This window comes from Blennius ocellaris (genome assembly GCF_963422515.1).
Source record: "Blennius ocellaris genome assembly, chromosome: 3".
NCBI classification, from domain to species: domain Eukaryota; kingdom Metazoa; phylum Chordata; class Actinopteri; order Blenniiformes; family Blenniidae; genus Blennius; species Blennius ocellaris.
The window spans coordinates 17380550-17667295 of NC_137652.1; the positions used below are offsets into that span (position 1 = coordinate 17380550).

The window sequence follows — 286746 nt, forward strand, 5'->3', positions numbered from 1 at the left end:
CTTTCATTTCTGACTCCACCAGATGGCGCTCATGGTTTTGAAGGTTGAGGCTGAAGGACTGGCATTGGAATTTTAAGATTTGCTTCTTGGCGCTTGGTTAAAACTGACGTAGAATAACGTGATTGTGAGGGAGAGAGGTGTGTGTTTATACTGCGTTCTGATTGTGCGTGCTTAGATTTGTGCAAAGTTACTTTTCTCCAGCAGCGGCTCTAGTCTCTTCTTAAAAAAATTAAAAAAAGATTCAAACTAGGAAAAGTAGATCATTCGTTACTTTCAAATGTGTCTCAGTTTGGATGTGTTAACAATGTGAACATTGATGGATTGTTGTAATGTTGCTGCATGTGCATTATGGAACGTTTTGCACATTGTACTTCAATCAGTTATTGTAAATTTGTTGAAACCTTGTTGGTATATCCAGCAGATGGACGCATCGTGACCCTGAATTCACCCCTGCCACGGCCAATAAAGAGTTAAATGTCAGCACTAATGTGGAGCAGCAGGAACATGTGCTGCTTATTTCACCGTGAATGGAGGATTATCAGTTTTCGGGCAGGCAACTCAATCACTCAGAAACAAGCATCTACTATATATCCGAAATGTTTCTCACTGACATCAGGTTTAAACTGACGGTCCAGCAGCAACAACTTGTTATGGTTCATTTTCTTCATAACTATTAATGCCTATTCACACAATCTTGACAACCAGGACTGATTTGTATGTCTTTGCCTTCAGTGCACAGCTTCAAATGGCAGTGATGCTCTCTGTGTCTGGGTTGGATCAACCAGATTCTGAGAAAATGAAGTCTCATGACTCCTGTGGACGTAAACAATCCAGCCAGTGAAGGTGTGACACACCAGAAAGTCCTGCTCTGCTGATCAGTTGAAAAACTCTGCTGTCCCCCTTAAACCTGCACAAACTGTAAGTATTCTCACTTTACCTTTGGGGGATTTTTTTTTTTTTTTTTTTTTTTGCAGTTTCTAACTTGCATCTCTTGAAAGATAATTTCTTTCAATGATAACATACACTACTTATCATTACTGATGAATGTTTGCGTTTGCTTTGCTCTATTCACTTTTATTCAATTTTTTTTATTATTATTTACAGCAAAAATGGCAAATGTACAAGTGCCTGTAGGTGAGTCTCCACACTGTCTGATTTCAAGACACTTTTAGACTAAAGAGGAGCAACGAGGCTCCAGATTTGCCACGACTTCACTGAAATCCTCACCTTTTCGTGGCGCTGTCCATCCTTTCCTTTGCGTAGTGGTGGTGGGTCCATTAGGAGACAGGCCGGTTCAGACCGCCTGTCCTACCTGCCGTCAGGTGGTCCTCACCCAGGTGGACCACACCTCCGGTTTGCTCACCTACCTTTTCTGTGGAGGACTCTTCTTCTGTGGGTGAGAGGAACTTTCAAATGTGTTCCTTCATCGTGTCTTCATTTTTTGCATCAGCTTGTAAATCGTCCAGCCTTATTGCTGCTCCACAGCTCTTTGAAATCACTCTGTGTTTTGGTTGGAGCACAGAGAAAAGCTCGTTTTGTCTTCCACAAAATCCAGTACTTCAAATTATTTCAAGGGGACATTTTGGATTGTTTGATAAGTTTTGATTTGTGTTGATGATATAAATAATCAACAGGGCTGACAACTGGACGTCAGCACAGAAACAGAGCCCAGCAGGCCTTCTTCCATTCAGATACATTTTTTTTCACAGTCAATTTAAATAAAACCTAAATATTTGGGACGGGGTGTTTTGAGTAAAATGAATGTGAATAAAAAGACAGATTTAAAGCTTTAAAATGCATAAATATGGAATAAAAATAAAAAAAACCAAGTATTCATCATAACACTGGATTTACAATCAAATCCAAAACAAGCTTATGTTGTGTTACACAGGATGTTCAGCGTTGAGCTAAAAATTACTTATTACTTATGAGGAAAGACTTGTGTGGCTGAAAGTCAGTTCAGACTCACAATCATAAACACAACTCCCAAATAACCCACAATATTTTACAATAATTATTAAGGGTTATTCAAATGAACAGCACAGGTCAATCTTGTTTTGTGGATCTTGGAAGTAGATCTAACATACATACATACAAAAATATATTTGTTGCTTTTCGAGGATCAAATATGTACAATGGATCAGGAAGCTGACCACAATGTGACATTGTAAATGTATGTTATCATGATCGTAACATTTACTTTCTTCTCCAGGTTTGTTTTAGGCTGCTGCCTCATCCCGTTCTGTGTGGACCGTCTGAGAGACGCCAAGCACACCTGTCCTGCCTGCAAGACCGTCCTGGGAACATATAAACGATTATAAAATGACGCTACAGCTGCATAGATGAGTCAAATAATCAACAGGTGGTAACATTTTCTTATGGTTTTATGACATATTAATTTTATGTTTTTCACTACAACCTTTGGCTCTGACAGGTTGTTCTAATTATTATTTATTCAAAAACAAGATAAATGTAACTGAGTTTGTTTTGATACAGATAAAATGTGATCACTTTACAACTCTTGTACGAATAAACTTACAACCAGAGAGCTTTGAGTTTGTCAGGGGGCATGGTGTATTTATTAATATTGTCAAACAGAAGTGGTAACGGCAGCCTGTGTGAAGAAAGTCCATCTCCACATGGAAACAGTCACACAAACAGGAAACGTCACCATTAATCAGTGGAACTTCAAACTATCCAACCACCAGGTGAAAAATAGATCTAGACGGATATATATAAGTGTAAAAATCATTGGCAAAAAAGGTTTCATAACTTGTCCTGCTGAAGACAAAAGTAATCAAGAATCTATTATTTACATCGCTAGTGTAAATCGCTAGCACATAAAATATTTCCTCACAGTGAGCAATACAGTATGGCGAACATTTGATTATTGATAAATAAAATGATTTCATCTTCTGGTCTATGTGGTGGTGAGGGATGTGATGAGGACTGTGAGGAGGACGAGGAGGGAGAAGCCAGCGTCTGCCCGGATACCGACTCCATCGGCTACAGAAAACAACACAATAAAAGCAGATATTAAAAAGCATTCATGTTTTTCTTTACGCTAAGAAGAAATACAGAGTCCCTTTTTCTTTATTGGTGGAAAATATGTGTACGTTTTTACTTGTGTGAATGCAATCAAAATGATGCAGGATCACAACATTTTCAATTTCGTAATCATGTACTTTCACAAATGTGTATTTGAAGATTTACAGATTGAAAAAGTAGCTGAAACTTAACAAAACAAACAATTTTCAAACAGAAAGTGTTGCTGTTTGACTGTTTGCTGTTGCAATGAAGAACACAACTAATAACTACAACTACATTAGTTTCCCTGCCAGCAACTTTGAATGGTCATTCTTGCAAATGTCGAGGATTAACTACAACTGTCAGTATCGACACAATGCAGACACACACCAGGACTTTTCCTGTGAGGCAACATTACGAACCATTTAACCACTGAACCAGCCTGCCAACAAGCCACAATCTAATAACCTTATTTCAGAGTACAGATGAGCATTTGTTCCTAATTTGATGGCATTCTCTTAAAATGTAACACAGACATTGCATTCACACAGACCATAATAAAGCCATAGTGACTTTTGAGAGCTTTCGACACCAAACTTCCATGAAAATGAACTCATAATGAACTATTTTTAAGAACTACTTCTACTTCTTCAGCATTTCCCTTAATTGAGGATTGTGTCTGTTCAAGAAAATGTATTATTGATTTAACGTTTGTCTTCACAAATATAAAAAATATTAGAAAGAAGCTTATACTAATTGTTTAATATGCAGCGTGTTGTACAATGTCTGAATGATTGAGTTGTTTACGTTGGCGTCTCTTTTTACCATGTCGTAAACAGAGTTGTGCACCATGTCAGCTGTCAATAACAACACTCCTGTTATGGTGGTGAGAGGCTCAGCTGCTGCAATTTACAGACTTTTAAAAATATATATGTATATAGTTTAGATATTTTCTGTGTTGTAACTCAAATTTGAGTCTGTGGAAGAATATTTCCTCAAGTATGTTTTTCTGTTTTGAAATACAAATACAAACAAAGAGTGTATGGATGGTTGGATGTTTGCTTGCTTGGTTGGTCGGTCAGTCAGTCGACTGGACAGTCGGTTGGTCAGTGGATGGTTGATCGGTCGGTTGGTCAGTCAGTTGGTTGGTCGGTTGATGGAGGTATTGCCAATGCAGCTTTTGGGTAATATTTTCCCATAATGTGACCTTTGAACTCACCTGTTGTGCTTGGAGTGGCTGTGGTGCCTCCAGACCCAGACCCAGACCCAGACCCAGACCCAGAACCAGAACCGGACCCAGAACCGGATGTAGACCCGGACCCAGACCCAGACCCGGACCCAGACCCGGACCCAGCGGTAGTAGCTTGTGGTCTGATTGTGGGGTCTACCCTGCCCCCCATGAGGTTCAGTCCCAGCGTATTGATCTCTGACTGTGACTGCCTGCTGACCCAGCTTTCCACCAGCGTGTGATTTTCGTAGGACTTCAGATCAGGCAAGTTGCTGCCAAGAAGACCCTTTACTTCAGCAACAGTCAGGTTCTAAAGAAGGAAGAGCAGATACATTTTATCCTAACGTGCAAATACACAGTTTGTTCTTTGAAAATCACCAGAAACATTTTCATTAACCAAGTTTCCGTGCTATGCTGGAGACACCCACTGAGGGGTTCCCATAGATCACAAGAATAGGGCAAAGTTTCCCCCCCCTTGAAGAATGTCAAGAAAAATCAGAGCAAAACACTTTCTAGATCTGGGAAACGGTCTCTCAGTGAAAGCTCTAATGTGCATATTTGAGAGCAGTGATTTTCAGTGACACAGACAGAGCACTGACCAGTACAACGTTCTCATTCATGCTGGTGAAGGTAGCCAAGTCCATGCTGATGTTCGACCTCGCCAAGCGTTGCACAAATTCCGAGTTCGCACCGCCTGTGAGGACACAATGTTCTGGTCAAACTTTTTGTCCCATCCCATGTAGATGTGTGTGTGTGTCTGCGGAGTGACGTTTCTGACCGAGGAAAGGCTGCGTGAGCTGGTACTCCTCGGCAGACACAGTGTCTGTAGACCGGGTGCTTCGGGCAAACGCTTGCGTGGCGATGTTGAAGAGTTCCTGTTGTTTCGCTGAAGAGCAGCTCATCACATTCAAGGCATCGGCCTCTCTGCACAAGAGCCAAACACACCGAGTAAGAGATGAGACAACCAAGGTAACTTACGAGAACGTTTGTGGTTGTCTTGTGTGTCCGTGTTTTTCAAACATGTTTCTTGCATTTTGTAAGAGGCCAAACATTTTATTCAGTCACTGTGTTTATGAAATTCCCTTTGCCCATCTCTGTTTATTGAACTCTTAAGAAAAAACAAAACAAAAAAAACAACCTATTCTGTCAATAGACCACCAGGTGGCAGTGGCTCCTTAGAAGAGACCTTTGGGTTTACCCTTCCTACATTTATTCCATAAAAGCATCGAAAATACTCAACCATGGAGATACACTGAACAATGAATTAAAAACAAGAAAGATGAAGGAATCAATATCAACAAAGAGCATTGTTTAGTTTTTTCTACGCCTCTTTTTCTCCTTCTCTTCATTTCCATGTGGCCTGTTTTCAAAAGTTAACATGTCATAACTTTGGTTTTCACCCATATAATTACCTGAAAATGTCATACATGTTTCCATAGCAATCTGTTTGAATGCCAAATATATTATGACAATATTGGTTGTTTAATGCATGCTTTAATAAAATGTATAGTGTCAGTATTTGGCACATGAAAACACTAATAGTTACAACACAGCATCCTGACTGGCTTTTGACACTTGTAATACTCCATTGAATGAAAGGAGCTAAAAGATAAATTAAAAATTCTGATTTCTCTTTTTTGCAATTCGAAAACCAAGTATAATTTCATTTCAATTAAGCTTACATGGTTTTGTGACTGTGGTGTAATAACTGGTGAAATAAAACTCCTCTCCAAACTTCTTACCTGAGGCTCTGTTGGGAAATGTTCGTCAGGACATTGATGTCCAGGAAACACAGGTTTGGTCCTCCGATGAAGTTGAGCTCTGCACTGCCGAGTTTATTCCCCTCCATGCTCAGGTATTTAGAGACGATGGCGACGGCCTGCAGGAGGACCAACGTGCTGTGGTGAGAACATGAATGTGCTTCGAAAGACTTATTACGGACGATACGCTTCATTTCATTTGCTCACCAGGCTTGCGTTCCACTCTCCATTTGTTGAGTCCATCAGAGATGCGACAGTGTCGACCTGAGTGATCGTCCACCTCTGGACGTCTTCAACAGAGGCGACGCGGGACACCGGGCCTAAGTTCTGGACTTGGTATTCTGGGATGGAGGAGCTGTAAGCCTGGAAACATATGAGAAAGTACTATTACTTTGCGTCACTTGTACTTTTACATAAGTAATATGTCAGAGCCTTAGTGTTGACCTTGAGGCCTTGCTTCCCTGTGTTATCTTAATTTTCACGTATTGTCAAATTTTTTTGTTGTATTTAACTACCGGTACTTTGCCTTGTTCTCTCTCTTTCACATGTGGTGGTCCTGTGTTTCTTTGAACAGTTCAGATATATTCAGAGTTAAGATATTGGAAAGTAATAAATTGCGACTTTTACTTCAGAGGATTCACATAACGACAAGAAACAGCTGACAGATAGCGAATTACGCCACCAAAATCTTTCAAATAAATATATATATAAACAGGAAAAGTTTATTTCGGGCACGTGACAAACAAATAACATCTTTCAAACCAAAAACACAAATTAAAAAACAACAAAACAAACAAACATAAAGCAAATCAAGGCAAAAAAATATGGATGAAAATACAACTGTATAGTCAATTTCTAGACTTTATATAGAGTTTTCTCTTCCAAATGTGTATTCTTGTAATTATCTGACTACATAAGTTGCAAGAACAAAGTTTGTCTATTTCCCCTTAACTGAGAAGAGATTGGTTTATTATAAACAAACATCACTAACGTTTCTGTTGTTGATGCACAAACAAAAATATTTGTTGACTGAAGGAGTCCCAGCACAGAAGTTGTGATGTATCTGTGGCACCAAATAAAGGTTTATATGAGATCTCTGGGTATCGGTTCTATTGCTGCTTTTTCCTCTTATCAGTACTTAAATTTATTTTCTTCAGATTCTGCATGACTTCCAACTCATGCTTCCTCTTCTGGAATACTTGCAGTTTAGAACATGAGACATTGATAATGAATGATTAATTCAAATGAACCAAAAAAAAAGGGTTTTCACTGTCTAACTTCTAAAGAAATAATGTGATTTAATCTAAACTTAATGGGTGCTGATATGTACAATACAATTATGTACAAAACCTTAAGACATCCTGATAAGAAGAGACTGTTCAAAATAACTTGTGAAATAGCATCACCACTCTTTTATGAAGTAACTAATAACTGATTAAGTAGTTTTCATTAACTTGTGTTTCGGTCTGCTGTGCCTCCATGCAGAGTCGACCTGTTTCTGTTTCCTGCACCCTCATATGTTCTGTGTTTACGTATAATGCTGATCTGTGTCCTTTCAGTTTGTGTTCGTCCCATGCTTGGTGAGTTTGCAGACTTTGGGGTCGCAGTTTATTTGTCTCTGCTGTCCTCAGCACCTGAGATACAAACCAGTCACCCCCTCTTGTGAACTGACCTGGTGCAGCTTGCTCAGAACAACCGTGAGATATTCATCCAGATCCACCTTCTCGGTGATGGCATCCAGGTTGTCTCTGACCGTCAGGGCTGACAGACAGCTGTTGAACTGGTTTATCTCCAAATAGTCGAAGGGGAACAGGTCATCGCCGATAGTCACCTGAGTGATTTCTCCCACGGAACACTCTGAAACACAGAAGAACACGCCAATGTTAAAGCCTCAAAGCGTAAAAAGTGCAGAGGGGACAGCAGAGACACTGACCTGTCGATCGTCTTGGCCTCCTCCTGATAGACTGCCTTATTTGTCTCTTCAGATTACGTCTCTTCTGCCTGCTGACTTGGAAAGTTCTCAGGAAACGCCTCAGGAACCTGCGCTTTGTTCTCTGCTCACAGGAATGACGGAAAACCGTGAAACATCATACGTCGTGCGTGCTGATGCAGATCTAAAAGAGAACGGGTAAAGTTTCCTGCTCAGTGTGTTTGTGGGTGACTCACTGTGTCAAAGTTGTCATAGAAGTTGGATGTTAAATAGACGGGCAACATCTGGAGGTCGATTAGAGTCTGCTCATCCCACGACGCAGGAACTCTGGTTATTGGAAAACAAAAGTACATTTTAAAGGTTGTATACCTGAAAGCTGAGTTAGTGTGTTTGTGCTGTTTACATACCCGTGCTGTGTGTTTCCACTCAGCAGAAGTGTCTCCACTGCAGCCGCTTGACCATCGGTGAGATCCTGGCAGTTGTTGAGCACATCCAGGATGGACGGATCAGAGTTTTCTATGTATGATCCATCGACAACGCAGCACATGTTTCCCAAAACTAACACGTTATCCTTCGTCAAGCTTGTGTTGGTGATACCCTAAAAAAATTAAAATAAATAAAAAATCATCAAAAAAGAACAGAGGTTGTTTAAAAATCTGGTAAAATAACTGAATATGTAGACATTTTGTGTCATCATTTATCAGCTGGTTATTGCTTTTTCATGTACTTGGGACATATTAAAAGCCCTCACTTATATTTTGTTATTTTCCTACCCTCACATGGAGCCGACAGCGTGTCTCGATGTGCTCAGACAACAGCATTACAAGCTAATCCTGTTTGGATCTGACAATGGCTTGAGTTTCGTATCTCATCACCTGTTTTGTTTTGTTTTGTTCCTCTGGCAGCCCGTTTCAACCAAAGACTATGCAAAGATTAAGGTGCTGATGTCTCAGTAGGATTTGAAAAACCAGTCGGTACATTTACTCACCTGCCTTAAAAGAATTTATCAGACAATTTTTTTTTTAAAATCTTTTAAGACTTGTGCTCAAAGACTAACAAATATCCTCTCCCAAAACTGTATGAGTCTATCATATCATGTATTTTCTCTGGGTTTCTGTCTCTCAGAATGAGCATTTTAAATATAAATTGTTCAAAATGCCAGTAGAATGCACTGCCTTGTTGTAAAGCCTGGGACCAGTGCATGTCACAGCTCAAGGTTCAGACACTCACCAGGCAGCTCCTGGCATTATCAATCAGAGCAGTCCGTCTGGAGCTGAGAGTCGAGGAGAACACGTAGAAGTTTGCATCAGCCAGCTCTTCAAAGTAGGACCTGCAGCTGGCCGTCGGCACCAGCGAGTAACTGCAGACACAAGTACAACCCAATCAGGCCATTGTTGTAAAAACCAGACTGATGAGATGAAACATGCCTCAGTCTTACTCGTAGTACAGCAGCATGTCCGGAGGATAGAGCTCGAAGCTCGTGATTTCTGAATCGTCTCTGATCAGGTTGTACATGCAGGTCAGCTGAGCGAGGAGAAGCAATGTTAGGAATCAACAGTCAGGTTATGTCAGGTGATGTTTTATGAGAACTGTTTCTCCCATCTCTGTACTGCTGTGACAAGTGTTTATACACAGAAGCTATGCGTGCAGAAGCTGTATCCGTTCAGATGGATTTTCGATCTCCCAGTGTGCGTAAAAATAAGGAAAGCTCAAATTCAGACAAATATTTTCTTATGTAAAATGTCATTTTGTGCCAAACGATGTTTTTCTCGAGAAACAAGTCATGTAAAATATGAAGACTGCTCAATTATCAATGTCAAAGTGGCCGTTGGCGTCTTCTATGGCTGTACGTGGTTTATCCTTGCTCCCTCAATAAGAGGAATCCTCCAAAGGGGAGATTGTGTTCACATGTTTGTGTCATAAACATCCATCTGACTTCTTTTCACCTGAGTTTCCACCAGTGGGACCCTGTCCCTCCCTCTCCTGCGACAGGCTCGGATCAGCCTCCTGATCTGCCTCCGTTGGATGGTCCTCACCCCGGTGCAGGTGAACCCCTGAAGCACGGAGGACGACAAACTGCACGCACACATTCGCACCAACACACACTCAGTCAGCCTCGTACAGACTGCGCTATGACTTATTGAAAAGTCTCTCTACTGGGAACTCACTTGTTTGCACTTCCCAGCTGCGTCGCTGCAGTTTCTGTCGCCATGATGTTAAAGAACAGCTCAACCTAAAAACAAAAAGAAATCAGTATAATTACCACATACAGAGTGGAAACGAAAAACAATAGTTGAGTATGCTAAGGGCCTCGTAGCCGTGCCACGTCTCTACCTGCTGTTTTTTCCATCGCTTCCCGTTGAGCCTTTTGATGACCCCGGAGGTGTCTGGCAATCCGAGCAGCAGAGCTCGAGGAATCTCAGTGGCAAAGTCATCCGGGACGTTCTCGATGATCCTCTCGCTGCTCCTGTCCGCTGATACGATCTGTGAGAAAGACAACGGGAAAATAAGTGAACTCTCGCTGGAAAACCTTTCAACCGTCTCATATCGCAGCGGGACACGGTGACGCACGATCTGAACCGACTGCAGGCTGTCGTGTCTCTGACCTGTCTGCTTTTATTTCAGCTCCTTAAAAAAATATGATAGACAGTTATGGTACGTTGGAAAAGTAAAATGTCACTATCATGTAATGTAAAGGTGAAAGAGTAATGACACTTTGTACTCAAATACAACAACTGTTACATGACATAGATCACACCGAGTTACCTGTAAATATACTGCAATTCGACGAGTTGAAATATTATACTTATATATATGAAATGTCTACACCTACAGCTCATTTCTCAGATGCACAATGAAGTGAGCGATGCACTAAATATGTATTAAATATTGGGGGGAAAAAAATATATCTTTTTTAAATTGTGCCACATTTGTCCGAAACATGCATTTGTACCATGAGCAGGATGGTACAAATGTATAACCCTAACCCTCAGTATGTGTGACTGGGCCCTACGCAAACACGTAAAAAAGATACGACTGCAGCTTTATGGTAAATGAATGTGGACATAAAGCTTTAGTCTGTGAAAAGAAAACCTTTATTGGCTACATGAATGCTGATTAACGTTTGAATATCACTCCAGTTTGAGGATCTATTCTGTGACAAATTCTGTCATCATAAAGTTCCCTTTCACGTTTAGGGAGCTGTCACATCATCTATCGCCGATTGATGTATTTGACCGGTTACGATTATGTGCGTTACAAAAAGGAGACTTATAATTCAAAATGAAGTAGTCTTGCCTGAGTAACAAAGGTCTGCTGCACAACCAAGGGTGCAGATGTCAAGTGCTGCAGGAATGAAGAGTGCTGGGAGACGATGATCAGCTGGGAGGGGCTGATGCCCGAAAACACGTTGGAGGGTAAACCCATGACCAGAGAGCCCAGCATGAGCAGTGATGAGCTGTTGATCTGATCGGGTGGAGAGGAGCAGAGGTGACACACGAATGAGAAAACAAGCTCCAAAAAAAATGACTACATTCATAGTGGTTTGCTCAAAAGTCACAACCTGAGTGTGTGTAAGGAAACGCAGCAACTACCTGCATCATGCCTGAATCCATCAGAGCCTGGATGATGAGTCTGGCCTGACTGATTCTCCAGTCCGTAACATTGCTGAAGGTGCTCAGGAAAGTCAGTATGAGAGTGGGATCTAATGTGCTGAGCTGGCCGGAGGAGAGACCGGTGAGTTCACTGCCCAGAGCAGAGATGTCCCCTGCAGTGAGGTTGCCAGCGAAGTTACCAGCCAGTGCAGCAGAGACCTGCAGAAGCAAAGAAAGGCTTGCCTTAAGAAGTATATTAAGTGCAATGAATACAGAAAAACCCGAGGGACTTGCATTCCTAAGTCTCTTATCAATGACTTTTTTTTTTAATGATTAAACCACTGAATTTGTGTATTTCTCGCTTTAATAGTGATTACCAAGAGCCTCACCACAGATAGCTAACAAAAACAGGTTTGATTCTGTGAGTTAGACACACGTTTTTCCTCTTATAATTTTTTATCAGTATGATGTTGGCTCATATTTTTATTAAAATTCATCACTTTTTCATAGAAAAAGCTTACTTTTGGATATTTGTTCAAAATATATTTGTCCAGCTGATCTTTTTTAAACAACGATGAAACAGGAAGTGAGGCGATCAGTGCCTCTTCCTCACTGTAGGAGGCAGTGGTGAGCACACATGTTTATGTTACTGTAAGATTTTTTTTTTTTATCGTTTGACATCCTAGCTTAAAGATCTCAAAACTGGACATTTTGTTTAAACATTACAAAACAAAGCATGGAATTGATTAATGACCCCATGATATAGTCTGGATTTTAGAAAAATAGAATTTTCTATACAATTAAAATGTTTCAAAAAGAAAATGTATAATGTAACTGATGATTTACTTCTTTTTTTTTTAATAAAAAAAAAAAAATCCATATTTTTCTGGATGGATGAACATGGAACACTATGAACGGCCTAACATGCAGCATACACATTTGTTCTTCTGACTTAATACACATTTAACATTCATCTTTGTCCAAATGTCCACCTTACTATGAGAAACACAAGCAGTGGTTCATGTGCAAGCTGGTAATTTGTTGATAAATTTAGATTTTTCTCTTAGTTACTAGTGTATATACATATATCTGACTCACATGTCATTAACCTCACTGCCCGTCATTGATTTAACCAACTTGAGGATTACACAATTATCCTAGAGTGATACTATTAAGGTTTGGGTTTAGACACTCATATGTTATTGCTGAGGTTATGATAAGTCTACAAAAAATGAATTTAAGTCAGTAGAATCTCCCTGAAAGATAACACAATTAATGATTTTGCGAATGAGAGATGATTTCTTACCTGTGGGTCCACATCTGTACAGAGAGCAGTCAGGTTGTGCAGAACAATACGACTTTGTATCGGTGATAGCTGGCTGAATGCCGGGCCAGGAACAACACACCAACACAGAGGAGGAAGACTGCAGGAGAAAAAACATGTTGGAGAAAAACAATGAGCCTTTAGATCTAACGTTACATGTCTTGAATGATTTGCAATAGAGTGTGTGGGCGAAGAACATTTTCTAACTTACAGCAGCGGGTTGAAGTTGCTGTCTTGTTGATAAACGAGCTGAGTGTAGTAGTCGGTGAGGTTTACTGGTAAAGAAGCGTGGTTGATGAGTGCGATGTTGAGAGGGTCAACCGTGAACACCTGGATGACCTGCAGGAGGAACAGTCACACCAAATCAGTAGGAATCAGCTTCATTTCAAATCTATTAGTAAATGGGAAATTCTGGGAAAATAATCATGTTTCAAGTGCCTGACTAAAAAGAACTGAGTTTGTCCTGAGAGATCTGCATGTTTCAAGTAAATCTGAGATGTAGTATTTACACCACTCAATGCTTTCTGTACTGTACAAGAAGTGAGATTTTGAACTGAGCAAATGAGCAAAACCTGGATAGCTTCAGTACCTCCTGAGATCCAAAGGTCTGAAGGTCCTCCAGAGTGAGGAAGACCATAAAAGGCCCAATGTACTCAGCGAACCACGCAGTGGAGTTCAGTTCTGGGTCATTGGCATCATAGCACCTCGGCACCGTGGCTACAGAAACAAAAACGAGAGAAAATTTCAGAAAAACGCCCGAAGAATAAACAAAATCAAATTTTTATTTCAGAGTTTTTTTTTTTTTTTTAAATAATCAAGTGCTTATTCTATTGTTTTCTGAAGTAATTCTGTCCTGTGCTAAACACTGACCTGAGGTGAGATAATCTACAATGGTGCTGAACACATCTTGCCTTTCGAAGTCTGCTGCGGTGTAATCATGATCCCCGAGAACTGAGACACTGAAACACATCAAAGTTAACACACAGTTGAGAAAATACACACTCCTCTGTAAAAGAGTCTGCTGTAAAGTGCTGGAATCAAACATACAGCCTTTGGAAGGCCACACAGGAGGCGTTGTGTGTGACGTTGGGACTGATCAGACTCCTTGTGAGCAGCGGCAGGTAATCCCGGAGGCTGTTGAACCAAAGGTCGACCTCTGACCTGTTGGCACTTCCGAGAACCGTGGGCCACACGCACAGCAGAGTGGGCCGCCTCACCGACTCCACCACGCGCTCCTGTGGCGGATGTGAGTGTGTGTGTAAGTCATCAGAACGACTTTGCGTTTATTTGTTTATTTCTGTGGTACGCACAGTCTCCAGGAACGCCGGGGTCCTCGTGTAGACACTATAGAGGTCACAGAGCTGTGCGTCGTCATCCACAACGTCGGGCCGACGGAGGAATTCCCCGAGATCAGACGGAGGAATTGAGTTCACCACCTTGAAGAGCAGAAAACATGACATTCGTCACAAACTTTTGCTCATCAGTGTTGCAGTATGTTATAAAGCAAATAATTAATTAATAAAGTTGTGACAATTCCTAAAGTTTCTGAGCGCTTGTTGCTTGGAACTTTTGTCCCCCATTAAAACAGATCTCTCTCTCCCCTAAACTAACATATAAGCTAAAATAAACTTGAGCCTCCCTTTTAATAAAGTGTCTCCGCTGGCTGCACATATCAAGTAGTTAATCTCAGCTGTGCTTATTTATTGCTTATTTTTCCTGTCTTCAGTTCATCACTCCATTTCTTGCAGGGACATGTAGATTATAGAGCATCTTCATCTTCTACCATCTTAAATGATGGAAGCTTTAGCTGACGAGTCAGTCATCAACGCGCTAGTGAGTACTGCAAAAGTTTACTTCCCAAGTAAATAGTTACTTATGAGTTTCACCAACCTGAACCACTCTGTCGTGGGGGATGAGCAACAGGAACGTTGTCAGGTTGGGGAACTGGAATCCCATGAATGTGTCCACAAGGTAACTGTAGAAGCTGTGGTCATTACTGTAGCAGCGCAGAGGCGATGCACCTTAATGTGAAGAAAATGAAACAGATTTGATGCGCGCAGAATGAGAACACAACAATCAGTTGTCAGAATGTTTGTTTTACCTTGCAGACTTTGAACAATGTGACTATGGATCTCTTTCTGTGTGTCATCAGTCAGCGTTGAGATGGTCTGATTGAGATTCATCACACTGAAATATGAGGTAAAACACAAAACGATGGGTCACACGCACAAAATGTCAGTTATAATCGGTGGTTATTTTGGTGGCGCTCGCTCAAAACGCACCCCAGCTGCCCAACGCTGCAGTTTCTTCCAGCCAGTATACTGAAGAACGGGTCAACGTGCACCGTTGACAGTTCAACCAACAGGGGCTGCAATCGGTCGTGGAGCCACAGCATCACGTCGGAGTCGCTCACTGAGTGATCGGAGAGGTTTGCACGATCGAACACGACCTGTAACATGGCCGACCTCACCGAAGGGGGGAACATGTTCTCCTGACCCTGCAGACGACCAGTAAAATATAAATGTCTCAAGTGATTTTACAACGAGCGGAGTGGATGGCTGACGGCACGTCCCTGGTTTGGAAAAGCAAAGATCATATTTTAACCACATAAAAAGAAATCTGATGTTCTGATGTTTCTATATTCACAATATGTTCACTGCTTCATCCAGCCGTCTGATGACTCTTTATGGAACATACAGCTCTGATATAATGCTTGTCATGGAATTCTTGTAAATTCAGTGTATATAATTATCTATCATACAGAGCCAGAGCAGCTTTACTGGATGCATTTGTGCTGTTTTTGACAATGATGAAGAGGAACCGCAGCCTATTTCGTCTCGTTTTTTCTTTGTTGTTGTTTTTTTTTACATCAGTCTAAGTTAGGAATTCTGATCCCTGGGGCAACTGTTATAACAGCTTTCAACACCAACTAAGAATACCACAAAGTCACAATTGTAGAGCAGCATTTGTCAGTCACCACTGAACACAAAGTCATTCCGTGAAAACCTTCTAAATACTGAACTGCCAACACTTTTTAAATGGGTAAACATATTGTATCCACAGCAGTATGTGGGCTAACTTCAGTACACAAAGAGCAATGCGTCTAACGTATACAACACATAATGTGTTAATTAGGTTGGATAAATAGATACCGTGTGTTTGATTCTTTCTGTGCTATTTTCCATTTGCAAGCAAGAAACATGCTCACCATGATAGCTGGTGAGAAGTCGTCAAAGAAGGCAGGGAGGAGGTGACTGGGAACGTGACCCATCACCATGTTGACCTGGTCGGAGGAGTTGAGCTGGCCCGGTGTGGCAGAGACCTGAGCCAGCTGTCGCACTGACAGCTGCGGCAAGGCGTCCATCTGCAAACAAACACACCTGTTTACCGCAAAGAACTGACAAGGAAGAAACATACAGGAGACACAGCCGGGGGGGGGGGGGGTAACTTACTGCTGAGAAGCCAGGGTAGATCTTCACAATGTCCTCGAAGGACAAGAGGCTGGTGAAAGCTCCCAGGTTCAACTGCAGCCATTGTCCACTGCTGTTCGTGTGAACGCTGCATGAAGGGTCTGCAGCACGAAAACACAAGCAGCGTGTTCAACCTCAGTCCTCCGAAGGAGCATTATCTACTACTCTGTTTGTTTGTTCTTTAAAGATTCTTTATCGAAACAATGACATGCTTTAAACACTGTGAGTATGTCACAGTATAAATATATCAAAGTGGTAGAAGGTTTAAAAGAGAACAATGAAAAACACACTCATACGACACAGCAGTTATTCCTCTTTTCATTTCAGTTGTAATGAGCTGTTTAATCCGATTATGGCCCTGAGGTAGAAGCTGTTTCCGAGTCTGTCCTGGCCTGACTCAGAAGCAATAAACAGCTATGATCAGTGCATACGTTACAGTGTTTTCGTGATTAGTGTTTGTTAATCTGTCAATCTGTACTCCTTGATTTTCAACAGGACTTAACACCAGCCTCCGAGATGAAAATCCTGATCCTCATCCACACATCAGACTATTGACCTCTTTTGTGCATAAAACCACCACATGCCACCAGTAAAGACCCATTAAGTGGCGCTGAGAACATTTAAGCTCCCTGGTTGCCCTCATAAAAGAACGTACCTGCAGTATTGTTCCTGGTGAGGAAGACCCTGATGAGATGAGTGTACACAGACCTCTGCCTGTCCACTGTCATGTGTGGCTGGACACGGCTCAAAACCTGTATTCTGAGGTGAGGAATGAGTTCAAAGTGTTAAACGATGTTTACTACATGCAGTGCAGACAGGCTGATACGGATCCATCAACACTTACATCTGTTGATACGTGCTACAACTCAAATTCCTTGTGGCAAGACATGAGAGGAAGTCCTGAGAGACCGCGGGGAGGAATGGACGCAGGCGCTGGTTAAACCACAGCTCGATGAAGGCAGGATTGCTGAAGCTGGCCATGGTGTCCAACCGGATTTCTCGTATGGCGTCCAGAATCATTGGAAGTGCAGGATTGTTTGGATCTAATGTCTACAATAAAGATCGAGATGTGAATAAATGCCCTTTAAAAGATGTGTAAGATTTAAGTAATATGACTTTTGTGCACTGGGGGGCAGTAGTGAGTCACTTTCTCAGAGTTTCAGCGGGTTGCGATAATCATCATTTACTCTCCTTACGCACATTATAATCTGCTGCTGTTTCTTCTGTATATAAACAAAATACATTGGAGTGACTCAATGCACCATCTTGTGGCACACAGTGATATTACAAGGCAAGTTGGGCTGTCGCTCGCTGTTTAACTTCAGTAGATTTCTTTCTGATCATCATAAGCTGTTTCCACCCAAACTTACTGTACCTTTAAGTAATCATGCTAAATACCATAAACCTTGGATTATAGTTCCTACCATGTTGGACAGATAATCCAGAGCGCCATCCAGCACATGAGAGGCTTTGGAGAGGAGAAGCTTCCAGACAGCTCTGGATCCTCTCAGGTCAGAGGAGCGATTACACATCAACATCCCTGCCAGATCTCCTGCTGTTAAATTGGACAGCTGTGTAAAGAAGGACACTGGGTGAGATCTTACACTGAAGATAAACCTGAAACTTTTCCTCACAGCAGCATTTTTAAGTTCCACTGGCAGGTTTGAGCATCTCACCGAGGCACAAGCAAACTCCTCGACGTTGAAGTCGCAGAGGCGTCCGTCCAGGTTGCCGCTGTCGAGCAGGAGCTGAAGCCCTGCGCTGTAGTTGAGGAAGAAAACATGACATCCACACACCGGTCACATTATATTTGACACATTTCAATGTCAATAAAATAACGGGAGATCATTTTATAAATCCCACCTGTTCACTCCCATGCAGATATCAGTTTCTGTGAAGAAATAGCACGAGAGGAGTTAATGGATGACAATACCGCCTTATATTTCCTAAATAAATGTACTGAAACATTTGATTTCATACATTACCATTTGTCATGATGACATTGCACTTTGGAACAAAAGGATGAAGAAAATATAATTAATGGTCTTCTCTTATCAGATCAATATGAGACAGTAAATGAAAATATTAATTACCGCTCCACTGTAGATGACACAACCTATAATAAAAGCGGAGAACATACAAATAAGGCACGTCAGTAGCTGAACATAGGCTCAGTTTCTATATATAGCCTATAATTGTCGGTTTTGAAAATGTTACTTTTCCCTCTTTCATTCAATTCACATTCAATTTAAAATATACAGTATCTGTATCAAATAAATATGAGTTCTACATTGATTGTTTATTCACCCTTTTTTTTCTATAGACATGTGGCTTGTTGGTCATCAGTATGTTCCGACAAATTATCCCACAATAAACAAGTATTCTAAACTGAAAGAAAACTGACTTTTACTGAGATTTTATTCATCTGTATGAGGTGGAGACATAATCTATACAAGTTTGAACTATCCATCACTTTGCAGCTTCTAGAAATGGGATGTAAAATTTCTTAAGCTTAATGCCTCTCACCAGGTGGAATGTATTTGGATAATTGCACTTTGCTGTAGTCGATGAATGATGCTACATCCAGAGGCGCTGTAGGTATGACCAAATCCAGCCTGGTAAACCTGGGACAACAAAACCAGTCAAATTAAATAATGAAGTCAACGTTTATCTGACTAATTCAACATATTTAGATCTGGACGTACAGTGTCCTATATGCCGAGCAGGAAAGTGTTCCCTGGGAGAAGACAGAAAACAAAGCTTATTAGTTTCACTGAAGACCATGAAAAACCCAATACAGGAGGAAGATGGGGTTTTTTTGTTGTTTTTTACCGGCTGGATGTGAATAATGAGGTAGGACAGGAACTCTTTGAGTTTCATCTCCTCTGTGGGCTCCGTCAGGAGGTCTAAAAGCAGGTTGATGATGTTTTCTTTCGGAGGAAGAGCGGGAAGGTCCAACAGCAGCAGCTCGGCGCTCTGTTTCCCTGTCAGGAGCTCAAGAACTTCCAGCTAGAAGGAAGAAACATTGTCATGAGAAAATTCAGTCTATTTTTTTTTTTTTTTTAAGAAATAAACTTGGTTTTGCCCAAATTTAAACCTTACAGGGTTAAACTGTGGGTTGAGACGTAGCAGATCTTCAAGGGACACAAACATTGAAAATGGCCCGAAATTCTCCATGAGCCAGTCGGCACTGTTGTTATTAGATGTGGACACACAGGCGGGATCTGAAGCACATGAAGAAATACTTGTGAAATACTTTGAAGCGATGACTACGTCTTAACGTGATGCTTGAAATATGAGAGGTTCAGGCACCTGAGTGTTGCTGCTGCAGGAAGTGGAGGATGAAATTCTTCAGAACCATTTGCTGCTGTTTGTAGGTCATGTTATTAAAGTGGTGGACAAACACTTGCAATCTGAAACCAAGATAAAGTTCATATAATGAATACATGTCTGGGTGTTTTTTTTCTTTTTTCACTGGGACTAATTTGCTTGTGTGCACAGAAAACGCTGCTTTACAAGGAGTGGCGTATGTGCAAGACGGTATGCGTCATTGTAAAGTGGACTTCATCAAGGATGAGAAGTTGAAAAAATTGCAGATTATTCATGGAATTCGTTTGTTTCTTATTCAGATGCATTAATTATTATTGATTATTAATTATTATTAATGTGAGTGTATAATGTGAGTGGTCTGATACTAATGTATCAGACCACTCACATAATTTCCACTCACAACCAATACATCTATCAGGATATTGATAATCTTATTATCCCAAACATTGTACCATTCAGTCCATAAATGTAGAAGTCAGTTCCAAAAAGCATTGATTCGTGTTGAGTGGTGTAACTTTTCTTGAGAAATATTGAAATAGGTTTTTTTAGGGGACATGTTGGCGTAGGTTCAATGATTTTATTGAAATGTGGGGTTTTTTTTATTGTTTTTTTTTTTTTTTTAATATTAGAGGTTCACAAAGATACTGGAGTAAAGCGCAGATGGATGCAACCAATCGCAGAGGTGTGCAAGTTACTCAAATTGTTGGGACACCATTAAATTGACAGGGGCTAAGGACACACTGTAGTTTCGGGACTTTCAGTCAGGTATTTTTAAAAACACAGCAGTTCGTCTGGGAACACAACAAACTCTATTGTCTCAGATGTTCATATCCTCCAGTGTGTTATCTCACATCTCGTGTGAAATCTTTAGAACTTCTTGGTACTTTAAGTTTGGGTTCCTGTCTTACACTCATCTAGCCCAAGTCTAGGACCAGTTGCCACAACCACGTACAAACTTTCTGGAAAGTTATGCTGTTTTAGTCAAATGAATCAGCACTGGTTTGACAGCATGTCTCTTTATCTTCAAGTGACGAAAGAAATTACGCAATGACTCCATGAATACACAACAACATACAGTACATGTTGCATGTACAACCCAGGACTTTGACCAACACCTACATTTGCTGGTATGAGTGACAGCTGAGGTTCTTGTTGCTCAGACACAGAAGAAACCTCCCCGACGCAAAAGGCAGGAAGCTGCTCAGGCGGCTGGAGAACCAGAGATCGATCACGCTGCTGTTCCTCAGCTGCTCGTCAGTCAGCATCGACACCCGGATCTCTCCAAGAATGTCCAGAATTTCCGTCGCTGACGGGCCAACCATGGCCATGGGCTGTAGGAGAGAGTAGTCATTTATCTATACATTTTGTTCATCAAACTTTTGTGTGTGTAAAGGTTGTGGAAGTCACCGACCATGTTCGCCAGCAGGTCCAGGGCTGGGTCCAAGACGAAGGAGAACCTGGTGAGCACTATTTTCCACAGCACTCTGGAGTGACTGCTGTTTCCAGGCAGGTCACACTTCAGGAGAGTTGCCAGCTGATTGGCTGTGAAGTTCTCCGGCTGTATGTGTAGGAGATGAGTGAGTCACTTAGAATATCCAAATGCTTCCATACAAACTGGCTGAGAGGAAAATCACCTGTGCGCATGCATAATCCTCCAAGGTGAAATTGCAGGAAGCTTGCATGAACACGGCCAGGTGGGATTGCACGGCAGAGCTGTGGGAACATGAAAAGAGGACAATGAATGTCAGTACTCTGCAGTAGTTCTTTTATTATTATTATTAGTAACTGGATTAGAAAAACAGAGACGGTTGAATACCTGCCATTTTCTTTGCAGATGTTTGTTGTAACTGTCAAGCAGTGGAAAAAGAAATGATTTCAGATTGGTTTATATCTAACAAAATCAGATAATACAATGACAATCTAAACTGACAAAAGTTAATAATGTCTTACCATTATTAATCTGGGTGTCTGGGCACTGTTAAAGACAGATTGGAAAAGGTTTGATAAAAATGTTTGACCATAACATTCAAAACATTTAAAGATCAGACAACCAGGTACAATGATTGAATCCCTAAAGGTTTACTGTTGGAATTCTGGTGTAGCCAGGAAAATTGACCAAATGATTTAGTTCCTAGGGCAGTAATGTTTGAAATTAGCAAGAGAGGACTGAGCTGAAGTCATCTTAAAATCAGCTTTGAAATCAAAGATTAATATGGAGTTCTTATGGACGTACACGAACAAGCAAATGTACATAATATACTGGATGTTATTAAAACCCTACAAATACCCATAGTGCCAATGTTCCTTTGGTCCGAGGAGTAAATAAAAAACTTCAACTGTCTTCATAAAATCAGCAAAGTAATCTAGTAACTAGCTTATATTGAGTTTACAAGAAGGTGAAAGAGTTCCTCACTAATAACATCCATCCACAGGCTTTGAGCTGGGCTGAGCTCATTTCAACAGAGACACACAAAATCAAAGATGAGTTGAGCAAATGTCAAGAAATCTCACCGTTATGTTCTCGGGCAAGCACTCTGCACAAATAAAACATAGAGGACGTTTGATCAGTTACAGCAGTGATACAGTTATATAAATGCAATTTTAAATGCTCAAATAATACATTTCTAAGTGCGTTTTGTGTGATTCTGCAGGACATTAGTTAAGGTAATCGTATCGTCTCATATTGGACGTAGAACGTGTGTGTGTGCATGTTCGTGTGTGTGTTTAATACTGACCTGGTGGTGCAACGTAGATCAGCTCATCTATCTTTGCCCACACATACGGTTCCAGCGCCGGAGATAGGGATGGTATGGCCTCGTACAATTGGATAAAACTGAACAACAAGTGTGAATAAGTGCAACACGTTTAAAGAATGCACACCATCACTAGATCACCAGGATCAGCTTAAACAAGAAATTCCCAAAACAAGCTTTAGACAAGCATTCATGGCATATACGGAAAGACAAATGGGTAAAGTTGGTGAATTCCACTGATAATATATAGTCCGAGCAGTTGTATTACAACATTTAAATTATCTGTTATAACCAGTGTTTGGATGGTCAGTGTCCATCATCACAAAACTAGTAGAACTAAATAACTAAATGTGCAATCCGATAAAGGTACTTACATCTGTTCGTAGACATAGCACGAAGGATCGACCTGAGGAATCATGTATTTTAGAAAGAATCATGGAGGAAGGTTAACGACTGCAGATTACTTGTGCGTTTCACCAAAGTGAGTTACCTGCTGAGCGAGGTAAACCAAAGATTGGAGGACTTCTCGAAGCCTCCTGTCTGCAGGCGACTCTATCAGGAAGTCGAACACTTCGCGAATGACCACGGCTTTCTCCGGAGGAGTTGGAAGAGGCAGCAGGATCATCTCTGCTAACTGTCGCGGAGTCAGGAAGGGGAGGACCTCCAGCTGAGCAGCACACAAAGAGCGGTAAGACACGAGATGGTTTCCAGAGAGCACAGTGCTTCAGATGTTGTTTCAAAGGAAATTGTCCATGATATCCAGACTTACTCCCATAAAATCTGGGTTCAGCATGTAGAAGTCCTGAACGGAGGCGAATTTTGAGAAGACACCAAAGTTCTCATGCAGCCATTCTGCGCTGTTATTGGCTGAAGAGACACACTGGGGATCTGAAACATTTGTACGAAACATTAATTTGTAAAGTGATTAAAACCATTTGTCTTTACGTTGTCATCTGTTGATATTACTGTAGCAGAAATACAACCATTTAAACCAAAATTACACTAAGTGGATTTTGTCAAGGTCTTTATTCGAGGAAAATAAATTGTTTTAGAATAAAATACATCAGTATTTGATATGTTGGGCAAAAGGAGCACTCTCTTTTCTGATGCCTTTTCCAAGCAGTAGCATATATTTGTGTGCTCACAATAACCCAAAATGAATTTCTTTAGATTTTGGTACATGATTTATTGGTTTTTAGTTGTGTGATTGTAGATCCTAACATTGCACTTCTGATCTCTTAGGAATGTAAAACAAGCTGTGGTGGCAATGAAATTTGCAAATAAAATGCAAAATTCACAGTGAAAAGTTAGTGTTTGAGTCATCCTTTGCCATTTATTATAGAAACAGGGTGAAGACCTATGCTATTTTAATATTTCTATTATGACGCACTAATTAGGTTTTAGATACCTAACCATTTAACTAAACTTCATATACTTACAGGATCAAAGAAAAGGCAAAACAATCTTGAAGAAAAGCACATTTGTGGTCATTTATTTGCATTACACCTGAAGTTGAAGATTTGTTTTCTGTCATATTATTTACCAATGTGACAAAAACACATGGTTTGCAGGATTCAAGCTTGTGAAGAAACGTGAATTACATATAATTGGTTGCTTGAGTCAGTGTCGTCAGTGTACCTACCAGAGCTGTTGTGATGCAGCAGGAAAGGCAAGATAAAGTGCTCGTAGATGTTTTGACTGTACATTGGATGAGCGTCCATGAGACTCATGTCTTGGCTTAGCGCTGCCACACTGCGAGCAGCAGAAATGAAGACGATCAATAAATTTGGATACAGTGAACCACATGATTGCGCAAAGAAAGAGTCATGAACTCACATAGTTTGGTAAACAGGGCAGGAGAAGTTCTTGGTGCTGAGGCAGGCAAGGAGATCCGGATGTACCCCGGGCAAGAGCGGCATCAGCTTGACCTTAAACCACTGCTGGATGAACTCGGGGTCGTCCAGGTGTTCTTGGGTCAGAGATGGAGAATCAACCTCATTAAAGATCTGCTGGAACTCGTTTCCCAGCTCCTGGAAGTCCTGAGAGCGAGAAAGAGAGAGAGTATAGAGAGAGCATTAAAGTTCAAATGCACAAGTTTGATGTAAGTGGATTCATTTTGAGCACAGTGAAAAAGGTTTCACATTGTACTGTAGTTGTTTTACTGACCACTGTTGACAACTCTCTGATGAGTAAGTTCAGACGTTCTGCCAGTTCCAAAATGAGCCTCATGACCGTCTCGTCTGTCATCGTCAAGTTGGTTTTAGCAGCACAGTGCAACACTTCAGCCACATTCTCCACAGCGTCAGTCAGCTGGCAGAATTAAAGACAGAAAACAGGCATGCTCAGCTTGTCTAAATAGTTTCTGTGGATTTCTGACACTTGGGAGAGAAAAGTTTGTGTGTGTGTTCAAACTTTAAACTCAAAGTAAGAATCTCACCCCACAAGGGTTTTTGTCGAGGGTGATGCTGCAGACGTCGAAGGTCTCAGAGGTTTCATTATCCATACCATGGTCCAAATAGCTGCACAAAAAGCAAAATATATACTGAAATATTCAATTAAATCTGATGTAGAAAATCTGGAATGGGTACAAATTAAAATCATTACATACCAGAATAACTTGCAATAATAATACATTAAAATATAATACCTGTGGTTTTTAAAGTGTGCGAGATTAAGCCCAGCCTCATATAGATACACTTCTTTCTCCCATACAATGGTCATAAATTAAGCTAGAAGGTTGTATATTACATTATAGTTTTACAGCACTGATTTCTTTTAATTAGCATTTCTGTTATAGAATAAGCGGAAAAGTCAGCCCAGGAAAGGAGATTCCACTGACCCTCACATTTTTCTTGCACTATAAACACTGTATTACTCAAAACATGCACCATGTAAACATTCCTGTTGGCTGTGAGTAGTTGAGTTAACTGGAGCACCAAGTGAAACCACAGTGCTGATGATCACACGCTGGTGAACAACATTTTTTACATTTGAATTAATGTTGTGCAGAGGTTAGTGCACAAGTGCCCTTTTATAAATGTGGAAAACATTTTCTCACATTATTGCAGAATATATTTAAACGTAAGCCAAACATTATGATACTGATTGTCTCCATTAAAACCACAGGGGGAAACACACCTGAACACAATGCTTGATTTCACTGATGCAGAGATGAAATATGTTTATTATTTAGGATAAAAACAAACAAATTGACATCGAAGAATAAATAAAAAAATAAAAGAATAGATGACTGCTTGACTTACAATACTTGGTGAAAAGGGAGCCTGATGTTTCCACTCATGGGGTCCACGTAATCTGGCAGAAGCCTGCGTAGCACCGGCATTACAACTTGTTGGTACCAATCCTCCACATTTGTCACATCGAACGACGGCATCGGAGGACCCACAGCCGTGGTTTGTGGACGGTACATGTCCGCCACCTCGGCCAGAGTCCAGTTGAGCAGGAACTGAGCCAGCGTCGTGCTCTTCATTTGTGAAACATCCCTCTGGAAACACCAGATAAGGACGTATTTTACTGGGGCCTGCGTGTCAGCATTCACATGCTGCTGGAGAACTTGACCATACCTCGTTTGTGAAGGACACAAAGTTGTGGACAAAGCTGCTCAGCGGTTTGAACGCCGTCATGAATCCATTCACAACCTGGAAGTGGGACAAAATGAGGTGCAACACTTGTTAGCCGCAAGTTGTTAGCCGCAAGTAAACAACATTAGTATACTTGTAATAGAATATGAGTATTTGCCCTTATATTTTGTTGGATTTACAGCATAGTCACTGCATCTGCTGCATTTGATTTAGGGGGGGCTTTTTGCTAGCAGCACTATGCACTATAAACAAAAACTGGTATTTCATGACAAATGACTTTCACGCATCTCCTCTTTGTGTTTGTGTCTATTTGACAAATGTACCTTAGTCATTACCTCATTCATTTTGCTCTTCACCAACACCTGAGGTAAAAGGCTTGTTGTCTAGCTAAAAGACTTTCTCTACATGTGTGTCCATTGGCTGAGTCCTGGCTTTTACTATCTGATGGACTTTATTCTGCTTTAGTGTGGAAATAGCAGTAAAAAAAAAAAAAAAGTGAATAATTTCTCTCACTGGGAGCAAAATAGGATTTAAATTTACCTCACATTTGTTTACTTTAACAAACACTTTATTATAATTATATAACTATTTGACAATTTTAGCGACGATAGCAACATTAGGCCTTATTGCTGCTTCAGTCCATCGAAGGCTTTTCCATTATCGCTTGAAAGAAATGTGTAAATGGGGCAGGATGCAGTTTAAAAATCAAGTTTACTTGAGTCTAAATAATAAGATAAACAATTCATAACTACACAATTTGGCCACCTCAAGCAATAAGTGGATATTTTAGCTATTTGACTTTATGTTTGTATTACAACATCAGAACATCAGTGGAGGGTTTGGTTTTGCTTATAATTAAAGTGTGTAGAGTGTCTATTGAGTGGACATGTCAAATTTCAACACTGTGGGTTTTGTTAAAGAATATGTCAAGATGTACTAAAACAACTTTACAAAATGAAATTCTATTTAGAAAATATAGTTTAAGAACATCTCTAAATCGGCTCAGGTTCTCAGCAGATGCATTCAAATAGCTTTCACAATACGACTGTCTCATCTTAATCACCACATGTTCAAAGCAATGTTTTAATCAGAAAACTGTATCTAGCTGTTGGAACTTGGTGTGGTTGGTTACCTCTCCGATGCTGCTGTGAGGAGCAGCTGGATACGGCTCGTAGGGTTGCAACGGACCATAGGTGGGCATAATCGACGGGTATCCAGGGCTCGTCCAGTTGTGACCCCAACCTGGGCTGCCAGTCGGTGAAGGACCAAATCCACCAGTCATCATACTGTGTAAGATCAGGCTTAAGGTACCGTTGTCTAAACTCTGGACCTCGGGCCTTAACATCAACTCGGCTTTTTGTGCCGGAGACAACAGGTGGAGAACCTCCAGCTGTGAGGGACAAATGGCAGAAAAGTCAGGCGATGGGATCAATGTGGAAAAGAATAAATGCTTGCTGGCATGTGGAATCGAAGTCCATTGTCTATGTATCTCAAGGAAAGGACGGTGTAACTCACTCCACTAAAAACCAAGTTGAGGGTTGAAAAGTCGTCCATTCGAGCCATGACTCTGAAAGCGCCAAAGTTGTTCATCAGCCACTCCTCGCTGCTCTCACTTGAGTTCACACAACCTGGACAGAGATCATACAGTGTGAACGCATGCAGACACACGTGCAAAATATTGATATTTAATCATGAGTGCAGTAACGGAAAATAATAATTTTGACTTCAATATTTGTACATGACTAGTTTGAAGAGAAAAAGGGATTTTTTTTTTTTTTGGTAACCATTACTGCATTTCCGAGCTTTGGCTGCACTTTGGTGCTTTCACTTAAAAATTATTTCACTTGACATAATTTAATGTATATAATCAGGCAAACATCACAAAATGCGACATGACTTCAAAAGAAAAATGTAGAATAGCTAAAACAAAGAAAGTTGAGGATTGATTAGTGATGTAATTTGTAATCATCAGGATTAAAAAGCAATGTTACCAGCGACTCTGTCTCCAGACAGGAAAGGGTACATAAAAAAGGTGTAGATCCATTTTTGCCTGACAGGATCCATCTCAGAGTAATAGTCGCTGAGCTGCTTCACGCTGCAACAAGACGAATGGTGTGTTGAGAGACATCACTGTGACACACGCTGTTTGTATGACAAACACACTGGCAGACGTAGAGACCTACACAATCTGGTAGGTAGAACAGCTGAAGTTTTTGGTGCTGAGGCAGGACAGAAAGTGTCTGGTGATGGACTTCAGCAACGGCCTCATCCTGACCTCCAGCCACATTTGGACCAGGGCCTCATTCTGGAGAGGGTCCACTTCCTGGTTTAAATGCAGCGCCCCGTCCAGACTCAGAAGTGGCACGCCGGTCAAGCTGGACCTCTGTGACAAATGAAGCCAAAAAGTGCTAATTAGTGACATCGGATTGTACTTTTAAGGCAGTCGCTCCAAATGTTACAGTGTGAAAGGTCTCACGATGACGTGACAAAAACAAGCAGCATTACAACAAGAACTGGTCGGGTGAGAAACTGTTGCAACATGTCTTTTTTTTTGCGTGCTGGCTGAAGCCGTACCATGAAGGTGTACACGTCCATTGTGGCTTCCAGCATTCTTTTCAGCCTCCTCAGCTGGTCCGTCCCCGTGTCGGTGGGAGGCAGGCCCACGCATTGGAGAAAGCCAGCGGTGGCATCAGGCACCTTGGAATTTATGACGAGAGGAACATTTAAACGACGTAAGATTTAACTTGAAGACATTTGCGGATGAGCAGACGACACAAACTATCTTCGAAAAACTGGTCTGAATGCTATACGTTGGTTTGTGGGCTGGATCCATTGTGGAGCCAATGCCCCTCTGTATTTTTGTTTATCACTGTTTATGATTGTTGTAAAATGAAAAGAAAAGAAAAAAACAAAGTTTAAAAAAACCAAAAACGTTTTGTCAGATGTTTGAGATGCTAACTCGTTTTCTTTTTGAGGTTTTGCAAAAACTTTCTTGCTATAGTTAATAAAAATGTGATTTCAGCTGGTGCCTCACCTCTAACTGACTATAATCATCAACGTCACTCTACATGAGTCACAAAAAGTACGTTACGTCTGAATTATAAAATGTTGCACAGCTGAATTACCAAATGCTTCATAGTTGTAACATGACAATGAACTGGTTTTGCCATTGCCTTGAAGACGTGACTCATCCATATATGGTATTCACTAGATGGAAACTTATTGTCTGGTGCTTTTAGGCTCACATATGGCATACTGAAGCCTCCTTACTTTTTTTTCCCAACATTAAACCATGTGATAAATGATTGTGGCTGGTGTCCGACCGGTTTATGGAATGTGTGTTGATACTGATCTATGTGCACTCTTATGTTTACAGTTTCTCAACAATGCATTTGTTCACAAGCTTTGGAAGTGGCAGAAAGGTTTGTTGTCTAGAGTTTATGTGGTGTCATCTCTGTCAACAGAGAGGTTCTGAAGGTGCTGATGGTAATAGCTGTAAAGTACTCATAATTATTAATTTCCTGGAAAGTTAAGGGTCTTTTCCTTCGTCTACACTGTACAAATGTTTGGGCAATTTTGAGTATCCACTGTTTTTAGAGAAGTTTTTACAGTATGATTCTAAAAATCCATGAAGATAGCTAATGTGTCTTTGATAGTTTAAGATAGACTAAACCTAGTCAAAACCAGTTTAACTACTTCAAAAACTTTCAATAACACAACCCCCCCCCCCCCAAAAATAGTATAAAACCATTTCCAATTAACACCAAAGTTCCAAGAGTCAGAATTAGTCTAAACACTTACTAAGTACTATATAACTCGTCTAAAAACCAGCCTATTTAAGACCAAACCTAGTTATACCCAGTTTAGAACAAACACCAGACATCCAGAAGCTGTTCAACAGAAACTGATGGAAGATCAGATTTAACTTGTCCAGCTCATCATACCCACACATACACCTGAAAAGGTTCACATCTGTGGTTTGGTAAAAAACCAGACAAACCGCCTTCAGCAAGCAGATAAAATCAGAAAATGACGTCTGTTTCTGTGACTTCAGAGGTTATCTAATTTCTGATCATAAATTCACATCGAGAAACATAATCAGGCGTAAACCCAAAAAACAAACATAGAAAACAGATGTTTTGAGTGGTTTTGGATCAGCTGAGCAGCTTCACTCACCTGATCGCAGGTGTTGTTTGCTGTGCACCATGCATTTCTGCCCGTTTTTACCAGGGATGCAACCAGATGAACATTTGGAGAGAAATAGACGAGACAATTCATTTAGAACAGTGTATCTTCACAGGTGAGCGACAGCACATTGGGTACATTGTTCACTCTGATAAAAAAGAAACATAACAAACAAACACCCTTACCTTTGTGTGCTTGATCCTTCTGTTGAGATGTAAAAAGAAAAGAGAGACATCTTAGACATTTAACTTGAATGACTTTAAAACTCTGTTTTTTAAAAATACATATAATATAAATTCAACCATATTGAACATATATATTAACTTCTGTGTCCTTCTGTGCTCCCGTTCATTTCAAACGAAAGACTGAACATTAATGGCAATTATACTTTAAAATACTTTCAAATTCTTGTTCTGTGTTGAGATAAGTGCTGCTGCTGGTACATTTATGCTAACTTTTTCTCGTAAAGCATCTTTTCCCTGCAGTCAGTTCATCTGATTTAAGCTGAAAATATAAATAACTTAAAAGAAGCGACATGTGTTTAAGTAAAACATTGTACACATATTGTCGATCAAATGCTTTCAATGAGCCATGATTAGGTAGTTTTAGTAAATAATACATTATTGAGAAGGACAGTACCACTTAATAGCATGTAGTAAATCTTAGAGAAGAATCCTGTGTGAATTTTTAATCGAAAAATTGTGAAATATGTATGATATTGGTGACTGTGATGCCTTTAAACTTGTTTTGTCGAGTCGTGTAAACGGCACAGAAGGTGTTTTACAATAAATTGTATCTCTAGATAATCAGCTGGCGTGTGTCACTTCAATAAAAACCCTAAAATTGTGAATAGAATCCAGAAGGTTACTGCTTTAGTAGTTTTGAAAATATTATTTAATAGTTGAAGTAAAATGACATATATAGCTCAGAGTGACACCAGTTTCATCAGTGATCTTTGACATAGCTTTAAACTCAACAGTAATTAATATATATTGATTGAAGGTACTTTAGATGTCCATTAAAAAAGAATAATCCATAGATGAATATTAAAAATCTAATTTAAGGTGGTAGGCATCTCAGAGCTGATCCCAAGTGGCTATGTGCGTAGGCTTGATGAGCACACACCCACAACCACTATTACGGACAAACTATAGTCACTAATTGATCTTAAACGCAGGAAGGAAAGGCCATTTGTTCTACAGAAGGACACTATAAATTAAAATGCCCAGATACACAAAAGTTGCTCTCTTACCACCGAAGGTGCTCAAGAGGTAAACCAGCAGGAATATGTAACTTGATATCATAATGTGAAAAGTCTCATAGGATCAGTGGGCCTTTGTGGGGAAAAATCTCTGGGGAGAGAAGAAGATAAAGCAAATTTCAGTCGACCTCCATTAACAACAAGCATTTCTGGACTAACAGGTGGATTAGTGGACATGTAAACCAGTCTGGAACCATTTAGCCATGTAACTTTAATGTTATACGGTAGAACTTCTGAGCAGCGGACCCGGTGGGGGGACACCCTGTACTGGGCGACATGTATATAACCGTTAACACACAGTGATGAGCAGACAACCTGCCTGACGCGGACAACGAACATGTTTTTCTGGCAATTTTCAAGCTGAGTGACATTGAAATGGCCAAAATACTGGGGCCGGACCGGATTATTGGAATATTCAGACAGTGTGGTGTCAGGAGATTAGTTTTGAGATGTGAATATTCGCTGCTGCCCAGCAGCACCGTGCTGTTGACATGTTTGACATCAGGTGTACTCTGAGCACACGAAAGTTTCACTTTCTCTTAAAGGCAGAAAACACAAGGTCTGTGGACCAAAACCGACCTGCAAGAGGCCCCAATCTGGTCCCATCAAGCAAAGTGGTTATATAGGATTTTTTTTTTTTTTTTACATTTAATTGCATTTTGCACCAGAATGTTTCATTAAAATTGACTTTATTTTGAGATTGTACTCATTTTCAGTACTAACTATGTAATTTCATTACATACATTGTGTCCTTTGTCACCGGTTCTGTTCATAACTTTAATGGACGGAATGTCTCGGCACAGCCAGGGACCGGAGTGGATCCAGTCTGGGGACAGCAGGATCTCGTCTCTGCTTTTTGCAGATGATGTGGTTCTGTTGGCTTCATCGAAACTGGACCTTCAGCGCGCACTGGCAAGGTTCGCAGCCGAGTGTGAAGCAACTGGGATGAGGATCAGCACCTCTAAATCTGAGGCCATGGTTCTCCACCGGAAAAAAAGGTGGCTTGCCCCCTTCAGGTCAGGCAGTTATGCGGTCGCTGTATCGGTCCATCGTGGTGAAGAAGGAGCTAAGCCAAAAAGCGAGGCTCTCGATTTACCCGTCGATCTTCGTTCCTACCCTCATCTATGGTCATGAGAATAAGATCCCAGATACAAGTGGCTGAAATGAATTTCTTACGTATGGTGGCTGGGCGCACCCTTAGAGATAGGGTGAGGAGCTCAGTCGCGAGGGAGGAGCTCGGAGTAGAGCCGCTGCTCCTCCACATGCAGAGGAGCCAGCTGATGTGGCTTGGGCATCTGTTTCGGACGCCCGAGCATTCCCTAGGGGAAGAGCTGGAGGAAGAGTTTGGGGCGAGGGAAGTCTGGGCATCCCCGCTTAGACTGCTGCCTCTGCGACCCGGCTCCGGATAAGTGGTAGACAATGGATGGATGAATGGATGGACACTGTGGCCACAACGAAGAAAAACTTTCAAATGTAAATTTATAGGTTATTATTATTAATATTTTACCTGTCTGGTCCACTCAAGATGAAACGGGACTGTTTGGTCGCTGAAGTAAATTAAATCTAATTTAGTGATTATTTTGTATTCATGTTATATACATGTAACATATTTGGTGTTTGGTTCGTTCAATATCAACTGTTCCTACAATTCGTCCTCGTGACCGGTCCCTCCAAAGAGAGGACACCTGTCTTCAGGGGACACAGGTTTTACATATATATGCAATTGTCTTGGGGGTTTACATATCAGTGTCACAGAGTGTCTTTTGTGATCCTGGCCACTCAAAGATCCAGATTCATGACATAAGCCGGCAAAAGACAAACAGTCACTTCAGCCATTGTTGTTTTTTTCACTTGCCCGATGCTTTTTACAGCAGACAGGAATCAGGGAGTGGCTTTTCATATTTTACAGTCAATTGCAAATAGTGACCTTTACCATAGTGGAACAAAGGTAATGACACAATGGAAGCATCAGTGGAAGCAATGCGGAAACTCTACACCTCTCCTCCAAACACTGGGCATAAAGGCAGGCCAAGTCAGTTCCCAGTGCAGTCAGTTTCCCTGCAGTCAGTTCACCTGCAGTCAGTTCACCTGCAGTCAGTTCACCTGCAGTCAGTTCCCTGTTCCAAAGCGGTGTTTGTAAACAACAGGAGAATACAGTATATATCTGTTGAGCTGTTCAAATATGGCGGGCTTGTCAAGAGTGACGATCGTCACTACCAATCAGCAGATGGCTGCATTGTAGCTGCTCCTTATGGAACCATGCCGACGTGCTCGGCACCTCAACAGAGGGGTTATTAAAAAAAAAAAAAAATGGTAGTTCTTTCAGCATTATCCACAACTTTTGTCAGTGGAAACACTCGAACACCCGTACCATAACATGTGGTACCGGCATATACAGCACAATGGTAATGAGGCTTTAGTGTGTGTTAACTGTTTCCAATTAACCAGTCGTCTTCTCCGCCATGTGGTCATCATCCTCATGTATGTCAACTTTGCCTTTCCCTATTTACTGCAGGCTCTCCTGCAGTATCCCAGTCAGATCGTCTTGTTTGCTCAGATCTCAGGCATCCAGCAACTCCTCATGTGATTTCCTTGTGTCCTTCAACGCTTTTTGACGTCTGCTTGATTTTTTTGTCTCTCTCGGACCTCACCCTTTCTGCCTCCTGCTTGATAATAAACCTTATTCACCTAAACTTTTGTGTCAGTCTGCTTTTGGGTCCAATATGTTTGCTTGTGACTTTGTCTGTGCCATACATAGTGATGGATTCACACACACACACACGCACGCACGCACGCACGCACGCACGCACGCACGCACGCACGCACGCACGCACGCACGCACGCACGCACGCACACACACACACACACACACACACACACACACACACACACACAACAGATGTGAATGTTTAATGAGCTCCCTGAAGACAAGAGGTTTTCATCGGTCATGTCATTAACATTTTTTTTCACTTCTTGCGTGTTAAGAAAGTAAGAATGATGACAAAACGTTTTACTATTTACCTTTTCATAAAAGTTCAGTTTTTGCCTCACAAATGCATTCTTGAGGATCTTAAACTCCCCGAGGAAACTTTCCCCTGCCGATTCTTCATATTGCAACATACAGCTTTGTGTGTGAGTAAAGAGTTGGTTAACAAGTGTTTGCTCGGCCTCCGTCACACATTTATAACTCTGGCAGGTGAGAGATAAACACTATTCAGACTCTTTGTGACCAATTTGCAGGAAGTGTGTGAAAGTATTTAAAATGTTTGGCTAAGATTTATCACTTATATAGGTACACACTCTAAAGGAATGAAAGCAATCTCATTTATATTTTGTGTAACATATAAAAGAATAAAAACATGAATTTGTATATCATATCATATAGGTTGAGACACATGATGAATTTGAAGTGGACAAAAAAAAAGCATTAGGATATCATACCTTTTAATCCATTGTGTCACACTAATATATATAAACAAAAGATGTATTATAATATATATGGTAGGAATCTGACTGGGTGAGAAGCAGCCTATGTGCCTGATTTACTAAAACCCTACATCCTCATAGTGAATTGCATCATAAAATACTATTTTTTAATATGTACAAACTTTTAGTGAATCAAACCCTCTGAGTGCTGATATAACAAACTCTTTTCAGTTACTTGCTGATTATTTTCCACTTGTATATTATTACTTTTTCACATTGTTAATGATTCACATGTTCATCAACTGTTTTTTAATCAAATCAAATAATATATTTGGGGAATGACTGTTGTGGTCTTTAAGTTCATGGAATTTTTATCAGGGCAGGTCAGACTACTGATAGGGACAGATTCGAATCTGGGCCACAACATATGTTTACAGCAAAGCAAAGAAAAGATTTGTAATACATTATATACTTATTTCTACTTAAAAATATAAAAATTTAAAGACAAAAATAATGTGATCAAATAGATTTGAAATGTGTTATAGAATACAAACATACATTAAGTATTAGGTAAGTGAATCAAAGTGTAAACAGAGCTTTAGAAACTATGAATATAAGTATTACGAATAGCATATTCACATATTCACATTCACAGATCATCATGCCATCTGGAAGTTTAGGATTTAAGAGTCCCCCCGCCCCTTTGATACAAAGCCAGTTTTTTTTTTCAATTTGTGTTCTTATTAACCTTTTGTTTTCAGTGAAAATTATTATCCAGGAAGTTGAAGTTCACAATTAGAGTTTCCTTATTTGAGGAATCTCTGTACCCTTGAGCAAACTGAGTTTAATAAGGGTCAACTCTTGTTCCTAATCCTGAAATCGCTGAACAGCAAAGTCACTCTCACGCAACAAAAAGAGATCTGAGGTGATTTCTTCAATGTTTCCCAACCTCCTTATACATGTGTTTGAATTTGGCATAGCAGAATTCAGCGTGGTCCCGCGACTCTGGTTTGGTTTTTTTTCTTATCCTACACAACTTAACAACTGAGGAAAAAGATTTACTGTTGAGTAAATGTAGAGCTAAATCCACATAATTTTATTTTAAATAGAAAGACAGATTTATATTAAGAGGTAAGGTACTAAAAAAATAAAATAAATCAAAGCTAAATCTCTTACCAGGTCTTGTTTGTTGCCGGGTTGTTCAATACTGTGTCTCTTGACACCTGAGACACAGGTGTACCGAGGAAAGGGGCGTGTAGCCTCGTGATGATGACATGGCTGATGATGGCTGAATGTGCTGCTCAGGGTGTGTTTCCATGAAATCATTTCTCTTAAGTGTGTGTGTGTGTGTGTGTGTGTGTGTGTGTGTGTGTGTGTGTGTGTGTGTGTGTGTGTGTGTGTGTGTGTGTGTGTGTGTGTGTGTGTGTGTGTGCGTGCGTGCGTGCGTGCGTGCGTGCCTGCGTGCGTGTCTGCAATAGTGCAGGCAAACTCAGCAAGTGAAAGATAAAAGTGTAAAGTTACAGTGGATTCATGTTGGGCAGGTTACACCTACAGCTTTTGTCTTTTCACACAGAATGAAACAAAACAAACAGCCAGTGGAGGTGTGTCGTTCTTGCTATTCAGGCATGACTTTAATTTTAATATTAAACACTGTGTCAGGAACACTTTTTCTTCTGCTCGGTACATGACTCTACCCAACACAGTCATCATGTGTGCAGACCACAATCAGGGTTCGCCATCAACAGGTTTTTATTGCATGAGCACAGAGATGTTATCTGCTTTTAACTAAACTACAAATAATTTACTTTTTATGTCCAGTGAATTTAGCATACAAGTTGTTAAATCTATTTGTAGATCTTAGATTCCTAGCATTGAGGGAAGTGGGACATTTAAGGTATTTGTTTTTGCACAAGCAGACCTTGTCAGACTGGTTTCCTCCTGTACAGGTGAGAGCTAATCTGGAATCATCAGTGACAGGCGATTCTTTTTACTACATTTTTTAAAAAGAAGCATTCTAAATACTGTCACTGCAACAGTGTTTTCATCATGAGTTTACTGTATCTCTTTGCAAATGTTACCCATTCATTTTTAAGTTCTATTTTGAAATCTAGTTTTGTGTATATTCTCAAATTTTTATTTCAAGTGATATATGTCTTGTTTGTGATAAACACTGTCCAATAGTTTTATGTAACACTAACTCATTATAACAAAAGAACCCTGGATAACAAAGAGCGTACAAAATGCATGTAAAAAGAAGAATAACCTCTATCGAGACTTCATAAAATCTAGAACAGAGACTGCTGAAAAAAGATATAAGATATAGAAAAACAAATTAACTAATACGCTAAAACAAGCCAAAAAGGAATATTATAATAAAATTCTACAAGAAAATATAAAAGAACATTAGGAGTGCATGGAACACTCTAAACAATGTTATAGGTAATAATTCTAGAATAACAAATGTACCCAATCATTTCATTAAAGTGGTTAAAACAACAATAAAGGGGCGAATTAAATTTAATTATTTCTTTGTCCTAATTTGGACAAAATGAAAGAAATTGAAAAGCAATGGTCAAACAGCTAGTGGCTGGAAAATTTATGGTTTTTGCTAAAAGAAGTACAGATGAATTTGCATCATCCGTTGATAGAGTTAATGTTGAAGGTTTCAGAATTTAGATTTTTGGGAATCATATTAGAAGGAAATTTGACATTGAAATCACACATATCGTCTGTTAAAGAAACTGTCAAAGAATATTTTTCATCTTGAACAAAGTACATGTGTTGTATTGTTCACTTGTATTGCCTTACTTGAGTTCCTACGCAGAAGTGTTGGTTAACATGTATAAGAGCAATATAATGCCTCTGTTCATACTGCAAAAAAAGAGCAAATCGACTCATCCACAGAGTTAAATTCAGAGAATATACTGACAGTTTACTGTTAAATCAAGGTGAATAAAACTTACAGAAATAATAGAATTACAGACACTGCTAATCAAAAACTGAATTTGACAAGAAAACCTACTAAACGCATTTGTGTTTGCTTCAGGTGAATTAAATTGAATTCAGAAAATGACAATCATAGGAGGAGATTTGATTTCAAGCACCAAGTTGCTCGGACTAATTTAAAACAAATGTGTAAATCAGTTGTTGGTGTACAAATCTGGAATTTCCAAATACAGGATAGACTAATATTTGTCAATTTAAACAAAGTATACATTTGCAAAAAACGTACTTGTTATGGACTGAAAATTCAAACTGGATCAACTGGATTTGAGACTGTAAATCTGTACTGTGTGGGTTTTTGTTTGTTGCACTGTACTAACAGTGGAGGCTTCTAAAAAATATATATATCATTATCATTATTATTATTATTATTATTATTATTATTATTATTATTATCATCAAGTAAGTGGCAACTGAATATCAGATTTTTTTCCGTCTGGCTGTTCCCTTCCAATCATGGAGGTATTTGTCTGATAATTTAGGCTGCACTGTTGTACAATTTTTGCTTTCATGAAAGGAACACAAATGAATGAATGAATGAATGAATGCCGACAGTGTTGGAGGGCAAGTGGGATGACATTTCAATTCCACTGCATGTGTTTTATGTACAGCTGAATTGACAATAAAGCTCACCTTGACTTTGACTAATCAGATGCATGATCTCATACTTTTGGATCTAAAGTTTGTGATCTTGTGACGGTGAGGACATTTTGCACAAGAATGGCTCCACCTACTCATGTTTCAACGATCTCCCATGGAAAATACGTTGTTTTCTCTCAGAAGCATGGAAACCATGAAATGCTTGTCACCATGCCAGATTCCTTTCCAAAAGAAAGTCCACATAGATATTTGTGGCAAAGGTGAAGCGGCTCCCTTCAAACTTTACTTTTTAACTCTCAAGAGAACGGGTACAGAATGAGATTACGAGCAAAATCGAACCAGTTCACTTTTTAAATCCCATTGACGGCATTTGAAGAATATTGCATTTATGACAAATGGATAAACGAGAGGTCAAAGTGGCCTTCGGCTGTGTTGTTTGGCCACTGAAATCTAATTAGCCCAGGCAAAAGGACAACATGCTGACTCCTGAGAGATATGCCTTGTTAACTTGTAACTCACAACCAAAAACCTATTCTTAAACTTGGCTTAAAATGTTTTGGGTGTATTTAATCACTCACTTGCAGTTTTCATTCAGTAAAAAAAAGTTTTATATATATATATATATAATCATGTGAACTGTAAAGAAACTCAGTCTTTTGGTAACTTGGTGACTCGGAGAATTAGTGTGTGATTTTCCAGTGTCTCCCCCTGTGGCTCCCCACATCACAAGACAGCTCCCCAGACTGCTGCAGCTACACACTGTGTGATTCCCCCTGGCGTGTTTCATAGTCTCAGTTATCGGTTATGTGTGTCTGCAAATTAATGCCAGAGCCTCGAGCGCTCGTGTTTTCTTAGTTACCCGTGTGTTGCTAATGCTCATTAGTCTGCTGGGTAGAGATGCTGTGTGGACCCCTCAGCAGAGCCCATATTCCCTGCATCGCTGCAGTAAAAGTGTACGCTGAAATTAATTGGGCTACTTTATGTTTTGAACATTTGGGTTGGTACTGACTTCAAACAATAAAGAATACTTAACACAATGACAGTGTGGCTCAGTGAAATTTAGAGGCAAGATGTGTAAACAGACGTAAATTCATAAAACCTTTCTGGATTTTCAACTTTTACTTTAAAGGGTAACTGAAATGTTTTTCAGATTTCATCTTTAGAAAGAAGAATAAATATGCTTTCGAAAGGTATATAACATTCCCAGATAAAAGTCTGAATTCCGACCCTTTTAATTGACTTTACATGATGCAGCAGACGACGGTATATTTGTGGGCCATAAATGTGAGCCGCCTGAGCTAGACCGGATATGACGTTCGAGGGGTTATATGTCCCAGCCAAAACAACATCAGCTGATTGAAGAATGGAGGGGTTTGGCGATACAGAAGCACCTAGGAGCGATGTTAGCGAAGATTTAAGTGACGTATCGTTGGTTTTGGACGAAGATGAAGGAGAGGAATCATCGGAGGAAGAATTAGAAGAAAATCAAGGCGTTCAACCATACATGTTTGAGCCGTGAGTACATATTGTGTGTGACCGGGTATTTACCCGTGTGCACATATTGTGCGTGACCGGGTATTTACCCGTGTGCACATATTGTGCGTGACCGGGTATTTACCCGTGTGCACATATTGTGCGTGACCGGGTATTTACCCGTGTGCACATATTGTGCGTGACCGGGTATTTACCCGTGTGCACATATTGTGCGTGACCGGGTATTTACCCGTGTGCACATATTGTGTGTGACCGGGTATTTACCCTTGTGTCAGAGTGGGTGTTTTGCAAAGTTTATTGGTCTATTTGTCTTAAGTTTTAGCAGGTTTTAAAAAGACTTACTGAAGGTTGGGTTTAAAAATCCGTTAAAAAGCCGTTTAAAAATGGTGGGGACAGAACCAGGTTTCAGGATACGTTTCCTCTTCACATCAAAACCAAGTGACTCTCGGATTGCGGGTGCTGTTTCGTAACAGTCATCCGTGAAATGTTGACTGCAGAGATAGGAGGCCTCTGTTGGTGTCCAGTTGGAGCGAGTGCGCTGCACTTGTTTTGTCCATAATCTCCTCAAAGTTTCATCTTTTGGGAATTTATGGACACTTACAGACGGACTGGGCATTTGGGAACACCCAGCCGCAACACAACGCTTAGGCATGACTCTAAAAAACTGCTAAATAACGCGATAATGCAGAGCACATGTAAACAAGACACTACGATCAGCTGTTGTGGGCGGAAGTAAATAACTCCTCATACGTCACAGCGCAAAACTACGGCAAGTTGGGAAAACTAGGTCAGATTCACAGGGCGGGAGATTTAAAGGCATTTTTAGACGTTCGGCGCTCAAGAGCAAGATAGTGGTGTGATTGTCATTGGTGTGTCATATATCATTCGAAAGGGGGAAAAATAATGCTAAATACTGGTGTATTTTAATAGAATTATTTCAGGGACCCTTTAAAACAATTTTGGATGCTTCATGTGACCATTGTGGAGTTGTGACACAGGACACTTCAGAAAATGTAAAAACAAAACAAAAACAAAAACAAAAACAAAAAAAACCTGTTAAACATTTGTTCCAAGTGACAACATTTATTTTAGCTTATTAAAGATATAGTAGAGGATTTTCTTCTTCCGGGTGGATCATCAAAATAACTGGTCCTCCCAATTGTCAATCATTCTGGTGATGTATGACGTAAGCCCGTCGTACGTGCTCGTCCCTGCGCGCAGCTCACTCGGTTCTCATCAAGCCGCTGGCCGACCCGACGCATTATTCTCGGACATTTTTACACAGTTTCACCCCCTCTGGTGCAAATCTTCTTGTAACGTGAGCTTATGTGAGCGATGCCGACTTGTGACTTGTAAACAGAGCGTGCACGAGGAGAACTGGGCTCGTGCATGTCTCTCGCACGCGTTTTAGTAGGCGTTCCGTCCCGGGAGCAGGTACAGCGTTGCGCATGCGCATTTTTTTTCAAACGGTGGAGAGGGCGGTTCTTTCCTAAAATTCCTGAAAATCCTCCTGTATACCTTTAACAGTCATGAACCTCACCGCATGTCACTGGACAGTGTTGTGTTATTATGAGATTTACCGGTAGATGGCGACATTTCCTTTTGAGGTGGGTTTTCTGAGCTCTTCCTCTTCCGGTTTTCCGCAAATACACTTCCGGTACGACCCAAACAAACTCCTCTCGGTCAAAAACTCTGCAGGATTGAAACGTTTCTTCTTATTTCGTGAACTTTTCAATGCCACCAACACCAACAGCCGTGTGCTTATGAGCTAAAAGAGCACCGACCTCCTCATGACGCGTTCAGTGTCCCGGAGGTGAGACACGGTCAGTTCATCCAGCATGTCGCTGTTGTGGTTCTCAGCCTGTCAGCGTTTCCCGCTGCCTCCCGCCGGGGTTCGGTGTCTCACGGCGGGCCGGAGCAGACGAGCCGAACCGCTTCTGCTTGTCAGCGCCCGGAGGGGCTGCTCCACGAGGCAGGGGGAGGTCAGGGTGAGGTTCGCCCCCAGCCCGACAGGTGAGTCCCTCAGAAACACGGGACCCGTTTGACCTCCCGCAGAATGTGACAGGTTCACTTGTCAGTGTATGAGATGAGACCACCGACATTGTTACAGCTCTGAAAAGAAATAGGAGAGGAAAGGGGAACTGCATGGGTGTCTTTAGGATCGATGTGTGTATGTTTTATTAATATAATTTCATACAGAGACGATCAGCAGGAGGAAAATCAGTGTTTGGTGTTACTACTTTTTAAGTCATGCAAGGCAATTTTATATCAAGTACCATTCGGACACAAGGAAATAAAGCAACGACTGTCTGAACAGCAACACATTATTTTAACTCATCCTGTGTGTGTTCAAATTCAAAATGACGTCATTTTAAACATGAAGACAAACTCTACCAATTATTTTTAAAAACAACACAAAAAAAAACCCCAATCAAATTTTAACAGGTGGACAGCCTGTATTTTGTCTTACTGGCAACAGGCCAGAAGATATGTATAGACATATGTGATGGGAACAAATGGACCATATCCAAATCATTTTGATATTAAACTACTCAAAATGCTCATATTTACTTAACATCTTGCAGCCTGAGACAAAGAAGCTGTGTCAAAATATTACTAAAAGATGCACAAAATACTTTTTATGTGATTATTTGTTTTTGGTTAAAAACTTAAGGTTGTGGGTTTTTATGTGCAGAAAGGAAAGTAATACATATAACTGCTTGTAAAGCACGAACATAACGTAAAATAACTTATTTTTACGTAGTAGCTTCAGTGTTTGCTGCCTAAATGACCATTAATGTAATTTTATGCAACTCAAACAGTACTGTCATTATTGTCATACATCTTGTATATTTTCAACTTTGTCTGGGGAAAGATGGAGCAAGTAAGTTATTTAATACACCAAAACTGATCATTACAAATGTTCACACTGTTCTCTGTGTATTTTTGTGTGTGCAGGCTTCTTACACCTCGGGGGTCTCAGAACTGCTCTCTACAATTTCATCTTTGCAAAGAAGCATGGAGGAAAGTTCATCCTGCGACTTGAGGACACTGATCAGAGCAGGCTGGTGCCTGGAGCTGCGGAGTCCATTGAAGACATGCTGGAGTGGGCTGGTAGGAGGCAGGAGCTTAATAACACACTGGCTTTTATGCATCGTTACTCTGAATGATTGTGGCTGGAGATCTTGCATTTAAATGGGGGAGATTCTCGATCTGAACGAATCATTTCTTGACATTAGGTTAATGCATCGATGAACCGGTTTGAATCTTACAAATCGCTGCAATACAATACAATACAACCACAATGTCCTCATCATCAACATTACAGGAATCCCTCCTGATGAGAGTCCTCGTCAAGGCGGGCCTCTGGGTCCGTACCTGCAGTCTCAGAGATTAGATCTCTACAGACAGACAGCCCAGCAGCTTGTGCAGAGTGGTCACGCTTACCACTGTTTCTGCAGCTCCCGGAGACTGGACCTGCTCAAAAAAGAGGCCTTAAGGTCTGGGCAGACTCCAAGGTAACACAATGCTTTGCTATTTTCCTCCTCCAAATCCCTTCAGATTTTGTAGCGTCTCCTGTCATAATCTGCGTCCTGATTGTGTCTCTTTGTGTCGTCCAGATATGACAACAGGTGCCGTCACCTGCAGGCCCAGCAGGTCCAGGACAAGCTGGCTCAGGGAGCGCCTCATGTCATCAGATTTCGTCTGGAAGAGGGCGTCGAGCCTTTTCAGGATCTGGTCTTTGGTTCGAATCGACACGAGGTGGCACAGGTTGGATTTGCCCCACACAAAGATGTTGCAGAGACTCAAGCATTTATGTACAGAACTCCAGAAGCTCTTTTGTAATGCCATAGGCAATTTGTAATAGGCAATGAATGGACTTTTCTCCCCCCTCCTTTTTTTTTTTTTTTTTTTCAAAGCCTGTTGTCATCTTTTTCCAGGTGGAAGGAGACCCTGTGGTGATTAAAGCCGATGGTTTCCCCACCTATCACCTCGCTAACATAGTCGATGACCATCACATGAAGATCAGTCATGTTCTGCGCGGTTCCGAGTGGCTCATCTCCACCTCCAAGCATCTACTTATGTACAAAGCTCTCGGATGGCGGCCGCCCGCTTTCGGACATCTGCCGCTGCTCATGAACAAAGACGGCAGCAAACTGTCAAAGCGACAGGGAGACATTTTCATCCAGAGCTACCAGAGGGACGGCGTCCTGCCCGAAGCACTGCTGGACATCACAACCAACTGCGGATCAGGATTCACCAGTGAGTAATGGAGGGGTCATCTGAATGAACAGATTGGAACAGTAGATCAGTAATAACTGTTTGTGTTGCTTGTGTTTTCTTGCAGCCAATCGAATGGGTCGAAGTATAGATGAACTGATTTCAGAGTTTAACCCTTCAAAGATCACAACTCATTCTGCTTTATTAGACCTGGAAAAACTACCCGAGTTCAACAGGCGAGTTGAAACTTTGGCTTCCTGTGTTGGTTTAACAACTATATGTATTTCATACATCCCACTAGAGCATCTAATGCACCACAAAACACATGCAAGTGCTATTCTTAATTCATCCCCTGGTTTTAGTAAGATTAACCAAACCACAGATCAGAACTAAATCGTTGCAGTGAAAACTGAATCAAATCCAAGCAGTCAGGGGAGAGTTTGTTTACACGTTCACACTGAACGTGTAAACAAAGTTGCGGACAGAGAAATGACAAGCCAGGGTGAGTCTGCAGAGAATTGCTGTTTTAAAAAAAGAAGATACTTCAGGTTATTTATAACAAGTGCATATGGGCTCTAAAACAAAGAGAAATGAATTGGAGGGGGCGGGGGGTTAATATGCTGTAATTTTCCTGCTCTGGCCCAATTATTGAATAACTAAACTGAGCTGGGTTTGACACCTCTGATGTAATATCAAATGTTAAATTAGTATATATAGTTTGTTCATTTAATATTTCTTCAGTGAGACCATAGCTCTGATAGAAACCAGCATAGATAACACCAGATTAAGACATAAATTCTCTAACGTCATCGTTGGACAAAACTTTTTTTTTTTTTAATTTCCTTCACTTTGAACAGACGATAGTTTGTTCATCATTTTTAATAAACTCAGTAGGTAGTAGAGGGCAGAGAACACAAAGATAACCACTGTTGCAGTCCTACAAGTCCCAGAATGCTTTGCAGTCTCCTCTAGAGAAACGCCTCCACTTGTATGAAATGACATCATACAAATAATCTCATTATTGCACATGAACAGTGTGCTTCATTTGTGTAACGCAGTTCAGCCACAAGGCGATTTATAGTGCTTTATATGAAACAAACATGCTGTAACAAATGACAAAATGTGAATGAAAAGGAAAGATTAAAAAAAAGGGCTGTATTATAATAAAACACAATAGTGTGGAACCTGTTAAACTGGTTTCTATTGACCACAAAGTCTGATGAGTAAAATAGATGTTCTTTCTCTCTATATGATTGTCTCAGAATCCACCTGCAGCGGCGGATAGAAGACGAAGAACAGTGTCGTTTATTGATAAAAGACCTACAGGAAGAAATTCAGCAGGTCTACTTGGCAGAGATCCAGGACAAAGACGTGCTGCAGGAAGACTACGTCAGACGAGTGCTGCTTCTGCGAAAGGTATTTTGTGCTTAAACGACACTTTGATGTATTATGTGGCGAAAATAATAGCGTAGATTGAGTCCTATACCCACTAATATTGTCAATGACCTGCAAAATCATTTGTCACATTCATGTTGTGTGACTGAAGGATTTATACACAGAAAACATGAGCCAGCTCACAAAGTATAAACAAACTTATACTGAGAAAGAATTTGTAAATAATTTTATTAGCCATTTGAAATTTTTTAGTCACACTGCATTTTCTTTTTTTCATCATTTCTATATTTGTTGTTATAGGTGTCAGAATGTTGTTTTATGATGCATCATTTCTCACAAATCGTAGATTTTTTTTTTGTTGAATTTCTTTGTGAAAAATAAACACTTATTGTGGTTGTATGAAGTCATGAAGCTTTTTTTCTCACATTGTTAATGTTTTCTTTATGCATTTTTAGTTTTGCATGAATTATTGAAATGTTTTCTCAATGCACTGCTTTGATTATAGTATAAAAGTGCAGGTAAACTTTTTTTTTTTTAAACAGGTAAGTACGCAGGTAAGCTTTTTTTGTGGTATTATTTATGATTTGTGCTCACAAGTCGTGAAAATCCCAAAATGTCAAATAACATTCAATAATATATGTTTCTGTCTTAATTTGGGCATAGAATTATTACAATTTAATGACTTTTAATGAACAAAAACGATTAACCTTTCAATAATATTCAAATTAAATTGAAACAACCTTGATTGTGACTATACTAACTAATGCCTGTGCTTCAGTGCTCGGTGTGTGTCGTTTTGATGACAGGCTTCAATAGTTTGAGATTACGAAAGGAGCTGCATTGCAGTTTTTAACCTCAGCTTGACCCAATTTGTAGAAAGTCGGTAAATCGTTTGTCTGAGTCTCACTTTAGAGTCACATGGACTGATTTATATGTTGTTCAGCAGTATCATCTAACTGACTGTGCATGCAAAAGGAAATTCACAGTGGGTTTTGTGGCTCGAGGAAAGTTCAAACCTTTGAGATTTAGTTCCTAAATCTTTTACTTTACAATGCTTTTTTTTTTTTTTTTTTTTTAATTACCGACTGTCTCCTACACGAAACCTGATGTGGCTTGTCGTCTTCCAGTCATACTGAAACTTTTCTCTTCTCTCTTCTGCAGGGACACATATCCTCCCTGAAAGAGCTGGTGAGCCCGCTTTACTCCTACCTGTGGGTGCGACCTTCCTTCTCCAGCCAGCAGGTGGCGGCGCTCACAGGAGAGGCACAGCTCGTCGCTTCTTCAGTGTTGAAGTGTGTAGAGTTCAGCCCCCTCAGACTTTCACTTCTACAGTGTTCTGGCGGTGCAGTGAACCGTCCTGCCCGTGTGTTCAGGTTGATAGAGGGGCGTGGCGATCATCTGTCAGTGGATGGACTCAGTAAAGACCTGAAGACTGTGGCCAAGCAGGCGAGAACCACCAAGTACAGAGACGTGATGAAGCTGCTGCGACTGGCTCTGAGCGGTCTGCAGGTACACAAAACACATCATCACTCGTCTCGTGTTGAACCTGCAGGGTTTCCCTCCTGGAACCTGTTGAGCAGAAGTGAATGTTGAACTGCAAACTGAGCTTATGCACTTGGTTGAAAGCAATAATAATAATATTGTGTACATGCCCACAGGGACCTGTAAATGTTTCTGTCCTCTCTTCCCCAGGCTCCTTTTAGGAGTAGATTTTTCTGTCTTGTAAAATACAGTGTTGTGCAATACTCCAGCTATATTTGGACTTAACTTTTGGAATCACATTTTCTTCATTTAACAAAAGTAAATATATGTTCCCAAACACATGGACCATTTATAAGTGCAAAATCTCATTCTTGTCTTTAATCCTTGGGCTGGTGAATGGCTGAAATAACATGGAAGAAACAACACAATACTACAACACAAACAGAGGAAATCTAACTTTCAGTGTCTCGAATCTGAAAACTGCTTGAATAACATCTAAAGCATACAGACTGTGGGGGCTGTCCTTCCTTATAATTGACATCTTTTGACCCATATTCCATTTGCACGTGAATCACGTATCACTGTGAAAGGATTGCATCTCGTCTGCACTGCGGTGGTTAAAGTAAAGCTACGGTTGAGGGTGAACATGACAAAACTGCAACACGACTGAGGTTTCATTCTGTCTTATGTCAGGAAGTGCAGCAGTCACATAGGCTCCAGTCACACAGTCTCCAGCTCTTGCCTGATATTAGAATGAAGTCTTTTTAGTACTTTCAATTTCATCTCTAATGCAGTCAAATTACACCTAAAATCACTTTTTGTTATTCACCCCCCCCCCCCCCCCCCCCATTATTATTAAGGCTGTAATTAGTAACAGTCGCTACATCTGCCTCTGCTTTTCCTGTGTTGTGCAGCCTGATATAAAACCTGCTGAGCTGAAAAACATGCATGCATTAAAAACTCTCACCACAAGCACCCATAGTGCACGTCGGGAGCACTCTGGGAGTTTTGGCCTGACTGACGACCTTTGGGGCAGGTTAAAAATAGCAGAAGTCCTGTAGTCTGGACCAGACGATTAGTAATTGACTGGTTAGCAGCATCTGATGCAAACTCTGCTTCAACTTTCATTTCTGTGATGGTCAGATGTGCTTTTTGGTCAGTCAGTTTCTATATCGCTACAGAATATGCAGAAGAACTCATCCAAAAACGCTTTTATGAGTCAAAACATTGTGGCTTTACTTTTTGTTGAAAGGCTCCCAGCTGAAGCTTCACAGTGACGCACGTCAGGGACTGAATTTCTTAAACAAACAGGCTTGAAAATAGTCTTCTACTTTAGTGGGAGGACGCGGTGATGGAGTACAGATAGTTGAGGTAAATGTTTGCTCAGTCAAGCTCAGATTATTTGTCTTTCTGTGTGGTGATGTTTGCAAAGCCGCTGTTTTGTGTACCTCAAACTCATCACTCACACTAAATTATAGTCACTAAATATTATTATCAGAGCTTTTTGAGGAAGTTAACGTGACTTTCAGCAATTTTGGGGGGGTTTAATTATAACTCACTTTCATTTCTCCAATTGTATTTCAAAAAATGTTGAACGGCACCTCTGCACTTTTTTTTTAACTACAGTTAACAGAAAATCTCAATGTTCAGTCTGGCTTTCATATAGTGATGTGTCATATCTAACTCATGGTTTCATAGTGGTAGAGCTTACTGTGAGTTTATTTGATCACAATATTGCTTGTGTCTTTTACCTAAACTTCAACTTTCAACTTTTTCTCTTATTTTTTTCTTTCAATTCAACTATTAATTTATTACATTTTATTTATTTAATACAGAGACTCTAAAGGCACATGTTTGTATCTATGTATATTTATTTATCTGTCACTATTGTATTTTAGTACTACTTCTAAACTGAGATAAGATAAAGCGTCATCAGAAATTCAGTTATCACAGTGGCTCCACATGGCACAAAACATGTGAAAGTAACAAAATCGAAAATGAAAAGCGATAAAATGAAGTTTTCAAAAGGGCGGAAAAATATATACACATTTACTAAAATTGTTCCACATTGTTGTCAGATATCTTCAGTTGTCACTAGTTCATTGAAACATGAACATTATTATTACAAGATAAGTCTGTTTGTGGCACTTTAAGTAACACTTACTGTCTTAAAAGTGCATTATAAATGTAGATTGACGTTATTGTTATCTGAGCTCTAAAAACACTGGCAGTGAGTCTTCAGAAGTCACTCAGTGACTGAGACAGCGCAGTGGCGCAGCCCACACTGCACTGGAATAGAAAGAGGGGAACTTGTTTCAGATTGCTTTTCTCAGAGGATACCGTCTGCTTTGATCGTGCCCCTTCATGACCGCTCGTCCCGTTTCCGTCTCACCTGCAGCAGGGGCCCAGCGTGGCGGAGATGATGGCGTCTCTGGGGTCTGCGGAGATCAGCCGGCGGCTCCAGAAGCTTCTGCTGCTTCCAGATACGAGCTGACGAGCAAAACGGCCTCAAGTTGAGCTCACCAGCTGCGAGGAACCTGAACACAACTGCTGTCGTTAGGCTAACCGAGAATCACACATTTTTATCACATGTAAAACTTGAATTATTTATATAAAGACTTTTCAACTCATTTGATGCACATGCCATTATTTTATTTTTTTTAACAAAACAAGACTTTGTAAGGATAACCATATGACACCATGCAGCTACCGGATGGAAAGTACCTTTAAAAAAAAAAAAATGCAGATTAGAATAATTTTTTTCTTGCATTTACACTTTACCGATGTGAAGAGGTTAAAGAAGAAATAGTCCCTCCCTTGGTCAATAAAACAATTATGAAAAACAACAGTGCCGACTTGGGCTGCTTGATTAGGGCAAAAATCATAATCACGATAATTTTTGGCCAATATTGAAATCACGTTTATATTTTTGATTTTGGAACAGCATTCATTGAACATGTATTAAAAAAAGGCTCTTGTTGAATATATAAACATATCTTGTAATGTAGCAGTAAAAAATAAACTTGTATTGCATTCATGCTTGTTAAAACAATAAATACATAACTTTACATACTAATACAAACTACAGTAACGAATCATGTTGCTTTACATTATATGTTGATAAGTAGGCCGTCCTGTGAGGCAGCGAGGCCAAGTACTTAAAGCTAAGTAATGATAGTAGACACCGTTAGCATAACTTAGCTTTAAAATGACACGGAACCTAAACCACTGGTGTAACACGCTGTTATTATCATCACCAATATATGTTTGTTTACGGCAGGTATAACATCGGTGAGCACACGCAAGAAACCATACATTCATAACTTTTTCGGGAAATTTTAAAGTAGTAACTTACTAAGAAGCGAGCATCTGCGCGTTCGGGTTAAATGTGTCGTCATTTCCTGTCTGACAGGCTGCACCGGAAATGCCTGAGAATGGCGGTCCTGCAGCCAAATGCGCGTTTCAGAACGAAAACGCCACATAATCGTTTTTCCTCGATTATATGAATGTTGAGATCGTCTACAGCCAAAATCGTGATCATGATTAAAATTCGATTAATCGAGCAGCCCTATGTGAAGTTTCACCCTATTCACAGATGTGAGCGGCTTTGGCGTCTGTACTGCAGCAGCATAACATTCATACCTCAGACAGGTGTCATGTTATACACTGCTCTGGTATAGTAGGAGTTGACCTTTGGATGGTATAATAATAGTTACAGTGGCACTAAAGGGGAATAAACAAATGCTACCCTTTTTTAACTCCAAACATACTGTATGTTTGCATATCTCAGACTCTGAAGTATGTTTGATGTATCACGTTAAACTAATGTTATTATAGTATTTTATTTTATGTTGTCTGCCATAGCACGCAGGGTCCTAATTGCTCTTTAGTTTTGGTCATTTTGGTCATTTTGTGACACAAAAATATCTTAAAGGGTTGGTCACATCAAAGCTATGACCAACCGTTGTTGTAGTAACAGTAGTTACTGAGTGCCAACATGACATTTTTAGAAATCTGTTGAGGAATTTGTCCCATTATGCCTCTGCAGTGTGATTTCCCACAGCTCATCCAATGTGATGGCATGTATTTCTGCTGCCTTTAAAAAAAACAACTAGTTTTCATAAAGCTTACAATAACATCATGAATGAATCGTTTACTTCTGTTGAAAGTTCCGTACATAGAAGATACAGGCAAGCTACCTGCTCAGTGCATTATTTATGCTTCTATGAATTCCACAGAATAACCTGGAATGCGTGCATCTTACAAGGTAAATCCAAAACAGCAACATAAAAATCAGATCTGAAGACTAAACTATAACAATAACATATTTAGTGAATCCTGTTTGCTTAATTTGCTTCACTGAGGGTTCAAAACCAGAAAACTGAAAGTGTCTGATTTTTATCTTTGATGAATTACGCACCAAATGTTCTTTTGGACATTCACTAAGTGTTCCAGAAGATTTCAATTCGTGAAATAAACTTGTCAGGAAGTAAAATGAAAACAAGAAGTTTGTTGTTTATGTGATCAGGAGTTAAAACGGTTCTGAAACTTTACAGAGGGGTGTGTGTGTGTGTGTGTGTGTGTGTGTGAGAGAGAGAGAGAGAGAGCGAGAGAGAGAGAGACAGACAGACAGACAGACAGACAGACAGACAGACAGACAGACAGACAGACAGACAGACAGACAGAGAGAGAGAGAGAGAGAGAGAGAGAGAGAGAGAGAGAGAGAGAGAGAGAGAGAGAGAGAGAGAGAGAGCGATGTAACGGATAACTTGGTTAGTGTGTCAGCAGTGTGACTGACGGTGTGTGTGAGCGTCACGTGTCCTCGCGCTCATGCGGCAGTTTGACACCTCTCTCCTGGACACATAGACCCGGGCCCGCTGCTGGCCCTCCACCCCACACCCTCCACAGACCCCCGGCCATGGCGAGCGCTGACGGCCCGACGACCTTACAGTCGTGGCTCAGTGAGTAAACGCGGAGCTCCGCTCAAACTTTCTAATGTTGTTTACTCGTATATTTCGACGCCGCGCGTGGTGAATTCTTCACAAACTAGGAGCGCGTGACTTCAGTCATGCTATCAGAGGTTTTATGTAGGAGTCAGAACTCAGTGCGTGCATATATTTTTACCTTTAAAAACAAGTTGGATTGTTTTTTTTTTGTTTTTTTTGCAGTCTCTCAGCAGGAAGTTGTTTATCTCGTGCGCGCACACGAGAGGCACTAGATATTTTTGCAGCACGCACGACGTTGTTATGAATAATAATCTCAAGGGATCACCTCTCACTTAAAGCTGTATTTTTTTGGTTGGTTTTTTTTACATTATGGGATATTTCTAACAGCGATGTGCTTTACAAAGTATACCGTACGTTCTCTTACTGTAGCTGTAGTGTTGTATATTGTTACAACTTTCATAACTTAATAAACTAAAGCGTATTTGACAATAAATGTTGTCCTAAAAACGTATTATAGCAAGACTTTGCATAGTTTTTGCTTTTTATTGTTGTTTCTACTCAAAAATAAAGAAAAAAAGGAAACCCTGTTTGACCATCAGGTTGGTCCTGGTAATCCACATAAAATCCATTAATGATAGTTTTTCAAGGCTCTTTGTAATGTTTATTCATCTCTACCTCATTGTGCTTTATGAAAGCAGTGTTATAATATTATTAGAACTATGTGAACTCATCAAAAGAGAGATGGAAGCAGTTGATGGCGTTAAACAGACACTCTGGACAGGTTAGCACCTCATCATAGAGAAACAGACAAATACCCACACACACTTATTAACAGTCACTGACTAACCTGACTTGCTTGTATTTGTCTGAGAAAGTGTCCAAAAAGAAACCACACGAAAAAGGACATGTGAGTTCCTCAGAGTGGCTTTACAATGTAATAGAATATATCAAAACTGTGATTCAAATGATAAACTCAGCAAATCGCTCACTTCTGAAGTGACATTATTAAAAGTGCTTTGACAGCAGATAGAAAGCGACATTGGAGGGCAGGGAATCTAAAATATTTTCTTTGGTATAAGTCCAGCAAGGGCTTTCAAGTCGACTCTAAAATGCTCCATTGTAGCTTTTTCTTGGAATTGATGAAGAGAAACAAAAATTGCAGCAATATCCATGAGTACTTCCAGCTGATGGATATTGCTGTTTTTTTGTTTTCATTTTTGGTTGTGGCAATTTGAATGAGCCATCATTTATAAATACTTCAGTCATAAATATATATACTGTTGTGATAACAGACAGGACCTCATGGAAGCATGAGAAACAGTCTGAGGACTCCTGCAGGGAAACATTAATGTGATTTAGAACTGTCAGCTCAGATGTAGGAACTGCGTTTTTTTAGTCAACTTCCAGTTAAAATAATGTTCAATACTTGTGCCCAGAAATAGGTAAATTAAAATCATTTAGCTTCTGTTCAGTTAGAAGTGAAAGGACTATAACTAAATTATAAGATCCAGCTATCGATCTACTTTTATCAGTAACTACAGAAATTATGGGGCAGTTTGTTTTGTGAACAATTGTAGGTATAATGTTTCTTTTTTTTCTGTGATAAGAATCAACCTGTTGGCTACAGAAATGCTGATCAAAAGGTTTCAGTATGTATTCGAATTTGAGAACACTCAGATAGTGAAATATATTATGTGAGGAAAGTTGTAATTAAGTATGAATAAAATCACATTTTTCATTAAGAAAATATGATTAAACAGTCAAATGCTTAACATACTTGATTTCAGTCATTTGTGCATTTGTATTGGTGTCTTTCACTTTTTGTTAGTAGTCACAACTATTAAAACATTGTAAGGTATGATGGTTTAAAATTTCAGTCAGCTGACAAGAAATCAACTTACACTGTTTTCACGCTTCATCAACATTTCAAAGTCTCACTGGCAAAAGTGATGAAAATGAAGATTTGCTGTGTTTCCTTTTTACTTCACGGTGACTGGTCATTTATGTGGAGGAAAATCATTCATTCTGAAGACATGTTTTAGAGTCATTGTAAGGTCAGATGTGAGGGTTAAAGTTCATAGTCATTATTGTTGAGTTCAGAGTGCATAAAAATACATGTACGTTCATTCAAAGTTATGAAAGATGCAGAATGGACTTTAAAATAAACTCCTGAAATTGAGGTGAAACCTGCTCAATCAGACATAATACAGCAATACACAAAGTCCAAAGAGTCCTGAACATTTGTATTCAAGTACATCTACTGTCAATATGTTTATGTTCTATGTTATTACAAGTAGAAGTGCTGCTATTAGAGAAGTACTCCAGCAAAAGTTACTAAGTTACTCATGTGTCTGTGTGTGACTTTGAGCCAGGAGAAGATTGTAATTGTTTATCAATCTCAGTAAAACTTCTGCTCAGAAGTTTGATGTGTCTCAAATCTGTTTGAGTTTTTCTTGTTTTATTGTATGAAGTAATCATTTCGTATTCAGATTTTTGAACTGCTCCCTTCTACAAAGGGCTGGTTGTATATTTTGAGATTAAGTTAGCAAGTCCCCCTCTCTTCAACTCTTTAGATAAAGCCAAATAATGATCTTGAAAAGTACTCAGAAACAAAAACACATTTTTAAAAAATGAATCAAATGGCAGAAAATCAAAGTTGGTTGCTTTTGGTAATAATAAAAAAAGCTTTTTTTTTGCACTATTTATTCAATAAGTTTGATTGTGATCTTCATATAATGAATTAAAGATACTTAAACATACAAAAACATTCCAATCTTGTATGTGCGATCATTACACCAAAGGTCATTTTCTCTTGTATTATACATTGTTATATTTAGTGGTAATGAAAGTTATTTTTTGCACTTTTATTTTTTAGATCAGGCTACAGATCCAAGCAACCAGGAGGACAGATGGGACTGCATTCAAGGCTTCTACCAGCTGGTCAACCAGGATAGTGATGGGTCAGCAGAACATATATTTATTTACTCCTCATGACATTTGAAGTATTTATACAGAGCTGTGTGAATGTCACCCGTCTGTTTTGAACACTTTGAGCTTGAATTAAAGCTCTGCGGGTTTGTTGGTTACTTTTGAAAGTTCCCTTAACGTAACTTTGACACTTGAGAAACGGTTGCCTCACATCCAGATTGCAATCGCAATAAGTAATGTGAGTCAGTAAGTAACGCTTGTTTATAGAGCACCTTTCGCAGATAAAGATGACAAAGTGCTTTACACCATCAATAGCAAAAATCAGAAACAGAAATAATGTCAATAACATTCTAAGTAAATCTAGTAACAGTGATACAACTGTGAAGTAACAGCTAAGATGCAGAGAGGCAACACATACATGAACAAAACCAATGAAGAAAATCAATAGAGTCGAGCAGCTGCAGGTCAATGAAAAGCGTATAGTTGAAATAATCAGGAAATGGTAAGTCACAAAGGCCAGCAGGGGAGCTTGTGTATCTTGACAATGACTTTCACTGTATCTGTCTTGTGCTGTATACAAGACGGATGTTCCACGCGGGCCTGTTCTGGCCTTTTACACTGATCAAAGCTTTATTCTCTACCTCCAGGCCACAGGTGGGCCTTCGTCTCCTCGCCCATAAAATCCAGTCCCCACAGGAGAAAGAGGCTCTGCAGGCTCTCACTGTGAGTAACTACTGCCGTGTCTCTGATAGAGAAACGACTTGCGTGCTCATTTTTTGAACTTCATTTGGACTCGCAGCTCTCAGGTGACTAATTCTCCTCCTCGTGAGTCAAGATCTGCATTTGTCGTGGCCTCTTCACACATTTAGCCCATTTATTCTAAAACCAAAGTCTTTGTTTTAACTGAGGCCCGCTGTGGTCTTGTGAATAACATCTGTGACTAAGTTCTGCCGCATGGAGAGTGTAAGTCAGTCTCTCCCTGCGAGACGTGATTTGGAGAAGCTTCTGGAAGGCCCGCGCGCAACGTGTCATGTGATGCGTGCCGGTGGTTCACCGCAAGCATCCAGTCCTCTCCTCTGTCATGTGTTGCGTCACAACAGAGCAGTTTGATTTCAGTTTGTTCTCGCCTGCAACGAGTTCTTCTTGGTGCTTTCCAGGTTCTCGAGGCGTGCATGAACAACTGTGGCAAGAGGTTCCACACCGAGGCCGCCAAGTTTCGCTTTCTCAACGAGCTCATCAAAATCCTCACACCGAAGGTACTGCACTGATGTGGCGTCACCATCTGCTGTAACTGTTGTCCTGGTTTTATAGGCTCTGAAAACCTTTGGTTTTATCAAATTCAGAAGAGGTTTAAAATGAAAAGTTTGTGTGTGTGTGTGTGTGTGTGGGGGGGGGGGGGGCATACAATATCATGTCAGTGACTTAAAATTTGTCTTATTTTGCAGACCACACACTTATGGTGTGGGTTACAGTATATTGATCAAGACTTTAATGTGACTAACACAAAGGAAATGTGTACAGATTTCAGACAGCCTTTATGTAGCCGCTCATAAACAAGTAGTGATGTAAGTATAATTAGCTCAGCAACAACATCGACGACAAACTGTTCTTTGAGCATAATGTCGATGCGTTTTTGCAACAAAGCCGAACAGCGCATGATCTATTTTTTCCAGGAAAGTGAGGGGTTTTAATGTTTTATGAGAATGTGTCATTGAATCTCTTCTTACTTTTTCCTTTGTGTGTTGGGCACGAGTCACTCACAAAATAAAAACGGACTGGTGAGTGTTTTAAAAACCGGTGAAATTGCACGTGACACACCCAAACATCTAAAGGATTTGTAAAGACAACTCTCATCGTCTTAGTTTCGCTTGCTAGCGTCAGGTGGTTGGTTCACTTTATCAACATGCCGATCCAACAGACAGAAAACCTGTTGTTCCAACTCCCATTGATCTGCTCATTAACTGTATACAAGTATCAATGGCTGCTTGTAGTTTATGACTACTGTTTCATGTATTTTATGACTGTTGTCCTACAATTTGCACCTCAAGGTGAATAAAGTTCACTTTCACCTTTACTTGGAATGCATGTGGATGTCTATAGCTCAGCTGGTGGAGCAGGTTGACTTCCATTCCTCAGGTTTGAAACCTGTCCAAGTCCTAAGAACGGAGTCTTTGCTGCCCCCTGCTGTGCAAACACCTTTAGTGTGTGAGTGTGAGTGTGGGCAAATATGACTGATCCTGGAAATCTTATTGTTTGATGGATTGGAGGAATCCTTTTCCCCCAGCAGATTATGAAAGAAAATAATGCAACAGAATAAGTGGAAGGTATTTTGCTTATTTAATTTTGATCAAGACGAATGAAAATGGTCAAATAAGCAGCTGTTGTTAGTTGTGTGAAATTTGACATTGTGATGTGATTCAAGATCTGTCGGGCAGTGCTCGTCATTTGACCTTGGCTGTGAAGCAGGCTGCTGTACGATCCAAGAAGTCGAGTCTGCTTAAAGTCTATGTGCAAAATGATGTGACCCTTCTGTTTCTCTCTGAACAGTACTTCGGTGCCTGGAGTCCACAGAAGGTCAAAGACAGAGTGACAGAAGTCCTGTATGGCTGGACCCTCTGGCTTAAAGATGAGCCCAAGATTCAGGAAGCCTACAGCATGCTGAAGAAACAAGGTGGGGTGGGGGGGGGGGGGGGGGACCCATGACCGTTAACTTTTTATCAATTCTTTTTTTAAGAAAACATGCTGATTTTCACATGGCCCTGGGGAATAAAGTTTCTTCAATATTTACAGCTATATGGACTGATGTGATTTATACAGTGCAGAGTGATATTTTGTTTAAATTTACTATTGAACTATCTGCTGTTTATTTTTCTGTTTGCAGGAATTGTGGAAAAAGATCCCAAATTGCCAGACAAAGTTATAATGGCTCCTCTACCACAGCGGCCCACTGAGTCTGTTTTTGACAAGGAGGACAAAGCTAAGGTGTGTGTGTGTGTGTGTGTGTGTGTGTGTATGTGTGTGTGTGTGTGTGTGTGTGTGTGTGTGTGTGTGTGTGTGTGTGTGTGTGTGTGTCTTTCTGCTTGCTCACATGTGTTTCTGTGTCTTCAGCTCTTATCTCGGTTATTGAAAAGCCCCCGTCCTGAAGACTTGGAAACTGCTAACAGGCTCATTAAAAACACCGTCAGAGAGGTGAGCTGGTCTGTTTCCCCGCTGCACCACAAGCCGAATGACTGAGGAGGTCAACTGTCCGTGTATACGTGTGTGTTTAGGAGCAGGAAAAATCTGAGAAAGTGTCAAAGCGGGAGTCCACACTGAAGGAGGTGGAGAGCAGCACCAAGCAGCTCAGAGAGCTGCTGGACCAGCACAGAATCAGTGGAACCTCGTTACAGCTCAGTGACGACGTTAAGGTACGCTGGGACGCAACAAAACCAATCACGGGGTTGAAGTAGTTTGGAGAATACCAGAATTTCAGTCTGATAAAACACACAGAAAGGACTATCATTTTAATCACGCGTCATTATTTGATAGCAGCCTCTGTGTTATTAGTTGTATGATATTCTGACTTGCATTTACTGCTTTTGACATGTGGACAGGATGGGTTTTGTTTTCTGGATCTTGTTACGTTTTATACATGTATTTAGAAACTGCAACAACAAAAGAATATATAGTCTAAAAGTTTTGCTTCACACTGCTGTTTACCTCAAAACACAATGCAGTAAGTGTCACGTGGTCGATGATGTAACAGATGTGCACACACAGCTCTGACACCTCCTCTGATCCTCTTTCATTCTCATCCAAACTTTGAGTTGGAAGGTCATTGTGTGTGCAGCGTCCTGAGCAGTGTCGCTCAGATTTCACACATTTGTTTCCTCTGTTACAAAGATGAAGTGATTAGACATCACTGTGACCTCAAACCAATTTAGTTCATTCAGTATCTCTGCAAAAAACTGTCACTTAATGCTTCTTCACATATTCCAGGGTACTTTGATACTTTGTATGACTGTATACACATTTTAAATTTCTACTCACGTGCCTTCGTAGACATTAAAAATCAAATCACCAATTCAATTGCATATAGTTGATTGGACTGAAAGACAGTTTCTTCTCTGACTGTTATAATGTATATCAACGACTGTTGCTCCTCCACATCTGTCTCCTAGGTGGTGTGCGAGCGCTGTGACCGCCTGAGGCCCAGCTTGTTCCGGCTCGCCAGCGACACGGTGGATGACGACGACGCTCTGGCACAGATCCTGGCGGCGAATGACGAGCTGACGCTAGTAGTGAAGACCTACAAGGATCGCGCGGGGAGAGCAGAGCAGAACGGGGGAGGATCAGGAAACAGGAGCGAAGAGGCACCGAGTCCGGACACCGGTAGACTTTGATTTGTTCGCCGCTTTGTCCGTTGGTCCCCGTAGGCGCACACCTTGACCTTCTGCCGAGCACTTCTTTGTGTTTGAACCCGCGCTGTCTTGTTCCTGCAGCTCCCATGAGTCCCAGGGGAATAAAGAGCTACCACCTCATCGATCTGTCCGCGCTGGACTCTCCTCAGACCTACAGGAACGCTGATTCACCGCCTGCCTTCCTATCCTCTTCAACAGACAGCAGCTTCCAGTCTGAATTCCAGCCGGGCTTAAATGAATTAGGTAGGCCTGCACTTGTACCGACTCTGAATTGATCGTCTGTAACACGGATCAATGTGCTTCATAATCTCATGAGGTGCTTTGTGATTACAGAGTCGCTCTCAAAACAGGTTGAACAGAATCCGAAGTCGTACTACGAGGAACTGATGCAGGTGAAACTCCGGCTCAGGGATTCGATTTAAAGATGTGTTTCACTTGGACTCGGATGACGAGTATCTGATTATGTCTATATCTTTTAGTTTGATGGAGACGTTCATATAAAGAATGCTGAGCAGAACGGAGGGAGACGAGTCATGCTGAGATCTCGAGGTTGTGGGGACGGCAGTGTGTCGAACGGGACGGACACTCGGTAATATTAGTAGTGGATTGATTCATTGGCTTCAACATGGTGCAGTGGTTCGTCCTCCTGCCTCACTGCAAGAATTGCATGGGTTCCAATCCAGGCTCTGGACTGGAGTCAAGCACGTACACTGCGTGACGAACACACCGCACAACCAATTAAGGCATCACATTTAAACTTATTTAACCACTGAACTGTTTCTGCATTTGCTTTTTTTCAGGTTTCTCCTTCAAACTCAACAGTTCACAGATTCAGGGTCAGCATCCAAGACACAGAAACAAGCAAACAGTGTTTCCCCATCGAAGGTGGAGCAGAGCCCGTGTTCTCCTCAGCTTCTGAAAAATGTCTTTGTGCCTATGGAGACCATCGTATCCAGTATGTTCCTCTCTGTCTACTGTTTTCTCCCAAATTACTGCTGTAAAAAAACAGGGGTTTTTTTTTCATTCTGTCTGAGCAGTGGGACAAACCACATCACTGATTTTGTCTCCTGGTGTCCTGCAGGTCAACTGGAGCCGATCACGTTATACGACCGTGGCGGGATCCGTGTGTCGCTTCATTTCGCTAGAGACTGCCCGCTAGGACATCCTGGCGTAGCCGTAGCCGTCATGTCCGCCGTGAACACGTCTGCCCTCCAAGTGGAATGCCTCACGTTCCAAGCCGCCGTCCCAAAGGTATCAATACTATACTCGCGGAGACGCTAAATCAAGTGTCATCTCACAGTAAAGGTTGGCGAATGAAAAACCAAGAAGACCGCAGTGTCATCCGTCAAGTATTTATATTTATTTCCCTGCTTATTTTTTAAGAACCACGTTGAAATATTTGAATGTTTCAGCGCAGAGAAGATGTGTAAAGCTTTGGCAACAAGCTTAAACAGGTTTTCAGTGGTGAGAAATTTTGAAGTGTTTTCTTTGAATCACCTGAGAACCAGAAAACATCCTGGTCTTAAGATTTGGAAAGAAAATGTTTTTTATTGTACAAATCCAGATGAACTAAAGCAGATTAACTTCATTGGTGCTTTGTGTCATAAATCAAAGATACAATATTTGGCCGAGTGAAGAAAAAAAAAATACTTTTTTTGCAATCCTGTGAATTTGCAATAGTTTCTTATTCATATTTCTCCCAGGCAAATTAGTTTATTGTGTCTCAGTATCACAGCTCATTTTGAATAAATTCTATTTGACCAGAAGTCCAACAAACCAGGATCAGACAAAGAAAGACTTCTGTTCGAGAAAAAAGCTTATCTGTCTCAATACTGTACAGTTTTATTGAGGACTGATGAAGCTTATGTGGTGTCAGTGAATAACGTCTCTGTTCAATGAGCTTAATCCCAATTTGAATGTTTGATTTCTCTCATCATCCAGACTTGCCTTGTGCCTTGTGAGAGCCCGACATGTAACAACGAAACCAAACATGAGCAAACATCAGCATCACATGTTGCTTTAAAACCTGCAAATATGCTTCAGAATTAATTAATAGAGTCCACATTGATGTGCAACACATTCAAACTGCATTAATGCACCACCAGACTCTCATGGATTATGGTTTTTAAAAGGCGTGCTCTCAATTAAAATGGAGGATCAATCATTTTGGGAAGTCAGGCTGTAAAAACTCACTCATGTCACCTTTGCCTTGGTTGGAGTGTTGTCCGTGTTGAAAACCCGGTTCAGTGTCTGTGTGATTTACCGTCCTGCAGAACATGCTGGTGAAACTTCAGCCGGCCTCCGGGACCAACCTGCCTCCGTACAACCCTCTGCTGCCTCCACCCGCCATCTCACAGGTGATCCTGCTGGCTAATCCTCACGGCGTGAGTACACACACACACACACACACACACACACACACACACACACACACACACACACACACACACACGCGCGTGCACGCGCGCACACACGTGTGTGTGGCAAAACTGATAAAAAGCATATGATAGGTCGAGGACAGTCAAATTTGAAGAACTATGTGATTCCAGATGGTTTCAGGATTTGTGGGGGTCTCCTGGTCCTTTTCTTGTTTATAGTCCTCAAAGCAGTTGTCCTGGCTGTGAGAGTTAATTCTTTAATTTTAGTTACATTTTGTGCTGTTGTATTGTAAAAATTGTGAAAATAACTTTTCATGACTGGTTCAGCTTAGCATTTATCGTTGGGTGGCGTTTCTGCAGGGTCTGTCACACAAGGACAACACATATACTGACGTGGTAACATGACCTTTGTAATGGATACACAGAAAACATCTAAGCAGGACAACTTATCGGAGCATATTGGAAAAAAATTTTATTGTTCAGAGAAAACTTATTACGCTGGTTGTTGTCCTGCAACTCCTTCAGAAGATTTTAACCGTCCTGCTCTGATTGCATCTCCTCCGCCTTCAGTGTTCGGTCCGCCTGCGCTACAAACTCACACTGACACACGGGGAGCAGCAGCTGGACGAGACCGGAGATGTCAGCAGCTTTCCTGACTGGAGATCTTTGGTCGGCCGCTGAGCAGCTGAACCAGAGGAGGAGCTGACAGCAGAGAGGTCAAAGAGAAACTCAACGGGAACGTTTTGAAGAGTAACACCAGCAACGATTTCTTTCTTCTTCTTTTTTTTTTGCACTTTGTGTTTTTTCCATCAGAGACTTTTATGAATCTTCAGTTTGAGTAAACAGACCTGGACGACGTATCGGTGGTGAAAGTGTTACTGACCAACGAGCAGGAGAGATGAACAACAGTAGAAAGCAGTGATAAATAAAGCATTTTCTGAACAAGCAGGAGATAAACATGTGAGGGAGTTTAGAACTAGAGTATGGTGTTATTTATTGAAGGGAGGAGGATACATTTTTTTCCAAGTTTCCTCGTTTGGTTGTTATGAGTCTTGAAAACAAGCATCATTGTGGCTCCATCCTGCCTCTTACATAGAAATCTTTATTTATTGGCTTTTTGTCAGACTCCCAAAGTGCCTCAAGAGTGAACATGTTGTTGGTTTGTTTTGTTTTTTTGTATTTATTTTACAAGTGTTTTCTAAAAGAGAGACCGCCATCCTGTTTTGTAACTGATTAAAAAAAAAAGTTCTGCTGCAGATTTGTATTACAGTCTGAAGATGGGACAAACACGTCTCAGAGTACTTGACTTTGAAAGTATTCAAAGTTGTCAAAATTGTACAATTAAAGGTTTGAAAAAAACATGTCGGGTCATTTTTGTTTTATATAGCATTAACAGAAAATAAAGATCAAGTGAAAGTGCTCACCACTACACAACCATTGGTCACATTGATTCCGAATCACACAATGAAAGAATTCAATTTCATGGAGATCAATAAAAGCTTAGATCCTTCACTTTAAAGGTGGAGGTAAAGTTCTTTCCACAACTGTGTTAGTATTTTATTGATTAGATTTATGTTCATCATTTTAGTCACTTCTAAAAAAATGTTTTTTAATTCAAGTTAAAACAGTTTCTTCATAAATCCAATTAATAATCTGGATGATTAATGAAAAACTGTTGGAATCTTGAAAAATATCTCCTTGGCTTTTGGCTACTTTGGAGGAAATAATATTGGCCCCAAAATATAATAATAAAAATCGAAAAAAAACTTTTATTTTGTCTCTACCTGGAAAATGAGTGAACGTGTGTAATTGAAAACAGATTCATTGGCTTCATTAATCGTATTTATTATATGACATCAGCAGATTAAAATACATGTTTATTATGTACATATATGTCACAGGGGTGTTAGATAAAGTGCCAAATACGTTTCTTTTTTTCTTTTTTTACAAAACCAATGAAAAAGAAAACCAAAAGAAGGGATTGGTGGAAGACCATCACACCCGTTGGCCTGGTCCCACAGTTTCATTGCTTCATGACGAGGAGCCGCCGCGCTCGGTGGCTGGATTGCTCAGTGCTGGTCGTGGGACGGTTTGGCACTAATCAGGTGAACCTGTCGCAATGGGATGAAATACTCTGATTCTCAAAACATGAACCGACATCAACACGTACGATAGATCAGCCCTCGAAACTTCGCTGCCCAGTCTTTATTGGGATGATCCAGCATCGTTCCTTTAAGGTCAGTACGTGAGGAGGTGAAACGGGCCCAGAGCGGAGCCCTGAGGAGCCCCCACAGCATCCCAGTGACAGGCGTACACTTGTAGTAAATATAAGACGACGGATAACACTTTCCAGAGGTTTTTTTTTTTTGTTTGTTTGTTTTTTTTGCATTTGTTTTCTCTCTTCACTGACAAACAGAGGAAGTTGACATTCTTTGAAGAGTTGCTGTTGAGTTGATGGTCACTGTGTGAGATGTTACCTTCGTCAGACGAGACGGTAACCGAGAGACGATGTGATGATGTTGTCTATTAGAACGGGAAAACAGGCACGCACTTATTTGCATTTTATGTATTGGTGTTTTTTTTGTTTTGTTTTTTTCCAGGAGCTACAAAAGGTTGATAAAACAGGTTTTGTCTCTTTCCCTCAGTGTTTCCCTCTACGGCAGTGATGGATGAACACACACCAGGAGGAGGAGGAGGAGGAGGAGGCTCTCGTCTGTCTCTGCTGCAACAATCTGGCTGCTCTGGAAGATCCGGACAGTTTAGTATTTGCGTGTCCGGTGCCATGTTTTCTCTCTGAGGCGGCGGTCTCTGGCGGAGAGGGTCTGGTGGTGGGCGGGACTCGTCTGGAAGGGGGCGTGTCTTCAGCTCTTCTGCAGCGACGCTGCCGGGAGTCGTCTCGTTTTCCCTCCACAACCTTTCCTCACTGACCCTGTTTATTTGTCACGTTGCGCTCCACTAGCTCTCCTCTTCCTCTGCTACTTCCTCCTCATCCGGCACGTCGTCTTCTTCAGCCGTTTGTGACTCCTCCTCCTCATTCTCCTCTGTCTCTCCATGCTCCTCCTCCTCTTCTTCTTCTTCCACCTTCTCCTCTATGTTATCCTCCTCCTTCGTCTCTCCCGCTGCATCTCCTTCCTCATTCTTATCCTCCTCCTCATCCTCACCTTCTTTTTCTCCATCGATTTCTTCTTCTCCCACATCTTCCTGCCCATCACCTTCGTCTGGTTCCTCTTCCTTGTCGTCCTCTTCTCCTTCCTGATCTTCTGCATCATTCACCGCTTCAGTCTTTTCCATTTCTTCTTCCTCTTCTTGTACTTGCTCTTCTTCCTCCTGGACTCCATTCTGTTCGCTGTTGTGATTCTCCTCGTCGTCCGTCCCAGGTTCCGCGTGGTCCTGCCCCTCCCCGTTGGGCTCCTCCTGGCCGTCCTGCGCTGGGTCCCCCCCGTCTTCGTCGCAGACGGCCCTGTGGCTGTCCCTCCTGCCGCCGTTCCTCAGGTGATGGATGTGGTTGTGGTTGTTGTGCTCCAGGTCCTCCAGCGTGAGCTCAAACTGGAAGCGGTCGTGCTGGAGGTGTCTGTCTGGTGGGGGCGAGGGGGACTGGGGCATGGTGTTCAGGTACCACTCTCGGTTCTCCTCCAGCGTGTCCAGCAGCTCCTGAGCGTCCGGATGCACCAGGTCGGCCCACGTCTCCCACAGCGGGTGGACAATGTAGTCGATGAAACCCACCTGAAAAACACAGAATCGCACCGATAAGAAGCATGTACCTGAACTCACGCTGGGAGCTTAGTGCTTTCCCATGCACTCTGTTGTTCCCAAAGCACTTTACAAATTATATTCATCCAAACCAATGGTGGCAGCTGCTGCTTGAGGAACTCAATCCACTCAATGGCAGCAGTTGCGGCTTCAGTGTCTTGCTCAAGGGTACTTCAACATATTGTGGATGAGCAAAGCTGCAAGAATTTCAAAGTCAACATACCAACTATTTCTATTGTGACACTTCAGGGCCAGTTTTGCACACGATGCACTCACAATGGGGTTTTTCTTCAGTTCCTCTAAAACGCAGCATTTTGTGTGTCGATTAGAAACAATGCAGCTTCGGGCTTCAGAAAATGTCTCCCTCTGTGAACGTAATGAAGCCGCCCACATCAAATCGAGCCGGACACACTCCACAAGAAGTGAAGTGGATATGTTCATTGAAACACGGCTCGCCACCCGCCGATTAACGGCATTTTGTTACTTAACAACTTTAATGCAACAGGTCTGTGAATGACGCAGCAACAAAAAAAACCCTGCGAAAGCTTTAACAGCGTCTATTTTCAGGACTTCTGGATCATCCCACACTGTTTTTATAACTTCATCCTCTCCCACAAAAGCTTAACAAGCCTCTTCATTTTGGATTTGTTGACCATTTTTGGCTCTGCCACGCTGACCACTGCATCAGCGATGACTCGCCGGTTTCCGGGAGAGAGATGGAATGTTACCTGACTCTTCTCCACGGACGCCGTGTGTTTGTCGCACATGGCGCTGATCTCCATCCCCCGCTCTCGCTCTTTGTCGCCCTGTCGGAAGAACTCCTCCATGATCCTCTCCGTCCACTGCCGGTACAGCTGGAGCGTCTTGGTGGGGTTGCTCAGGTCGGCACAGTGCACCATGTTCCTTAGCACCTGCGCACACACACACACACACACACAACGCACGCTTTGTGCCTGATCTTTCCTTGGATTGCACAAATCTCCATTGCTGTGATTCACTGGTTACCTGTAGTCGTTCTGTGTGGTTGTCCAGGAGCAGCACGCCAGAACTCGTCACCTTCTTGGTCTCGACCATCGTCTTCAGGTCAGCCAGCAGGGTCATGTGTTTGGACATGTCTGTGGCCAACACCTGCACACACAAATGGACAAAGAAAGACGTCCAAATAACCACAACAGCCAAGTGTCTAATGATCTTGTGTAGGTTTTTTGTTTATAACAATGGTTCCCAGTCTGAAGATCCACGTGTGTAAGAACCCAGAGTTTGACTGCTTTTGTTAGTTGTAATGTAATTCAATTTGAGAGGGTTGCTGGTGTAAAGGATCTCTGACCATGTCGATGACCAGCTTGCGAAGGCTCTGGCGCTGCCGCTTGGTGAGGTTCTGGAAGATGTCACAGTTTTCCTGGTGCAGAAGCTTGAAGCCCACAGCGAGGTGGTGGTTCTCCAGGACCGACTCGTCGTTGTACATGAGGGCCAACTCAGAGTCTGAGCGCAGAGCAGAGGGGGCATGAACACACTGAGGACACTGTTACCATTCATGTGTGTGTTTGTGTGTGTGCGCGTGCGTGCGCACACTCACTGGTGTTGATGAGAAACTGGTTGGAGACCCCGGGGTGGTCGACGTCATGGATAGCTGCAGCAAACAGAGCGGCGAGGATCTCCAGGTCGGTGAAGACTGCCTGCATGGACGAGAAGAAATCTACAAGCTTCAAACTAGTTTCCTGTAGATCCTTGGTTTTCAGAGCGTGTGAGGTTGAGCACCCTCTTTTTACTGTATTTAACAATATGATATTTTAATTACAAGCAGCTGAGAAGCATAAGCAATAAAAACTAAAATAATAATACTAATATATTCAGTGCTGAGAATGTGTTCATAATAGAAAAAAAGATGAAACTGACATCCTCTCCCAGTGGACATGTTCTACGTGAACATTTGGGCCGACACCGCGTGTTGTATGCATTATTAATACAATTATGGATGGTCCTGGCTTCAATGGGAGATTTTGTATTTAAAGTGAAACTTAAAATGATATATTACACTCAAACTCTTTTTATGCCCCACGGTTTGTGCTGGTAGGTGTAGTCAAACGCAATTAATAGGCCTGAATGTGCAACAAAGAAAATGTTATTTGCACAATAATAATGCATTACCTTACCCAGCCCAAATATTTATATTAAATACCACCTTAAAATACTATTTGCAAATGGTTAAATTATAGCATTTATTACCTAATTACTGCCATGTTACACTGGGCTGAAATAAAAGCACCCTCAATGCATAAACAAAATAATGAAGACTGTCTTTTTTGGTTGTGTGTGTACCTACATCAAGCGCAGGGGTGGACAGGAGGACGTGTGTGGACTGGGTGACATCAGCAGCATGGAGGCTATTGTGGTACGCTACATTTCCATGGTAATGGTCCTCCAGGGTCATCATGTAGGTGACGAAGGTGTCGACTGGGATGCGGAACGTCTTTAAGAGCTCCCGCTCCTGAGGAGGGACGAGAGGAGGCACAAAGTTCATACGCCGGGATACACACACACACACACACACACACACACACACACACACACACACACACACACACACACACACACACACACACACACACACACACACACACACACACACACACACACACACACACACACACACACACACACACACACACAGTCTTGTGTTACCTGGAAGATGGCATACATGACGCAGCTGAGAGGTCTGTTGTTGGAGAATTCTGCTACTCTGAAAATGTTAAAACTCCACTTGTCCAGTTCTTCCAGCTCCTGATTTAATTCAACACAGAAAAAAAGTTTTTGAGCAATAATCTAATCTTATTAAAAAAATTCTATTATCTGTGATCATAAATTATTCACATATATTTTAGAGGTTCAGTTACCAAGAGGTTGGTTTTTTTTTCCTTTTATAATTACTTTTTCAGGAATTGCAAGCAGTTTCCAACTCACACCAGATGAAAAGCTACATGCACACCAGACAAACACATTTAAAGGCACAAATCAACCTTAATTGTGAGAAGCAGTAACTGGAGAAAAGCCACACCGGCACAAAAAAAACATGTAAAATACACGAGGAAAGCCATTAGAATCAAACACAGGCATTCTCAATGATGCTACCTCACTGTGCCACAAGGGTTACATACCTCAACCCAATTTATTAATTCATCATCATAAAGAATCTTGATCAACTTGATCCAGTTGTTAAAACATCTTTACACCACATCTAATTCAATTCAGTGAAGTTACTCAAAAGACAAAAAAAAAAATCATGAACTCATGAAGGCAGTCCTGACCTCTGGTCTGAAACTACTGGCCTAAGATGCAGTATTTTTAATGATCTGCATCGTCTCTCGTGCAGTTACGTTCCGCAATGTTTTATTCAAACACAAGAGGCACACTCTGGAGCCAGAAGGAGCAGATTAAACATGAGTAAATAAACATTACGCAAGAAAAGACTCATATCGACGGAGTCCCCGTGTCCTGAGGACGTGTTTTCAGAGATGTGTACAGACGCGGCACAGTTCAACTCGGAGCAAATAGTTATTTGTGTCATGCGTCTCAGAGCGAGTCAGACAGAAAACAACACCTTGGCGAGCTCGTCTTCGTGGTCTGTGTTGATGCCGAAGCGAGGCATGGAAGTGCTGGAGAGGCTGGAGCTGTGAGACAGCTTCCTCACGCCGCTGATGTGACTCATCGGTTTGTCTTTGAGAGTCGGAGATGGGATTTCCACCTCGTTCTGCTTGTCTACAGGTTGATGGGGGGGGGGGGGATGTGCACAGGGCCATTTAAAGTTTCATTCAGGGAGAGGGCAGTGAGTGTTTTGCACTGAGTGGAGACGGGAGTCTGGTGGCGCTCACCCAGGAAGGTGCTGGAGATGTATTCGGACACCTGGTTCCCAGAGCGACTCATCTCTGACAGGTGGGACAACTCTCTGTTCAGCATCCTCTTGAACTGTGGCAGAATGGGAACAGAACAGACACAATCAGTCAGATAGACCAGGATTTTCAAAGTGGGAGAGGAGAAACACCCCCCCCCCTCACACACACACACACACCACCCCCCATTCAAAGAGCTTGAACTCAATAAAACCTGTCTCAACTCTCAGGATGCATCTAACAGGTAGTGATTGTTGGTTGAAGGCTTTATCTTTTTGTACAAAAACAACTCTTCTTGTGCTAATTAAATGCTGTTCATGTGATGTATTAGTCTTTATATATTAGCCTTTATATATGGTCTGCACCTGTGTTATTTGTTACTCTCATGGGTTCTGCACTGAAGCTTTTGTTTCATTTTAATTCATCTTTCGTTAATATCATTTCAAAAATCAAAAAGTAAATATCATCCTGGGAAATGGCATCGCCGGTTTGCCCTGCTGCTGTTTCAACCTGAAGCTTTCTGATGCACATGAATCCACCCATTTAAGATTTTTTGAGTGTAATTATTAAGAATTGTCTCAAAATAAGAACAAAAATTTTTGACAAAAGTTAGAAAGCGGCAATGGAACCAGAACAAGAAGCCACAACAAAAGTGAAATGAGTTTACGGGTTTCACATCTATAAAAATGTGACAAACTAAAACAAACTCACAAACTGAAATTTAACTGAAAACCTGCTGAAGTTTGATGATGAATTGATGTATTTGTGTCATTGTTCTGCTGGCCGCACCTTGTTGGAGGCCATTTCGCTGACAGAGCGGTGCGTCTGAATGGTCTCCAGCTGGTCCAGGCACCAGTCCAGCTCCTCCAGCGTGTCCAGGGCGAGCTGCTGGTACTGCTGGTCTGAAAGTGTCGCCCTGGGACTGGCGCACACCCCACCCAGAGGAGACCTCCTGCAAACACAGCAGCTGGTTAGAAAACTGTTTCAAACAGCATGATGTCACCAAGAGTTTGAATTAATTAGATCATATATAAAGCACATGAATAGATTGTGCTTTCAGTTTGATTTACGGAGAATAATCCATGAGAGAAATACTAATAAAATCTGCAAATGACAGTCATGGTGAGCCAGCTGAAGAAATGTCTCTCAGCACAATGACGGCAGCATCTCTGCAGGAGGCTGAACTGTTTGGTTACACGTTTTCAAACATAAAAAAAACCCAACACGATCATAAGCTGAATTGTCAGCCTGCAAAAAGAATGTTAAATTGAATGGTCACTCAAATAGATTTTGCTTTATGTGCGTTTTTCTGGTGATCAGTTGAAAATATTACCATGAATGATGTAATTTATAATGTATTTTGAACTCGGGTTTTGTGTGATTTAGACCTTTACACGAGGACGATCTGCTGGAGGCGTTGACTCTATGTTCTGTTCACCATTCAAAGGAGCGTTGAGCCACAACAAGAACAAAAATGAGAGGTTGGACGTGTTGTAAGAAGGAAGGTATTAATTGCATTGAAGCATCACAGCTGACAAATCTGAATTTTAGAACCCCCCCCCCCAAAAAAAAAATCCCCAATATAAAATCCAGGTGGACAGTTTGGAACAAAATCTAAATTTGAGGTACAAGATCAGAAAACACAGAAAATATAATATAAGTCCACACAAAAAAAATTCACAGAGCCAGCAGAGGAAATGCCTCTCATCACAATAACAACAGCGTCTTCGCGACAGGTTGAGCAGGTTTCCACCTCTTTTTCAAACACATTGAAAATAAACACAATCCTGGACCATGCAAGTGTTTTCAGATATAATACATCACATTGTCTGTTCATTAGCATAAACAAACATATTTCTGTGCAATCTGAAGCTTCAGTTCCCATGTGTGCATGCACCCATTATAACATTTGCACTTTTCTTTAATATACATGTAAAGCTTTGGTAGATCAGGACCTCCATTGTGTGTCACCTTGTTTTCTATACTAGTGGGGACAGAAGCAGAACTGTGACTTCCCAAGTCACTCGGAGCAAACAAGTTCATAAAGTTGCTTTAAAAGTGACCGAAAATGCATAAATATATATAAAATGAACTGCAATCTGAAAATAATAACGTGCAGGATTCGTGTTGAGTTTGATAGGATTTAAACCAGAGCTCATGTTGGAGTTACTAAATCCTATATGTGAGTGTTAATAAGTGTTATCATGATCAGTAGTACAGGTCCCTCGTGTATCGCTCACTTGTTTTTCATTGATGAATCAGCCTAGCATGTTCTAAGTGATCAGGCGGTACTGACTTGACTGTTGGAGTGGAGACGTTGGCGAGGACGGTGAAGTTGCTCCGCACAGAGCGCAGACTGGCCAGTACCTGAATCAACACACAACCACACAGTGAACTACAGCTCATATATAGAGAGGATATATCCAAGTTCTTCTCATGCCATGTCTGCTGTAATCTCATAAGAGCCTTTCAGGGTTTTTTAATGTTTACTTTAGATCTCAATCTTACAATTATACCAGAAAGGGAAGAACTGAAAGCAGAGTAAAGCTTTTTTTTTCCCTGAATAAATGTATGAAGTCTCACTCACTTGAGCAAAAGGTGTGACGATAAAATCTTCTGCTGTATGCCTACAGGACAAAGGGATAGTGAGATGAGATGGAAAGGAAATAAAAAGAGAGATGGAGAGCTGTTGATGTCAAGATTTGTCCAGAAAGATGGAGAACTATCGTCCGTGTTAAGCCTCACCCTTCACTGGCGAGGGACGAGTTGCGTGAGACGGTCTTGGGCGACATGTCGTAGTCCGAGTCTGAGCGGTAGAGGAAGGATTCTCTTCTCTGGCCCTGGGGGAAGGAGGTGTTCAGGGTGAGGCTGGGACTCTGGGAGCCCAGCGGGGTGTGACCTGGTGACACGCCATTTTCAGCTTCGTAACTGGAACATGAGAACAGTGATTTAGAGGACGCCGAAATGCGACCGTCCGATAACGAACCCGGGAGCGTGAACTCGCTCTGAGGGCCAACCTGTCGGCGTCGGCTTGTGTGATGGAGATGCGTGGTGGGATACGAAGCGGCAGGGTGGTGGGGCGTGACACATTGCTCAAGACCTCTGGCGACCGCGTGCGGTCCCGGGGGCGGAGCCAGCAGGGAACCTGGGTTGGAGAAAAACTGTCAAGGAAACTGGCCCATTTGAAGAGGAACAATGCAAACAGCATATGATTTAGTCCTTCGATCCGAAGAGGGACTGTGGACACAAATGGTAACTAAACAGAGTATCTGAAGCTGTAAAGTAAATCTGGTGAATCTTGTGCCGTAAAGTCACAGTTACAATCCTGTCAAAATGCACTTCTATTTTGTATTTTTTATATATTTGTCTCCATACTGTGATACAGACATATAAACTTGATCAGTAAACAAAAACAGTTGACTTTACTTATCAAGCAGACAAAGAGCAATTTCCCCGTTTTCCAGGTACGTTAAACATTCACTATTCTTTCAGCATTAATCTTCATTTCACCAAACCTTGCAGGTAAAAAACAATTTAGCTTCCCCAAATGAAAAACCCCAAAACAAACAATAAGGCTGTTTCTCTGGAGATATATTTATTAGTTATTTCATATAAATTAAAAATACATTTCTATTGATTACTGCAATGTCGAGATCAGCAAAGCCAGCTGTGTCAAACACAGAAGATCTCATTTAGTTATTAATTTGTCCACTGTTGACACTGTTTTAGTAAGAGTGACTGATATACATTTTTGCACTTCTTCAAGTGAATGTACATTTGCATCCCATCTGGAGATCATCATAATTTTATAGTGGTACACTACTTTATTGCTACAAGGTAGAATGTAGGGGGCCATTGTTAAAAACTCCTGAAATCATAAATATATCAAAGAATGTATTGTATATGAACAATTTAAAATTTGTTGTCGGAGGTATGATTATGTATCACGCCATCACTTTACCGATTCAGCCCAAATCAAATTGAATTGAGTTGTATGTGACCCTGACGTACAAGACTTTGACATCCTGCAGTGGGAACATTTACGTACTTTGCTGTATAGTAAACAAATAAATGCTAACAAACAAATATTGACGTTCTAGCTGTTATAAGAACACTGTTTCTTGCTATCATGCTTTTGTAGAGATGGATGATGAATCTTTCACTCTTGTGTTTGGGAATGGCTCCCCAGCATCTGGCTAATACAATATTTGTTTGATGTGACCTGTTACGCTCAGTACAAAACTAGCAGTAATAGTGACATTTCTGGAAATTCAGGTGATGGCGATACAGCTATGGCAGTAATCAGTTTGCTGTTCTATCAGGTGTTATGCAGACTGTTGACAGCCCATTGGGGTTTTGCCCTTCGTGATCCATGAAGTGGGCATACTGTGTAATCCCAAAGGAAAACATCATCATGTCAACAAACTGAATGTAAACTGAACTTTGAAACACGTTGCACATCTACTGTATTTCCCTCTGAGATGGTTTTAGTATTACAGTGCAGCTGCGGTTGTTTCTTACAGTAAACTACAGTAATCTGAGACTTGTCTGTTCTGTTCTGTTCTTTTCTAGTCCACTATTGATGTGAAGGCTCATCTTGCTGCACTGAACACTCCTGAGCTAATGCATGCTCAGCACTGAAATGGGCTTTCACGAGCACGTTGTTCTGACATAACACAGGCGACACACAGACAGGAAAGATGGCTCTTTTATGATGACCCATAATGTTGTTGTTAGCCACCTGGAGACTTGGCGAGAGTCTTCTGCTCCTCCCTCTGCGTAGCTCAGCCCCCAGCGTGGCCCCGGATGTATAAGAACGGCTGTAGCGAGATGACTCCGCCTTCTCACCAGCACCTGTTATATCCGTGTCATTGCCCTGTGAGACATGAGGGAGGGCAGATCAGGGGAAACGGCAAGAGAGAGACGCATCTTTAAAGAATGAAAGGATGTTGAGCATTGTGTTGCATATAAACACTGTCATTTTGGCACATCTACATAACCATGCTGATTATCTGTAATTGTAATTCTGACGATCGAGGAAACTTCCACAGACATGCAAAACATCTATTATCAGTGTGTGTGTATTTGCTTGTGTGTGCAGCCGTGCGTGTATTTGGCAAGGTGAATGTGTGTGTGTGTGTGTGTGTGTGTGTGTGTGTGTGTGTGTGTGTGTGTGTGTGTGTGTGTGTGTGTGTGTGTGTGTGTGTGCGTGCGTGTGTGTGTGTCTGTGATTGGGCCTCTACAGACTGAGCTCTTAGAGGCTGATCTGCACTGCAGTACCGTAGCAACAAAACACTGGGGGAATGGCAGCAGTTGCTAGGCAACAGTGCCGTGTTGCTTCCATGCTGCGTTTGATGTCGTCCAGACCCAGATGTGGGAAGATGCTCACATGCACACACAAACACACACACAGACAGAAGAGAATGGGCCAATCTTAAGCATAATCAATAGAGAGTTTGAATAATGTATGGTCTCATGTCCTTCAGCGAAGACGTCATCTTTACAGGAAGTAAGTCTCATTTAGATAGAGACCGCGTTTAGTGGGGGGCACATTTACCGAGAGGACTGTGTGTGACCGAGTACGCTGCACAGTGTGGCCGGCGGACACAGAGGTCGGAGGACTTCTAAGTGTGCGCTCAAACCTTAATGGCAAGAACAAAGAGATCCTGGATGTGTGAAAGTCGTGGCAGGAATGAACACAGACACAGACACAGACACAGACACACACACACACACACACACACACACACACACACACACACACACACACGCACACACACACACACACACACACAAACACACACACAAACACACACACACACACACACGCTCAGGAGAACACACTGGGGAACACACAGTCTTCACAAAGTTAGCTCATCTTCCCCAACTGTTTATGCCCAGCGTCTCACCTCTTCTCCAGTCACCGACAGCACGCTGCGGCTCTTCTTCATCCTGATTGGCTCGTTCTGGGCCCCAGGGCGGAGCGTTCCGGAACCCAGGCAGCAGAGCAGGTGGAGAGCCAGGACCGGAGAGGTCAAAGGTCACTGCAAGGTCAAACCGGGGTCAGACCGGGTCACAACCGGCCCCCATCGGAGCTAGCTTTGCCAGCCAACCGCTCCCGCCCACGCTCTCCCCAGACCTCGATGCTCAGACGGCTGGAGTCAGGCGTCCTCCCGCTGAACAGCGCAGGGGCATGTATGTATCCCACAGAAGCTCCAGGTTCAAAAGGAGGAGGACGACCTGATCTATTTGTTCAAAATCCAAAGGTGGAAGAAATAACAGCCCAAGAAAACCTCATCCATGTTGTGCTTGTTTGGCCAGACAAGCCAAGGGGATATCCCAGTCAGAGCTCATGCTGCTGCTGAAGAAAGCCTCTACCCCAGTTTTCTGAAATAATCATCCAACTCAGAGTACAGTTCACATGATGTTCCCCTGCTGCAAACCAAATCCCACATGAATGCAAGTCTCCAACACTTAGAAATCCAGAAGGACGGCAGAGGAAATGGGATCAGATCTCCTCACTCCCAGGTCCATTTATCCACAATCTGATCCGTCACGTGGACCCAAATTGTACTCCAGAAGCTGTGCCGAGTCTGAGCTCATGTGAGAAGTCTGAACATCAAAACTCCTGGCCTGATGTGCCGGGATCCAGCCTGAAGTCCGTCTCGCTGTCAGGAAACAAAGATGAAGAGTTATAATGAGCAGGAGTTTCAGTATGAGCTCATTTTCATCACCGACTCATTTTTCCTGCCTCATTTTGCATCTTTCTGTTGACTGAGCCTAATGGATTCATCTAATGATTATTCATCTCTACGTTCACCTTAGGAAACTCATATCTGTTCTTGTTCTAAATATCTACTCAATGGACTAATCAATAATATGAAGGCACACAAAATATTTTGGTTGTGGTGTCCTTGCATGAGGAGATCCGACAATGTGGCTAATTCTGAGCAGATACCGCAACACCAGAGCCCTCTAATGTTATATAATTACACTGAGCAGTCCAAGCTGACCTATTTCCATTGGATGGGACGGATTCAGCATATGTGAGTGTCTCCGACTGAGCTGGTACAGACAGAGCGGTGGAGTCGACTTTTACCAGGGTCACCACGAACACACCCTCGTCATGAAAAGGACTTTCACACTGGAGTCAGCGCAGGATCAGAGGCAAACCCAGCACTGTGTGACAGGGAGATCAACAAATGCATGGTGACACAGTGACATATATAAATAAGCAGACAATGAGTACACATGCAGCCGATACCTCCACTACAGATGAAGCAGCTTATAAAACCGGGCATTAATGCATCGATATGCAGCTCAACTGGCAGCCTGCTGCTCCGTTACAAAACGGCCAGATATGTATTTATAAAAGCACTCACACTCTGAAGGCATGCATACATGAGGAGAGCCCGGCCATCACGCCTGTCTGCACACACTGAGAGGTATGTGTCAGACAGACACACACACACACACACACACACACACACACACACACATACACACACATACACACAGCCACAGCCAAGCTGCAGGAGGTGAGGATGTAAGAATGAAAACGCTCACCTTCATCGCCTGAAGATCAATGGCAAGATGGGCTGGGCCTCATCTTGCTTTCACTCGTCTCCTTCAGTCATCCCCCCCACCCCACCCCCCCACCCCCAATGTCTCCGTCTTCCTGCTGGTGGATTCACCACGGCGAGAGGAGGGGACAAAAAAAAACAACACACACACACTTGGCATTTTCATGAATATCCGTGGCTTCGCTCGTTTCCCTCCCTCCCTCTCTTCTCCCCTGTCACAGTGGTCTCCCCCAGCTGCCCCCTCCCAACACCGCCACAGCCTCCGTGGAGAAGCCCATCTCACCCCCCCTCCCTCCTCCCGCACAGTGTCTCCATTAATCCCGTACAACAGTCCCCCACTCCTCCTTTCTCCATCACTACCTCTGCCTTTTTTGGCTTGTTTTGGGTTTTTTTTTTGGTTTTTTTTTCCCATCAAAGCCTTTTTTTCCTCCCCTTTTTAATACCAGCCATACACCATCTCCTCTTTCAAGAGTCAGGCGTGATTGCTCTCCATCGTACCCACCCCCACACAGAGCTCATTTTTATTGGAACACACCACTCATAACAAAAAAAACAACCCTACAATAATCATGCCTCTTATCACCCTCCTCTTCCTCTATTTTCCATGTCCTGTTCAAGCCGTTCAAGGACAAGCAGTACATCTAAAAACATGAATCATCCCCTCTAGATCCACATTTGATGTAATCTTGGATATAATTGAATAAATGTGAACATGTAGACTGGGTTCCTGAAAGCAAGAGTGGGAAAAAAAAAAAAGGCCTCTTTTTTCTAGTTATCTCACTAATACCATTTTAGTCCAAATTAAGCAATTTGACATTTGTGGTGGGAAATCTCAGACAAGAATGGAAGGAAGATTTAATGCAACATGATTTAATGTCATCATGTTCCTGTGTTTAAAATTAAAGGAAATCCTCACACACAAGAGGCTCAGGCAAGACAACGTTTTCAGTAAATACTGTGGCGAGCGCCGTGGAAGAATTGCTCTTTTTAGATTGCCAGCTGATCACCCAGAGGCTTTTATTCTGACAACACGAACAACACAACCGGAACTTCAGAGCGGACGACACTCCACACAACACCCCCATCACTCATGGTGCAACCCAACTTTCTAGCAACCAAAATAAACTAGATGAAACAAACACTCCCTGAACTGGAGAACAAAAACACAGCAAAAGCACAATCAACACAACACCAAGCCCAACAATAACCAACAACAACAACAACAAAACATGAATTCCCATCATGCCTTGCAGCGACCACCTCCGTGATCGCTACATAGCCCCCATCTGAGGGGTCAGACGTCCTCGGCGACCCCATCATCCAAAACAAAGTCCTGCAGGTATTGGGGCCGCCGCCGCTGTCGACCTGGCTGCCGCCGAACTGACCGTTCCGGCCGATCAGGAGTTGTCCCAATGGATGAGTCAATTTGTCCAGGCTCTTGGGGTAAGGCAACACCACCATTCCCGCCCTCAGTGGCAGGTGAGGCAAGTGGACGGTAGGGTGAGAGCCTGTCCTGGTGCAGCACCACCATGCGACCTCTGCCGGGCATCCGAACACGGTAAACTACTTCAGACAAGCGGCAAACCACTTCTCCAGGCCCTTGCCAGTGGCTCTGAAGTTTGGGGGAAACTCCCTTTTTGCGGACTGGGCAGTACACCCAAACCTTATCCCCTGGCCTGAAAGGGTTCCCTCTGCAACGGGTGTCATAGCCTCTCTTCTGCCGGACACCAGAGTCAGCCTGGGCTTGGCGAGCATAGTCATGCACCAAATGCAGGCGCTCTCTCAGTCTGCGGAAGTAGTCCATCTCTTTCCCCCCGGCAATCTCAGGTTCTGGAGGTGCACCAAAGACCAAGTCCACGGGTGTTCGGAGCTCTCTCCCAAACATGAGAGCTGCAGGCGTGCACCGGCTGGATTCCTGGACAGCCGACCGATAGGACCACAGGACAAGGGGCAGGTGGCGGTCCCAGTCTCTCTGATGTTCACTGGTGAGAATGGCAAGCTGGGTGGCCAGGGTGCGATTAAATCGCTCTACTAGACCATCACTCTGTGGGTGGAGGGGAGTTGTTCTGGTCTTACTCACTCCCAGCCGTCTGCAGACCTCACCGAAGACGTGGGCCTCAAAATTCCGCCCCTGGTCACTATGGAGCTCCTCGGGAACCCCAAATCGAGTAAACATCTCCTCTACCAACTTCCCTGCCGTGGTGATGGCACTCTGGTCTGGAACCGCATATGCTTCTGGCCACTTAGTAAAATAGTCCATGGCCACCAAAACATAGCGGTTGCCGGAATCGGTGACCGGGAAGGGTCCAAGGATGTCCACTCCCACCCGCTCCATCGGGGCCCCCACCAAGTACTGCTGCAGTGGTGCATGGGAGCGCTGGGTCGGCCCTTTCTGAGCGGTGCAGGCATCGCAACAATGGACATGTAGCTCCACATCTCGTCGGCAGCCCGGCCAATAGAACCGCCCACGGAGCCGGTGGAGGGTCTTTGCATTCCCGTAGTGCCCCACCCCCGCCGAACCATGGACACTCCGAAGAACTTGGGGACGCAGGGCCTGGGGCACCAGCAGCTGCAGGAGATGAGTTCCTCGTCCAGGTGCCTGCCAGCGCCTGTACATTAGTCCATCATGGACAACAAAGTTGCCCCACTGGGAGTGATAGGCCTTCACCTCGGGACCCAAGGCTGACACTTCAGCCCACTTTGGTTGCTGTCCTGTCTCCAGCCAGCCTTTCACCAGTGCCAAGGTTGCATCAGCCTCCTGCTCTTGCTTCAGCTGCTCAGTGCTCAGTGCGGTCCACTCCTCCCCATCATCGATGGGGCATGCAGCTGCCACCAACTGCCCCTCTTGGCTCCGCTCTTCTTGGCGCACACAGTAGCGACACTCCACTGCTTCACATGGACGGCGTGAGAGGGCATCTGCATTGCTGTGAAGCCGTCCAGGGCGGTGCTGGATCTCAAAGTCATAACCCTGGAGAGCCTCTAACCAGCGGGCCACCTGGCCTTCAGGATTCTTGAAGTTCAGAAGCCAGGTGAGTGAGGCATGGTCAGTGCGGAGGAGGAAGTGGCTCCCATGCAGATATGGCCGAAATTGGCGCAGGGCCAGAACAACTGCCAGTAGCTCACGGCGAGTAACGCAGTAATTCTTTTCAGCTCTGCTCAATGCCCGGCTGAAGTAGGCCACCACACGCTCACCGTCTTCTCTCTGCTGGGAGAGGACAGCCCCAACGCCCACATTACTAGCGTCTGTGTCCACAATAAAGGGCTGCTGGCTGTCGGGGTACGCCAAAACTGGTGCCTCAGTGAGTGCCGTCTGGAGCTCTGCGAACGCTGCTGCACAGTTGTCGTCCCAATGGAATGCCTGGCCTTTGTCGATGAGGCGGTGCAGGGGGCTGGCAATGGTGGCAAAGCCTTGGACAAACCTCCGATAATAGGAGGCCAACCCCAGGAAGCTCCGCAGCTCACTAACATTGGCAGGGGTCGGCCAATCTCGGACAGAAGCCACCTTTGCAGGGTCAGTGGCGACACCACGAGCACTGACAACATGACCGAGGAACTCAGTTTCCCGTGACAGCAGACGGCACTTGGAAGGATTCAGTCGTAACCCAGCCCGGCGGATGGCATTGAAGACCTCTTGCAGATTGCACAGAGCTCCGTCAAAGTCTGCAGCATGCACAAGCAGGTCGTCAAGGTAGACCACACATCGGCTCTGGGACACACCAGCAAGTACCCTCTCCATCAGCCGCTCAAATGTGGCTGGTGCATTGCACAAGCCAAATGGCATGACCCGGAACTGCCATAGTCCTTGTCCGAGAGTGAAAGCAGTCTTTGGCCTTGCCTCAGGGTGTAGTTCTACCTGCCAGTATCCACTGCGGAGGTCTAGGGAGCTAAACCAACTGGAGCCTGCGATGTGGTCAAGGGCATCATCAATGCGAGGGAGGGGGTAGGAGTCCTTTTTGGTGACTGCATTGAGACGACGATAATCCACACAGAACCGCCAGGTGCCATTTTTCTTCCTCACCAAGACCACTGGGGCTGCCCATGGGCTATCTGATGGCTCAATCACCCCAGCAGCGAGCATCTCTTGAATCTTTTGCTCCGCTTCCTGTCGTTTAGAGAGGGCCAGCCGATGGGGGCGTAGTCGAACAGGTTGAGCGCTGCCAGTCTCAATGGTGTGTTGAACCAGTCCAGTCTGTTTACATTCATCATCTCTAGCAGCAAAAATGTCCCCATAACCATCAAGAAGGCATTTCAGCTTATGGCTCTGCTGTGGGTTGAGGCTGGCACTGCTGCGCTGCCACAACTGATGTATGGCCTCGGTGGTTTCAACAGATGGGGTACTCACCGGCTCTGCAGGAGGTCTTGGAGCACATGGACTTGAGACTGGTTGGGCTGCAGCCGACTTGCGTTGTCCACTTGGCTTGGAATTCCTTCTCTGACCAGACTGCAGCGCGACAGTCTCAATGCCAAGGGTAACAGATTTCTTCATCACATCAATCTGGGCTCCCCAGTGCCTCAGCAAGTCCAAGCCGATGATGCATGGGTCCTGGATGTTGGCAAGCCAAAACTCATGTACCACCTTCTGGTCCCCAACCTGGACTGTCAACAGCTTCCTCCCCTTCATGCTGAACCTTTCTCCGGTCACTGTCATCAGCTGGGTGTTGGTTGGGGTCCAGGCCACGGGAGGTTGGTTGGTGACATCAGGAATGGTGCCTGGTCGTACCAAAGAGATTGTCGACCCAGTGTCTATCAAAGCCAGGCAGGATTGACCATCAAGTTGGCAGTCCAGGTACAATCCTTTTGTGTGGCCACAGCGGCCCACCAGCGTACACTTGCCTTGGAGGGGGAGTGGAGTTTGGAGTGGCAGTCCCCTCACTGAGCCACTCCATGGCTGTTTCCCGTCATCTTTGCTTTCGGGGCAGGAGCTGGGCATTCACGTGCAATGTGTCCAGGTTCGTCACACCTGTAGCAGCGGTCACTTGGTCGAGCTGCACGTTTGAAGCGGGAAGGCCTTCCCCAGGACTGAAGTGGCATGGCTTGGCAGACCTCTTCAGCCTCCTCCATCTCCTCAAAGGCAGCCATTCTGACAAGGGGTCTTGGAGTCAGGGGTCTCGGTTGTACTGGTATTGGGGAGAGCACCACTTCAGCCCGTTCAGCTTCATGCAGAGCCTCGGTGAGTGACTGGGGCAACGACAGGCGGACATGCTGACGTAGCTGCTCAGGTCGAAGCCCCCGTAAGAAGGCGTGGAGGGCCAGCTCCTCTAGGACAGTTGCTTCAAAGTGAGGGTAACCTTGTTGGGCGTACAGTTGCAGATCGGCGGCGAAGGTGCCCAGGCTCTCACCCTCCTGTCGGCAGCGGCTGGCCAGATGCTCCCTGCTGTGGTCAGTGGAACGTCGCTGCCCAAACCGCCTCTGTAGTGCTGTCATCAGGTGGTGGAGGTCTCGCTGTTCTGCCGGGGTGAGGTCAAGAAGCACTTGTACCGCCTTCCCTTCCAATGCCAGGGCCAGGTGAGTGGCTGCCTCCTCGTCACTCCATCCACTGTGCAGTGCGGCGAGCTGAACTTGAGAAAGGTACGGCTCCAGCAGCGTTGTCCCGTTGTATCTGGGAAGCTTCACAGATGTCCTGGGTGCAGTTACCGGGAGCGATGGGCTTGGTGTGGTTAAGGGCAAAAGTCCATCTGCATTAGCCATAGTGCTGACGATTGGTGGGGGGAGACCAGCAGCTCTCCTGGAACTAGCTGCAGTATCCCTCCCGGCCTCCAGGGGATGATAATGCCGTGGCGCACTGGCTCCATCCGGCAGGCCTCCCTGTAGCGTCGATCTGGCTGCACTCCCCTCTCTCGTCACCAGGGGGCGTCGAAACTGCGGGGCGTCAACCTCAACGCCACTCCTCCCATTCACCGGTGAGTATTCAGCGGTTCTGCCAGCAGTTACAGGACCAAGTGGTTGGAGATGGTCTTCCTCTGCTCCTGAAAAATTTGCTCTCTGCTGCTCTTTCTTCAGGAATGACATGCTCTTTTTAATGTCCTTCTCCAGCTGGCGTATCTCCTCTGCAATTCTTCTTTCAGCTGCCATCATCCCACTTCTGACACCAATGTGGCGAGCGCCGTGGAAGAATTGCTCTTTTTAGATTGCCAGCTGATCACCCAGAGGCTTTTATTCTGACAACACGAACAACACAACCGGAACTTCAGAGCGGACGACACTCCACACAACACCCCCATCACTCATGGTGCAACCCAACTTTCTAGCAACCAAAATAAACTAGATGAAACAAACACTCCCTGAACTGGAGAACAAAAACACAGCAAAAGCACAATCAACACAACACCAAGCCCAACAATAACCAACAACAACAACAACAAAACATGAATTCCCATCATGCCTTGCAGCGACCACCTCCGTGATCGCTACAATACATTCACAATTAATCATTAAATAATCACCCAATTCCTTTGTTTGCAGATAAATAAAAATACTGTCTTTACAGGTGTGTGCTGATCATTTGCAGCCCGGTTCAAGGTGAACTAATAGAATTGATAGGTTTTCTGCAAATTTCACTGTATTTTTTAAAAAGTGTTCAACCAATTCAAATATGATAACAGCAACATGTTTTCAAAAAGGTTCAAACGGGGTCAACAAGGGACCGGAAATGTTGTGTTGCTAATGCCACATGTCTTTCACTGAAAATTAATGGGAGGACTACAAAGTTTTAACAATATGCTGAATACGTATCTATTATGTAATGAAGCTAGTATAGTCCATCATTTCAGATAATATGGAGAAACTTCTGCCTGAAATATTCTATAATTGCAATATTGGCACTGTGTTCTTTATCCTCTCAGAGCTCTGGAGCAGGAAGTTCACCGTCGACTTAGGGGTCAAGATAGATTTCTTTTCACCTTCACCTGTGTTTGGTCAACTTAAATTATCAGGTTTTATGGAATCTTTCATTTGAAAGTAAGTTGCCATATAACAACTACGTTGAAACTGGTGCTTTATCATTGTGATATTCAGGCTTTCAGGCAGTGTGGCATTATAAACCAACAATTCCGAAGTGGAAATTACCTTCTAGTCAAGTTAGTTGCTAAGGTCGTGAACCATTGACTATTTTGGCATATTGAAGTGACTCACTACACCATCTTGTGGTACAAATTAGTATTACAAGATGCAGGTTTGCAAAATTCTGTTAACTTAAAATGTCACATCAGGTCAAACTTTATTCCCAGTATTTTAAATTTAGATACAAATCTACATACTGCACCATCAAGCAATAGAAATTCTCATTTTGACGTTTTCCAAAAATGTTTTTAGAACTGTAGTTATAGTTTAACCTACCATATGTAGCATAGTGAAATACAAAACTTGTGTCAGCTTTTGACATCAAATGTCAACCTCAATTCTTTGCAATGCCATTTACACAACATTAAAACTTTCATGCATTTGCGTGAAGCTGTGAAACTATTCTATTATTCTCCTATCGGGCATTTACAGGCATTATCTAGATTTGATTTATGCCCTGGACCTGCGCTGATCGTTTCCTATTTACAAAAGTGACTGCACAAAGAAGCTTTGCCCCAACAAAATCCTGCACAGACCACTAAATCAAACCTCCCAATTAATTATGAAGGAGAGAGAGGGCGAGAGCGAGCAGCTCTGCAATTAATTATGCAAGTGAAAGTGAAAGAGAGTGATGGAGACAAAATGAGTAGGGTTTCAGACAAAATATTGGAAACGTTATTACTGTAATGCAGCGCTTCTCAGAGTGGGGGGCACCAGAGAGCTTCAGGGGGGTACAACAGGAGAGGAACTCTGGGGCTCAATGGAATGACTTCTCAGATTTTCAATTATTTCTTTTAATCAAGATAAATTATCAGAAAGTGGAGTGTAAAAGAATGTATAATTTCATTAAAACATTTTATTGCCAAGTTGAAGTGCACATTTTAGGAACTGCTGCTGCAAGTCTGAACTACAAATGAGTTAAGTTTACTCTGCTGATTAATTTCGCATTATTTACTGCCAACTGAGCACACTCAACAGTACTTTCCTTTTTTCATATTTAACTATCTGCATACAGTTAAGTAAAGTTCTGAAATGGCACCATCTTTTGACTATGAAATGAGTGTGCGTATACAATGCATCTTTAGTCATCAATATAAAGACATTAGAAACAAGTTAGGCTATATGATATGCTACAGTCAGTGAATCATCAATTATTTCAGTGTCTGAAGATTACTTAAAGTGTGATATATCATGTACAGCACCTTTTAAAGCATTTCCCTCAGGGATTAATAAAGCCATATGTACTGTACTGTACTGTGGGTGTGCTGGGTCATTTTATCCACTAGATGTCACCAAATGCTATTTTTACATTAAAAATCCGTTATCCGACGTGCCTAAAATATAGTGTCGTTGATATGCGAAGCTTATAACAGGTTTCACATATTTTCAACGGATGTTTCACTATTTATTTCCACATATATGATTTAATTAAGGCGTAATTATGGATTCAATAATCAAACTACAGAAAATAGCTTTTAGAGCAATGAATGATGACGTTATTTCTAAAAACCCATTATCCATACAATCCCACGCTCTAAAAATTGCAGACATTATTTATCAAAAATATTTGTGAAAAATGTCAGTTTCAGAACAGAAACCTTTGTTTGTATTCATGAGACTTCTACATTGATGATTAGATGTGTTATTGTCATGTTATGGTCTTTAGATTGTTTTTTTCTTTTGTTGTTGGTTTTGTTGTTTTGGGTTTTTGTTTGTAAGTTGCAAATATTCTGTGTTTTCCTTAGAATTTACAGTACAAGAATAATTAACTCACTGGCTTCACTCTTTTCTTCTTCAATTAACGTGAACACGTACTTGTTGTTTGTATTTCCTATGTGTTGAAGTATGACCATACATCATACTATTGTAAAAGAGAAAATAACAAATATGAGATACAGTGATATGTATTTTCTTCAATGCCGCTGAGTGCAACAATGACAATATGGTGTGAACCCCCCTAATGGAAGCCCTCACTTGATGCTGTGAAACACTGAAAAGCTGAAGCGCATCTATTAATCAGAGCATGCTGTAACCTTTTAAACACGAAAGCAAAAAGGAATTAGAGTATTACCACATACATAATTAACAGTTGGGATTTAATCCAGATAAAAGGGATATCAATATTCAATCCATATTTGGGGCATCCACAAAAGCTATGCAATTAGATTCACAGAAGATATTTAGAAATCGACCAAGAACTGATTGATGGTGGTCACAGCAAACTCCTCATTTATTCATTCTTGTGTAACTGATAATATAAACTATACATCCTCTCTGAGTTGAGCATGTTCCTCATATTCTTTTTTTCCAGATTTGACAAAACATTTTACATAATCTGCTAATTAATAAATAATAACAAATAATGACTTTGTATAACACTGATGTTTAATCTTCTTCCCCATCCTCCTCCTCCTCCTCCTCTTCTTCACCACCATCATCCTCTGCTACCTCGGGGACCCAGAGTCCAGAGTCAATGCACCTCTTCAGGTGGTATTTTCCTTCCTGGAGACGAAGAGAAAGAGGGACAGAGGGAATGACAGCAAAGTGCAAAATTAACCAACAGTCCTGTTTGCCTTACTTGATCAAGAGTTATCGTTTCTGAGTGGGATGCTCACTGACCTCGAGGTCCAGCTCGCTCATGGCTTCCTGCAGCATCTGAAGGTTCTTCTCATCAAAGCTCCTCTGAATGTTCTACGAAACACAGAGAGTCCTGACATGTTCTCCACGCAGTAAACTGACTGAGCTGACCACCACTCAACGCCGTCTCTCTTGAAAATGCTTCCGTTGTAATTAAGCCTGCATCAGCATCTCATGTCGGACTTCTGTTTATCACATTAAAATTATTGCAAGCAGATCAGTAAACTCAGGAATTGATCTTTAACTTGTGCGTAGAGCTCATGATTGACTGCTGGAGTCCATTCTACCGACCTGCACTGAATTTTCCGATTATCCAAATAGCAGGGCCGTTCTAATCAATCTCTGCAAACACTGACTTCAGATTGTGTGTTGTTTAGAAAATGAAAGCAGGTCTTCATACCAACAACATTACAATTAAGAAAACTCTAACAGCTCAAAAAATGAATTTCAAACTTGTTTCAGCCTTGCAATAAAAGATTTTTAGAGAGTTTGACCAGTTCAAAGAAAACTTTAGTAAAGAAATAAATATTAATAAACCAAATGTATTTATCCAGCCTCACAACTTTGAACACATTGGAAATAATATGTCCTACTGGATAACCTAGAATCATAACAATCGTAATCAATTTGAACTTGTGGTCACAAAAGTTCCAGAGCGCTGACATAGAGCCTCCAGTTAAACAGTACAGCCGGGAAAATGACATGAAGTGATTCCTTTGACACCTTTGAGTTTGTAAAATACTATAGATTCGTCTTGAGACATATAAAGACAGCTGATGTTGAGTGCTGCTTCTCATAGAAGAGTGTGCAAATAAGAATTTGCCGCTAATGCTAAAGTTATTGTTGTGTTTGCATTGATTCTGCATTTGTTTGACTTTCAAAGCGTTGAAATTGACGTGTACACAAGAGGCTGTGTTCACTCACAGAAGCAGAGACACTGTCAGGTTTTGTAGCTGCAGCTGCAGTCGGTGAGGGAATGTATCTGCTTTGATAATATTTAAAGCTCATTATCAGGATAAAAAGAGGTTGAGTTTGCTTAAGGCTTAACGGGATGGCATCAATCAGGAAATATTGATCCACTCTACTGAATAATCCCATAAGGCCATGTAAATGACTGCATTATTGTTCTTTCTCAAGGATTAAAAAAATGGTCTTCAACAAAGCAGAAAGTAATTTCAATAATTAGGGTATTTAGAATTAAGTGATTCACAATGGCCAAAAGCTGAAGTGACATTCAAGAGTGCTGGTGCTTTACCTTCGGTAGCGATTCATAGACCTCGACAGGGTCTAAACCACCTGGACCCAGTCTCTTCTGCCTCTCCTCCTCCTCCAGCTCCTTCATCGTGTTCTCCATACGTGTCTGAGCACAGCTGCGGATCCGATCCTTCAGCAGCTCCAGCTCGCGCTCAAACGCCTCCTGGTAAGGCTCGTCTGCAGTCTAACGCACACAAAATAAAACACCAAGAGAATGACCAAACCATCTAAAACTTCAATAAAATGAACCACTGTACTGCATTAACACCCTGAGGTTTTATTTGTGTGTGTGTTTTCAGACCTTGATCTTTAAGAAGAATTGCCTGAAGCAGCCTCTGGGGTCCACTTTCAACGTCTTTGCCAGATCCAGAATGAACTGCATGACGATGGCTTGATGAGCCACCTGCCCCACGAGGCCGTGCTTCTGCACACGTTGACAGCAAGCAAAGTTGTACCTGCTGTAAATACTGAGTTTCCCCCCCCCCACAAGAATTTACGAAATCTTCCCACAGCAATCACCTCGTCGATCTCGAAGTCCATACAGATGACGATGAGACAGTTCGCCGTCTCTTCGCACACCAGATGTGGATTGTCGGACAGGTACTTCTGACTGTCGTCCCAACGCCTCAGCATACCTGACAAACACACGGACACCTCTGGGACACTGCTTCCAAATGGTGTGACAAAGGTAAACGACAATTAAATGTTTGATATTATAGACAACTGTTTTTTAACTCTGGGCACCATAGAGACAGGGGACTTTGTATTTCAACCTCAGTTATTGAGGGATCAATTCTGGAAAACACCTCTGTGGACGTTATACATAAAATGTATTTATTATTAAATAGTGAATATCATGCATGGGATGCAACAGCTATGCCTTTATTTTTGATGGTTGCAGTTATATTTAAATACTTTCAGTGACCTTGACCTGCCTTCACAACGTTGAAAGAGTAACATTTAAATTACCAACACAAGACCAAAGATAAATAAAAAAGAACTTGGCCAATCCAGACAAGACATTGTAGTTTGTCAAAGCAATGTAACACATTGGTTGGAATAAGATTTGATATACAGTACCAAAATTATTTATTTATATAGATAAAGGGGGGAAAAAACAGTATATTTAAATAAATAAATAAATAAATGAAACATAATTTTCCCAACTCTGATGGGGGCTCAGGAAAGGTTTAATGAATTATTTTAGATTTACACAACTGCCTTGTGTTTAGCCGGGACTGAATATTGAAGACATTATAAATTGACGTCTTCGTGAATCACATACTGTCCTTGACAGGAGCTGCAACTCTTTTTCGGAACCTGTTGCTGTTGTTGTGTATGTTGTCCACAATCTCTTCAGTACTGTGGACAACATTACACAACAACAGTGCATCTGACCAAACAGGGAAGTGCCTGCAAACAGAAACCTTTCAACATCTGGAGAGAATATCATTGTTGATAACGAGCTTTGTGGTACAGGTCAGCCAGGTCACGTTGAATTAAGACAGATGACAATAAGATTCCTTGAGTATGCGGAGATCTCTTCATACTACAGACATCAGGAGGAGAACCTGAGGAGAACCCACCCGTTTGGTCAGAGAACATACCAAAGTGTTTGATTTCTTTTGTGTGCTTCTCCATGAAGGACTTGTGTTTTTCCACTTTCTCCTCCTGCGTTTCCTGCCTTGTTCCGGGCGTGATGTTGAGCACACTCTAGAAAATGAGAAAACCGATTAATCGAGGCACCGACGGACAAAGAGTCCCCTCGTGACCTTGAAGACTGCGCCTACCTTGCTGAAGCCTTCTTTGCTGAGACTGTCCACATTCCAGGGAACTTTCTTCTCCTCTCGCCGGTACTCCTGTATCAGTCTCTCGAAGCGCTTCTCGTCCTTCTTTAGCTTCTTGACCTCCGCTTGGACTCTCTTCAGCTCGGCCTCTCTCTCCTCGTCGGCCCCTCCCTCCTGTCTTCCTTCTTCCAGGTGTTTCAGATGTGCCTGGGTCTCCGCCAACAGCCCCCTGCAGTCTGCACAGTTACTTTCCAGGTCTTCGCCCCTCTGCTGAAACTCTGCCATTTTCTCCAGTCGGGCCTTTTGCGGCATCACAGAGAATATGGGAACGAGAGATTAATGAGACGACCGAATATAGAATCTGCTCAGAAGTGAAGCATGATGGAATCAAATGGGGTTCGAGTCCAGTGTATAAGATCTCAATCATTCCATAAATGTCACGGATTACGTGATATGACACATAACAATCAGCGACATATAACAAGGTCAATACACATCAGTGCTGTCATGTTGACCGCACACAGTGGTGAGCGAAAGTCTACATTGGTAAACTGAAAATAAAACCATGATCCTGGACCGTGTGCTGCACAGCTGCACCAGCCCAAAACAGTGGCGTTATCTGGACTTTCCCACGTCGCCACAGATATCAACTATGGGAACCACAGGAAAGAAAATACACTGGGTGGAAGCTGGAGGCGGTGCGTCATTCGATAATAATTCACTTTATAAGTCATATGACAACTAGGTATGAAAGTTATTAACCCAAGAGCCAGCAAAAGGTTTGACCAGCAGTAACAACTACACCCATTGTGTTTTTTTATTAATTCTATTTTCATCTACGACACACAGGAACAGATTTTGTTAGTGGATGGAGACAGTAAAGAAGCCCAGCAGTGTGATGTGACAGGAAAGTTCCTGAAAAGGTTTGGAAGGACATCATTTAGTGATATTGGAAGGATAATATCCAAATAAAGAAATAAAATAAGAATCACATTTTGGTTTTTTTAACAGATCTGCTTTGTTTACACTTCTTCTTTCTGGCTATCTTTGACAAGTGCATTTATAATTTTGACAACTTCAGAAAAACCCTTGACCTCTGACTGTGATCTTGTTCTTCATCCTCTCCTGACTGGTAATCCGCTCTGAGAGGAGCTGGAGTCGAACTACAGGGCTGGAAACTTACTGCAAAACAAGGGCTTGAGTAGATTTGGATCATGCCTTCTTGAACATGTTTTTTTTTTTTTATGCAGGAATTTAACTTGGAGTAGTGCAATTCCATATGGTACAAGGAATGTTGTGTTTGTGGTCCCACGGGTCACAGGTTATGTCAGGTGACAGATTCTCTCGTAACACCTGCTGGTCCAACTCTCTGTCACGAACACTCAGGTCTACAGGTAAAACTACTCAGGTTCAAAAAAACAAAAAAGGACTCCAGACGTCACAGGTAGTAGAAGAGTCCCTGCTGACCCGGTGTCTCATCCTGAATAAGCTCGGCGTGTCCACGTACGGACTGGTGACGTCCTCATCGTCGGACACGTAGATGTGATCCCAGACGCTGTAGTCGATGCCCGCCGCGGCGCTCATTCTGCCCCCGGCTCCTCTGGTCCTTCGTGTCGGCCGGCTGGCTGTCAGGCTGAGCGGCGGCGACGCTGCACCGACGACTCGAAGAAGCAAACAATACAGCAAGGACACGTCTTCGATCCTCTTAGAGGAGCCATAGCGCTGCAAGAGGCTTAAATAAATCCTCAATTAACTGACGTCACACTGCGCGTGCTGAAAGCCAATCAAAACACACGTCATCGAAAAGCGCAGGAATGTTTTGTAATAATAATAATAACAATAACAATAATAATAATAATAATAATAATAATAATAATAATAATAATAATAATAATAATAATAATAATAATAATAATAATAATAAAGTAAAATTACTTTCTTTCATGAATGTGTTATTAAGTAAATTAAGGATCCATTTACTCAACAACCTTTCGAGTGAAAACCCATTGTTTTGTTCATTTGCACCGGATGTTTGGTCACATTGAAATGGCAGAAACGCTGCAACCGATGTAGTTTTCATGTCGGACTACTAGTAGGTGCTGTTGGTGGTTTGTTTTTGTAATGAAACCACACACACATGCACGCAGAGAACTATATATCATGAAAATGTATAATGGCGAGAACACGGACATTCGTATGGACAGACAATGAAGTTGGAGTTCTAGTATGGGTGATCCGAGACTATAAAACTACCAAGTCCTGAGAGAATATGAACCGGGAATCACACCACTCTTGAGGCTGTCATTGTTATTATTGTCCGTCTACTTGCATATGTTCAGAACTATTTACTACCGCCGTGGTGCGCATACCTCGTAGCAGCATTTCAGAAAAGTTGTATTGTCCTTCATTTTCACAGAGACGGAGATGGAGCTTTTTCAAAAAGTCGAATTTTCATTGTCTCCAAGTGCTATTGTTGTGGAAATGAGCCCAAACAATGCAGCCAAAATTTTATGTTTTCACTTGAAAATGTTGTGTGAATGGGGCCTTAGAGTGAATTACTTGAAAGGGAGGTTGACACAGTGGCAACAAGTCTAAAGAAGTAACAAGTACTATATTTATTTAATTTAAAGCTATGTAAGCAAAGAGTATTAGTGTTTCTGCTCAAAAGATAATGGTTTTAGTGGTTTCAATGTTTGATCCCGAACATTTTAGAAGCCATTGCTTCATTTGGACCTCATAGGATATGAGTAATGCCATTTACAAACCAGCAGATTTTTTTTGCGTTGATCAGCAATCTTTTGCCATCAAGCTAAATATGGGAGAGAGGGCTACAGGGACAGATGTTTCCTTTGAGAGTGTTTTTAGTCTGGACAATAGTGTTCACACTGGAAGGATGGTCACGGTGAAAACTTGCATAACAAAAGGAAACGAAAGCAAGGTGTTGTCCCTTTCCACTTATCGGCTTGTTATTAGCATGAGAGTGGGGGGTTAGTGCATGAATGTTGGAGCCATGTTATGCAGACTCTTCTCTCTATGGAATTCCATTGACATTCCTTTTAAGTTATATTAGAATGTTGACAATCAAAGCACTTTTAGTTCCAGTTTCACCTAACCTCACAAAAAAAACGTGTACAGCACTTTCTTTTTCATTTTGAAAATCAACATTTCTATGATTCGAACAGTGTAATCGTGAATAATTCACTCATGGTTGATTTTTCTTTTTACAAAGCAAGGGGATGCTTTTGTTCAAATAAAAGAAAACAAGATAAAAAGAAATAAGCTTAATGATTTTTCTATTGAAAACCTTTTAATAAAGTAAATCCATAAACAAAACCATCACTGTAACTATAGCTGCGCAGTATATAGACAATGGAGATTATACATACCGTAGTCTCTAACTGTTGCAACTGATATAATGCTGATAGTTTTATCTGATTCATTGTTTATACGGCTGAATCTGATCCCAGCTAACTATGGGCGAAGGCAGAATTCACTGTGGACAGGTCACCAGTCCATCACTGGGCAAATAAAGAGACAGAAAACCACAAACTCACATTCACACCTAAGGGAAATTTAAGGTAACCAATCAAGCTCACATGCATGTTTTCGGACTATGAGAGGAAACTGGAGTACCTGGAGGAAACCCATACATTCACATGGAGAACATGTAGAAAGGCCTGGCTGGTATTTGAACCCACAACCATTCTCATTGTGGGGCAAGAGTGCAAATCACTATGGTTTTATAGTAAAAGTAATTATAGTGTTTCAATTTGTCTCCATCACATGTACAATGCTGTTAAAAAAATTAACATTTTAATAAAGCTGTAACTAGTTTTACCCTTCACTTTGTTAATTTCATCATAATTTCTTACTAGAATAGTCATACAGGGAAGAAGCATTCCTTTGACCCCTGGTGTTTTCTGTTATTTCTGTTTCTTTCTCTTTCAAGATCCACAGTGAGTTGCTCCATTGAGTTTATATGCAAGCCCCCTGTAAACAGGGGTCATTCAGAGTCCCTGTAAGGCCTAACAGTGGAGAGACAGATCATACCGACAGTAGTCTAATACCAGTATTATTGAGTTTGAATTTGAGCCAGTTCAGACAGGAACACATTAAAAGGTTATCTATACTCAGCACTGAAAGACTCATTCCTCGGGTTCCCCTCCTTCTTTTACCTAATCTGGAGAAAATTCCTTCCTGTCAGGGGAGAGCAGGCAATGACGGAGGAAAAGGAGGGGTAAAATAGTCTAGAGAATGTGTTCCTTCTCCTCAGGCCTCTGCGGTGGGATTTCCGTAGACGCTGTGTGGATCAAAAGAGAGTCCAGACCTCAGACGAGGTTCAACTGGCAAAGAGGAACCAAATAAACAGGAAATGTGTCGTTGCAACTTCCACTTCGAAGTGCTTTGGGAATTTAGAGTCCATGGGTGTAAATCCTTACCTCATATACCTTTCTTCCTGTTTATCAACAGTAATAAATAAAATGCTTTTTACAGCGTGTATCAAGTCTGATTAAATCTCATGTTGGTTTTATGTCATTTTAGATCATATTTGTATATATTCTTCTTCTACAAGAACATGAATGACTGCACCGGAAAATGTGAAATAGTGTAACTCTAAAAATCTGGCTGAACTGTCAAATCTACACTCAGTCACGTAAGTTCCACAGCAAATTTAAGGTTTAAAAATACACAGAGGGTCATGAATGCATCAATATTTTTCAGGGTTTTGTCCTTACGCCATCTAATGCTGTTAGTCTCACGCAGTCGCATGCATAGGATTTGTTTAAATGTCCGCTTTGTGTACAAGTTGTACAAAAGCTGTGTGAAAACAGCAAAGTCTTTCATTCAGCAGCAGTCGATACTTTTGTCAGACAAGACTGAAGAGCCTCAAATCCAAGTAGGATCAATCATTATTAAGATGGAGAAGATAAATATAGTTGGATTCTCAAAGAATGTCTCGAATGTCAATGAAATATGTTTTTTTGTAATAATTTAATCACATTCACAGATAAGACCGAATACGATTACAGTTCCTTCATGAATTTCAAGAGTTCTTTGTTTCTCCTCCTTTTCACTAAGGCAAAGAGAGCGCGACAAAATAACAGAGTGCACAAACGCATTTGTAGGAGGTGACGGTTGCTCGGCTGTTGACTGTTGGTGGGGGGAAATAAAATCTTTCTGAAACTTTCGGTGGTTTCACAAATTGCTGTAGTGTTCAGGAAAAGGACTTCTACATCAAAAAATGTAGTCATAAACAATATGATCACAGTTAAATGGTTGGTACATCTTTATATTTAGTTTGTTCACCCCTGTAACACACTCAAATATGAAACAGCCCAGTAGTTTTTAACATCTTTTCCATCTGACAAACTTACTGTTGTATTATTCTTGTATACCCAACTCAAACTTATGAGTTATTATCAATGATTCTTTATAATTGGATGATTGACCCTGTATGTGTGTGTATGACTATCTATTTTATTAGTTTTATTTGTTTATTTTATGAGTAGAATTTGAGAAAAGAACGCTGAGAAAAGAAAATTGTTGGAAATTGTTGAACCAAATGTATTGAATTGCTTCAAATGAATCAAGTTCTTGATTCATTTCAACTTAATGAATTAGATTAAGTTCAAAGAACTTGATTTATTCCAATTGAAGCACTTCAATTAAGTTGCTCCAACTTTTTTCAGTGCAGTTGATTGAAGAGTACAACCTAACCTGAAACCTGAAAGGTACTTGCCAGTGTTTCAGACATTAAAAATCTGTTTTTTGTCTTTACAGCTGCTTTACATGTTACTTAATTTGAATTTGCATGTCTCGAGACATAAAATGTATATAAAACTATACCGCATTTGAAATTCTAACATTATCATGACAGTAAAGATCTCCTGTTCAACACTCAAACAAGTTCAAAACTTCATTTTTTAACATGCAAGACGCCAGAGCTGCATTTTAGCCACATATATTTCTTTTGGTTTTCTTTTCCTCACAGAGCAGTTTGGACATCAATACTCGCCATGTAGTCACTTTTTTTTTTCTCTTTATACCACACCTATCAACAGACACATGACAAGAAATAAGGAGACGCTCATGTTGCAGTGTCTCTCCAGTGAAGCTTGTAATCCTTCTCGCAAACCAAACAGCTGACGTTGATCCAGCAGTGACTGTCCATCCACATCGCACTCCTTCCTTTTTTGTACGGTTCCTGCTACTCTTCATTGGGCAATGCAATGTGCCGGGCGTGGAAACGGAAAACATCCTTCAGGTTATACTGTCCCATGCGCCTCTGTTTGTAGTAGTGCACGTACACCATGACGACGAGTCCGCAAATCAGAGCCAAAGCTACTACGACCCCGGTTATGATGTATGGAATGAAGTTGACTGCAGAAAGTAGGGTAAAGAAGCAAAGAGGAAGAGATCATTACACATCCGAAGAATACACGACACCAAAATAGTCTCAATAAACGTCCCTCTCGATTTCATATTGGCTGAACACAAAAATGCAGCTGGAGCAACTGAGGCAGAGATGTTTTGGTTGAGCGTCAAGCGATTCACTGTCCAACAGCAAGTCATAACAACCGTGGAGACGAGACAAAACAAAGCTCACCTTGGACATCCACGCTGAAATTCACAGTGGCCGTATTCCTGTTGCTTGTCGCTTTGCAGATGTACCGTCCTCCATGCTCGAAACCCACAGATGTGACGGTGAGAACGCTGCCAGCGGAGATGGTGGAGCTATTGGGAAGCGTCCAGGCGTACGAGGGCGGCGGGTTCCCCACAGCCGAGCAGTTCAGGTGCAGAGAGTTTCCCTCTGTGATTGCAATGGGCTGTAGATTGGTTGAGCCCTGCAGATACGGTCCGTCTGTGGATATCACAAAAAGTTGACACAAGTTTGAAACAGCTGTAGATCTGACTAATGCTCTGCACCCACTGATGGCGTGTCACATCTAAGGCGGATTGTCTGGTCTTTTAGTCTTTTGTATGCTGCATGATAAGACAGTTGTTAGTACCATAGGAGACTCACAGTAAACTGTGGAATCGACTTCTTCATCTGATGTCGTGATGAGAGGGGGCTGTGGTCCATCAGGTCCCAGCTCTAACTCAGCTTGACACCTCAACTTGACTCCATCATCGTCTTTGCTGGCGCTGACGTTCAGATTGAACATCTCGGTCACCGGTTTGCTCGCTGTTGTGTTGGACGTGACCATACCCAATACTCTCAGTCCTCTGTAGAAGGTCACAGTAAGGTTTTGAACAGGAGCCACGTTTCGTACGGTACACTGCAGGGTGTACTCCTCGCCTTCAAACATCGGCCCCGTGTGGTTCGCAATGCTAATGGACACGCCTTCCGGAGGCTCTGCAGAAGGAGTAAAAAGGAAAAATGATGTAGACATGAGCAAAACAAGGTTCAGTATATCCAGTGATTATCAGTCCGAGCAAAGAGACACTCATCGATACTCACGATAGACGGTTACATGAAGGATGACGCAACACTGCTGGTAGGACTCGGTATTATAATAGCACATAGCAGACGTTTCCCATTGTGTCACGTTGCCAACCGTCCACGTCAACGTGGTTCCATTGGCACTTCGGGTTCCTATAGGTACTTCCAAGTCATACATGTATCCAAGGCAGGCGTCCTTACATGCGACACAAGTGGCGGAAGTGGAGTCACCGTACTTCACCACCAGTGTGGATGGAGTGAAAACAGGTAGATCTGTACAATTTTCCTCAGCTGGAAAAAAACACAGGAAATGTTGTATTGAACAAAGAGACATTTCTTAAAATTATCAATAAGTAGTACATGTATTGTCTTTTAAGAGTATTTCTAAACAGAAAAGACTTCTTCTGTGCACCGTCAGATCCCATTACTGCTATTAAGTAGGGTACTCTGTGTATCTAACTTTTCATTCATAGCTCAAAGTAATCTTCAAACTGGCTATCATTTAGCTTGAATGGACTTCATTTATTGTCTGACATTTTATACAGGTAAACTGAATATTAGTGACAATGAAAAAATTTAAATAAAAAAAAGCAATATTTGAGTATTTCTTTTTCTTTAGAAGAGTTTAATGTACCTTTACTGAAGTGCTATTTAACAACAATATTTGAACTTACAAGTTAAAGTATAATTTCAGCAATTCAACATTGGGGCAATAAATACAGTATAGATTGGTCCAACCCCAATGTATAAAAGATGAGTGGCAATTCGTCAAATGGACCTTTGCATCATCTGGACACAATCTCACATGTTTGTTTCCTTCAGTTTAATACATTTCTTGAAACTGTTTTCAAGTTTCAATGGAACCCCCCCCCCCCCCCCCCCCCCCACCGTAAGGCCACCTCGTGGATGTAAAACCTCTGGATTAGGTCGTTTCTGTGCAATAATGACTGAAAGTAATTCATGTTATTGACTTTCAGAACCGATTAAAATCTACCTTCAGGTCATTAGATTACCAGCATTACCAGCACAAATGTGCCTTATTGACAATCTGCTGAAGGAGGAATGTCGCTGCCTTTTTAGGAAGTTCATGAACCTTATGAATAAGGGTTTAAAAGAAAAATGAAAATACGACTATGCCGTTAGAGCTGAAGGACCATTAGCTTGACAATAATACACTAGAGAATATTTGGAGGTAAACTCATTCGCTCTCCAGTGTGGGAACTGTTAATTACAGTTGGTCACCATCATTGTCTTATAAGCAGTTCATTAAACTGAAAGCAGAGCGAAGGCTAAACTGTAAAAACACTGAAATAGATGTTACATTATCTGGTATTTGACAACATTAAGTTAGAATATTTAATCTTGTCTGACTCTATGCCAAAGGGACCAAAGTAACCAGTACAGTATTCACTGAGTCACATCATGAAGTTGCTGACGGTTCTTTTAATCGTTCCCTCCTCAGGAGAAATAACCCTGAACACAGACCAACGGTCAGGAATTTCTTTAACTGATGAGTTATTGTTTAACAATATAAATGTTTCCAAACAGTGATTCATGTTTTTGTTTTTTGTTTTTTACAAATAAACATTAATAGGACTTACCTGGGGATATTACATAATTTGTCCACATGGACTCACTTTGTATATATTTTATATATTCTTACAGTAAGATCAATGGTTTTTGTGTGCATTCTTTTATTTAAATGGTTCACTCTTGGATTAAAGAGTCTTTATCAAATTTTAACTTCATCTGCTGGTTGAGATTTCCCTCCTGTTGGAATAAAAACAGTTGAGCATTGTTAAAAAAAATTCAGAAAGACTGCTGACACCGCAGTTTTGTTTTGTGTTATTTTTTTCCTCTGCGACTCCACGTTTCTCCCCACAGTCCAAAAACATTCAAGGTTCATCGGTCTTGCCTAATTTGCTTGACATGTGAACATGAGTGCGCGTTTCTTGTCTATCTCTGCGATACGCTGGAAACTTGTGTTCCCTCCTCTCACCACTTGTGAGCTGGTGTCGACTTTAACTCCCTCAACTGTCAGACCTACTAACCCCACCTTTCAGTTGCTTCCTTCTTGAACAAAGATACATAATGCCCGGATGAAGGACTGAAAAGTTTGTCTGTGACGGCATCCCTCTTTTAAGTTACTTGTAGGGTGACTGTATTTCATTGTTGTCTGATTTACGGATGTTCTTTTCTGTGTTTCCTTTTATCTATCTGGCTGGGAAAATAATTACCTTACAATGGGGTAGGAAAGAGAGGCAATTACATTGAGGGGGCCCCCAGAGAGGGCTGCCATCGACCCATATCAACGACAATATGCTAAAACCCCTTCAATGAGACACTTTTTAAACAATAACAATATGACAGGATGGAATCCCCCGATTGAAAGTCCCCACATTCTTGCTGCTACTTTTGCCTCCAGGGAGTCTAGAAACACCCCTGGGTGAAAATAAGATTCTCAAAATTGAAGAAGTCATGAACACCCTCTTTCCAAAAACAAAAGACTGTCTACATCCGCCCCTGAGGAACGTTATGTTGGGAGAGGAAAAATAAAACAATGGAATAAGTTGTTTTTTTTAAACTAACAAACAAACAACTCCTCTCTGATGTCTGTTCTCGACTAAATAAACATTCAACAGTTGAACAAGTGAAGACAACAAACACTGAGCGAGGGGCATGAAACTCAAGAATAACACACTCACAGCAGGCGAAGACCTGGACGTCCGTCGCACTCAGTAACAGAGACAGAAAAAGGAATAAGTCCGCAGAAAACATGTCCGAGAGTTGAGTCGTGGGACAAAAAAACCCCAAAAACAACCGAGGATGGATCCCGAACTGTTTCAGACTGGAGGTGAGGAGCTCGAACAACGAAGGTCCGGTAGTGAACTGGCTTTTAAATCACTGAGCACGGCGTGTGTGTGTGTGTGTGTGTGTGTGTGTGTGTGTGTGTGTGTGTGTGTGTGTGTGTGTGTGTGTGTGTGTGTGTGTGTGTGTGTGTGTGTGTGTGTGTGTGTGTGTGTGTGTGTGTGTGTGTGTGTGTGTGTGTGTGTGTGTGTGTCCAGCTCTATAGGGGAGTGAAACTGAAAGTGCGCAGCAGAACACAAACGCTTCTGGGAAGTGGGGAAGTTTGTAGGGAAATTCCGGGGTCAGATGAATCACCACAACACTTTCTTAAGTTTGGTGAATGAACGAAAGTACATGTTTATTACTCTTTGTATGTTTTGGACTATATGTGTACCTTAAAAATGTATTCATCTTAAAAATAAACATTTTGCTTTGTCCTGATTTTATTCATTTTTTTCTCTCCTTTGCCTGTGTTTTTCTTTACTCATTGTAAAAAAAACAACAACAACTAATGATGTAATAATAGCCAATAACATAATATATGCTTATTATGAAATAATTTTAGCCATTTTTAATTTAATGAAGCCTTTGATTTAATGAAGCCTATAATCATCAAGTAGGATATTTGAGCCAATGTCCTAATGACATTCTAATAATCTAATAATGTATTACCCTAATGAGTGTCATATTTAAAACTGCAGCTAATATTGGGTTAATACTGGCTTCATCTCTGGGAAATAAAAGCCATTCCAGCAGTTTTTGAGCAGTTTACTTATCAATAAAGCTCTAGTAGATGAGAGAGTTGTCAAATGCATTCACTGAGGATACAAACTGCAATACTCTCAATCCTGATTCTAAATAAAATTGCTATTTTTTCACATTATTGGCTTAATACATTCAGAATGGCCAAATTTAGTACATACTGTAATTGGAGATTTTTAAGTATTGGGCCAATATTACTTTATTGGTTGCTACAATCCTCACTGGTGTGATTTTATTCATTTGGGCCATCCATCCATCCGTCCATCTTCCAGGAAGACAACACAGGCGGGATAAAACTGGATTTATAGTTATATCATCTCTCATAGCCATGGAGAGGCTGAGGTGATGTATTCAGTAGTTGGAGACAGATTTGTGATTTATTCCACACAGAGAGGAGTTACAGTAATCCAGCCTTGTGAAATTAAGGATTGGCTTCTCCAGGTCAGACTGAGTCCATAGCTGTTTTGAAGATGAATCAGTCTTCTCAGGTTATCAGCACTGAGCCAGGAACTATTTCTGTGTGTGAAAATCCAAGCAAACTACTGTTGTGTGTGATATAGCACAGTGGCGCCACCAGCTGGAATCCTGTAGGGCACTATGTGCAATTGTTTTGAAGGTGAGAAAAATAAGGGGAAAAAAACATTTGAAAGCTTGGGTGTATGTATGTCAGGTTGAGTCAGTTTAAAAGTAAAATGACACTAGAGTTTCAAGTCAAAGGATTAAGAGGTCATCAATGTTACGGAATTGTTCAGCAGCAGGTAAACAGTGTTTTGTTGTGTGTATCAGGGTTCACGCCATGAATGCATGTGACATGAACTACATTGAGAGTTATTTTCTATCTCTGCAACCACAAGAGACTGAGAAAATCATGTGGTTTTTACATGAAGTGACCCCGAAGCAGACTTCCTCTATTCCCTTCCTGAGAGCCCTTCCTCCACTCGGTACCAGGAAGAGTCAGGCTCCACATCAGCTGTCAAGTCCTCAGACCGAAGAATCGTCAGACACCTTTGGCCCCTATCTCGATTCCATTCCTTCAGCTCCACAAATGAAGTCCAAATAGCTTTCTGCATTCTTCTTCATCTTCATGTTATTTTTAGTCTGTTTATTCTGGTCAGAACCCACTTCAGGTTGTAGCCACAGGGAGTATATCAGACGAGCAGGTATTTTAAGGGCTCTTAGTGAAGGAGGAGAAGAAGAAGAAGAAGAAGAAGAAGAAGAAGAAGAAGAAGAAGAAGAAGAAGAAGAAGAAGAAGAAGAAGAAGAAGAAGAAGAAAGCTTGTCAGGTCACACACAAACCTGATGAAAACCAAAAAAAGGAAGTGTGGCATGTGAGTGACTCTGTGGGAGGTTCAGTTCCACAATTCCAAAGGTCGTGTCATGAAAAGTTCAGACTCATTGTACAAATGTGCTTCAATGAGATTAATTATGTCGAATTAACATAAAATAAAATAAAAATATTGTTGATCAGGATGTTTGGCCATGATAGTGTAAATAATTTTCATTCACCCCTAAATTATCTGGATGGGAAACCCTCGTTTAGGAATGTTTACATGAAAAGAAATTGATATAAAGTCAGCCTGACAATCTGGAGTTAAATGAAAGCAGTTGTCACAATATAGCCAAAATATTTGATATTTTTAAATCATAGCTGAAAACCCATTTTTTTAGGTTGGCTTTTAACTCTGTCTCAGGCAGTGTATTTATTTTGTATGCTCGGTTTTTATGAATTTCTGGAAGGCTTCCAACAACTGCAGCACTGTCGCACCTCCCACAGTCAGCACCTGTGTTTTATGTATAGTTTTCATGTATTATTCTTGTATTTGTTTCTTAATATATTGTTTTTTATAGCTTTGTTCTAAAGCCCTTTGGGTACCACTGGGTATCCATAGACATTGCTTCTAAATCTAGAAATCATGACAGTGTAATGCTAGCCTATATGAAGGAGAGCTATTGTCTCTCAAACTTATAATCCATATAGTCAGTATCACTGATTTTACACTGCAGCTTGAATTAGATTTGTCTGTGATTGGAAAATGTTTAAATGCAAATTTCATGCAAAAGACAAGGAGTTACAGGTGAACTGAGGGTGATGAGGTTTATATACGACTGGATGCACAACCAGACATATGGATATGAGGAACAGTGCAACAGCATCACACTGAAACATATACATCTATTAAAATTAATGTTTCTTAAATTGATTCAGGGTCATACATCTATTTTAAGCTGAGAGGGATACTTCCTATAGATGTCATGAATAATTAAATTTGCACACTTCAATTTAAAGACTAGAATAAAAAAAATCAAAGACTAAATATTTTCACATGTAAAAGGTGGTTATTATCAATGATTTTCCCATCGTAACAAATTATTTTAATATACATTATTTATTTTTTGCTAATTTCAATAATTTCCTTAACACTGTCTACACGTCACATTATTTTCGATCATTTTGAAGGAGAACATTAGTGGGTTTTTCTTTGAAATCCCACCTGTTTATTTGCTGAAAAGAAATGTGTATACCGTATTCGTGTGCTCATGATCAATTTGAAACATATATTCTGGCGTGACATTGCTCAGTGAGAATGGCCTCAACACGGTTTGTGTATCCGTGTGACTCGATTACATAAAACTGAATCCAATCGATTTTTTCAGAGTGGAAATTAAAACAACCACAGAACATTAAACACATAGTATTCAGACTCATGACCTCGTGCAGTGAAACGATGCATCACGTGGAATCATGAGGCCACATTGTAAAATACACATGAAGTTCTGCAAAGTAAAGGTCATCGTATGAGATCATCTGAAGGGAAGTCCATGATGTTGTATTTATAGATGAGGGACGTCACAGAAAGTATTAGTATACAAAACAACAAACTGGACAAAAACATGCAATCTGATCTTTAGACTGTAACTAAATGCATGGAACCAAATACACACATAACATTTAAAGAGACTATATTTAAAGAGAATATATATTCTCTTTAAGTATAGTCTACTATCCATGCCTGCACATACTGGACCTTACATGCTGAATGTTCACATTATAGAGGCTCACTTACAGTTAAAAACTGGGAGAAACGAATAAGTCCAGATGGAGGAAACAGGTTTGAAAAGTGTTTATTATGTATTGATGTGCTGTAGTCATGTTCCTGAATAAAGGATAAATATCACATCATGATTATGACGGAATGATTCAACTTTCTGAATTCTTAATCTTAAGTAAAGATCATATGTCCTGAACAGTCCTGCACCATAATGTTGACATTTCTTATTCATGCCCTCTGAAGCGACTGCAAACACAACTCATTATGTAGATTTCAGAGCTGCTCTGAAGTGGTTAAATATGTTAAGAAAGTCTATAGTTTAGTTTTGAAGAAAAGCCAAATCAAATGAGAGAAAACAACAAAAGCATGAAGCCCAAATGAGGTTTACATTGTGCTTGATGCTGGAAGACAGTGATAGTCTGGCGTGGATACCCTTCATCATGGAGGTATACGCAAGAGGTGGTTGTGGTCCTTCAGGCCCAAAGTCGAATTTGGCTTTACACCAGTACAGGGAACCATCATCTTTAATGTTGGAGACGTCCAGAATGAAGGTTTGGGTTTCTGGTGTCCTGGAACTCCATCTGGACTTCACTTGACCAATGGTTTCGACGGACCGGTTCACTTCTTTGTAGAAAGTCACCACAATGTTTTCGACCGGCACGACAGCAACGACAGTACAATCTAACGTGTACCGGTTATGCTCGGAGTTGTCGTCGACTGTTTCCGTTAAGTCAAAAACAACAAATGATGGCGGCTCTGTGGAGGAAAACGTGGGGGGGGGGGGGGGGGGGGGGGGAGTGAAAAGGAGAAAAACACATCAAGATGTTCATATTAACTTTAGTTCAAGGTTTTGTATTTGGTCCTTTTTGTCCTCTACGCATCATCATGAGGAATGTTTTTCTACAGCTGTGTGCACTGCAATGCCATTTGTTTTACTCCTGTGTCGCCTCAAATTTTGAATCATAAATCCAGAAACAAGGTCACTTACTGTATACAGTTACAGGCAGGTGGCTGCAACACCGGGTGCCGTTGTCGTTGCCGTGGTAGCACGTCGCCGAAAGATCCCATTCAAGCAGCTCGTCGATTTTCCACAATATCATGTTTCCGTCTTTCCTCGGCTGACCGACAGACACGTCCATACCAGTTTGTTCATACTGGCAGGCTTGTTGACAGGCAGTGCACCTGACAGAGGCTGCGTGACCGTATTCCACCACCAGACGGGGAGGACTGAATACAGGCTTATCTGCACAGTCTTCATCTGGGGGAAAAAAAGAAAAAGAAAAAAGAAAATACACACAGCAGTTACATCTGTTCTCTCACGCTATCTTTTTGTGTTGCCTGATAAATGCTGCCAGGATTGTACTCACTAGTTTAGACATAGTGGGAGGAAAGTACCAGTGTTACAAAAGTGCTTGGTGTACAAAAGGATTTATCTAAAGTGGAAGAATGACAGATGTGCTACCATTATATCCCAAATATTTTGTTCAGATAGTAGCAACTGATTAGTTTTCAGTGTTCCAATGTGAATGTGTATGGAATTATTTGTTTATGACAATTTGGAAAAACTGTCTCATCCACTTTGTATCCACATGTTGTCTCTTTTGTGGTTCTGGATGTTCCACAGTTTCAGAAAGCATTCCAACTGTTGACATTGTGTTATTTGCACATAGACTAGAAAAACAAAGGGATAAAGGGATTACTTTTTTGTATACAAGACTGGTTAATTTAATAAATGACCCATATCAGTTCACCAATTGTAATCACCAAACAAAATTCATGTATGCAAAGGGAGACTATATGAATTCAACAGAGGAAGAACAGTCTAAACCCCAAATCCAAAAGGATGCATGCTGAGCGAACAATAAAATCTCAAAAATATGCCACTAATCTCCAAACTGAATGGCTTTCACTGTTTCACAACCCGCCAATGTTGAAATTGGGGTCAGAGTGAAAATGAAGGACATCAGTTCCTACAACAGCAACAAGCTGCTGGCAGGACAATAAACATAACAGCATGCTGAATTATTGCATATCATCTTCAGTTCACGTTTGGAAATTAGCATATTGAGAAAGCAGCAAAGTAAATACTAACATTCTTCATGAAATATTAAATATATTTAAAGACTTTTAGTGAGGTAAAATAACTAACATGAGTCCATAGCCAGATCCATATTTAAAAAACAAAATCCACGCAGGGAAACATTTAGATTTTTTCTTAACTGTTGAAATATTTATTAATAATTTCTCACCGCAACTGGATCCATTTGCGCCACAGATGAAAGTCACTGTAGTTAAACTCAGAAGGGTTATGTGGAAAGAAATCATCTTAATCCTGGTATCAAAACAGTCTGGTATCAAATCTGCGAAACAGTGATGACACTGTGTGTGTGTGTTTGTGTGTGTGTATATTGTACAGCCCCGTCGTGGAATGGTTGTGTAATTTGGGACTTGGGGACTCTCCTCTCTCAAATGTAAACGTCATAATTGCAGCCAGATGCACCAACAGACAACCATTACTGTGATATTGTGAAGAGAAGTGCATGTTATATAATCGTCATGGATTGCAATCATTTGGGAATCATAACTTCTCTTCTTCCAACACACAGCTGCAGTCTCATTGGGTGGGATGCAGCAGGGGCTTTTCCACTTCACTGAGGAAATGACCATTTGAAGTGCTACACTTGGTAGACAGGAGTTTAGTGGAACTGTAACTGAATCTGAGCGGCAGCACTGTCAACTAATGCTCAAGCCAACATTTCACTTAGTGAGACAGCAGCTCTGCCACTGCTCTCATACCCCCCATTATTTGGGTGCATTGGACAATTTAAGATGTGATTTTCTAACCTCGTTCCAGTGATCGGTCACTGCAATGTCACATTACACACAACCAGTCAACTCTCACAACCTGAGGTGCTCCTTTGTTTTTATTTAGTCCGGATGATCCCAGTTCAGCAATCTAAAGAACAGATATAAAATAAAGCAAAAGACAAATAAAACATTGCTGGTCTTATATTCTGATTATTATCCCCCCCCCCCCCCCCCCCCCCCACATCTTGAGTCCAACAAAGTTTGAACCGAGGTGAGGTGAGGCATCTATCATCAGGAGAACCTGATCAATGACGTTCAGTTAAGTTGCATGACTTGGAAACCTGTTACATTTATATCAAATATACTTCTATCATAGTAGTAGTGATATTGAAAATGAAATCCACAGAGAAAGCATGAAAAGTATAAAGCACAAATCTACATGTTCATTGTCTGCCGTGTCATGTAAGGTGGGACGATGTTGTCCTTCCTGATTTTGGAGGCATATTTCAGATGAGTGTCTGGTCCCAGATTGAGGTTAGCTTCACACCAGTACTGAGATCCGTCGCCTTCCTCCAACGTCCGGACCGTCACAGTGTAGCTCTCGCTCACTGGGCTCACCGAGTAGTTGCTGAACTGGTGTCGAAAAGTCGGCAAATGTGCGGAGTAAAAAATCAACAGGACATTTCCAATCGGGGCGACGTCCTCGACTTTGCACTGCAGGATGTATTCATAGCCGCTGTAGAAACGCTTCTTCTCAGATGTCAGGGACACGCGCGTTGGAGGCTCTGCGGAAATAAGCACGCAAGTGAGTGCAGCGTCTCTTCGTCACACTCTGCAGGTCAAACGTTTGATCTAAAATGCCGAGGTCACTCACTGTACACAGTTATAGGCAGATGGCTGCAACACCAGCTACCGTCGGCCTTTGTGTAGTAGCACATGGCGGATAAATCCCACTCAGTCACGTTCTCCACCTTCCACAGGATCGCCTCGCCGTGTTGCGTCGTCTCTCCAGCAGATATCTCCATTCCGGGCGGTCCCTGCTGGCAGCCATGTTGGCAGGCCGTGCAGCTGACCGAGGCCCCGCCACCGTACTCCACCACCAGTGCTGACGGAGTGAAGACGGGCTTATCAACGCAGTCTTCATCTGGAAGACAAGGAATCATCCAAATTCAGTACGTCCACTGCGTGTCCCCTCCTCCCAGCAGGTTGCTTTTGGAGTCAGTGGTTTAGAACCTCTTGAGCCTGCAGGGTTCATTTAATTCTTTATCCATCGTATTGATCTGAAAGCGTTGAGCAATCCCTGTGGATTTGTCGACTGCACGTCCAAAGTGAATCTCCTTTTTCCACACACAACCCCTGGCAAAAATTACGAAAGCAGCAGTCTTGGAGGTTGTTCATTCAGTTATTTAATTCAATTTTGTAGGGAAAAAAAGCAGATCAAAGACATGCCACGAAATTAAAGTCATTTAAAATGTCAACTTTCTGGCTTTAAGAAACACAAAAAGAAATCAAGAAAAAATAAATTGTGGTTAGTCAGTAACAATTGCTTTTTTTTTTATAGAATCAAGCAGAGGTAAAAAATTATGGAATCACTCAATTTTGAGGAACAATTTATGGAATCATGGAAAAAAGCAAACAAAAAAACCCAATACAACACACCCCTAATACTTTGTTGCACCACCTCTGGCTTTAATAACAGCTTGCAGTCTCTGAGGTATGAGCTTAACAAGTGAAAAAACGCCCTTCGTCAATCTGCCTCCAACTTTCTCCGATTGCCGTTGCCAGATCAGCTTTGCAGGTTGGAGCCTTCGTTAACTATACAATTCCTTACAAGTAATCTGTTCGATTTCAAGCACAGACTTAATCCATTTACATGTTGTTTTTCCTCCAGCACTTAATTGAAATAAATGTTCTCCATCATAGCTATAATTTACTTTGGAATATTTAGGATTACTTACCACAGCTGGGCCCCCGTGCACTGGTCAGAAAAGTCAGCAAACGTACACTCAAAAGTATCACGTATACAAAAATCATCTTGAGTCGAACAAATACGGACTTCTAGACTGATCACAGAGTTTTTGCTCTGTAGAAGTTGCGTGATCTGGAACAGTTGTCTTGGAAACATCAGCAGAGCCAGAAACATTCCTACAGACCGGAAGCTTCACTCCACAGCTGCTGCATTAGCTCACAGAACTGCGCTCGCGTTTTGTGTGTGTGTGTGTGTGAGAAAAACAATGTTCTGCACATCCAACAGCCATTTCTCAGTTGCACAATCCTCACAGCACATGCTGAAGAAATGTGACCGCCTCTGAAAACACAGCTGCGTCTCCCAATGTTGTTCAAAATCTGTCATTACCCTGAAGACCTGCCGATGTTTTTTTGTATATTAACCACATGTAACCTCTGAAAAACTTGCTTGAAAATGTCTGAATTCCTCTGTGAGGGCAGAAGCTGAGGGGGAAGACGACGTTACTCGTTGATTTTAAAATATATGAGGGAATTTAACATATGAAAACACACGTTTGTTAAGTTACAGCAGCAAGTCAACGATAGAGTAGGATGAAAAAGATTTCACTGACGTCACTTGTGAGTTACACAAGCATGAAGAGGAAATAACCCTGGAAATAAGGCTACTATTTATAGAATCAGACGTATGCAGATTCTAGGAATGTTTGCAGAAAAAAAACAATTACAGGAGCAGACTGATTTCTTTAAACGTTTGAATTAAACACTTATATTTTTATGACATTGGCAACTGCCTAAATGTGGCGATAATCACTTGAAGAAAGAATCTTAGCATACTAATGACTGTCAGAGAAAAGCCCACATCTTCAGAATCTCAAACCTCAAATACAGACAGATTGCATTATATTATTGTAGATTCTATTCATCGACTGTGTAGGAAATGAACAAAATAAACTGTCCAAATAAAACTTAAAAGTTGTACAAAAAAAAAACCAGCTTGGTTTTCTGAGCTCAATTCAAAACAGGCAGGATGGCGAGACTTTATACACCTTTGAGGCGAGTTTGATAGCAACTAGGTAGTTGTGTCCGCTACTTTTATGAAATTGGCTGCAGAAGCTAAATTCAGTTACAGGTTCAACAAAGGAAACCAAATCCAATGCATGCCTTTAAGATTCCCCTCTAAAGGAATCCACACAGATTCTACTTGTTGGCGAGCAGCCGGTCTTCGAACCAGCAACGCGCAGAGCAGAGGCGAAAGTCTGACACCTCAGAATATTTTGTCCTGCGACATGATGTGGAAATGGATTTGAATGAGGCGCATTCCTTCACTTCCCGAGATCTTTATCCCAGCTTCCTGATAGTCGCTGCCTGTTTACCGACTGGAGCCACATTGAAATTTCATCTACACTCCTTCTGGTTTTTATCTTCTATTATGTTATTTCAATTTGATCCTTCAATTGTATGTTGTTTTATTCTCGTTTGGGTCCCAGAAGACGGAGAGCCAACAGAATAAAACAGAAAATCAACCATGAAAGTGAAGACGGAGAACAGCTCTGGAAATCTTACATCACGCAAATGTTATTGAGACGTCAAGGAAAAGTATAAATGGTCAAGCTTGGTTTAAACCAGTCCTATTTGGGATTTTCTCAAATCTGAGGCACTAAATTTTCATGATACAATGTCGAATGCATCACATCATAACTTATTATTTGACCATGAATTATGACGATTTTAAATGTAATAACATTTCAGTTTGTATCAACATTTTGCCAATAATCTAATGTTTTACATTGTTCAGTGCTTATTACATCAATGGATTACCCTTAAAAAGCATTGAAATTGTAATAACCAACCAAGTTGTGACTTCACTCGCTTTTTTATATTAACATGAGGTAAAGTTGTGTTATTGATTTCTACCAACACCACTGAATGAGTGAATGACTTTACACATTAGAATTACGCAGCGTAACATGTGACTTGCTCTCAATCAATTTTGCTTGTTTTACAAACTTGTGAAATGTTATTCCGAAGAATGTTCCTTTCGTGATTCCAGTTGTGTAAAATGTGTTTTTCCAGCTTTATTTCTCATTGACAGATCAAACAAAAAAACTCGCAGAAACAAGCAAACACAAGTGAAGTCTTTGAGGAAAGCCTCATGGCGTGTCGTGTTGCAGGCGCGGTGAGCCCAGTTCTCACACGTTCACGGAGTGCAGGAGTTCCAGTGTCGTTCGTTGGGTAACACCCGACAGAGCCGCAGGCAGCAGCTGAGGGTGGGTTCATAAAAGACCGCGGTCGGCTCCTCCGACGCCTCCTTCGCCTGGCTGCCGGCAGGCGGCGCCGTGCGGCTGAACAGCGACGGTCTCCGACCTTTGACCAGGGTCTTCTTGGTCACGCAGTCCAGGTCGATGAGCGCCTGCGGAGGCAACGAGACCATGGGAAGTTTATCCGCGACGCAAATGTGCGCCTCATTAATGATGGACGTTATGCAAGTCAATAAATCAATCAATAATGTTCTCGTTGTATCGTTTGTGCCGTTTGTGCTCACCTGCACCAGGTCCAGCACGGCGACGGGCTGCAGCAGGTCTTTGTAATGTTCCACCAGCGCCTGCTGCGTGAGTCCGGGCCGCGACATGATGTGGTAGAGCACGGCCTCCAGCATGCCCTTGCACACCTGACGGTTGAGCTTGCCGTCCACCATGCGCCACGGCCGGCTGATGAAGCTCACGTTCTCACTGCGGGGGGGGGGACGGACAAGGTCAGGCGGAGCCGGGGAGGAGGCGCCGAGACAGCGAGGTCGGAACTTACTGTTCGGGGGATCCCGAGGGGGGAGAGCAGGGCTCGTCGTCCCTTTCCTCATCGAGATTGTCCTCTCCGTGCCTCTGCTCCGTCTTCTCGTCCTCGCTCATCAGACTTTCTGCTTCTGGCTGTGGCGTCTTTCCTGCCTCCTCTGCCGGGTCTGAAGGTTTCTCTCCTCCGTCATCTGTCCTCTCCTGCCGATCTTCATCGCTCTGACCTTTCGTCGTCTCACTCAACACCGGCGCGTCGTCCCCCTCGCCGGCGTCGTCCTCTCCGTCCACATTCTGCCGCTTGGCGGGGGGCTCCGCCGTCTCCCAGCTCCTCGGCCTGAGGCACTTCTTGCGCATGAAGGGGACGTTGTGCTGCTTGGTCAAGTAGCTGAGCCTGCTGGACGTGAGGCGCGTGTTGGACCACTGCTTGGTGTTCACGGTGAGGAGCCACGGCTTGGCGTGCTGTGCCAGCACCCAGCGGGCGCCCAGGCTCCCGACGCGAATCACCTGGCTCATTTCTTCTAGATCCTGAAGGGGAGGAAAATAGTAGAAAGAGACCAAAGCAAATAACATTTAGCTATGAAATCAGTTCATGTGTGCAACTGTACAAATGTTTTGTTTGTTTGGGGGAGGGGGCTTTGAAAAATGATTTGTGAAATGTTTATTTTAATTGCAGCGAATCAGAAATCAGAATTTGGTGTAAGGACCCTTCAAACTTTTAAAACATGGCGGTGAACTAAGCCCAGATCTGTGGCTGATGTATCGGATGATGTGCTCTCTATCCTTCATGTCTCTTCAGGTAAACTCACTCAGACTTAGTTAAGGTCAGATCAGAGGTCTGTGGAGAGACACAACATCACCGCCAGGAGCACATTTGTTCTTCTCAAACAATGACTGTAAATAGTATTTCCCGCCATTTGGTTGATTCCATGTGCATATTAATATTTACATTTTGTTCTATTGGAAAATGTCAAAATTGTCTGAAAAGTGAAGGGTGGAAAAAGAGGGTCAAACAAAACTAAATTGTAATTGAAAGTTCATAGACGTGTTTTGCGGCTTCAGGTAGATTTCATTTGGTGGAGAGAAAAAAAAATAAAAATCACATGTCTATGTGGAGAAAAAGGTTTGTTTTCATCTTGTTCCGTTGTCACCGCACTTTTCCAACTTCCTAAACCAAAAAAAAAAAACGACCTAATAGCCTCCTATTGACCTTCATGTACTGCTGCAGGTTCCGGGTGCGTCCAGGCTGCAGCTGCTGCAGGCCTTCATGAACCCGGTGGAAGTCGCAAACATCCACACCGTTCTGACCAGCTTCCTGTAAGCTCCTCCTGAGCAGAGCGCATGCTTCAGTGTCATGACGGGTGTATCGCCTCCGCTCGATCAGGAGCCTGTCACACTCCTCCGCGGAGGAGGAGGAGTGAAAGGAGGTGGTGAGCGAGGACGGCAACAGGGAAGGACCACATTTGGTCAGGTCCAGTGGAGACAAATCTAGAAATGAAGAGAAAATTCAAATAGGAATGACTTTTCTCGCAGGTGAGACTTGCGTTTGCGCCAGTACGGACTGTGGATACTCACTTTCCTCTCTGAAGACGTGGTGCACAGGCGAGCCGCGCAGCTGCAGTCTCATCCTGCACGTCTCCACCACGATGTTGTCGTTGGTGTTCAGGTTACGCACCTGGACTGGAAACAGGAAAAAAATGGATGATGAATTAGTCCAGGGGTGTCAAACATGTGGCCCGGGGGCCAGAACCGGCCCGCCAGAGGATCTAATCCGGCCCGCCATGTGATTTAAAAAAAAAAAAAATTTTAAGTATACATATGAAAGCTGACAGAGGCTGATCTAAAAACACTAGATTGGCAAAAATGACATTCAAAACCATCCCTTGGTCAGAATTTATTAATGCATCTGTGGAGGTCACATAACGCAACACCTTTCACAATAAAGGTGTCCAATTTATTTGACGTGATACTTTAGACACGTAAACTCAAATTTTTTTTCCAGATGATGACAAATTGTTTTAATCCTGAATAAAAATATGATATCCAGATACAGATATTGTGGTGGTTTTTTTTCAAAATATAATAATATCTGATTAACTTTAATATGTATATTTCAGAATAGACTGGCAAATTCTTGCAGTTACAAAAGGATTAAAAGAAGGAAAGACTTTGACATTTGTCCAGATCTGCAGTTTAATATGTTACGTTTGACTTGTTCGGCCCTCCAGAGGTCAGATTAGGGTGGATGTGGCCCCTCAACCAAAATCAGTTTGACACCCCTGAATTAGTCAATCGCTGTGAGTAAGTCCTGAAATACTGAAAAACAATGAGATAGTTTAGCTACAATGTGACACTGAGCAGTCAAATCAGCTCTCTATGCTGCAAACTTTTTACTGTTTATATCCAGTTTTATTCAAGCCCATCTCATTTACAAATTTTCTGTTTTTTTTAATTTTATTTTAAATGCTCATAAAATACTTGCTAAGAAATAAAGTGGAGATCTTCTGTGGTGCTCTTAAATATGTCTGGAAAAACAACAACGCTAAACTGAAAAGGTGAATGTTTGAAAGAAATGGAGGGCATGTTTACCGATGCCTGGAGCGCAGTATCCTCGCATCATCAGGTATTTGGTGTGTGACGCTTGATGTCCTTTCACCTGCATTCTTTTCTTTCCCTCACATTCGTCACCTTCTTCTTCGTCGTCGTCGTCTTCATCCAGCACAGTCATACTGAAGACAAAGCAGTGTGAGTAAATAAAGTCCTAATAAAAGTGAGGGGGGGGGGGGGGGAAACTGCTTTTAATGGACTAAAAACTACATTTTTAAGTATTTTTTAATCTGCTCTGAACATGTACATTGGAAAACACTGGCGCTTTGAAGAAATGGTCGCTTCAAGTCCATGTGTGAAAGAGTTTGCTCTTTTTTGTGTGCTTGACATGACCTTTTTTTTTTTTTTAAACCAAGATGAGCTTCTTAAAGAAATGCTCGTCGTGTCCGGTGTCCCACGTGATTAAGTCTCACCCCTTCGCGACGTCGTTGTCCACCAGGTTGGTGTCCACCACCACCATCTGCTTGGGGATGGACAGGTGCACGCTCAGCAGTCCCAGAGACATCAGGCAGAGCGAGACCACACAGGCACCCCCCACTGAATCCAGGGAGAACTGCAGCATGTCGGACATGTCTGCGAGGGCGTCTGCAGCTTTCGGAGCCTCGCTGGACGTGGCCGCCTGTGGACCACCCGCCTGCTCTCTGCTGGATTCACCCTCATGGGAACCATCCCGCGCCTTCCGCTCATGCTCGCTGTTCACCGCCGCCGCCATCGCTTTCACTTCTTCGCTCACTTGATTGTTGTCCTTTGCTAAATTACCGTCTGTCCTCTCAGACGGCTGCTCTGGTTCATTCACCGGACCACCGCCTTCTTTCCTGGCACTTCGCTTTTCTCTTCTTTTGGACGCGGCTTTCCTCTCGCCCCCGTCCTCGCCGCTCACCGACCTCGTTTCGGGTTCGTGGTAGAAAGCTGTGGCCGGCCGGCTGTCTCTTACTGTGCTGTCAGTCAGAGTCCTCAAGAAACAGAAGGCATCGGTGCAGAGCGAGTGTGGGAACCGCCACGAAAAACACCTGGAAAGAGGAGCGCACAAACATGAATACATTTGCAATTCCATGGCAGACAACGAACAACATTCTGAAAATTCTGCTAATAAAACAAAACTAATGGTTTTAAACGGATTGTTTTGGTTTTTTTTGTTGTTTTTTAAATCACGTAATGAACTTTGTGCTTTTATTTTTGGTTGTTTTTTGGTATGAAACTTGCTTTATAAATAAAGATTGATTCCGTGCTGGACGAATGAGAGGTCTGAAGGACAAATTAAAAAAAAAAAAATCTTTGTTAATTTAATAAAGCAACTTTGTTCTTCGTGCAGTTTGCATTTTCTCAAGTAACTTCGAGGTGAATTGGAGACACTAAACAGAGATCAGTTCCAGCACTCCCACGATCCTCAGGTGGATGAAGCAGTTATGGAAGATGAATGGATGAATGGGTGCATGTAAAGCAACTCGAAGCTTCGGGGACGATCAGGAGTAATGTGTACTTGTAGTAGGACTGGGACAGCTGGTAGGACATGGGGAGGATGGGCAGCGCTCGACTCTTCTTGGGCCCGAATGGCTGGGTGACACGGCGGCGGTTGACCAGCCCCCTCTTCCTCCACAGAATGAAGACTTGGCACAGCAGCTCCTGATCGTATTTACTGTACATGTGGAAAGTCTACAAGAGAAGACACATTCAGTATTAAGAACAACTCTACAAAGCGCTCCAAATAAATAAACAAATCACTATAACCGATATAATACAATAACAGGAAATGTACAATATATAAATATTCAAACTACTCAAATATGATACACAAACATATGCATATATACATTCTAAAGATAAATAAATGCGCACACGCACACACTTTGTGAATTGCGATTTTTTTGCAAGCATAAGATGCCACTTCTCGTCTTTGGTCTCTTAAGGAGTTTTTAGTTTCTGGTGACTGTATTAAACCCAAATTGAAAGCTTGTTTAAAAGTCGACAATGACCTGATTTTCAAGTGGACTCTATCCACAAAGCATGTGAACGCACGTTTAATGGAATCTCTTTTCAATCGTTTCCGTTTTCATCTAAAGTTCTCTCACGCGGTATTTTAATGAGAGTGGGTTGTCCGTACCTGAAAGGACCTGGAGGATTTCATCTGACTGTTGTTCATGACCAGAGTGCTTTGAATCAAGTTGTGCAGCACTATGGCATGAATGTCTTCTACGCTGCGGTGAAAACAAAGATACAAAACGTAAAAAAAACAAAAAAAACAATCTATGTTCAACAAAAGCAATACTAAATGTCTGAACCCGTACTCACCTGCTCAGCTTGTCTTTGCATGCAATGTGCTTTCCACAGTCTATAGCCGCCACCTTAAACCTGTAAAATATGCACAAAGGGTGACTTTACACTCAGCTGACTGGGTGATGTTAACGAATCAAACCTTCCTGTCGTCTCACCGTGAGAAGAGCTCCTGTTTCGAGTCGGGTAGGATGACGTCACCACCGCTCATGATGGAGCTGAACTTCTGTCTGAGCAGCCGGATGTACTCAGAAAACGCTTGGGCACAGTTCTGGCACAGCACGGACAGAGTGAACTTCAGACTTGAACCAAAACAAGGCTGCGAGCTCCAACAGTGAGCTGGACAAAAGAGCTAAAACGGGAACAAACCTCCGCGTTGTCTGGATCAGAGGGTTTACGTTCCTCCAACACCTTCATCAAGGCTTTGTCCTGGCACACCTCAGCCACACAGATCCTGCAGCACGGAGCAAAAAAAAAAAAAAAAAAAACTTCACCAGCGACTCAGACCTGTGCTTTGACAACACTTTTTTATTCAGGTGATGAGTACCGACCTGTAGTTGAGGAGCGTCTGAGGATTTTTGAGGATGTACCGACAGCGCCGTCCAACAGACACTGACGTTTTATCCAGTGAAACATCAAACTCTGAATGGAGCAGGTCTCTCACCACACAGTGAGGCACAAACGGCCTTTTTAACTGCAGCATGGAGGAGAAAATTCAGCATTGAACTATATATATATTTATTTTTTTTCCTTCATTTAGTCATTGCCAGTAACAACTGTGTTTGTATGACTGTTTTCCCAACATCTGGACTTGTCTGTGGTGTGTCGATGTTCATTTCAAGCTCTAAATGCTCTACTGTCACATAAGTAATTAAATATTTGAAGACTCATCCTGTATCCAACAGAGATGCATGTGACCTCATGAGCATCTCCTGGATGGCACAGTGGTGAAGTGGTCAGAGCTGTTGCCTCACAGTGACAATGTCCCTGGTTCAAATGTTCCGTTTTGGTTTTCTCTGCATTTAATGTTGAGCAGGTGTGTGTGTGCGTGTGCGTGTGCGTGTGCGTGTGCGTGTGTGTGTGTGTGTGTGTGTGTGTGTGTGTACCTTGTGGTTGAGCAGGTGTGTGGCCACACAGCAGAGCATCATCAGCGAGTCTTCCTGCACAGACCAGTAGACTCTCTGCCTGGTCATCATTTTCAGAGCCTTGTGGTCTGCCTCGTCGTGGGCAGCAGTGCGCTTTTTCGACTCTGTGAAACAAAAAACAACAACAACAAAAACAATGTCGTCAAACAAAGCAGTCAGCTTTCTATCCTCAGTCCATCACAAACCAAGAATCTTTTCTTCATGCTCACCAGCTTTCTTCCTCTTTTTTGGCACCTTGACAGGAGCATCTTTTTTGATCCTCTTTCTTTTCTGCCTCTTTCCTCCGACCACCTGCTGGTTTCTGGAAGCAGGTTCGATTCCCAGCTAGTTTTAAAAAACATAGGAACAGATGAATATATCAGCCAGAATGGTTGTGAAGCTAAATCAGCCACTCAATTTCTCAGTGGTGAGATTATGTAGTGCGCATTACCCAAGGATACAAAGTAGGAAGTAAAGAACTCATACCTCAACATTTACTGCCAACAGTGGTCGCTTGCTTGTCACATAACGAGGTTTTGCTGTTCCTCCTGTGGTCAGAGGACATTGCCCAGTTATAGGAGAGTTTTGTAAAGAATGATGTTGGGGCTGGATATTAAAAGTTGTCACTCAAGGACTTATTCACTCGTGCAGCTTACCAGCAAGTGCTATGGTGAGAGCACTTCTACTCAGCAGGCTCTTCAGCCTGGTTTTGGTCGCCTGTGATTCTACACTAGGTGAACTCTTTAAAAAAAAAAAAGAAAGAAATAAAGAAACATGTCAAGACAATGAAAAAAAAAAAACTGCTTTTCTGAAATGTTCTGTGTGTGTTCGGTGAGATTACCGCTGTAATGGAGAGTAAGTGATTGGTCCACAGCCAGTTGCGTTTAAGATGAGCGAAGAATTCAGAGTCGAGACCTCCGGCTCCTTTCCCATCTCCTGGTATCCAGCCGTCATCACGGGGCTCCATACTGCCGCTGGGCGTGACGGTGAAGTTTACACAAAGTAAGTTTCCTTAAAATGGCCTCAGAACTCCTTCTGATTTATGCGTTTCGTGTTGTCAGCCTGAAATGTGAACATGCTGGAGACTCCACATACTTGAGGAGGTACGCCAGCCCGGTGAACACGTTGCGTTCGCGCACGAAGGAAGGAGCCACATCGTCCTCTGTGGAGCGTCTCTTACTGCGAATTACACCTTTCAAATACAAAGAGTCACATCTTCAAATCATGAGCCTTGAGGCCATACACACAGTAGAACGGATGCTCTGTGTGTGTGTGTGTGTGTGCTCGTGTGTGTGTGTCCGTACCCAGCGGCGTGTTGAGGCAGACACACATCAGGTCGAACCAGAAGTTTTCCACATCGCTGTTGGTGTTCAGGGTGTAGTGGCGCCTCTCGAACGGTTTGTCAGGCGACTCGGAGATCAGCCAGTAGTGAGGCTCGGCGTTGGTGGTGTCGACAATGGTGGTGTTCCGTTTGAGGTACACAAACACCTGCGAAGGGAAGGCGGAAGTTCACTGTCCATCGCTCAGACTTCGGCGCGACGGGATCAGAGGGGGCGCTGCGTACCTGGTCTCGGTCCTGAAACTTCTCAACGGGACCAAACTGCAGCAGACCCATGTAGGCCAACCTCTGCAGGTTCTCGTAAAAAACTATGACATATTTCCTAAAAAAAACAAAACAACAACAAACAAGAATAAACATTTTGAAAAAATGTGAAACGAAAACATCATCTTCATTGAAAAACTAACTCAACAAAATAATCCACAATAATAATAATACAGATCAATATTCACAATAATTCTTTAAATGTTCAGTGTAGAACTATAATAATGAGCTGCTGATTGAGGAAGAACATCACCGTTTATACAGCAGCTGTCGCTTGGTGGGTGCTGGCAGCATTCGGATGAGATAGTGCTGCTTCACAGGGTCGTTGAGATATTCCTCCAGTCCTTCCACCTGTGAGAGGTTGTTTGTTTTTTTTTAGCTTAAATGCATCAGCTGATACAGGTGAATCTCAGACAAAAAATATGTGACTGTGTTGTTCTGAATAAACTGGAGATTTCAGATCGGTCCTTAAAAAAAAAAAGTGCTTTTTCCAGGTTCTATGTTCCCAGAAGTGAGATCATCAACTGCTTTCATCTGTGAAATATTATCACACTTCAAGTTTATGTCAATCATTACTGCATTAAAGCTGAAAAGGGAAAGAGGCATGTACAGGTACACACCAAAATAATATCAGGAAAAAGGTCAATATATCTTGTCACTCATTTCAGAAACTGAAACCCAAATATTATAATAGATTCATTACACATAGAGTGAACATTTCAAGCCTTTACTTCAAATAATTTGGATGGTTATGGCTAACAGACCATGAATATTCACAGTCTCAGAACATTTTAATAATCTTAATTGTGGACCCAGTATTGTAATCAATATTACATTGTAATCAATGTATTGCTGGTTCCAGAAGCGATCCTTCCACAGGATTAGAAGATTCGCTGCAGACTTCCACTTTAGGTCAAATTAATGGGACGTATGTGACAAAGATAAAGAGACAAGGTTGTTGGTGTCCTGTGGCTTTGCTTGCCATTCAGGCCTACTGGAACAAGATGACAAATTCATCCACCTGATGTGGGGCCTGGAGCCAATCTTAACCATGAGTCAAGGAGGATACACACCAGGCAGGTTATCAGACACATTAAAATGTCCTCTGTTCAAACAATCGACATTTCCTTTAATAAATGAGCTGCACCTTTTTAATATTTCACAGCTACGTTGGTCAATATCAATAAACAGTCATCTGCTTCAAAAACAGAATACCATATAACTTAAAACACGTCTGGGACAAAACACTGACAAAAGCTATTTACTTATTTCCCCAATAAAAAAATAAAAAAAAGATTCAAATTGAATCTTGAATTGGAATGTGAAATTCCAGCATCCTCACCTTGTAATTGACCTGTATGACCTGAACGAAGATGGAGAGAGGCAGGCAGAGGAGCACGTCGCCCACCAGGGCCCAGCCCCGAGCGTAGTCTTTTTGGACGTAAACAGGGGGGACGAATCTCTTCCACGAGTCTTCGTTTACATACACTGTCACAAACATAAACACACGTGTGTATTTAAAGTTCACGTCGAGCCCACTGGCCTTCAAATAAAACAAAAAAAAATAAAATTGGATTAATCAATAAGACGAACCGACTTGCTCACCCTTTGCATCACATGGAGAGTGCGAGCGTGTTTCGTTGTCTTTCAGCTCCCCCCCTTCGTCGTCGGACATCGTGTTCAGGTTGGTTTTGCCGCTACCTGCAGATTCCTGCTGCACGGTGTTGGCGGCGGCACCGTCAGAAGCCACCAGAGTTTCTGCAGTTGTGGATTTCCCTGTTTCTTTCAGATCCCGCTTGGTGTCGGGTTGCGTGGCAGATGTCTGCAGGAGCGGGTGGCCGTAGATGATGTACCAGAGGAACTGGTGGACGGCACGCAGACGATGCATCTTGGGTTGGAATCCCAAAGTTTTACTCAATCCACGAACTTAAGAAAGAAAGACACAGAAAGAAAGATAGAACCAAAAAAACAACAAAGTGGAGGACATTACTAATTAAATGAATGATATTTTTCAAAACAAAGATGGGAGATACGGACTCATATCAACCTACACTTGCTTGTGATTTCTAGGAAGTTTAAACTTATCTGGTCCTTCCCTTTAACTCTGAATACATACGCACTAATAGAATCATAAAAACTCATATTGTTCTGTCATATATTATTATTTTGTCAATACATTGCATAATAACATCTTACTCATGTACTATGTCGCCCTCTCTGTCATTACTCAAACATTTACAAACACTTTATACATTATTGATTGATCTTTCTCATGTATCCTTCCTCTTCTTCAATGACTAACTGTGTCTCTGGCAGCTCAGGCCTACTATTAGATATATCCGAGTGCCTTGTGCGAAAAAAAAAGACTTACTTTGCTTAGGAAATGCCTGAAATACACTTTATGTGGCAAATGTTATGGACTTATAATGGGTTTATTGGCAAGGCTACCCTACTGGAGAGGAAACAAAGAGACATCAAGCACACAGTAACACATCGAAAGGATGATACTGCAAAAAAAAAAAAAACAGACAAAGAAAATTATAAAAACCAAATAAAAACAAACACGACTTAAACTCGGTTCTCTTTGCCGTTTCTCTTCCTTTCCTTTCCCACAGTCCTGCAAATCTTCAACCTCCACGTTCTCCTCAACCTTCATCCTGACTCATCTTCCTCCAGTCCTGCATCAGCCTCAAGCAGTATGGGTGGTTTTCCCTGGCAGCATAATTTGTTGTTGATCATTTGTGATCAACAACAAAAAGAAAAAAACACTTGAATGACAGTGTTGTGTTGTTCTAATGTCCTCCTTAACTAATGGTGTGATTTTATACATAAAATGGGTAATCACGAGATAAATTCTAACATGAAGGATTTTAAACCTACACACGAGTCAGAAGGGTAAATGTCTGAATAAAAGTGTATTTAAAATCATGAAAATGTAAATTTTTTCCCAGCAAAGTGGAAAAAAACCTGAGTTTTCCTCGTGTACTTAATCAATACGTGCTGTAATAAAATTAACTCCTGATTGTTTTTTGGGGGGGTCGATGACTGAATGTCTTCAGTCTTGTATGAGTCAACAACTTCACTATTGAGAGAGACAAATCAACAGTTCAAATCCATCACTCCATAGTGACCTTTAAGGCATCAAGAGGATTAGAATGTCTCTTTCTTGTGTTTCGGCACCATAAAGTAGAAACCGACCTGGTACAGGCGTGAAGTCGTCTTCTTTGAGTGCTGATCTCCTTTCAGCTTTGCTCTTTGGCTCTTGAGGAGAGCTCGTCTCCTCGGATGCCTTTGCCTGCTCTCTCGCTTTCTGTTCAGCGTGCTGCATGCTGAGGGACGGAGGAGGGGGAACGGAACAGGTGAGAAGAGCCTCAACAAAATATAGGAAACAAAACCTCATGTCGATGTGAAACACTGGAGGCCAGTTCACCGTCAGGATGAGAGACAGTGAAGGAGCTTTCAAAATCAGAAGACACTTGATTCTAATTGCAGCCAATTCTTTTGCTCTTCTTTTGGGAAGTATACTGTGCAAAATGCGACGAATTTGAATAACATTACGACTCGTGCATCTACTATGATCTAGTGTTGGTTAACACTGTTGCAGAAGTTGCTTAGTTGTGGACAAAAAGTAAATATATTTATGTTTCATATAATTTCTTTTGATATAACAATACTTCTTAAAAAAAAAATTTTTTTTAAATCACATAGCTGAGGGTCCAAAATCATTTCCCATTTAAATTATTAAATGGGGAAAAAAAAATAAATAAAGCTGACTGTACATTTAAGGCATTATTAATTCAAGTCAATTCTAATAAACCCTTTTAGGTATTCCAGTCAAAGCTTTCCTTCATTTTATATTCTTTATTCACCATTTTCTTGTCGATTATAATTTGAGCAAAGCTCTAAACATTCAATATTTTTTCTGGCTTGTTTTGAAGTATTGCTTAATACTCACCGTGCAGTTACGTAAGAGTTGGACATTTTAAAGCGGACCTGCTCAATAACTTGGTTGACAGTGTCGTCGTTGGGCTGAACGGACGGATGGACGATCATGTCAACCTGCGAGTGTGACGACATGGAAGCACAGGGCAGAGGGCAAAAGATGATTCACACTGTGACAAACCTGACACTCATTTCAGACAAATAATAAACCGATTTACATTTACTTTGAGTATTTTCATGCCTGGCGTTCTTTACAAGGCTATTTCACACAGTGTGCACACACCTTCTTGGTGATCCCGTCCTGTATAACGGTGGTCGTGTAAATCTTCAGCAAGCCTTGTCTGGACAACCTTTGGACGAGACGTAAAATAGTCTTCTTGCAACATTTTGTACTGACGCCTTCCTGCTTCTCCTGCTCATTAATCATCTTTTGCAGCCTGAAAAAAAAAAATAAATAAATAAATAACCAGCATGTTGATGTTTTAAATCGTTCTCTTTCTGTGCTTTAATTCTGATGACTGAGAATTAACTGACGGGAAAAGACCCTCGATGATTCTGAGGTTATTGACGGCCTCCACGATGAGGTTCTTCCTCCGCAGGAGGCGGTACGTCTCATGAGACCTCTCCAAATGATGGGGCACCTGCAGGAGGGGAGCGGTGGAGCTGTGAGCTTCAATTCCCTCGGCTGTTGTAGAAAGACGACACGACGACTGAACCGTCAGACTTACCTCCAGCTGGCTGACAACATTACGGTTGATAATAGCTGCATCTTTTGTGCTTGCATTACTGTCTGTCGCCTTTGAAACCTCAGTCTGGGTAACAGAGGAGCCACAGGCCGAGCTGGATTGTTCCTCCGCATCCACTGGAGCTTCGTCTGATCACAGAGAGGATACAAATCACACAGAAACAAAGCAAAGAGGAAAATCCGAGAAACTACATTATGTGATCAAGACCTAAATGAGTAGAAATCATAGTAACGGACAACTGCTGTGATTAATCTATTTTTAAAGTGACGTGAACTATTCCAATCAAAATGGTGAAGAAACTGTAAAAAAAAAAAAAAAAAAACGCTGCATAAAAAGAAAAAAAAATAAGTGTTTTGTTGATAAGTTCCGAGGTGAAATGATTCTTCTCAGCACTCAATCTTATAAAGCTTGCAAAGTTTGGTTTTACTCCATTAAACTGGTCCTACATTTGTAAAGAACATGATTTTTTTAGCTCCTCTAAGCTGTATATTACCCTTTTCCCTGCTTTGGTTTGCCTCACTTGTTCTACCACGCAATAGAAAGACGTGGACAAAAAAATATATATATTTATACGTCAAACCTCATGGAGCCAATGAGGTGTATTTACTGATTCTTTTGGCTGTCAGAAACAAAACTGGACATTTTGCAGTGAATTTCAATGGCTTAGAAGTTACCTGATGCAGAAATGGAGTCTGGCTCTGGTGTCACAGATTGTTTGCGGGACGCAGCTTCACCTGAGACACGTGAAACAACACAAGAGCTGTGATCGCCTATTGAGTTAAAAAATAAAATACTCACAATGTGACCAATTGAACACAATCTGCGCTGAAACACGCAAAGTTTCTATGAGTTCTCACGTTCACCTGGAGGCGGAGAGACTGCAGCTTCAGGTTCTGTGTCCTCCGACGTCAGCTTGTTTTCTTCGCCTTTCTTTCTTCCTCTTCCTGCTTTATGCCCTTTCCCCTTGGTCCCCTTGTCCCTTTTCCTCTCATCACCAGACTGCCCTTCATCCTCTTTCTCCTCTTGTTTTCCTCTTCTTGCTCCCTTTCTCTTGGCGGGAGCTTTGCCACCACCTCTTGGTGCCACCGAGGAGGTTTCTTTGGCGCTCGGTGTCGAGGGAGCAGAGGAGTAGAACAACTTGTTCTTCTCTCGCTCTTTCGCAAACAGCTGCAGTTGATCACTGACACCCACACACCTGTTTACAACCGCGCAAATATTTAGTCCGACCGGAGAGACGTGACGCTAAATTTCGACTGTTGGCTACAAACCGATGGCTGATGAACTTTGTGGTCCTCTGACGACCTTCATCCTCCATGAATCCCTGCAAGCAGGAAAATGTGGTCAAGGTGAAACAACAGAGCCTCAAACTTAAAACCATAACGTTAAATAACAGTTGTGAACCAATGTGGATAAAAGCAAATGTGATTATTTGGTAGATAAAAAAATTTTTTTTAAAAAAACATGCTGTGAGTTCATGATGAACAATCAAATGATGGAAGGTGACATGAATAAAGACGAACTTTCAATGGAGCATTTCAATACAATTCAAGCAGCTTCACAGGGAGGATGATTTAGCCATGACAAGAAAAAAAACAATAGGTGAACCAAGACTAACAATCAATGTCAAGTTAAACAGAAATAGATTAATAATACCAATAAAAAGACAAACATACATTAAATATGAAAATGATTTGAAAAAAAAAGCAGCTCAAACTAATAAGATGTTAAATATTAATATGACAAATGATAAGTAAAGGGGAAAACAATAATAAAAACCACATAAAACATAAATTCATTGCGTCTGTCTGAACATCAACAGCTCATGAACCAACTTTTTCCAAGTTTCAAAGTAATAAATAAAAATGTTTTGGAGGGGAAACGTGTTCTTGTGGGATCAAAGTGTGTGAGCCTTACCTTGATCACACCATCGCCTTCCAGCTTTCGGCACACCATCCGAGAGTCCAACTTCCCGATATTCAACTTTACACCCAAACCCCTCTGCGAGATTCCCTTTGTGCCACAGGACAGCACTGCAGCGTGAGAAATGAGACGAAAGCATCAGAATTAAGAGCGAAGACCCTCCGAGCGATGACTTTGTGTATGAGAGAGTCAGCTTGAAATAATTTCACCAAATGTCCCTTAGTTTTCAGCCTCATAGCAGGAATATTTCCGAATTCTGCGTGAAGCATCCATGTTCCATGTGTCTATTCTGTGACGGACAAGTGACTGTTCAGCATGTAAACTCCCTTCTGTCATAAACAAAACCAGCTGGGATCAGCTCCAGGCCATCATGACCCGAGGCTGGCATACGATCAAGATGTATGAATATTAATGCATTAAAAAAAACTTATTTTCGTGAAAAAGATAACATGTCTCATTTTCATGGATGAAGGTGTAATAAAAACTTTTTTTTTTTTAAAGTCTGAATTACAATGTTGCATAGCTCAAACTGACAAGCAGTGTGGTGGCAGGAATCAGTTGTAAAGTTATCCGAGGTATTTGCATTCATGAAATGAGACATACTTGACCACAAAAACGGCTCATGAAGGAAACCTAGTAAATATTAAGTCACTCGTGTAGTAAAGCTATTAAATGTGCAGTTTTTCCCAGCAGAGCCTGCAGAGGTGAATCAGTGATACCGATGTGGTAGGCTTGAGACAGGTGGTCCTTCTCCATGACTCGCCCCTCCGATGGGAGACTCCTGCTTCTGTCGACCTCTTCGTCTTCGTCGTCGTCGTCTTCAGCTTCGGTCAAGCCCTTCTTCACGTACGGCTTCAGCAGCCTCAAACAGCGCACCTGCACTTTACTGCCTGTAAAACAAATCCATGTAAAAACTCAAAACAAAACAAAATTACAAACTGTGAAAACGCCATTTGAAAATAATCACGCCATGCGATGTGAAACCACCAGATATAAAAACACGTCACCCACCATCAGTGGATCAGTTTGTTTTGGTCTCAAAGTACAGATCAAATATTCATCTTACTATGTTGGATGACGGTTTTAGTATTTCAAAAACATGTCAAGTCTCTTTTTTTTGACCACATCCAATGTAGAAAAAAAAATACATGAATAAGAACGTGCCACGCTGGAGATATTGTGAACAGCCGAAGGAGATCATCCACATTTATTTGACACAAATTCAATATCACTAATCGTTGTAATGTGTATACGAGTGCTTTGGAGGAAAGTCACCATTTCTGTGGGTACAAGGTCCAGCGCTGGGATCCAGGTCCTCCAGGGGGTACTGGAAGATCTGCACCAGCTTGGCAATACGCATGTATTTCAGTATACGCTTAAAAATGCGCTCGTCGACGTTCTAAAAGAAAGGGGGAAAACGGCTGTGAGAGTGGAAGGTGAAGACACAAAGCGACACAAGACACAACCACTGGAAGGATACACACCATCTGGTCTCTGAGGTGCATTACAGTGCTGGACTGACCAGGCGCCTGCTGCAGGAAGCTGGACACAAACTCCATCAGCATGTCATACAGAGTCCTCCTGGATGGGGACACAATGGGGAGAGGCATTTGTTCGGGGGTTGGAATGTAGACAGGTTGTTGGAGGCACATGGACATTAATGAAAACTGGAGGTTCAGACCTCGGGGGTATTGTGAGCAAGAAGGGAGCAAGTGATGAAGATATGCTGGCACACATTGGGAAAGCGAGGCAGGCACTTACAACCCAGACCAAGCTGAGAATCTGTTCGGTCAAATGTAAAAGCAGTGATCTTGTGTGGTTTGGCTTGGAAACATGGGGACTGACCAAAGGACTAAAGCAGAAATAAACAAGAGCCTGAGGGGCGTCCTGCGGATTTGGTGGCCAAGAAGAATCTGTAATGAGGAGCTCTGGTCACAAATAGCATAGCGGCCGACAGAGGAGGAAATAAAACAATGAGGTGGACAAGAGGGCCCATGGTTGTCGTTTTTTGAATGTTATTTGTCTAACATGGTTTTCATTTGATTCCATTCAATTGTGTGTTGAGGCTCCTGGAACTGGAAGGAAGGAAGGAAGGAACAAAGAATCTATCTCTATAACTATCTTGAGTAAAGCCCATTGTGAAGCACGATAGCGGGAGACACTGACACACAAGGATGTGAGGGCTGGAGGAGAGAGGGTTTACGTGTCGTGAGGCAAAAGATACTGTACAAAGTAGAATGAGGTGGTGAGTGCCAGGAAGGAATAAGCAAGTATAGGTTGAAATAACCAAGAAATTCTATTCAACAACTTGTGTATGAGGCCTCAGAAAAGCCCACAACAGTTAAAAAAAAAAAAAAAAGAAAAAAGAAAATCCCAACAATAAAACACCAGAAGACGACAGACCTGTTCATATGGAAGCGTTTGAGCAGCAGTAGGATGGAGTACTGTTGCAGTCCGGACGGCAGCCGCTTGACGTAAGACTGCAAGGTGACCAGCTGATGTTTGACGAGCGATTTCCTTAAGTAGTGGAACTTCCGAGCGTCTACCCTGTACAGACGAAGCAGCAGCTGCTGACTCACAAAACACAACCACTGCGTCGCCGAGTTAAAACGAGCGGGTGCGCGTCTCCTACTTGAAACAACTGCCGTGCAGATCCCTTTGGAGCTCGCCCTGCCACCGCGCACGGCCCACTTTCTCCAGCACGCAGTAGGAGTTGTCGCTGAGTTTCAAGTCCGGATCGCTCTCGCTGCCGATCAGAGCTCTGAATCGGGTGGCCTGAGAAGCCACAACCACCAATTTCCGGCCATATCTGAGAAGGAAGAGAAACTGTTTTATAAAGCCATTGATTCATTCGAACTGTAAATATGCGTTGCATGCAAAGCTAAAAAAAATAAATAAATAAAAAATCTATATAATATCGAAGAAGTGGAACAGACCTTTCCATGGCCTCCTCCAAGGTGAGCAACAAAGTGAGGTCTTTAGAGCGGACATGCTTCGTGATGTCGGTCCTCTCTTTCAAAAAAGCACAGGAGCCCCAGATCCCATCCTTGTTTTCTGAAATAATGTGGACGGGGTAGACATCTTTGTCTGTGCCAGTAAACGAGTCGGTTAAATGTATGGTAGACTCTGAATCGATGTCCTTAAACCTGGAAACACACAAACAGCACAAAGGCTGAGAAAATACATGGAAACACAACAAGCTTGAATAAGCATTCATTTAAAATGGAACAAAGAGTCAGGGAGAAGAGTCAGGAGTCTTTTTTCTTTTCTTTTTTTTTTAACTAAAAGTGTGTCTGTTACTGTTATTAGTCTGTTTACTGACAAAGTTGATGAGTACAAATTAAGTGTCCAGACTATTGAAAATATGACTCAAAAGCAGATAGTCTTCTGGGAATTGTGGTAATATGAACCCAAGACCTTTTATCTTGAAAAAGTGTTGCATATTTAATGTGCTGTTGATTTAATCATATGGCACATAACTATAATTGCTAACTTCTCCATTTCTACTTGTTTCTTTGATGACACTCATACGCTAAATTATTAAATTGTTAGATGAAACAATGACAGAAGTGGTTGCAGCTATGTTTTGATTTCCCTCCAGTTAATCCATCTTCCCTAGTACTTTTTATTTAAAATTTTACTTTAACTACAAAAAAACTTTACTTGACCAAAACTGTGCACACATAGAGGAAACTAGTCCTACTTCCTTGAAGTGCTTTTCCTGAAAATAATACATTAAATAGTAAACGGAAGCATTTATTAGTTTACTTTCAATAATCTATTGTATCAACCCAGTGAGAGATATATTCACATTTAAGTCTTTTAAAGATAGAAATTGACTGAAATGTGTTTGATTTTGGGCAGAATATTAGTTCCCACACGACATGTCATCATGCGTAAATGACACAAAAAGGTGTTTTACACTGACTTTACACTAAAATACAAACCTCCGGGTTGGGATATTTCAATTGTCGTTAAATAAAAACGTGTCTTTTAGTCAGGAACAAATGGTTCACCTGTCGAACAGCACCACGTCCTCCCTCCCGCTGGGCAGCTCGTAGAAGCTCAGGTCTTCATTGCAGGCTACAGACTTCCAGAGGAGCCCCTTGGTGCAGTCGTCGAGCTTGAGGGGGAACTTGGGCTCTCTGTTCTCGAGTCGTATCCAGAGAGTGGGCAGAGTGATCCCGTCCAGACCCTCCAGAGCGACTTCATCCGCCACGATGCTCAGAGGATCCATGACATGTCTCTCTGGCTGCGGCTAACACTGTCAGCTAGCTACCATGCTAATCCTATAACAGCGAGAATTTCATTAAGAGCTCATAAATTAATTATATTCATATACAGGAGGGTCGCCTTCGAACGCGTTTTCGATTTGGGTTTTCACGGTACATCAATTCTTCACATTTGTGGCTAAACAAAGGTAATTGTGAAGCCTCTACCAACTTAGCTTCACCCCCGCTGTTTGTTTGTATACGCTTGCGTGATGACGTCATGTCGTCTCGCGAAGCGCGTGAGAAATCTACCACAAGGTGGCGTTCAAGATTTTAAAGAACAGAAACTGAAGGCATTAATCAACCAGTTTACTGTTCTTTATTTAAAATGAATATATTCATGAAAACGTTAACACAAACATAGATTAAATATAATTATAATCCCATAACTGTATCACTGACATTTCAGTTTCTCATGGTTTTGATTCATTAGTTATAAGCACTTAGTTCTTTTCTTTCCCTGTTAAAGTTTCATGGCACTGCTACTTGTTCGAATTGGTTGGGAAATACTCCGCTGGGCTTTTTTCTTTAGTATTAGCACAATTAATATTAATTAATTAAACAATTGTGTATACAGTTTATTCATCTAATCATATTTATAAATATATTTATACTGAGTCTGTTGTGTGCCACTATCGTATTTTAACTATAATTATTTGTGCTACTGTGATGACCAAATTTCCCATGTGGCATTAATAAAGTCTGATTTATCTTGGCTACTATGGAAAATGACTACAGTCTCAACAGAAAGCCGATCTTACTGAAACCTGGTGTAAAACACAGGGAAATGTCCAAGAACCATCCATTGGACAACCATAGACGATCACAATCACATTTAAACCTCAGAAAGATTCAGTCAGCAATTAACCTTAAAGATGTACAGAAAACACACAAACCAGCCGGGGCTGGAACTGTGGATGTTCTTACTGAGAGGTGATCATGCTATTCAGTAAACACTTTGCAACAATGGAGCTATTGTATAGATAAACATACATTTACAGACACAGGCACTATTTTAATTTACGCCAAACACTGTAGCATAGAGCGTGGATGTAATTACCTTTGGGAGAAAAAAAAACTAAACTCAGCAGAACAAGCCTTTATTCAACATCTTTATTATGAAGTACCTTTTTAAAAGAAATGTACAAGTGGAACCAGCACAGTGACATCTTGGCGTTGAAAAACAGAAACACCATGGACATGTGGTGCAGGTCTGAAGACACGTATGAAATGATAATGTACATATTTACAGCAGAAGAGTGATCAGAACTGAGGAGAGAAAAAAAAATAAACGTGTGGCTGCAGCTAAAAAAAAAGAAATTACACCGGGGACTGACTGAAAACACAAAAGTACATTAGAAAGTGTGGGATTGGTTCAATAAACATATTTTAAAACGATAACATGATAAAGGCACTGTGTTTCACACAAATCAACGACGCAAAACGCGATGCGGTCGTTCGCTTTGTCCATCAAATCATAATCACAATAAAACAACTCTTAACAAATGTTGTCATTCAACTGTCCCTGGATGTTCGTTGCAAACTAAACAAGACACCATCTGATCAACGGGCCGAAGCAGTTCTCACATAAAACATTAAAACAAAAAAATAGATAATTCAACTCATCTGAAAAAAAAAAACAAAAACAAAAAAAAAAAACATTCCTTATAAAGAACATGCTTGGTGATTTTTAAAATTACATTTTATTCTTTTTATAAACAAATACATATCTAAAAAAAAATTTTTAATTTCATACTGAAGGCATAATGGGTTGGAGTAAGGATGTTTTCTGATTCTATGCAGGACAAAGTGTTTTGGACATTCCTGAAGAACCTCTTTGTTTGACAAACACATTCAATTAGACGACCAGCATGAAGGTAACGCGGAGAACGCCGCGCGGACTGGAGGTGATCGAATCGTGGACAACAGGTGAAGAGAAACACGATTACATTCAGCTTTACATGGATGGCTTGTCATCAGTGCAGCGTCTCCAAGGCTTCACTGTGGTGAGAGGCAATGGAAGAATTTGTCTTTTTTCTTTAAAATGAGATCAACGCGCCGGTGACATTCCTGTACAATAAATATGAAGCGGCAGCTCGATTCCACTTCAGCGGTTTTTCCAACATGTAGGTACGTTTTCTCAGGCTAAAGCAGAAATCTTTAATTCCTGGATGGTTGATTAGCTTCCCGTTTTTCCACAACGTGAGATCTGACTGTGACTGGCTGCAGGGATATAATCAAGTTAGACGTTCTTCATTTAAAATATCTGGTACATTGTAGCTTTTATTAATCTAAATTGTTTCCATTACATTTAAAAATAATACAATTGATATGCCTTCCATTTATCTTTTTTTTTATTATCATGATTTCTTCTTAAGAATTGAGATTATTAAAAAAATTTAAAATAAAATGATAATAATAATAATAATAATAATAATGTGCTAGAAAGGCAACATGTGCCTCCACTGACGATTCCTGGCACCGCCAAAAGATGCCTGCCCCACACTGATGTCAACTACTACATTAATAAGGTTAACTACATCGGAAATTTGGAATTGACATTGAATTTAACTTCCCTGCTGGCCTTGATGTGCTTAAGCCATTAAAAACATAATGACGAATTAAACAGCAAAAGGGACTTTTTCCCAGCGAGGAGAAAAAGGTTGAGAAGTTACATCTTCATTCAGGTTTTTCTGGTGCCGTGTGGTGATGGCAGCGTAAGCTTGTTCTGTGGAACCACAATGCAGTTCTTTTAAACCACATCTGGTGCGCTCATTCCTCAAGCACAAACACCGAACGTCTGGCTTGGAACCTAAACATATTTAACTGTCCAAACAAGACTTTTCAGAGAATTATGGATTTAATTAACAAGAAGAAACAACTTTGAGTTGAGTGGGGCCTCCAGTAGCCCAGCTAGCAGCTTTCTTGTACGCGCTTGTTCACTGACATGAGTCGATATTAGCTTTGTGGGGGACTTGGGAGAAAAGACTCCCAGCATTAAAACAAACTGTAGGTTTTTCAACTCAATATGAGGTTTGAGGCGTGGGAAGCGGCATTCCCTTCAGCTCCTGTTGAAAAACAATCTGGGGACACACACACACACACACACACACACACACACACACACACACACACACACACACACACACACACACACACACACACACACACACACACACACACACACACACACACACACACACACACACACACACACACACACACACACACACACACACACACACACACACTATGCTCTTTGGCTGAGTTCATGCACACACGACAAACACAGGCTTGCACGCTCGGGCAGCACGCTTCAGAATAAGGGTTCGAGAATGTAATGGCACTGGCCAGGTAGGCAGGCACCGCAACTGAACTTGGAGTTATGCATTCAGAGTTTAGATAAGTTAAGAGTGACACAAAGGGACAGTGCGGCCCATTATGAAACATAACTGTGGTTCCCCCCTCCTCCTCCCCCCCCCTCCCCCTCCCCAAATGTGACAAACTTATTCCTATACTTTAGATTCCATTTGTATGAGAACAAGTGCACGCTTAAACGTAAACAGCACAGAATGGAGGTGCAGTGATGTGATAGTGTGGAAACAAACAAACAAACAAAAACAAAAAACAAAAAAAAGAGAGACTGCCCTGAAATGACTAATGAACTAGCTTCAAAACATTACACAATAATACGACGTTAAGTTGAGATATGATGAAATTAGGCTGCAATAATAAGTAATAGTACCTGCCTTGTACATATACAATTCAAATAAAATGAAAACAAGTAGCTAAGGATACTTGCCATTATCAAAAATATGTAGCTTTGGTAAACAAGTGATGCAGAGAACTGTCTGAACGTGTTGATGTGAGAGATCACTATGTGACGTCTGAAAATCAAGAGTGAGCATGTTTCTCTGTCTTGAGGCTGTGAAGTCAACGAGAGGAGAAACAGGCTGACAAGTTCCACTCCCCGAAAATCCTCTGTCCTCTCCTCTTGTCACCAGCTGACGAGGAACAAAGACAAGGGAAGGGGAAGGAGGAAGAAGACGGGGAGGGGAAAAAAAAAAAAAAAAAAAAAAAAAAAAAGGCAGCCCGACCCCCGACGGGAACAAAACTGCTTCCTTTGTCCCGAGCACCGATTGAAGAGTTTCCGTGGTAATGTAGCAGCATCGAAATGGTCTACGGAGGACAGACTCCCCCAGAGCGGAAATGGAAGACTACTTTATCCTCTCCTACTCCAGCAGTCCCCCCCTTCCCTCTCTCACCCTTTTCCATCCATCGCAGTAGAAGTGGAAGACTGGTCAGACATCATATTTAAAAACAGCTTTTCTTGAAGATCCCCAGTGGAGAGGCAGGACAGGTGAAAAAAATGTTCGCTTCCTCTGCTCCTGCAGCATCTGGCCAAGCTTCTTTGCTTTATGTGGGTTTGATCCTGGTGTTGACGTAGATATCCTCTAATAATCGTCGCCTCCTTAATAGTCCAGCATCTATTCCGCAGCACAATCCCCCTCCTGTCACACATGGCTCCGTCCATCTTTCTACTTTCAGTCGGTCTTTTCGCGCAGGTGAATTTCCTATTCAACCCGTTTTCTCTTCTTGCTGACGATCTTTTCCGCCTTGTTCTCCTTTGTTCCCACATTTCAGTCAACCTTTTCCACCTTCCCGACGATCTTCTCCTCAAAGATTGGCAGGATGGCGTCATCATCGCGGACCTCCTCGAACACCACGCCACAGTCAAACTCGTCACTCACTTTCTTGAAATAAAATCTGCAAACCGCGACAGATCAGAGTTACTCATTTGTTTCGAAGGAGCATTGACAATATAGCCAAACGAGGCACAGACATTCAGACAATTTGTGTTTTCTAACCGTTTGTAGGATTGATCAGCTGAGCTCAACATGATTTAGCTTCCGACAAACTTCATTGTCATTGTGAAATATGAGTTCAGCAGCTTCACATCCTGTTGCGATTTTAAGTTGAGGCTGGAGTTTTTCAAAGCAACACTATGAACCTGATGATCTTCATTTAATTGGGGTACTAAAATTGTATTCATTATCAAAGCGCACACATTTGATCTAGTTCCACATAATCGCTCACCTGTAGTGGCCCTTTTTGGTAAGCAGCTCCTTGAACTGGCCCAAAGTCACAACACGACCTTTGACTGATGTTCGGTACGGGATTGGCTCGCCACAGAAGTAGTAAGCAACTGTCATGTTCTCACACACTTGACGCTTCCCAGACTTGTGCCTTCAAAAGGAGAAGACAAGCCAGGTCAAAACACGAGCAGGAAAAGAGGAAAACACACTTCCAACGACAGACGGTGAACTGGACTTTGAGGTGTACCTCTGCTTGATCTGCTGTAGAGCAGTCCTCTTCCTCTCCTCCTCCAACCTCCTCCTAGCCTCCTCCAGCTGCGTGAGTGGGTTGGGAGCTGGGTTGGGGGGCATGGCCGGGTCCTGGATGAAAGGGTGCGAGGGCTGGACCTGCGTGGATGATGAGCCAGGGATGGCGGTGGACATGGACGACGGGTTGTTACGGAGCTGCGCCGACACCCAGGGGTGCACAACTCCCGGCCGCTCCACTGAGGTGGGACGTGGCGACTCGCTGCTGGCTCCCGTCCTTCTGGAGCTGCTGGTGCTGCCGCTGGAGAAGCAGTTTGTACTGTAAAACGCAATCATAAGACTATCCTAATGTTGTACAATGTGGCATTAAAGCCTGGAGTATCCTGTGAATGATATCCCAAGTGCCGTCAATCTTTCTTGAACGAGTGCAGTCAGGCTGCCTCACCTGCGGCCAGTAACCTGGCAGGGCACGAGCGACGGGCCTCATTAGTGATAACCTGCTACAACTCACCCATGAGAGCTTTTCCTTTGTCTGTCTCCTTCCATCATCCACTGGAAGATCTTCTGGTTTCTCTCCAGGTCTTCCAGTGGTACCTGTGCCTCCATGCCACGCCCGCTCTCGTCACCTTTCCCTGATGTCTCCGACGTCTTCTTACAGCCTCGTCGCGACAGCGTGCTGCCTTTACTACTGCAGAGAGAAGCCGGACCACGGACCAGGTGAGGACACGAATCGGTAACACCATTTGCTCAGTTTGCCGCCAACTCGATGTTCACGTGCTGACCTGTAACCCATCCCCTCCAGCGTGCTGGCTCCAGCTCCGTCGGCATAGTTACGATTTCTGCCTGTGAACTGGCTCGCTGGGTCTCCATTCCATAGGAAGTTGGCCTGAGACCGACCGCCCACCTCCTCCTGCCCTTCTCGTGGCCTGTGGTGGTACAGCTGCTTGTGGTGATGTACGCCTGGAAGACAAACCAGGGAGGAATTCAATACGGATACACCAACTTTGTTTAACACTGAAATGAATAAGAGGTTTACATATGGGTGTATGTATGTATTTGGAGTACATGGATGTATCCATGTCGGTGTACATATCTGATAAACGCTCAGATAAGCGCTCAAATATCAAAATAATATTCCCAAATAATGTGGGTTCAGTTAAATACGTTTTCAGTCAAAAATCAATTGAAACTTTGTGCCGGCTTCACCACATAAGACATTTATTGCGATGAGCTTTGGAGTGGTTTACATCCATTGCTTTTCTACCACATCAGTCATTAGCACACCAAACTAACATTATTGACAGATGAAACTTGCAGCGATTAAAATCATTAGTTCCATGTATTTCAGGTCTATTGGGCAAAATCTGCATGATCAGACTTGTCGAGGAAAGAAATGTTTTTGCATGTTTACCATTAATTTGAAACAGCGCTGTACTCAGTCTCGCGCCAATTAGAAAACTTCTAACATAAAACTTCTGTATCTACACGACAGGCTTCTATTTGTTGACAGTAGCAATAGGAGTTGAATTTAGTCTTGGCGTGCCAATCGTTGGATCAAAACGTATAAAGCATAATTTAAAAATGTAGAAAAAGAGGCGAGCCTCCGAGCCAAGTGTTTGTGGCTGTGGGTGTTTGGGATCACTCCCGTCAAGTAATCTGCCACTGACCTTTGACTCCAGCAGCAGGCAAACTGTGACCTCCCCCTCGGTGTGGCGGATAGTGAGGTGGCGCGATGCCACCGTCTGGCGAGCGCGATGATTTGGGAGGAGTGTGTCGGCCCCCTCCTCCTAAGGTGCTGTTGGTTGCCCCCGGCGACTGGCAGCCTGGTGTCTTCATCACCCGCTGTACATGCTCATCCAAGATAGACTCGGGGTCGTCGTCGTGGGAGTCCTCCATGGCGACCAGGCCGCCGTAAGTGTTACCAGTGGCATTAGCAGTGGTCTCTGAATAACGGGCGCCGTAAAGAGGTGAAAACGATGAGGGGAGGGGGAGTGGTATGCTATGAGAAGACATGGAGGTTGCCACAGAAATATCAGCATCATCCCCCTCTTCTTCCTGTTCAGAACAAACAACAAACATGTTATTAAACAGCAAACTACAACTCGACTTCCCATGCTTATCATCATACCAGGTTTGGAAACTCGTGTGTTTCACACCGCCCAGCGGCCAATACCATAAACAATGTGACATGGAATGCACGTATGCCGCTGTACACTCACCAGTCGTACTCTCTTCAGCCTCTCTTCAAGTCTTTCCTGAGCCTCTCTCTCTCTGAGAACCGTCTCCAGCCTGCTGATGAGCTCTGCTGCGAACCTTTCAGGCTCTACGTGGATGTCCTTTGGCATGCGATACGTGCGCTGTGTACAGAGAAATTATGAAACATTAGGAGACACCAATGACACATTGTGGAGCTGCTGTCATACAGTCTGTATATTACAATGAACCCAACATAGTTTAAACTGTGAAAGTATAGATACACATAAACAAAAAATAGAAGATAGAAGAATGATCCGAACTCCATTAAGCCTTTAATTCTCCATCGGTATTTTTCATTAAAATAGTTTTGATGAAACTCCGGCACGTCAAGACGGCTAACTTAATCAATGGTGTAACTACATACATCAGCTATGAAGACACCGAGAGAACTTACATTAAAACTCATCCCTTCCGATGAGATCGCGAAAGAAACGGAATCATTAAAAGAAATGGAAATGCAGTTGTTGGCAGCAGAATGACTTTTGGTGGAGATATAGTAGGTTTTAACTCTGACAAAACTCTTGCTGGGTTACCATCTACAAGGCCGAGATTTTTTTATTTCACAATATAATGGTGTCAGTGCTGGAGGAAGCAAATTGTAAAACAGAAAAAGCTGAAGCGGATGGCTTTCGTTCTTCTGAGATTCTCCTTTAGGCCCCTGCACACTCCAATAAGAACAAGAACAAAAGTTCGGCTGTGACATCAGCCAGCTGCTGAAAGAAAAATCCTTGCTCTGCAAGTGAGTTCATACTCCGAGAAGAAGCTGTCAAAGGCGTTTTAACTTTTAAACTGCACAGCCTATTTCTCGCTTCAAATGCTTTCAGAAATACATTTCGCTGAACTATTTTCATACATAACAGAAATATACCGAATAAAAGACAACGTTCCTGTCGGGGCCGCAAGGCTGCTTTGGTTTGAACTGCAGGAACTGACAGCCCTGGGTGATACGTTCAGGGGCCGCCGCGCATCGCAGATCTGTGCTCCACGATACATGCTAGTGTGCTCCGGTGCTTACACAGTCGCGAAGCTACATGCTAAACATGATTGAAATATGACTGCTACACTCATTACTGAGTTGGAACATGTGTGTGCAGCACACAGCAGTGCATGAATACAAAATGCACATTCCCTGTCACGGACCTGTTGCAGAATGCGGAAGTAAACAAGCAAAATCTGACCAATCACACAAGAGTTTGCAGACCAGCCTGCAGAACAGAGACTTTGGCCTGGACGGTTGGCACTGCTGAACTAAATTTCTCGGCAAGACCCTGGAGTGTCCAACATTCTTGTTGTTATTATACAGTATGAAGGGGCCTTGGCTGCAACATGGCCTCAGTAACTTTGTGACAAATCTCTCCACAGTGCTCTCTCCCATCTCTGCACTTTACCAGTTCAGCACCATTTTTGCTGATTTCCCCCCCCTCGTTTCTCCGCATTAGCCTTGTTTCCACTGACAGCGGGTGTCTGAGCATTATGATACTTCGGTAACATGATCAAGCCAGGTCAACATTTACTTCATCTCTTGTTCACACAGTTGCTAATCAGAGTCTGAATTGCAGCCACCACTGCTTCCACAAAGCTGATTCAATTCATTCAAACTAAAAAACTAAATAAAACCCCACTCCAAACAGTGTTAACTGGGGATATAATGATCTGATCAGCAGCTTTAGATCTGGGTCATAAAAATTGATCAGTAAATTGAGCTGATCAGTTGCTGTAAACTGAGCACAGCCATAAAAGACCATGTGACAGACCCACTGTAGCAGTATTAACAAAAGAGATGCTAAAATGTCACCAATATCTGTAATACCAGCATTTCATTCAATACAACATCCAAAATGTGAAAACACGATGGAGTATGAAAGGTTCACCAACGGTGCTTTTACAGCAGCTACAGGACCAGATGCCATGCATACGTTTGAGCTGAGAATGCTCCTGTCGTCTTGTGAGTAATACAAATGGTTTTATACTGTAAATGCACACCCGTCTAGTATAAGGATGTGTCTGCTTGCTGTGTGTCAGTAAATGCCTCACAGAGAGGGGATTTTATCCAATAGTCTATAACTGATAGAAGGCTAGAAACTCTGAGGAGGACATCATCTGTGTTGTATTAAACTCAGAATGTTTGATCTGCACACAGCACCGCAGAAACCAAGTTGTTGATCGCAGTGTGAGCCGACAGGAGCAGTGTGTGTACTCACAGGTATATGAGGTAGGGGCACACGTCCATTGGCTTTGGCACTTTCATGCATCTCTTTACGATGCTGCTTCCGATATCTGTATGGAGGAATACCATCTCTGCAAAGACACGCGACCGACAATAAGCCACAAATAGGAGCAGCTTGCAGCACTGAGATGAACGTGAGGACGAGCGTATACTTACACACTGCTGTCGGTCAGTGACAGTGTGTCTGCATCACTCGACATGCTCTGCTGCTCACTGTCATTGGCACTGGTTGCTGGCGCTCGAGCGTAGCCCATGTTTGCGTAGTATGGGTTTACCGGCTCCCGCCACGGTCTGAGAGGGAACAAAGGAAATCCCGATAATTGTCACTCACACAACCGCTTGTTGCGATCTTCAAACAATTAAACTGGTTTAATGGTCACACTTCACATTTGGTGTAGAATCGACAACACGTGCAAAAAAACATTACTCCGACAAACATTTCACCTCAAGCTTTATGAAATGATTGGTATTTATAACTGTTCAGCGATGACGGAGAAATTATAATTGTATGAAGTAATTATAACCAGTGATAATACGCTGCGGGCGGACACTGTTCTCGACTCCTGTCACATCCGCTTTGGTTTGTTTAGTTGTCTGTTAAAATTATTCTTCAACTGAGAAGAGTATACATTCAGGCTCAACATGTTCCAGTCTTCTCTTGAAGCACTGTTGCGATTTATTCTTTATATTAGAAAATAATATATTATAATAACAAATATTTGTTCGTATTTAGAAAACAAGTGTTTCATGTAAATCCGTTTCCTCCGACGACTCATGAATATTCAAATCATTAGGACCGGGGTATACTTTATACTCAACCTGTTAAGATCTAGTCCTATCAGGAAAGCTGATGATGCATGCTCACCCTACGCATGTTTTCTCAAATTAATTTAACATATATACATATATATATATTTAAAGTATTGATATCCCAGGGAAGTGAATAACAATTGCCAAATCACAGTAAACGTTGTGAATGCAAGGCAGCGCGCACACAGACCTGCACTCCCTGCTGTCCTGCTTCCTCCTGCTGGACGTGGCTCTCTGCGGTGCCGTCTGCATCAGCAGGCTATGAGTCAGCCGACCAGCTGGTGTATCTCCACATTCCTCGTCTTTCTCCTCCTCGGCTTCCCTCACGCCGCCGCCTCCTCCACACCTAACATCAGATTCACATGAGTTAATAAAAAAGGTCAAATACATTCTCCCACTGCTGGTAGGTGGTGCTGTGGCACCTGCCATGAGAAATGCCCATTTAAAAAAAAAAGAAAAAAAAGTTGCATGAGATTTAGCCGGTCTTACCTCCACTCCTCATCCTCAGCGAGCGTAGGTAAATACCCAGGTACGGGTTTAGCTGGCCCGGACGATGGGCTCTGATCACTCAGGTTCGGTTTGGGACTCTCTCCTCCACTCCGAGTGTACTCCAAGTACAGATCTGATTTGAGGAACAGAGGATATGTGTTCTCCTCCATCATGGCCTGGATTTCTGTCTGGGCCTGGAACGCAAACATACGACTGTCACTCAAAGCACGGCGATAAAACAAAATGACTCATTTTCAGGTTGAATCAAAGACAAATGGACAAAACCCAAAGAGGTGTGTCAAAGCGCTTCCAGATAAATTGTGCCCATGATTTAACATTTAAACACTCTCAATAATCTTCAATGAAGATTTTTTTTTAATCAAGAGGGTGGAGAAATGTTTTCTCCAGAGAAAACAGCAAGCTTCATTTGGTTCACTACCGTAATGAAGTAACCTCAATCTGTGTTATTTTACTACTTTGTGGTTTACTCTGAGACTCAAGCTTCTGTACGAAGGCTGGCAAACTCATATGTTATAGAAATGTGGCCTGAAAGCATATTTGTTAAGACGAGGTGAACAAAAACGTGCAGGAACGAGAATTAAAGAGGACATTTGTATAAATAGCACAAGTCCAAAGTCACATAACCTTTTTTTTTAAGTTAATGGCAACAACATATATTGATATTTTATCAGGCATTGTATTCCTGATTAATGTTGTACCACTATTTGTTTGTGCTCTACAAGCTCAATAACTGTTTAAGATTGATAAAATTACTCTATTGAATAAAATTCAGTAAATAAACAAAAGAGAAAGGAGACTAAACACAAGCACTTACTCCCTTAGTATTGCTCATCTTAAATTGAGGTTTTTCCAGCCTATTTCTGCATATAGCTTGCCAATGTTACACTCAAATCCTCTCAACAATGAAAAATCAATATACGACCACTTTTAAGACGATGATTAAAAGAAATTCACAGCCATGTCCTCTGTCAACTTTATAAGGATACAAAACAACCCTGGGACATACTTCGTAGTTAACTCGGCAACTCAGAACATAATGGTCAAAGTATAATATTGATATACACTCTTCAATGACAAGTAACTGGAACCTTAAAAAAAAAAAACAGACTAAAAGGTCACTGTGGTCAATAGTTAGTGATTTGCCATCGTTCAGTTTCAACTGCAGGAACTTCGGTCCACTTGTAAATCCTTTCCCAGTTACTTTACCCAAATACAAAAAAAAAAAAACATCCCTTCACTCACTGAAGCAGCACTGAATGTTCCTGACAAATCTATCACATGCCTCGAGCATGCAACCGCTGCTGTGCACTATGTATCCTGACTGAAAAGAATACTAATCTTCCAACTGATGAGATTTAGGCTCAACAGACACCAAATATATGCAGTGCATTTTAAAAAGAAATATCCACTTTAAGACTTTAGGTGTGATTAGATGCAGCAGGTGCCCAAGTAAACATCACTACTAAACTAGTATGGGTTTGTTGATTACATTAACATTGTGTATTTGGAAGGCCAGAGATATGAAAAACTTATCAGCACCAGACAGTTATTGGACTGAACACAGCCAACTTTTTGGGACATATATTATCTGTCAGCTTCAGTTGTGTGTCAAAAACCATTAACCAGTTACAGAAATGTTATAGAAAAGAATACGATTCCGAGAAGCAACTGCCATTAAACATCGAAAAAGTCCACCAAGTTAAGAAAAGCCCTTGAAAGCATGAAATGGGTTTTGTAATCACCTGTTCAAACATGGCAGGGTCTGGATGCTGCTTTCCCACACAGTCTCTGATGAAGCTCTTGGTGGCTGCTTTGATCTGCCTGGAGACAATCCCACTTCCATCTACAATGTACTTCCTGTAGATGGCTTTGGCCAGCTTCACCCTCTTCTCCTGGCTGGTCTTCCTGAACCCAGAACAAGCGAACCAGAAGTCAAGCAGGTCTACACACCCTTCCTGACAGAGGAAGTTTCTGAACAGCTGGATGCCTTCCTGGTCGTCAAGGAGAGAGTGAAGCGACTCTGCCCATTTCAGGTAAGGAGGCGTCGGTGAAGCTGAGCCCTCAGGTTCGTATCCCAAGTCCAGGTCGGGGCGACGTGGGGTCGCAGACGATGAGGAGGGCGTGTAGCTCGATGAATCCCCCATTTTAGATGACGAGGACAACGGGGGATAGCCCAACGTTTGAGAAAGGGTGTTGGAACGGGCGTTGACCGACTGGACCGGGGGGTCCACATCTGATCCCTCCTCGCCAGGAACCGGGGGTCGCGGAGCATCCTCAGTAAAATGAGTCGGGCCGTTCAGAGACGCCACAACCCCACCACCGCCACCCCTGTACCCAATCCCATTTAACTCTCTGACAACGCTCATGTCTCTGATTGCACAAGGCAGAGGTCAGATCTTCCCCTGTCGCAATGATTTTGATGTCAAACGATTCACCCTAAAGGAGAAAAGAGAGGAAGAAATTAGATGTAGCAGTGAGGGATGACAGAAAACACAAGAAGTCTGACTGAGCCATACATGTCTATACATCCACAAAGAAGAACTACAGATGGTGATCAAATACATGATACAGTAACGTCTCACATTTCCAATATTATTAAAACTCTTACCTGGCACATACTATGGTAACAACAACATCTTAATGCGTGTTTAATTCTAACACTCACGGCTACTTCCAGCAAGCTAAAGCTTCGGTTTGATTGGAAAACAACTGAAAACAGAGCGATCCTGAAGTTCAACAACTTTTCCTCGTCTTTATTATTAGTTAGCTTCAAAGCTAACGCAAACCAGCTGCACAATCTCGCTCTCTGTGGAAATCCGACGGGATTTTTTCCCCCCCTCAGCAAAACAACAAATGTTACCGAGCTAGAACAGCGAGCTAGCCTCGTAGCAATGCCAACACCGATGCCAGCGCTTTGAAGTGAGAATCTCATTCATCTTGGCCTGCGAAAGACGGTGGGGGGATGGGTACCGAAACAAACTCCACAACCACACAAGACGGGGCCTGCAGCGCAGAAAACACTTCCAACACCAGCGAAAGTGGAAATCCCACCCGTGTCTAGGAAACTCGCACGGGAGCGACGCGAACTTTCTTTTGTAACTAGCGTAGCGAAATCTGCCCAAAGAAGACGAGAGGACGGAGGGCACGTTTTCCACTCTGCTGGCTGCAGCCTGCTTAGCTCGCTGGCTAGTTCAGGTTAGCTTTGGCTACTAGCTCTTAGCTCCGTGGACGTTCCCGTGTTTTCTCCCCCCCCCCTCCGCTAAAGTGTGGCGACCTTACCGTCTCTGGAAGCCCGGTCCCCGTGCCCCGCCGCATTGGGGATACTGGCGCAAACAGTGTACTCCAAAACGCAGCATATGGATAGCTTTCAGACATTAAATATTAACGTAAATAACCCGTCGTCTTGCCCTTAACTCCCCATGGTGGCTGGTCTCAGAGCAATAATACAGCGCGAGAGGATACGTGCGTGCACGCCGGAGCTGAGCACGGCCATAGAACTGCGACACATAGAAACAAATGCTCGCTGTTCTGTTTGTTCCTAACATTGACCTCTGTGCCGTCAGTAAACACGTTAAAAGTTTCTAAAATTCTTTAATGACCCTTATAGAAAAGTTTGCACAAGGTCAAGACATCACATACTTTTAACGGACTGTTATCAATGATTTAATATAAAATAATATAGTAAATATAAACCGCACTGCTTCATATTCATTGTGGAGCGTCATGATGTTGGTCAGATATTACCAACGCACAGAAAAATACTGTAAATGTGTATTTTTATTTTGGGCAAAACCAAAAATGTGTGCACATTTTGTATTCAAAGCAGCACTGGTCAGATATAATACAAGATTTTTTAAACAAAAGTACAATATTTTTATTTGAGATTTAGTGCTACAGTTTAATAGTCGCAAATTAATATAATCATTCTCAAATCCGTGCTTGAACACAGTGGTTTCAACATGATTCACCCCCACTTGCTTTTAATGAGATTAGCTAAAGATTTTTTATGTTCTATGTGTTTCAGTTCTACGTTCCGCCGGCGAAAATCTACTCAACAGTGCCCCCGCCGACACCAAAGTGCCATTGCACATAATGGTCAAACGATATCAATCTTAATAACGATGGTCTTTACTAGATATCAGTTAAATGTTATAACACCATTCACGGCACGACATGTGTCCCCCGGACACAACAAGAGTCCGGGTATGTATGAATTAAAAGAAAAAGCAGAATGAGTGCAGTGGACACAACATGAGCAGGTATTCAGATCACTTTGCCCCGGACAAGCAGACTGACGAGAACAGACATGACAGGAACAAGCCGGAGAAGCACTCACCTCCCAGACGGATCCTCACCCCTGAACAGGTGAGCACTCTCACACCAGCAGGCACTCTGCTGGAAGAGTGACTGGCAGGACAGAGGGACCACTCCGCCACCTGAGTGAGCATCCCCCGCGTGTCACTCCTCTCAGCCGGCTGTCAGTCACCCCGGAGCTCCGAGAGCTGCCAGAGAGGAGAGGAGAGACAGAGAGGGAGGGTGAGAGAGAAAGGAGGAGGGAGAGATGGATAGACAGAGAGAGAGAGAGAGAGAGAGAGAGAGAGAGAGAGAGAGAGAGAAGGGGGGACAAAGAAGAAGGGGATACATGGACAGAGAGAGGAGGGAATGATGGAAAGAGGGAAGAAGGAATGGAGATTGGGAGGGAAAGGTTAGATTAGATCTTGTGTGGTTCATCCATAATTACATTTTATAACAACGTTAGTTTGCCTACTTGATTTTATAACATGAACCCGTGCTGGTCTTTTACATAAATCTTCAGATTATTGAAGTGACCAGAATTAGTTTTTTAAAATGAGGAGGTCTGAAAGGGTTGGTTGAATTACAGACTTTAGCTGTTTTTTTTGTTTAGTTTAGTTTTATTTTTTGCCAATCCAGCTTCCTTTTTTTTATTGCCAATCGTTATTCTTCTGTTTTTTTCCCACCTTTAGCAGTTTCTAGCCTTTTTACAATTTTACAAAGTTGAGGCCTGTGAAATCATTTCACATCAGTTCTTCTTTTAACTATCTGAAAGATGCAAGGAGACTGCCTGCTGCAGTTATTAAAGGACATTTCCAACATATCTATATAGAACTATATGGACATGACACATTTAACGTATCAGATTCTCTTATTTTGAAGTCATACTAAGTTGTTATAAATGACACATGCAAGATTCAGTTTTCCACCATTTTGCAGAAATAATAAAAGCAGCTAAGTGCATATTTGAATAGCCAATTATCTATTAAGAACTTTGAACATCTTAAAGGTATGACTGATGCTCACCATGTTTTGCTCACTCTCAAATAGCTAACTTCCCCTGCTGCATAATTGTGCTTGAGTGTTTGTGCTGTTTCCTCCACTCATACAGAAAAACTGCCACCCCTACTGGACAAATCAGGAACTGTAGTTACTTTTTGGTTGAAAAATTGCATTTGTTGTCCTGTTTTTTTTTCTTCACATTTTGCAACGTTATCCAGCGAGATGGACTGCGCTCTAAGGCAGCCCTGTTTTGGTCCACGAGATTTATCTTTGACACCTCTGGTCTCTATGATTTTGTTATTCAAATGCCATTAAATGCTCACCCTTTTAGTGTTTCGATACCAAAAAAAGTCATATTGTCCATACACCTATCAGCCATAACATTATGATCCCTGACGGCTTTAGTGAATAGAACTTATTATCTTCTATTTTGACAACTTTTACACACAGCGTGGGAACATTTTGTCCTCAGTGTCAATTTGTTATTAGCAGAAAAATGGCTAAGTGAAAGGATTTCAGTGAGTCTGACAGGTGCTAAATTGTCAGGGTGAAACGACTTGGTCGGAGCATCTCCAAAAGTGCAGCTTTTGTGATTTCTTTTCAGTCTGAAGTGGTTAGTGTCTTTCAAAAAAATCCTGTAAAAGGGAAGAGTCATTCATGCATGTGCGTTATTACGGCTGGCACATGTGGTCTGATGCAATGGACGAGCTATTGCAGCACAGGCAGCTGAAGAATTTAATGCTGATTCTGTTAGAGAGAAAAAGTACATTTTGTTGTATCAGGAAATGTACAGCTACATACACAAGCGTCAATACTGGGGAAGTGAGCATCAAAACTGGGAGAAAGTGGCTTGGTCTAGTGAATCCAGCTTACTTTTAGATCACATGAATTTAGACATATGCTAGGATACATTTTTTTTTATAGATGATCTCCTTTGGTCAATAGTCTGCTGGGAGATTTTGAGTGTGACATGTAGCACATACCTAAGCATGGCTGCAGACCAATGGAATCAGTTTTCTAGAAAGGCCAATGAGAGTCTTTCAGCAAGTTAATGTCACAAAGTGAAATCGTATGTGGAATGGCTGAGGCAAATTTCTTAGATTCAAGTTACACAGATCTCATCCCAAACAAGTGTTTGTGGAGTGTCGTGGGACAAACAAGCCAATCACAAGAGGCCCCACATCAACATTTCAGTCGAGTGGAGTCAGCCATCATGGAGAGGTTGGGGTTGTAATGTATTGGCTGATTCGTGGATATTCGTGCCTTTGCAAACTATCTCTGTGATTGGACTGATCTGCACATTTCAGCTTTTAAGTAAGTGGTACCATGTTTTCTGAGCTCCTGTCAGGCCCGCCGTCCTGTGAAGCGCACAGCCGGGTCCGGAGGCTCCGCAGAGGTCCAGACATCCGTCCTCATCTGTGACCACACCTGGATGGACTGCTTCTCCATGACACCTTGACGCTGGTGAATGAAGGTTATGATAAACATTAAGAAACAAGGCGAATCATGTATGTGTAGGTCATAATCCAGGTACTTGGAGGGCATCGTCAATAAATGATGTACAATTTGAGCAGATTGATACACTGATGCTTTTATTTAATAACTTCAATTGTCTATTTCAACACTACATTTGATTTTTTTTTTTTTTTTAATAGTCCTTTGGCTTACTTGATGGTTCGTGGTCAGGGGGAAACCTAAAGTCAGAAAAATGAAAGGTCTCTTTAAATTTTCAACAGATAAATGTATATCAACTTTAAATTTTAGAGTTAGTATAACTATATCCTATATAACTGAGACAAAAAATCTGTAAACAACTGTAATGTGTTGTACAAATCTACAATGGCTGCTTTTAAACTATTCTTTACTCTCCAGTCAATACTGCCACCAAAATAATAATGGAACGTGTTCCTACATGTCTAGCTTTAAATATGTTAACTGTACTTTTCCTGTTTCAAGGTTCAAATTGATGAATAAATCAGAGAAAATTGAGATTATACACAGTTTTGGTTTTGGTTTATTCTCAACCAGGACTCAAAATGACACCATTGTGCATCTGGATGCAAACTGTGATTAATTTTTGTTATGTTTTGGCTGAACTCGCAAAAGTTCAGGAGGTGTGCATCTCTTTGTGGAAAGAAAAAGAGAAGTTTATTACCATGGTAACTGGAATAATACTGGCTGCACCCAGATGAGGGTAGTTTAGTTAATTAACAGCTTCTCTGCTCTGCTCACACTGCGGCTGCACAGTGTTTTGCATTTCAGCCAGAAAAAAAAAAAACAACAACAATTCCACACACAGTTCAGTTCTGCCTGGTTATTTACTCAGCACACCAGTACAACTGCGAAATAAATTCAAATTTTGTTAAGTTTCACAAAAAAAACCCCCAGAAAAACCCCAACCTAAAATAAGCTACGCTGCAACCTTTAAACTCTATTTACCTGATAAATGGGAAGGGGTAATGAGTATGTCAACACATGTAATATCCAGTGTGAAATTGATCAGCGGATCATCTGCAGAAGGCTGAGAGATGTTTGGAAAATGACTGATTGGTAGGCGTTACAGCCGCAGCGAAACAAGCTTCATTATGGAAATGTATTCACGTTACTTTGGCCTATATCCTTAACAGTCAACTCACACAGACACGTATGCTGCACCTGCTGCATCCAGGTTCCTGTGGCAACAGGCTGCTGTTTGTTAGGGCTGCTGCGGTGCCCCCGGAGACAATGAGGATACAGGGAAGGAGGCAATGAGAGAATACTGACGAAGATGAACTTGACCTTTACGATGTCTTGGTGAGGAGGGGTTGGGGGCATGTCAGTACTTATGAATCTGTAATGATCCTCCACCATGTATGTGTCTGAGCATTATGGATGGTTTTGTGGAAAGGTCATCACACGAGGGGGGCACAAATGCATCTGGTGCCTTGTATATCCTATGGCACTGTATTGTTTTGTTGCATAAGTTGTATTTCTAAAATATCCCATTTTATATGAGAGCATACTTTTGCCCCCACGCTCCATTTGTTTTTGTGTTTTTCTATTGTTGCATTATATTGTTATCTTACACACAATATCAGTGAGAATTGAGTTGAATTAAAGTGTTTGATGAAGCAGAATTCGACATGTAATCTTAGAAATAACAACAACTTGGCAGATGTTAACAGTGAAACTGTCACATAGTTTTCAGTGATCATTTCTTGTGACATCAGTAATAATAAATACATTTCTGAGTGAATGCCCACCTCATAATTAGCTCCCTACAATTAACTTCCCAAAGATTGAAAAAAATATACCCACACGAAAAAATTGTAATAAGTTATTTGACGTAACAACGCTTCTTGGCATTTTATTTAATTCAATTTTAAATTAGGCCATTTGTAAGGAACATGGTTTGTGGGTTAAGCAGCGGAGCAATTCTGGTAACTGCCACGTTTACACGTACCCGGGTATTTTTTTTTAAAAGAACATTGATGTTTCTCTGCGTTTGGTTCTTGCATTTACACACCAAGGCAGCTACAAGTCAGCACAAACAATGATTCCTGAAAACTCCGGCCACAGTGGAGATTTAGGCCACGTTTACATGTACCCGTGTTTCTACAAAAAACTGATATTTCCCCCTCTACCTTTACAAAAACATCTTCATTGACATGACCCGCATATACACCTGGTTCAGAGCTATGAGGTTGCCAGACCTGAAGAGGGCACTGTAAATAGAAGCAGGAAGTTATGATAACCAATCAGTGACTGCATCGTTTCAGTAACCTTTACAACTCATTACTTTAGGATTGGGCAGTATGACAGCTAATTTTGGACATACATCACGAAGGTTCGGTTCCTGACAGCAGTGCTTGGTCTTTTCATCAGGGGCTGGTTTTTATTGTTTCTGTCAGTATCCCTGCTGTGCTGAGCCATTGCTCCGAAATTACAATTTGATGTGACTCTAAAAGGAAAATAAAGTCTAAGTCTAACCACAATACCCCCTACATGTTGCAATATCTACGTTTACATGGTGCATGATGACCTGCCTTAATCCATTTAATATTTCCATGTGTACAACATCCATAGATGAGTAAAGGCTCATTAAAATCTAAGTCTCTGCATGGGTGTCGGTTTAAATCCTCACAAAAACAAACCAGCACAATGCCATAGATTGTAAATATTCAACGCACTGGCTGCATCATTTCCTCTTGTTTCTCCTTCCATTCCAAAAATAATGTTTAAGTTGATTATAACCTAGTTAAAACATCTATTGTGTTTTAGTGCTGTTGACTTTTGCTCTCAAGAGGACAGGCTTTAACAATACAAAGTGAAATCACCAAAAAAAAGACATTCTTGTGTTCACCTTATTCTCATTACTACCAGTGTGAGTGACAAAGTGTTGCGATCGAACATCTGCCAGAGTGGGAGGAACATGAAGGACACTAGGTATCTATCATCAGGGATAGCTGATCAAACAGACGGTGCTTTTGAAAAGCATCACACAGCTGTTCTGCTCAGACGCTCTGTTCCATTTAGCGCAGGATCTCAGCTGAATCAGTCACATCACGTTCCTCTCACATCACAGCTGATTTGAGATTTTTATTTTTAAAACTGGGAGAGTAAGTGTTGATGAAATTGAAGCTTGTTTACAGATTGCACAATACCAGAAACAAAGAAAATTAAGTCACATACTGTATGTCATTGATGTCTTATATTTTTACTACTGAGCCATGAAATGGTCAAAATAAAGAGATCAAATCCTCAGGATATGTAGTGTGATTATGGACAAACCGGTAGGTTTTAAACACAATCTTCAATAAGCATTAGCAATTATAGCAAGATTTGAATTCATGTGAAAAATCTCATCTTTCGATTGAGTCTTACAAAATATGCAAAGCCACCATGTGGAGTGTTTTGCATTGTGTGTCGTAAGCTCTGGCAATATAACTAGAATATGATGAACCGAAAACTTAAATCTGCACTGATAACTGACTGCGTCACCGATCCACGAATGACCTACAAGACTTCTTTAGCAATTTGTAGAAGGTTAATATATTTTTGCTATTTCAATAAAAAAAAGACCAAGTCAGTCAAGAGTTTAATATAAACCACAATTTCCAGTGAAGACAAGAGTCGTTTATTAATTGTTAAATTGAGGCAGTTCCCTCGGACTACCGAGACGGAGCTTTTTGTCAGCGTACTGGTCCAGCTCAGCGGTCCCCTTTGTTCCAGCTGCCACAGCAGATTTAGGCGTCTGTAAGGGGGCCTGTCAGAAACAGGCTTATCTCTTGGGGGCCTCCAGGCACAAAGACCTATTTAGATACTCACAGAGAGTGAAATCTTCATTATATACCTCTTGAAAGAGAAACAGATCGCAGATCTTTAACAAAATTAATTGGAGACAAGTGTTTTGTTTGGTTACGATAAAAGCTCCAAAATAAAGGATAGAACGAATCTTGTATTGCAGGACCTGCTATTCATGATGTTTTATCTGCAATGATTTGGCCAATATCAACATTTAAGACTGGACTGTGAAGAGATTATTCATATAAACATAAACAGAAGCATTGTCAGTGAGACGTGGAAGATGGCGAGCGTTGAAACATATGTTCATCACTTTCTATTGATACCGGTCTTAATTACAGAATATTTTCTGTTTTTATTGAAATACCTCAATCGGGCCACTCATCTGCGCTCTGAAAAAAATGATTAAATAAACAATATGGTATCAATATCAGTCCATCTCTCTATCATTCATCCTCCCTATCCATCCACTTGCTGGCCTTTCCCAGCCATGCCTGTGGTAGGAGTGTCAGTATATCTGCCATGGCGTCCTGCTGATGCGTATTGTGATGGGCTTGAATACTTGAGCTACCAATATGGCCTGCACCAATACTGGATTAGCCACAGTGGATTAGCTGGCTGCCCTCCTGCTGCTTATTCAAATATTGTTTCACGTATTGTCATCATTGGGGTAGAGCTGTGGCCCTGTAGCCTGTGAGCTACCGAATATTCCCAAAGAAAAAGAACTGAAGTAAAAAAAAAAAAGCGTTGCTTCCATTTCTCATCTTCACAAAAGCATCTGATTTCATCTTTAAGCGAACAAGGAAATTTGGACCTGCGAGATTTTTTTTAAGGGGGGGGGAAGAAATCATCGCCGGACTTCCGAGAGCATCTGCATCCCCCAGAGCGGGGAGAAAAAAAGGACCGATGGAAGATGATGGGAAGCAAAAACCCAACTCAGGCCAAAAACAAGCATGAAAGCGAGCCTTGATCTTTGATACATGGTGTTCTTCTTTTTTTCTCCTCTCTCCCTTTCTCTCTTTCACCCTCACACATACACTTGGGAGTCAAGGCAATTGATGTGCTGCCTTTGATGGCAAAGAGAGGCCTATATTAACAGCCAAAAGACCATGATGAAAGAGCTGAGACTGAGAAAGAAAATGGGAAGAAAATGTGTTATTAGAAAGAATGGCAACTCCTGATAAATACTTTGGATGGCGTGATGGTAACCGCACATCGCGGTGTTGAGGGTTTTGATAGTTTAACGGCAGCGGAGGAAAGGCTAAAGTAGACGGAGAGCTTACCGTGCTAGCCCGGTGGTAGTGATGGCGGAGGTTGGCTCGGTGGGTCCAGTGTGTCATGCTAGTGGTCATCCTGTTAAAGCGAGGGTGGTGAACACGCCGGCTGCCCGGCCCAGCTTCCCCTTGGCGGTCCGGAGGTCTGGACGCCAGTTGACGTCCCATTGCAGAAGCAGTCGCCATCTTTGTCCCGTTGTTGTCTTGGATATCCTCTCCTGCGTCTTCATCCCTCCCTCTCTGCTTTGATCTCGGCCCCCCTCCGTCGCTCCCCGCCGTATGACATCACCACGCAGCGGTATCGACAAGCATCAAAGGACCTCTGGGCTGGACTGTGTATCTGTCGGTCGGTGCATTTGAAAGGGGCGTAAATATGGAGCGTAGAGAGTGCTGTAAGCCCCACCACCACCCCACCCTGCGCTCCCCACAACCACTGCTCGCCTCTCCCTGCAGATGGAAGGTTTATTAGGCCAATACGAAACTATACGCACACGCATGCACACACCCACACCACCCATCTCTCAGACGGGTGTATCCCGGGGCCCCCCGCTGAGCCCGCAGCGTTTGATGATGTGTTTAACAGCTTCATTCACTCCCAGAGCTCGCTTCCTTTTCTTCCGCGTTTGTTTCATCCGTCCTCTCCACCTCGCTGAGCTGCTGCGGCAACCGCAAGTGCTTTGTTGGTCAACTTTGTGGCGAAACAACAGTTAATTCCTCGCTCAGACTGGTCGGACGATTCTCCTTCCTTGTTGTTGGGCTTACTGCCCCTCCTTCCTCCTACTTCGACTCTCATCCCTTTACCTCTTACAGCTGGTCGGGTACCATTTCCAATCCTGTTAAAAGTTGTATGTCCTCTTTGGGGAGCCCTTCTGTCTGACTGTCATCTGCCTGAGAATCACATATACATGTTTCACTGTCGCACCCTGAATCCTCTGTGGCAGCTGGTATCCAATCCACGATGATCTCCCACCAAAAAACACACATAATTAGCAAGAGAATGAGCCGCGTTCATCCAACACCAATGAACCAGCAACCAGAACCAAGCCAATCAGCTTAGTACAGCCACAAAATGATTTTTCACATACAGTTTACTATATTTACATAACAGTTGCTTTGCAAGAAGCAGTAGAAAACATAGCCACAGACACAGTGAAGTTTGGAAAAGAAAACACATTAGAAGGTTTGGAGTCCAGTGAGGTGAGGTTTTTTCTTTTCATGTATAACTCACATTGAAAGAGAATAACTCCCCAGGAGAAAGCAGCCCGGCATCATTGGCACACTGTAATGGGACACCCACAGGAGGTCTTTGAGAAAACATACAGACAAAAATCACACTTAAAATTCAGAAGTGATTTTTCTATTCAGCAGGCTTAATTATGAATGCTCAACATACAATGCATCATGTTAAAATACAACGCTGTCAAAAATGCTTAATAACATGTTCAAATTACTTTTAGAAGCAAAAAACAGCAGTTACTACTTATGAGGGCTTTGTATAAATTTCAATCATTAGGAACTGATTCTGCATTGGTAACTAAACGATGACATGAGAAACTTACTAAAAGAGGTATAATTAATACATCAATTTGAACAATTTAGGGAACCCCATGGACAAATATAGTTTCAATTTACAACTTACAAGACAATATGCTTTCAATGCAACCAATGTGTTGTGAATCCACATAAGACTTCATCAGGAAGACACCATCAGAAACAGCATTTTCTAATCACCTCAGTTGGATCATTTATTTAAATCTACTACCATTTTTTTGTGAATATTCTGAATATATGTATCCCGAGGCTAATTTTCTACTTTCTGAGTGTCTTAAGCTGATTGGTGTATTTTATACCTAGTGCCATCTGTGAATACGTGTATTGTTAGTTCGCAATCCATCCATCCATCCATCCATCCATATGTTTTTGTAAGGTTTTTATAATAACTTTCCACTTCTCTGGAGCGCTGTCTTTTAATGGAGTCAGATATAGGACTCAAAACGTTCTAATGATTAACCTGAAACACACACATTTGTTGTTGGTCTCTTTAAAAGGCTAGCGAAGTGAACTTGGGATTTGGAGCACTGTAATGTGGCTGCACCTCTGCATCCTATAAATAGGATGGGTCAGTGCAGAAAAAAAAGGAAGGGATTAATAAAATATGTTTATTTTAAAAGGAACGAGCTGTGTCGCTTGCTGTGTGCGAATGGAATTTCGACAGACTTTCTGTGACTGACTGAAAGCTAAATCAAATAAGACTCATTAATGAAACTGGCCTGATCTATGTCTTGTTGAGCACAGATTACTTAGAGAAGTAAATGTAATCAAATCTTTTCAAGTCACACTACTAATGTCCGGCTAATGCCTTCTGTCCTTACTTTTTTTTCCCCCCCTCTCGGCTTTCTATTCACATCTTCTCTCTGCCTGCTGCCCTGCTGCCTCTCTGCCCTCACACAGCCTCTGCTGTCGAACTAATTGTCAAGGTTCTTGTTAGCATTAGGCTCAAATGCGTCTCTCCACCGCGACAGCAACCCAATGATATGGAAAGCACCCACAGCAAGGATTATGCAACTGATGAGAACTGCAAGTGTGTGTGTGTGTGTGTGTGTGTGTGTGTGTGTGTGTGTGTGTGTGTGTGTGTGTGTGTGTGTGTGTGTGTGTGTGTGTGTGTGTGTGTGTGTGTGTGTGTGTGTGTGTGTGTGTGTGTGTGTGTGTGTGTGTGTGTGTGTGTGTGTGTGTGTGTGTGTGTGGAGGAGAGTAGCTGCTCCCAAATTTGTCGTTGTTCCGACTCTCCTGTTTCTCAGCCTCCCTTCTCTTATCCACATACCAATCCTATAAGCATACATTTACATTCAAACAACAACTTCATACCAGGTATTTAGAAAACTAATTTCCCCACCATGAATAGATTCCATGAAAGCACCCCCCCCCCCCCCCCCCTTCTCTCTCTTGGCCCAATTGGCTAAATCCGCCTGCTGATTGCTGCTCTTGTGCCGGGACGAATAGAAAATAGTTGGAATCGACATGAGGACTCTTGGTCTACCTGTAGGATTGGTGGAGTAGCGGCTAATGGCAACGAGCTGACAGGCTGTAGAAGGTTGATAAGCATTTCTCATTACTGAACCCCATTCACACAGCCGGCAAACACACGCGCGCACAACACACACTGCACAAACACAATCTCTCAGGGAAATAGATGTCCTCCAAAACACACCACAGCCAGTGTGACAATGCGCATAAATAAATAAGCAAATTATTGGATGCATCCATTGACAATACACAACTCTGACAAAAGACAAGGCGTCTGGAAAAGCTATAAACTGACACATACCTACAGGGGATGGGCCGAATAGTGTCTTTATTATACAATAGCTGTGTGGTAAAATATCACTTTGGCTGGGCTTGTAATTGCTTTCCCTTGCTGCAGCCATGCACATTGGTTCAACTCTGTGGTCACTTTCTCAGGCCGCAGCTTCCTAATCTGCTCTCTCAACCACGTGCCAATCACATAAACTAATTTAAATTCAAATAACTTTATCCCAGGTATTAGGAAAACTAATTTCACATTAACAGGAAATATACCGCCACCTCCTCCGCAAAGTGCTTAAGGAAAACTTGGAGAAGTGCCACGAGTATCTGTCCACTGTTTGGTGTGTACAGCATGTCTTCTTCATTATCTCTCATCACTTTAGCCTGAATACAGTCTCGTGGAAATTATAATTAACGTGCGTGGAAAAAAAAAGAAGAAAAAAGACACAAAAGAGCTCCAAGAGGTCTGACAGTCACGCAAACAGCAATTGTTTGGACACACTTCATCCAATCCCAGCTAACAATGTGGAATGTGACAGTGTGCCAGCAGGAAACAATATAGAATTAAACTAACTCGCTTACAATACGCCGCTTCTCACACAGTGGTGGGCACATTCACAAGACTGTGAGCACTGGAGCCCTCCAAGGCTGTGTACTAAGCCCCAATGCTATGCACCCTGTACACCCACGACTGCACATCGATCCACAACAACAGCATCCTTGTTAAATTTGCAGACGATATCACTGTGGTGGGGCAGATTCGCAAGAATGAGTCGGCCTACAAAGAGGAGCTCCTGAACCTCACTACCTGCTGCTCCCTCGACAACCTGGCACTCGACTCTTCAAAAACACCAAACACCAAGTTAGTCGTTGGCTGCCATGCTATTTGTTTTTTTTGTGTGTTTTTATAGAGTATTTATAGTTTTCATTGGCTCATATATATTAGCAGTTTTCCCTGTGTATTTATAGATTTTACTGTGAACCACAAGAATTGTCATTTAATTTCGTTGTACCTGTGCAATGTCTGTGTGTAGCAGATGTCCTGCTACACACCGATGCTTGGACTAATCAAGAATGCAAGGAAAGCAACATCAACCCAACGGAGAGGTAACTGTAGGTTTTTCCATCAGTTCCATCGAAGAAGCAGAATACAAATACAGTGTCCCTATTTTTGTGATTGTGATCTCAACAGCGTCTGGAATCAGAAGCTGAAGGACAATAAAAACAAAGAAAATGTATGTTTGGAAAAGAAAAAAAAGTTTTGGCTGGATTTGGTGAGAGCTTGCACTGCTTTCCATTTGCCTCCATTGTTCAGACTCTCTAACATGGAATTATGTCACTTACTCTTAAAGAAAAACAAGTTGTAGAACTTAGTTCATCACAACATTGCAAGTCCCACAAGAGTATGTACGCATCCAGTAAAGCTGTTCCTTGGGATACATTTTAGTATGAATAACTGAAATACTTAAATAAAAAAGGTGAATTACACTGGATTTCTTCAAGAATAATCTAACGTCATAAAAGCACTTTTTTAAATTTAGGTCCTGTCAAATTTGATATTAAAGGACTTTCCTTCTGGGATTAATACATAATTTCTATTATATTCTATTGTATTCTATTGTATTCTATTTTATTCTAAAATGGCAAGATTGTCTAAAAATGCTGGGAAAGAGGAATGAAACCACTGAATTCAGATACAATAACCGCTAAATAGCGAAGTATTTATCATCCTAAATTGTAATTGAAACGTTTTTTTTGTATTTGTTTCAAAACTACTTTCTATATATAACTTTAGAAGCTGTGTTACCCTCATTTAAACAACTTTTTGCAGCCCCAGCAGACCCTTTATCTCACACCAGACAACCACACAGACAACCATGAAATGCAATTATTTTCTACCAAGCACATGTTTGAACCTTCCTATTCAACTTGCTGTTACATATTTTCATTGAAATATCATTGGTTTGTTCATTTTTGTGTTCTTTCCTTAATGGACACTAACAAATGTTTTAGTCTAAATATTGCGGAAGTGACGTCCTTATAGACTTTTGTATTATTCTTCGATAGTGAATGTTAAATTTCAATAAATGTGTGATTTTTTTAAAAACTCTTAATATAATATTTGAAGATGAACAAATAAACATCCAATTTTAAAACTAGCCTGTTATCATCAATAACAAGGACCAGCCTTCAAAGTTAGACAAATCTTTTACATACAATTGTTTTCAGAAATGTCTGAACGTGAAATTGTGAGATTATATGACTATATTTCTTTATGTTTTCTCCATTTGTGTCCTGTGATGAGCTGGTGGCCTGTTCAGAGTGTGTATACTGCCTTTACATACAGTCAAGCTCCCAAAACACAATGGAAGATGCTTGGAAGAACAACCCTCGGACTGCTGAATTAACGTCTGTTGATTACAACATTACATATGGCAAAAACGCCACGTGTAAGTATTAACACTCAGATTTTAGAGACTTTGTGTTGTTTTTAATCAAAATTAAACCTGCAATGCTCAACACTTCAGTGCTCACGCTTCTTCGTTCTGCAGTGAGAGCGAAAGAAAGCCACGGTGGTGAGATGGGGCTGAGGCCATTGTTCAGGTAAAGTGAGACAAATGAGACCCCGGAGAGCTCTACTTAGGAACTCATAAAGGTCAGATATGGAGCCACAGCAATGGATGCTAATCCTGACTCGGGGGACTGTGTGCACATGCGCCTGTGGATGTGGATTGTTTCACAGGCCCGTGACATTTAAACCGTAGTGAGTGCAGAGTCCTGAGCGTGCTCTGTATGTCGTTGTCTGGAAAACAGTAGGATTTGGAGCCCACAGAGGGTTTAATTAAACATGACCTTGGGGGCAATTATAACATCAGAGGCTTTATTTTCTTCCAATAGTGACACACATCACATCATTTGGACTGTAAATGTTCTCTTGATTTAGATTATTTTTTTCGGTTCCTCATTCCACACTCATTTTAAGAACGTTTCTTTGCAACAAAAAAAATCATGTAGCCAAAAAAAAAAAAAAAGAAAAAAAATCTGTATTACTGCTGCAAATGAGAATTTCACCTGACACAACAGGTCGTTATTACCCACCGCCGTGTGAGAGTCATTATGTAGCCTGTTTGCACAGTCTAATTGGTATTGTAATAATAAAATACATATAGACTGAAGATCTCCAGTTCTCCTCCTCCTTCTCCTCTTCCTCCTCCTCCTCCTCCTCCTCCTCCTCCTCATCTCCCCCCCTTGAGCTACAAGCCTGTCAGCAGGTCTCACCAACTGGGGCATCTGGGAGCCCGTGGCAACACAATTTGTGAGTTTTAGCAGAATGCGGCGGAGATAACGACCGATGGGTCACTGCAGCAGTTCAGCTCAAGTGTAATGAGCAGAGACAGAAATCCCTTAATGCATACGTGTGTGCGTGTGTGTGTGCGTGTGAGTGTGCGTGTGTGTGTGCGTGTGTGCGCACGCGTACGTGACAGAGATGGAGAACATGAACTGCAGCTCCTTATTATGATTAATTACCATCACTGCACTGTATCCAAACTCCTTGTTATACTGCAGCAGCTTCAGCTCTGTTGTGTCTACCCACAAATCTATAAACACGACCAGATAATCCTGCTAATAACTTTAAAAGACGAGCCATGAAACCGTTCCTGAGCTTTAGAGGAAGGCTGGACGACAGACTTACAGATTTGTGACTTATGTTCTCTTTTCGATAAGCCTTTTGTCGTCTTCTGAGATGAGACTGATGAGAGAACGTCAAAGCATCTTTTCCACAGTCAGTACACCTGATTGATGCATTCATCTTGAAATTACATTCTATAAATATGATATAATGAATGTTATAAATAAATAAAAATAATCATAATAAAAGTAAAAGTGCGTGTGAGTAAAACGAAGCACACCTGAAACGAATACAAGTTTTCAAGCGTATCCTTTATGCTTTTGAGAAGTCATACTTTATTCATACCATACTTTATATAGTACGAAGACAGCAGTACTCAGTCGAGTATGGCGTAGCTTTCACATAACATTTAGGCAAATTAACAAGATTTCAAATGGAAAAGTAGGGCTGTGAAATATTTTTATTGAAATAAATACAATTGAGCGATTAACTAATTAAAATGTTTTAATCGAGTGATAGCGGCCGTGAAAAAAATTATCATAAATAAAAATGACTGCAACCAGAAAAAAAACTGCTCAGCTTTTGAAATGTGATGTGACCTGTGTAAATTGGATGCAAGGGAAACAACACTGTTATTTAGAACAAATATCCACACACAAATGCCTTAACATCATCTGTGTAAATGTTTGTTTTGATTGTAAATGGAATTACTTTCACAATACTTACCTCATATCGTACAGCTCTACTGGAAATGGTGACATATGTTTGATTTTGACATGCAAAATCACATGTAATGAACATATTTCATCATATGAAAGCGTCTTATACAAGCATGTTTAAGAGTACTGTGGTCAAATTCATTAAGCTGTATGGAATCAACCCACAAATCCTTCAAAATTATAAAATATACATTTTGTAGTATTTAAATGCTTTAATTCCAGAAATCACAGTAAGAGAGAGGGGGGGGGGGGGGGAAACCTTCAATACTTTTTCTATATGGGCAATAATAAATTATATACAAGTCCATCATTAGAAACGTTCCAAAACTACTTTCCACGGATGTGCTGGTGCATAGAAAGGACGTGAGGTATTTCCTATTGATCAAAAGATGCACCACATTAACCAATCCAATATTTTATAACAATCCACAGCGACGTTGGGTTGGGAAGAGGGGAAAGTTGTGTGACCACTGCCACCACGTGGACAACACGAGGAACGACAACCTTCGACAGCCTTCTTCCACTAAATCAAATAATCCTCATACAAATGATCTCATAATCCAGGAGTCAAGAGTGAGCCACACCTCTGTTTAGAAAGATTAAACATTTACCTATTGGAGCTATTAATACTCTACAAAAATGCATATTTATGTATGGGTCCAATTCATTAATAATAAACAAGACCTTCCAGGCACATTTCACAACTTTGAGAAATGTGAGCAATTAAATGACAGCAATTAAAGCCAGCAGTAGATGCAAGTAAACTTTATCTTGTGGAGTTTAAATATAATTGCCAAATAAGTGACCACATTTGCTTGTGCTTGAGTTAAATCAGCTTGATTAAATAAACATGTCAAGTATTTTAACATCTCCAGTTATGCCAGTCAATTAAAAAATATAAAAAGACCACCAAAGGAAGTTCTCACTGAATGAAATCAGTCAAAGTTTTATTTTCTGACCGAGTTCAGGAAAGTTACAAAATGCAGAAACACACCCAATATGACAAACCTGTTCACCTGAGCAAAACTGCACTTATTCTTTTCGGAAAAACATCAGTAAAATTAAAGGCAATTCTAATTCTAATTCATCTGAAAAAAAAAAAAAAAAGACTGCACAATGCTGAAGTGGAGTTCTTTTAAATCACAGAGAAAAGGATATGGAAATAACAGTGAAAGCACAACACTGGTTTCCAAACAAATGAGGCAGTGTTAAAAGCGTAATGCAATGATACATAAAGCTCACCAACATGAGTTTATTCCCCAACAGTACAGATGTTGAAATCAAGACATTTCACCATTTTCTGCAAAAAAAAGCAACCCCTTGTTTTTTTGAATTTGGAATGAAAAGCAGCATCATATTAGGGTAACTGGGTATCAAAGTAGTAGATGGATGCAACATGAGAAAATATTGCAAAACGCTTTTGAGAAGTCGCTGCCATCGAACTCAAAATAAGTACGTGACATAATAAAATGTCTCGGTATCATAATCAAACATGTTCATGTTCATGTTTGTGATAAAATATGAATTCACGACATTTTGTATGTTATTTTTCATACGTTTAAAACAGCGTCTGAACTCGCTGGGTATTGTTGGGTGTGTTTTTGAATATTTATTGTAAAAAAAAAAAAAGTTGACTGAATTCTAACAACTTAATTTATCAATTAATTTACAACAAAATCACCACAATAAAAAGCAACTTAAAAAAAACAAAACGTCTCACTAACATTGTTTTCTTGAAACCTGTGCTCCTACTCCCCTCCACCCTCACTCTGCTCCGCCTCCTTCTCCTCGTGGGGGGCGTCGCCGTCGTCGTCCTGGCCGTTGTCGTCCTTCCTCTTCTCACCGTTTCCAGCGTCGTCTTTCTGCCCCTGCTTTGTCGCGTCTGTGTCAGTCTTTGTCTGGGGGGCGTCTTCCTTCACCACCTCCTGGACGTTGTACTTCCGGTACAGCGTATAGTCCTTCACCACGCTGAGGCAGCACACTGCCTTGATGACCTCCACGATGACCGTCAGCTCCGGGTTCGTCAAGTCCACCTTGTTTTTGGGGTTCAGCTTCCCCACGAGGCCTGAAATAAAAAAAAAAAAAAAAGGACGCATCGGGTTTCCCCCTCAGTGACGAGTTTAGGCGCCACGGCGTCCGGTGACGTCACACAGACCTACCCGCCACGGCTTTGATGATGTCGTCTCTCTTGTTGTGGCTGCTGTTGCGCGCCTTGAAGGCGATCTGGTAGGTGGCACAGTTTGGCACTTTGAACCAAGGCTCCAGGAATGTGGTCAGGTACTTCACGATGTCTTCCTGGAAGGCTTTACACGTTCCTGTTACCTGAGTGAAGACGCACAATGTCAGCAGGAGAACGCAAAGAGTTTGAGATTCGATTTTATTTCTGAAGAGTTCCTCACTGGCAGCATTCGGAGGATCACGCGAGACTTCTTCTTCTTGGTGGCATGGAGATCAGACAGGATGTGATGAACCAGTTTGTCCGATTCTAAGAGACAAAAAAAAAAGGAAAAGGGTCTTTACCAACAACAACAAAGGGGGCGACACACTAAAGCACAAATAACCAGGACTGCGGTTAAAAAAAATCCTGACCCAGGTTCAGAGTTCGGATGAAGATGACGTTGTTGGCGCCGCTGTCCAGAGCCTGGAAGCGCCGCTCCCGTTTGGCTCCCGACGCTTGCAGCTGCGCCACCTCCTTCTTCAACGCAACATCAACGTCTTCTTCTTCAGCGTCCTCTTCTTCGCTGCTGCTCCCGGCATTATCCTGCAGCTGTGAGTTACACAGGGTTACTACTAACCTGGGCCGACAACAAGGCGGGTTGCGCGAGGAAGGTCCAAACTCTCGCTTGTTGAGCGAGTACATTAAGACATTCCACGAGAGACATTCTGAGACAAGGCGGTGGCATCGGCAATCTTCTACGCATGGGTCTTCTCGGGGGGGTGGGGGCAGACAGGGATGAACAGACTGGTTAAAAAGGTCTCGGAGTTCCACCTGGAGTCTGTCGAGGAGGTGGGCCAGAAGAGCATCTGAGCCAGGTTGAGATCCATCACGGAAAACCACAACACGGGGGGGGGGGGGGGGGGGGGGGGGGGTAACCAGCTCCTCCAGTGGCCGACTGTGCCGCCTCCACACACGAGGAAACACAGGTCAATCATATCGGCCGCGAGAAACCTACTCCAATTGTGTAAATCAGCTATATAGCATTGACGTTTTTTTTTTTTTAAAGTAACAGATTTTTAAAAAGTACTTTTACTCTCATCTGTGCTTCCTCAGTTGGGTCCACTCTCCACGGGAGCAGAGAAGACCGTTTTAATTCAATTAATGCAGTATAGCTACAAGGCATGAACATGTGGATACAATTACAAAGCTGAGTTGCTCCTTCGTGCTGCATTGTGTTCCGTGTTACCAAAAGAAACATCCAAGATACCCATCCTGCAGAAATCGTTTCTTCTTTTGGCACTTTCCCCATCGGATCATCTTCTTCCAACACCTTCTGTGTCCCCTCTCCTCAACGAAACCTCACAGTCTTACCTCCTTTCTTGACTGGCAGCTCCATCCTCAGCATCCTTTTCTCTACATGGCTGTAATTTCTCCTTCATAAGCACCAAACCATGTCCTCTCGCTCACTTCGCCACCAATTACCTGTCCCTCTAATAAAAACTTTAGTAGTTTAGACTTCACGAGGAATCCAAACTTCAAGAACTTGTCAAGTTCATATCAGGAACGCAAGTACGGGCATGAGCAACTTTGACGTTGAGAATCGGCTCAAATTCCAAATGATTGTGATACAATATTTGACAGTGACATTTTGCCACCTTTGTCACAGTACAACTTCATATCATGGTTAATTTGGTGTATGGAATACTTTGTACATTTCACTGTGTAAGAGCTATTACAGTTATACAGACTGATGTGATAATTTTTGTGGCAATATTTTAAACATCTACATAAGAAAGTTCAGTCGAAATAATTTATTTTAAGGCTGCACAAGTTATACTTCGCAGTAACACTCACAATATCCAATTGCTCTGCAAGAAAAACAAATGAAACGTGCACCTTCGCCCAAGCGTGAATAAAAGCAGAGCAGTCTGGCGCTTCAAGACATTTGCATTGTTTCGTGCAAGACACACCAGAATAACTGCCGGGAGCTCATTGATTGAAACCATCTGTAACGGTGCTCACCTTCTCGGGCCCGAACAAGCCGTCCGCGTACTCGTTGAGCAAATTGAAGGCCTCCGCGGTGCATTTCCTCTCGTTCATGTTGCACGTGATGAGGATTCCCTCCATGCCGACCTCCAGCTCCCGGCAGCCCTTCCACCGCTTGTGCTGGCCGGCCCCGAAGCGCTTCTTGCCTCGTTTCCTCGCCTCGTGCTTCGCAGCTGACATGTTCCTCGGCGGGGCTTCGCAGCAGTTATGATGCAGGAGAACCCGGTGGGACGAGGCTTCGCAGCGGCTTGTTTTGGGTCTCCTCCCACCCGCTTTCCGCGTGCTAGCCGTTAAGCTAAACAGTCGCGGCTAACACGTGCTGCGGCTTTAAAAGCTGCCGCGGACACTCCGCTGCGGAATTAACGAGCGCCACGGACGGACGCAGCCTCCCGCAACAACACGGGTATGACTCTGTGCGGTCAGGGAGGAAAGGAGAACTTTAGGAGACACAACAGAGCCGCTTCGAGATACTTTAAGTTGTCCGTGCGTGCCCTCGCGTGAGCTTATGAAACGTCATCACGTACACATCTGGGCAAGTTCGTTGTTGAAACCTGGAAGTGGACACGCCCATTATTTTTAGGTTATTCAAATGCTGTCAATTGCATATAAATGCTTTCGCCGTATGCAGAAACATGTTTTGTACGATTGCGTATATTAATTCCCGGGGTTAATTATCTGATGAATAGCTGTCATAGAGCGCGGGGGAAACTAATGTACAATACACTTTCACTCTTCACCGAACACACACTGCACGTATTTGCACTAATTTTCTGAACAATCATTTGTATAATTTCTCTAGATTACTTTCTTCTTCTTTTTTTTTTTTAACCGTACATTGAGGGGCAGAGTGGAACCAGTGTTAAATTCCTTGCTTTTGGATACAAACTTTGCAAATAAATCTGATTCAGATTTTGATCAAGATGGGAATAAACTAATCATCTCCAGTAACTGTCCAGATGTAGTGGTGATGATTACATATACCAATACAAAGTTAATATACATATACATATATGTACATGGCTTCGGCTTGCAAAAGTGTTCATAACCTATCAACCTTTTCACATTTTGTCACATCACAACCACAAATGTAAATGTATTTTATGGGGATTTTATGTGAAAGACTAACACAACGTGCCACATAATTATGAAGTAGAAGGGAAATGAGACATGTTTTCCAGGGCTTTTTGCAATTAAAAAAACCAAGGATGTTTAAAAGTTCAAGGGGCATGAATGCTTTTGCAAGCCAGTCTATGTTTTAGCAAACTTTGAGCAATATAGACCATCTTGAGTTCCAAATTATTATTTCTGGCACACGTCACAAATAGTGTTTTCTCTTATTACTCTTGTGGGAAGACCCCCCCCCCCATTGAGGATCTTGCCCATTGCCCCTCTTCTGGTCTTGTGCCGGGGTCTGTCTTGGATTGGTGGTCTGCTTCACCCTCCTGAACAGAGGTGAGCAGTAATGTACCAACATGCTTGGAAATAAAGAGGAGGAAGAAGATGAAGGAGGCGTAGCAGCTGAAGAGGAATTAAAGAAAAAAAAAGAAAAGAAAAGAAAAACACAGCAGAAGAAGAAGTGGCGCAGCCACAGTGTGTGGGGTGAGTGGACCATAGATATTTTATATCTATGGAGTAGACGGCAGCTGCTGCTGCTTACATCCGGGCTCAGACTGCAGTTTATCGGCGTTACTTGCGGCAAAGTCTCCTTCCAAGCGGGCGCAAAGCCTCGTATCGAGGTAACGAGGCGCCCCGTCCGCCCGCTGCTTGACGTGGGCGCAGCTGAACGGCTCCGGTTAATTAGCACGACAGATGCAGCTGGTGAGGCACCGTCCACCGCCTCCGTAGACGATGACGACCGGGACACGAGTTTACGTTCATGCTCGTGCATTTAGCCGCAGTTGTCAGCTCTGTTTGAAGGCTAGCGCGCTAGCAGGTGACGGCCGTCTGGACACTCGCGCACATTAGCTTGTTTATTTATTTATTATTTCCGTCAGCGTCGCAGTCTAACGGGAAACCAAAGCAACTTATTATATAGCGAACAGCTGTTTGTAAGCAAAATATCCCACTGATGGCACGTCAAATTAATCGTAATATTACCAGAGGTGACAAGGCATGCTTATTATATTTGGACAGGTTGTGACGTTGCGGCTGCTGGTCGTGGGTTCAAGTCCGCTGTTTCGGATGATTTAATTTTCGTGTTGACTGGTGACCGACCTACTTTAGCGTCCGTTGTTGCTGATGACGGCAGACGTTAAAACCCGATAGAAACCCGTCGTTGTTTTCACGAACGCCGTTTAACCGCACTCACAGTAATGTTTCAAGGTGGTGGACCTTCTGTGAGTCTCTATCACGTTACCAGTGACACCAGTTAGCAGGGGAACCACCTAATCCGAAACACTGGGCCCGTCCTTCCTATGTGGAGTTTGCTTCTTTTCCTGCGTGTGTCATTTCTCATGTTAAAATGCTGCACTATTTTCTTGTGGGGGTCAACACGAAGTGTTTCCCACTTAGATTTAAAGGTATTTTACCATTTATATCCTTTTTCGCTGGGAATGATTACTTCTTGTACGTTATGTGTGAATAGTGATGCTCATCGTATCAGAGGCTCCGATGTGTTCAGATGATGGCTGACCGCTATCATCGCAGCCATGGTTTCCTTTTCCATCTTTTAAATCCATCTTTATCCTTATCTATCACGCATACATGGCGAGAACATGCAAATCTGCCTGTGTGTGGGTGTCCCTGTTTTTGGTAGTTTGGCCTGCGATCCCAAAACGTACAGTGAACAAAAATATACAACTCTTTTTTGTGTGTTTGTTTTTGCTCCCATTTTTCATGAGCTGGACTCAAAGATATAAGACTTTATCTAAGTTCACAAAAACCCTTTTCGCCTCAAATATTGTTGACAAATTTATGTTACTCTGTTCGTGAGCACTTCTCCTTTGCTGGGGTAATCCATTCATTCATCTTTCTATTTACTGTTGTTTTTAAAACAAAATTCTTTCTCCATAACAATGATAGGTTTCCCTCTGAGTCGCTTCTTAACATAAAGCAGCATCAGTACATTAAGACATTACATTACAGTACATTACACACACATTATAGTTATTTTTGTAGCCCCTTCACGATTCAAACACAAGCTTTTCATGCAGTGTACCAACAAATATTATTGCGAATGTATAAAACCAATGATAAATGCTTGTTTAACTGAAACCATGTCAGTCGATGGGTCACAAACAGAGTGGAGACTCCCATCTTGAAGGGTTCTACTGATATTCTGTTTCTGTCTTTGTAGAATCCTGAACTTCACGATCCATTGCCACTGCGTCTTTGTGAGAATTGTGATGGGCAGACTTTGACACATCGGGAGCCAAGAAAAGCACCAACGACCCTCAAATACAACTGTGAGGCACCAGACCTCCAGGTGATCATTAAAGAGGAAGACGAAGACTGGACTGTGAGGGAAACAAGTGAGTGGAAAAACCTTCAATAATCGGCCTCACTTCAATAGGGCAACGTGCGTACTTGGTCCTGATCTGTCCCGTTTGTGTATTACCCTGCAATATTGACCACTGATGAGAGCTTCACCTCAGAGGGAGAAAAACAGGATCCTTCTTGCAGATGTTTGTCTTTCCCAGGTCAAAGCATGCAGGAAGCAGAACTCTGCTTCATATGCAGTGAGGAGACATCAGGCACGGTGTTTTGAAGACTGTGGTGGCTCGCTTCCTTGTGGCCTTGGCTCCGCGACAAGACGGGAGCGTCACAGACACCCACCAGGGAGCTCCGATGAGAAACCTAAGATTTTTCTGTATATGTGGAATGTGACTGCACGTTGGTGCAATAACCCGGGAGAGAAAACCTCCTCCCGCCCGGAACATGACGCGAGCACGGAGTACAAAAGCAACATGAAATCCCACCAGAGCACTCCAGGAGAGGAGCGACACACACAAGACCAGAACACATCTTTACACCCAGAAGCAGAACTGTGTCACATTAAAAGAGCGACATTTTGCCAAACAGTAGGTTTGAAATTTCTCGAAATTTGCACGAACGCATCAGTAAAATTAGTGCTTGAAAGAATCTTGGATGTGATTAAAAACTGCCTTTCATTTATCAAGACATTTTGAGGAAATGTTTGACTGCAGTCTGACCACCAGGGGGCGATAAGAGCTGACATATTGCCCACAATCATAAGTATTAAAATCTAAACAGACTTTTGACTATTGTTTTAAACTAGAGAGTAATATTGGGGAGGGGTCAAAGAGTTTTAGGGAATTTCAAAGCTGATATAAATTTTAAATGCTATAAACGAAATGCTTTTTCAGGCTTTATCCTTTTCCTAAGCTCCAAGACAAACCTTTCTGTGCCCAATTCTGTAATTGGTGCCATATTTTGACTGGATTATTTGTTTTGGGGTTTGTTTTTTATAAACAAAACAAAATGTCCTTTGTTAGTTCACCACTGTTATATCGACTGATTGAATGGACACTGCTTGAGAATCGAGCCTTAAAGAGGCAGTGTTTGGTTCCCTTATTGCTTCTCTGAACTTTTGCCAAAACAGAATCTGTAAAATAATGAGTGCAGTTAGAAGTCATGAAACTCATGAAGCTACCAAATCAAAATTCATTGTTGTTTTTTTTTTCATGAGCCCCACTGACTGTTGTATCATGATACCTGTGTTTTCCACTTCCTCTTGTCAGGTTTACTTTGCGAGTTCGGACACCCCAAAGACGCCTTTCAGCTCTGTCTTGTGTATTTAGGACTCCAGCGAACGGAAACGCCTGAGGTCACACAGACTCGAGGTGGCTTCTCCAAACTTGGATGCCCAAACGCTCCATTTGACTGTCAGGCTGCAGGCAGGGGAGGAAGGAGAGGAGGAGGAGCAGGAGAATCAAGATGAAGAAGAAATTGGAGGTTTAATCAACTCAGATGGAGAAGTGGTTGAGTGGGATGCCAGTAAGTAATTGAGAAAACTTTTTTTCCTTTAGCATTGCCATGTAATCTTTTTAAAAACTATATTTTCAATATGTTATGCATTAGATATTTGTCTAATTGTGTTTAACAGGAAACAGTCCAAATGGAAGCATTGGTTGCACAGAAGGTCCTCAGCTCTGTAAGGTAAATATATCCTTAAATAAAGATTAATGAAATATTTGTTGTATTTAGCCCAGCGCACACCATTCTTATGCAAGCTGTATTGCAGAATATACATCACAGAAACTTTGTTTGTTATAAAAATCCCACTGTGAGAGAGGAGCAAACTAGCGAAAACTTTTTTTTACCCCTTAACTTTGTTATTTAAAATCTATAACTATTGATTTAATGGCTGTTATCAAAGCTGCAGTTTGTAGACGATATTTAACATGAGCGCTAAATAAGACACAAATAAAACAGCATGTTAGTTCACACAAAAAGCTTATTCAACTCAACTCAGAAATCACAAAGTTGACAAAGTCACAACCAAATGCAAAATTCAATGCAATTGACAGACCTTGCTGCCATAATCAACTGGAGCCAAAGTCATTTACTCTTTCTATCTCTTTACTGTGTCTGCATGTTTTTTGTTTGGGTTTTTTGCAAATCATTTGTCAATGTAAGATTTCCACTTTTACATGATATGGCAATATGAACATCCATCCATCCATCCATACATACTGCTTATATCCAGTGCAGCGTCACAGGGCACCGGAGTCAAGTCCAGCTAACTACATGAGAATATGAATAGACAAAATTCCAAATGGAAATCAATGTATTTTAAACCAAGAATAGGAGTCATTTACATTGTCCAGACAGAAGAGCCTCAATCTCAAAGTCAAGGTGACTACCTGTAGGTAGATTTTGTTTTCTGCAGTAGCAGGAGAGGGCATCCGAAAATTCATGGTAACATTTAAAGACAAAAAAACCCCCAACACAGGACAGTAAAAGCAGCACAGACATGGACTGGTACTGGTAGGTCTGCTGACAGGATTAAGAGTAGGGGTAAAAAAAAACAAAAAACAACAACAAATAAAGATGCCAATATATTCAAAAATATAACTGTTAAGCCAAATGTTATTGTCAAACCTGCCAAAATGCGTTGGTGCTGGTGCAAAAAAAACCTACACATTTATCCAATCAAAAAACATCCTTTTGCAAGTTACATGGTCATGTCACAAAATCAGTGTTTTATTTACAGCCTTTGGTCCAAAGTGGTTTGTGAAAATTCTCTTAATAGTTTAACTTTTGCCCAGTCAAAATGGCCACTCTACAACTGTTTTCTAAAACTCTTCTTGTCACAGTGTTGTAAATCGTCATTCTTGCTTCGCGTGTGACAGAGCTTTTTGATGAAAAACCTCCAAATCACTGCGACTCAGTGACCGGTGTGTTTGTGCTGGTCATTTATGATTCCGGCCACAGGGTGCCGTCCTGTCTGAGCCTCAGCTCCAAGGCCAAAGCCAGAGAGATGGCAGCAGTCCAACGCTCATCCTGGAGGGGGTGCCGGTGGAGGCGGGTGAAGAAAGAAAGGAGGAGGAGGAAAAAGAGGGAGATGGAAAGAGTCCAGCTGTCTCATCTTTATACGGTGGTAAACGCAATCGAAGAGGAAAAAAATTGCATAAAATCATTATGTGATCATTGCAGTCCAGTACTGAGGTTGTGTTTTTGTGTGAGCAGGAAAGAGACAGAGAAGGAAGAAAAATGTTCCAGCGGGTTCTGCAGTCAGCTCAGATGCAGAGAGAGACATTCCTGCAAATGCTGGTGAGTAAGTGGAAAGTTTAGACGTGTGAAGGATTCATGCTGTTGCTTTCGAGATGATGTTTTCTGTTTCTTTGATTCAAAAGCAAAAAAAAGAGGCCGGAGAAAGATTTGTGAAGCCGCGCCGTTGTCAGATGAGGACTTGGATGCAGAACCAGGAAGTTAGTGTTTCTTTTGTTATTCATTAAGATGTAGTGCATGGCTTTTCACATAAGCCTCTGGAAAAGCTTTATTCTGCATTTTTAAGTATCGTGGCGCACTCGAAGAAAGAGAACTTTACGGACCATAGTGGAACCCGAGGAATTCACCTCCAAACCGGTGCGCCGTACCGCTGGTAAGCTCATTAGTTCTATTTCTATACTTTGTATTTAAACAAGAAAAGAAAGATATAGTGAATACATCCCTGGATGGTGTAGGGTCACATGTTTTTTTAAAAGAGAGAATAGAACAAAATGGAACAGAATAGAATAGATAAATTCCATAGGAAAATTCTTGCGATGTTACTCTACACGGAACAGAATAGAATAAATACAATGGAATTTTAAATTGTAAAATAAGACAGAATAAATATTTAATATGAATACATAGTACAAGGTTTAACAGTGACTAATACAAGCATGTAAGCAAAAAGCTCATATTGTGAGAAATAAGTTTCAATGGCCCAAACCTGTAAAAATTATAAATTCGTATAAAAATGTTGTATTAAAAGAAAGTTTTGTATTAATCCTCCAGAAAAGAAGTCGAAGCAACAAATGACATAATAGGAAGTTTGGTTGAATTTTTGATGAGCAATGATTACATAATGCAGTGTTTCGTTGATAAGAGGATCAGGATGATCACAGCACATTAGAAAAATGTGTCAGCTTCATTCATACACGCATCACATTCTTGTTTGGATAGTTGTGTTCTCTGTAAGATTTGGAACAGTGTCAGACAAGCACAATAGTAACAGCACAGCGACTCTATAAAAGAAGAAAAGACACCACAGCGTCTGGTGAAGGAAAAGGAGAAAGCGCAGGTCTTTCAGCTGGTGAGAGCAAAGAAGACTTGTCTCTTGTTGTTGTGGTCTGAAGATTTGTGTTTGGTGCCACTTGTAGCTTCCACACTTTTACAAATTGAGGGCATCACACAGAATTAGCCACAGTGTTCATTTCAATCAGGTCATTCACTTATTTACTCTAACTTTTCTGAGATCTCTTCATCACAGACCTATTACTTTACAAAGAGCATGGACTGTTTCTGATGTTGGTGCTTCAGTATCTGTCATCTATCTGATTACCTGGAAAGATTGGTGCATGTCTAGACTCACTAGTAGAGTATTTGTCACAAAACCTTGTTGATTTACTGTTAGATTGTAAGTAGCTATACATATTCCTCACTGAGCTGACCAGGCTAAATCTGAATTCACCTTCTCTTCTCTCGCCTCAGGAAAGAAGCGTCCTGGCAGGAAGATGGTCTGCGTCCCGATGGAAATACCTCCTGAGCTCCTGAAGAAGCCCAAAGAGAAGATGGAGTACCACTGTTCAGTGTGTGGCAAAGAATTCCCTCACGCCTACAAGCTGGAGAGACACGAGCTGATCCACACTGGAGAGAAACCGTACTGCTGCTCCATCTGTGGCCGCGGTTTCAACCAGAAGGGAAATCTCAAAACACACTACAAGGTTCACTTAGGTGAGTGCTGAGATTAGAGCATTAACCAGATGAATACCACGAAACTGAGGCTTCGGGATAAGTTCTTACTTGGTTCTAGTTTCTAGTATTTACTCCTTAATATGTGAAAGCTCGTGCCTGTGCAGGTCGTAAAGGAGCTGTGGACTTTGACGATGAAGTGCATCCCATGGCGTCGGAGCTCTCCGAATACTTGAAGTCGTTGCCTGGGGAGTCCAGGATCCGCTCGTCCCTCCGCTGCCTGGATTGTGGAAAGGAATGCGAGAGCCAGTCGGCGCTACAAGCACACCACGTTACGGCTCACGCTCAGTCAGCGAGAGACTCGGACGTGGCCGAGCACAGCGCGACGGAGATTCTCTTCTGCCGCCGCTGCGGTGTCCAGTTCACCGAAAAAGACAAGCTGGAGGAGCACATGAAAACCCACATCAAGGACAAACCTTATTCCTGTCCCGAGTGCGGGAAGAGGTTCATCAACGAGAGCTACATCCAAATCCATCAGCGCATCCACACCGGGGAGAAGCCATTCCTCTGCTCACAGTGCGGCAGAGGGTTCCACACGGCGTCCTCCCTCAAGCTGCACGAGATGCAGCACTCCGGCGAGAGGCCGTTCGCCTGCACCATCTGCGGGAAGACGTTCCGCATCAACTCCTACCTGACGGCACATTACCAGACACACATCAAAGACAGACCCTTCATCTGCAGTGTCTGTGGCAAGGGCTACTCCCGGGCCGAGGAGCTGAAGGTCCACCACAGGCTTCACACTGGTGAGAGGCCCTACGAATGTGGGGAGTGCGGCAAGAGTTTCATCTACCGCCAGGGTCTGCGGCAGCATCAGCGCACACATGCCGGGAGACGCATCGGGCCCACCAGACAGCTCGGCCGACCCAAACAGCACATCGGGCTGGACATCTGACATCCGCATTGACAGTGTACTGATGCGTTCTCCTTGTTGCCCCTGGTAGAAAGCACTTGCAGGACATTGCGCTTCTCCCTTCTACTTCTTCCTCCCGTTTGACCCGCGTACAGCAGAGAACGTTGCTGTGTCTGAAAACATTCCACAGATTCTGTGTGGGTAGCCAAGAGTAACAGACAAGCTTACCATGTTGTCTTTCTTGTAATCATGTTTTCTACCCATGTTTTCATGTTTACTCTTCTCTAGTAGCCCATCTGTACAATTTCAGTGCCTTTGTATCCTGCATGCCAAATACTGATACTAATCGTTAAAAGTATATGCACTATACCATTGTTATTTTAAATCCTTGTGGATGGAATACAGACATTTTTAAAAAAACAAGAAAACCTTGGCTGTTGTTTTTGGATTTCTAAGTTTCTCCAAGATGATAGACAACACTTTGGGTCAAAACTGTTAAAAAAAAACCAACCATATTTTTAAAAAAAATCGTCGTTTTCAGCAGCTAAGGTGTATGACATATTATGATTAAGACCCTATTAATGTCGGGAACACTTCAACAAGAAGAGATTAGAATTCTCCTGTTGCTGTCTTAATGGGAGACTGACACGGCTGCCGGTGTAGGCATACACATAAAGATCTTTATAATGTCTTTATAATGTTTATGCCTACACCGGACACAACTGGGGAATGCAGAGAGAGAGAGAGAGAGAATAAGTGGGACAAACACGAGTACAATACATAAAGCAACCAAAAGCAACAGCAATGCCCCAGAGCGCCCAGCACTAAACCCAAAGAGTTCCCAGAGAATCAGCCCAGGAGACCAGAAGACCAGAAGACCATCCCCGACCAGGAGGGGCCCGCAGAAGAAGGGGCACAGAGCCCCAGGCCCCAACACAAGCCACCAAGCTGAGGTACCATTTACACGACAATGAATACAAACGTATCCGCAAAACTTCCTTCACTTTTGTAGGGTCCGGTTACACGACACTGGTGTGCAGATCCACTGTGTCTGCAAAGTTGTTTTTTTATAGCAGTTTCCAAGGTTGAAACATTTTTTCACGACTGTGATTCCCCCCTGCAGAGTCCCGCCTCCCTCCCGTCAAATAGTCCCTTCTGATCATGCTCCTGTAAAACCTGGCGAACAGTAGTGGTATGACTCGCAGTCCATATTCTGGTTTTTAGAGTCCATATCAGTAGTTTCATCGTTTTTTTTTTCTTTTTAATGTTCTTATTTTCCTTTATATATACACACACGTATGCATACTATGTACATACATTTATACACACACAAACACATCCATATATACATGGATACATGTAGGGTGGACAAGACAAATTAGGGGAAAATGAAAATAAACAACAAAAAAGTGTGGTTTCATTACAAAAACAAGCAACAGCGCACTCCTGTGGCCCGGCATACTAAATCCATTTAAAAAATACAAATAAAAAATGGGGATATAGTTTTTCAAGATCGTTGTTTTTTTTCTTGTTAGAAATATGTATATATAAAACAGTTAAACATGGACTATTTTAATTATTCAGGTGATTATTTTTGACAGACATTCCATTTGAGTTTGCTCTGCCACCTGATACCTTCTCTTCTGAGGATCAGTATCTGTTTTAGATACTTAGTGCAGCCAACAGGAAGGCCACTACAGCAAAGTGGGTGAAAGTAGAGAGTAGTGGACGAGTCAATGTATATAATATATGATGTTTTTAAGATGGAAAGGATTACATTTGCCAAAAGACTGCAACAAAATGTGTTTTTAAAAGGATGGGAAAGATGGATCAGGTATATTAAACCCGTGCAGCCATCTTTTGTATAATGTTAAAGGGTATGGTTCGTTTTTCATGCTCTGGCCAGGTTTACTTCATGATCAAAGTTTTTCCTTTTATTTTTTTATAACACCAAGGTGCACCCATGTTTCCCTGTTCTCAGGAGAGTAGATATTTTGTGTTAAGACTTTAGTTAGCGTGTGTACTATAAGATGGTGGAAGGACAAATCATTCATCTATGTACTATTTATACAGGTTTGGATGGCTTGGGGAGATTTGGCAAAATGTCATGTGGAGAACATGAAAATATGAAGAAAAAAACACATGGAATATTGTCTCATTAGATGGAAAATATACCAGAAATAAAAGAAATTGCATTAATAGCTGGGAAAAGTTAACTTTTCATGTGAAAGTTACACATTGTGTGTATAAAGATGGTGAAGAGATTTTATTTGAAACATTGTTTAATTTTTACGTGATAATTTAGTTAATTATTGGTTGGTTTTATTTTACATAAATCTCAGAGTAAAAAATAAACCCAATGCATAAATACACATTGTTTTATTTATGTCTGTGTTTTCATGAAATCATCAGGAAACTCTACAAATACTGTTTATTCTGGTGAGGGCTGATTAATGTTTCGGAATGACTGGTGTCGCTGTTCACTGGTGACTTCCTTTCGCATCACCGTAACCATCTGCGTAACCGTCGTTATTGCTTGTAACGGCAGATCTTAAAAACCGGACAGAAATCCGTAGCTGTCCAAGCAAACTCCCGTTTAACCCATATTTACATAAAAATTCTTGAAGTGTTGTATCTTTTGGGAGTCTCAAGTTGGGTCTTTCGCGGCAATGACAGCCGCTAAAGGAAGTCAGCCACCAGTTAACAGGGAAACCAGTTTATCCGTCACACCGGAAGTCCTCGCAGGCTAGCTGCTATAATAGAAAAGGTTGTCACCAGATCCAAACGCTTCTTTAACTTTGTCAGATGATGTGACACTGGTGTGACATCTTGCCTTCAACGCACAGAGCAATGCGGGAGACGTAGAAGTCTCGCTTGGTGGTTTTTCTTTCATTAAACTTCAGCGGAGCGGCCACTTTTTCTTGAACCTGAGGGGGACATCTATGCTGAGGTTGGTTCAAATGTCTTTTGTCTGTTGTGTTAGCTTAGCGGAGTTAGCCTCTGTTACTATGACACTGACGGCTCGGTGGTCGTCATTAATCGGGGTTAAAAACAGCGACACGGAGCTGCGGTTTTGGCAGCTGGAAGGAGCGTGGCTGCGGTTCCTGCCCGCTTAATCTTTCAGCGGGTCGTTCTGTGCTGGCGAGCTGGCATCAGCCGGGGGTCCCGGTGGAGGTGGCCGCCGCTGACCACAGCGCTGGTCACCGCCGCAGCGTCCCCGCCGAGCCGCATCCTCCTCCAGAGGTCAGACCGTCCGAGCTGCAGCCTGCTGCTGCTGCTGCTGCTGCTGCTGCTCCACCGGGCGCGGTAGCTCATCGCAGGCTGCACCAACAGGTTCGTCAGTGCGCTCGCTGGATTAAAGGACAGTGTGTGTGTGGCTGAAGTGGATGGAGCTAGATGACTCCTACCTCCTCGAGCTACTTGCTACCAGGAGCTAGCCGGGGCCACTCGCTGCAGAGACACTCCACTACCCCCCGAAGGCTTCTACACTAAAGGCCCGTAAATATTTACACAGGGTGATTTCGACTCTGTTGTGTGGCTTCATAAGTTTCGCCGTGTTCAGTTTTTGAAGGAGAACTGTCCTTCAGCTTTAAAAGGCCCAATCAGGTCCACCGCCCCCCTCACAACAAAGCATCCGCCTGCTGAAGTGTCCTTGAGCAGGACAGCGCGTGTCCTCCACACACACACACACACACACACACACACACACACACACACACACACACACACACACACACACACACACACACACACACACACATCAGCACTGAAAACTCAACCTGCATCCCTGGGGATTATCTGTGGAAGTGGGGAGGAAAAAAGGAAATAACGCACGTTGTCAGGTTCTTTATCCACAAACAACCTGAAACTGTTGTTTTTGTCTTCCACTAAAATATTATGGCTCAAATGCATTTATATTCGATCAAATTAATTCTTGATTTCAAAAGAAAACCTGATCAGGACCACCATGCTTATGGGAAAAAATATTTGTTATTAATGAAGAGCTACAAATGTTTTGATGTTTTCATTGCTGACTGATTTGTGTATTAATTCGTCTCAAGACTGTCGGTTATTGTTTATAGACTATCACGTGTGTTCTTTAGAAAATGATTAATAAAACAAAACAAAAAAAATACATTGATTTAATTTCTCTGGATTAATGACTAACTGATTAAAATACAGAAAGCTTGAACTTTTAAATATGATTTGGTTAATTTCCTCACTGTATGTAAATCGAAAATGAACATTTTAAGGAAATATGTAGAAACTAGTGTTTTATATGTACTACTTTTGGGCTGTTACACGAAAATGTATTAGGTCTTTAAAATAATATCCTGAATAAATACAGATTCCGAACAGATGGCATTCAACCCTTCGAGTGTAATATTATCAATTATTCACAGGCAAATAAGTCTGCCAGAGTAGAAACTGGTTTCCGAGAAACAAGGGACAGCTGTGAAGCTGAACATGGACAGATTCATCTTGGAGAAATTACAATGAAATAGAAATGTTTTTCATGATTTAATGAAGTGAAACTCAATATTTTAGGTATATTACGCGGAACCTGAAATGTTCCAAGCCTGTTTTGTTTTGTTCTTTAATATTGTAGATCACAAGTCGTGGAATTTTATTTGAAACATTGCATCTGAAAATACGAGAAAACCTCCTAAAATCAGATGGTTTTTAACCAGAGGAGATCGCCATCATGATAAAAAGCGTAAAAATGTCAGAATTTTGGCCGATTTATTTGTTGCAATAGTAAAAATAATGGGCAAAACTATTATCTTGTTTATAATTTTGCCCCTTGGTAGTTGTGTGCGCGCGTGCTTGTTATTGATTATCTGAATGTCTCTTCACTCACGCTCGTCTTCTCACATCTGCAAGGTTCCATATTTCATACTTGAGAGATGGGCTCTGAAAGCCCAGAAGACTTTGGACCGGCTGTGATCCTCGTGGAAGAAGATCAGCAAGAGATCGGAGGTCTGATCAACTCTGACGGGGAGGAGGTTGACCTCTCAGATCTCAGTAAGTGAACATTATTCTGACTCTCATTCAAAGTTTAACTGTGACCCGTTCATCCAGATCACACATCTTGGACCGGCGAAGCGTCTCAAGCATGCGTTCGTATTTAAAAGTGATCGCGTCCTGATTTTTGTGTGCCTGCATCACTGAACATGGCAGGTTTACATGCAGTTTTAATTCTGGCGATAATTTCCATGACCGTATAGAAAGATCAAGTGAAATAAAAAAAAATAATAATTCTTTTTAAAGCTAGAAAGTAATGACTTATCTTGTTATAACTCCGTTACTGCCTGAGGCAACAGCTTTGGCTTCTCCATGTTCTTGTGGTTATGGTTTTACCTCGAAGGTTCAGTTTGCACACACAATAAAGTTCAGGTGTTGGAAGTAACAAACGTACAAAACCGTGGCCGTTCTACATCAGTTATTGAAAAGTGACAATGCTTCTCTTCTATGATGTACAGAAAAAAAAGTTGCGCTCATTTTTTAAAATACGTTTGTGCCTTCTCTGCAAGACATTTCTGCATTCGTTTTCATACAAAAAAGTGGAGGTGAATGTAAAAAAAAAAAAAAAAATAGATCTTATAGTGCAACCACATGATATCAAGCCTACAAACATGAAATTCCTGTGAAGACACCGATTGATCAGCCTCTTTAAAAGATGTATACGATATATCTTCGTCGCCTGTTTAATTGAATTATTATTTTTTGTTTGCTGGATTTTCGGCATCTAACTCCTACTGGAGCCCTCGAAACGCACATGAAAATGTGCAGAATATTCGGGAATAGTGTGCGAGGGCATTTGTTAATGATTCAGCGAACCGTTTCTGCAATGATGACAAAAAATGTAAAAAAAAGAAAGAAACTGGCCAGTCAAAGCGGATGGGATTTTGGTTTTAAAAAAAACTAATCAAAATGGATGGGATATTAGTCGGCAGTGAGCAGCAGGCACACACACAATTTCATCTTAAATTTTCTAGTTACTAAACATACTAAACCAAATAGTTGTTGGTAATGATTGCTGATCTGCATCACGTGTCTTGTGATTCTGCACATCTTTGAATGCGTGTAGTTTTTATTCGTTAAAATTGCCACGTGTTGCCGAGGTGTTTAAAATGACTCGGACTGACTCCCAGCCCGTCTGGCTGTTTGTTCCCACAGAAGTGGGCGCCATCCCCGGCCTGGTGCCTGCAGACGCCGCCTCAAAGACATTTGGTCCCAGCGAAAACGACAAGCCGCCGTCCCTCCACAGCTGCTCCGTGTGCGGCAAGGACTTCCCCTACGCCTCCAAGCTCCAGCGCCACCTTCGCACTCACTCGGGAGAGAGGCCTTTCCCCTGCTCCATGTGTGAGAAGAGGTTTCCCGAGAAGGGGCTGCTCATGATCCACGAGCGGGTCCACACCGGGGAGAAGCCCTTCCCTTGCACGTTCTGCGAGAAGAGGTTCGCCAGTCAGGGCGAGCTGCGGCTGCACCGGCGCACGCACACCGGCGAGAGGCCGTACCACTGCTCCATCTGCCTCAAGAGCTTCTCCCGCCACTGGCACCTGAAGACGCACTTGGAGGCGATGCACTGCGAGGTGGTGGCCGGCTTCACCCGCAAGAAGTTCCCCTGCTCAGATTGCGAGAAGAGCTGCAACTCGGCGGCGGAGTTGCGGGACCACCAGAGGACTCACACCGGGGAGAGACCCTTCCAGTGCTCCTTCTGCGACAAGCGCTTCGCCCTCTCCGGCACGCTGGTCCGACACGAGCGCCTCCACACCGGCATCACCCCCTACCACTGCTCCGACTGCGGCAAGACGTTCGCCCAGCAGTGGACGCTGACCACGCACATGCGCACGCACACGGGGGAGAAGCCGTACAGCTGCACGCAGTGCAGCAAGTCCTTCGTGGCTCCCGGAGAGCTGCGGCGGCACACCAGGATCCACACGGGCGAGAAGCCGTACACCTGCGGCGACTGCGGGAGGCACTTCTCGCTGGCGGGCACGCTCAGGAACCACAAGCGGTCGTGCACGCAGACCAAGGCCGAGCCCGTGTCGGACCCCGTCTCCGACCTGGTCCCGGAAGCGGCTGGCGGATCATCCGAGCAGGAAGTGCTCACCGGCGTCGTGCCTGAGGTGGCGCCCAAACTCTCTGGCATGTTTTTTTTTTTTTTTTTTTTTATCTGCTTTAGCTGCTTCCCGTTCTGATGGGCGTGTGTTTACAGGAGTCCGACAACCAGAGTCTGCCCGACGAAGCCGAGCCCCGTCCCTCCGAGAGTCCCAACGGTGTCAAAGCAGCTCCCGTGGAAATGGAAAGCGCCCCACAAGACGCAGCCGAGCAGCCGGAGGACTCGGCGTGCAGTCCCCACGTGAACGTGATCGTGAAGGAAGAGGAAGTGGAGGAGCCTCTGTTCGGTACAACAAAAAACCAAGAATATTATCATTTAAGGGCTTTTTTTTTTTGTTTTAAGTGTAATTATTTCTTATGATGATGTTTTGTTGCTCTTTCTTCAGCAGAAGAACCTTCACACCAAGTGTCCAGTGGTGATGATCACACCACGCCACAGAAACCGGAAGAGCGGCTTCAGGAGAACGCCACAGAGATCCGGATCACAGTGAAGGAGGAAGAAGAAGAAGAAGAAGAAGAAGAGCCCGTGAAAAGTAGGAAACAGAAATCACACATTTCTTTATTCGTTTTCCTTCATCTTCAATTTGAGACACTTTGTTTCTGCATAGACATTTTTTTTTTCATTACAATTACTAGAAATTAGATTAAAATTCTCCCTGTTTGGGAGATCCTGCTTAGCAACTTGTGCGTCTTTTGAAACTCGCATGCTTTCTGCTTCATCTCAGTGGTTGCTTTTCTCGTTTGACGCTTTTTTACCAATTATACTAAACCTTAGCATTTGTTTTGTGTGTAATTTGTTTGTTCTTTTCGTCAAACTCTGCTGTGAAATTCCCAGAAAGCTCCTGTTTATCTAACACTGCAAAGTCCAGCCTTTTGGTACACCTACTATGCTGTCCAGAGTTTGCCAAATGGCTTAGCTGGGCTAATTTGCAATTTACTGGGGACATTTCTTATGTAAATGCTTCCATTAGCACTCGCAAGTCCAGCCTTTTGTTACACCTACAATGCTGAACAAATGGCTTAGCTAGGCTAATTTGCACACGTGGTGCACAAGGAAAACCTCCAGCAACAACCACCTCCACCTGAAAAAGGGAAAAGGGCAATGTGCCAGGTGAAGACATTTGGTCAAATTCCTTAGGACTTTGAACTAATGTCTCTAATGATACAGCCAACTCTGAGACTTGACATCACATGAAAAACCCGTAACTTTGTTTTTTGTGTGGCTGGGGGGGGGGGGGGGGGGGATGACTGATTTGCATGATAGAGAAGAAGAGACTGTTGCCTGCCAGTGTCTGGCTCATGTTCTGCTTCACTTACATAACAATTGGTGACAAGCTGAGCTGTTCACGCCTGCCATTTGGCTGCACCTTGGACCTGGAAGAAATAACTGCCAAAAGGCAAGGCGCTGGACTTTGCAGTGCTCATGGAGCCTCTTGAAACAATCAAACATTTGAGAGAAGTTATGTTTGTTTAAGCTTCTCGCTACAAAATCCCACTTCCAACAAGTAAGCATCAATACTTTTGCCCAAAACTCTTTGTTGTTTGTATGTAACGTAATAATTTGTTTTCTATAATTGGCACAATTTATATTATAGAATAGAAAGGAAATAGTTAATTCTTAAGAGCGCTGCTCCAGTCGTAATTTATACTAAATAGAATAAATTAAAAATAATCAAATGCAGTATATACATGTTATGGCCTGACAGTAAGTAATTACAACCTATTTTATCTCCATCTTCAACCTTTTTTGTTTTCTCATCATATGTTTTGTGTTGATTGTTATATTTTTAACGTAGGTTTTATGACAGGTTTGTTATCTAACATGCTAACTGGGGTCGTCTTTATTGTCAAAACTCTTGTTCCTTTGACCAGTTTTTCCTGCTCTGACTTTATCTAAACCTCTTTCTTAACTAATTGCGGTTTGTTTGGTTTTTTTTTTACCATCTTTCTTCAGTCTCTGCAGAACATTCTGATCCCATGGAAGACGGTGAGAAGTGCAGCCCGGCGGCGCCTCCTGAGCCAGAGTCCGTCAAGAACAAAGTGGAAAAAAACTCTTACTGCTGCGGACTGTGCGGGCGAGACTGCCACAAGATGTCGGCTCTCCAGATCCACATGCGAATTCACTCGGGAGAGAAGCCGTACAAGTGTACGGTGTGCGGGAAGCAGTTCACCCAGAAAGGTCAGCTCAAGGGTCACCTCAAAGTCCACACGGGCGAGAAGCCCTTCTCCTGCCCCGACTGCGGGAAGAGCTTCGCCCACTCGGGAGCCATGAACAGACACCGGCTCACGCACACCGGCGAGAGGCCGTACCACTGCTCCGTGTGCGACCGCAGCTTCAACCAGTCCGGCCGGCTCAGAGAACACGAAAAAATCCACTTCGGGGAGAAGTTTGACTGTCCCGAGTGCGACAAGAGTTTCACGCGAGCGTCGAGCCTGAAGAACCACTTCAGGCTCCACACGGGGGAGCGGCCGTACGGCTGCAACATCTGCGGACGAGGCTTCAGCCGCTCGCAGAGCCTGAGGCTCCACAAACGCAAACACGAGCAGGCTCAGACTGAGAGCGAGTCGCCGTCCGGCGGCGCCAACGACGACGACGACGACTTCTTCCAGAGCGACGACGACTCCCCCATCAACATGTGCATAACAGACAAAAATGACTGATGTATTTATATATCTATTACTGTTCTCGTTGCAATGTTTCAACATTTTAGAGATTAAAACATGGAAGTTATTAAAGGGGAAAGACGGACTACTTCTGTGGCTCCACCACCTTTTCTTCTCACTGAAACCTTCAACTTTTAGATGAAGTATGAAACTCCCAGAACGGTGCAGACAGGCGAGGGACAGACACACATCAGGTTACCTTCAGCAGCTCAATACCACAGAAAATTATCAGACCAATATTGAACAAAACTTTGTAAAAAAAAAACTGCTAAATAGTGAATTTTAGACGTCCCACTCGGATTTGTCACTGTGTGTTGGATGCATTGGAGTATCACCCCACATTTAGAGTATTATAGTAGAACATATGACTCTTCAAAATCTGTGATTTCACTTTTTTTCCATTTGTCATCAAGTTAATTGTGTAATGTGGAAACTGGACTGAAGAGTAATTGTGACACTCATCGATCAGTTTATGAAATCAAGTGAAGCCGGCGTTTCTCATCTAATCATTAAATACGAAGTTTGCTAAACCCATCCAACCACAGGACTCGTGTCCACATAGCAGCTTTTTCAGCATCACAACAGATTTATTTATTTTGTTTTTTTCAATTTTTTCTCAATGTGACATTTGTTTGGAGAAGCTGGAGTTTGTGTGCATTACAGGTGCCTTTTTACATCCAACCAATGGCTTTAAACTAGAGTGAATAGGAATATAAAACTAAATGTTACTATTGTGTCTGCCTGGAGAAGACTGAATGATTGTCGGTAAACATTGTTGTTTGCTTGTATCACAAGAGGTGGTGTTGGCTCGCCGTGAGCGCAACACCTCGTAAAACATACTTTGCTGTTGTTGGGTTTACTTGCATAGCCTTGCCAGAAAAAGAAAAAAAAAAAACAACGACCCTGCTATGTGGACATGGACAGTGGTTAATAACTTTTAACACTGCTACTTGGAGAAAGTGGATCCAATATGCTGCGCAATATATTCTGAAGCCCTCGTTCACAATTCACAGCGACAGAGCGTTCTATTTGTCTTATCCTCGGCTCTCACGCAGCCTCCCTTTGCTCTAGTTTGCACTTCTCAGTGCTCACATGCAGGATGGACTGCTTGCGATTTAACTTCAGCAACGTCGAGTGCAGCAGTGTGTGATTTCATTTCATTTCTCCAGCTGAAAGAAAAAAGCATTTTGGATCTACTTTAAGAACCACATCATGAGTTGGGTTCACTCCTGAAAGTTAAGTATGTTACAGAAGACAATAAATTGAAACAAAGTAGATGGTAATGTTTTCTTTCCCCAGTGCTGCTTCTGTCTAGTTGTATAGGACATGTTATATACTGAACAATAAAAGTGAAAGTGCTGAAGACTCATTTATTTGAAGTTTCATCAATATTATTGAGGTGTTCATATCTGGGGAGTGATTTAATATAATTGATCTGCTGTGCTGTTGACTTCAACACAAAGTTAAACTTTATCTTCACACAAGTTTCAGCTCAGTCACCGTTTTATTCTCATTCGCCTTCAAACTTCTTAAATGTCATGAATGAGATCAAATTGAACAAAAGATAAATCTGGAGAAAAAGAAAAGCAGATACTGAAGTGTTGCAAATTTCTGCCCTGTATGAAACAATATTTTAATTTATTGGGGTTTATAAAGGATTGTATCTGCATCCAGAGGGTAAAAGGGTTCATTTAACACACAGTTGGCTTTTTTATGTTCTCAATCAGTGTAAATATCTCAAAGGTGGTTTATTTATACACTCTGCCATCTTCACAACCTAACTGCGAGAGACCCGCACAATGTAGCAGTAGATTGGGAGTCTTGTCTATTAACAAAGAAGCTAAATCCAAGCATAAAAGTCACAGTTTGTGTGGTAAAGTTGAACCTCTTTGAATCAGACTCTTCCAACAATTTTTTTCTTTCAAAAGTTTCAGTGAAACCTACGGAGCCCCAGAGTGGCCATAGAGAAAAAAACAAAATAACGCGAGGGAACACAAAAATAATTTGTTCCCTCCAGTTAATAATTTGAGGGAACGAGATAATAACTTATGTCCACGAATTAATTCCCTCGAGTTGCGTTGTTATCCCCGTGTGTGTGTTTCCTCTGGGTACTCTGAAAATATGTACAGTATGTGAGGTTAATTGGTGACCAAAAATTTCTCCTTGGTGTGAATGTGAGTGTGTGTGGTTGTCAAACTGTTTGTCGTGTGATGAACTGGTGACCTGTCCAGAGTGAATCCTGCCCTCGCTCACAGCTGGGATTGGCTGGAGGGACAAATCTCACTTTGGACACAGAGATTGAGATACAGGCAGACAACTCCCCATATGCATAGGGAAATAGTTTTGGTGCAATAATGCCCCCACAGAATTAACTATAGAGGATGGAGAGAAGAAGGTAGATTATTTCAGTCCAGTGTTTTTGCTATTTTAGATCATGTATTATTGAAGAGGTGTTTTTTGAGGCATATAGCATGTTGAGTAACATCTGAGAAACCGAATTTAATTTGTATCTTTGGTAATCGAGATTACTTTATGATATCCTCCATACAGAGTGGGCATACTTCGAATACGTTGAAATTGGGTAAAGCTCCAGTATCATTATATATACTGAGTATCAACAAGTGAAAACAAGGGAAATCAACGCGTTCACATTCACACGTGACACGCGGAGCGCGAATGAGACGTGAGGCGGAAGTTATATAAGTTCCGAGGCGTCGTGAACGCGGCGCGGAGGTAAACAGAGGCTGTTTGAGGTCGCCTGCGTTGTGCAACACGCAGCTCTCTGGGCTTTTCTTCAGGGTTTCACTGTGGTCCTGTGGTGTGTAACCGGTCCTGTGCTCTGTAACGCGTGTGTTTGAAGCGAGTTAGAACACGCAAGGTAAGTCTGCAGACCCTCACACTGCTTTATGTGGATGTTGCCTCATATTAGCTGAAGTTACGCTGCTGCTAAAGTTAGCCTATTTCACAGCGCATTTCCCTGCGTTTAGTTTCTGCTTTAATGATCCGTATCGGATATTTACTGTGTTTTTATTTCTATGTTGTAATCACTGTGTGACAGGCCAGTTATTTAAACCTAGAACTGATCCAGGAACTAAATGTGTGCTTTTGTTGAACTTTGACATTCACGGTTTTTTTTTTCTACGTTGGGCTAAATAAAGTTGGCATCAGCAGTTCGTGTTGTTTTGAAATAGCCTGTCAGTAAGATATTGAAGCATCCCGATTTTTAAGTAGAAGGGACGACGGGTGTGCTCATATGACCTTTGTATGAAGCCTTAAGTTACAGCCAGTTTCAACTGCAGAAGCTCCACAGAGGATCATTAACTGTGCACAGCTGTTTGTCATCTCGCTGTCCTCATGTTACTCCTCTTTAATGCACTATAGCCTCGGTTTTGCTTAATATGCTGACAGTTTGAAGGAAACGTTGGTTTTCCTTCCAGTTTCTTCCACCAGCTGCAGGAAATTATTCCGTGTTAATCTTTGACCTCTCTCTCTCTCTCGCTCTCTCAAACTGACTCACTCCAGTATATTCACCATGGTTTCATACAAGCGCCTGAACCCAGAAGACGTCCATTTTTCCACCTCAGTTTTGTCCGAGGAGCTTCGTCCAGCTCCGGAGGAACTTCCTGTGAGTTGATGTCTGCTCACACGGCTTCACTGCTGCTGATCTTCATCTCTACATACAGAGAAAAAGATCACGCTCCCCCTCATTGGATGATCCACAATCTGATTGTTCTTTCCCCAGGATAATGCTCCTCCATCAGTATGGAATTCTATGAAATCAGAGTACTGGTATAGAAAAGACAATAAAACGACACAACATAAAACAGCCATTTACAATCTTTAACTCACTGATACAGCTGTAATGCTATAATCCAGCCAGTGTAATGACACTGATTGTGACCTAACATAACATTGACTAATAAAACTTGCAATAAAGCAACTTAAACTGTACTTTAACAGCATTTTTCACTTCTGTATTTGAGTGCAGTCTGCCAAAGTGAGAAGTTCCTGACAGAACTGCATCAAGGATATGTTTTGCTTTCCCTTCATCTACACAGAAGATTTATATATAGTGGGCTTTGTTGTTGTTGTGAGGACATTGTCATAGATGGAAATTTAAATTGAAGGGGTCTCTGAATTCCAGCCACAAATACAAGACGTTCATGTCTGGATAATGATTGACTCTGGTTTTACTTCTGATCTTTTGAAGTAACATGCATACTAATGTAATTTTCCTGACTGGCAGGGCTGTAAAAATGTTGCCGGATGCTCATTAACTTTGATCTCCTGTTGTTTTCAGGTGCTGGAGCCAGAGGCTGCCATGCTGCTGCCACGCCGGCTGCCATGCTCCATCACCACAGGCCTGCTGGTGATCGGCTGCCTGCTGCTGCTCCTGTGTGGGGGTTGGCTGCTGGGCACCATGTTCTGGCTGCATGGGCCCTCGAGCCAGCAGCCGCACAAGCCTCCGCTGCCGGCCCCCGGGAAAACGGTGGACCCCAAAGTGCAAACGTCTGTAAATGACTCTGCCGTTGCTTCCCGCCGGGAGGCCTGCAGCGGGACCCCCGAGGCCTGGAGGTTCGACTGCTACCCTGAACGCACGGTGGTCGTGACCCGAGAGCTCTGTGAGGCGAGGAACTGCTGCTTCGTCCCGGCAGCCGCACCTCCCGCCTCCAAAAAACGCCACCAGAACGGGATCCCTTGGTGTTTCTATCCTGCGGACTTTCCCTCATACTCTCTGGCGTCTCTGGATGAAACGCTGCTGGGGCAGAAAGGAACTCTCGTAAAGGGAGTGAAGACCTATTACCCTGGAGACATCCTCACCGTGGAGGTGGAGACGCGTCATGAGACGGACTCACGGCTGCGTGTCAGGGTGAGTCACATTCTCGCATCACGACTGGATAACAACATTATGATGTGGAGATCCCACTTTCGCTTCTAGAACGGCCCCAACGCCTTTGGCAAATGTAAAACTCTTTACATTTGCCTTTTTTTTCTGCTTCCAACACATCAACTTTTCAAACTTTTGCTGTTTAATATATCCAACCAGTAATATGTCTGAACTCCTGTCAAACGTATGATCTGCCTGACCTTTGCGACATGGTGAAAAATACGTTTTTGGTTGTTTTTCAGGCCCTTGTCTTATGTTCTCACAGGGTTTTTAGTGTCAAAACAACCAGTTGACTTTACATCTCTGTAATTCTTGTGACCTGACCAGTTACAGGAATTTTTTGCCATGAATAGCAGAAGATTACAACAGTTGACCCATTTTTAACAATTGAGGCAAAATAGTTTTTTGTCACAACAGTTGAACAAAATCAATTGTTTCTCCCAGCATTGGTATGATGCGCTGTTAGTATTGAAGAACATCATGATGATGAAGAGAAGGGCTCAGGATGCAGGCGGCTGTAAAAGCACACAATTTTTCACTTGTTTCATACAAGCATGTTCTCCGGGCACGACAAAGTAATGAGGCTGGTGTCAAACTGCAAGCATGTGATGTTGCACACCATCTGTGCTGCGAGTGCGAGAGTCTTGATGAATCTTGGAGACTTTTGAGGATGCTAATGTTGATACCGTGTCGTTTCTGTGCAGGCAAGCACCATGTCCATCCGTTCTCTAAACCCTTTAGTGTACGAGTGTAAAGTCATTGCTCTGTAATTTAACTTCATGCTGTTTTGTTCTCTAGATAACCGACCCATCGTTTTCACGCTTTGAGGTTCCGATCCCGGTGCCCACCGCCACTAAGAAAGCTGAGAATCCCGACTATGTGGTGGAGTTCTCGAAGCAGCCGTTTGGCCTCATCGTGACGAGACGCTCCACAGGAACAGTGATGTGAGGCCGACTTGAGTTAGACACCGTCTTTAGATCATGTTTAGAAATGAGAAATGGGGGGAGCTAATATATGAGCAAAATATGTTTTGATTTAAGCAGGTCTGGTTTCTGTCTGCAATGACATTTGTAGGTGTGTACGCAGACTAATCTGTGTATTTGGGGTTTATGATAACAGAAGGGGTTTAGGCTTGTCTTCAAAGGTGTGCAAATCTTCATCTCAGATGCCCTCATAGTTGGTCAGCTGTTTTGTTTTTTTTTGCCCTCAATGTAGACTGACAGGTACATTCTTTGCAGGCTCTGTGGTGTTTATTCTCTGCTTTATCTTTGCTATCTTAGCCATATACTCCCTCAAATCTTAGGTGGCACTGCAGTAGAGCTCAGTGACATTGAATATCACATCACAATAACTGGATGACAAAAGCTATCCTGACGGTCTCGTCTGAGGGCTGTTAAAACACGTGTATACAGACAAATCTCGGAAAGCTAGAATTTTGCAAATGGAATTTGCTACAGCTGTGACAAAGAGACCCTCTGAAGTGGAAGTTAAGATATTTAAAGGTTGTTGTAGACTTGTATACACCAAACACATTTCTATCCATCCATAAATACCAGTGCACACAAATCTAAGTACACTAACAAACCTCATCACTTAAGTGTGACAAATACTACACACATTTTGGCTGATATAACATCTCAAATAAAGGGGAAAAGTTTATTTTTCCATTTGATAAAAGCAACTGCTTATGTATTTCCTCCTTTCTTCTTGCATTTTTATGTTGCTTCTCTCAGCTGCTTCAATCGTTGCTCGAACGATTGAAGCGTCTCATTTTGTGATTTAAAAAAACAACAACATAATTGTCACTAGTCCAGGAATGTGTACCGAATAGCCTTTATCGTCCACTGAAACTGATCATTGCTGGTCTCTCCCGTTAGTTTGAACACCACCGTGGCTCCTCTATTCTACGCCGACCAGTTCCTCCAGTTCTCCACCTCCCTGCCCTCTCGGTTCATTTACGGCCTGGGCGAACACCGCTCCACCTTTCTCCACGACGTCCAGTGGAACACGCTCACCATGTGGGCCAGAGATGTGCCCCCCATGGTAATCACACTCAGTAATTCTGAATAGTATACTTCCTTTTGTTTATGGTTTTGCCGTCTCTCAACTGCACATGAAGACCACCTTAACTTTAACGTCTGTGTCTGGCTTGTTGAAATGCAGGAACAGACGAACCTGTACGGGGCTCATCCGTTCTACCTGACTATGGAAGAAGGAGGAAGTTCACATGGCTTCTTCCTGCTCAACAGCAACGCAATGGGTCGGTCCACCACACATCCTCATGAAGTTTCAATATGTGTATTAATGACACGGGATCACAATAAAGAGCTGACGCTCACGCTTTCGAAGATTTCATGAGTTCACATGACACACAGCTGACATTTATAAAACGGAAGTCTAAAGTGGAATTTAATTTTTGTAACTATAGATTAACTTCCTGTTGTTTTAACAAGGGAAGTCGATCATCATGTACTTGATCACTTGGAGCATTGCTGACCTAAGCAGAAAATTAGTTTGAACTTGTAGCCTTCTTTGGTTTAATTCTACCAGTGACTGTAATCAAGGGGTTTTAATGTTCCTCCTCCTTCTGGCTGTGTTGATTGATCTCTCTACCGGTTAAAAGGAATATGAACAAAGTTGATAATGCTCAAATATGAATATCTGGTTTTGTCATTGCTTTCTTTCAGATGTGGCTCTCCAGCCCGCCCCGGCTCTCACCTGGCGCACTATCGGTGGGATTCTGGACTTTTACGTCTTCCTCGGTCCTGATCCTGGTTCAGTGATTGAACAGTACCTGCAGGTTATTGGTTAGTCGACCATTACTATGTGGTGTGCTATAAACCGGTGTGGTTGGTATTCATTTTAGTTCAAGGTGCACAAGCAGCCCCAGGTGGTCTCACCAGAGAACCAGTCACATCACGAGAAAACAAATGGCACTTTTTACAAAACCTATTTGATACAACCTCAAGTTTTTCTTAAAGGCTTTAGTTAAATAAACTAAATGAAAAAGAAACGACATTCTTTTGAAGCCTCCTATTCACCAGTGTCATTTAACAAGTTGCCTTGACTGTTTTTCATTTGCCTGCATTTTTCTGTGCGAGGACACCTGCTGCTTTCAGTCGCTCTTCTCCTCACGTCATTTCGTCATTGTTGTTGTCACAGGACACCCAGCCATGCCCATCTACTGGGCTCTTGGCTACCATCTCTGTCGCTGGGGCTACAACACCAGTAACTCTACCTGGGAGGTTGTGAAGAGCTTGAGGGATTCTGGGATACCTCAGGTAGCGTTTGTGATTATTGTTTAATGACCCACCCTCCAGCTGCTGCTCGCTCTGACTGTGTGTGTGTGTGTGTGTGTGTGTGTGTGTCTGTTGGCAGGATGCTCAGTGGAATGACATCGACTACATGGAGCATTTTATGGACTTTACATTTGATCCCGCAAAGTTTGGCACGCTGCCCGACATGGTCCGGGACCTGCACGCTCATGACCAGCGCTACGTTATGATCCTGGTAGGCACACTTTAGGAAAAGATGCCCCTCGGTCTGTGTGTGTGTGTGTGTGTGTTTAACTATTGTGTATTTTCCAGGATCCAGGCATCAGCAGCACACAGCCTGAAGGATCATATTGGCCGTTCGACGAAGGACTGAAACGAGGAGTTTTTATGAAAGACGCCGAGGGAAAAACACTTATTGGAAAGGTGAGTCAAACTAACAAAAAAAAGAGAAGAAAATCATTTTGCACTTAAGTTTTGGATTGATTGGAGGTTTGTTTATGAACAGGGGGTCATGAAACGCACATGGGGGGTTCAAAATGAATGAAAACTCAACTATATCAGAGTGCATGGTACAATTACCACCGATCCTACAAATCTGATGCGTACTGAGGGGCATATGTGATCACGTTTTTTCTTTTTCTTTTTTATCTCCCCCTAGTGCACTTTATTTTGGCCCATTATGGAGATTACAAATGTTATTGTTGCAGTTTGAGGTGGTTTCGTGTTATCTCGGATAATGACCAAATGTCAACCATGTCCATCCACATATTGGTTGAAGGGCAGGGAACCAATCACCTTTATACACGAAGTGGAAGTCACCGTCAACTGAATAGCTGGAAAAAAAACCCAGACCGGTCTATTAATAACCTGCAAAACATTAAACTAAAAGGGCCTTGCTTGAAGTCAACTAGAATATTTTCTGTATAGTGAATATTGCGCCAGTGTAACACCTCCACACCGTGCTTCTCTCTGATAGCATTGAAACTTGACAAGAATTTGTTTTCCAGAAACCTTCACAGTTAATCCAGGGATGAACTGGTCAGTGGCCAGTCCTCATGCATAAACCTGTCCAATGGCATAACAGCCGAATCAAAAATCCTATAATTTATTGTACTGGTTGCTTATTTTGTCCATTTCCCTTCTCTCGATCACTGAGATCACAATGAACATCTAAGAAAAGGAATGACCTTGCACTATCGACACACCAAAACGTCACTGATGCTTTAATTATGTTTGTGTTTCTGTAACACAAGAAATTCTCTTCATCTTCCTGCAGGTGTGGCCCGGTTTGACGGCGTACCCAGATTTCTCTGATGAGGTGACACACGAATGGTGGTACGACAACCTGCAGCGCTTCCACGACAAGGTGCCGTTCGATGGGTTGTGGATTGTAAGTATGAGAAGAAGGGGGGGGGGGCATTGAAAGTTCTTGTGTAAAATGATTTTTACTTGAAGCTTTTTGGTTTCAGGACATGAATGAGCCGTCCAACTTCCTTGACGGGTCCACTAATGGCTGTCCATTAAACGACATCGAACATCCTCCGTACACTCCAGGTGAGGGGACTTTGGTTGAAAAATCACACAGTGAGTGTAGTGTTTAAAAGTGTCTGCTTGTTAAGATGTGTTCTCTTTTTTCTTTTCAGGCGTTCTGGGAGATTTGCTGCGGGCCAAAACCGTTTGTGCCACCGCACAGCAGAAACTGTCCCTTCATTATAATCTGCATAGTCTCTATGGACTCATGGAAGCTCAAGCTTCTGCAAGGTTTGGATCTGTATTAGTCACACACACAAACGCAATGAGAAAAACCTGGATATCTGCTAATCTTTATTTTTGCCCGCCTCCTCCTCCTCCTCCTCTGTTGTGCAGCGCGTTGAAGCGGATTGTGGCCAAAAGACCTTTTGTGATCTCTCGCTCCACCTTTCCCAGTCAGGGGTTGTACTCTGGTCACTGGCTGGGAGATAACAGGAGCCAGTGGAAGGACCTTTACACCTCCATAGCAGGTTCAAAGTGCTGCACAGCAACAATATTGTGACTCACCGAGAAAAAATAAATTCTGGGGAAAAAAACCCTGCAAAATAGACAAAATCCTTTTTTTTTTTTTTTAGTTCGATGTTTTGGTATAAATTTGTGTTTAAAAACCATTAATTTGATAGCTTGATGTTAGTTTTCTAATCAGTCGCCTCCTTGCGTCCAGGTATCCTGACCTTTAACCTCCTGGGCATACCGTTGGTGGGAGCCGATATCTGTGGCTTCAGCGAGGAGCCGCAGGAGGAAATGTGCGTCCGCTGGACCCAGCTGGGGGCTTTTTATCCCTTCACACGAAACCACAATGCCATCGACATGCAGGTGAGTCAATGAAATCAATGGTTCTAGGCGGTACAGGAGACGTGCCACATATAGCCCATATTGTGCTTTACAGCTACTTTCCGAAACATGAAATTAATTCAAATCACCTCAGTTTACTTCTTTTCTGAGTGTATTTTAACGATAAGATCTTGTATCACAATGCTGAAACAAACAACTGGAAAATATCCAAAATAATTCTCTTACCGTAGTGTTGTTTTTGTCAAACTTCAAAACAAACTCACACATCCTGTCCCACACTTAAATATTACAAGTGAACCACCGTCCAAGAGAATCTGGATCAAGCAGTCGTGCGCCAACTGATTTAATGGTTTACATTTCCCCCCCAGAAAACCCTTCTTTTGATTTTGGGGGATAAAAAAAAACAACCCATTTGTTTGAACCCTTTGGGATTTTATGTATTTCAATAAAATAAAGTTTCACAAAGCCATTTGCCCCTGCTGTTCAGAACAGACTCGATACACCATCTGGAATCCATCAGTGGAATGGCCTGATGAGATGCTGTGGAGCCAACAAACTGTTCCATTTCATAGCCGTTCCCGTTTTATTTTCATTTGAGTTTTTAAGCTCAAGTTTGCAGCACTTTTGAAATTTCCGATTTATAAAATGAACTTTAAGTTAAACGGTAATGAAATTCATCAGTATTTGTCAAAGATGGAACGGAAACATTTTTCATATGACATCACTGATCGATTAATAGTTGTAAGTGATGAGATACTGTTTGAATCTATTAATATCACAGACTGCAATTTGAACCATTGGTTTCTAAAATGTTTGTCCAGCCTCAAGACCCGATGGCCTTCAGCCCGTTGGCTCGGACAGCCATGAAACAAGCTCTGCTGCTGCGCTATTCCCTCTACCCCGTCCTCTACACGCTCTTTCATCACGCACACGTACACGGACACACTGTGGCACGGCCGCTAATATTTGAGTAAGTAACACTCTGGAGCTTTCACTCTGCTTTTATTCGTCTCTGTTGAGCGTCGACGTCACTGTATGTGATCTTTCTGTTTAAAAGATTCCCCAAGGACGTCCAAACATATGCAATCGACAAGCAGTTCCTTTGGGGGAAGAATTTACTGGTGACACCAGTTTTGGATCCTGGAATGGATCATGTGGTCGGTTACTTCCCAGAGGGTCTGTGGTATGACTACTACACGGTGAGACTTGCTTCTCCTGTACATCTCGTGTTAATGCGGCGCCTGGAATTACCAAGCAGCTCTGTGAATAAACGCTGAATGATGGAAAGTATAATGGCGCTCTCGTGCGTCTCAGGGCGATTCGGTGAAGAGTAAAGGGGAGGAACTCCGACTTGCCGCACCTCTGGATAAGATCAACCTGCATTTACGTGAGGGTTCAATTATACCAACGCAGGTAAATTTAAACCGTTTATTTTCTTTTTTGTGGCAAATCTTGATTATTGTTGGTTATCTGCCTTTACAGCACATGGTAACCAATTGCAATACAACATGAGGGGAAGCAGATTTATTATATTTACTACTAATTCACCGGGCAATTTACATTTGCTTCCATCCATCTCTAACATTTGATCTAAATTTCAATTTCTGCTGGAGCCAATCCGAGGTGGCCATGGACAAAAAGCAGGACACGACACCGACACATTACAGTCCAGAACCGAGGAGACCGTCACATATATACTGAGTATTTATAGTGTCCTTTCAAACACGTGATTTTATACTGTGAGAGGAAACCGGAGCACCTGGAAAGAAAAAAAAAAAAAAAAAAAAAGCACAAGAAAAACGTATAAACTCCACATAAAAATTCTCCCAAACCCAAATGTGGATGTGTCGGCCTGTGTTTATTAAACATTGCCCTTGCTCCTAATGTGTTGTTTTCACATTCTGCCTACATTGATTGGTAGTTATTACTTCAGACTTATGAACCGAGAGACATTAAAGCAATTATGTGGAAAACAAAAGTACTGACACAAAATTTAAAAAGTCTCATTTATTGATGTCTGTTTCTGATTTCTTGGATCTTAAGTCAGGATCCAGCTCCTTGGGATTCATTAACGGTGTAAATTCCCCTCCGTGTGCGACTGAACAGGCCCCCAATCTGACTCTGTGGGTCAGCAGCGGTCAGCCCCTCCACCTCGTCTCGGCTCTGTCTGACGACGGCTCGGCCGGCGGAGATCTGTTCTGGGACGACGGCGAGAGCGTCGACACGTACGAGAACGAGCAGTACACCTATATCGTCTTCGACGTGGCTCAGGTGCTCGCACGCAGACATTTTGGCAGAAAAATACAATCAAACTATAGAAGCTGCGGATCCCGTCAAATAAGAACAGTTTGGATTCCGTTTGAAAGTGGCTGAAGTCTCATCACAGTTTCTAGTGAACAGTCACCATTCACATTAATGTTAAGTTGAATTATTTGTCTTTTTTTTTGTCAATTCTGTTTCCGGTGAGTCGCAAACCTCACAAGGTGACGACGACACACAACGATGAAGATAAAGAAGACAAATCACAAGCAATGAAAACAAAGAAATGTGACCAAATTATCAAATGGATCATTGCCTCTTTTAACCCGTTTTTTTCCAGATTCTTAAATTTTTCCTCACACAAAAACTGGAGCTGGATGTTGATGTAACCTGGTGATTCGGTGTCTCTGCAGAACATGATGAGCTCTCAGGTGCTGCACAGCAACGTGGAGGCCACGTACATCACGGTGGAGTCTGCGTCTTTTTACGGCGTGAAGAAGAAGCCGAGCCGAGTGCTGGTGAACTCCCAGGATGCAACGTTCACCTACAGGGAGAACCAAGTGAGTTCAGGACCAGAGTTGGTTCAGTTGCCTGTCAACGTCTCTCAATGTCCGACAAGATGATGAAGATGAACTCTTCAGACGTGTTTGCTGAGTTATTACAGGATTCAGGCTTTTATTTTCTATCAGATTAAAAGCTGTAGAAAACATCAGGAGATTCAGTGAGAAGCGGAATAAAGTTGCCCGAGGTGCAGTGTGATTGGAGCGTGGATCCACTGATCATCTTTGTCCTTCTTTTCTGCAGGTTTTGACTGTCACAGATCTCGGTTTGAACCTCAGTCGGAACTTCACCATCAGCTGGAGCTAAAAAAAAAAAACAACACATACAAGAAATCCTCTCCATCTCGAGTTTTATTTCCTCATGAAGTGACAGCTGAGTGCAGACTGCAAGTATCAGGGCGGACGTGGTTCTCATTGTTTGGACTCTTTGTTCCACAACGTGGGACGTCGGCGAGGAGGCTGAAGTGTTTTGTTTGACTTCCCGGAGGACTCCTGTGCGTCTCCACACGGAGAGGAGGAGTTAAAACACTGAAGGTTCGGAGTTTTATTTCATGCCTGCTGTGGAGATCAGAGCCAACACACACTTTGTTACACATCAGTGTGTAAGCGCATGTAGGCTACACACACACACACACACACACACACACACACACACACACACACAAGAACCTTTATCTCATCCTCGATTCAATCCATCCAGAAAGATGAGGTGCAATAAATGAGGATAATGTAGGATTGTTTAAAATGTGATGAGAATCTGGAGAAGGTTCATGTTTATTTGTTTGGTTTTTTTTCCATGCTTGAAAGTTGTTTACAGCATATTTTGCACTTTTTCATCCTGCAGTTCGGTGGATGTAGACAGAGGTGCCTTACGATTCCTTTCTTGTGTGTTTGTAAGCAGATTTGACCTTTTTTTTTGTTTTGTTTTGTTTTTATTCCATTCGAAGCTTTAAATCAAACATGTTTCCATTACTGGAGACCTGGCGCGCATGAGGAGTGCTGAAACTGCAAAGCTCAATGTTGTACAATCCTTTGACTGTGGTGTTTTGTTTTGTTTTTATGTTTGAGCTGAAACTAAAAGTAAAAAAAAAAATCTTTGTTAGAGTTTAAGGCAGATGCTCTAACATGCTCATCTGAATTTTTAAAGCTTTTTTTTTTTTTTTACGGAATCCCAGCTGAGACAAATCTGCACCTAGTACTAGCTTGCTGTGAAGTAACACCATCAAACTCTGTAAAATCGCAGATCCTAGGAAGTAAACTGTGAAACCAAAAATAGGCAGTATTTTATGACACGTCATGTTTTAATTTTTTGTAAATGCTGAAATATAATGAGATCAAACAATTGGAAGTCTGTTCTTTTTTTTCCCATCAAACCAAACGTGTCGTTTTATTATAGTATATAATTTGTAATGCACAAAAATGTTGTGTTTTTGGGGTTTGTTTGAGAATGCACTGAAGTCCAATGACCACTAGAGGTCAGACTTTCTCAATCATGTGATCATTCACAAACCATGTGTTGATTGAAACGTTTAACTTTTTTTTGTTCAAGAAACTCATCGTGGGCTTTAGATTTAGGGAGAAAAATAGCAAATTCTGTGCCTTCATCTCCAATCGAAACTCCTTCCAACATAACTTTTTTTTTTCTTTCAAATATTCAATATTCTTTTTGACATCGTGCTTTGCACAAATGAATTGAATTCAGATATTGTAGCTTGGTGCTAAATTAAGAAAATTGATGACTTTTGCTTTCCAAATAGATTCATTTAAAAAGAGTAAAGGGTTGAATCATTTTTCCCTGAGACTGAGAGCAACAGTAGCTCATAAAAGTCCCATTAGAAACAATAATTCTTACTAAGCACAACTGAAGTCGACTTGGTTTCGGTGCCTCAATCGTGGTCCTAATTTTTTTCACGTGGCTCTATAGGAAAACTTGTTGCCCGTGCCTCAAATGTGGCGCAGCTCCTTCTGGCACCCTGAAACTTGCATGTGAAAGTTTATCGGACAGGACACCCTCATGTTTTCCCTCCGCAGCAGATTATCACACAAAACTTTCTGTTTTTGCTACTAAAAGCAGCTCCACAATCTCCACCCAAACCCCGTAGTTAATGTAGATACAGGAAGACTCTCAGGATGTCTGTCATTAAGATACGGCCCTGTCATCTGAGGGCTCTGATAAGTTTTTTTTTAACTTAAAAAATAAGCTTTCCGAGCCGATGATGAAAGAAGCAGTGAGGCAGAACCCAGATCTCATGAGTCACGACACCAAACATGTATTTCGCCGTCCTTCAGCACTGAAAGCCAGAGCCAACGAGCCCCCCTCTGATAGCAGGGTTACGTTTGATAAAGCAGACTTGCACTGGGCCTGTTTTCATTGGCCCCCGTGCAAATGTTCACAGGCTAACTGTTTCCAGATGGGCGTTTGACGAGGGCGCATATATCATCCAGCAGAAGGGGAGGAGAGAGAGCCAGAGAGAAAGAGAGCAGCGGGGGTCTGTCAAAAGCATTCTGCTCTACTGACGAGGGCATTTCCTGTCTGGATTTGGGAGGATTAAGTATTTGTGTGTGTGTGTGTGTGTGTGTGTGTGTGTGTGTGTGTGTGTGTGTGTGTGTGTGTGTGTGTGTGTGTGTGTGTGTGTGTGTGTGTGTGTGTGTGTGTGTGTGTGTGTGTGTGTGTGTGTGTGCGTGCGTGCGTGCGTGCGTGCGTGCGTGCGTGCGTGCGTGCGTGCGCGCGGGGGGGGGGGGGGGTGTATGGTTGGCATGTAGAGAGAGGAACAGAGTGCAAGACATTTTGAGAAGGGGGGGACATGTTTGATGTGTACCACCATGCTTGTAATGGTTTAGGGAGCAGATTTTCACAAGCTCAAAGTGATTCAGCATCACGGTTTTTCTGCTTTTTTTTTTTTTTTTTTTTTTTAGGGAAACTTTGTGTTTCCAGATTGTGTTTCAGTTCGAGCTCTCTGCATTTTCCACGTCGACTCACAGAACATTTCGACAATGTGCTCCGTAAAACAAACACAAACGAATAATGGCAGATTATATCGTCAAATGAAGCTTGGTTTTACAATAAACTCACGTTTAATCGTGTTTGACTGGTGGCGGTTGTGGAGGAGGGTCCTGGGAGTTGTAAAAAGGCTAAAAGCAGCTTCATTGTTCACTTCGTTCTTTCTTTTTCTGGCTGGAGGTCTTTTTCTTTGGGGGGTGGGAGGGTGGATGTTAATAACAAAAAGCTCTTTTTATCCAACTCTTTTGTGTGTGTGCCCTTCAAAACACTCTTCACTTCTTTTCAGTCTGTCCTCACCCTGTGAGACCGTCCTGCCTGCTCTCACGTTCAGCACCGTTTAGCTGGGTGTGATAAGGACTATGTGGAAAACGAGCCTCAGTGCTGTTTAACATTACGGAAATGTGGTTTTCGATTAAAAAAATTATAATTGGAGAACCTTCAAGTCGAGCCTTTAATTAGATGTTAGAATTGTGTGTTTCTGCAGACTACAGATTTGGTTAATGTGACTGTCTATCCATCTTCTATATCACTTTATACGATACGATCCCAGCAGGTGATGAGTGAAGGCAGGTTGACAACAACGCACACCCGGCGTCATTTACATGGCAGTGTTTCAGGTGAAAATACAATGTTTCCATGGAGACAAGCCCGACCAATTTCAAAAGGTTCCACCACGGAGTCTCCAAATGTTATGTTTTCAGTGGCTCTGAGCACCGGTCACTTGAAAATGGCTTTGGGTCACATTTAACCTCGTACGCATGTTTTTGGACTTTTTGGTTTCGTCCGTTATTTTATCCATTCAATCTCCCTGAATAGATTTCTGTCCCTCTTTACATGCTTTCTGTTTTCCCCTCATCGTTCCAGTCATAATATCTCTGGCCACTCGGCAGTGTCTTGTGCTGGAGTAACATTATATGGATATAGCTGGATAAAGTGGGGTAGAAGATGGATTGGGTGGTAATGGTCATTAATGGTGGTTTTTCCCACAACATACCGTTCCGAGGGGCTGTAGTGTTGGTGCTCACGTCTCACTGCAAAAATGTCCCTGGTTCGAGTCCGGCCTTGTGGAGCACTAACAGAAGCAACAGACTAACGATCAGCATCTTAGCATTGAATGGAGAGGGTATGAGCGACAAGCCCTCGCAGGCACAGTCGGGAATCGGGTTCAAAAATCTTGTCCGAGGCTGATATTGAAACTCGTCTTCAGTGTTTTCGGTCCCAATAACTCATGACGGTGAACCAACAGGCACATTCATTGTGACCTCCCGTCAGTGGAATGCAGGCATTATGGAAATTTTTTGCAAAATGTCCAACGTGGGACGTTTCTGACAAGCGGACCTGACGATGGTGAAGTGAACATCAGAGATTATTCACTTCATTCTGGACGAGAGTGGATTCAGTCACAACCCTTCAATACTGCAAACATGAACAGACTTCGTGCAGAACATCATATAATAATCGCCCATCAAATGCTTTTCCCACGTGTTTGTATGATTTGTATAGGAAAAACCTTTAATTCTCCCATGACTCACTGCAAGTTACAATGACTGCCTTCATTGCAGTTCCAGTGGGTGATCAGAGAAGAAAAAAAAAGTTTTACCAGTAACAGTTGATTCAACACTTGTGGAGGAACTTCTGATTAAAAATTCCCACCACGTGTTTTCGCTGTTAATAATTTCCTCACAGATTGTTTTCCAGGAAGAAGTATTCATCAACCATTCATTCAAATAGAGGAATTCCCTAAAAGCAACTCGAACACAAGTTTATGACTCATTGTCAAGTTATTATTAGAAACTTTGGCCACTTTTTTTTTCAACTGTATGAGGACTCAGCTTGACATCACGACAAAAAGACTGTTGAAACATTTTTTTTTTCGATGTAACTTTGGACAGTTGTGGAGTATTTTTGTTGTCAATCTTCTTTCCTGTCTCCTTATCTACAGTAAACAAACCAAATGAGAGACTTAGGGCCTGATTTACGAAGATGCCAAATTCCATTCTCATGCACTTTCAGTGGCTGTATTCCTCACACTGGGCCATCCCTGGTAGATTTTAAATGGGAGGTGATTTGGAAACATAATCTGAGGCCTGAACTGTCTCAACTTTGACTTTTGTTGTTTTCTAGTACATCACAAGAAACTGTTCACTGTTCCGTTCTCCCATTGAGACTTAACTTGAAGTTCTTTTTTCTAATTATAAGACTCCATCCAGCCATCTTCTATCCCAACATTGGCCAACATGGCCACGTGGTAATGCTATTAACCTTACACTTCATTTAAACCCTTGCAGATTAGCCTGAAAAGAAACAATTGAAAGGAACAGTAAATAAAGGTTATAATGCAGCAAAGAAGCTGAAATGAAGATTCTCGCCTGATAAAAGCATGAAAAGGAGATCTTGTCCTCTGCTAGTTCACTCTGCCGCTTTCAGAAACTGTGTCGGTATTTCAGGTGTCGGGTAACGTTAGTGAACATAAACCACCCGCCTTCTCCAACACACCCAGGCAGAGAAAAGACAGGACGGGACAGGCTGACGAACTCAAGAAACCACCACACCTGGTAAACTGGTTTTGCACTTTATCTCTATATGACTTCAGTGGCTTTGTTTTGATCATAATCATTAGACACACATTGTGCCTATGGCTGAGGTACACCTGAGCTTATGTAACAAGGTGTTCCAGAGTTCCAGAAAACCCTCAAGTTATTATAATTTTTTTGTTTGAGGGCTTATATTTCATGTTTAGACACTTATATACACCATGTGGGTCTCACAGGGGATTAATTGTGGTTTTGTGGAACAGCATGACACAACAAACAAGCTCCTGCAGGCCAGATTCTGGTTCAGTTTTAAGAGTGTGGGCAGGAGAAACCTGCACACATCCGCCATGAAGTGAGTTCACGTGAGGAAACTCACATGCCACTCTGTTAATTTCTCCATCTGAAGTCAGTCCTTTGGCTCAAGGCTAAATGTTGAGTCGACTCTTGTTACAGAACTCGGGCATGCACTGTGTCAGTTGCATTTACATATATATTAATGGTATGCTCCAATTGTCTCTCAAGTGAAAAATTTAGTTGTCACATTGCAGTTGCTCACAATATTGCAGAATCATAAAATAACATGGCCACCTCCACGAGAGCCATTTCTGGATTTAATAGAAGACAATTTCCTCCTTTCTTATCGTAGATCCACAACCACGGCAACACCGTGGCAGAGCTGTAGGTATGAGTCATTGACACGTTAAAAAAACCCAACAACAACAGTGAATCACTAACAGAGATTAAACAACAACTTTCACGTTGCTTTCCAGTTGAATCAGAGTTCAGGATCCAAACTGCGATTCTCGGAAAAGCTGGGATGTTTCTGTTTCGATACAGATGTCACAAATATGGACGTGTCCAGTCAAGTGATAAATGCACTCGCTCAGAGTACAAATCAAAACATAACGCCACATGTACATTCTTCACAAAAAGCACAGTGGCCGAGTCACTGAACACTTGAAGAACTTCGACTCGCTGTAAAAACAACATTATAAAACAGTTTCTTGTCATATTGCAGAAATCATGTTGAAACCTGAACTTGGGTTGTTTTTTTTTTTGTTTTTTTGAAGATGCATCTACTTTACCTCCTGGATATCACCCTAAAGGAGGCACACCTTTTATCATTCCCAATCCACATCAGAGAAAACAGCTTAAGATTTAAGAGGGTTGACCAGAAACCAGCAAAAAGCTCTATCAACATCTTCCACACCGCTTTATCTTTGACTATATGGGTGAAGGCAGGGTACATCCTGGACAGGTCATTGGTTTATCACAGAGCAAACAGAGAATCAGACAGTTATACAACCACGCCCATGGATCTTTTATAGCTTTTCAATACAATCCAATTGGGTGGGCTGGACTGGTAAAATAGTGCTTCTTTATTATTACTTCTAATATACGTTTGGAAAACTCTATATTTTCACAAAACCAAATTAGTCCAGAGAATTACAAACAATGTCAACATAAATGTCATTTCTGATGCAACCTTCTGGTGAAAAAATACAGTGAAATGTTCAGAAAACTTAAAAACTTAAAAACATAAAGCTGTTGCATTATGGGTGTTTTTACAAACTCTCCCTGAGGAGTTAGGCAGCTTTCGTTGCAGCGTCACTGATGTCTCAGCTCGGGTCTCAATGTGTCCTGTTCTCTCAAGAAATGTGTTTAAATGTCAATATTTTCTATTCGCTTGGTGGTTTCGTTGGCAGATTGGAGCCTCTCGGGCTGGTTTTGACCCACAGGCTTTATGTTTGAAACCCCTGATTTAGAGTCGCTCGCTAACTTCAAATGCATGTTTTGACTGTGGGACGTCAGCGAGAAGAAACCCATGCAATTACAGGGAGACGAGACTCCAGGGCAAAAGAAGTATAAGATGTAAACAATAGAGCAGAATCGGACCACAGTAGACTCCAAAATAAAGAAATATTTTCACTACATGTTGCTAAACAGCATACACATGTGTAAGTACATACATTTATCACATATGAAACCATATCTTCATTCATTTGATTCATCAGACCGTCCAACAGAAGTTGTCAGCAGCACCTGAAATGCTGAATCACTCAATGAAACTGATTCAATACATTAGATAAAATACATTTGTATTCATAAAACATAATCCTTTTATAAGTGTACTCGTGCACGTAAGGATGTAAATGTATAAATATCAGGTACAGAAAAGAAAGGGAAAAAAACATAATTCGCCATCCTGGTCATCTAATAAGTTTAAATCCTTGGTATAAGTGATAAAACTCAACACAATTTAGTATTCAAAATGGACAGTGAAGGGGCTTGTCTGATATGTGGCTCTTCAAATGTCTTGAAACATTTAGTGCTTGTCCTTCAGTGTGTAGGAGATTCTGTCCGATGGACAATCTCATAACATTTGTCTCAGCCACTAAAAATATTACGTAAAATGAAACTTTTTAATTAAAATATGTCTTGTTTATAACTTTTGGCATATGCAGACATGTATATTGTGAACTTTTAATGGACTCATTGCAATATAATTGACCTCAGTCGTTCTCCTTTAGTGATCTGTGGGAAAGTGTGTGTGAAGTGTGAAAGAGTTAAAGAAACCTGCAGGCGGAGCTCCGCCCACCGCGCCGCGTCACCGGCGACCTTTCACAGGTGTCTCATTCAAGATACTTCCACTTTCTCACCGACACACACCCACACACGCTGCTGGAGGTCCCCCTGGCTCGGATCCTCTGTGGAAACCGAGAGTGTGGTCTCTGCGGGGAGGGACAGAGGCATCTGCGGGTGCGGGCAGCCCCGGGGAGCCTCCTCCGCTGCTGCGCCGCCGCCGCCGCTGCTGCTGCTGCTGCTGCGCTCACCCGCACCGATCAGTCCGAGCTCCGAGCTCCGAGCTCCGGGATGTCGGCCGTGAAGGCTCTGCAGCAGTGGTGCCGGATCCAGTGTGACGGGTACCGGGACGTGTCCATCACCAACATGACCACGTCGTTCAGGGACGGCCTGGCGTTCTGCGCCCTCATCCACAAACACAGACCCGATCTCATGTGAGTAAACAAGTTCGACTTCACAACACAACAGGAAAGTTTCCAAAAGGCGGAGCTCAGGGGTTTTTCTTTTCCTGCTTTACAAGTTTCAACTTCACGGAGCTCCAGGAAACACAGTGGAGAAAGCAAGTTTGGTGTCTCCTGAGATGGTCTGTTAAAGATTTCCACTGATGCGTCAGCAGCATGTTTGTGAAAGCAGATAATCTGCGCTCGCGCTGCACAATAGATCCTACATTTATAGCGATCAACGATAAACGTATAGCAAACGAGAGTCTGGCCACCGTTCAAATGATTTGCGCAAAACAAAAGGACAGCTTTTCAAGTAAATATACAGACAACAAGAACATTACACGTAATTAACAGCACTAAATGAATTAACATTGCTATTAAAGAGTGGGTATGTAAAGAAAAGTGTGATTTAATCATAGACTGATAAGCAAACATTGTGCAATTATTAAAACATGATAAATGATAGACGCAACAAATATTGCAGATGCACATGATGGTGGAGTGACAAGAAAAAGAACACTGTTGTTTCAACAGATCTCAAAGCACAAAGACACTAACATAATCTACTTCAGTGTTTGCATGTACACCATATGTACATATATGTATGTATGTATATATTTATATATATCATACTCAACATTAAAACACTTGCATAAAATCTTGCAGGACTTCTGTGCTTCTTTGGTGCCTTTTCAAGTAAAAACATTTTGTAACATTTACACAGGAATGTTTTGAAAATGATGTCCGTTTACATGCAAACAGCAGCAATGCTGGAAAAAGATGCAGTTAACATTGCTGGCCACTAGTGGGTGCTGTATGTTTTTGTAATGATACCGCACACGTATGCGGAGAAAAATATGTTGTAAACATTAAGGGGGACAACGTGGGCATTTGTATGGACAGAAAACAAAGTTGGATTGTTCTAACAGGTAACGCTCAACTCTAAAAGTACCAAGTCCCAGGAGAATACGGACTGGGAGTCACGACAATATAAACCTTTGTTGATATTGTCATTCTATTTGTGCATGTGCAGAAGAACTGTTCACTACGGCTGTGGTGCGTATAGGCAGCAGCAGTAGTTGCATTTGAGAAAAGTTGTTTTTTGCCCTCGTTTCCAAGGAGACCGAGTCGGAGCATTTTGATAAAAACCCCACCTTGGGAGCTGCTTTTCAAAAAGTTGTGTTTTCAGTGGCTCCCAGCACGGTTGTCGTGGAAACGGGTATACAACAAAAGTTTTTCTGTTTTTACTTGAAAACGTTGCAGTGTAAAAATGGCCGTAGAAATTACCATAGAAGCAGGAAGAAGTTTGACCTCAATCCACGCATTCTTACATGTATTAATGCCGTCAGAACGGTCGGACCAGTTAATGATGATGACACAGATTCAGAACAAAACAATTGGAGGAAACATGATATGAATGAACCTTTATCCTCATTCAGGATATTTTTGATTTTATGAAAGTGTAATTAACTTATTTTCTTTTTCTTTTTTTTTCATACTTGTAATGATTTGATGTTGGCACTATATTACCGTGACCTTTTGGGAATAAGCAAGTCCGATTTACTGTCAAGAGTCTGACAGTATTTCCTTTGACTTAAAGTCATTTCTTGGCTCTCTTGGAACCTTTAATGGTGAATGAGTTTGATGCCCAGCAGTTGCTTTGGACCTTCTTGTGAAAAGCTGTTACTCACTCCCCACGTGGCGAGGATGGTTTGTCCTCATGATGGCTAGCATCTGGCAGGCCAGATTAAACATCTCAGTCCAGGATTGTTCGGTTTACTACTCCACAATCAGGGCAAATTCAATTTTCCAGTTTCTGTCCACCAGAATAAAGCAGGTCCACTTTCAGCCCAAGGTTAGTTCGCTACACACTGTAGTCCAAATGCTGCTAAATTGCTGCATTATGCCATGAGATGGCCATTGCAATTGGTTTAGTACCAATAAAACTGAATTGGTCCAAACCATCACACCCAGCCAGTGCTGAGGTACCATTAGTTCAGTTTGGATATTTTCACGTCCTTCCCTTTGCTTTCTAAATCTTTTAAACAGACCAGTTGTAGACATAAATGCTCTGCATCCTTCCTCATGCTGCAGAGCTGCAGCAGCCATGTTTTTCTGTCTCGATATGATGATGTAGGCGTCATATAATCCTTTAGCAATCCCTGGAGGGAAACGTGAGCTTTTGACCAGGCGCTGTCACTATCTCCAAGTCAAAGGTCAAATGCATTTGTCCTGAAGTTGTGAAGGGGAAAGAGACACTTTCCTGGCTCTGTTCTGTCCTCCTCGGACAAAATGCTGGGAACTGTCGGTAATTTATTACCCCTCCAGTGCTTTCAGGATACCGTTCAAGGAGGCACGGAGCAAAGGTCAGACCTTGGTTTGGTTGGCTCGAAATGTCTGAACATCCTGGATACTCAGACTAAACAATCCTTCCTGAATGCCCTCGATCATAATTCTCTTCCTAGAAATCTGCTGATGATGCATATTCAATTATCAGGCTTGTTTAAGAAATGATTACAGGTTTTAACACAGTCTATCAAAAGTTCATCTTTGTGTGTCAATAGGAAACAAGTAGATCAGCTCTTTTATTTTATTTTTTCCAGTCTATTTTTGACATCAAACCGGTGGTTTCCACCGCCTAACAATGGGTGAGTTGTAAAGTGCGTTGGCGCAAGTTCCTCGTTCGACCTTGGACTCGACCTTCATTTTTCAGATGTTTCAAAGCCTCTGCTCATCATCTCCAACCGAACTGTGGCCATTTTCACACGGACTGGTCTGGGTTTGTTCCAGAGGGGTCATTAGACAGACAGCGCTTTCATTTCAGGACGAGACTCAGCTGCTCTCCGTTCCAGTTTTTTCCCACTCGGCCAGACCAGCGTGGCGGCACAACTTCGTGTTTACACCGACTCGGCTCCTAAACACTGACTGCAGGCTTTTGCTCAATGTGACGAGTGCGGGCTGAGCTTTTTTCAATTAGAGAGCGTTGGACTGTTGCTCATGTGTCGCCGCTGTCATTGTCACGGTGTGTGCAGAAGTCGAGGAAGGTATGCATGACGAGGCAGCGTGCGTCCGGTCCACCCCGCTTGTAAACAGATGAAGCTGGAGGGAATGTCGGATCACATGTGCTTTATCAATCATGTTTGTTTTTTGTTTTTTTTCTGCTCTGTTGCAGCAATTATGATTCTCTGAAGAAGGATAATGTCTATGACAACAACAAACTGGTAAGACACGTTTCCAAACTGCATTTTGATCTCACATTAGTGAATACACATAGTGGCCTTGCCTCTTGTTTCATTTGTTTTAAATCTGTGACGTTGGTTCTGCCCACTACTTTCAGTGCAGAATAAAATCCATGAACAGATGTGGATGGGTTCTGCTCTAAGCCTGGGTGTTTTCAATGTGGAATTCCTTTCCCTTAGCATTTGTGGATTTTCTGCTGGCCCGTTGGCGTCATCCCACAATCTAAACACATGTTGTGAGGTCAAGTGGTGACTGTAATGCGGTTGTTAGTGTGTGTTCAGGTTATACACTTCCTTCCTTTGGGTTTTAATCTGGATAGGCTTTAAAGATGAACGCTAATTAAACAGTGAGGGTGAAGAACTAAGTGGAATGCGTCATGATAGAAAGTAATACAGACCACAATGTTGCATTACGGATGTGCTTTTACACAATAACGATGCTTAGAGCAACTAAAAGTGCAACTTTCTGAAAATGACTTCGGAAACCAAAATGTTTCTGACATGCTGCTCCTGCACACCATGACCGTAGTAAATAGTTCTTCTTCTCATGTGGCAGTAGATCTCCTCGTCCATATTCTCCTGGGACTTAGTAGTTTTATAATTGAGTCACCTAAAGCAATCCCACATCCTCATCTGTCCATACCAATGCCCGTGTACTCCCCTTCTTAATGCTTATAGCACATTGTTCTCTGCAGGCATTTATGTGTGTGGTTTGACTACAAACCACACTTTAATGAGCTCTTGTGCAGATCAAGTAAAATAACAGTACAAAGCCATACGAATGCACCAAACATAAGAGGAATTCCTGCCACTGTTTTTACATTTACTGAGATCTTAAGTGTATGAATGAGTTTAGTGAGGATAACGGAAGATACATGGGACCGTTTCTGTTTCTCAACCTGAGAGCTGATAACTTCATCTTACTATTATTTCTCAGTTGCTTTCAAACATCCAGAAGAATCCTTATCAGTGAGACAATTAAGTTTTCAGTCGTCAGATGATGGACACATTTATAGCTTCGTAGAAATCCTAAGATTTGTATCTGCTGGCCAGATAAAGCTTCTCCACCAAATACGATTGAATGCTGAGTAAACAATTCTCAAACGACTGATAATATGGAGAATACCTTGACGCCACAATTTGCTGACTTGGAAACCACCAAGATTTTCTAGAACCTGAAACCGAAAATGAATCATAGATCACTTTGATTTCCAGATCCTCTGTTCTGTCCTCTTATTTAATTTCTTTGAATCTTCATCATTAGTATTGAAGCACTATGAGAAAAGCTCAAGCTCTTCATAATCCTACAAGAGGATAAATGTTTATAATTATGTGTCGCTGCTTTGAATGTTAGCCTAGGCAAACAATAATAAACTGCCACGAAGCCAGTGGTTTTATGGGACAGCTGGTATGTTTTCATGATCCATTTAATCGGCTGCTTAAATACTGTCTGTGGTGTTTGATGGCCGCTTCTACTTGTTGTGTAACAGAAGCTGTAAATGATGTAAAGGATTCCTCTCCAATCTAACTCGCGTGATATGTGCAATTAGTATATTTTAATCAATATATAATACTACAAAACAAGTTGGCAACAGCTTTATTACAGAAATTAAATACACACGCAAATATATTTGCATAAAAAACACCTTAAACATCTTCATTCAAAGGATGATGAGAATGCAGGTCTCGTCTAAAGTCCAAGGTGCAAGTTAAACGGGTGTGTCCCCGCCCACTCTATATTTCTTGAATGATGCCTGCGCAGTCGTTTCATGGTTCAAATTGATTGTATGTTATCATTAGCAATGTTTCACATTCACCAAGCAGTAATGAAAGTGACAGCTGAAGTTCAGCTGTTTGTTGATAGTAACATGCTTGTCGATGATTATTATTCAAGTATCTTCACAGACATTTTATTGTCGATGAAAACAATTAGATGGTTGTTTATTTATAAAGCGCTTTTCACAAATAAAAATCACAAAGTGCTGTACATAAAATGTATGCACATAAATACATAAATATTAGCTTACCTTATCAACCATTTATGAGGCAAGTGACTGTCAATGGTAACAGTGGCTTATTTGAAAGTAAGTGTTGGCAAACAGTGGATGTGGTTAAGGAATAGCATGGCTGTCTCTTGTAAAATAATTCAGAATACATGCAATAAACCTGTATATTAACAAATATGAAAGAGACTTCTACATGTGTGCTATTCAAATTGTGTAAGAGACAGTATGCACACATGTATAAAACCCCTTGTAAATAAATACACAGAGGAGGTATTGGAAATTTACAATGATTACACACACATGCACATTGCAGACACATTTTGAACATATCCATAAAAAAGCCTTAATTGTGTGAATGTGGACAGTAGGGACTTGTGACAGATCTGCTTGTGAATGAGCTCCACTGTACCTGTAACATGCTGAATAAGGTTATTTTTAACCTAAAACAAATTACAGTAGTGTGATGACACTGCTGCCTAATAATTGAATCCTCACTGTTCAGCTGTGGAAATACAGAGTTGGTAATAAAAGTATTTCTTAACCACTTAGAAAATACACCTATGAGGAAAAACAAAACAAGTTCAGCTCTTTTTTACGGGGTAAAACGATTGTGTGTAAAGAGCGTACGCTTTGTGAGCTATGTGGACATACTACAGTACAAAAAGCGCAGCACAAAGGATTAAGATCTGGTTTTCGTGCTTGAATAGCACAGCAGATGTCTTTCTTTAGAATAACAAGGTACCACTAATGTTCCCGATCACACCTCATTTTTTTCAACAGACACACCCAGGAGTGCACGGATGCATATTTACTTTCCAAGCAGCAGAGTAGAAATAGAATGGTGTGATCTTAATAAAGTTCTTTTCTGCAGTGTTCTGTAGGATATGAAGACTGTCCTCACAGGTAATCTTAACCCAAATCAGCTTTTTTTCCCCTTAAACATCCCTTGTTACATTTATTCCCAGGCCTTTGGGGTTGCGGAGCAGGAACTGGGAATCCCTGCACTGTTGGACGCAGAAGATATGGTGGCTCTTCGGGTTCCCGACCGCCTCAGTATCCTGACATATGTCTCACAATATTACAACTACTTCCACGGGCGGTCACCAAGTGAGTACTCTAATGTTTCATTGTGTCTGGTTTTGCATTTGACTCTCATGTCATTCATGCCGTGGCGTGCTCGTCTGCTCTCAGTCGGTGGTATGGGAGGTATAAAACGTCCAGCTGACAGTTCCAGCGATGAGCCGTCAGGGAAGAAGAACCAGCCGGTGATTTCCAAGGTGTTCGGCTCTTCTAAACTTGCTCGAGAGAACAGCCCTCCTCCCTCTTCCAACATCACCAGGCCGGCTCCTTCACCGAAACAAACCAGGAATTTAACACAGGTCAGTTTTCCTTCACCAATGCTTACGAGCTGCTTTCAGGAGTTCTGGAGAAGTTGTGATCTTATCACCCTTCGTGTTGTCTTCAAATGTTTTTTGGCGTTCATTCGTTCTGCCCTCAACACCTTCTCTCGCCTCGCTTTCAGAATGCCCCGGCTCAGAATTCCCGTCAGACAGGCACCCTGAGTAACAAATGTGTGTCCTGTAACCAGCATGTTCACCTGGTGCAACGACATCTAGTGGACGGCAAACTTTATCACAGGAACTGTGCAAAGTAAGGAACTGATGGCATGAATCTTAAGTTGCTTTTCTACTCAGGAACTATTTTTCACTGGATTACTTGGTTCCTGTTGCTTATTTTGCAGATGGAAAACTTGGATTATTACCTCCCTTTCTACCGAAGTGTGATGCAATAGATTCTGATGGACTTTGTTGTTGGTGTATTCATGATGTCCTGTCTTCTCTATTTGTTTAGCCATCAGAAACAAAACAATGAATTAATTTGCAGCTCGATATTCAGTATCGTGACTGTTCAACAGATCAGAAATGTTCAATTTTGTGAGCCCTACTTATTTGATGTATTTATCTTTTTAAAATACAACCCAAGATTTGGAGATGAAATGTCGAGGCACTTTTTAAGAAACTGTTTTAAGACGTTGTCCTCGGGGCCAATGCAGGATTTTCAAAAACACCCAAGTGAAAACCAATCCCAGCGAACTATGGATGAAAACAAGTTACTGTTATCTCAAGGTTGTTCAGTGTTTATTATGACAGTCCTAGTTTTGAATCAGTAGAGATTTACTTAGGCCTTGTTTTTGTTTTTGCATGAAGCTTTGTACACTTGGTAGCAATGGTTTTGGAGAAAACCTCCACACTTTCTTATTTGAGTTATTAACTGAAGGCATCAGAAAGTCTTATGACTGCTGCAGGATCATTTTTCTCACTTGTCGTTATTTGTGTTGGTATTTCTGTCTTTCAGGTCGTTGTCGTCCACACTTGCACCTCTTCGGGATTTACCCACCAACACCCAAACTTCTAGGCTCGGTCCTCTACCGGGCTCCAGTAAACCCAACACCAACACTCCTGCTCAGGCATCTTCTCGACTCGGTCCATCATGGCTGAGAGACAAACCAACCGTCTCCAGTGCTTCATCCTCCTTGTCTCCTTCCCGGCCGGCAGCCAGTCTGTCTTCGACTGCTAAAGAAAGCTTGTCGGACAAACCCCGCTCCACCAATAATGTCGCCAAACCTTTTACTTCTCCCTCTTCTCCCCGGCCTGCATCACGTGTCTCTTCCGCTATCAATGAAAGTCCAATGGACAAACCTCCAAGTGTTTCCAGCCGTTTTACTGCTTCAGGTATTGTTTCCGCTGCTAAAGAAAGTCCGACGGACAAATCCCATGCCAGCAGCTCCAGCCCTTTCATCTCCTCATCTTACCAGTCTGCATCAGGTATGTCTTTCGATGCAAAAGAACCGTCTTCCAGTGTCTCTAGCACATTGTCTACTTTGTCTGATTCCCATCCTTCATTGGGTGCGTCTTACGATGAACGCACAAAAGACAAATCTTACAGCACTCCCAGTGTTTCCAGCACTTTGACATCCTCATCTTCTGCATGGCATGAATCCGGGCTTCCTTTAACCACTAAAGAAAGCTCAACAGTCAAATCTTACACTGCAGGAGGTTCAACCGACAGATCTTTCACCACTCCCAGTGTCTCCAGCACTTTCGCATCTTCATCTTCTGACCAGCATGCATCAGGTCTTCCTTCAATTATTGCACAAAGACCACAAGACAAATCTCTCACACCTGCAAATCTTACAGACAAATGTTACACCCCTCTCAGTGTCTCCAGCACTTGCATACCTTCAGCTTTCAACCGGCTTGCATCAGAGCTTCCATCTACCACTGCAGAAAGTTCAACAGGCAATTCTTGGACTATTGCAGAAAGTTTAACCTACAGATCTCATACAACCAACAGTGTCTCCAGCAGTCTCATATCTTCCTCCCAGCCCCTTTCTTCTGTTACTAAAGACAGCTCAACAGACAAAACTTGTGACACGAACATAAATGCAGACAAATCTCACATAACTGTCACAACCAAGGAAAGCTCAATGGACCAACATCGCACCGCTCAAAGCGCCATCAGCCCTTTTCTGTCTCTGTTGTCTTCCCAGCATGCACCGGGTGTTTTTTCTACTACTGCTGAAAGCCCATCAGACAAATCTCTGATGACTTCCATGATTGAAGAACATTTAACAGATAGATCTTACACCACTCCCAGTGTCTCCAGCATGTTTACATCCTCATCTTCTACCTGGCATGAATCAGGGCTTCCTTCCACTGTCACAGAAAGTTCAACAGACACATCTGAGATTGTCACCACTAGTAAAGAAAGTCCCCTGGACAAACCTTGTACTTCTGCAGAAAGTTCAACAGACAGATATCATGCAACTACTAGTGTCTCCAGCACTTTGATATCTTCCTCCCAGCCAGAGTTTTCTTCCATTACTAAAGAAATTTCAACAGACAAAACTCGCGATGGAAACGCAGACAAATCTCATACCACTGTCACAACCAAGGAAAGTTCAAAGGACCAACATCACACCAGTCAAAGCATTTTCAGTCCTTTTCTTTCTCTGTTGTCTTCCCAGCATGCATCAGAGGTTTCTTCTACTATTGCTGAAAGCCCATCAGACACATCTGCCACGACTACAAATCTCACAGACAAATCTTACACCAGTGTTTCCAGCACTTTCACATCTTCATCTTCTGACTGGCTTGCATCAGAGCTTCTCTCCACTGCTGAAGAAAGTTTAGGGGACAAATCCTGGACTATTAAAGAAAGTTGCACAGACAAGTCTTACTCTACTGGGTCAATAGACAAATATCATATTACGACTGTTGCTAAAGAAGGTTCAGCAGACAAACCTCGAGTTTCAGAAGAAAGTTCAACATACAGATCTCATGCAGGCAACAGTTTTTCTGGCAGTTTCTTATCTTCCTCCCAGTCAGGGCTTTCTTCCACTACTAAAGAAAGCTCAACAGACAAAACTCGTAACACAAACAAAGACACAGATGAATCCCGCACCACTTTCACAACCAAGGAAAGTTCAGTGGACCAACATCGTACCGCTTCAAGCATCTTCAGCCCTTTTCTGTCTTTGTTGTCTTCTGAGCATACATCAGGGCTTCCTTCCATTACTAAAGAAAAATCAGCAGACGAATCTCCCATGATTGACAATACAAAGACAATTTCAAAAGACAAATCTCCCATCAATTTCATAACTAATGAAAGTTCAACTGATCAACATCCCACCGTTACCAGCTACTCCAGTCCGTTTCTCTCTCTGTTGTCTTCCCAGCATGTATCAAGTCTTTCTTCCTATTCCGGTCCAACTGCCCAATCTCACATTTTGTCTAATATGATAGAACGTTTAAAGGATACATCTCGCCATACTTCCACAACTGCAGAAAGTTTAGCAGACAGATTTCAAACTACTAATGAAAGTTTAAAAGAAAGCTCAACAAAAGAAGGATCAACGGAAGGCTCTGGTACTCCTAGAAGAAGTGTAACAGACATGTATCGGACAACTAAAGACAGATCGCAAACTCCTAAAGAAGCTTCAACCGACAAATCTCCAGCCACGAAAGACAGTTCAACAGTAAAATCGCAGATTACTTCCACTATAAAAGACAACTTGGCAGACAAATCTTGCACCGCTGTCACAACCAAGGAATGTTCAGTGGACCAACATCGCATCAGTCGGGGCATCTTCAGCCCTTTTCTGTCTCTCTTGTCTTCCCAGCATGCATCAGGGTTTCTTTCCACAACTCGGGAAAGTCCACCAGACACATCTCCCATTACTTCCACAATAGAACGCCGAGTGGACAAATCTGGAGCTACTCCAGAAAGATCCAGAGAGAAATTTCAGACTACTAAAGATTTGACAGACAAGTCTCATATTGCTTCCTCTACTAAAGAAGATTCAACTAACAAAGCTAAAGAAAGTCCCAAAGAAAGATCTCACCTTATCTCAACAAAAAAAGGTCAAACAGATGAATCTTCTACTCCAAAAGAAGATTTAGAAGACATATCTCGAGCTGTTAGAAACGGATTGCAAACCACTGAAGAAGGCTCAATAGACAAATCTCTGGCCATTAAAGAGAGTCCAACAGAAAAATCTCTCTTTACTTCCACTATGAAAGAAGGTCCAAAAGGAAGTCCAGCAAAGATATCTGACATCACTTCCACAAATGGTCCAACTGAAAAATCTCTGACTACAAATGAATCTCATACGCCGAGAGAAAACTCAACAGACAACACCCGGATTACTAAAGAAAGTCCAAAATCAAAATCTCACCATAATAATTCCTCTAAGAAGGAAGGTTCGCCAGACAAATCTCATACCACTCAGAGCATCTCCACCACATCCACATCTTCTTCCCATCCTGCATCAGAGCCTTCATCCAGAACTAAGGGAAGTCCCCCAGACACTTCTCACATTACCTCCATGAAACAAGGTTCAACAGACAAATCTCACATCAGTTCTACTTCTGAAGAAAGTCCAACAGAAAAGTCTCATACTTCTAAAGAAAGAACAGACGAAGCCCAAGAAGGTCTAACAGAAAAATCTCTGATTATGAAAGAAAGTCCAAAAGAAAAATCTCTCATGAACTCAACAAAAGAAGGTCGAAGAGACAGACCTTGTTCTCTTAAAGAACGTTTAATGGACATATCGCGAACAACGAAAGTCAAATCGCAAATGACTACAGAAACACCAATAGACAAATCTCAAGCTTCTAAAGGAGGTTCAACAGACACATTTCAGACAACAAAACAAAGTTCAACAGACAGGTTTGAGATTACTTCCACTACAAAACAAAGTTCTGCAGATAAATCCCACACTACCTCCAGTGTCTCCAATAATACCACATCCTCATCTTCTTCCACTAATCAGGAAAATCCATCACACATTACCTCCATGAAAAAAGGTTCAACAGACAAACCTCAAAAAACTAAAGAAGGTTCAACAGACACACCTTTAACAACTAAAGGAGGTTTAACAGACAAACCTCAAACAACTAAAGAAGGTTCAACTGACAAACTTTTCACAACTAAAGAAGGTTCAACTGACAAACTTTTCACAACTAAAGAAGGTTCAACTGACAACATTTTCACAACTAAAGAAGGTTCAACAGACAAACCTCAAACAACTAAAGGTTCAACTGACAAACCTTTAACAACTAAAGGAGGTTTAACAGACAAACCTTTAACAACTAAAGGAGGTTTAACAGACAAACCTTTCACAACTAAAGAAGGTTCAACTGACAAACTTTTCACAACTAAAGAAGGTTCAACTGACAAACTTTTCACAACTAATGAAGGTTCAACTGACAAAATTTTCACAACTAAAGAAGGTTCAACAGACAACCCTCAAACGACTAAAGAAGGTTCAACAGACAACCCTCAAACGACTAAAGAAGGTTCAACAGACAACCCTCAAACGACTAAAGAAGGTTCAACTGACAAACCTCAAACAACTAAAGGTTCAACAGACAAACCTTTACCAACTAAAGGAGGTTCAACTGACAAACCTTTAACAACTAAAGGTTCAACAGACAAACCTCAAACAACTAAAGAAGGTTCAACAGACAAACCTCAAACGACTAATGGTTCAACAGACAAACCTTTAACAACTAAAGGAGGTTCAACTGACAAACCTTTAACAACTAAAGGTTCAACAGACAAACCTCAAACGACTAATGGTTCAACAGACAAACCTTTAACAACTAAAGGAGGTTCAACTGACAAATCTCAAACGACTAAAGAAGGTTCAACAGACAAACCTCAAACAACTAAAGGTTCAACAGACAAACCTTTACCAACTAAAGGAGGTTCAACTGACAAACCTTTAACAACTAAAGGTTCAACAGACAAACCTCAAACAACTAAAGAAGGTTCAACAGACAAACCTCAAACGACTAATGGTTCAACAGACAAACCTTTAACAACTAAAGAAGGTTCAACAGACAAACCTCAAACAACTAAAGGTTCAACAGACAAACCTCAAACAACTAAAGGTTCAACAGACAAACCTCAAACAACTAAAGGAGGTTCAACAGACAAACCTCAAACAACTAAAGGAGGTTTAACAGACAAACCTTTAACAACTAAAGGTTCAACAGACAAACCTCAAACGACTAAAGAAGGTTCAACAGATAAACCTCAAACGACTAATGGTTCAACAGACAAACCTCAAACGACTAATGGTTCAACAGACAAACCTCAAACGACTAATGGTTCAACAGACAAACCTCAAACGACTAATGGTTCAACAGACAAACCTCAAACGACTAAAGAAGGTTCAACAGACAAACCTCAAACGACTAAAGAAGGTTCAACAGACAAACCTCAAACGACTAAAGGTTCAACAGACAAACCTTTAACAACTAAAGGAGGTTCAACTGACAAACTTTTCACAACTAAAGGAGGTTCAACTGACAAACTTTTCACAACTAAAGGAGGTTCAACAGACAAACCTTTAACAACTAAAGGAGGTTCAACAGACAAACCTTTAACAACTAAAGGAGGTTCAACAGACAAACCTTTAACAACTAAAGGAGGTTCAACAGACAAACCTTTAACAACTAAAGGAGGTTTAACAGACAAACCTTTAACAACTAAAGGAGGTTCAACAGACAAACCTTTAACAACTAAAGGAGGTTCAACTGACAAACTTTTCACAACTAAAGAAGGTTCAACAGACAAACCTCAAACAACTAAAGGTTCAACAGACAAACCTCAAACAACTAAAGAAGGTTCAACTGACAAATCTCAAACAACTAAAGAAGGTTCAACAGATTTATCTCCCATGACTTCCACGACCAATGAAGGCGTAACAGACAAGTCTCTGATCACTTCTGCTAAAGAAAATCCATCAGAGAAATCTCATACCAGCCGCAGTGTCTCTGGCACCACCACATCCTCATCCTTTCCCCGACTTACACCAGAGCTTCCTTTCAATACCAAGAAGATGTCAGACACATCTGGCATTACTCCCACAAAGGAAGGTCCAACAGAAGAATCTCAGACTGTTAAAGAAAGTCCAATAGAGAAATCTGTCCTTACTTCCACTCCTAAAGACTGTTCAACAGATGTATCTCGAACTACTGCAGAAAAATCAACCAGTGAAAGTTCAGCAGATGCGTCTCGCACCTTCACTATAAAAGAAGGTCAAACAGACGAGGCTCACTTTACTTTGACCACTAAAAAAGCTTCAACAGACGAATCTCAGGCTATTAAAGTAAGTTCAACAGACAAATCTCCCATTATGTTGGACACTAAAGAAAGAGTAACAGACACATCTCACATTACTTCCATTCCTAAAAACCATTCAACAGATGTTTCTCAAACTACTGCAGAAGGTTCAACAGTCAAATCTCACATTACCTCAACCACTAAAGAAAGTTCAACTGATGCATCTCAAGCTACTTCCTCAACTAAAGAACAGCCAACAGACAAATCTCGTGTTACTTCTACTACCAAAGAAGGTACAATAGACATATGTCATGTTTTCCCTTCTACCAAAGACGATTCATCAGATCCATCTCATAATAATTTCACCAGCTCAAGCTTTTTCTCTTCTTTGTCTCATTTGTCTGCAGCAGGTCTCTCTTCTACTTCTAGACCAACATCAAGTCTCTTCACTGCTAAAGAAAGTACAAGTGTCGTCTCCAAACCCACAGCTTCTCAAGACAATACCACCACGCCCAGTCTTGCTCCCGGTACCTCTGCTACTGCAGCCAAGACACATCAGTCCAAACTCAAGTTCTTCCAATCTGATAACGCCGCCAAAGACGAAGAGAAGAAGATTGCAAGCATCAACTTGAACATAAATAATGTTCGCGGTGGTAAGATGGATGAGGCCAAAGCTGGTCAGGCCGTTACTGTGGTTGTAAAAGTTGGTGGTGTTGGGGGTAAAGTGGCGAATGAGAGTTCTGATAAGCCACAAGGTCCAAAAAAAGCATCTGGAGTGGCTGAGAAGGTTGGTGCCAAACAGGACGACGCGAAGACAAATAAGACAAAAGCTTCAGCAGCAGCTGTCATCTCCAAGAAACTGGCTGAGGAGAATACAAAAGACAACAGCAAGTCGTCATTTACAACTGTAGAGCTCAAGAAAACAGACAAGTAAGCGATTGCTCGTCAGACAAGTGACATCACACTCATGTTTCTGTAAGCCCTGGAGAGAAATGGTAGTTATTCCAATTTCATTGCTTCTTTTCAGACCTCAGTCTCAAATTGAGACTCCAAAGAAGCCGACAGAGGGTTTCAGAGGAAGAGTGAGGCTAAAGGCCAACCCGTCGATCCTGGCTGACCTGCATCCCCCGGATCACCACTCGAGCACTTCCTCCAGCACGTCCCCAAGTCCCTCCGGCCACGGTGGACTCAGAGCCAGGACACCAGAGAGAGGAGGACCAAAGTCTGCAAGTGCATCTCCCAACACCTCAGGCTCAGCTCCCACTGTTGGTATGTTGGGTTTTGCTAGGATTCTCAATACTTCAATTTCTTTAGAAGAATTCCGTTTGTATATGACGTCAGATGTAAAAAAAAATTGCTTCTGTATGATAAGGTGCTGGAATTGCTAAGGCTAAACATTAAAGCTGCCATCATTATGATATCATTAAATGTCTTTTTGCTCTGCCAGATGCACTCAGGCAATGCTCATTCTTGCTCTCCAAAGTGGTGAAATCATGGCATAATTTAGTGGCCAATAAAAAATAAGGGGTGATAAAAAAAAATCCTACACTTGGAATATGCTTCTCTTCAGTTGCATCACAATTGAAGGACCGAAACCAAGTAACGTGTAAACAAAGATAAAACGTCGCAACTTGGTGAGAAAATGTTTCTCGATGACCAGAGCTTGGCCAGGCTATAAGTTTTATCAAAGGAATTTCAAGCAAAACGTCCTCGACAATCTGGTGTGCCACATAGTTTTTAAAAAAAGGGGGGCTCAGATCTGGGAAATGTTCAGAGAATGTTATTATATCATTAAATAAATAAATAGTTGCTCCCGATAGTAAACTTTCCAATTTATAGTTTGATGAACAGATATTTTGGAGCTTGATTTTTTTTTAAACATTTTTTTTTACATGAAACCACATAAACTATACAATACTCGTGTTTTAGCACTTCATTAAATTCACGTTATTCGTGCCAGTTGTTCATTTTTCTTTTACAGTGCACCTTAAAAACAATCTGTAATGTTGCGATTAGCTTAGTACGTTTCTTCTCATAAGCGCAATCGACTCCTGACTTCAGGTTCCGGGTGTTTTTATTCATTGGCGTTTTGTTTACGTGGCGACACACTCCCGTTCCTTCTGTCTCCGCCCCTCACCTGATTCTCTCACTCATTCAGTTTGTTTTGTCTGCTTTGTTTGGAACTCTTTGTTTCTAAACCATGAAGATTTGCCTGTTTGATTGTCGTGACCTCTCGGCTGAATTATTCACAAGCAATGGGCACGCCCCCTTTTTAAAGTCAGGATACGTCACTCTCTGAGTAATAGACGAGCTTAAGAGTCTTGTTTAGTCGAGCGTTTATAAGTTAATGCTAACATTCATTTTAGAATGAAAACTTGCATATATTAGATTCGTCACACATCAACTGAAGGATTTATAGAATTTTGAGTGTTAATATTTGATCATACCTATTATTTGTTATGTTCATTTACCTTGGAGACACGCAAGACATAAAAATGGAGCATAAAGTAGGTGAAAATATGAGAATATTCCAAAAACTCTGAGGTTTTTTTCCTCATTTATTTTACAAAAAGGCCATAATTATAACATTTTTAGCTTAGCTGTGTAGAAATAGCAGATAAATAAATAAATTAACCTTTCACATTGTTGTACAGCACACAATCTTTCAAAGTCTCAGTTTGTGGTGACAAATGTGACATTTAAATAGGTTTTTCTACTAAAATCTGTCACATTTCAACATGTCACCTTACATGCTGCCTTCCGCTGAAGCTGATGAATGAGTTTCCAAATGCACCTCTCAGTAAGATCATAATAAAAACAATTGAATAAAGTTTTTGTAGTAAAATGGAGACTTTGATTCATCACCTTCACTTTGCCGTTTTACCAAAATGTTTGATATGTAACAAGAACTGGGGGGAAAAAAAAGTCTAGATGAAATAACTGAGAGAAGTGCTGAAGTGGAGGAAATGACCAAAACAATTGAAACGTCTAATTCAAGCAAAAATGGAATTCAATTATAATAATTCATTGTATAAGTGTAATTGCATTAATGTTCCAAACAAACTTCAGGTGGAAATCAGCAGAGGATTCATCCTTTTGACTTTACTCTATGAATGAAGCCCAGATTTTCCAGAAATGGGTGGTGCCACATAAAGATGTCACATTTTTTCCAACTTGAGGAAAAAGTGGGTAAAAATGGCTCTTTTTTGTCATAAAATCTTCAAACCTTTGTCCAAAGATGAATCATTCTGTGCAATAAAAAAAAAAAGTAAAACACAGATTTTCTCACTTGACATCAAAATAACAGCAGAGCAAACTTGTGAAATTGTAATGTGTGTTTCTTTAGCAGGGAACGAGACTCCTGCAGACTGGAGGTCAAAGCTCAAACCCGTCTCCAAAGACGCCAAGTAAGGCCTGTTTGATTCTCATGTTCCTAGTTGTGTGTGTGTGTGTGTGTGTGTGTGTGTGTGTGTGTGTGTGTGTGTGTGTGTGTGTGTGTGTGTGTGTGTGTGTGTGTGTGTGTGTGTGTGTGTGTGTGTGTGTGTGTGTGTGTGTGTGTGTGTGTGTGTGTGTGTGTGTGTGTCTGCTCTCAGTGTACGGACATCACGCAGCACTGAGCTCCTTTTTTCCTCCTGATGTCCTGTCCATCCATCCGTCCCGTGACGCAGTCCTTCATCCGTCTCTCCAAACATTCGTCCCACAGGAAGCCTGTACCTGCTGCTCCTCCAAATGGCCCCGGCCGTCACTCTGTAGTCAGAGCCCTTCGCTCTCTCTCGCTCTCTCTCTCTCTCTCTCTCTCTTCACCCGCCACATGCACGCCGGCCCCAAATGCTTGCGAGGGGCTGAGCGCAGTCCTCCGCGGTGCAGCATATGCTCCGTGCTCCTCTCCCTGCGTCGGCTCGTCTCTTGCTCTCATGAATCAAAACTAAAAGATGAAGGTGCAGCTGAATCACATTAATATGAGTCTCATTTCTCCCTCCGCAGACCCGCTGTTCCTCCGCAGTCGTCCCCTAAACCTCCGCCTCGCGGAGCTGGAAAGACTTCAGAACGTCCCGTCGGGCCCTCGACGTCCTCTTATCTTCCCAGTCCGAGCATCTCTGTCACTCCACCAGTGCCCAAGAGTAAGGAATCATATCCCGCTCTTCTGCCGCATTCATCTGTTCCAATATGAAGTGAATAAAAGTCTGTAAAAAAAAAAAAAAAGTATATTCTTATTCAAACGGCACAAACAAAAGCAACAGACACAACATGCAGTTCTAACTTTTACACTGTTGTGTGTATTTTGTTTAAATGTCTCTACCACATACCTTCTCACTAACTTTTCATGGTTTCCAGCCGATGAAGTCTTGATTCTCCTTCTGTCTTTTTCAGGTGTTCAGAATGGACAGAAAGAGCAGACTACAAATGGCACCAAGTCAGAGTCGATGGTCTCCAAGGTATTTGAACAAGTCTGACCAGAGAATTACTGTATTTTTATAAAAACACTTCAAGAAATGCATTGGATCATGTCTTGAGCCTGCATGTTCTGTACTGTATGGTTGATTATCTATTACAGATCATTTTATTAACAACAGAGAAATGGAACCAAAGACACAATAAATCAGTGTAATGATAAAATGAAGTTAGACAAGTTAAAACAACATAGATATTCTTGACCCTGTTTTCTTTTAGTTTGTTTTAATTGTTTTTAGCAGGGCATTCCTAAAAGAATCTAAAAACACAGACGTCTTGCTTGCAATGCATGCCTTTTAAATAGAAATGATCAACATTGTTATTAGTAGTAGCAAGTGCCTTTTGTGAAGCCTTGCTAGGTGGCAGTAGTGAGTCACTGTAGAAACGTGATGAAAAATAGGAATTTGTCAACTTTTTGTTCCGTTTGTTAATGCTGAAAAAGCATCCCCTCGGTGGATAGCTGCTGTATTTTTCAATATGAAGCATTTGATTTGTTTTTCTTATTTAGTCGTTTGGACCTTCACCGCATTTAAATTTGACCTGCACGCGTTTGCCTCTGCAGGCGAAGCCGGACTACATCCCCAAAGACGAGATCTTTAAGGAGCTCCAGCAGATCGAAGACAATCTGAACGAGCTGGAGAAGAGAGGAGTGGACCTGGAGATGAAGCTGCGAAGCAGCGAGGAAGGTGAGGGCAACACATGCGTCCTGTACGAGACTCCTCTTTAGCAGTGTGAAGAAAAAATTATAATAAAGAAGGCATGGTTGGGGGGGATTAACCGAGTGTGTGTGTGTGTGTGTGTGTGTGTGTGTGTGTGTGTGTGTGTGTGTGTGTGTGTGTGTGTGTGTGTGTGTGTGTGTGTGTGTGTGTGTGTGTGTGTGTGTGTGTGTGTGTGTGTGTGTGTGTGTGTGTGTGTGTGTGTGTGTCAGAGGGTGAAGATGACTCTCTCATGGATGAGCTCATGGTCGAGTGGTTCAACTTGATCAGGAACAAGCAGGTGGCCATGCGCCGGGAGTCTGAGCTGGTCTACATGTGAGTACACACACACACACACACACACACACACACACACACACACACACACACACACACACACACACACACACACACACACACACACACACACACACCCTGGAACATGCTTAGCAAAGGGGCGTGCCACCATTGAGCAATCAGCCAAACAGACTTGTGTCCAGAAGGCTGACAGTTTGAATTCCCAGTGTCCTCCCTCCTCTGACCCACCGCGGACCGTCCTGGAACACGACGGCTCGCCCCCCCGCCGCCTGCAGGCCCGGAGCAGAAGTGTGAGGCAGGATGCTGCTTCACACTTGTACATGGCTTTTATTGCTCCTCGAGATGTAAACATTTACATTAACGAAAAAAGCTGCTCTTTAAAAAAAAAGAAAAAGAAAAAAAAAAGAACTTTAAAGATCGGTTGCATTGGCTGGGAATTGAACCACACGCTTATAGATGGAGCCATGCATTGTGCGGACCATTGATTTTATTTTATTTCACAACATTATCTTCTGCCTGGTGCTGATCGGAGAAGTGAACAAGCACTGATTGTTATTTGAAAATTCAAAACCCAAATTTTCTACAGTGTTTATTCATCAGATTACGATGTTCATTATTATGCTGATTAGTGGTGGTCTGGCGCAGGGCTTGGTCTCCCTGTTGAAGCCCAGCAGGAAGAGCCCACCCTGACCAGGTCACCACTCACACCACAGAGGGACGGGCCTCACTTTTCTCACTCAAATCTGAGGGGAAAAAAACGTGTTTGGATTGAAGCCGGATTATTTGCAGCAAAGTCCAGATAGGCTGTGAAGTGCAGCTGTTTGTGATGGTTCTCTATGTGTGCGCAGTGGAAGGACTCAGGATCTGGAGGAGGAGCAGCCCACCGTGGAGCAGGAGCTCAGGAGACTGATGGACAAACCAGGTGAGGCCTTCAGACGGACAGATTGGACACAGTCAGAAAGACGCTCATTGCTGCGGCACGAGACTGAGTGCGTGTTTGTGTATGTGCGTGTGTGTGTGTGTGTGTGTGTGTGTGTGTGTGTGTGTGTGTGTGTGTGTGTGTGTGTGTGTGTAGAACATTTGAAAACAGCACGTGACAGAGGGAGAGAGAAGGAGCTGATGGCTAAGCTGGTGGAGATCGTCAATGACAGGAACGCCATCATCGAAGGTCTGGACGAAGACAGAATCAGGTGTGTGTGTTTTTTTTTTTTAATCCAGCTGATGAAGATTATTACAGTTTCATGATTTTAAATGCTGTTTCTACAGTAACATCAGACACTCACTGTCTTCTCAATCTGAGTGAATCCGCTCCAGTCAAGACATCACAGTTTCCTGTTTTGATGTTTATTCTACACATTGGCTGTCGTCCCATGAGTCGGTGGATCAGTCCCATCATGCTTTGCTCTGTGGTGTCGGCCATGACACTCGCATGATGCCGTGTCTTAAAGAGGGATCTGTTAGAGTAACTAACTCTGTGATTGACCAACTATTTCACTGACTCAGCAACCGTATCCCTAACACAGGAACTAACTCATCAACTGAATGAGTAACTAAGCAACTCAGTCACCGACTCGGTGAGTCAGGAAGTAAATCAGAACCTCAGTAACTAACTGTAAATATGTGTCCCAGCAACTGTGAAACCTTAAGTAAGCATCTGACTGCTATAAACCTACTCAGTAACTTACTCAAAGTAATGAAGTCAATGACTCAGAAACTAATACAGGACATAACTCATCTAACTCTGTAATTAAGTAACTTGGGTACGTTTTTCAGTAAGTTTATGAATCAATGAGTAACTAAACAATTTACAAATTGGGTAACTAAACGACTAACTCGGCACCTAATCAGTACCTAAGTAACAAATTATTAACATGGTTACTTTTTCAGTTACTGGGTTAGTAAGTAACTTAGTAACTCATTCAGGAAGTACTCGGTGAGCTTGAAAAGAACTCGGAGCCTGACAAAGTAACTAACAATAAATGAGCAACTCTGTCACAAAGTATCTTAGCAGCTGTGTAAATCAGTAACCAAATAAGTTATAACTGCTAGTTTAAGATAAAATCAGTGTTAAAGCGAACCTAATGAAGCCTTGTCTTATCAAAGAAAACTACTTAACCAACTCGTATTATTATTATTACCTCTGGCTTTAGTTTTTAAATTGAGTTTTTAGGATCAACTGTTTTCAATTAGGTGGGATAAAACAGCAATTTGCAATTGACTGGCACCATCATTTTCCATCTTAATTTGAAGAGGGATTCCGGCAGTTCCTACATAACAATACAAAAAAATCAGCAGACATTAATAGAAAAAAAACAAACAAACAAAAAAAAACCACACTTTCTGAACAATTTTAATCTCTTGGGAAAAAAAAAAAAGTTCTGTGAATGAATACGACTCACAGCTTCACACTTTTGCTTTATGTAGCAGACTTTACACTTTCACTGGTCAAAACTGTCAATCTGTGTGTGTGTGTGTGTGTGTGTGTCTTTTTCTCAGGGAGGGAGAGGAGGATGAGCAGCTCAACAAGATGATGAAGACTTTCAGTGAGTGTCACCGCGACTCTGCCTGTAAATGATCAGTTCGGGGCTCGAACTGAAGTAGATGAAGAGTTTTTGGCTGCGGTTTGGACAGTTGGGCGCGTGTTTTTCCCGGCGTTCGCATTGCGTCTGATCTAATGAATGTTAATGGAAAAAGCATCAAACAAAAGCGCTCTTAGTCGGCAGCGTCCCTATTAGACAAATGGATAATCTGACCCGGGCCTCATTTGCATATTCATGAGGGTGAGAAAAACAGGGCTGAAACTGAAGAGATTCATGGAACTCCGCTGGAAGGTCGCCATGTCACAGCGAGTCAACGCCGTCCGTGGGCTAAATACTATCCGTTTCAATTTGGATGCACTCATAAAGTTTCACGCTTCGCTCTTCGCCGTGGGTGTTTGTTGTTTCACTAACAGGACGGATGATGTGAGCCCGCCGGTTTGATTACACTGCTTGACAAATCAAACGCATCCCAAAATGTCACGATGGATGTTTTCCCCTGCGATGAAACACATCGGTCCTGATCCCTCACACTCTATGTTTAGCTGTTACCCATCGCTTCTCACTTGTAAAACGTGTTTATAACGGCGAGAATATGTTTTCTCTTGGCAAGCATTTGTCCACACAAATGAATGAATGAATCCATTATGACTGGAGATGTTTGGATTTTGAACCCGTTTTCTCCAGAACTCGGGATTCCGTGTTGTTTTGGACAACAACTGCAGTAACTTGAAGAAAAATTCGAAATAAGATTAAAGTGGGTGCTGTTCCTAATTTATCCACCAGGGGGAATAAAAGACAAGACTGGCAAGTTTGCTCGTTAACCCTAATTGCCTTTTTTCTTGTTTTTTTATGTAAAGTCACTTGTAAACAACAATAGTTAGAAGTAGCAGTTTTGAGGGACCTGTTTTTAAAATAGATTAGCTTTTTGTTTTTCTTCTCCACAATTTGCAAATGTTCACATTGCATCTCTGGCACTTTTCATAAAGTGCTAAATATGCTAAATATAGAAATACTGCTAAATATTTTAATGGTTTAACACTCAGAAAGTCTACAATCAATTTATATAAATAACTAAATTATGAATAAGTTCTACTTTATGTGTATTTGATAAAATCCAGTAAAAGGAGCTTGTTTTAGAAGCCTCATTGCTTGTTTTTGTCTCAAAATCTGGCAACCATGAACAGGAAGGGGTGAAGACGTGAAGTTGCAGTGGCCAATATTTACAACATATAACCAGAAAAGCATTATAAACAAGTTTATATACCAAAGCGCCTATTAAGAGGTTCAGCAATAGAGATAAAACAGATTCATCATTCATGCCACAGACATGTTTAATGCTTTTAATCTGAAGTTTGACTTTGATCATTGTGACCTTTTGTTCCTGTGAATACAATTCAGTGTAAGGTTGCCATTAATTTCAAGTAACAAATGTAGAAACAGCTTTATTTGACTTGTTGTAATGTTAATAACTGCAGCGCGTTTTGTTGTTTTCTTGTAGGAAGGAATGTCAATTTGAGTTCAGAGTTTTACCAATTAAATTGTAATCTTTAAAACTAAACAAAAGTACTTTTCCACACAAATATTTATTCCTTTCTTGGTTCATTAAAATGAACTTCAATGTATGAAAACATAACTTCTTATTTTCACAAGTTTATTTGACTGTAAAGTCTCTTCTTAGTGTGTGTGTGGAGATGCTTTGTAGATGGCGGGAAGCAAAATATGTTTTTGAGAGTAGTGGGACTTTTAGAAGTATTTGTGTGTATCACATATATGTGGATCAGGACAAACTGGTTTGAAGGAAACATCAATAACAATGTCTTCAGGAAGTACATCCTCCAGTTTGTGCACATTTACAGAGAAAAACGCAGATCTGCAGCTTCAGTGTTGTGCAATTTGTGGCTACAAACATGTATAAATGCCTCTTTCTCTCTCTCTCTCTCTCTGTCTCTGTCTCTGTCTCTGTCTCTGTCTCTTTCTCACTCTCTCTCTCTCTTTGCTCTCTCTCTTGCTTTCTCGCTCTCTCTCCCTCCCAGATATTAAGAAAGACAAACCAAAGAAGAAGTCTCCGATGTCCAAACTGTTCGGCTGGGGAGGCAAGAAAGAAGGATGATACACCGTCAAGCACGCCGCCGTCTCTTCCTTTGATGTTTGTGCTGCTTAACGTCAGTGTGCTCAGCCTGTGATTCACAGGATAACACAGGAAGGTGTGTGTGTGTGTGTGTGTGTGTGTGTGTGTGTGTGTGTGTGTGTGTGTGTGTGTGTGTGTGTGTGTGTGTGTGTGTGTGTGTGTGTGTGTGTGTGTGTGTGTGTGTGTGTGTGTGTGTGTGTGTGTGTGTGTGTGTGTGTGTGTGTGTGTGTGTGTGCGTAGTCTGTCGTCTTCAGCACGTCACCAGAGAGACACCCTCCCCATCTGCTGCGTCACTCAAGATCTGACGGTACTCCTGACTGCTGGAACCGACATACACACAGACATGCACTCACACGCATATACACACACACACACATACGTACGGCGCTGAGGGGTTAATGACTCACCAGCCGTGATGTGATTGGGTTCAGTGCTCCAGTTGTTAGTTTTAATCCCCTTCTACTCTTAAGCTGTCTACTTAATGCGCACACACACACACACACACACACACACACACACACACACACACACACACACACACACACACACACACACACACACACACACACACACACACACACACACACACACACACACACACACACACACACACACACACACACAGAGGCTGTCTCCTCATTGATCTGCTGTTGCTTGTGTACAGTATCACTGATGCTAATAGGAGTTAAAGCAGCAGCCTCATTACCGGCGTGTCTCTCTGCTCGCGTGGCCCACAAACCACTCGTGACCAGACCGTGTCGACTCTGCATCACTTCACGGTCGCCGTCTGACCCCGCCGGGCTTGTTGTACATTTCTCTTATAACCACTTTACTATGGATTTTCTCAGAGCGGAACAAATGCAGTTTTCTGTTGGACGGCGGCCTTACTTTTAATCTGCGCGCTGCTCTGTGATCAGCTTTGTAAACTCGGTTGCTCTTTGGTGAAGATTTGCCTTGAAAGGATCCCAATCAGTGACTAGTAAATGGAGCACATGATGCAGTTTCTTCACATTTTAACCGACAGACAGAAAAAGGTGCCTCGACTTGTATGCAAAAAGAGATTTCACTCCTCAACCTATTTGTTTTTTTTCAAAGAGTTAATAGATTTTTGAAGTTTTATTAATGAGAACAATAAGTCAATAAGAAGAATCTAGTGGGTTGTTTTTTTTTCAAAATGTTTTTAAAAATTTTTGCCGCACATCTGAGTGAATGGCTCAATCTGCTGTTGTGACTCATATTTGTAAATATTCGGTGTGTTTTTGTAAATAATGTTAGAAATGGTCCACATTGGATACGTTCATGTCGGTTAATGTGTGTCAGATAAATCAGCCGCATACTTTAATATTATGTGTGGAAATCGACTGAAGATGCACTGAAACTTAAAAAAAAAAAAAGGCAAGATTGTATATTTGTTAATATTGCCATGTGGTTGGGTTTCTTACAATGCTGTAATAAGTGGAGAAGGATTTTAAATAAGTTAATATAGTAAATGTACTGTGCTTCGATGTAATAATAAAAAAATAATATCACTCATCAGTTGAGAAGTTTTCTGTTACGGCTTAAATTCAATTTTCACCATCATTGAAAGACAGGACTGTTTTCGGTGCTTGATTATGAAAATCCTGAAACGTGGAACAAAATAACCTTAATGTATCACCTCGAAATTATAAAGCTGCAGAAACTAGAAAATAATAATTTACTTAGCTTAGTCGTAAAAGTTTGGACAGTGCATTGCTAAAATGTGTTAAAACCTGGACTTTATAATCTTTTTTAAAGATGTTTTTCGATTTGTCATCAGAATTATTCACTGCTCGTTTCTATAACGGTGAGAACTCTTTTAAAAGAAAGGTAATCTACTTGAAAGCCTTTCTGTGCATTTGGCAAGTTCTTCTACGAACAGTTTGTCCAAAAGCATAAGTTTGACATTAATTGTGGTTTCTAAATTGTGTCTGTCTCTCTGTGTTTGCTGCACCTTCACTGATTCACCTGGGACCAGCGCCCTAAACCCTTCAATAAACCTTATTATGACTTGAATCTAATAAAAACGGATAACATTTATAATGACCCTCTTAACAGTGGTCTTTTTTTCGTGGATCGTATTAATTTATTTCGACATCTTTTTAGGATTTTAGTCAATGAGAACATCGGATCAGTTGTTGTAACAATGTAGTGTCTACATGTGGCCACTGGGAGGCAGCACAAGTCTTTTCATGTGACCGAAGCTTCACTGTAAATAACATTCGAAAATCAGTCCCTCAGTTTAAATAGTTTATTTGTTTCGCTTTTGTTCTTTTTTAAAAATGTATTATTGAAGGAAATTTAAGTTGTCAGGATCCTTTCTGATCCCACTCCAGAAAGTTAGAAGTAGTTCATCACCTCACAGGCTCTTAAACAAGCTAATTCTACTGTATTTTGGTCATTTCTGAAATAAAGGTACACAAGCTACAAGGCTTCACACCCAGCTGCACAGTGCAGGATTGTGCAGAACATATAATAAATAATCAGATGTGGTCACAATGTGAATCTGTTAAAAGATAGAACGCATGTTCAGGTTATTATAAAAAAAAGCAAAAACAAAAGATTCATGCTGATAAAGCTCAAGTTTGACAATTTCAAATTGTTTGTAAAATATCTCAAAATGATGAAGAACATTGTTGACCACTCATTTTTGTTGCTGTTCTGAAATACAATCATCCCTTTTTATTTGCTTTTAATCTTATCAAATAAAGGAGTAAAAACATGGTTTCTCTTTCTCAGTGTGTAAATTGTTGCTCCATAGTATCACATGTGTAAACAGTCATGTAGAACGACTCGCATTTCTTATAAAGCTGGTAATTTTTTGGATGACAACGTAATCTGAGATGCATTCAGCTCTTGGAAAAAAAGACAAACAAATGAACTCCTATATGGCTTCTGTGTGTATTTTGTTTGAGTTATTATCTGACCCTTGTATGCAGACATGGACACTGTCACTCTAGTACAGCTACTGTTACATCACTTAAATTATATTCAATTGAAAGTATAGTTGTGAGAGGAAAACTCAAGCAACAGTAAAATACACTGAGCATCAGTGAGTTTTTAACACACGTTTCAGGCAAACAATAAATTACCCATAAATAACTTACTTTTACAATGAAACAATTCCAATTAAATAAAATAAACAAAAAAATAGCATAGATAGTTAGTTATATTTTTTTTGCGTGGAAGAAATGATCCAGGCCTCCTGTTATTTCCACCTATAGTTTAACTATTAGTTACGATTGTGCATGTACTTAGTAATTCATGAATAGTTATGAGGATTACTTGGTGTAAATTGTACTTCAGCATGAGTAAAATTGCATCCTTGGAAAGAAAACTATCATAAAAATACCTAAAAGCACCACTTTGTAACAGAAATGTGATTATTTGCGTTTAACTTCTTCCTCTTGTGGTTAAACATGTGGCTCCTTGTTATTAGCTCTTCATTTTTAGGTTCAATAAAAAAAAACCGTCTTGCTTCACCTTCAGATATTAAAACCACAATTTCCCATCATATTAATGAAGCGCTTTGCACCGATTATAACTAGAAACTGAGTAGTTCGACTCATTTTACCTGTAAAAGCTGCAGCCGGCATGCAAAACCAGAAGCCATGCACAAAGAAAGCTTTTAAACACAGGAACAATTTCTCTGCTACAGTTCAAATATCCAATTACACGAGTGAAGAGAGGAGGGAGAAAATATTACAATAAAAGCAGAAAAGAGCAGGGAAATTGACTTTCAGTTGTTTTGTTTTTTTAACGTTCTTTTTTTTGTTATTTAGTGTGAAAACACAAAAAAACTGTGTAATCTCCCTATGTGTAAAGGCAACATCTGTTCCTGTTGTTATGTGTGGAAATGTTTGTTGATGCCTCCCTCAAACCGTGATAAAACGTTTCATCGGCGAGCCTCCGAGTGTCTGAATCAATCACGTCTCTGCTTAACTTTGGAACATGTTTATGTTTCAGGGGGTGGAAATGTGCCTTTAAGTGGAGCTGCAGTTTATAATGCGGGAGACCAACTGTGAATATACACCTTTGAAGAAGTTCATTTCCATAACAGAGTGAGCCGTCACAGATTTCTAAACAGCTTTTTGAGTTTCTGTTCCGACGTAAAGAAAATGAGCCATCACTCCTATCTAGTTAATCCAGGTTAAAGTTGGATAATCTCCACATTAGCATCCACACCTACAGTTAGTGTTGTTTTCTCAGGCTGTTATGCCCCCCCCCCCAACACTCTTTTAAGTTTTAAAGAAATCAGTGTTCACAATTCCACACATCTCTTTTCTTTTCCGCCCCTCAGAAACATTTAACTTCACTCATTTGACGTTGCCTTGATTTGACGTGCAGCGTCTCCTCGTTTTTACAGATTACTTTTGTTCAACTCGGAATTTTCTTTTTTTTAATGGGATTAATTCCCACTTTGAAAACCATTTTACACACTCAGTGGATATTCAAAGTTGTAGTTTTCGCCATTCATTATGGTCCCTTTTCGCTCGCATACATAAAGTATCACTATGTAAGTAAGTTTTTCTCTCGCTTTACTTGCTGAGATTTGACTCGCGTTTCTTGTAGGGGTCCAGTGAGTCAATGGTGTTTTAAGGAAAACATCCCGGTGTGTCATCGAGGAGCTTTAGTCATTTGCGTCTGCTGCTGACAGTGACTCAAGACACCATCTTGTGGGGAAAACTTGTATTGCATGACCAAATATAGCGCAGCAAGCTGGAAAACCTCTGAAACACTTTGGTGGGAAATACCTTTAGCACATCACAATTGTGTTTAAAATGCACATTTACTGTTGTTTTATTTCATTACCTCATTCGACATTCACTCTTTATAGGGCAATGCACCACTGAGGTTTAACTGAACTAACTGATTGTTAAGTAACTAACTGGTTGTTTTAAAATCGTTACATTTCTACTGTCATGACCTTTTAAAGTCAGTCTTTATAAAAAAAAATAACAAAAACATAAATTTTCATTTGATATCTTCTATTAGAACTTGGAACAGCAGCTAAAATCAGACATGCATTACAGTTTGTGCAACATTTATACATTATGGAGAGGCTCTGTGTGTTCAACAATGTGTTCGCAACAACTAATAAGAAAATTAACCTATAATCTGCGTGATGTATTTGACACATTGTGCATGTTGTATGTTTAATACTGAAGACGCTGACATTTTCCGTAAACTTTCCAAACTTCATAAATCACACATTGCTGAATTGTGATTATCAAATCAAACAAGGTACAATTTTAAAAAGCAATATGCTGCTTGCTGCAAACATTGTAGCCAACTTTAGATTGAAAAACATTAATTCCTCCTCGTATGGCATTAACAAACACATCTTTAAATCTTACATATTGTACCTTCAAGATAATCTATCTCTTTAACTACAAGCTTCTTTAATATCCCGATGTTTAGTATCATAGTTGTATAACATTTTCTATCTTTTGCTGGGATTGTTTGAAGGCTGAACTGTGTACAAAATGTAAATTATAGATCCCCGGGTGGATATACATTTAGTTTCTTTCTTTGAACTGCTGTACAATAACCTGCTACATTTCTTTTATAGTATCAGCGGTGTGTCTTTCTCACTGTGTTTTGATGGATTTCAAGTTTTTATAAACCAGTGAAAGGTCATAAAGCGGACCGCATGAGGAAGTTTATAGTTCTGTAATCTCATTCTGGAGCTGCTTTATTGAAAAAGGAGAAATCCATGTGTAGATATTCAGACGCTGTCTGGATATATGTTTCTTTGTATTCACGCGCAGCAGGACAACATGCTCTGCTCAGGCAAAACAAGGAGGAAGAATTGTAAAGCGATGACAGATTTCAGCGTGGTCGAGGCGAGGGGAGGGAATGCATGGCAAAGTGATTTTTCGACACTACCAAACTGCAGCTGTCTGCTTTGCTTTTGTTGTTTCTGCTTGTGGTCGTCCTGACAAAAACGAACTGGTCTTTGCGGCGTCGACCGACGCTGGAAAAGCGATCACAGTGCGGGGACGGCCTGCAGAACCTCTGGATGTCGCCCGTGGAAACCCTCTACGTGTGGCCTCTGCGAGAGCAAACACACACACACACACACACACACACACACACACACACACACACACACACACACACACACACACACACACACACACACACACACACACACACACACACACACACACACACACACACACACACTGGTGGTGGTGACAGGCGGGAAAATCATTTCAGGCTTTTGGTTCAGGTCTTTGTGTTTCTCCAAGTGTCTGTGACAACTCAGCAGGGTATATGAGTGTGTACGTGTGTGTGTGTGTACGTGTGTGTGTGGTAATAATGTGTGCTAACATTGGCTCCTCCATAGATGGATACTTATGTTTCTGAGTTAATGTGAAAGCCAGAGAGGATATGTGCTCAATGAATCACAAACACCATCTATCAGGGTGAATATTTCTACACTCATTTAGAAGTTTTTTTTTGTTTGGTTTTTTTTGTGTCTTTTTAAGGTTACTCATAAGGTGTACGGGGTCAAGTCTTCCCTCCAGTGTAGTGGAACCAGCTAGTGTCGCATAAAAAAAAAAAATAAAATAAATAAATATATATATATATATATATATATATATATATATATATATCACAGAGCGAAAGTCCAACGGCCTGCTTTTTTGACCCCTGTAAAAAGTAGCTGATTAGACAGTATTCCACCACTAAAAATGACTACTCACACATCTCAATATCAACAGAAAACAAGGGAACGAACAGTATCTCTGAACAGTGAAGAAAAGCTGAGTTTAATTTTTCATTTTATTGGCTTTCAATTTAACATCAAAACAAAATGTGCCATAATTATTTTATTCGTATGTTAAAACATTATAACGAATACACTCAAAATTTGCAAGTAATGAAATCTGTCTCACCCTGAGCTCAACCAATCATTTCTCTAATTTGTTTTGTCAATGTTTCAGCTGGAATAAAGACAATGAGTAGAAGTTTGCTTGTTTCCACAGGGTCTTAGCCACTATTTATGTCTGCAGTCCACATGAGCATACCAATAGTAGTTTAAATGTATTCCTTCGACATGTACGTGATTTACGTGTAATTGCAAACCACGTTCTTTATTTTTCTTCGATTTAGTTTCTGATTTGGCTTTCATTGGGATTTATTTGCGATAAAACAAATGTAAAAACCTGATTGGTGGATCGGGATGTAATACGCGACTGCGATTGGTGTAGAAAGAATCAAATCCCGCCTTCCTGACGTCATCACTGAAGCGTGGGGGGGCGGGGTCTCCGAGCACGTTTACCAATATCATAATGAGATTTCTCGATTAAATTAATTGAAATGACACGAAAGATGACAACAAACAACTTGGATATGAGATGAAGCTACTGTTGAAACTGCATTAAGATCCCCATCCTCTCACTGTAAAGGTTGTATCTCTCCATTTTATGAGTAAGTTTGACAAACATTTCGCTGCTGGTGCGGTGTTTACTTCCGGGTTTCACTCCTGAGTTTTTCTTTTCTGTTTACAAACATTGACGTGTTTATTTTTGTGTAAAATAAGTTTTGTTTAGTAAGCTGCTGCACAAGCTGTTTTATTGAATTTGTTTCACAGTCAAATCCAAAGATTTTTTTAAGGTTTATTTTAGTTATAAAGAGTCATTTTATTTGCAATATACAAGTGATCTTTCTTTTTTTTTGCACTTTTGGGTTACGTTATATACGTAGAAGGGAGGTTTCATATGTGAACTATTGAAATGTGTCCTTAAATCATATTTATGTCAAATGTGTTTGAAATCGCAAGAATATAATATTATACAATGTTAAAACATTTTATAAGTAGGCAGAAGTTATGAATGAAAGCTATTGAAACATTAAAAAAAAATTCAAAGAAGTTTAAACATTTGAAATAGAATTACAAACATTATAAATTTGGCTGTGTGTTTACACAGGCTGGAATTTTTGGATTCTCCTTTATTACTTGTTCCTGGATTGGGTTTGGATTCTTCACCTGGGGGGAAAGTGGTGATCGATCCACGTTGCCTCCTACTTCAGTCTCGGTTCATCCACCCTGCGTAAAGAGGTAGGACTGTGACTTTTAGACTTGAAAAGCAGAGTGAGCAAACTCTTCCTCAAATCTATTTCATTCTTTGAAGAAATACATTTATTTTTAAGGGTACACTTGGAATATACTTTCCAATGGGGAATAGGTTAATTGCTGGCTTAGAGTGTAATTTATTGGTCTTCATGTTTTTGTTAATACAAGTCATTTTTTTACAACTTGTGTCTCCGTCCCTATTGTAATCAATCACTACGTTTCCCACACAACTATGCCAGTTATCTGGGTTACACTACCACAACATCTAAAAACAAATTGTACCCTTGTCTCTTCTTCATCTACTGTATGTGAGCTGTTGTAGGGGCTAGTACTCTTGCTTCAAAGTATCCTTTGTTTGATTCCAGAGTTTTTTGGGTGTACATACATTTTCTCTGGCTTCCTTCAACAGTCCAAAGACATGCTTTTGAAGTTAATTAGTGAGTCGTCAGTCCCACTTTCACAACATATTAGAAATGTACCTCAAAATCTAAAACCAGCTTCTAAAGTTATAGTTTTTCCTGTGTTGATTCTGTTAGAGTAACTTTACGCCCTTCATGTATGACCCCTTCTTCGTCACCACAGGTGTACCCCAGGGCTCTATGTGGGGCCGCCTCATTTTCCTCACCTCCACCTTGTTTAGTTTTTGTACCGTGATCTCCAGTTTCTTGAAAGGTACGTCTACATAAAACTGAGCAACGTTTCAGAAATGTTGCATTTGGACACCCAAACTACAACAAAACATTTTCCTTTTTCACGATAAAACATTGTTGTGTTGATGGGGCTTAAGACAAAATCAGTTAATTTAAAGTTGAGTGATAATGGGCAGTTTACAAAGCAGTACAGTGTGCAGTAATATGGTCTAAAAGAGCATCAGGCCAGGTTAAGAGCCGTCTTACCGGCTCATCTGTGTACAGTGACACCATATACATGTGAGGGATTATCATGTTGACTGAGGCGAGTCTAGAAGAGACGGTGGAAGAGAAGTAGATGCTTAATAGAAAGCTGAGCTTTGACTTTACACTATAAATGTTGAGAGAAAGACAGTGTGCTCAATCAATAGATACACATATATTGTTGAATGTTACTGACACTAGACTGAGGTTACATGAGAACATGAGTAGAGGGACTGGTGTTGTAAAGAATTGTGTCATCAGCATAAAGATGCATTATGATGGTAAGGACTGGATTGGACACCGGTTCAGGATTTGTCTTGCTTTTTTTCTAGTGTGATCGGCTCCAGCTCTTTCTGGCTTTAAGTTGACTGATTATAGAAGATGAGCAGATTAGAGATGATTGTGTTATGTGCATTAAACAACCAACATTTCCTGAGGAATTAGAGAAAGCTCATCATATACCGTCGTAGAAGTAGTAGTAGTAGTAGTAGTAGTAGTAGTAGTAGTAGTATAGAAATGATACAAATGGGGCTTCGTTGTATGAATGGAAACTCCTGATATAGATCTTTTTTCTGCATATATAGCCTGAAGCAATATTATTCCATTATAGAAAAAGAATTATTTGACCACAGTCACTAACAGTCTGGAAGTGTTCATATAAGAAGTGTGTCTGCGTGCATCCGTTCACCTGTATTATTGTTTTCCTGCTTCGGGGCCTTTGGTAACCAGTTAAGGTGTTGCTGGTGTTAATGTCTATTCATGCTCATGTAAGCAGTGAATCCGATTTGTTTTAGAGGAAGAGGAGCTGTGGTTTTAATTGCTATGAAGACTTCCGTTGAAATCACATTGATTTATCTGAAACTGTAAGCACAGAGAAGGAAATAGGCGATAGGAAATAGAGTGAGAGCGTCATGATTAAAGTCCAAATCAGAGCTTTTTTAGATAACTGTTGTCCACGTAGTATTTGTCATGTGATGGGTGACCCTGAATCCTTCAGTCCGTATGAACTGACACACCAACCCGAGCCAAGGAAACCTGCGGTAATACTATAAATACTGTAAAGAATACAAAACCAAACCACACAATATGTAGAGATAATTAATAGAGTAATAAAAATACAAAGAGGCCAAATTTAAATACATGGTTAAATACAATGTGTGTATCGTGAATTTTTTATGTTATTGTACACCTTCATTATGAGTAGGCTCAAAATGAGCCCCCATAAAATTCCAAACTGGGTTTAAAAATGAATAAAATCTTCAAAATCATATTTAACTTGTTTTAGGTCATTTAAACCAGGTTAATTATTAATTAATTGTAATTACCAAACACATTGTATTGGTTTGACTTTGTGATTATATACTGCATGAGCCTCATTGCAATTTGGCATCCTACAGTGAAGATTACATTTTTATGGCCCGACAATGACCCTCATCCCGATTCTACCCGTGACCATTTATTTTTCCTGTAAAGCAATTAAACACAGGCTGTTTCTCTCCCATCGTGGCTCCTTGTTTTCATCCCACCTGGAAGCCTCCGATGTGTACCGGCACAACGTGGAGGTGCTCACACGCGGGCCCATATTTATTGTTAATTGAGCTGAATTGAGATCTGCAGCGGCAACTCAAAGCAGAAAAGGAGCGAGGCACTCAAGTGGCTATCAGTATCATAAAGGAACAAAAGTGAAGGAGGGGGGCGAGGCGGGATGGATGAAAGGAGATGATTTGCAGTGTTAATCCAAATTGAATTACAGCGATAACGTCTCTCTTTCTTGGCCCTATTCTTATATATTCCTTTCCATTTGGATTCAAACATCCACTTTAGACATTGTTGTAACTCGCTCTCCTCTTGCAACCCCCCCCCCCACACACACACACACACACAGACTTTGTCTTTGCTGGAGAGTCAAACTGCTGCACATCGCTGACTGCAAACTCCTCTAAAATCACAAAGCCACTAATGAACAAACAGCAATCAGAAGGTATTTATTAGACTCTATTTCCACTCATTCTCTCTCTCCCACTCTCTGTTAATAGTGTAAATTAGCATATAAATGAGAGATAGCACGTGATAGGATCCACCCTGCTTCAATCGGCCTATTGGGACTTATGATTATCTCGTTCTCCTCATTTTTTCCCTTCGCTCCTTAGTACTCTTTTTTTTTCTTCCTCTCTTTCTGTCGGTCTTTCTTGTCTCACCTTTCTACTCAGAGCTATTCAATTTAATTTAAGGTTGTTGTTTTTTTTCTCCACTCCCATTATTTTCTTCTTTTATTTCTGATCTAGGACTTCTTTTGATTTGATTAACCAGTGCAGTTAAAGTCACTCATTGGCTCTGTTTGTAATTATTTGTTTACCTGGCTGTGTGTTCGCCTGCCTCTGTGTGCGGTTAGTTTAAGCGCACTTAATTGCTCCTGACTAATTAGCAGATGAGTCGAGGCATTTGGGAGATAGAGCGTCGACACACACACACACACACACACACACACACACACACACACACACACACACACACACACACACACACACACACACACACACACACACTTCTCACGCCTCCTGGTTTGTGTCCTAAGTGTTCGTCTTCCCTCCGCTGGCTCGGTGTCTCCAGATATTTGGAGCTTGGCAGTACGCAGCAGGAGGTGTTAATGATGTGAGGGCTCTGTGTTCTCTGCTGGGAGCGATCTGTTGTGTGTTAGCTGCTGTCTGTCACCACATGAACAGAAAAACATCTTCATAGTTCATATATATATGTGTGTGTGTGTGTGTAACTGATGTCTGGGTGTAGGTGTGTGTGTGTGTGTGTGTGTGTCTGCTTGTGAGTGACTGTCTGCTTTTCCACTTTTCAGTTGCTCTGCATATTAAAAATCATGAATCTCCCGCCCACCCTCCCTCTGCCAAACAACACTAAAACAACTTTATGTGTGTCTGTTCATTTTTAGTTATGAGGGCTTCGCTCAGCGTCACTATGCCCTTCTTATAATTCAGATTGGTGGGCTGTGTTTACAGTGCGCTGGGTGTGACACAGGCAGGAAGAAACCTAATTAACCTTCATTTACTGCCTTTTGGGACACCTTCTCCTCTTGAATGTTTCAGAATTGCACAAGATTGACCTGAGGACTACAGATACTGCTTAACGTTTAGCTTTCAGAAAGAATGAAGCCTATGATACGTTACTGATCTCTTTTAAATAGGCAATCCATTTTGTTTTATTAATGGTTATTAATGGTTAATTAATCCTTCACAGAACGGATACAGTAATTATTACAGTGAAAAATCCTCTTGACGATATCAGATAAATGACATCAGCTCAATAAGTCTTAATTTTGACAGACTTCTCACAGCTTAACCATAGAAAATGCTTTTTTTTAAAATCTGGATTGTTCAGTAGCAAAATCAAGATTTCTGTGCAATTTAATACCTTCATTTTCTGGGACTGCTACAGTAGATCATGTGATCTGCCAAGATGCACTTTGTGATGCCACCTGAGCAGTTTTGCATGAAGTCAACTTTATTTTACAATCTGGCTCAGTTTGATAGTTCAGATGATTTGAAGGCTGTTGGACACAGTTGATGAATCGTATTCAGTAAAATGGCATTAACACATCCTCCCTTTAGAGAAGCATGTAGCTGTCAGTACAGGACCAACAACAAACTGTATTTTAGCTATTGGATGTTTCCCTTGGGTGTTGTTTTTCAGTCTACGTAATATTTCGAGTGTCAAGCCTTTCCTATTTTCATCAGACCGCCATTTTCACCAAGAAACTACAATGTTATGTTGTTTCCTCAAAGCCTACAGTCTTCTCTAACTCTAATCTCACCTGGCTGAAGCGACTGGTCTATTTATTTACTACAAGTTCTTTAGATATTGCCTAAATTTTTATATTAGAACCAAACAACGGTTATAGATGTGAAAAGTGGCTAATGACAGTCAATAGATACCAGATTTTCCAGATAATAAATTGCATTTGTTTTAGTTGTTGGGCCAGTCATGTCACTTGTATTAAGACGCGACTTCCAGGTCAAAATATATATTGGTAAATATCATCTGAGACTACTAGATGTGTCAATGTATGACAAAAGAATGCTGTTGCAGTACCACAGATAAAGCTAATTTGCAAAAAGGCTAATGGTGGGCTAAAAGCGTGACAGTCAGAGCAGTAGGAACAAGTTCACAGGGAGTTTTTGAACATTGATGATGTAGTTATATCGGTGCATGTAAAAATATATAGCATTCACCAGTGCAACCTTTTTTTCTCTCTTCATTACAAATGTTTTGACAGAAGTGATTTGTAGTCCTGAAAGTACGGTATATTAGCCTGGGGTTTGATGTGGAGTTATCATATATTTTCTCCAAATCTTTTGCTATTTGTCAATTTCTTATGTTTATTGTTTTATGTTTATTAGTACACGAGATCATATATCTATCTATCTATCTATCTATCTATCTATCTATCTATCTATCTATCTATCTATCTATCTATCTATCTATCTATATCGTCCCTTCTTTCTTGATTCTGATTATTGATGAAAAACGAAACAACTAATATCGATAAAAATGAATGATATTTAACTGTGATTAATTGAAATTAATCGACTGCAATCCTGTGATTAATCTGATAAAAAATTAACAGTTCGACAGCGCTAAAGAATATTCTATAAACATTAACAATGGGAGTACACAGACATTCGTATAGATAGATGGCCGAGTTGGATTTTTTTTACGGTGACTGTCAACTATAAAACTACCAATTCTCCGTAGAATGTAGACTGGAAGTCATGACACTCTGGAGCCATTGTTGTTATTGTCCATCGTTGAGTTTTCCCCGTTTTCCACGTAGACGGGGTCGAGGCGTTTTCAAAAAGTTATTTTCAGTGGCTCCAAGCACCAATGTCGTGTAAACAGACACTCAAAATACAACAAAGGTTTTACATTTTTATTAGAAAATATTGTTGTATAAATGGGGCCTTGAGGTCCTTTATGAAGCCGGCGTTTAGACTTGAGAATCTGAAATACCTGGACAAAAAAAAACAAAAAAAAAACCTCACACACAGAACATGCAAACTCCAAATAGACATTTCTGGTCTCGTTTCAAACCTGGGTCCTGATGGAGACAACGGCTCTGGAATCACTCACCATTGTGGAAAGATCATTTGTCGATCCCACTAAGTTGAGTCTGCACTGTGCTGCTTTACAACGTTCATTAACTTCAATTCATCTTATTAATAGACAAATGACTAAAGAGCCACCATCATTTATTTATTTATTTATTTGATCTCTTCACAGTAAATTCTGGTAAATCACCTGGAGTGAAGAACAATCAAAATGTCTCCACTTATTCATTTCTGCTGAACTGAGCAGCACACATTACAGTCTTTCTTTGAAAACTGCTCTTGTGGGTCTCGGACTCGACTCAAACACACTCGGGCACGATGCGTCTCTCACCAGGTCCATTAGTTTCTAATATTCTGTCCTCTGTTGTGCTGACTCAACATTTTCTTTCCTACCCGAGCGCTGGAGATAGCTGATGCTCACGCTAGAGTAAACATTTGAGTCGTCTTAATTATTGCCCTGTGAAGTCATTTTTCCAGCGACGGAGAAACGAAGTAAAGCCAAGTGCAACACACATTGGTATGGTGGCTTTAACCAGGAGGCATGATTAATCGTGCCGGAGAACACTGGCACCTCTGTTTCAGCAAACTCTCGGGTCTGTATGGCCTTTTTAAAGATATTTTTTGTTACAGTAGCCTGGTGACGGTTAGTCTGTGCACACATTCACATACACACACACACACACACAGAATGGACAGCGGTGATGAGGCTGTATGATGGTGTACTGAGTGAATTAAAGTGAATCACTGCGTGTTAGATGCTTGTCTGTTGGCTTTTCTTCTGCAGGAAGGGAGGGGGGAAGTAAGACCCACACATACACACTCAAATAGACACACACGCCGAACCTCTAAGATCCGACACCCTTTCAGATATCCGCATTAGGCCCTCTAATCTGATTTCTGGCTATCGCCTTACAAATCTAATCATGACACACCACTCATATTCAATATCACCAAACCTCCAGCCTTTTAGTTTGGCCTCTCAAACCACCGTGTAAAAGCTTCATCATGGGCCTTGCTGATGAAATTAGCCCCTATTATCCCCGCTCTCTCTTTCTCTTCTTCTCGACAACTCTCACTCCCCCCATTCTGTCTTACTTGAAGGAGTGTGCAGATTTAATTTGGAGCAGGACTCATGAGCCACTTAGCGCAATCTCTCTCTGTGTGCAAGGATTGATTGATTAGGCCTTATCTTGTTATCTGGGTCTGTGGCCGTTTGATAGGCCTGTTTGTTCTCTCACTAGTCTCTCAGCCTTTCTATCTGTATCCCTTTTCCCTTTATGTAATTTCATGCCTCTTGTGTTCTGTTCAGTGTGTGTGTGTGTGTGTGTGTGTGTAGGCCTCCAGGTTCTTCGTCTACTTTCCCCACATTGTAGGAATCAGGCTCCGATAAGGACGGATCGTCTTTCGAGATCTGAATTAGGAAATTACACATTTTACCCGCCGCTCTCCTCCCCCTCTGTTGGCGGACTATCTGCTGATATTGTTTCTCAGAATCTGCTCATTGTTCGCTGTTTGTAGGCTTTGATTTTTTATTTTTTTTGTGTGTTCATTCATAAAAAGTACGAGTTTCCATCTCACTATCAATGACTCCATTTGAATGAAAGCTGTGATGCTTGTTAGGAGTTTCTAGACAAAACACATTTTAGTTCAGGGGACAGATACAGCTAATTTCACCTTGAGTAGGCCGGACTGGTAAAGCAGTGCCATGATAACCTTTAAATTTAAACTTCAAAGTTTTTCTTTGTTGTGAAGCAAAGCATACGTGATGAGAAATGTCAGTATTTTCTTTTGCCAAACCAAAGCATTTTTACAGAAAATGACTACAACCTCAATATGAAGCCAGTTTTATTGAACGTCTGGTGCAAAATACAGTGAAAAAAGAAAAAAAAAATTGCATTATGCACATTTCTAAAAACTCACCGTGACAGCATATCTTTGAGGTTTGATTGCTTGCAGTGACGTAACTATCTCTCATGGCAGCATCACCGATGTCTGAGTTTGGGTCTCAGTGTTGTGTTGTGTTTGCTACGCTTGAGAAATTTGCCAAAAAATATAGGAAAACATTGATATTGGAATCTCGCAGGCCAGACTCCAGCCTCTTGCATTCCAGTTTCGGCCCACGGGCCTTATGTTTGGTACACCTGTACTTAATGATCATGTAAAGGTGTTACTTGTGGGTAATTAGGTTTTCTATTAAGTGCTTCGTATTAAATACATCTAGAAATCCATCTACCTGTTTCAGGGAACTGGAGCTGATCCCAGAAACACAAAGACACTCAGTCATACATTTACACATAAGGAAAATTTTGAGTCACCCGTTTATCAAATACACATATTTTTAGACTGGGATAAAACTAGAGCACCAGTAGAAAACACACAAGGAGGGGTAACAACTTCCACATAGTAAATCCACTCAGTGCAGCCCCATATTGATCCTTTTGGATCAAAATGTGTCCACAAAACCACTTAGATTTATTTTTTAGCTTTTTAAAACGAACCAGATGCAAGTTTATTGAGTTTATTTAGAATTTTGAGTTTATTTACTAAACATTTCTCACATTGCCAAGCTTAACTGTCCACTGATCCATATTACAGTAATGATAAAGTTCATGATCAGTTTGATTTGAAATGGAATAAAACAGGATTTCACACGCGCACACACACACGTAAGAGCTATTTGGTGTTAGGTGTGTACCTTTTATTAAAGATCGTGATCAGTCACAGTGAGTCACAATCTCTGTGAAGTCGAATCTTCACAACGTGTTCCCATACATCTAAAACTGCATATTGCATGGGTCGATGAAAAAAATGGCAAGATGAACAGAAACTCAGCTGATTTTGTTCTTCTATAAGATTTACTTGCTCATTACAAAATATGGAAGCTCCTTCTGCAGACTTTACCAACTTAATATCAATACTGTTTGAGACCATCATAAACACAGGCGCTAAAATGTCACGTCTCAAAGTTGGAATAAAAATCTGATTGTTATTCTTGGAAGCTAATGGGCGACACAGCCTCCCTCATCTGTCTCCAGAAAACATTGTTAGTATGGGGTTGAAATGTATTTCCAACTCTTATTGGACCACTTACCATGCGGCACAGACAGATCATAAATCCAGCTTAGCGCCTTTTTTACATATCGCGATGCGTTGTCAATTCTTTTAGCACATGTGTAGCTTCAAAGCAACAATGGAGCGAAAGAAAAATCACCTACAGCCATTCGTGGCATTCAAGTCAAGTTTTCTGAGACATCTCAACGTGTCATGAATTCTCGGCAGGAGACGACACCCGCCTTTTTTTCAGACTTCCGCATTTCGTGTGTTTGCTTTGACTTTGACTAAAGACATCACCAACTTTTCAACTTTTCTAGTGACCTGACAACCTGGACTCCACACACCTCCGACCTTCCCTCACTTCCCTCTTCTCTGTCTTCCAATCCTGCCTCATCTCCCCTCGTGAGCCTCGACCGAACCCTTCCTCCCCCTCCATGATTCCAGACCACCACCTGCACCGCTCCTCCTCATCCTGCGATAGACCCACCTCCACTCAGCTTCCAGTCCCCTGCACTTTTCCCCCCGTCTGCCCCTTCCTGACTCGTAAACACACTCTTGACACCCCACACACACACACGCGCACAAATACGCTCATCTGCTAATGCACACACAGAGTGGAGCGGCAGGTTCCCTCTAATGACGTCCTCGGAGTATAATTAGTCTGGCCAATTAACAGCAGTAACGATGCTTGCATTCATTATGTTAAATTACACTGTGCTGACAAAGTGTCAACTCAGCTCTGCTCACCTGCTGTGTGTGTGTGTGTGTGTGAACGTGTGTGCACGTGTGTGTATGTGTGTGTAAGTGTGTGTGTGTGTGTGTTAAAAAAAACACACAAAAAAAACGATTTGGAAATTTTTCATCTTTGGAATGATGAAGTAGGATTTAATAAACTGGCACCACACTCTCACATAAACATGCATGCATGCATTCAATTAGCGCGCTTGCAGCGGATCTGTTAGTCGGTGCCTGTTGTGGCGGCGATGCTCTGGTGGCCAGCAGTACGGCCTGTGAAACCAGTTGGACCGGCACATTGCGTGATTAAATCAGGGATATTGATTTTCCCAGTGTAGGTGTGTGTGTGTATGCGGTGTTGTTAAATGTTGTATATGAGGATGAGCCAGATGAGGCGGTGGCGGCTGTGTGTTGCGTTCAGGCTCCAGATTTTTGCACATCTGCATGGTGGATGTTTGCAGAGGGGCGTGGCCAGGACACGGAACTCATCTTAATTAGCATCTCCGGCCTCTGGAGGTAAACAACTCCTCTGGGAACCACTGGAGCACACAAACAGAGACGGTGGGGGAGATCGACTGATTTGTCAAAGTGGCAATAATCCACAGTGAAAATGCTTTATTGCAAAAATGAGGGCTGCATTTGAAATTATACCTAAACTTGCACATTGATTAATTATTAATGTGATGTAATTAATGCAGTTAATCAAACTGGATCCAATTACAGCTGCTTTATGTGTCACTGGATTGGCTGGATTAGCGATGCATTAAGTTTTATAAGATGAAACGTATACATGGAAAGAGTTAATGATCTTTTGAAGTGTATTCATATATTGTCTATGTAAATGTTCAGCCACTCGCCACTTTATTTTCTAATGTTCTGGAGCCATTTATGATAATAGGATGGCCAAAATGGCAGAAATACCTCTTGAAGTAATTGAATCCAACTCGACACAGCTGAGAACAACCAATTTAAAAATGGAGTTTTACTGAAAAGGAAACCAGAATTATTGGTTGCAAATGATCATAATGGTTTGTATATCTGGATCTTGATCATGACATTAAAAAAAATCAAATCCTGGATTGCATCAATTGATAATAATAATAAAAAAAAACCCAAAGTCACATTTTTGCTAAATTTACAGAAATGTTGTTCAATTTGTCAATTTGTCTGTTGCTTTTTTCCAAGTGCTGTGTTGTACCTTGCTTTGGTGTGCTTTAGAATGGCCTGATAAGCATTTTCACCATCAGTGGCTGTTCTTCCTGGAGATGCGTGACCATGGTAACGTTTGTCAATCTGATTGAATTGTTTCTGATTGATTTATTGGTTTATATCGTCATCCGATTGATTCAGCTTCACACAGAAGTTCTCCGGTATTGAAAATGGATTTATGAACCAGACCAATCAAGCTTGTCGTTTGTTTATTTTAAAACATCCAAATCAAACCCTTTGCCCATTTAGCCCTCCAACTAATGAGCCTTGCCTCTTACATGAACTCTGACTGCCTCCTAAAATGGTGATCTAAATTAAATCAGGCCAATCTGATCAGATGGTGTTTACGTCATTTTATTTGGATCAGCATTCATTTGGATGCAGCAGGCCTAAATAACTCTCTGCACAAACTCTCAGCTGGTGTATTGTAGCTGTGTATCACTTCAGTGTTGTTTGCATGTTCTCCCTGTGCATGCATAGGTTTTCTCCAGGATTCAGTCTTTGGAGTCTAATTGGTTCCCGGTTAAATTAAGTGGTGTATGTGAGTGTGTGTGACTGTATGTCTCAGGAAGGATTAGCTCCAGTACCACCCAACTGTAAATTGAAAGAAGTGGTACCAAAAATGCCGACCAATAGACGAGCCTGCAGTACAAAGTCAGGTTCACATTATGCATGTCTAAATTGGAGAGGAAAAGCCTTTTCGGTGACTTTTGCAAGGACTATTTCATGTACATGTAACAAAAAACTGATTGTGATTCTGAAAAGATGTATATAAAATGCATTAAAATATATGCATGTGGTTTTAAATACATTTAGATCACATGCCAGGATATATATACATTTGAACATAAACCTGATCCAAGCACAGGACAGGGACCTGAGCAGTCCTCTGATAGGCAATTAGTTCATGAAGTGACACACACACACACACACACACACACACACACACACACACACACACACACACACACACACACACACACACACACACACACACACACATACACACAAAGAGAGCTGGCTTGCTCTCTTGATAGGCAATTAACTTACTTCAGACACCTCATCAGCAAGTGAACAAAAAAATCCCCCTTTAATCGGACACACACACACACACACACACACACACACACACACACACACACACACACACACACACACACACACACACACACACACACACACACACACACACACACACACACACACACACACACACACACACACACACACACACACATGTCCTGGCAGCTTTGCATATGCAGCGTCCATTGCAGCATTGACATGCAGCGTTAGAGGAAGAATCTGTTCCCACTGCTCGCGCCTTAGGATTGCTAAATTTCACACACACACACACACACACACACACACACACACACACACACACACACACACACACACACACACACACACACACACACACACACACACACACACGTATAAACTGTGTATATATATATATATATTTGTATTTTTTTTTAATATACGTAAGTCTGCAGTCATGGCAGGGATCAGGGGGCAGATGATTCGTCAGGAGTCCTGCTGAGTTAAGTAATCACACTCGGGTATTTAATCACTAACGAGAACCTGATGATGCTCTTTAATTAACGCAACACTAATTGAAGAGGGCTGGCGAATCACAGCTCTCAGTCCTGTCTGTTATTTGAATAATTACAGAGCAAAGGATTGTGGGCGAGAAGCCTCCAGCTGTGATTGGTCAGAGGCGGTTATTTTATTCTTTTTTTTTTTTTTCATACTCTGGGGATGTATTAGAGGAGAGGACAATTGCTTCACAAATGCCTGTGTTATAGAGGTGTTTTTGTTGCGCGTGAAGCATTAAAAACAAGGAAGTATTTACATTTCACATTAAGTGTTGAGATTTATTCAGAAAATATTTGAGATTGAGACAATGCAATAAATCCACAATGTCTTAAGCTCATTGCAGTAAAGATTTGCTAGAAACATACGAGTTTGCATGTGTTTGGTTGCAGTGTGAACATAAGAAAGAGAGTTTATTGTCATTATGTCCAGCATGTAATGGAATATTAAAATCCACTTTATAAGTTTTGTGCAACAACATTGTATATTTATTCTTTTACACTCTTGTTTACACTTGTGCATTTACTGAGATCACGACTGTGTACTGACATGTGGTAAAGCCACATCTTACTATGTGTTAATATATTCTATATTGAAACAGGACTTGGATTGAAATTTTAATATAAATCCATCAAGAGACGCAATCAAAATAACTGTTTACAATCATGTGTTTCCTAGTATTGAACTGGCACTGCTTTGTGGAATTATACATACCGATTAAAACAAGTGTTAAATGACTAAATAATAAATGCTTAAATGCTGCATTCTGTGTCTGATTTGAAGACAGTGGAGCCAATCTCTTGCAGGCATGATGCTCCAGATCAGAGATCCTGAACCACTGGGCCGCCAACCAGTACGAGTCTGTGGATCATTTGGCACTGGGCCGCAAAGAAAATGTACATTTAAAGGCACTAAAGTTCGACGAATGTGGATCGTCATTTTTTAGAGAAACAGCTCCCACCTCAAGGTCTCCACAGTCAGATATGCAACAATTTGACGGCGTGCTATTACCTGCGTTCTACGTTTCTTCAGTCGTGTCAGACTGGAAATGCTGGATACCAGCAAATGTGCCAAAGTCTCATTGCCTCAACTGTTTTCCATCTTCACACACAATTGTCACGATTGTTCCCACTTATTTCACCTCGGACTTGAGACCACTGGGAACATTTCACAGAACTTTTGAGCGCAAGGTGTCATGATTGTGGTTAGGTTGGCTCAAAATGAGAAATGAGACATGGAAATAAGACAAATTGAACTAGTTTGTCATTCCACTTCATTATTTGGAAGAAGAAGAAAAAAATTCATAATTATTATAATCATTTAAAAATTCAGACTACGTTGAAGTAAGTGATTTAGTAAATGTAAAGTGCATTGTTTAATTTCATTGACAGTGTTGAGGTGCTGGTGTCAATGATGAATAGAAGGACGGTTGAAAGGATTTTATCTGCATCTTGCAGAAGTTACAAGTGAGATCAAACTCCACTGGACTGTGTGATAAATTCACGTCCCTTGTGTCGTGTTTGTTAACTGCGTCAACGGTTCAGTGCCAAGTGACAAGCTCAGAGTCTCCTCAATCCTTTGTTCGACACAGATTTTCATGTTTCACCGACTCCATGAAGAAACACAAGATTTCATAATTTACCATGATAGTAGGAACATTGGGCCGACCGTTTGCTTGCGAGCGACTGATAGGATTCTGACATCCGTGAGCCGGCTTGTAAAGAAACCCCCGAGAACGCAGAAACTTGGTCCAATCCTGTCGAGATCGAACGCACCGTGTGTTTGATCGGAGTGTGTCTTCTGAACGTGAAGTTGGGAGAAGTTTCATGTGGCTGAGCGGGAAGGGGATGGGAGCGAACGTGGCAACACGGAGAGGGGGGATTAGTGTTTTGTTAATGAGGATTACGTACAAACCGGTGAAAGGCAACTAAGCTGAGCGCCACCGTCATCAAACCGATTTAGTTCCTGGCTGCTATTTAGAAGGATTACGAGACAATGGTATTGTAATTACAATTGTTCTTGCAATGAGACTGTTACAAGCTATTCTCGTCTGTTGTTGTTTTGCAGCACGTGGCTAATATAGCAGCGGGCGCTTGTGTAATTGATCTGGTAAACACAGGACATGCCTGTGAGCCTTTGATTTGGTGAAAGTGCAATGCTGATGTTGCGTTTGTGTCGCACGTGAAAAGTCAGTGCAGAAATACGCAAACAGTGTCACTACAGATTCTTTCGCTATCCAAACAGGAAGATTAACCGAAGAAATGTCTTCTTCTTCCTTCTCGGCTGCCGTCTGTTTATAGGCTCCACATGGGAACAGGACAAAGGTTTAAACAGAGGGGGGATTTCAGGAGATAATTAAGGAGGAACGAACAGGCAAACTATTGAAGGAGGCATGGAGGAAGGATTGGGAGCAGGGAGGATAACAGAGGAGCGGAAGCTACCTTTGTTGTGTCTCAAACAAGTGGATCAACTCAAACTGCCTCTCAAAAGCCATGAATATGTATTATGTCAGGTTATTCATCTGCCGCCATTGTTTCTGCTCAAATGATGTCCCGGCAGAAGAATACCGAGGGAAGACAATGGAAAATTGGTGCAAATAAAAATGTAACAAAAACAAAGATCTGTTCTTTTTATGTCCACGCAGGTTCTTTTATGGCATTAAAGGAATCTTTAGAGATGACTGGTTTTCATCCCTCATCTTTTTGAAGCGACGGCTCTAATTAACATCTATTTGAATAATCTGATTATGCTGCGTTCTTAAAATGTGCCAGTGAGAAGGCAGGGATATATAGCTCCAATGTCTTTTGTGATCGTTCGGTAATACACCAAAGGTGATATGAGAAATACCTCACATCAAACCTCATTTAACCACAAAAAATATAGCAGGCTAATTACAGCACAAGTTTATTGCTGGATGGGTTTTTATTGTTACCGTATGACTGAAGACACCGAAGCTGAAGTTTCTCCATATAAATCCTCACTGACTGTAACTTCGGGTTCATGTTCGGTGAACTCTTTTTTTAACTTAGAATGTTTGAGAACACGACATGATTAATAAAAGTGAATGAGTTGAGAACCAAACAAATTTAAATGATTTTTATTTTTTTTCACCCAAAACAGAACTGAGGAAAATAAGACAAGTAAAAGCTGTGGCACAACCGTAAAGTTTTGCATGATGACTTGATTGTGAGAGCAGCAGGTGACTGATGGATTCGGGGATGCAGGAAGAACATACAATCTCCATGCTGTAAATCCCTGCCTGCGATTTGAATTTGAACCTTCTTGCCATGAAGTTTGCGACCCTTTTGAATTAGGGACAACACTGGGAGTCCACCAAAGAAAAACCCACGCACAGGGAGAACATGCGAACTCAACGTACCGGCCCCGATTGAAAGCTGTCTTTTTGCTGTGAAGAACGGCGCAAATGGCGCAAACCTCTAAATTATTGCATTAAGAATGAATTTCCCGAGCTGAAGATTTCTTAAAAATAATCAGATTTTAACTTATTGGCATTCAAATCTCACCTGTGTACCCCCACTGTGAGGCACGAGTGCAAAACCACTTCCCCAACGTACCACAGCGTTCCAGTTGCCAGGAAAAATAGATGCTGGCATGCTGTTTCTGTGGACCATATGTCCCACGTTAACATTTGGAGTCGGCCAGGGAGAGACTCTCAGTGACCAACAACAATGACGATCGGACCAATGGAAACAAATTACGTGGTGCCGTCTGAAGAGTCGAGCTGCCAACTCTGATTCATTGAGGAAGAGACGCTCAAACCTGACTCAGCACACGTTTTTGTTGAATCGCAAACGTGCTAACAGACGTCACATTCAAAAGTATTCCCACCATAGCAGTGTCATCCACGTATCAATACATAGACCAACTGTAATTCCTGCTGCAGAATACATTTGTAGCATTTATATGGTGTTGCTCTGTATCAGCAGTATTTATAGCCTGTGTGTATCATTGGGTGTTTTCTTGTTTCTTATTTTTCACATTTAATACATTTACTATTTTCTGGACTACACAGTGCCATCTCGTGGACCCTGGTTGTAAGTACTGGTATATTTTGCGACACATATTTTCACGTATCGCTCACTTCTTAATATCAGTCACAGCCTATGTTCAGCCGGCCCCCCCAAAAAGGGTGACTTATACGATACTTCGAAATTCTGATTTGTTTGATCGCCTCGCTTCAACAAACATCCAGATCACTAAACATCAGGATCAACTCCCCATGAATATTAATATCAATATTGACGATACACATTTCTTAAGTACCATATTTATTGGACTATAAGTCACACTTTTCGTTGTTTGGCTCTCTATATGACTTGTATAAAGAAATGGCTTTTGTGACAAAAACAAATACCTTTATGTACCGTCTGGCACCACAATGTCGAGGTATGACAACAACAAGCAGCTCCATAAAAATATGAAGACAACAACAAAGCAGCAGAAAGAGTTCAGAGTGTATTAGAAGCTTACCTTGATGAAATAAACAAGGAAGGCGAATCGTGCACTAAAATCTCACCTAAAATATATTTTAAACCTTCAAATTGGGTTTTTGTGAAATGGTTTTTGTTGAAGCATGTCTACAATGTAAATATTGATGAACAAGTATTAGTTTACAGTATGGGTGACATTATTAGCTCCTTGTGGAAGCATTTGAGCATTTAAATGGGTTTCCTCCCTTTTGGAAAAGAACTTCAAATGTTTGCTTTTAGTTTATTTGACTTAAAGAGATATTTAACTGTTCATCCTCTGATGAGCCAACCTACTACACTTTGTTATTTCACTTTGGATTAAAATGTGTGTTACACATTTTAATCCATGATGGAAAGTTATTAAGTAAACTCATAAAACTTGGTACTGTGTAAATTTTTTTTACATGAATTATTTCCACCTGATGCTTAATTAATAACTTCATATCGGCGGAGTCACATTGATTTTTAGCGTTTTCGCTTTATGTCGGATTGTAAAAACCACTGAGTCTAAAATTTTGTGTGTGATTTATACACACTAATATAATTTAGATGAATGCTTGAATGACAGATTTAATCAAAAGAAACATGACTCAGTAAGTTAAACCTTAAGTGGTGTCACAAATTGCTTTATGCATAATAAAACCCTCACGTTGTTGCCTTTAAGTGTCTTGATATACTCCATACTGGGTAACTTTAGTGTGAGGATGTTAATGTGTTTTAGGGTCGGAGACTGAACAGATTGTCCTTTCTGTGAAGGGACTGTGCCGTTCCCAGGTAACACAACGACACGCGCGCACACACACACACACTGACACACACCACGGCATGCACAAACACCATAATAAAGGTAGCACTCACCTGGAGGGAACAGAGGAACAAGGGGCTAATTAGTGATGATGAGAAGTTAATTTAGTCAGACACCTCAGGTAATAGTCTCCCCCCGCCTGTCTTCACCTCCCCACTGCCTCGCTCCTTCCCCGCTCTGCATATCGCTTTTTACTCTCCAATCCCACCAATTTTCATGTTCAGACAAGGTGTCAAATGTTCTGTTTTGTGCTTTTGTGTCCCTTCAGTGTGTCTCCATCTTTACGTCTCTCTTTCTCTCTCACTCTCTCCCATTTAAACACACTTCCAAACACGTCCTCTCTCCTATTCTTTAGAGATCGGCGAGGCTGCAAAGCAGGTGAGATTGTCAAGTGGACTAAGTGGGAAATTACTTTATTCTCTGCTTTGACATTGCTGAATTGCGTGTGTGCGTGTGTGCGTGCGTGCGTGTGCGCGCGCAAGATGGTTCTTGAGCTAAATGTTTGCTAGCAGGTGAGCCTGTTGTTGACAGATGGTGTTTGTGAGAGAAGCTCGCTCCCTGCAGAGTTGCACCCCAGGAAAACACTCATGCTAACTCAGACGGGCCCACTGCGTGCGCACACACACGTACACACATACAAACACACACTGTACCCATCATACACAGGCAGTGAAACACCGTCACAAGGTCTCTGAGTGGATTATAACCTGTTCATTTTGTGTTGTTCACAGCCAGTTCACAGCACACTCGGGTGAGACAGACCACAAAGGAAATACACAAATCGTGACGAGGGGAAAGGATGAGCGGCTAGACATCCACATGGATATAAAACAAACTACTGCCCTTTTCTTCTGTCAAAAGAAAGATGTCTTATAATTATACTTCAATAATGTTTAAAATATCATTCATTCATGTCGATGTGAAAATTAGTCAATAGAGCAATTCAAACCTCTGATTTTGTGTATGAAGAAACAATGTATGTCTGAGTAGGAGTAACGGTTTTTCAGTATTTGAAAGAAATGACACTGGAACAGTGATTCCTTCAATCTTTGGTAGCATCTTTGCATGAAATTGCACTGCGCGAGTATTTCGTTAAGATTTTATCCTCTGAATCCTCATTTAAACCGTTTTAAAGGGTTGTTGTGTTTTCATTTCAGAAAAGTTTCACGTTAACATGGCAACGTTTTGAAAACGTTGTCCATTTGCACAGAAATGATAGAAACGCTAAAAAAAGATGCAGTATTCGTGTTTGGCCACTAGTGGGTGCTGTTGTTTGTTATTGTAATGAAACCACACACACATGCGAGCAGAGAGAAATACACTTTAAACATTAACAATGGCGGCGACATGGAATACATAAATAAAACTATCAAATCCCAGGAGAATATGGACTTGGAGTCATGACACCTTGGAGGCTGCCGTTGTTGTTATTGTCCATCGACTTGCACATGTGCTGAACTATTTACTGAGGCTGTGGCATGTATTCAGAAAAGTTGTAATTTTCCCTGTTTACACAGAGAGGGAGTTGGAGCGTTTTGCATTTTCAGTGGCTCCGAGCACCGTTATCGTGTAATCAGACACCCAACACCCATCAGTTTACTGTTTCACTTGAAAATGTTGTAGTATAAATGAGGCATCAATATCTTATTTAGCTTCCATAAACCGCACATTGTTGAGGATTGATAGACACAGGCTAACATTTGCTGCTGCTAAAACTTAAAGAGGACAGAGTGACAGGAGCTTTTTAACCGTCTTAGAAAACTTCGCCAACACTTAAGACAAAGTAAAAGTCTTTCCAAAAGCGGCCGTCCGCCCACTGGTGGCACCATTTTCTTCTCCGGCCGGCTGACCACACGTCGACTACAGCCATTTTGTGCCTGTGAGATGAGATTAGTAGTCTGGTGGCAGCACTTCCCATCAGCAGGTCCGCTGGTGCGTGGCAACTGTAGAGGAGTCACTATTAGAGCTAATGGCAGACTAAACAGCCTTTAAGTCAGGCCTGTTGTGTGTAATGAGACTTTAAGTGTGATGACAAGAGGAGCAAGAGGAAGGAAGAACACCGGCTACACTGACAACCAGACGTTAAACAACCACTTACTCGCTTCTTTTGAGCTTGGATGTGAGGTGATGGATGTGCAGAGCAAAAAACAAACACGCCAGCGGAGGAAAGTGAACTGCGAGGGAAATAGCGTAAACTGGTGTCTGCGAAGGGTCAAATCGCAGAGCAGGAGGGAGTCTGCGGAGAGAGAGCAGAGGCAGCGTTAGAACGAGACGAGAGATACGGCGAGGGGAGGGGGAGCGAGTGGAAGCTCCTGTAATTAGTCAGTTAATTACATCTGGATGGTGATCTGCTCGGGGGGATGGATGTTGTTTGAGCTGTGCGTGCGTGCGTGCGTGCGTGCGTGTGTGTGTGTGTATGTGTGTATCCTTGGCGGCTGTGTACACTCCAGAAAGCGTTTACTGAAATGGGAGCTAATTCTCGCTGTCTGAGGCCATTACGGTATTAATTTAATTTGGGTTAGCTGTCGCTAGCTCATTAACACATCTAATTAATTCATTGACATCAGAATTAAGTTGTTTCACTGAAACTGACACCTCTCTCTCCTATAAGAGAGAGTGGGAGGAGAGGCAGCGACAGATTGAATGAGAAACACAGATAAGGGGGAGATGGGGCGGGGAGGGCGGCCATGATAGATTGAATCATATCTACAAGAAAAATGCTATTAATACATTTTGTCAGCTGCGGTGAGTAGTGTCAATCTGTTATGTAGGAAATAAGGAAGAGGGATGATGGGTAAGACGGTGCACAGAGGTGCGGATAATGGTTGTTAAAGGAAGGAGACGCAAGATAGAAAGACAATTCTTTGGTGCTTTCATTGCATTAGAGTTGTGAGAAATGTGTGAGAAGTACTGGGGGCTTTTTACTCAGGACTGTAATTTATGATAAAACGATTAGGAGGATCGTAATATATGTTCTTCAGATTGTACTAAAGCCAATATCTCATAGAATAAAAAATGTTTGTCCTTGGCTTCAAGGTAGATCCATAAGATTGAATCCCTGCTGATATACACAAAGTATGATCTAAACGTTCTCTGACTATTCTCGATGTGAACGTATTTTAGTGGCTTGGTTGGGTAGCACCTTAAAGTAGTAGTTCTTTGATCAGGCCAAACGCAAATCCTCATGTTGCAGATTATCATCGGTAACAAAAGGGAAACCCAAGATGAACAATCTGGAGAACTCCTTTTTTTTTTTCTGCAGATACGCTGTGTAAATTTGTCAGGATCAAATTAGAAAAAGTCTTTCTTTAGTCCTATTTAGTTCTGCTATATGGGAAGGCTGTGGCTCAGTTTCTAGATTGGACACTGCAGTTTTGAGTTTCTCCCAATAGATGAAACTCAATATGACCCACCTGTACTATTCAAGCGACTTTGACTTGTCCTGTTTCGCCGTATGGGCCCACTCAGTATGTGGTGTATCTAAAAAAGTGTGCGCATGCTTGTGTAACCATAGTGTGCATGCCGGGTTTACATGGAGAACGGTGCAGTTGGAAAGGTTGTACTCTGGAAGGGGTTTTCAGATCTTCTACTTGCATTTCCTCAAGGTGATGAAAGGATGTTGATGGAGGCCTGAGGCTGTGATTACTTTCAACTGGGTAGTTTGACCTATTTTAAGTCACAGAGTTCTAGTTGCTGATTTTGATTTGAATTGATTTGCTACCATTTCGAGCAACTTGTGGCAATTTGGTCGGCAACAATCTCAATTCTCAAATTTTCAAATTACTGAAAGGTGCGACTTTCCAATAATCGTTACTTTCTCAGCCTCATTTTTTATAACAAATTTTTATCAAGTCATTCGTGAAATAGAAACATATTCGCAATTTGCTTATCCAGATATGTTGAGTTGAGTGGTTAATAGAGTTTGGATTGATTTTTTATTTATTTTTTGCTGCTTTCCACAGACCTTAAGAATGTCCACTCGGAGCCATGTCAGAAATTGTGGCCAGGTGATTAGAGCTTAGAGAGCGGATTATTTCAGAGCACCTGGCAAGTGTGTGTAGAGAGAGGTGGGACACCTTTGGAAGTGGCACGCAGTGTGAACCTGGCTAGAGGTAGGGATTATTTGGATGTAACACGCAGTGGGTTTCTTGTTAGAGGGGGGCGTCGTCACAGTCTGTCTCTGTGGTAAATTTGATTAAGGCTGGCGGGAGGAGGCGGCCCAGCCGTGAACAGGTGCCCCTCACAGCTGAGTCGGGTTCAACCCTTGGTCTCGCTCCCCTCTCCCTGTGACATTGTGCTTCCTGCTCCCTCCTGCTCTTTGTTCTCCCTCCATCTATCCGTGTAATCTCTCTCTATTTCCACCGCTGTCTCCCTCGCCACCGCTGCCCCTCAGCTTCATCTGTCTCTGTTTATCTGGTAATCGGCTGTGGGAATAGAGGCCTCAGACAAGCATCCGGGACCTCCTCCACCTCGAAACGCTTCTTCGATCCTCCGTGCTTCTTTCCTGCAGCGTGACTTTCACCGACCTTCAGCCAACCTCGGGAGCCAGCGCTTCCCCTTCTCCTGACGTCGTATTCCTCCTCCCCACATTTCCACCGCCCTCCCTCTGCATGACCCACCTGTTTGGATCAGTCCAGGCAAACACAAACACTGGAACAAATCCTGAGCAAAAAGGCTTTCTTTTGTTGAAAGAAGGGATACTTCCTGTGCTCCATGTCTTATTGTTCACAGATTATTAGATCTTTACGGATGTTGGGGTCCTTTTTTCAACAAGCAGAATTTGTCGGATCATCATAGAAGATCATAAAATACAAAGTTTTGCAGGATTGTCAAATACATTTTACTCGTTGCCACATTAAAATGAACAAAGGTACCAAGGTTATTTATTGAAGTGCTGACATAATGCCTAATTTACATTGTCACTGCACCATCGACCGCTCTCAGCATTGTTTTGTCTTTTACCAGGGACATTGAAGTAAACTCATTAAAATCGTTAAATTTTCACATGAACTCAGAGATTAACTGATGGAATTGTGGTCGTCTAAAAGATGTGTCCCAGGCTTCATTTACAAACCTCCTTGTGAAAATGTGTAGTTTCTGCATTTTCATTTCAGAAAAGTTTCCGCAACGATTTTACATGGCAATGGCAGGAATGCTGAAACCTGTCGAACCACTAGTGGGTGCTGTTGGTTGTTTTTGTAATGAAACCACACACACGTGCACACCAATGATTTGCATTTTCACTTAGAACTGGATCTAATATGACACTGAATATTTCCAAAGAGTTTATGAACCGAGACAGACACTGATGTTAATTACTGAACAATTTCCTTCGTCTGTTGGCCAAATACATCTGTACATTCAGTTCACTGAACAAATATATCCCATTCTCATCATCGTCAATTACTTCTTGTGAACTATGTGAATACATCATTTCAATTATGAAAGGTGTAAACCACTTTCATTAGGACTGGCTCCATATTTATACAGTGTGCCTTATCTATAATTGGAGATTCTATTACAATACATTCCTGGGATACATTTGTCCAAGAATTATAATGCAATTTCAGTCAGCACTGAACTTTATTATCCAATTGTAACTCCGGCATTGGCTCTGAATCTCATCTGCCTAAGTCACTCCCATCACTGCAAGGACTCTGAATAAAACCCATGTTAGTGTCATTTATTTATTAGTATCTACATGCCTGTTGGATGCACGGCTTAGTTTCTCAAGTGTCTGAATGAGATTTTCTCAGATGTCTATACAATAAAGATATAAAATAGTAATAGTCTTTATAGCATTTTACATTATGGATGTCAGCTATTGTGATAACCATCAAACGTATTTGAGCTGGTTTGCGAGACTATAAATGTTGGTGTAAATAAAGTGTTTAAGTTTTTGTTTTTCACTATTTTGTAAGCTTTTTTCTCTATTTGTTTTTATAAAAGCTGTTTTAGCAACCCCCCTCCCCCCACGTCTTTTGTGATTTGAGCTATTTTCCCCAGTTTTAGTCGTGCTTTAATAAAAATAAAAAAAAGTTGTGTGTTTCGATCAAATGAACACAAAATAAAATGTTTATTTCTGTATCATTTTGTGAAAGTTTCAAGGGAGCCACAATAAGGACTGAAGAGCCACACGTGGCTCTTGAGCTGCGGGTTGCAGCTATTGTTCTAGATTCTTATTGATATTAGGAGGGTGAGAAGGCGACTTTTAATTCACTGGACCTGGAAGATTGTGATCTGTATTCCTCATCACGTGAGACTCGTGTGGACCAGTCTGCTGCTAACTTCTTTGTTTGTTGCTTTCTGTCTCTGATCTATTCTTTTTTTTTTTCTTTCTTTCCACCGTCGCCTATGCTTGCTCCCGAATTGTCGGGGCTTTTCTTCTGCGTCTTATGAATGCGAAGTGCCAGCGTTTTAACCTCCATGGTAATCTGCAAGCTATCATTTGGGCGCAGCGCCGCGTCGCTTTGATCGCTTCTGAACTTTCTGCTCCATTTCTATTGGTTGTCAGCAACCGTAGCCCGGAGCAGCAGTCACACAGCGAGGTGTAAGGGACGCCGGTCAGGAAACGTGTGACGCCGTCAGAAGATTATTTCCGGCTGGTTTTTGGTGACCATCACAGGTTGAACACACTGTGTCATAACGCAGGTGATGAAATGATAGACGGTCAGTTTTGTTTATGAGGGTTAAACTGTATCGCCCCCGGCGTGACCCCTCCTCTCCACTGTACGGGACAGTTGCTCCCCGGGGAGAGCGGCAGAGGGAGAGACGTGATGGACACGGAGCCAGAGCTCACCTCTTTAGGACCGACGAGCGACATCACCAGCTGCAGCAATTAACCCCTCGTTCCTCTGGGGAACCATTAGTAGCTAGAATAGCCTTTAAAATTGCATATGGCTGCAATTAGGCCCGAGAAAGTGATGAAATGATTTGACTTGGATTTTTCTATATAGATTTTTAGGGAATGGCCCTTTTTATAGCCCCATAAATTGGAATTAAAAGAGAGGTGCCCCGGTTTCCTCTTCTTCTCCGTCTCGGACGCTTTTCTTTTTTTCTCCTCTCGTTTGCTCTCTTTCCTTCCGTTGACTCCTCTCGACCCAATATTTCTTCACCTCCTTTACTTTTCCTACCATTCTACTGTTTTCACCTTCCCTCGTTTCCCCTCTCCCCTCATTTTCTCTATTTCATCTCTCTATTCTCTCCACGTCTCCGGTCTGTCACTCTTTCCCCCTCACACACTTTGTTTTTCCTTCGCTCACTTTACCTTCACCGCTACTTGTCATTTCCATCCAATTTCTGTGTTTACTCTCTTATTTTTATATTATTTGTCCTTTTCATTTTCTTTCTAACCCTCTCCAATTCTTTCTTCCTCTTTTCTTTCCTTTCACCCTCCATCTTTTATCCTCATTTTACTTTTTTCTACAACTTGTTCCTCACAATCCTCACTTCCTCGCCTCTTCTTCTCATTCTAATCTTCTCTTCCAGTCCTGTCCCCCCTTTCACACATCTTCCTCTTCATTTCTCTCTCCATCACTCTTCTTAATCTCCTTCCATAACCTTTGTTCCTCCTCTCCCTTTTCCTCCCCTCCTTTTCTCTTTTTTAAAAATAATTTTCTCTTCCTCATCTTTTCTTTTCCTCCCCTCCTTTTCGCTATCTCCTCTTCCAATTTGTTTCCAACAGTTTCCTCTTTCTTCTTCTTCCTAAATCTTTGCTTCCTTTCTTTTCACGACCTCTGTTCTTCCTCTTCTTCTTTTCTGCTTCATTTCTATATTCTTTTCTTCCGTGTCTCCTCTCTCAAACTGACTCTTCTCCACTTCCCCTCATTTTCTCCTCCTCCTCTCCTCTTGTTTTCTTCTCCATTCACTCCTTCCTTTTCTCGTCTTCCTTTCCTCTCTCGGCAGACGGAGATGGCTTCATCATGTCATCAGCGCAGATTAATGTTCTAATAATATTCACAGATGTCATTTCAAAATTCTCCATTTGTTTATTTTCCTCCTACTTTCCTTCAAGCGCTCTCGCTCTCGTTTTAACCTCCTTTTCTTCTTCCTGTCAATAAATCACAGGACTAATCACGAGCTCATCGCCGACTTCAAAGCAGCCACTTAAGACTGCCTGTTTCATTCGAGTGTGAAAACACACAGACGCGCACACACGCACACATTATTCCCAATCAGGATAATTACATGTGAGTGGAAGTAAATGAGTGAAAGGCTGAGTTCAAAAAAAGAAAAAGCAGGACAGTGAAAGAAGAACGCGCCGATAGAAGACAGCAGAGAGCTTTCTGACACGTCTGTCCGTCTGCTTATTATTTCGCTGCTGTACTTGTTTGTTTACTCATTAAGGATAATCCAATTAAAGCACTTAAGAGCAGCTTAGGAAGGAGCGTACACACAAACAGCATCTCAGAGGCGGGTCCAGGCGAGGGGACAGGTTGCGGTCGGGTCTGCAGAGCCGGCAGCTTCCACCCTCCTCCCTCGCCTCCCCGCCTCCGTGAGCAGGGCTTCAGGAGCAGGCGTGCCAGGGGCGTGGGGCGCCGAGACCATAACATGCCTCCGTGGCGGCTCCATATTGGCTCTGGAGCTGGTCGGTCGCCTGCCTGCCCGCGTCCCCCCGCGGCGCTTTCCTGTCGCGTGTTGGCTGACTGGTCCCCCAGTGCACATATGCCCACTTACACTGTGTTCCTCTCTAATTAGCTGCTCTTGTCTACACAGACGCTCAGGCTTTGTTAAAACATCGCTATGCCTTTTCTCCTGGCATGTTCCCCTCGTGTTAAAAAGGATCCTCCTCACGTCTTTACACAGTGACGTGCGGGAGGCTTTAATCCCGGCCCTGTGCATCGCAGGCTGGACTAATAAAGAGGATACTCACGGATCGCTTTACACCAAACAAGCAATAATAATAATGTGTGGGGGCAGGGAGCACGGGTTACCTCGGAAGCTCGGGGCTGTGGAAGTGCTTCTGATCTCGTTTCTGTTGGTTTTTCGATGAGTCATTTATTTAATCTTCGGAGATCCCGTGTTGGCTCACAGTGAAACCAACACTTCTTTCTGTCTCGTCAGATTTCATTACTCTCTCGCTGCTATCTTCTTTGTTAATTCTTCTTCTTGTGACAGAGGAGGAGAGGGTGCATGTGAGTGACTCTACTTTAGACTTTGATCATTAATTATTAGTCTCTGGTTCCTCTGAGAAGAGAAGCTGATGACAGCTAATTAAGGATGAAGTGATGTATATGCTCTCCCCCCCTCCTTCTCTGTTTCTCTCCCCTTCCCTCCCTCCATCCCTCCCTCCCTTGCTCCTCTCTGTGTCTCTCCCCTCCCTGCCCACCTGCCAAATCATATGCTTGAGCTAAAGACAGTAAGCGTGGGGACAACTGCGTCAGCCATTGTGTGTACCACATGCTCCGCTGATCTTTCAGTAGAGTGCCATGTTTGGCCGGGGTGGATAGAGGCATGTACTTTATTATTGGGGCAGTTTAGTGGGTTTTAGTGGCTTCTTTTGTCAACGAACAAACGCCTGACAACTCAGCCGCCACCAACACACTCCTGCCTGTTCAGTCCCACTGAAAGTACAAGCCAGTGAAATTCATTGAAAAAAAGAGACGTTTCTTTTAAAGGGTAAAACAAATTTCAATTTTGTTCATTGATGTTGTGCATTAAAACATATTGGTGTTTATTTGATTGTAGGACGTGCATTAACTTAACTCACTATTCTTTTACTAGTTTTGGGCTCTTTGAGGCTTCTGCCACTTGGACATATTATTAAATTCGATTTTATACCTTTTATGAAGTTAAAATATTTTATTGTTTTGCTTGCTTTAGAGTAAACATGGAAGGATGAATACGTTTGGCTCTTTAGAGGCCACGAACACATACATTTCTTATAAGGGCTGTGTCAGTGGTTTCCTATATTTTCATGTGGAGACCCCCCAGATTGCTGCAAGACTCTTTTTTTTTTTTCCAGGGTCTGATTTGCAAAAACATTGTGTTAAAGTCAGACACTGGGGGAATACTTTTCACTTTTTTATAGAACATCAGTAGAATTAAACCATTAAAGTGGTACGTTGAGTGTTGTCGGTTGGTACTTGCATTGATCCAGATTGGTTTAGATATACAACGTTTGACAAACTACACCGCTGCGTCGTATTCAACAGCTTCAGCCAACTTACAGAATAGTGTCATTTGTTGATATATTCAAGCATCATCATGTCACTGAAAGTATACTTGAAAACAGCACTGTTTAAATGTACTTAAAATAAAGATAACAGCACATTAAGTCAGATTTTTTCAGAAAAGTTCAATTAATACGACGCAGTGATGAAACATGTATGTTATATTTGTGCATTAAAAGGGAAGTCACAACAGAGCTCGAGCTATACTCAATATAAATATTTGCCAAGCATGTGTGTGGTTAGTGTTTTCAAACCAAAGTGTATAATGTCATTTTTGAAAATGAGTTGATACTGAATGGTTTCAAATTTTTTAGAGTTAGGGTATGGATTATTTGTATGGACAGACAACAAAGTCAGATTGCTATTCTGGGTGACTCTCAGCTATCAAACTACCAAGTCCCAGGAGAGTCATGACGCTCTGGAGGTCGCCGTTGTTATTGTCCATCTAATCGCGCATGTGCAGAAGAGCTATTTACTAAGGTCCTGTTTCCACGACAGCGTTTCACCAAATCTGTTACAAAAAGGAGTGTGTTTACACTGCAGCAGCGGACGCACTGGCAATGATGCAGTTAGTATGCCAGGCCACGGGAGGATGCTGATGCTTGCTTTTGTAATGAAACCACACAGACGTGTACAGAGAACAATACGCTTATAAACAAACGTTTTCTGTTGTTCACTTGAAAACATTTTTGGTTCCTAACACCGCTTGCACACTGCTGAAGTGCTGAGAATGTGTAATATGATTTAAATGTATTTCTAGTTTTAAAAAAGGCATTTTTAAATGTGAGTTCATGGAAGTTGAAACTGCATCAACACTAATGAAATCAGCCAATAAAATGTATTAGCCTCACACTAACACTATACTTATGCACGTGATCCTTTTGGGTTTTTAATGTAAAATACTGTGGAGACTGAATTACAAGTTTGCCCTGTATATCTTCTTGTAAACCACACCTGTGGAATTACACACGCATTATATTGTGAGTGGTGATGCTGCTGCGCGGCTCTCACTCCATCGACCTCCACACTCGAGAGGATTCAGGCCCACTGAGGGGTGACTGGTGGATAGATCACCGTGTCACCCCTGCTACTCTTCCTCTGCCCTCAAACAGTGATGATGATGTCTTTATGACACGTCCCTGGGCAGGAAGAGGGGAGGACGACGGGGGAGGCGGAGGACATGCGGTGGAAAAAGAGCAAGAGATAGAAAGAGAGCGAGTCAGGTGTTATTTTTTAAGGTTTGCGGTTGGAAAATTGTGGCACATGAGTGCAGTTGGACTAAATCCCAGCTGGACGAATCCCTTGAAAAATAATTTACGTGAAGGCCAAATTGAACAAAGAACCTTTTTTGGAAGCAACGGGATTAAGATGAAAGATGAATGAGAAGATTAATTTCAGTTTGTTTTGGGGTTGTTGTGTTTTCTGTCTGCCCCCCCCCCCCCCCCCCCCCCCCCCCACACCCCGTCATGCCCACCTCACCAAAACCTCCCTTTCCTGAATTTGTGGCGACTCCAGCAATAGTAACACCAGTGGAGGAAATCATTTGTGCCTCCAGGCGAGTCATTACAGAAGCAGAGTGTGAGATTGCAGTGACAAAACTCTGTCTCTGGCCTCACGAGCAGCCAGAGAGCAGCATGCTCCTCCACACTCATTACTCCAAACCTCCTCTCCTCTCCTTCTTTTCTCTCCCTCGCCTTTTTACTTCTTCCTCTCTGTGTCTTTATTTCCACCACTGGCACTTCTTTATCCCTCATCTCTTCACAGTGCTCCCTCCCCTTCACTCTTTAACCCGTAATAATATCATTATTATAATAGAACGAAAGGAAAAAAAGACTTATTTTCAGACACTCAGTTGAAAATTTACTTCAATACCAAGGAAAACTTTCCTAAAATATGAAGCAATTTACGCTCCAATTCAGCACGGACAGCTTTAATTTGTGGAAGTCAAATGAAAAGTGAAGTGACACTATTAAGATAAAATGTTATTTCTGCTGCCATCTGAACAGTTTGTGATTAAAAAAACTTGTATTGACAGTGTATTGTACAATTTACATGTCGAGATGTCGTCACAGGAGTGTCTGATTTGTTCCGAAATGAACCCAATAAAAAGCACAAATCCCGCAAAATTGTCTGCTACCAGAAAATGCCTATTTAAAAAGACTTGTGTTTATAAAGTCACAGAAAAAAAGAGTGACGACTGCATCACAAAAATGTATCACAGTGGTATATAACAATTTTTTTAATACGTCAAAAAATAGGAAAACACACTGGCTGTTTTTGCCCTCGCTGACCAGAAGGTGTCAGGTCTGTGTTGGGTAGCTGTCCACAAGCCCCCCCAAACACACACACGGATTCGGGTACTATGGCCCACTGATGTCCAGCTGCTCCTGTCAACACTGTGCTAGCAGCGTGTAATTCACCTTCACACACAACGGCAGCTGAGACCTGACAGGAGCCCCCTGACCCCACCTCCCTAAAACACACGCACACACACGCACACACACACACACACACACACACACACACACACACATACACACAAAATGAATCGGTGAGAAGTAGAGAAAAAGATAAAAATGTGAAATAGTGGAAGTCAGAGCCGTACGTGGAGGGAGAGTTGTGGCTGACAGACGCATGGAGACCCCCACAGACAAAGAGAGAGGGAGGACACTGTGTTTAAGTGGCCTAATCAAGGGACCTCCCCTTCAAAGGGAGCGCTGGTGTGTGTGTGTGTGTGTGTGTGTGTGTGTGTGTGTGTGTGTGTGTGTGTGTGTGTGTGTGTGTGCTCGGGCTGTGTTCTCGGGCAGTGTGGCGCTCAGGGCAGGGACGGGAGGTGGGGGTGGGGGGGGTTGCACATTGACAGACTGAGTCCAAGTTCCCCTGCAATTATCAACTTACCCCCCCCCCCCCCCCCCCCCGCTGCCCCTCCCCTCCTCCTCTCCCCCATCATCCCCTGAGAGACCCAAGCTGCTGTACCCATCAACAACTCATTCAGGCCTTAACAAAGCAGTGCCACGCCCCCGCCCCCCCCCCACCACCACCACCACCCCCACCTCCACCCTACCCCACCCTCACACATTTTACAGCTCAGTCCGTGGATGGACACGGAAAATAATTTGAAAACAATTTCCAGAATCAGTGGGAGCATTGTGATGAGAAATCCCCCCCCCCAATGTCTTCTGGTATTGTTCTTTTAGTGATCCAGCCATCACAGCGAAAATGTATAACTTCACAACCAGCATCCAATATATGACTTTTAATAACGCTAATAGAGTTACAGTCATTTCAGTTTTTCCGAATCTCATTGGGATTGTGTTCTTTTTCTTTCTTTTTTTTCTTTTTGTTTTAAGCAATACATCCATGGCTGCAGGAGAGTGCACATAACTTTATCCACATGGTGACTATCTATTTCCACATTTTCTCTGAGAAGCTGTGAATCGCAATCATAGGATCCCTTTGTGCGTGCGTGTGTGCGTGTGTGTGTGTGTGTGTGTGTGTGTGTGTGTGTGTGTGTGTGTGTGTGTGTGTGTGTGTGTGTGTGTGTGTGTGTGTGTGTGTGTGTGTGTGTGTGTGTGTGTGTGTGTGTGTGTGTCAGTAAATGAGATGTACGTGGCTGGCGTGTGCTGCTCTACATGCTTAACATGCCCCGAGGCCAACATCTCACCTCCGGCACTGTGTGTGTGTGTGTGTGTGTGTGTGTGTGTGTGTGTGTGTGTGTGTGTGTGTGTGTGTGTGTGTGTGTGTGTGTGTGTGTGTGTGTGTGTGTGTGTGTGTGTGTGTGTGTGTGTGTGTGTGTGTGTGTGTGTGTGTTTATTCTCTAAGCCTTCTGTAATAAGGTTGGCCATGGTGCATCAGAGATAAGGCATTAGGCTGTTGACCTCTGACCTCTGCCTCTGTTTAATACTGAAAAGCGTTCACTAACACCCAGGAGGGGCCATGTTAAGAGGCGCAAACTGCTTAATGAAATCTGCACACGCGTGTGTCTGTGTGTGTGTGTGGTAGTCGAGCCAGCTTTAGAAAGCAGCTGTATTTAAAGTGTTGTCTTGCATTTTGAATTAGCTCGGACAATGGAGGCGTAGGGAGATGATTGAATATTGAAAACAGGCACAAAAAAAAAAGTCAGCTGTCACTTTTGTTCTTGCCACTTGACATGGTGCTGTGTTTGTTGTTGCTTCAGCTTGAATGACCCTATTTACTTGTAGTTTTTATTAAAAAAAAAAAAAAGGAAGAAAAATGAGTTGGTTATTTAGCAGCTGCCATGTTGGTGAATCAATTAATGAGATGGTGTCAAATACGCGACTCGCAGGCCAAAACCGGCACACAATCCAGGATGACCTCACAACACATCGACAAAAAAACACCTTGATTGTAAATTTTACATTAAATTATATCATTTTCCTAATTTGTCGACAAAGAGATTTTTTTCCCCCAACTGCACTAATATAAAGGGAACATTTTTTAAGTAGTGAGTAAACATTGGTCAAAGTAAGAGGAAAAAAAAATGCAAACACCCTAATTTGATAAATCTTTTATAATGTGCAAAAAGAGATGCCATTTCACCAGATGCTGATTTCAGTTCTTCTGTTGTAAGTGATGTATCATGGGAGTGGTGGTTATTGAAACCATCTGAGGCAAAATAGAATGAAATGTCCTCAAAAAAACATCTGCTCCAGCTGCTGCATTATGCTAAGTTTTCACAAACTCACTCTGACAGCATGGTTTGGCTTGATGGCAATGTGGTCACTCTCTCTCATTGCAGCTGACTTCTCAGCTCGTGTCTCAGTGTTGTGTTGTGTCTGCTACTTTTATGAAATTTATATAAAAAATAAAAATAAAAAAAAGAATCAATGTTTTTTTTAATATGACAAAGGACCAATCGTGGAATTGAAAATTAAAACAGATGAAGTGATTTTTACACAATAAGGTAATGAGAATTTACAATTTATTCTATTAACTAATGATGAAAATTATAATAAGAGTTATGAAAAAGGAAATTCTGTTCTCTTTATAAAAAAATGTCAAACAGTGTGCACTACATGTGTGTGCATGAGAATCACTCCTCAATGTGTAAACTTTACCAGTTTGGCTCAGTTAAGATCAAATAATCCTGAAATGACTTTGAGATGAATAAATAATGGAGAAATCTAAAGTTATGAAAAGTCTGTTTATGCCCCGTGGATAGTTTGAATATTGTGGTGATTTTGACACAGATGAACTTCGATTGCAAAACTGGGTTAACGTGCCCTTTATGAAACACTCGCCAGCCTTTAATTACAAACAAGCTCCTTTAATATAAAACAGAACTGTTTTTGATCAGGGTTGAGATGTCGTCAGCTGGCCGTGAGGCCTTTGGTTAACCTTTAGATCACTCAGTTAATGGCTTGTGGAGGTTGGTGTTTAAAAAGCCTCGTTATCGAGTCAGTCTGTGAGGAGTCATGGAGTCCAGGAGGGGACTGATCTCCCTCAGTGAGAACTTAATGTGTGATGTCAGAACCAGCGCACAACTTGGTGTTGCTACTGGACTAGTGTTATTTATGTCGCAGCTCAGAGAAGCTCTGTCTGACACAGAAAACTCACACAAACAACAGATCACTTGATTTTGCCAAAGCATGTCAGATCTTAAACAGATTTTTATTAAGATAGGCCAGTAAGAGGAAATATTTATGCAAATATGTGAAATGGTTTTGTGAAGTTCAGTGAAGTAGTGTACTGTCGTGGTTTAGTTTGTTTTGTCCTGTTTCACTAATTATAGTCAAAACATAAGACCCGTGGGCCAAAACCGGCCTGCAAGAGGCTCCAATATGGCCAAAGTATATTGTAAAAAAATTCAAATAAAACAAATTTCTTAAGACTTCTTCTTAAGACACGAGCTGAGATATTGGTGATGCTGCTCCATGAAACAGTTACCTCATTGCTATTAAGGTTCGTTTGTAAAAACATGCATAATGCAACAGCTATAGGCAAAGATTTTGTGGTATTTCACTGTATTTTGCAGCAGAAAGTACGATTAAAATTGGATTATTGTTGAGATTGTTGCCATTTTTGGTTCGTAAGTGTGTCAGGAATGGACATGATTCTTGTGTGAAGCAGTTTTGGTTTAATTCAAGCACCAAAAAGACTTTTCCTTTTCAAATTGTTTGCACTTGATAACAAGCCCCGTTGACCTTAGCATTCTCAATAATAATCAGTCACGAGCCTGTTAGTACTAGTAGCAGTGGAGTCACAGTCACTTTAAAAAGTGTTTCACAGGAATTCAAACTCTCAAACTTACCAGTTTAAGAGGAGTGAAGATTTTTTTTTGCCTTCAGACGAGATTTTAATACAACTTCATAATTTTTTCAACATTACTTAGCAATTTGCTTTTGTCTCTTTCGGGCTTCCGTCTTTAATAATTAAAGAGGACTCTGACGACGACGCAGAGCTGAAATCAGAGCTGAAATTAGCTTAAAACAAACCTTGCCGTCCAATGCAGCTTGTTGTTTATTCCGCCATTTTTCATCTTGGGAAAAAAAACTGTTGTGTTAAACAACGCTCCGTCTTATCTCGTCTTGTCATATCTCATCACACGGCCCTCCGAATGTTGTGCTCTTGATTTGTGTGTGCGTCAGGTAGTTTACTGGGTTTTGTCTGGGACACTGAAGTCATTCGCCAGCCTCTCCTCTACTCCATTAGGCTGTAAGTGGAGACGGAAGTGTATCCGATGTGTGTGTGTGTGTGTGTGTGTGTGAGTGTGTGTGTGTTTGTGTGTGTGTATCCGATGTGTGTGAGTGTGTGTGTGTGTGTGTGTGTGTTGTCTCAATGCATGTGGGTGGGTGTGTGTGTATCTTGTGCGTGGGGTGTCACTTCAGCTGTATTGGGGTCAGGTTGGGAAATATAGAAGCTTCCAGGCACTCAGCACGTAATTGAAAATCTATTTCGCTCAAAGTGAGGAGAGGCAACGAAAAGAGTGGAGAACAAATGAAAGAAGGAAGAAAGACAGAGGAGGAAGAGAATGGGGGGGGGGGCAGGAGACTAAAAGATAATGGTTGGGGGGGGTGTAGGAGCAGGAGGGGGAGTGGGAATAGGGAGGAAGGCTGGAAATAGAGAATGAAGGAGATATTATTTTAGAAGGTGCAGTGTGAGACGGCAGAGGAGGTGGTGGAGGTGAGGGAAGGACAAAAAGCAGCGCTTCATTGCTGTCCTAAGTGGATAAAAAGCGAAGGAGACGGCTGAGAACAGTTCATTTTTCTGTCCTGGTAAAGACTTCCTCCCTGCATTATCCAGTCCCCACTGATCTGTCACCGCGTGTGATCTCTACATGTAATACTGGCTCCCATTTCCAAGACCCTATTACTGCTGGAAACCAATCTGTCACACAGATACTGTAGTCACAGCCAGCAGAGGAAAAGTCCTGGTGAAGTCCAGCATAATGCATTTTTCAAATGAGCTCAATCTAATGCTGTTAATTACATTCAAATAATCACCAATCTGTTCTATTTTTGTTAATGTAGCTTCTTTCTTAATTTTTTTTTTTTAAGATTTAATCAGCTATTATCCAAACAATCACTACTCGAAATTTTATTTTTGGTTTTAACCATATTAACCACATTGAAGCACAACATCAACTGTTAATGATTCCTCAGGTTTTATTAAACTAAATGCGATTTAAGTTTGGCCCCCTTTTTCGTATTTTAATTTCAGAAATTTTTCACGGTTTGTACGACGTTTTGAAAAGGATGTCATGATTATGGACGAAACATTGAAAATGACATTGTCTTCATGTTGGATATCGAGTCGGTGTTGCACACGTGCACCGAAAGCAATGCGAACAATGGTGACATTCATATGGACAGATGACGAAGTTGGATTGTCATTACGGTGACTGTCAATTATAAAACTACCAAGTCCCAGGAGACTGAGGACTGGGAGGCATGACACTCTGAAGGCAAACATTGTTGTTACTGTTCATCTAATCGTACATGTGCAGAAGAAGTGTTTACAAAGGCCATGGTGCGCATGCGCAGTAGCAGTGTTTTTTTTGTTTTTTTTTTATCGTTTTTCCTCCTAACCAGCGATAGAGTCGGAGTATTTTACCAAAGTTCAAGCTTGCGAGCCGTTTTAAAAGTAGTTGCATTTTTAGTAACTCACAGCACTACTGTTATGTAAATGACCATCCAAAACATAATGAGAGTTTACTGTTTCCACTTGAAAATGTAAAACGGGGCTTTTTCAAATGCACACATGAAAATTGTGTAAACTTCATTTACAATTTCCTTAATTTTTTTTCTGAATACCTCAATTTTGGAATTTCATTGTATGTTTTTATCGACAGCTGCCATAAACGGGGCACAGTTAGTGACGTGTTGTTGGATTGTACCGGTTGCTCCTGATCGTCAAGTCAAAAGTGCAACTTTCCCTTTCCATGCGTCACACTTGGCAGCTGCTTGCCTTTTAAAGGACATCCGTCAGATATTCTTTTCTGTCTCGTCTGTTAGTGAAGCAGCTTCATTCACTGTGAGTGGGAAATTGAAATAATTCAGCACAAGTGGGCATCATCCAGAAGAAGGGTACATCTTTTCATCCCTGCATTGCAAATTGCACCCTGAAGCAACAGTTAACAGTAAGACACTATTATTTTTGACTCTGCTAAATACCAAAATGGCATTATTACCATTTTTTTATGAATATTAATATGAGTATTCTGTCTTCTTTTAATGCATCTTTCATATTTCCGGCAGCAAACAAAATTTTCCTTTCTCCCTCCAGAGGGTGTACGCAGGCCCAACTATCCAATATTTTCAATTCAGATCAGTTGCAAGGTCTATTGACAGAAATGTATGATTTCACAGGTGGCTAGTGGAAATACGCCATACATATACATTTGGTATGAGAAATAGAAGCTTGGAAAGAAAAGTTCAAATTTGCCATTTTTTTGTTCAGATATAAACAAAGAGCATCCATATTAACAGCCAATATAAAGTTAAATAATATGTTATATTATTATATACGGTTAATAGCTAAACAGTATCAGTGAATGAAATTATGTTTGAGCTGGTTGATATCGTCCAGTTTTATACAATTCTTTGGTAAAAGTGGAAGTATCTATATTTATTGCATTTGTATGCAACAGCATTGTGAAGATGATGATAAATAAAATGGTAAAACTCGCTGGTAGCTCAGGCATTTTTGCAGAAGTAGCACACCCGTGGGCAGAACGTTTGAAAGGATAACTTTAGGTTATTTAGGTTGTTTGTTAAGAACAAAAAAAACTAAACAAAAACAGATAAAATAGTGTAGGCACCAAGGCTTTGGAGAAATATTTAATATGAGAGCCATTTTTGGGGGGCAGTCAAGTAAATGTCTTGGTGCACTTTTAATTAGTGGGACAGTGAGACACACACACACATACACACACACACACACACTGAAGTAGTGCTGACAATAGAACAACACTTCACCTCATTAAACCCACAAATGCTGGATGTGTTCATGTGAAAGGACGAGGTCCTGGGAGGCGAAACAGTGATGTGGGGGAACAGAGAGAGAGCACATGATATTGTTCTTCCTCATACCTTTTCCTCCATTCTTTTTCATCAAGGATTGGGTGGTCTACACCCTTTTCACTCTCTCAAAGAGAAGAGATAAGTCCATCACCACTGTGAGAAATTACAGCATCAGGCCTTTATTATTACAATTAGATTTCTTATGTTAATGAATTCAACATTTGTGAGGCAAAGTCAACATGTCTGTTCATAAAGTGCTACAGAGACAAATCAGAGCTCTTTGTTCGTCTGTCCACATGTTCGTGTGTGCGCGCGCAAGTGTGTGAGTGTGTGTGTGTGTGTGTGTGCATGTGAGTGTGTGTGCCCGAGGCCTCTTCATCTCATCAGTAGAAATCTATTCTGCTCAGACTCATCCAATAAGGTTGGTAATGATACTCCACTCTAATATTGGGGCCGTCCAAATTGAGCACATTTAAACTTTAATGCAAGTCAAGTCCTGGGGAGAATGTAATCTGCCCTACTTAGTGTGTGTGTGTGTGTGTGTGTGTGTGTGTGTGTGTGTGTGTGTGTGTGTGTGTGTGTGTGTGTGTGTGTGTGTGTGCGTGTGCGTGTGCGTGCTGAAGCTTCACGTGTGAGACCATCAGAGGTGGAAAATCTACCGACACAAACTTTCGGTAGTTTTTCACCTCCTTTTTAAGTTTTCTCACAAAGTATTTTCCTTTGAAAGTTGTCGTAACTTTTCACTCTAACTTTTCCCTTGAATTTTTCAAGCAATATCTTTGTGTCGCGTTCAAATATTTCATATGATATATATATATATATATATATATCCATTTCGTGATAATTAGGTGAAATAAACTAATTGCTGTTGCTATTGGATACTATGTTCCCGCTTCCCACTAAAGGTCTTTACACAATGTCTCTTCTTTTTTTTATATACTTTGTCTGAGAGCTTTTTTTGTTGAAACTCGCATATTTCACCAAAAGAAAAAAATATGAAAGGGTTGACTATTATTACAAAATGTGGGGAAACCCAGTAGACACATTATATTGAGGGTAGTACCGTACATTACATATTATAAAATATGTTTCAGTATTAATGAAATTACATACTTATAAGACTGATTATTATCACTTAATTACTGTAATGTAACGGAGGCCACTTTCAGTCGTCTCAGTGTCATGTGAAGCACTCTTTGTCGTGTGTCTTTTTTTCCGTAGTCGCTCCTCTAATGAGTTTAGATAAGTGAAGTTGCACTAAAGAGGAAGACGAGAGGCGAGTGTGTGAAGTGCAGAGGAGAGGTCACTGAAGCAGATGAAGCAACAGAGTTTGTGTGTTTAGTCGCTCCAGCTGAGAGGAGCCGATCGATGAGAAAAACACATTGCACACCTTTCACCTCCGCTCCACTCGTCCACCTCAGACCGAAGGTTCTCGCTCTCATTCGCAAACACGGAACCTTTTTAAACTGTCAACATTTGGGAACTTTGCCTTCTTTGACTGGAATTAATCACTTGAATCTGAGGCTAATGCTACAAACTCTCAGGTTTTCTGTTGTGTTCTAGTGATTACAACTGAATAGATCATGCAAGAATTATCACTCAGGTTAAAATAGATTGGATCAAATACTGTCATGAGCTAAAAGTCAATAGAAAATAATCAGGCAATGTAAAAAAAAAAAAAAAAAGAAATCAGGAAATAAACTTGAAACCCCTGCTTGATTGCTGCTTTAATGTTATTTGAAGGTGCCACACTCATATTTTGTGTTTTCTAATTCAAGTGGACTTCTGCATATGGTCTACTTTCATGCTACATATTTTTGTTTAAATGTAATTCCTTTTATCCTTCATAAATTAGCAATAATTTTAAACGAAACATAAACCAAGATGAAAAGAAGGCAACTCGAGTTTGATATATGACCTGATATGGTCCAGTGTAGCAGTGTATAGCACTTTTAATACAAGGTCATCAAATGGTCAACACTGGTTTGGCTTTTTTAGGTGGAAGAGAAAAGATCCAAACTTAGAACTTTATCCTTTTTTTTGCAAATTGCCAGCACTACATTTATTCAGCTAAACAGTAAAAAAAAAAAAAAAAAAAAAAAAAAACATTTTTTTTCACTGTTTGGCTATTTAAGGCAACTTATTTAGGAAAAGATACCGATGCATGCTATGTGACCTCTAGATGTCACTGTGTGACAAAACAATTATACTACTTTATTACAGAAAGAGGTATTTTGCTACCGTCATTGACCAGCAGTCAATGCACAACAAACCTTCCTTGAAAAAAAAAATTTAAAATTCTAAACAAAACGGAAATGTTTGATAAACTTCTGAGGCTAAGACACCAGTACCGTGGTAAAGAAAACAAAGAAGGTGATCGTTGGCGAAAAGTACAGTGAGAACCGGAGGAACAAATCCACAGAAGGTTCTGGAACAGCAGCTTCTGGTCGAAGACCATCAACGGTGCAGTTCCGTCGAGACGTGGAAAAATAAATGTCTCACACATCATTGTGACTTATGCTATTTACCCCGCACTGCAGTCCAAAGAATACTGTGCATCTGTTTTCAAAAGTTTGAAATCAATAAAATTGGTTTGCAGTGTTGACAGTATTTGAAAAAGTTCTCATATATTATATATATATGATAAATAACAGGATCACTACTGAGCTCATGTGCTCTAGAGACCCTCCATCCACCCCGCCCTCCTCCTGTTTACTATGGTGCAGCTCATAACTGTGACCGTTCATTCATTGAGATAAATGTCACCTCGGAGCATAATTCAGCCAGTGATTATGTTTCACCTCAGCATAACAGGGTGTGTGTGTGTGTGTGTGTGTGTGTGTGTGTGTGTGTGTGTGTGTGTGTGTGTGTGTGTGTGTGTGTGTGTGTGTGTGTGTGTGTGTGTGTGTGTGTGTGTGTGTGTGTGTGTGTGTGTGTACGGTAGCCGTAATTCTCGCATGTGTGTTTGGAATAAGTGTTGTGATTGATTGTTCAGCCATGTTGAGAACACCTTTGTGTGTACGTGTGTGTGTGTGTGTGTGTGTGTCCCCGTCTCCAAACCCATCTAAAATTGTGCGTGTGTGTGCTTGTGTGTGTGTGTGTGTGTGTGTGCGTTGTTTCACCACTTATCCATGAAGAATCCTCTTCCTCCTCCATTTCCTCTTCCTCCCAGGATGTTAGGGTCACATCAAAGGGAAAGCAGTGACTTCTGACCGCCTGACCCCAGTTTAGCAGCTTTACGAGCGAGCAGGGCGAGAATCCATTAGCTCCAGCCGCATCAACAAAAACAACAATAAGGACGAGGCCAGAGCCAAAACCTGATCCCCACGTTTTAATCAGTGCGAAGAAAAACTTTAATGTAGATGCAATAACTCCACTTGAGTATGAATAATAAATAATGTTGTTGACAGCATTAAGTTATATGTGATGATTAATGCTATACAGTGACAGAGCAGTAAATTAATACAAATGATTAAAACACATTGTACTATATAATTCCAACCCTTACTCTGATTGAATTCCCTTAATAGTGCTTCTTTTTTGTCGTTATTAATATTTCAATGACACAATTATTTTGTGCCTGAAAACCCGATGAGACTAGACTGAGATCCTTGTTTTCATAACTAATGAAAAATGATAGGGCAAACTGGATGGGGCTTAAAACACTGCGAGTGCCGTGTGTGTGCATGTGTGCGAGTGCATTTGTGCTTGTAAATGGGGCTAACCTGCATTTAAAGCAGCTCTCGGCACTGCTCCCTGTTTTTGTCTTTTTCACAATGAGTAACTTATCTAAATCCATCCCCTCTACAGCACTCAACTTCAACTGCCTATTTATCCATTTTGGTTTGTGTGCAGCCGGTCGTTAGTATTCTGGTACACACCTCAACAAAGCCATTATCATAAAAACACACACATTCACATGCAGATGGATTGCTCTTAGCCTCTTAGCTCCGCAGCTAATGGCGCTAGCCACTTAATTAAGGTCACTTATGGACAAACTCTGTTAGCATGGGCACTAATAAGTACTGCCCAGACAATGGGACCGTGAGCGTGTGTGTGTTCGTGTGTGTATGGTAATGATATTGCTGTAAAGCCTGACCTGCAGTCTCCATTACCTCCAGCTTATTGAGTGGTTTGTTTTGCAGAGTGGCTCTTAGAGGTGGGTATCATTGAAATTTTACTAGTTGGACAACTGGACACTTTAGAAAATGCATCACAATACATTTTGGGATTGTGTGTATTTGTGTATGTGTGTGTGTGTGTGTGTGTGGGGGGGGGGGGGGGTGGACCTTGTGTCTATCCTGGTGGTGTAGACACAAATCTTTATCTTTCAACCACAGGGACACAAATAAAAGTCACCAATAAAAGTTCGGGATATACTAAAGTTCGGGATATACTAAAATTTTCAATGGAATAATTTTAAATAGGGATGCACCGATACCGTCGTCGACCACGTGTGTGGACTTGTGGCGACACACCTTTTTTAAAGAAAAGTGTGAGCACTAACTTTTAGCTACTTTTCGATACAGAGTCTTTCTGCAGGAGACTTGTTTTTTGGTGAGACGTGAGGCACTGTTCGACTTTGTCTGTCTCGGATGGAAGATGAGTGATCGTGACAATCTTTGCTTGTTTATTAAAGTTGTTGTTCTTTGTTTGCAAAGTGAGCTCACAGGCGTCGATGTTACAATTATGGGAACATGAACAGCCAGATTTATGTTCTGACTCTGTCAAAAACTTCAGGACTGCCGCCTCACTTCACCTCACAGGACGACATTGTTACAACTACCAACAGTGCAGCACAAAAATAATACTTTGATTGCGAAGAGTGAAAAATGGTAAGGCCCTGTTTACATGGCAATGTTTCAAAGAGGAAACAAACGTTTCATTGCGTTTTCGGTGTCCAAACAATCCGACAACATGGAAACGGGGGGAAAACACTGGTGCTGTGCATGTGCAGCACAGTCATAGTAAAGATCTCATGCTTAAGTAGACAGATAATAATGACAATGTTTGCCTCCAGAGTGTCATGGCTCCCAGTGTATATTCATCTGGGACTTGGTAGTTTTAGAGTAGAGAGTCACTTGTAAGAACAGTCCAACTTCAGGTCCACAACCTCTGGTATCTCCGTACCAAACTTGCTTTCCTCTGGGAATAATAGCTACGAGTTAGTTATCGACTTCCAGAAGGGATCTGCAGCATGTACAGTAGGTGTCTGGCAGGAAAACGTCCTTCTTACATACTGAACTTTATAGCTGTCGTCACCTCTGACACATTGGCAAATGTCATTTTGCAGCCAGACAATTTTGGATCCAGGTTTATGTGGTCCATAACCAGTGGAGCAGCTAATAACTTTAGCTACTAGTCGTTATGGTTCTGTGTGTGTGGCCCAGTTTGAGGAGCACCGAGAGACTAGAAAACTGAGCTAAGGTGTCCAGTGTTCTCACCAAAACCCATGTGGAAACCAAATATCCGGCATGTCGTTAATTTATAGCCCTTGCGCCTCCCTCCTCTTCTCCTACACTTCTTTTGCCCCTGTCCTCCCTTCCGGAGCCTCTCTTCAAGTAGCCTCATCTAAAAACAATTAGTTCCCCCCCAACCTGACTGACGAGACAGTCAAGAGTGCGTTTGTGTGTGTGTGTGTATGTGTGTCTCTGGTGTTGTCCCGCTGGGGAGCATAGCATTGCCCCCTAACACCCCCACACAGGATGCTTCCGAAGACTCCGTGACCTTTGACCTTTGCCAGAGGAGGATGAGATACAGGGGGGAGTGGAGGATGGGAGAGTGGAGGGGGAAGAGGAGGAGACGCCACCGCCCTGACACAGCAGCTTAGCTCAGATCACAGGGAATCACTTTGGTCTCAGCTCGCACAATACATTTTTTTTTTTTTGTTTCCAAGTGTATCAAATGTCGTCCTGCGTTGGGGGTGAGCAGGGAGGCTTTAGTGTCGGCTTGAAATGAGGCAAAAATAGCAGAACATATACCAAAGTTGGTTTCACTGAATGCGAATGAGTTCTTTTATGTTAACTTGTACTTTCTGCACCTTTTTTGAACCATAGTCCGTTGAGATGAGGCTCTTTGGTCGTTCGTCCATCCTTCGGGTTCAATATCTTACAGATTTCCTCCAGGAAATGTCTGCTAATCTGGCGCACACCTCCCAGCTCACTCAGGGATAAAGTCGTAGAAATTCAGTTGGCAGAGGTCAAAGCAGGGCCTTATATTTCCAATGCATGTTTGTGGCAGCACAGAAACGTATTGACAGAGTCTGCTATTTTGTTTTAACAATCATGTTGTTTTTTTCTCCATCTTTCTGGTCAAGTGGTTTCTAGAACTTCTGCAGGTCAAAGTCAACATTTATAAGCATGTGACACATTTGTACCACCAGAGTGCCATCAAAAACATACAATAATATTGAAGAACTCCAGGTGTTAAAAGTTAAGCTTGGACAAAGTGTCAGACGTTTTCACTCAGCGAGAAACTTTGACTGAAAACTCAGTTCTGCTTCCTCCAATTAAATCTGAACATGCACACGTCCCACCTCATTATCTTAATGTATAACCGATTGGGACATTGAGTTAGTCGTGGATATTCTTGCTTTGTAAGATCTGGGTTTGATTCAAAACTGTGACCCTTTTTTTTTTTTTTTTTTTCTGCAATTGCATGTTCCACCTGTGCCAGTATTGGTTTTCAGTTTATACATCAGCTCAACGATGAAATTAGAATCGACATTTAACTTGCATTTCAGTAGCGTCTGTCCATTTGCAACAATATTCCACATTTAATTATGTGAAGGTGCTCAGACTTATTTTACATGTAATTTAGAAATAATGGTTGCCGTATTTATTTGATAATATTCTACACTTGGGCTACCTAAAACTATATTTCATCTCCTCTAATTTTATTATTATTATTATTATTATTATTATTACTGTTGTTGTTGTTGTTGTTGTTGTTGTTGTTGTTGTTGTTGTTGTTGTTGTTGTTGTTGTTGATGATGATGATGATGATGATGATGATGATGATGATGATGATGATGATGATGATGATAATAATAATACCAATAATAATAATGTTGTTGTTATAGTGGGTCTTTTTGCTCTTGACTATAGTGTAGTGTTGTTTTGTAAAAGTATTTCATTAACATCTCATTGGTGTTTACATATTTTACTTGTCATATTCTCATGTTGTGTCATCGGTTTACTCTGTGAGAAAACACAGTTTCATTCATGTTCACATACTGACTTGCTGCTTCCCACAGGCCTGTACTACGAACCGTGATAAACATATCCAGGATCTCTCTGTTTCCTGGGTTGACTGATCCAGTGACCAAGATTTATTTCATTATGTCAAAAAGATCGCTCAAAATCAATTTCTCCTCTCTGCTCAGCTGCGGATCGGCGCTGAACCTGCCCACCAATCACCATCACTTAAGAGTGGGAGGGGCATTTCCCAAGAGATCTGATTGGTCAGGAGGCGGAGCTCTGAGCATTGATCAAGAACATAACCTGCTCCGGAGCAGGTTAGACATTCAGTGTAAGTTGCCGGGGTGATTTATCCCTGTGAGAAGTGAGTGAGCGTCGTAGTATCGAAAACCCGGGGTTAATCCTTGAAGTTATCTCGATAAGAGAAAACCCCGCGTCGTAGCGCCGGCCTCAGGTGAACCATTGATCATGTTCTGAAAGTGACTCTAAAGAACAGCTGTTTCTTCCCCTTTTGTCCCTCCCAATCACTTCTGCCACCAGCTCTGGCAGCCTCTGGCTCTCCTCCCTCATTCCTTCTCTGGTCTCTTAGTTCTTCTTCTTTCTGTGTTCCTCTCCTTCTCTCTTCTTTCGTTACACCGTTCATCTCTTTTTCTTGCCCTTCCTGGAACTCCTCTGCTTCTAATTTCCCAAGTCTGCACATTTTGTGTGACATACACGGTCTCCAGATCAGGATCCTGAACCTGAAGTTCAGAGGTCAGACAAATAGTTGTCAGGGCGGCCTCGTCCCAGGAGAGACGAAGAGGGAGGGAGCCTGTTGGAGTACAAGAAAGCTGAAAACTCGGAATTAAAGTCTGGTGTCGTAGCAAAAGAGTACAAACCTCTGAGTCTTTTTTGTTTTCCATTGGACTTACTGCGGATTGAATGCATAATGCTGTATTTATATGCGATGATAGGAAGACTGAAAATGTTTAAGTACAGGTTAATTGAAGTTAATCCAATTTGAACAGAGCATCATACCAGATACTTGTATCGGTATGATGTCCAATACTGCATAGAGTACTCGTTAAAACTCCCTTATGTGTGCGCCGCACACAGTATCGGCAAGTCGCTAACGGTTGGTATTTTAAAAATGTGGTATTTTTGCATCCCTACCGAAAAACCTTTGATAAATACAACATATTGCCTGATTAATATCCCCTTGTGCATCGCAGCATTTCTCATTCAGTACATCATCCTAAGAAGCGAAAGTTGGACATCGTAGAGAATCTAACAATGTGTTTATTTTATACTTCTTGTGAATGACTTCATATTTCATTCTCCTCCTTGCATTGCTCGCTGTTCTTGCATCTCTGCGACTGTACTTGCAGATGAAAATAGGTGGCCTCGCTTCACACGCAAACTTCATCAGACTGAGGCAACAATCCCATTTCCGAAAGCCATGTGAAACCGATATGTCAACACGAAGTGAACAGAGAGAGGGAGCGATGGAGGAGGGAGAGAAAGAGAGAAATGGGGGGGTTTGGAGGAGATTTTTTTTTTTTTTGAGAGGAGGATTGAAGGGAAGAAGGGGGAGATGTGTGGAAGGATAAAAGATGGATTAAGGTTGTGTTTCAGATTGGCAGGAGAGGTTTGTATGTGCTGCATATGTGTGTTTAATGTGTGTGTGTGTTTAGTGCGAACAGTAAGCTGAGAGATGTGCGACTTTATTTGTTAGTGTTTTTTCCTGCAGCCTGCCATTCCCCATGTCTCAGGAGGAGAAAGCCTTCTTTACCCGACGTACTTATCTCTGTCTGCGTGCGCGTGTGCGTGTGTGTGTGTGTGTGTGTGTGTGTGTGTGCCTGCAAACCTCTTTACATGTGATAATGACAGCTGTAATGCCAGCCTGATGTATACTCAGCTCTGGGACTGCGACCGCATATTTGTTTGTGTGTAAATGTGTGTGTCTGTGTATCTAAAACATGAGCGCAGGATAGACGTGCTTTACAAGCTCTTTGTGTGAACACAGGAATGTATCAGAGAGGGATAATCTTAAGTGTGTGTGTATGTGTGTGCAGGTGTGTGTGCGTGTGCACTGTGTGATGAATGGCCTGTGACAAGTGCTGGATATGAGATCTACAATTATCACACTTTGATACCTTTTTCCTCTTCACACATAAACACACACCTCAGTTTGTATTGGCGGCGAGAGGAGTGTCAGCAGAGAAACTGTTCTAAAACAAACACATGTTCATGTGTTAGCCTTCAGGCTTAATGTGATCAAATATAGTAAATTCAGGTTAAACAGTTACAGTGATCCATAACCAAACAAAACAAGAGTACTGAAAGGGTGGAGACAAAATCATTTATACAAACATCGAATCTTCACCTTGATTCCACCTCTTTACGGGGAGAACCCTGTGAGTTGGTGCCGATTCATTGTGTCATTATTGTAAACCTTTGCTTTCATCCTCATCTTCCAATTGAGTGTGAATGTTGCTTGATGGGTTTTCTTAAAACCGTGGATTACCCAGAGCCCTCCTGGGTCAGTGAATATAGGTTAGGCTTCAAAGTTTTCTAATCAAATGGCCTGTTTCCATTCATGCTTTTGACTTCATCCTTATATTTCCATGTAAAAGATTTTGGTGTCAAGTTGCTCCCTATGAGAAGGACCAGCCTCAACCTTTCTTCTCCACGTCGTCACAGAGAAACATGCAAACCCGTGCTTGGATTCACTACGCATGATGTAGACTCTTTCAACCACGCTTTCAGTCCCTCTGACATGAAGCGGTGGAGTTTTCCTTCGCTTGGTGGTCCGTCTCCCTTTGATCGTCCTGTATCTGCTGCATCAGCAGCACAGCCACATCCTCTAATGGAGACGGCGTGAGATGAGTGACACTATCCTCGGCCTGTCAGTCATCATCACTGCCCTCTAAAGCTGCGTTTATCTGCAAGGTGATTGACTGGCAGGCAGATTTGTGTGCACCTTCTAACACATGCCAGCACACACGCATGCACGCATGCACAGGTGCAACTGCTTTGAACCATAATATTAAAACTCTAAACTATAACTTCACACATTCCTGCAGAAATACAAAAAATAACCTGTCACTGTGGATATAATTCAAGTTAGTGGTAATGAAGCCACACACACTTCACTATACCACCATCTTTTACCTAAAAAAAGCATCACAGAATACACTGAACCAAAAAACATTTTTGATTATTTTAGTGTTGTTTTAATACAATTATTCAATGTGTGTAATTTTTTGGCAGTTTAGGAGAGAAAATAAATACTGTTTGTTAAAATCAAGATGAGTTTTCATTGAAAATGGCGCCTGTGGTCTTGTGGTCAGGGTGACGTTGCAAAAAAAAAATCTAAATCTTTCAACCTAATAAAATCCTCTGGGATAAGTGGGTGTTCAGGTTCCATGCTAAACTTTTAACAAATAGTCAAATATAATGGTGTCAGAGTCATTCTTAACAATACTATTGGCCCCTTTAATCAAAATTATATTGTGTATAGCAAATGGCCGTGTAAATATCATTCATCAAAACAAAAACATGCCATGAACCCTCGACTTGTTAGCTTAGCGCCATCTCGTTAACACCAGTCACATTTTAGTAGTAGTGCACTTCTGCACTAAAGACCTTAAAGCCCCCCCGACACCATTCAAACCTTGTTAAACTGAGCTTCAGTGCTGAGCCTGCATAAGGCTGCTGCCGGTTATAATACCAACCTTTGACCTTTGAAATTTTCACTTCCTCCCGCTGGTATTTAGTGAATTTTAGAATTGATTTCCAGATTAGCACTTAAAAGTTGGGGATAGCACCGGCCCTGAATATCTCACTGAATGTTTAATCCTTCATGAGCCCTGAATGCTGCCTGAGATCTTCCTGCAGGAGGTGTTGAGGACTAAAGTGAAGTGAAGAGGTGGTCCGGCTTTATCTATTGAGGTCTATAATGACCTGGCAGAGGAGATCACGCAGGCCTTTTTATTAATATATCCCTTAAAATCCCTTTTAAAAACTGATTTTCAATATATTTTACCTAAATATTGATATTTGCCCTTTAACTTTTTATTATCATCGTCATCATCATCATCGACATAATTATTATTTGGATTCAGTCTGTATGTTTTGTTGCAAAGTTCTTTCTAGATGTAATAAAATGATCGTATTCTCCGGTGTGCTACCATCCTGCATGTTTTCAGCGGCTTCCTGGAGGGAAACCTTTAGGAATAAAGCATGGTTTCATTACATTAAGATAAAAATAAATGACTA

At 41.8% G+C, this 286746-nt stretch overlaps 14 protein-coding genes and 1 long non-coding RNA gene across 22 annotated transcripts; 6 read left to right on the forward strand and 9 right to left on the reverse strand.

The window, feature by feature from the left end:
* Positions 1-2570: 2570 nt before the first annotated feature.
* mslnb (mesothelin b) lies at positions 2571-31555 on the reverse strand. Its single transcript, XM_080521109.1, has 64 exons — positions 31455-31555; positions 30388-30406; positions 30194-30230; positions 28592-28714; positions 28201-28400; positions 28009-28112; positions 27533-27645; positions 27150-27407; positions 26000-26074; positions 25679-25920; positions 24853-24934; positions 24582-24725; positions 24252-24454; positions 24058-24167; positions 23185-23303; positions 22906-23082; positions 22790-22821; positions 22398-22495; positions 22174-22196; positions 21613-21637; positions 21479-21509; positions 21297-21375; positions 21074-21220; positions 20782-20993; positions 19645-19745; positions 19435-19556; positions 19165-19341; positions 19038-19069; positions 18859-18956; positions 18426-18448; positions 18318-18339; positions 18196-18223; positions 18009-18093; positions 17757-17903; positions 17177-17382; positions 16988-17091; positions 16315-16433; positions 16071-16226; positions 15145-15359; positions 14964-15049; positions 14753-14883; positions 14173-14298; positions 13910-14097; positions 13733-13821; positions 13452-13579; positions 13074-13201; positions 12845-12962; positions 11539-11757; positions 11243-11410; positions 10280-10429; positions 10114-10178; positions 9892-10021; positions 9384-9469; positions 9176-9305; positions 8353-8543; positions 8182-8272; positions 7949-8069; positions 7688-7872; positions 6223-6378; positions 5998-6134; positions 5034-5179; positions 4855-4949; positions 4247-4565; positions 2571-3006 (listed from the first exon to the last, which is right to left on the reverse strand). The coding sequence occupies exons 1-64, from the start codon at positions 31504-31506 to the stop codon at positions 2921-2923; spliced, it is 7809 nt and encodes a 2602-aa protein (XP_080377235.1). The 5' UTR covers positions 31507-31555; the 3' UTR covers positions 2571-2920.
* A 10144-nt stretch (positions 31556-41699) lies between these two features.
* On the forward strand, positions 41700-49932 carry ears2 (glutamyl-tRNA synthetase 2, mitochondrial). 2 transcript variants are annotated; one of them, XR_013937195.1, is made up of 10 exons: positions 41700-41999; positions 42945-43100; positions 43315-43504; positions 43607-43757; positions 43928-44249; positions 44335-44443; positions 45470-45623; positions 46764-46844; positions 46976-47111; positions 49486-49530. XR_013937195.1 is itself a non-coding variant. In XM_080520289.1 (10 exons), the coding sequence occupies exons 1-10, from the start codon at positions 41825-41827 to the stop codon at positions 49576-49578; spliced, it is 1617 nt and encodes a 538-aa protein (XP_080376415.1). In that variant the 5' UTR covers positions 41700-41824; the 3' UTR covers positions 49579-49932. The 2 variants fall into 2 exon arrangements, 1 of the variants encoding a protein (XP_080376415.1); XM_080520289.1 differs by having other exon boundaries at positions 46764-46894; positions 49486-49932.
* Positions 49933-51853: 1921 nt separating this feature from the next.
* Positions 51854-63021, forward strand: LOC308128634 (ADP-ribosylation factor-binding protein GGA2-like). The gene is made up of 16 exons (XM_080494266.1): positions 51854-52045; positions 54906-54990; positions 55606-55681; positions 56116-56214; positions 57506-57629; positions 57840-57940; positions 58067-58147; positions 58228-58365; positions 59119-59329; positions 59440-59601; positions 59692-59750; positions 59838-59947; positions 60159-60313; positions 60440-60609; positions 61632-61742; positions 62307-63021. The coding sequence occupies exons 1-16, from the start codon at positions 52003-52005 to the stop codon at positions 62415-62417; spliced, it is 1836 nt and encodes a 611-aa protein (XP_080350392.1). The 5' UTR covers positions 51854-52002; the 3' UTR covers positions 62418-63021.
* Positions 63022-64218: 1197 nt separating this feature from the next.
* LOC308144534 (3',5'-cyclic-AMP phosphodiesterase 4C-like) lies at positions 64219-75324 on the reverse strand (the record flags this gene model as incomplete). The annotated part of the gene is made up of 17 exons (XM_080515664.1): positions 64219-64259; positions 64949-65459; positions 66215-66397; positions 66492-66614; positions 66814-66968; positions 67063-67162; positions 67810-67974; positions 68169-68267; positions 69085-69242; positions 69356-69449; positions 70163-70325; positions 71670-71740; positions 71961-72000; positions 72119-72301; positions 72391-72518; positions 74115-74249; positions 75283-75324. 17 exons carry the CDS (start codon positions 75322-75324, stop codon positions 64219-64221), a joined length of 2391 nt encoding a protein of 796 aa, XP_080371790.1.
* An 11076-nt stretch (positions 75325-86400) lies between these two features.
* On the reverse strand, positions 86401-91277 carry LOC308144544 (hsp90 co-chaperone Cdc37-like; the record flags this gene model as incomplete). The annotated part of the gene is made up of 8 exons (XM_080515678.1): positions 86401-86517; positions 86635-86706; positions 87908-88090; positions 88208-88330; positions 88426-88541; positions 89514-89619; positions 89697-89993; positions 91161-91277. 8 exons carry the CDS (start codon positions 91275-91277, stop codon positions 86401-86403), a joined length of 1131 nt encoding a protein of 376 aa, XP_080371804.1.
* Positions 91278-94678: 3401 nt separating this feature from the next.
* LOC308148812 (vascular cell adhesion protein 1-like) lies at positions 94679-100007 on the reverse strand. Its single transcript, XM_080520341.1, has 5 exons — positions 99843-100007; positions 97156-97428; positions 96718-97050; positions 96301-96555; positions 94679-96074 (listed from the first exon to the last, which is right to left on the reverse strand). The coding sequence occupies exons 1-5, from the start codon at positions 99913-99915 to the stop codon at positions 95902-95904; spliced, it is 1107 nt and encodes a 368-aa protein (XP_080376467.1). The 5' UTR covers positions 99916-100007; the 3' UTR covers positions 94679-95901.
* Positions 100008-103853: 3846 nt separating this feature from the next.
* LOC308149215 lies at positions 103854-106621 on the reverse strand. The gene is made up of 3 exons (XR_013937228.1): positions 106046-106621; positions 104785-105054; positions 103854-104552 (listed from the first exon to the last, which is right to left on the reverse strand). It is a non-coding gene; the product is annotated as an uncharacterized lncRNA (long non-coding RNA).
* Positions 106622-106859: 238 nt separating this feature from the next.
* Positions 106860-108761, reverse strand: LOC308148976 (intercellular adhesion molecule 2-like). The gene is made up of 3 exons (XM_080520577.1): positions 108563-108761; positions 107479-107748; positions 106860-107389 (listed from the first exon to the last, which is right to left on the reverse strand). Exons 1-3 carry the CDS (start codon positions 108636-108638, stop codon positions 107040-107042), a joined length of 696 nt encoding a protein of 231 aa, XP_080376703.1. The 5' UTR covers positions 108639-108761; the 3' UTR covers positions 106860-107039.
* Positions 108762-110669: 1908 nt separating this feature from the next.
* gtf3c1 (general transcription factor IIIC subunit 1) lies at positions 110670-130001 on the reverse strand. The gene is made up of 40 exons (XM_080520269.1): positions 129585-130001; positions 128505-128714; positions 128201-128377; positions 127972-128115; positions 127053-127149; positions 126844-126967; positions 126288-126458; positions 125563-125678; positions 124917-124969; positions 124512-124843; positions 124323-124382; positions 123631-123776; positions 123437-123543; positions 123186-123339; positions 122916-123019; positions 122159-122289; positions 120566-120886; positions 120303-120448; positions 119214-119311; positions 118922-119018; positions 118662-118845; positions 118453-118549; positions 118199-118331; positions 118014-118098; positions 117844-117905; positions 117588-117702; positions 117340-117482; positions 116785-116927; positions 116603-116687; positions 116392-116504; positions 116252-116311; positions 116064-116157; positions 115443-115615; positions 114376-114972; positions 113945-114084; positions 112931-113035; positions 112566-112843; positions 111375-111883; positions 111115-111301; positions 110670-110982 (listed from the first exon to the last, which is right to left on the reverse strand). Exons 1-40 carry the CDS (start codon positions 129803-129805, stop codon positions 110770-110772), a joined length of 6525 nt encoding a protein of 2174 aa, XP_080376395.1. The 5' UTR covers positions 129806-130001; the 3' UTR covers positions 110670-110769.
* Positions 130002-133959: 3958 nt separating this feature from the next.
* LOC308149109 (axin-1-like) lies at positions 133960-144401 on the reverse strand. The gene is made up of 13 exons (XM_080520767.1): positions 144264-144401; positions 142727-143420; positions 140964-141157; positions 140665-140820; positions 139821-139955; positions 139639-139735; positions 137401-137538; positions 136849-137236; positions 135964-136141; positions 135693-135869; positions 135183-135482; positions 134937-135086; positions 133960-134606 (listed from the first exon to the last, which is right to left on the reverse strand). Exons 2-13 carry the CDS (start codon positions 143348-143350, stop codon positions 134480-134482), a joined length of 2664 nt encoding a protein of 887 aa, XP_080376893.1. The 5' UTR covers positions 143351-143420; positions 144264-144401; the 3' UTR covers positions 133960-134479.
* Positions 144402-161453: 17052 nt separating this feature from the next.
* On the reverse strand, positions 161454-165175 carry thumpd1 (THUMP domain containing 1). The gene is made up of 5 exons (XM_080520800.1): positions 164670-165175; positions 163079-163256; positions 162889-162974; positions 162649-162811; positions 161454-162554 (listed from the first exon to the last, which is right to left on the reverse strand). The coding sequence occupies exons 1-5, from the start codon at positions 164871-164873 to the stop codon at positions 162238-162240; spliced, it is 948 nt and encodes a 315-aa protein (XP_080376926.1). The 5' UTR covers positions 164874-165175; the 3' UTR covers positions 161454-162237.
* A 902-nt stretch (positions 165176-166077) lies between these two features.
* On the forward strand, positions 166078-174372 carry LOC308148962 (uncharacterized protein). Of its 5 annotated transcripts, none has more exons than XM_080520560.1 (12): positions 166078-166292; positions 167989-168163; positions 168332-168712; positions 169454-169649; positions 169759-169811; positions 171090-171255; positions 171345-171428; positions 171512-171586; positions 171673-171759; positions 172378-172455; positions 172854-173096; positions 173207-174372. In XM_080520560.1, exons 3-12 carry the CDS (start codon positions 168506-168508, stop codon positions 174004-174006), a joined length of 1989 nt encoding a protein of 662 aa, XP_080376686.1. In that variant the 5' UTR covers positions 166078-166292; positions 167989-168163; positions 168332-168505; the 3' UTR covers positions 174007-174372. The 5 variants fall into 5 exon arrangements, with proteins under 5 accessions (XP_080376686.1, XP_080376685.1, XP_080376682.1 ...); XM_080520556.1 differs by lacking the exon at positions 166078-166292 and adding an exon at positions 166313-166511 and having other exon boundaries at positions 168315-168712; XM_080520557.1 differs by lacking the exon at positions 166078-166292 and adding an exon at positions 166315-166511 and having other exon boundaries at positions 168315-168712; positions 173222-174372.
* A 2420-nt stretch (positions 174373-176792) lies between these two features.
* Positions 176793-185073, forward strand: LOC308149077 (uncharacterized protein). The gene is made up of 6 exons (XM_080520722.1): positions 176793-176914; positions 178849-178989; positions 180145-181097; positions 181187-181376; positions 181476-181622; positions 183044-185073. Exons 2-6 carry the CDS (start codon positions 178872-178874, stop codon positions 183748-183750), a joined length of 2115 nt encoding a protein of 704 aa, XP_080376848.1. The 5' UTR covers positions 176793-176914; positions 178849-178871; the 3' UTR covers positions 183751-185073.
* A 1422-nt stretch (positions 185074-186495) lies between these two features.
* gaa2 (alpha glucosidase 2) lies at positions 186496-198369 on the forward strand. Of its 2 annotated transcripts, XM_080519057.1 has the most exons (21): positions 186496-186631; positions 187276-187378; positions 188054-188623; positions 189440-189585; positions 190519-190684; positions 190805-190901; positions 191329-191448; positions 191804-191922; positions 192020-192151; positions 192229-192339; positions 193193-193306; positions 193386-193470; positions 193560-193677; positions 193783-193916; positions 194111-194262; positions 195063-195211; positions 195299-195440; positions 195556-195654; positions 196348-196512; positions 196914-197060; positions 197305-198369. In XM_080519057.1, the coding sequence occupies exons 2-21, from the start codon at positions 187286-187288 to the stop codon at positions 197365-197367; spliced, it is 2922 nt and encodes a 973-aa protein (XP_080375183.1). In that variant the 5' UTR covers positions 186496-186631; positions 187276-187285; the 3' UTR covers positions 197368-198369. The 2 variants fall into 2 exon arrangements, with proteins under 2 accessions (XP_080375183.1, XP_080375184.1); XM_080519058.1 differs by lacking the exon at positions 187276-187378 and having other exon boundaries at positions 186522-186631.
* Positions 198370-205456: 7087 nt separating this feature from the next.
* micall2b (mical-like 2b) lies at positions 205457-231157 on the forward strand. Of its 2 annotated transcripts, XM_080516891.1 has the most exons (17): positions 205457-205612; positions 208794-208842; positions 211832-211973; positions 212058-212245; positions 212389-212516; positions 213222-213691; positions 219908-220430; positions 220528-220769; positions 222847-222907; positions 223485-223621; positions 223872-223936; positions 224515-224638; positions 224881-224983; positions 225814-225887; positions 226041-226155; positions 227462-227508; positions 229539-231157. In XM_080516891.1, the coding sequence occupies exons 1-17, from the start codon at positions 205470-205472 to the stop codon at positions 229613-229615; spliced, it is 2688 nt and encodes an 895-aa protein (XP_080373017.1). In that variant the 5' UTR covers positions 205457-205469; the 3' UTR covers positions 229616-231157. The 2 variants fall into 2 exon arrangements, with proteins under 2 accessions (XP_080373017.1, XP_080373018.1); XM_080516892.1 differs by lacking the exons at positions 205457-205612; positions 208794-208842; positions 211832-211973; ... (1 more) ...; positions 212389-212516; positions 213222-213691 and adding an exon at positions 218861-219793.
* Positions 231158-286746: the final 55589 nt, after the last annotated feature.

What these genes read in the sequence shown, in the direction of transcription:
- gaa2 (XM_080519057.1), top strand. Translation starts at nt 187,286, where the DNA reads ATGGTTTCATACAAGCGCCTGAACCCAGAAGACGTCCATTTTTCCACC. An exon ending in ACATCCTCCGTACACTCCAG is followed by an intron (nt 193,471 to 193,559) that starts GTGAGGGGACTT and finishes TTTTCTTTTCAG; the next exon opens with GCGTTCTGGGAGATTTGCTG. An exon ending in TCGTCTTCGACGTGGCTCAG is followed by an intron (nt 196,513 to 196,913) that starts GTGCTCGCACGC and finishes GTGTCTCTGCAG; the next exon opens with AACATGATGAGCTCTCAGGT.
- LOC308148962 (XM_080520556.1), top strand. An exon ending in AAGGTCCTCAGCTCTGTAAG is followed by an intron (nt 169,812 to 171,089) that starts GTAAATATATCC and finishes TTCCGGCCACAG; the next exon opens with GGTGCCGTCCTGTCTGAGCC. An exon ending in ACACTACAAGGTTCACTTAG is followed by an intron (nt 173,097 to 173,206) that starts GTGAGTGCTGAG and finishes AATATGTGAAAG; the next exon opens with CTCGTGCCTGTGCAGGTCGT.
- LOC308148976 (XM_080520577.1), bottom strand. Translation starts at nt 108,638, where the DNA reads ATGATTTTTGTATACGTGATACTTTTGAGTGTACGTTTGCTGACTTTT. An exon ending in TGCACGGGGGCCCAGCTGTG is followed by an intron (nt 107,749 to 108,562) that starts GTAAGTAATCCT and finishes CTTGTCTTCCAG; the next exon opens with ATGAAGACTGCGTTGATAAG. An exon ending in TCTGCCTATAACTGTGTACA is followed by an intron (nt 107,390 to 107,478) that starts GTGAGTGACCTC and finishes TTATTTCCGCAG; the next exon opens with AGCCTCCAACGCGCGTGTCC.
- LOC308149077 (XM_080520722.1), top strand. Translation starts at nt 178,872, where the DNA reads ATGGGCTCTGAAAGCCCAGAAGACTTTGGACCGGCTGTGATCCTCGTG. An exon ending in TCACCGGCGTCGTGCCTGAG is followed by an intron (nt 181,098 to 181,186) that starts GTGGCGCCCAAA and finishes GTGTGTTTACAG; the next exon opens with GAGTCCGACAACCAGAGTCT. An exon ending in AGAAGAAGAGCCCGTGAAAA is followed by an intron (nt 181,623 to 183,043) that starts GTAGGAAACAGA and finishes ATCTTTCTTCAG; the next exon opens with TCTCTGCAGAACATTCTGAT.
- LOC308148812 (XM_080520341.1), bottom strand. Translation starts at nt 99,915, where the DNA reads ATGTTTTCTGCGGACTTATTCCTTTTTCTGTCTCTGTTACTGAGTGCG. An exon ending in CGTCCAGGTCTTCGCCTGCT is followed by an intron (nt 97,429 to 99,842) that starts GTGAGTGTGTTA and finishes GTTTTTTTCCAG; the next exon opens with CTGAGGAAAATTGTACAGAT. An exon ending in TTTCAGCGTGGATGTCCAAG is followed by an intron (nt 96,075 to 96,300) that starts GTGAGCTTTGTT and finishes TACTTTCTGCAG; the next exon opens with TCAACTTCATTCCATACATC.
- ears2 (XM_080520289.1), top strand. Translation starts at nt 41,825, where the DNA reads ATGTCGCTGTTGTGGTTCTCAGCCTGTCAGCGTTTCCCGCTGCCTCCC. An exon ending in AAACTACCCGAGTTCAACAG is followed by an intron (nt 44,444 to 45,469) that starts GCGAGTTGAAAC and finishes TGATTGTCTCAG; the next exon opens with AATCCACCTGCAGCGGCGGA. An exon ending in TGGCTCTGAGCGGTCTGCAG is followed by an intron (nt 47,112 to 49,485) that starts GTACACAAAACA and finishes CACCTGCAGCAG; the next exon opens with GGGCCCAGCGTGGCGGAGAT.
- gtf3c1 (XM_080520269.1), bottom strand. Translation starts at nt 129,805, where the DNA reads ATGGATCCTCTGAGCATCGTGGCGGATGAAGTCGCTCTGGAGGGTCTG. An exon ending in ACCTTGTACCCACAGAAATG is followed by an intron (nt 126,459 to 126,843) that starts GTGACTTTCCTC and finishes TTTGTTTTACAG; the next exon opens with GCAGTAAAGTGCAGGTGCGC. An exon ending in TCATACAGGTCAATTACAAG is followed by an intron (nt 119,312 to 120,302) that starts GTGAGGATGCTG and finishes AACCTCTCACAG; the next exon opens with GTGGAAGGACTGGAGGAATA.
- LOC308149109 (XM_080520767.1), bottom strand. Translation starts at nt 143,350, where the DNA reads ATGAGCGTTGTCAGAGAGTTAAATGGGATTGGGTACAGGGGTGGCGGT. An exon ending in CAGGACAGCAGGGAGTGCAG is followed by an intron (nt 139,956 to 140,664) that starts GTCTGTGTGCGC and finishes GTTCCCTCTCAG; the next exon opens with ACCGTGGCGGGAGCCGGTAA. An exon ending in ACCAAAAAGGGCCACTACAG is followed by an intron (nt 134,607 to 134,936) that starts GTGAGCGATTAT and finishes CGCGGTTTGCAG; the next exon opens with ATTTTATTTCAAGAAAGTGA.
- mslnb (XM_080521109.1), bottom strand. Translation starts at nt 31,506, where the DNA reads ATGATATCAAGTTACATATTCCTGCTGGTTTACCTCTTGAGCACCTTC. An exon ending in GTCTGGAGACAGAGTCGCTG is followed by an intron (nt 27,646 to 28,008) that starts GTAACATTGCTT and finishes ATCTCTGTCCAG; the next exon opens with GTTGTGTGAACTCAAGTGAG. An exon ending in AGCAACTTCAACCCGCTGCT is followed by an intron (nt 12,963 to 13,073) that starts GTAAGTTAGAAA and finishes TTTCTCCTGCAG; the next exon opens with TCTTCCTCCTCTGTGTTGGT.
- thumpd1 (XM_080520800.1), bottom strand. Translation starts at nt 164,873, where the DNA reads ATGTCAGCTGCGAAGCACGAGGCGAGGAAACGAGGCAAGAAGCGCTTC. An exon ending in GCTTGTTCGGGCCCGAGAAG is followed by an intron (nt 163,257 to 164,669) that starts GTGAGCACCGTT and finishes TGTAACTCACAG; the next exon opens with CTGCAGGATAATGCCGGGAG. An exon ending in TGATCCTCCGAATGCTGCCA is followed by an intron (nt 162,812 to 162,888) that starts GTGAGGAACTCT and finishes GTCTTCACTCAG; the next exon opens with GTAACAGGAACGTGTAAAGC.
- micall2b (XM_080516891.1), top strand. Translation starts at nt 205,470, where the DNA reads ATGTCGGCCGTGAAGGCTCTGCAGCAGTGGTGCCGGATCCAGTGTGAC. An exon ending in CCCGTCTCCAAAGACGCCAA is followed by an intron (nt 222,908 to 223,484) that starts GTAAGGCCTGTT and finishes CTCCCTCCGCAG; the next exon opens with ACCCGCTGTTCCTCCGCAGT. An exon ending in GAGACTGATGGACAAACCAG is followed by an intron (nt 225,888 to 226,040) that starts GTGAGGCCTTCA and finishes GTGTGTGTGTAG; the next exon opens with AACATTTGAAAACAGCACGT.
- LOC308128634 (XM_080494266.1), top strand. Translation starts at nt 52,003, where the DNA reads ATGGCGAGCGCTGACGGCCCGACGACCTTACAGTCGTGGCTCA. An exon ending in TTAAAAACACCGTCAGAGAG is followed by an intron (nt 58,148 to 58,227) that starts GTGAGCTGGTCT and finishes GTGTGTGTTTAG; the next exon opens with GAGCAGGAAAAATCTGAGAA. An exon ending in TCGAACGGGACGGACACTCG is followed by an intron (nt 59,948 to 60,158) that starts GTAATATTAGTA and finishes GCTTTTTTTCAG; the next exon opens with GTTTCTCCTTCAAACTCAAC.